General features: G+C 42.8%; 12 protein-coding genes, 1 long non-coding RNA gene and 1 pseudogene across 37 annotated transcripts; 8 read left to right on the top strand and 6 right to left on the bottom strand.

The window, feature by feature from the left end:
- Positions 1-579: 579 nt before the first annotated feature.
- Positions 580-7,995, bottom strand: LOC115133951 (formimidoyltransferase-cyclodeaminase-like). Of its 6 annotated transcripts, none has more exons than XM_065025662.1 (10): positions 7,904-7,995; positions 6,031-6,210; positions 5,678-5,815; positions 5,312-5,505; positions 5,094-5,223; positions 4,800-4,961; positions 3,809-3,852; positions 3,117-3,255; positions 2,249-2,410; positions 580-2,145 (listed from the first exon to the last, which is right to left on the bottom strand). In XM_065025662.1, exons 3-9 carry the CDS (start codon positions 5,804-5,806, stop codon positions 2,282-2,284), a joined length of 927 nt encoding a protein of 308 aa, XP_064881734.1. In that variant the 5' UTR covers positions 5,807-5,815; positions 6,031-6,210; positions 7,904-7,995; the 3' UTR covers positions 580-2,145; positions 2,249-2,281. The 6 variants fall into 6 exon arrangements, 4 of the variants coding, with proteins under 4 accessions (XP_064881734.1, XP_064881730.1, XP_064881728.1 ...); XM_065025658.1 differs by having other exon boundaries at positions 2,253-2,410; XM_065025656.1 differs by having other exon boundaries at positions 580-2,410.
- Positions 7,996-8,674: 679 nt separating this feature from the next.
- On the top strand, positions 8,675-10,793 carry LOC135574352 (uncharacterized). The gene is made up of 2 exons (XR_010465392.1): positions 8,675-8,919; positions 9,242-10,793. It is a non-coding gene; the product is annotated as an uncharacterized LOC135574352 (long non-coding RNA).
- Positions 10,794-11,599: 806 nt separating this feature from the next.
- LOC115133957 (CCR4-NOT transcription complex subunit 9) lies at positions 11,600-21,971 on the top strand. 2 transcript variants are annotated; one of them, XM_029667425.2, is made up of 8 exons: positions 11,600-11,757; positions 12,221-12,400; positions 12,516-12,631; positions 12,752-12,861; positions 13,042-13,151; positions 20,150-20,248; positions 20,365-20,456; positions 20,691-21,971. In XM_029667425.2, the coding sequence occupies exons 1-8, from the start codon at positions 11,740-11,742 to the stop codon at positions 20,869-20,871; spliced, it is 906 nt and encodes a 301-aa protein (XP_029523285.1). In that variant the 5' UTR covers positions 11,600-11,739; the 3' UTR covers positions 20,872-21,971. The 2 variants fall into 2 exon arrangements, with proteins under 2 accessions (XP_029523285.1, XP_029523293.1); XM_029667433.2 differs by having other exon boundaries at positions 11,606-11,757; positions 20,703-21,971.
- A 643-nt stretch (positions 21,972-22,614) lies between these two features.
- Positions 22,615-41,152, top strand: plcd4a (phospholipase C, delta 4a). Of its 2 annotated transcripts, none has more exons than XM_029667399.2 (16): positions 22,615-22,803; positions 28,409-28,462; positions 30,555-30,713; positions 31,561-31,789; positions 32,029-32,158; positions 32,261-32,495; positions 32,736-32,937; positions 33,159-33,303; positions 34,002-34,154; positions 35,976-36,149; positions 38,130-38,286; positions 38,579-38,695; positions 38,849-39,027; positions 39,171-39,303; positions 39,437-39,586; positions 39,720-41,152. In XM_029667399.2, exons 2-16 carry the CDS (start codon positions 28,438-28,440, stop codon positions 39,809-39,811), a joined length of 2,280 nt encoding a protein of 759 aa, XP_029523259.1. In that variant the 5' UTR covers positions 22,615-22,803; positions 28,409-28,437; the 3' UTR covers positions 39,812-41,152. The 2 variants fall into 2 exon arrangements, with proteins under 2 accessions (XP_029523259.1, XP_029523243.1); XM_029667383.2 differs by having other exon boundaries at positions 28,340-28,462.
- Positions 41,153-41,379: 227 nt separating this feature from the next.
- On the top strand, positions 41,380-68,255 carry LOC115133928 (ribosome biogenesis protein SLX9 homolog). The gene is made up of 6 exons (XM_029667370.2): positions 41,380-41,691; positions 41,976-42,096; positions 53,032-53,100; positions 57,921-58,089; positions 67,256-67,324; positions 67,567-68,255. Exons 1-6 carry the CDS (start codon positions 41,503-41,505, stop codon positions 67,694-67,696), a joined length of 747 nt encoding a protein of 248 aa, XP_029523230.1. The 5' UTR covers positions 41,380-41,502; the 3' UTR covers positions 67,697-68,255.
- A 45,365-nt stretch (positions 68,256-113,620) lies between these two features.
- On the top strand, positions 113,621-138,663 carry LOC115133924 (double-stranded RNA-specific editase 1-like). Of its 2 annotated transcripts, XM_029667361.2 has the most exons (11): positions 113,621-113,910; positions 121,081-121,107; positions 127,110-127,184; positions 129,196-130,160; positions 131,270-131,384; positions 131,726-131,894; positions 132,054-132,208; positions 132,307-132,475; positions 133,350-133,531; positions 134,925-135,103; positions 136,486-138,663. In XM_029667361.2, exons 1-11 carry the CDS (start codon positions 113,802-113,804, stop codon positions 136,660-136,662), a joined length of 2,322 nt encoding a protein of 773 aa, XP_029523221.1. In that variant the 5' UTR covers positions 113,621-113,801; the 3' UTR covers positions 136,663-138,663. The 2 variants fall into 2 exon arrangements, with proteins under 2 accessions (XP_029523221.1, XP_064881721.1); XM_065025649.1 differs by lacking the exon at positions 121,081-121,107.
- Positions 138,664-148,025: 9,362 nt separating this feature from the next.
- LOC115133834 (centrosomal protein of 70 kDa-like) lies at positions 148,026-156,033 on the top strand. 6 transcript variants are annotated; one of them, XM_029667326.2, is made up of 16 exons: positions 148,031-148,116; positions 148,322-148,341; positions 148,829-148,928; positions 149,410-149,533; positions 152,277-152,457; positions 152,718-152,893; positions 153,028-153,087; positions 153,212-153,314; positions 153,460-153,626; positions 153,771-153,861; positions 153,968-154,138; positions 154,374-154,523; positions 154,685-154,853; positions 155,487-155,601; positions 155,709-155,788; positions 155,879-156,033. In XM_029667326.2, the coding sequence occupies exons 2-16, from the start codon at positions 148,333-148,335 to the stop codon at positions 155,938-155,940; spliced, it is 1,758 nt and encodes a 585-aa protein (XP_029523186.1). In that variant the 5' UTR covers positions 148,031-148,116; positions 148,322-148,332; the 3' UTR covers positions 155,941-156,033. The 6 variants fall into 6 exon arrangements, with proteins under 6 accessions (XP_029523191.1, XP_029523198.1, XP_029523186.1 ...); XM_029667323.2 differs by having other exon boundaries at positions 148,032-148,116; positions 148,826-148,928; XM_029667331.2 differs by lacking the exon at positions 148,322-148,341 and having other exon boundaries at positions 148,026-148,116; positions 148,826-148,928.
- Positions 156,034-156,363: 330 nt separating this feature from the next.
- Positions 156,364-165,835, bottom strand: LOC115133898 (septin-11-like). Of its 3 annotated transcripts, none has more exons than XM_029667341.2 (10): positions 165,691-165,835; positions 163,310-163,424; positions 162,891-163,086; positions 162,422-162,608; positions 161,508-161,669; positions 159,047-159,143; positions 158,763-158,931; positions 158,470-158,602; positions 158,050-158,234; positions 156,364-156,970 (listed from the first exon to the last, which is right to left on the bottom strand). In XM_029667341.2, the coding sequence occupies exons 1-10, from the start codon at positions 165,715-165,717 to the stop codon at positions 156,829-156,831; spliced, it is 1,413 nt and encodes a 470-aa protein (XP_029523201.1). In that variant the 5' UTR covers positions 165,718-165,835; the 3' UTR covers positions 156,364-156,828. The 3 variants fall into 3 exon arrangements, with proteins under 3 accessions (XP_029523201.1, XP_029523200.1, XP_029523209.1); XM_029667340.2 differs by lacking the exon at positions 165,691-165,835 and adding an exon at positions 165,147-165,242; XM_029667349.2 differs by lacking the exon at positions 165,691-165,835 and adding an exon at positions 165,147-165,242 and having other exon boundaries at positions 156,878-157,515.
- Positions 165,836-166,405: 570 nt separating this feature from the next.
- Positions 166,406-172,313, top strand: LOC115133882 (ankyrin repeat domain-containing protein SOWAHC-like). Its single transcript, XM_029667339.2, has one exon. It carries the CDS (start codon positions 167,508-167,510, stop codon positions 169,239-169,241), a length of 1,734 nt encoding a protein of 577 aa, XP_029523199.2. The 5' UTR covers positions 166,406-167,507; the 3' UTR covers positions 169,242-172,313.
- Positions 172,314-189,440: 17,127 nt separating this feature from the next.
- Positions 189,441-212,578, bottom strand: LOC115133823 (dehydrogenase/reductase SDR family member on chromosome X-like). The gene is made up of 7 exons (XM_029667304.2): positions 212,433-212,578; positions 207,709-207,816; positions 207,177-207,245; positions 197,595-197,696; positions 195,978-196,185; positions 194,707-194,917; positions 189,441-191,998 (listed from the first exon to the last, which is right to left on the bottom strand). The coding sequence occupies exons 1-7, from the start codon at positions 212,530-212,532 to the stop codon at positions 191,816-191,818; spliced, it is 981 nt and encodes a 326-aa protein (XP_029523164.1). The 5' UTR covers positions 212,533-212,578; the 3' UTR covers positions 189,441-191,815.
- On the bottom strand, positions 208,596-211,019 carry LOC115133813 (E3 SUMO-protein ligase ZBED1-like; annotated as a pseudogene).
- A 7,756-nt stretch (positions 212,579-220,334) lies between the features above and the next one.
- LOC115133743 (glycogenin-2-like) lies at positions 220,335-243,284 on the top strand. 10 transcript variants are annotated; one of them, XM_029667238.2, is made up of 14 exons: positions 220,351-220,636; positions 226,228-226,257; positions 226,710-226,769; positions 227,707-227,751; positions 227,970-228,020; positions 229,056-229,094; positions 229,877-229,927; positions 230,086-230,169; positions 230,930-230,965; positions 231,121-231,153; positions 234,261-234,383; positions 234,593-234,646; positions 235,021-235,049; positions 235,151-236,624. In XM_029667238.2, the coding sequence occupies exons 1-13, from the start codon at positions 220,576-220,578 to the stop codon at positions 235,023-235,025; spliced, it is 672 nt and encodes a 223-aa protein (XP_029523098.2). In that variant the 5' UTR covers positions 220,351-220,575; the 3' UTR covers positions 235,026-235,049; positions 235,151-236,624. The 10 variants fall into 10 exon arrangements, with proteins under 10 accessions (XP_029523130.2, XP_029523098.2, XP_029523104.2 ...); XM_029667244.2 differs by having other exon boundaries at positions 235,021-235,058; XM_029667231.2 differs by lacking the exon at positions 235,021-235,049.
- Positions 243,285-244,941: 1,657 nt separating this feature from the next.
- lg2h10orf53 (linkage group 2 C10orf53 homolog) lies at positions 244,942-248,161 on the bottom strand. Its single transcript, XM_029667286.2, has 3 exons — positions 247,950-248,161; positions 247,683-247,802; positions 244,942-245,450 (listed from the first exon to the last, which is right to left on the bottom strand). Exons 1-3 carry the CDS (start codon positions 248,041-248,043, stop codon positions 245,386-245,388), a joined length of 279 nt encoding a protein of 92 aa, XP_029523146.1. The 5' UTR covers positions 248,044-248,161; the 3' UTR covers positions 244,942-245,385.
- A 9,560-nt stretch (positions 248,162-257,721) lies between these two features.
- On the bottom strand, positions 257,722-274,871 carry mxra5a (matrix-remodelling associated 5a). The gene is given in 12 exon segments (XM_029667222.2): positions 257,722-259,751; positions 259,754-260,034; positions 260,181-260,323; positions 260,529-260,715; positions 262,550-263,507; positions 263,760-267,607; positions 269,600-270,083; positions 270,298-270,449; positions 270,749-270,987; positions 273,359-273,488; positions 274,087-274,310; positions 274,508-274,871. Coding segments are annotated over 11 exon segments (7,926 nt in total). The 5' UTR covers positions 274,281-274,310; positions 274,508-274,871; the 3' UTR covers positions 257,722-258,441.
- Positions 274,872-288,358: the final 13,487 nt, after the last annotated feature.

The following is a 288,358-nucleotide window of genomic DNA, read 5'->3' as shown; positions in this document are numbered from 1 at the left end:
ACTACCATTCCAGTGTTTTACTTGCTATATTGTATTTACTTTGCCACCATGGCCTTTTTTGCCTTTACCTCCCTTCTCACCTCATTTGCTCACATTGTATATAGACTTGTTTTTTTTTTTTTTTTTTTTTTTTACTGTATTATTGACTGTATGTTTGTTTTACTCCATGTGTAACTCTGTGTCGTTGTATGTGTCGAACTGCTTTGCTTTATCTTGGCCAGGTCGCAATTGTAAATGAGAACTTGTTCTCAACTTGCTTACCTGGTTAAATAAAGGTGAAATAAAATAAAAAAATAAATAAATAACAGGATCACTTTGTCATTGTGGGTGTTTACTGTGCTATGAAACCTGGCCTTTGTTGCCATCAAAACAAGTGCCTCAGGGTATTGTTTGGACTGCGGGTTATGTTAATGTTAGCTCCATGGCTGCTGAGTAAATAAGGGTAGCGCACAATATTTTGACCATAAGATAAAGTTCCTTGTTTGTGTCACCATAATTCTTGTAGATCTTCAAAGGAAAACTTCATTTGCCCAACAGTTTGCTTCAATGGATTATTATCAGTTTCACAGATGATTAAAATACAATTGAAAGCAAGTTTATTCAATGGGTTTATACACATTACAATGTCAAATACATGAATGTTGTAGATTGTTATTGGGTCAAGGTAATTCAGAAAATCATGGCTGAATTTCACTTTGAGAGTGAAGTGTATTACTCTTACTCTTCAGTGCCTCTTGTGGCGATGCCCATGGCCTTCTCTAAGCCCATGGCCTTCTCCATGACCATGACCACTACCATGACCATGGTGGTCTCTACCACCAGGGCTGTGTACTGCCTCCATGGTCACCACTGCCTCTGTGGTCTGGGGGGGGTAGCAACCCTCTGGAGGACCATGGTCTCATCTCCCCCGGAGTGGTGGTCTTTATCCCCAGGAGGACAGGCCCCTGGTCCCTTGGTCCCCCTGGGGATGTTTCTGCTGATCTACTTCATACCCTGGGGGGTGACGACCACCTAGGAAAGAGAATCAGTCAAAAGGAGAATTATCATTCAAAACTGCTAAGCAAAATAGAGCAGACAGAACAATGAGGATATTTTACCTGAGCTGCTGCCAAACATTTTCAAGTCCCGGCGATGAAATATGTTACTTTGGTAAGAAAATTGCAACAAAGGATTCCGTTTTATAATCACTGTTCGAACATATTAATATAAGGCTTATAAAACAGATTAACCTGCCCAAAAGTTCCTTGTTCAAAATCTGAAGTTATTCCAATGCATTACATGTAATCAAAAGAATAAGGAATACTCATTTGAGATATACAAATACTGAATATATGCCAGAAAAAAAAAAAAAATAATGCATGTATTTTAGTTAACATAGAACGCAGATTAAATGAAGAGTGTACACGCCTGTAACTGGTTGGTAAGCAGCTCTCGATTCTGTCCTTTGTCTTGTGTGAAGGATGTTCTCTTATTTATAGGAACTGGATAAACTACACCCTTTAATTCCCGTCATGTCATCCTGCCTGTTGTACTACACAGGTGGAGCTGAGGTATGGACAGAGTTCATATCCCGAAACGCATCACTTTGTCATTCAGAAGCAAATAATACTACTCTATCATTTTAGCTTCATGTCGAAGTGGAAGAGAGAAGAAAAAAAACTTGTAGTACTATTCTATTTCGTGTGATTCAGGGCGGCAGGTAGCCTAGAGGTGAAGAGGTTGGGCCAGTAACTGAAAGGTTGCTGGTTTGAATCCCCAAACTAAGTAGGTGAACAATCTGCCGATGTGCCCTTGAGCAAGGCACTTAACCCTAATTGCGCCTGTAAGTCGCTGTGGATAAGAACACTGTGACATCCTGGCTTGGTGTAGGCTGCTGCTATACAGTACATTACGTAAGTATTTAGTGAATTCCTAACAAAGCAAAGGAGCACCATTGAGGAGTAGTTGATAAAGCATGTATTTATGTGAACCCAGTTTATTTGCAATAGATTGATGGTTGTGAAAGCCTGGTTTGAGGCCTAGGCAGGCAGCGGGGGATGCTTTGGTAATGTGGTAACTTCTTCACTTTTTTCTCTCTGCAGTATCCAGGACTGCATTAGCACTTTCCCTGGCCTCAGTAAGCAGAGCTGATGCTCTCTGTTGAGTCTGCAAAACACAAAACACGATTGTATGAGTATAACTATGTAATAAGCCACCGGCTCTCACCAAAATCTGTTTTTTGATTCATTTTCCAGTATTGATAGATTACCTACGTTGTAACCTAGGCAGAATCCTTTTGGAGTCAGAAAGACCTACAGGCTACATTGTAATTTACAGTCACTTTGAAGGACTCATCTGGGATATCCTTGAGGTTGATCACAACGTTGTAGTAGGCTCCAAACACTGCTGTTTCCAGGGCTTTAGCTGCTACCTGCAACGCCACGAAAAATAACCATACAAGGAAGATGTTTTTGTAGGCTGTCTACAGTATAATGCATGTCATAGCTCTGGGGCATCTGTCAGAAAACGTTTTGCAACCATACTTAATGGAGACACTTATGGGTGTCCTGGCATTTTGAAATGCTCTTTTACAGTATGCCAGTAGGGTGGTATGTGTGTATAAGCAGTTGGCACTTTCACGTCTGCTCCCGCCCTTCCCCTCCCTGGCGCTTGAGGGCGCCAGGCTGCCCTGCATCACACACTCCTTCCATCTATTACGCACACCTGCCTCCCCTCGTCACGCGCATCAGCGATATTGGACTCACCTGGACTCACTCATCACCTGTTATTACCTCCCCTATATTTGTCAGTTCCCCAGCTCTGTTCCCTGTTGCTGCATTGATTGTTTTTTGTCGGTGTCACCTGTTTGCTGACGCTGTTACTGTCTCGTTCCATGTCCGTTCTATATTAAATGTTTTACTCCCCTTTACCTGCTTCGTCTCTCCACCGTCATTCATATGACAGGCACAAAACAAAATGTTCCACAGTCATTTATGCATGTCCGGTGTCTGCCCTCAAGCAAATAAACAACTGCATAGAAGTCACTCAGGTATGCTTGCAAAGTTGCAATGCAAAATCCATAGACAGGGACTCTGTTCATGGTTTCAGTCACTGTAAAACCGTCCCTCATACAGTACCTGGAGGTCAGACTTGCAGACCACGTTTCCGTAGATCACCATTTCCTTTAGACAAGGCCACAGCAGGTTGACTCTTTCAGCCAGAGACAGTGGGACCGCCACGGCCTGCTTCAGACCCTCCTGCATGGCAGCTCCCCTCCTGCGGCAGGAACAGGGGTAGGGGTAATGGGAAGGCAGGAGTAGGTAGGAATAGGGGAAGAGGCAGGTCAGAAGCAAGACCAGGGTAGGGGCGGTGGCAGGATTAGGCGTGGGGATAAGTATATGGTGTAGGAAAGAGGAAGCGCAGAGAGGTGAGATAGATTTGGAGCATGACAAGACTACACCATGACTACAAGACTACACCTTACGTACTGTTAGACTAGATGAGCTGGCAGTAAAGGAACTACAGTAAGCCAGTCTTCTTTGGGAAAGCCTGCTTTATGTGGTTACAGGGATGGGCCAGGTTGCTTGCCAGGTAAAAGGAGGTGGCGTGTGAAGACAGGTGACAGCGGGATACTGGAGAATGTACAGTAATGAGTTTCCATAGATGTCAACCTGAAGTAAAGATGGGTTAAAATAGATCCAACGTGTTGCGCTGTTTGTGTGTGTGTGTGTGTGTGTGTGTGTGTTTAATTACACATCTACTTTACTGACATGCTTCTCTGACATCTTGGATTCGACAGAAGTGCCATATATTGTAGCATGGCAATCACCTTTTGACTTCATCTGATGTGTTCCTTGGCATCTTCAATGCAGCCTGAAAACGAGAAAGTTAAACCTTATAAAACAGGAGTAACTGCATACAGTGTCAGCAAAGCCTATGCAAGCCACATTTATTCTCACATCACAGTTAAACGCGTAGTGTAATACCATCAGCCTTCAACAAAATTCAACAATGGCATCACCACAACCTGTGGTGAAAATGCAACAAACTATGACTAGTATGTGAGGCTAGATGGAAGTGATTCATTGACAGGTTCATTGGCAGAGTCAAAAAGATCTAGAAAGTTGTACTAAACTCTTCTTTGTTCCCTGAAGGTTATATCGACACTCCTTTTCCACTAAAAGATTACATTCCACTACATTTTCATAGCAAAGCCACAAGACAGCAAACATCAAGATCATACCTTGGTTCGAACCTCCAAAGTAAGCATTTACAAGAAACAAAAACAGCTTTTATCACTCGTTCTTCACCTGAACTTTTATCATCAGAAGAAATATTAATCATATTTTGTATGACTCTCTGCTTAGCTAAAAGGCTGGGCAGGGTCACATCAGGTTGTGTCGCAACGAGCAGCAGGTAGCCCAGCAGTTACTGCGTTGGGGCAGTATTCGAAAGGTCGCTGGTTCGAATGCCCGGGCCGACAAGGTGAAAAATCTGTCGATGTGCCCTTGAGCAAGGGCACTTAAACCTAATTTGTTCCAGGGGCTCTGTATTACTATGGCTGACCCTGTAAAACAACACATTTCACTGCACCTATCCGGTGTATGTGACAATAAAACATGTATTTTGTCCCAAAAAAATTCTTAGCCTGGAATCTAATCTGAATATGCTCTGAAACGGAGTAAAGTGAAACAATAGTGAAAAATATTCCGTTAGGATTTCAGTCTAGTTTTTCCCGGTATAGTTCCTGCTTTCCCTAGCCCGGTTAACCCAGACTGAAGGCTTCAATCTGGTTTAACCATGATATGTTTCCCTCTCACCATATAGCGACTGAACGCCTTGGAGTCTGCGTCCACCATGACCAGCAGTTCATTCATGGCCTGATGGAAGGGAGGGATGAGTCTCCTCATGATGCTGTCCAGGCTATCAAACTGCCTCTTCCCATATGTCATCTGACCCACCATGGCTCCCAGAGCAGCCCCCTGAAATACACACACACACACACCTTTGACTCCTCCTTGTATTGTACATACTTTATATTGGTTTATTCCTATGTGCTGGGCAAGGTCATACGGGGAATATAGTCATCTACATGATATTAAAGATGTTTGTACCATTGCAGCGATGGCAGCAGAGACTGACCCTCCTCCAGGAGCAGCGGTTCTGGCTCCCACGCTGCGGACAAACTGCTGCAGAGACAGAGACACCAAACGCTTGTCCTCCTCAGTCCTCTCCACCATGTACCTAGAGTCACAACCATAGAAATAGTTTTGAATGACTAGAATGGAAAAGTCCCATAGGCCATGGAAATAGTGCACTCATTGGCACTCACTCTATGATTCTCTCTTTGGGGACGAAAGGCCCAAGTGAATCAAGCCCAAGTTTACTGATGACCAGGCGGACTTTGTGCTCCTCCTCCACAATGAAGAGCCTGTCTCTCTGGATGTAGAAGTCAGCACAGTCCAGCACGGCTCTCAGAGGTATGAGGCCTACAATCTCAGAGCCCACCACTGGCAGGTTCAGGTCCTGGGGAGAAGAGGAAGGAAGGAGAGGTGTCAAATTGGCTCAACTTGTTGACATTATTAGCTGCCCTTATGTCACTGGTTCAAACCACCAGATCAGTGAGAGGGTTTTGTACAATAATGCTGTGCTGTTTTCAGCTGAGGTTGTTGTTGTTGTGGTCGTGGTAGCTCCTTACCTTGGCCGCACTGCAGATCTCTTCGTAAACAGTGTGGACGGGCGTCAGCTCAAAGTCCAGGATGTTGGTGGACACCTGGGCTATGTTCGCCTCTTCCAGGTACCATCCCATTCCCTGCACCTTCTTCATCAGACCCGGCTATAATACAAATCAATCATGTTACTCTCTTTGGAAGCAGACAAGGCATATGACTCAAAAATAGACGTTTATTAGTTCAGCGTCAGTTATAAAGAAGAGGAAAACAATAATGTATTGTAAAAATGAGAGGAATCTCTTCCAAAGCCAAAGTAGCCGTGTGTCATTCATCTCTGACATTGGGCGATCAAGACCGACAGTAGCGAAGCCTACCCTACCTGGTCTTTGCTTCTGCCTTTTTCCCGGATATCTAGTGCGATCCGATGGGCTTGTTCCTTGGTGCTGAGGAGGTTAATGTTCTAGGCAACCAGGAATTTGCGAGCCCCTGCTACTGTAGCTCCCCAGGAGGCCACGAAGGTGGCGGGGCCATAGTCAGGAGCCCACTCTGTCCTCTTCAACTGAGAACAATAGACACATCGGCATCATTTAGTGCTTTCCAACCCCATTTAAACATTGTGTGTTTGAGCTACAGACTTTTTTTTTTTTTTACATTGGATTCGTCTATTTCTTCCGCATCAGCCAATACCAAACATTAGCCTGGGGGTTGAGCAGTGTTAATGAGACAAAGGCGGATCCAGAAAATGGTTATTCTCACAAAAACATCTGTAAAGTCTGAACGGTTTAAGCTACAAACTAATATGACCCCAGTATGAAAAGCTAAGACTCTCATGAGCTTTGCTCTATGACGCTCACAAGCCACACAAGAGTCATTAGAAAGGTAAGGGATCTTCAACATAGAAAATCATACACAATTATTGCACATTGTGTATAATACTGTAAAAAGCTCACATAGTTGCTGTCACAAACACCAAACTCCACATAGTTGTCACTGACTAATTATTAATTTCCCACTGAGCAAACAATCTGTACTTGCAGCATTCTTATAAAAAAAACGTTTTTATCACGTTTTTGCTTGGTGGACCTTATTTTTGATTGACATTTATTGACAATAAAACTCATGAATGCAACTGTTTATGTCAACCTGTTTTGTGTTCCATGTGTATCCCTGGTTGTCTTGAAAACAAAATTGTAAAACACTTCAATGTGAGGATATAGAGTTGAAGTCGGAAGTTTACATACAGTTAGGTTGGAGTCATTAAAACTTGTTCTTCAACCACTCCACACATTTCTTGCTAACAAACTATAGTTTTGGCAATTCGGTTAGAACATCTACTTAGTTCATGACACAAGTAATTTTTCCAACAGACAGATTATTTCACTTAAAATTCACTGTATCACAATTCCAGTGGGTCAAAAGCTTACATACACTAAGTTGACTGTGGCTTTAAACAGCTTTAAACAGCTTGGAAAATTCCAGACAATGATGTCATGGATTTAGAAGCTTCTGATAGGCTAATTGACATAATTTGAGTCAATTGGAGGTGTACCTGTGGATGAATTTCAAGGCCTACTTTCAAACTCTTTGCTTGACATCATGGGTAAATCTAAAGAAATCAGCCAAGACCTCGGAAAAATAATTGTAGACCTCCACAAGTCTGATTCATCCTTGGGAGCAATTTCCAAACGGCAGAAGGTACCACGTTCATCTGTACAAACAATAGTACGCAACTATAAACACCATGGGACCACGCAGCCGTCATATCGCTCAGGAAGGAGATGCGTTCTGTCTCCTAGAGATGAATGTACTTTGGTGGGAAAAATGCAAATCAATCCCAGAACAACAGCATGTGAAGACGTACAGAAAATGTTTGACCTCTGTCATTGCCAACAAAGGGTATATAACAAAGTATTGAGATAAACTTTTGTTATTGACCAAATACTTATTTTCCACCATAATTTGCAAATAAATTCATTAAAAATCCTACAATGTGATTTTCTGGATTTTTTCTCTAATTTTGTCAGTCATAGTTGAAGTGTACCTATGATGAAAATTACAGGCCTCTCATCTTTTTAAGTGGGAGAACTTGCACACTTGGTGGCTGAATAAATACTTTTTTGCCCCACTGTAACTGAAAGTAGTGAAAGTACTGCCTTTGATTTTTAGCTTATTCTTCGCTGCTCTATTCTCTTATACAATGAGGGAAATGTTGCCCATAGGGTATGAATACAATAAAGTTAGGTCAAACTCACTTTCTCTGACAAGGCCTCATACTCTCCTGCCCGGACAGAGGGAAGAGATCTCCTGTTCTCTTTCCTCGCTGCTTCTCCATAAAGATACACTATGGAGAAAAGACAACGTGTCTTATTCACCTGTATGTGGCTTTTTTTTTTTTCTAATGTTCTTGTCCTCTTGCTCAGTTGTGCACCGGGGCCTCCCACTCTTTCTATTCTGGTTAGAACCAGTTTGCACTGTTCTGTGAAGGGAGTAGTACACAGAGTTGTACCAGATCTTCAGTTTCTTGGCAATTTCTCATGGAATAGCCTTCATTTTTCAGAACAAGAATAGGCTGACGAGTTTCAGAAGAAAGTTCTTTGTTTCTGGCCATTTTGAGCTTGTAATTCAACCCATAAATGCTGATGCTCCAGATACTCAACTTGTCTAAAGAAGGCCAGTTGTATTGCTTCTTTAATCAGCACAACAGTTTTCAGCTGTGCTAACATAATTGCAAAAGGGTTTTCCAATGATCAATTAGTGATAAACTTGGATTAGCTATGATCAAATTGGATTAGCTAACACAACCTGCCATTGGAACACAGTAGTGATGGTTGCTGATAATGGGCCTCAGTACGCCTATGTAGATATTCCATAAAAAAATCTGCCGTTTCCAGCTACAATAGTAATTTACAACATTAACAATGTCTACACTGTATTTCTGTGTAGACATTTCTAAGTGACATCAAAGTACATTTCTAAAAGACCCCTAACTTTGAATGGTAGTGTAACTGTTTGACTAAGTCATGTGAGGGGTCAACAGTTTCTATCTCTCTTTTTTAGCTCTTACTCTCTATCTCCTACCTGTGTGTTTGGTCATATCAATGAGTGGGAAGGCAGTGTGTGCAGCGTTCAATGCACCCTCCACCACAGCCTATGGCGAGCCTACGAAGCTGTAGACTGTACGGTTGGTGGAGGATCCAGGGTCCACGTCGAGCAGACTGCATCCCTCCGTGCTGGAAATGGCCTCTGCTATTGCATCAATCACCTGGAGGCAAGTCACATTGACTCTTAAAACATTTTCAGAAAACATTTTGTTTGTATCTCGAGATCACATTCAGGATTGAGATTATTCTGTAAAATCTTTTGGAATTGGCTTGTTTGTTTGCTTATGTATTCACAGTCTCCATGAGCCACCCTTGATTGATAAATATAAATATGTAAATGTAGAAAAATGTAAAATATTGTTTTTATTGGTAATCAAGATCGATGTTTCAGACAGAAAGTCTTCTTACATGACCAATATAAAGCTACCATGTGTATTGTGTTAATCACACCAGACTACTACTAACGGTTTCCTTCTGCTGTGCCAACAGGTAATCCACTTTCTGTATCTCCCATGCCTACTCACCTTTTTGTTCCGACCCTCGGAGAAGTTGGGCACACACTCCACCAGCTTAGCCATGATGCGTAATAATCACAGAGTCGGGTAATCCGAGACAAGGAATCAGACCAATTTAAGGCATACGTTTATTCCCCCTTTCTCTCTGCTCCAAAAGCACACACCAACCCATCCAGTCAGTCTCTTCAACCCCAAACGGGACATTTAAGCAGTCTGTCCATCTGTAACGCTGGTTGAATCATTAACTTGCTCTATTGTCCTCTTATCTAGGGCAGCTGGCAGTGATTCACCAGGCTGCTCTAGTCTAATATTTACCAGGACCTGGTGCGGATTGTGCCAGCCTCCCATGCAACATTCACAGACACAAATCCCTGATTCACCATAGGTTAGACTTAAATACTGGAGCACCAGATGCGAAGGGTGAAGGAATAAATCCAGTATGATCAAAGGAAGTATCCAAGCTGACAGACGGATAGCTGGTGAACTCTCCACTCTAGCTGTTACCTCTGCGTTCTCACCACAGCCATAGTAAACACTTGGCTAAGTCCTATTAGATGATATCTCAGGATCAGAGATGGCAATTTCAATAATTATGATTGAAATGTGAAGTGGTGCACAGATCTAGCCCCACCGCTGCATTACGATATTGCATTCATTGTGTATTCATCTCTTGTATTTATGGTATGCAGAGTTTCTGAACATTTTGGTACCAGTAACACTGTTTCCTAAATAGTACACAAAATATGCACCATCACTAATATGATTTGTTAAATCTGAATCAAAGAGCTTCATGTTGGTTATTATTGGCTATGGCAGTAGTGACTCTTTTATAGCCTCTGTGACCTTTGATCCAAAGGATTAAACAGTCTATAATGGTCAAACATACTCAGCAGTCAGCATTGATCTAGGTGATCAAAGCATTACTCAGCTAAGTAGCAGTCAAGCAGGCCGATTCTTATTATCCACATTGACAGGTCAACTAGTTTGTTTTTATACAGATGTATCCTACTGCTTTGGTCTTGTTATGCTGAAGATGCAACCACTGAGGCTATAGGCTGTGCTATCCAGCCCAGTGTTTCTGAAACCTTTTTCTGTGCTGGGGACTGTGTTCTAGCCAACTGTTGAAGGATTAACTAACATCAATTGCTTTTACACCTGCATTGTTTGCTGTTTGGGGTTTTAGGCTGGGTTTCTGTACAGCACTTTGAGATATCAGCTGATGTACGAAGGGCTATATAAATACATTTGATTTGATTTGATCAATTAATGAACACCTGTCTATGGTTGCATCACATCATCCTCCCCCAAAACAAACAAATACAGTTGGCTGGACTGGTTAATGAGTAATGCTACAGAGGGGATCTGGATGGATTGAGCTGCTTTTTTAGAACTGGGCACTAAACAGACAAATATTTGAGCGTTTATTGGTGCAGTGGAACACTCCTACTACCTGGTCCTATTGGCATACATTAACTTCAATGCCTATGAATAAAACAGATCATTGTTGAAATAAAATGAAAGTCTAACTCCTTGTTTCACTCTGTGATCAACTCAAACTCAATATGTTGCTCAATATGTAGGATGCAGATCATCCGAAAAAGGGTGTTCATGTTATGTACACACTTCACAATTGTGAGTATAAATAAAATGAATAGTATCAAAAACTACCACTCTGTTATTATCAATGTAGCTAAGGTTTATATTTATGCATGTAGTAATGGGAGTGTGGCTCAGTTGAGAGAATGTGGATCAACACCCCTTTTTTTATGGGCCTCAAAGTCAAAACGCACAAAAATGACAACCATGAAATACACCAGTAGATGTAAAGTACTCCACAAATTCCTATATAATTAGATAAGAGGTAGCATTTCGAAAATATGAATTTCATTGTTTTGGCCGTGTTGGAGAGCTTCAAATCCATGAAGCATTGTAGGTCAATTGTGACTTTTTTCAAATGTAACCTTTATTTAACTAGGCAAGTCACTTAATTAAGAACACATTCTTATTTACAATGACGGCCTACACCAGCCAAACCCTAAACAGGACAACTCTGGGCCACCATATGAGACTCCCAAACACGGCCGGTTGTGATACAGCCTGGAATCGAAACAGGGTCTGTAGTGACGCCACTAGCACTGAGATGCAGTGCCTTAGACCGCTGCGCCACTCGGGATCCCGACTGATTGAATTATCTACAAATAATAATCATAATAATCATTATTTGTAGATCTGTCATTCGGGAGTCGCCCACTGTCGGCTGCAATGTCGAACAAGTGCATAATATTGAAGGTCCAAAACAGAAAAAGACGGAAATAGTCACGAAACTTTCCCAGCGGATCACTTGAGGCACGTCTGAGTTGAAAGGTTGAACGCAGTTGCGCTCTCGCGAGATTCGTTGCCTGTTTTCACAACAGAAACATATTTTTTATATTTTACGAAACGTTTTTCTAAAATATCCAAGCGCTGCATAGAATGCTGGCTACAGGAGCAGTAAGTACACAAACGATATTGCTAGCTTGCAAGCGTTATCTAGCTAGGTTAACAAGAGCTTACACAAGGCTTTTGATTTTTTTTTTGCTAGCACAAGGCCAGTTACTGTCCTGACTTTGGCCAGTAGAGTTGCTATTAGCTAGCTAATGCTAAACGTGTTACAAAGATGTTTCGAACACCTCTTGTGGTAAACTGTTTGGATAATACATGCATTTGAATGAGCTAGTTATGGTAGCTAACTATGGTGGCGAACTATTTGGGAGAAAGTTACTGTATCCATGACAGTAACGTTAATTGACATATTGTTGTTGACAGTTGTTAGCTACCGTACGGTAGCCAGCCAGCTAGCTCCCTAGCTAACTCATTCATTCATGCAGGTGGCTAGAAACCCATTGCTAGCCCTGTTGTTAATTCAAACACTTTGTCAATTTAGCTCAATGTGTCCACCTCTCCTGTAAAACAGGCTGTAACCACGGCTCTGGCCCAAGTGGATAGGGAAAAGATCTACCAATGGATCAACGAGCTGTCCAGCCCAGAGACCCGCGAGAATGCCCTGCTCGAGCTCAGTAAAAAACGGGAGTCCGTGCCAGATTTGGCTCCAATGCTATGGCACTCCTGTGGGACTATAGCTGCTCTCCTGCAGGTAAGATTGTGGACGACACTAACTGGCCAGTCTCCAGCAAGATGGAGCATGGTTTTCCTCTGTGAGTGTGGCTCTAAACTTGATGATGACCCACTTCATACTCTTTCATAAATAGGAAATAGTCAACATCTACCCCTCAATAAACCCCCCAACCCTCACCGCTCACCAGTCCAACAGAGTATGCAATGCATTAGCACTTCTGCAATGCGTGGCCTCTCATCCAGAGACAAGGTGGGTCCCTTGATTTCTCTCATCATGATTGAATTGAACAGTGCACTTATCCAAAACAGTCAGAGTATTTTCTTCTATATGATGTGAAATGTGTAACTTATGTACTGTTGTTTTTCACAGATCGGCATTTCTGGCAGCACACATTCCTCTATTCCTGTACCCCTTCTTACACACTGTCAGCAAAACACGACCATTTGAGTACCTCCGACTCACCAGCCTAGGAGTCATCGGTAAATATCCTTTATATCATTTTTGTGCTTATATTGCTATGATGCCTTGTCTGTCTTTTCTTCTCTCTATCTCACTCTCTGATGTTGTCATTGCCTAAGTAATGAAATTATCCAATTACTTTGACAATACAGTATGTGTCATGTATGTTTCTCTATAACTTGTTCCTGTTTGATTGGCAGGTGCCTTGGTCAAAACAGATGAGCAGGAAGTGATCAACTTCCTGTTGACGACAGAAATCATTCCCCTGTGCCTTCGCATAATGGAGTCTGGCAGTGAGCTTTCCAAAACGGTATCTCTCTCGCTGTAGCGCTCTGGTTCTGTAGCTCTCTCTCTCTCTGTAGCTCTCTCTCTCTCTCTGTAGCTCTCTCTGTTAGAGGTCGACCGATTATGATTTTTCAATGCCGATACCGATTATTGAAGGACCAAAAATCCGATGCCAATTAATCGGCCGATTTGTTTATTTAATAAATGTTTTTTTATTTGTAATAAGTTTTTTTATTTGTAATAATGACAATTACAACAATACTGAATGAACACTTATTTTAACTTAATATAATACATCAATAAAATCTATTTAGCCTCAAATAAATAATGAAACATGTTCAATTTGGTTTAAATAATGCAAAAACAGTGTTGGAGAATAAATTAAAAGTGTAATATGTGCCATGTAAAAAAGCTTACGTTTAAGTTCCTTGCTCAGAACATGAGAACATATGAAAGCTGGTGGTTGCTTTTAACATGAGTCTTCAATATTCCCAGGTAAGATGTTTTAGGTTGTAGTTATTATAGGAATTATAGGACTATTTCTCTCTATACCATTTGTATTTCATATACAGTGGGGCAAAAAAGTATTTAGTCAGCCACCAATTGTGCAAGTTCTCCGACTTAAAAAGATGAGAGGCCTGTAATTTTCATCATAGGTACACTTCAACTATGACAGACAAAATGAGAGAGAAAAAATCCAGAAAATCACATTGTAGTATTTTTAATGAATTTATTTGCAAATTACGGTGGAAAATAAACTTTTGTTATTACATTTGACCAAATACTTACCTCAATACTTTGTTATATACCCTTTGTTGGCAATGACAGAGGTCAAACGTTTTCTGTAAGTCTTCACAAGGTATTCACACACTGTTGCTGGTATTTTGGCCCATTCCTCCATGCAGATCTCCTCTAGAGTAGTGATGTTTTGGGGCTGTTGCTGGACAACACAGACTTTCAACTCCCTCCAAAGATTTTCTATGGGATTGAGATCTGGAGACTGGCTAGGCCACTCCAGGACCTTGAAATGCTTCTTACGAAGCCACTCCTTCGTTGCCCGGGCGGTGTGTTTGGGATCATTGTCATGCTGAAAGACCCAGCCACGTTTCATCTTCAATGCCCTTGCTGATGGTAGGCTTTGTTACTTTGGTCCCAGCTCTCTGCAGGTCATTCACTAGGTCCCCCCGTGTGGTTCTGTGATTTTTGCTCACTGTTCTTGTGATCATTTTGACCCCACGGGGTGAGATCTTGCGTGGAGCCCCAGATCGAGGGAGATTATCAGTGGTCTTGTATGTCTTCCATTTCCTAATAATTGCTCCCACAGTTGATTTCTTCAAACCAAGCTGCTTACCTATTGCAGATTCAGTCTTCCCAGCCTGGTGCAGGTCTACAATTGTGTTTCTGGTGTCCTTTGACAGCTCTTTGGTCTTGGCCATAGTGGAGTTTGGAGTGTAACTGTTTGAGGTTGTGGACAGGTGTCTTTTATACTGATAACAAGTTCAAACAGGTGCCATTAATAAAGGTAACGAGTGGAGGACAGAGGAGCCTCTTAAAGAAGAAGTTACAGGTCTGTGAGAGCCAGAAATCTTGTTTGTTTGTAGGTGACCAAATACTTATTTTCCACCATAATTTGCAAATAAATTCATTAAAAATTCTACAATGTGATTTTCTGGATTTTTTTTCTCATTTTGTCTGTCATAGTTGAAGTGTACCTATGATGAAAATTACAATCTTCTCTCATCTTTTTAAGTGGGAGAACTTGCACAGTTGGTGGATGACTAAATACTTTTTTGCCCCACTGTACCTTTGACTATTGGATGTTCTTATAGGCACTATAGTATTGCCAGTGTAACAGTATAGCTTCCGTCCCTCTCTTCGCCCCTACCTGGGCTCGAACCAGGAACACATCGACAACAGCCACCCTCGAAGCAGCGTTACCCATGCAGAGGAAGGGGAACAACTACTCCAAGTCTCAGAGCGAGTGACGTTTGAAACACTTTTAGCGCGCACCCCGCTAACTAGCTAGCAATTTCACATCGGTTACATCAGCCTAATCTCGGGAGTTGATAGGCTTGAAGTCATAAACAGCGCAATGTTTGAAGCATTGCGAATAGCTGCTTTCCTTAAACTCACTAAAGTGCTGTTTGAATGAATGCTTACGAGCCTGCTGGTGCCTCCATCACTCAGTCAGACTGCTCTATCAAATCATAGACTTAATTATAACATAATAACACACAGAAATACAAGCCTTAGTTTCCGGATTCGACCATATTAATTACCTATCATCTCGGAAACAAAACGTTTTTTCTTTCAGTGAAATACGGAACCGTAACGTATTTTATCTAACGGGTGGCAACCCTAAGTCTAAATATTGCTGTTACATTGCACAACCTTCAATGTAATGTCATAATTCCGTAAAATTCTGGCAAATTAGTTCGTAACGAGCCAGTTGGCCCAAACTGTTGCATATACCCTGACTGCGTGCAATGAACGCAAGAGAAGTGACACAATTTCACCTGGCTAATATTGCCTGCTAACCTGGATTTCTTTTAGCTAAATATGCAGGTTTAAAAAATATACTTCTGTGTATTGATTTTAAGAAAGGCGTTGATGTTTATGGTTAGGTACGATTGTGCTTTTTTTGCAAATGCGCTTTTGTTAAATCATCCCCCGTTTGTCAAAGTTGGCTGTCTTTGTTAGGAAGAAATAGTCTTCACACAGTTCGCAACGAGCAAGGCGGCCCAAACTGCTGCATATACCCTGACTCTGTTGCAAGAGAAGTGACACAATTTTCCTAGTTAAAATAAATTCATGTTAGCAGGCAAATATGAATATGCAGATTTAAAAATATATACTTGTGTATTGATTTTAAGAAAGGCATTGATGTTTATGGTTAGGTACATGTTGAAGCAACAACAGTCCTTTTTCGCGAATGCGCACCGCATCGATTATATGCAACGCAGGACACGCTAGATAAACTAGTAATATCATCAACCATGTGTAGTTAACTAGTGATTTTGATTGATTGTTTTTTATAAGAAGTTTAATGCTAGCTAGCAACTTACCTTGGCTTTTTACTGCATTCGCGTAACAGGCAGGCTCCTCGTGGATGCAATGTAAGGCAGGTGGTTAGAGCGTTGGACTAGTTACCCGTAAGTTTGCAAAATTAAATCCCCGAGCTGACAAGGTAAAAATCTGTCGTTCTGCCCCTGAACAAGGTAGTTAACCCACCGTTCCTAGGCCATCATTGAAAATAAGAATGTGTTCTTAACTGACTTGTCAAGTTAAATAAAGGTGTAAAAAAAATCGGTGTCCAAAAATACCGATTTCTGATTGTAATGAAAACTTGAAATCGGCCCTAATTAATCGGCCATTCCGATTAATCGGTCGACCTCTAGCTCATTGCCTGTCTTCTCATGAGAGCCAGGTCTGCCTACGGCAGCCTTTCTCAATAGCAAGGCTCTGCTCACTGAGTCTGTACATAGTCAAAGCTTTCCTTAAGTTTGGGTCAGTCAGTCTTTTTTAGGGCCAACTAGCATTCTAGTTTGCTCTGTTTTTTTGTTAAATACTTGACACATTGGAAATAATTATCTTTTTGTTTTCTCATGATTTGGTTGGGTCTAATTGTGTTGCTGGCCTGGGGCTCTGTGGGGTCTGTTTGTGAGCAGAGCCCCAGGTGATGGCTTTGTTATGGAAGGTTTGGGAACCTATTCCTTTTAGGTGGTTGTATAATTGAACAGCTCTTTTCTGGATTTTGATAATTTGCAGGTATTGGCCTAAATCTGCTCTGCATGCATTATTTGGTGTTTTATGTTGTACAAGGAGGATATTTTTTTGCAGAATTCTGCATGCAGTCTCAATTTGGTGTTTGTCCAATTTTGTAAATTCTTGGTTGGTGAGCGGACCCCAGACCTCACAGCCATAAAGGGCAATGGGTTCTATAACTGATTCAAGTATTTTTTTTGCCAGATCCTAATTGGTATGTCGAATTTTACTTTCCTTTTGATGGCATAGAATGCCCTTCTTGCCTTGTCTCTCAGATCGTCTCCAGCTTTGTGGAAGTTACCTGTGGTGCTGATGTTTAGGCCAAGGTATGTATAGTTTTTTTGTGTTCTAGGGCAACTGTGTCTAGATTGAATTTGTATTTGTGGTCCTGGTGACTACCTTTTTTGGAACACCATTATTTTGGTCTTACTGAGATTTACTGTCCGGGCCCAGGTCTGGCAGAATCTGTGCAGAAGATATATGTGCTGCTGTAGGCCTTCCTTGGTTGGTGACAGAAGCACCAGATCATCAGCAAACAGTAGACATTTGACTTCAGATTCTAGTAGGGTGAGGCCGGGTGAGGCAGACTGTTCTAGTGCCCTCGCCAATTCGTTGATATATATGTTGAAAAGGGTGGGGCTTAAGCTGCGTCCCTGTCTCACCCCACGGCCCTGTGGGAAGAAATGTGTTGTTTTTTTTGGCCTATTTTAACCGCACAATTTTTGTTTGTGTACATGGATTTTATAATGTCGTATGTTTTTCCCCCAACACCACCTCATGCCAAGTTGAGTCGAAGGCTTCGAAGGCAACAAAGCATGGGAAGACTTTGCCTTTGTTTTGGTTTGTTTGTCAATTAGGGTGTGCAGGGTGAATACGTGGTCTGTCGTACGATAATTTGGTAAAAAGACCATTTGACATTTTCTCAGTCCATTGTTTTCACTGAGGAAATGTATGAGTCTGCTGTTAATGATAAATATATAGGATTTTCCCAAGGTTGCTGTTGACGCATATCCCACTGTAGTTTTTGGGGTCAAATTTGTCTCCACTTTTGTGGATTGGGGTGATCAGTCCTTGGTTCCAAATATTGGGCAGATGCCAGCGCTAAGGTTGATGTTAAAGAGTTTTTGTATAGCCAATTGGAATTTGTCTGTATATTTGATCATTTCATTGAGGATACTATCAACACCACAGGCCTTTTTGGGTTGGAGGGTTTTTATTTTGTCCTGTAGTTCATTCAAGGTAATTTGAGAATCCAGTGGGTTCTGGTAGTCTTTTAATAGTTGATTATAAGATTTGATCATGTATATGTTTTTGCTGTTCTTTGTTACAGAGCCAAATAGATTGGAGAAGTGGTTTACCCATACATCTCCATTTTGGATAGATAATTCTTAGTGTTGTTGTTTGTTTAGCATTTTCCAATTTTCCCAGAAGTGGTTAGTCTTCAATTACGTTGAGCTGATCTCTGTCTCTCGCACGCTCTCTCTCTGTCGTTCTCTCGCTCTCTGTCTCTAAAGATAAATGTATTTCAACTAGGGATGCACGATTTATCGGTGAACATATCGAAATCGGACAATATTAGCTAAAATGCCAATATCGGCATCACCCCGATGTCTAGTTTAACGCGGACGTTAAAAACCGATGTCAAAGCTACCGTGCACACATATATAACGTAGGTACATGACGTAATAACGCCACATACAATTTTGCGCTACACGTGCAACACGGCATTCCTAACCTAGCCCGCAATGTCTACTGTGTGGATCGAGCAGTCAATTGAAAGCGTAAGACAATTTCAGCGAGACAACTCAAAGGCGAAATCCATTAAAGCCAAGATAATGGCATTCATTGCCCTTGACAATCAACCGTTCTCTGCCGTGGGTGATGTTGGCATTCGCCGACTGGTCCAGCACCGGTACACACTACCAAGTGCGCTATTTTTCAGATGTTGCCCTACCAGAGTTACACAGTAATAGCGTCACTGCTATTAGCTTCACGACATGCATACTATGGAATGCTGTTTGGGTCTTTGCGTGTGAAAAAAGATACAGTAGCACTGTCAAAGTTGTACAAAAAAAGTCTGCAAACACTGGCCACGAACGATGTGTTTACAATACCGCGTTTGTAATAAAGCATAATTTGTTCGACTGCAACTTCTGGGATAGCTAACTTTAGCTTGGTATCTAGCTAGCACCAATACAACCAGCCTGAAAACAATGACCAGTAGAAACTACTATTATTACTATTATTCTTAGCTATGATTTAGGAATCCTTGTGAGTAAGTATTAGCTAGGTTGCCACTTGTTGTTCGCCTATTGAAATTGAACTTCAGTTCATGAAAATAAATAGCTATCTAGCTACTTAGTGAGGCTCGCCGGACCAGGTTATGTGTCGTGAAGCTAGCCACCGCAAGGATTAGGCACAATAGTGGAATTTGCAGTTTTCCTTCAATATAAAAGTATAACACATTGTATTATGCCATACTTTTATTTTGAAGGCTAACTGCAAAGTCCACTATTGTGGCTAATCCTTATTGTGGTTGGCTTCACATAGATGGGTCTGTTCACCATTAATCAAATAAGAACGGTCTCATAAATTAGGGTTATTTTAGATGACACCTAGCTAAATAGTTAGCAAGCTAACTATAGCTACAGAAACAGATTACGTCATGTTATTTGAAACGTCAAATAGTGTTATTTGACGTGTATCTTTTTTGACACGCAAAGACCCAAACGGCGTTCCATAGAAATCCTTGTTGAGAATGAAACAAGTGAACAACGAAACTGCACAGCAAGTAAGTGAAAGAAAGTGGTTTTGATTATGTTTTACTGGTAATAGGGACCCACGTAAATGCCACCAAAATAACCTTTTGGTCTGTGTGTGTAACCTTTTATTTAACTAGGCAAGTCCGTTAAGAACATTATTATTTACAATGACGGCCTACCCCGGCCAAACCCGGATGACGCTGGGCCAATTGTGCCCCAACCTATGGGACTCCCAAACACGGTCGGATGTGATATAGCCTGGATTCGAACCAGGGATTGTAGTGACGCCTCTTGCACTGAGATGCAGTGGCTTAGACTGCTGCGTCCATTAACTATTTAACTGTACTAGAATGCTTAAAAGGCCGCAAAAAATTTGAATATCGGTTATCAGTATTGTTTTTGTTTTTTTTGCATGGAAAATATCAGATATCGGTATCGGCCAAAAATGTCATATCGATGCATCACTAATTTCAACCCTAATTTTTTTGTCCGACAGGTAGCAACTTTTATACTACAGAAAATCCTACTTGATGACACAGGGCTGGCATACATTTGCCAAACGTATGAACGCTTCTCCCATGTGGCCATGATACTTGTAAGTTCAAGGTTAACCAATATTCAAAATATTATACTTTTCTAGACACTGGTTGCTTCCTGAATAATTTTTTAAAAAGTTTAAAAATATATATATATATTTTTTCTCTCTTTCAGGGCAAAATGGTTCTTCAGCTCTCCAAAGAGCCCTCTGCTCGTCTTCTGAAACATGTTGTCCGCTGTTACCTACGCCTGTCAGACAACTCCAGGTATTGAAATCAACTCTTCGACCCGCTGTTGCTTGTCTCATTTAGCCTGCGTTCATTCCTTCAGTGTTTTTGAAGCAATTTTCAAGGAATTACTAAAAAAACATATTGGGGAAATGATGTTTGGCACTGAAAACAGTGGATGTGGTCATGGTCTTATCTGGATAAATAATAGATTCTGCTGATAGTGACTTACTCACTATCATAACTAACATGACTTTGTTTTTCTCACCTCTGCCCCCACACCAGAGCCCGAGAGGCCCTCCGTCAGTGTCTACCAGACCAGCTTAAAGATACCACGTTTGCCCAGGTCTTGAAAGACGATACCACCACCAAACGCTGGTTGGCACAGCTGGTGAAGAACTTACAGGAAGGCCAAGTCACAGACCCCAGGGGCATCCCTCTGCCCACACAGTAGCTCTCCTCACTTCTCCAGCAGGGTTGCACAATTATGGTAACCTTCCCATGATTCCCAGGTTTACGAAGACTTTCCTGGAATCCGTGTGGAATAATCAGAAAATCTGGTAATTTTCCAAATGGGATTTATGTAAAACCTGGGTATTTTGCCAAAGTTACTGGAATTTTGCATCCCTACTTACCATGCAGCTGCACTGAGTGATACCCACCAGCAAGGATCCAGCTTCCAGAAACAGGAAAAATCCACCAGTTTGAATGACAGACGGTCTCATAAAGGGCTGCATATTTTGTGAAGAAAGACTCTATTGAATGAAAGACCTCTACTCAGCCGTTTTCTCACAGTATCTTTCATTCAGATCAAACTGTCTGCCCTATCTCCAGAAGTATATGGATGCGTTTTCACTTGTCCTCAAACTATTAGTTCTATATTTTTTCTCAAGGAAATTTTGGAGTCTTCACTAAGTGTTCTGAGATTGAAGTGTACGACAGAATAAAATGTTACACCTTGACGTATGAGGTACTGTTTATGTGGCATACTTTCTCTTGTGTAATAACATATTACAAAGTAACTGCTTTGTAGTTACATGCATGTGTTATAGATATGCACATCTCAAATAGGCTAGTGAATGGAAATCAACTGAAATCAAGCTGCTTCTGTGTTGTGTATATTACAGAGGTTGCTGCAAGGTAAACGTGTTGGCGTGCTTCAGTGTTAACAGATAAGGGACCCCCCCATTTGAGCCTTGGCCCTGTCTATCTATGTGAAATCTGAGCTGCTGCAGTGTATTATTGATGTTCTGGAACCTGAGTGGAGACTCGGTCAGAAAAAATAAGTTAATGTTCTCAGTGCTAAACTATAGAGGTAACTCCGGCCTCAACACAGCCTTGTTTCTCTGTCAGTGGCAAAGCAGGTAGCCTAGTGGTTAGAGCTTTGGGCCAGTAACCGAAAGGTTGCTCGGTCGAATCCCTGAGCTGACAAGGTAGAAGTCTGTCATTCTGCCCGTGAACAAGGCAGTTAACCCACTGTTCCCTGGTAGGCTGTCATTGTAAATAAGAATTTTCTTAACTGACTTGCCTAGTTAAATAAAGGTTAAAAAACAACATTTGAGTAATGCCTCTTCTCTTTAAACTCTCCTCCTCTGACCTGGCTTATTCATCATTTATAAAAACACTGACCTGATGTGCCAAGTGTGAGTGTACTGCATCTTTGATGAGTACGGTGTCTCCCTTTAGGTAATTGTCCCCTGTTCACTTGGGTTCATTGCAGCAGGTTTAGTTGTCTTTATCTTGAACAAATTCCAAATCATTTCAATACGTTAACATGTTTAAGTTCTGTTTTATAAGTCATTAAACAGTGTATACAAAATAAACTCAATGATGTGTAGTATACTGTATATACAGTAGAGTAATGCTGGTAACATGGGGTTAGTCATTTATGGAAAAGTATGACCTCAGTTGTTCAGTTTGGGGCACCTACGTAACCTTTCACCTCATTTATGAATGAATAGTACCTTTTTATATTTATCAAAAGAAGACCTAAAATGTGTAGCTGAAGCTTAAAGTAATAACAGTTTTTGATCTGGGCTGTTGGCTCAGGTACTTGATCTTTGTACAGCTCATTACATTTCAAACTGACTGCCCATTTAACACTCCCTTTGAATGGAAAAAAACTCAACAAAGACGAGGTTGGATGAATGGAGGGGGGGAGAGAGTGGAGGATGGGAAGGGTGTGTCTGAGTGTTGTTGGCGACTGTGTTGACTCAGTAAGGATCAGCTATCCCTGCCCGCCTCTCTCTCAGCTCTCTACAGCGGCATGCAGAGCCAGAGCTGACCCAGCCAGACAGACAGGGCCAGCTCCCCTCCCTGTCTCAAGCTCCGGAACCACAACAGGCACAGGACGCACCTCGATCCAGCTGAGATGCCCCTTCATCGGGTGAGTCGGTAGCTATCCTCTCTCCAGCCCACTGTCCTTTCATTTTATGTCTGCCAATACATTAATTCCTTCCATGTTTGCTAGCCTACTGACTATTGTATGTAGAGAGAAACTTGACCAGCTTCAATTAGTAACATTTAAATGTGTTGTAGGGTTCCTGGTGAGGATGAATTAAATGATTTGGGAGACATGTTTTTATTTCTGAACCCAGTGAAATGATGTGGTCAGACGGTATGACAGATTTAGAAGAGGTAGAGGAAATGGACTCAGTAGAGAGGATAGTTTGGACTACAAAATGTGTGTGTGTGTGTGTGTGTATATATATATATATATATATATATATATATATATATATATATATATATATATATATATAAAGTTTGGACACACCTACTCATTCAAGAGTTTTTGTTTCTTTACTGTTTTCTACAGGGTAGGCCGTCATTGTAAATAATAATAATACCTTCTTTAAGTCTGCCTGTCCTCTTCTCATACTGACACCAGTTCTACACATGTATAACACACTGTGTGTATATACAGTACCAGTCAAGAGTTTGGAAACACATACTCATTCAAGGGTTTTTCTTAATTTGGACTATTTTCTACATTGTAGAATAATAGTGAAGACATCAAAACTATGAAATAACACATGGAATCATGTAGTAACCAAAAAAGTGTTAAACAAACCAAAATATATTTTATATTTTCAAAGTAGCCACCCTTTGCCTTCATGACAGCTTTGCTGTCAACCAGTTTCATGAGGTAGTCACCTGGAATGCTTTTCAATTAAAAGGTGTTCTTTGTTCAAAGTTAATTTGGGGAATTTCTTTCCTTCTTAATGTGTTTCAGCCAAACAGTTGTGTTGTGACAAGGCAGGGGTTGTATACAGAAGATAGCCCTATTTGGTAAAATACCAAGTCCATATTATGGCAAGAACAACTCAAATAAGCAAAGAGAAATGTCAGTCCATCATTGCTTTAAGACATGAAGGTCAGTCAATCCGGAAAATTTGAAGAACATTGAAAGTTTCTTCAAGTGCAGTCGCAAAAACCATCAAGCTCTATGATGAAACAGGCTCTCGTGAGGACCGTCACAGGAAAGGAAGACCCAGCGTTACCTCTGCTGTAGAGGATAAGTTCATTCGAGTTACCCACCTCAGAAATTGTGGCCCAAATAAATGCTTCACAGAGTTCAAGTACCAGACGCATCTCAACATCAACCATTCAGAGGAGACTGCATGATTCAGGGTTCATGGTCGAATTGATAAAAAGAAACCACCACTAAAGGACACCAATAATAAGAAGAGACTTGCTTGGACCAAGAAACACGAGCAATGGACATTAGACCGTCGGAAAATTCTCCTTTGATCTGATGAGTGCAAATTTGAGATTTTTGGTTCCAACCGCCATGTCTTTGTGAGACACAGAGCAGGTGAACGGATGATCTACGAATGTGTGGTTCCCACCGTGAAGCATGGAGGTGGTGGTGTGTGAGTGCTTTCCTGGTGACACTGTCTGTGATTTATTTAGAATTTAAGCCACACTTAACCAGCATGGCTACCACAGAATTCTGCAGCGATACACCATCTCATCTGGTTTGCGCTTAGTGGGACTATCATTTGTTTTTCAACAGGACAATGACCCAGCACACACTGTGTAAGGGCTATTTGACCAAGAAGGAGAGTGATGGAGTGCTGCATCAGATGATCTAGCCTCCACAATCACCCTACCTCAAACCAATTGAGGTGGTTTGAGGTCGTGTTCAGCATATGTGGGAACTCCTTCAAGACTGTTGGAAAAGCATTCCTCATGAAGCTGGTTGAGAGAATGCCAAGAGTGTGCAAAGCTGTCATCATAGTGGCTACTTTGAAGAATCTCAAATAAAAAAATATATTTTGATTTGTTTAACACTTTTTTTGGTTACTACATGATTCAATATGTGTTATTTCATAGTTTTGATGTCTTCACTATTATTCTGCAATGTATAAAAAAGTAAAAAATTCAGAAAAAAATCCTTGAATGAGTAGGTTTGTCAACTTTTGACTGGTATGTCATACATGTGTATAACTGGTGTCAGTATGAGAAGAGGACAGGCAGACTTAAAGAAGGTATTTTATTAGCAATAGCAGACATGAATAATGAAACTCAATTGCTAAACATACTGCAAATAGAACAGCATAAGTGATGCGTGAGTTTTGCGATGGCGGGGTGTGTCATCGATCACAATAACCATAGTTTTACAATGAATCATTCAAATTAGATTAAGTAAATGGAATTGCTTTGCATTAACTTTTTATTGCTTTTTGCTCTGGAAGTTCAAAGGCTTGATAGGTGTGTTTAATATGCAAACCAACCATACTCTGCACATTTGTTTAACGAACGTTTCTCAGTGAGGATGCTATTAGAAGTGTTTCCATTCGTTTTTTTTTTTTTTGGGTGCGATGTTAGCAGTCATGAACATGGCCAAGTGTGAGATCATTTCCTGGGACAGGGATTAACTTCTTGTCCCACCAGACATTATTTTAGATGGGTTTCAGTTCCACTGCGAAGGTTGATAAGCGGATTATTAACTATTTTTATACCTTGTTCATAAATCTACCTAGATAGGATTGCTATGATGAATGAATGGAATGTCATTCCAAACAATGGCAGATATTAAAAATAAATCAAAAACACGAGTGTCTGCTGCCCTCAGAAATTCCACCTCTCAAAACAAGAAGAGGACAAAGTCATAGACTGGACTACTCAGTGAAAACATGACACAGCAAAACAGAGCCGGTGCTTTCCACCCGGCTGGTACAGGCTGAATGGACGAAGATAGGAGGATGAGGGTTGGACAAAGAGGCTGCTGATCCTGGACTTAAAAAGTGCTGTGCTATGCAGCATTGGGGTGATTCTCATGAAACCAGTTTTAAGCATGTCTGTTTCAAATTGTTACAAAACCATGATGCATCTGCAAAAATAAATTATAATTCTGAGGACTAAGATGTCTAGTTGTTTGGCAGTTTCTTATTTTAAATCAATCTAAAAAAAATGTGTCTGAATTTTGTACATTTTCACCCCAAATTCTCATTACCGAGATGTGTCCGGATTAAATTCTCGGGTCATTTTATAAAATTGTACTTTTAGAAAAACCTTATTTTAATAAAACACTAAATATGATGCTGTAGTTTGTCCATCAGTCCTAACAATTGTATACTAGTTGAAGTTTACATGTGTGGGATGTAGACTTTGTCTCATGCTACCACTAGAGTGAATGCACCGCCAGCATTCAAAAGTGACCAAAACATCAGCCAGGAAGCATAGGAACTGAGAAGTGGTCTATGGTCACCACCTGCAGAACCACTCCTTTATTGGGGGTGTCTTGCTAATTGCCTATAATTTCCACCTGTTGTCTATTCCATTTGCACAACAGCATGTGAAATGTATTGTCAATCAGTGTTGCTTCCTAAGTGGACAGTTTGATTTCACAGAAGTGTGATTGACTTGGAGTTACATTGTGTTGTTTAAGTGTTCCTTTTATTTTTTTGAGTAGTGTATATCATTCTCTCTACTATTATTCTGACATTTCACATTCTTAAAATAAAGTGGGGATCCTAACTGACCTAAGACAGGTCATATTTACGAGGATTAAATGTCAGGAATTGTGAAAAACTGAGTTTAAATGTATTTGGCTAAGGTGTATGTAAACTTCCGACTTCAACTGTAGATACTTTATAGGCATATTGTGTTATACCCTCCCATTCAATCAAGAATTGTATCTATAGTACCTTTTAATCACAAATATCCACATCCTAATACACCAATATTACCTGTAAAGACCTTGGATACATTATTCTTCTTGTCTCTTTGTTACTTTTGACTTTTAAATATACATGCATGTAATTACAGTACTTACAGGGCAGTCAGCAAGTATTCACATCCCTTGACTTTTTCAATATGTTGTTTCAAAGTGGTTTAAATGGATTTAATTGTAATTTTTTTGTCAAAATACTTTTGTCAAGGTGGAAGTATTCAACCCCTTGAGTCAATACATGTTAGAATAACCTCTGGTTGTTGATCTTTGCTAGATAACCATTCAGGTCTAGCCATAGATCTTCAAGCAGATTTAAGTCAAAACTTTAACTTGGCCACTCAGGAACATTCACTGTCTTCTTGGTAAGAAACTCCAGTGTAGATGTGGCCTTTTGTTTTAGTTTATTGTCCTGCTGAAAGGTGAATTCATCTTTTCCTCTAGGATTTTGCCTGTGCTTAGCTCCATTCTGTTGATTTTTTTATCCTGAAAAACTCCCCAGTCCTTAACGATTACAAGCATACACATAACATGATGCAGCCACCACTATGCTTGAAAATATGAGGAGTGGTACTCCGTAATGTGCTGCATTGGATTTGCCCCAAATATAACACTTTTGTATTCAGGACAAAAAGTGAATTGCTTTGTCACATTTGTTTTGCAGTATTACTTTAGTGCGTTGTTACAAACAGGATGCATGTTTTGGAATATTTATATTCTGTACAAGCTTCCTTCTTTTCCTTCTGTCAATTAGGTTAGTATTGTGGAGTAACTACAATGTTGTTGATCCATCCTCAGTTTTCTCCTATCACAGCTATTCAATTCTCTGTTTTAAAGTCACCATTGGCCTCATGGTGAAAACCCCTGAGTAGTTTCCTTCCTCTCAGGAAACTGAGTCCAGAAGGATGCCTGTAGTGACTGGGTGTATTGATACACCATCCGAAGTTTCATTAATAAATTCACCATGCTCAAAGGAATATTCTTATTTATTTTTACCCATCTACCAATAGGTGCCCTTCTTTTTGAGTCAATGGAAAATCTCCCTGGTCTTTGTTGACGAATCTTTCTGAAATTCACTGTTCAACTGAGGGACCTTACAGATAATTTTATGTGTGGGGTACAGAGATGAGGTAGTCATTCAAAAATCGTGTTAAACACGATTAAGTGAGTCCATGCAAAACTGTTGCGGTAATGACAATTGTTACATTGGTAGTTGTGGAAATTGTTATAAAATGCATAATATCAGAAAAATATATAATTCTGATGAAATAGATAGGAGTAAAGATCCTAATCAAATCCAATTTTATTTGTTGCGTGTAGACCTTACCATGAAATACTTACAAGCCCTTAACCAACAATACAGTTTTAAGAAAATCTCATATCTCAGTGATCCAAGAGAAAATTGTTTGAAAAAGGACACTTGAGAATTTGTGGGTCAAATGCCAGTTTCGTGAGAATGACCATAAAATTGTGGTAAATTCCATTTAAATTCAGTCAATTAAAGAAATGCAATTGAACCCAACACATCACAGGTTGAGAGTCAAATCCAAAAACTACTCTGGCAAAGTCAGGGAGTGATACAAAATATGTATTATTTGTTTATATCAAGTCTGCTGTAGTTTGAATATGACATTCTAAGTATTGACTTTACAGCGTTGTGAACTATCATTTGGTTGTAAAATATTACAACTTTGCTTTCATCCTGTCTCATCCTAGCACCTATCCTCTCTTCCTCTCATCCTAGCACCTCTCCTCTCTTCACACATTCTGATGACTTACCATACATACAATTGTCAACCTTTTTGCTGGGCAGCAGGTGGAAAAAGCGTAAAACAACCACCGATGGCTTCTATGGGATGTGGCCTGCGTAAGTTTATTCTTGAGATATAAATATGCATATTGATCAGAACAATACCCACTGGGCACACACTGGTTGAATCGACGTTGTTTCAACGTCATTTGCCACGTGGAATTAACACGAAAATACATTGGATATGAAAAAAGTAATCTCATTTCAACCAGCTTTGTAAGCATAAAAATGAGGGTAAAATGTTAACTTAAATACATTGATTTAACCTGATTACGAGGTTGTTACATCAATCTAATTTCAACATAATCATCAGAACTATGTATATGTTGAAACTGCGTTGAAAATTCCACAGAAACGTTAAAAATGTTTTTGATTGTAATATTCAATTGGGTGGTTGAAATGATGCTGAAATTTAGATTTGATTAGACATTATTTTATTTGACCTTGTTTCAATGTTGTAGTAAAATGGTATGTTTGAATCAGTGTCGTTGTTTCAACGTCATGCTACTGTATCAACCTAAATAAAGTGGTATATTGAGATAACGTGTGATGACAAAGTCCAATGATTTCCTCCTGAACAGTGACTCCTACTGGTATATGAGGGGTAATGTATTTAAGTGAGAACAAGTCTACCATCCAGATGCCTACCTCTATGTACCCTGTTAGCTTTGGAAACAAGCTGTGTTCGCTTTAGCTGACCTATCATCTCAATACATTTTGACCTTGATCAACTTCCATACTCATTTGAGTTGACTACCTAAATAACGTTAAATCGTTTCTAAAGTAACTCTTCTAACTTTTCTAACACAAGCTGTATGTGAAAGGCAATTCGGAGTGAGGCTGAGTTTATGAAGGCTACATTGACATCTGATTTGCCCAACAAAGGACACTTTGGCTGCATTTACACAGGCAGACAAATTCTGATATTTTTTTTCACTAATTGGTCTTTTTACTCTGAAAAGGAGCTGATGTGATTTGGTAAAAATACCAATTAGTGGAAACAATATCAGAATTGGGCTGCTTGTGTAAATGCAGCCCATCATTTCAACATGTAGTTAGGTATACCATCATTCATCCATGGTTGATTGGATCTTTGGAAGTTTAGAAGTAGTTACCATTAGCCCTATAATTAGGATGCAAAATTCATTATATTAATAATAATGGATATTGTCTTTTATATGAAGGATGGTTGATGGATTTCTAATTTAATCTACAAATGATTAATATGTTGGATTCATGTCGCCATCTCAACCAAAAATATAAGTTGAAGAATAGGACTAAATCAAATCAAACTTTATTTCAAGTTAATTTAAAGTTTGATTTGATTTAATGCTATTCTTGAACTTGGATTTTTGGTTGAGATGGAGACGTGAATCCAACATATCAATTGCGTTCACCATTCAATATCCAGTTTGTCAACAAATTAATGATTGATAGGTTAGGGCTAGGGTTATTTAGGTAGTCTACGCAACTGAGTATGGAAGCTGATCAGTGTCAATCTGTGTTTACATAATAGCTCAGCTGAAACGAACACAGCTTGTTTTCAAAGCTAAGTATGGTACATAGATGTAGGCGTCTGGATGGTAGACTTGTTCTCACTGAAATGCATTTCCCCCTCATATACCAGTAGTAGTCACTGTTCAGGCAAGAATAGTTGGACTCTGCCTTCACATTTTATTTCAATACCTTGTTATTTAGGTTGATGGCATGATGAAACAATGATGTTGATTTAAAAATAAAATTTTACTATCAACATTGAAACGAGGTCAAATAAAATGTCTATCATATATGAAATTTGACATAATTTCAACCCCCCAATATATATTGAATATAGGATGAAAATGATTTTGAATGTTTCTACGTTTTCCACGTTGATTCCACGTCACAATACGTAGACAAATGATGTTCAAACAACGTTGATTCAACCAGTGTGTGCCCAGTGGGTAGTGCGCAATGACTCTATGGGTCTGTGCGAGACTGAGATGAATGTCCTTAGACTGATCCCAGATCTGTACGAGTTGACAAGACTGCACAAACAGATCTGAGACCAGGCTACTGTTGACTGATATTGAGCAGTAGCCATAATGTATGTCAGGACAGGACAGTTATCTGGGCCTTGACACCTTCTTTCCCTAATGTGTCTGATCAGGTATCCAGGGCGATGACAACCTCCAGTCCATGATTGTTGGCACAGTGATGAGGAAGATTAAGTCTCGCACCTGGAAGAAGCAGCGTTACTTCAAGCTGCAGGAGGACTGCATGACCATCTGGTACAAGTCCAAGAAGGCTGGGAACACCCACTCCACATGTGAGTAGTGACATTTACATGCTTAGACAATGTTTAGGCAACATCACCTACTGACACACATTTTGGCACATATGATACTTATTATATGATTGTCCGCAAGATTATGTTCGGCAGCAGGCTATACACTGAGTGGACAAAACATTCAGAATATTGAGTTGCACCCCCTTTCGCCCTCAGAACAGCCTCAATTCGCCGTGGCATGCACTCTACAAGGTGTCAAAATTGTTCCACAGGGATGCTGGCCCATGTTGACTCCAGTGCTTCCCAAGGTTGTGTCAAGTTGGCTGGATGTCCTTTGGGTGGTAGACCATTCTTGATAAGAACAGTTATAGCTGTTGAGCGTGAAAAACCCAGCAATGTTGCAGCTCTTGACACACTCAAACCAGTGCGCATGGCACCTACTACCATATTCCGTTCAAAGGCTCTTAAATCTTTTGTCTTGCTCATTTACCCCTCTGAATGGCACACATACACAATCCATGTCTCAATTGTCTCGAGGCTTAAAAATCCTGTCGTCCCCCTTCATCTACACTGATTGAAGTGGTTTTAACAAGTGATACCTGGTCAGTGACACCTGGATTCACCTGGTCAGTCTGTCATGGAAAAAGCAGTTGTTCCTAATGTTTTGTACTCTCATTTGAGTTGTTTTGTTGTAGCAGGGGTCTAGTTTTATCATCACTGAAGTGAGTGATAATATTGGGCTACAGGGTTCACCATGTACCTAAAGACTTGACTTATTCCCTTTAGCCACAAGTGGAGCAAAGGGCCTGAAGAACACCTAAGGAGATAAATACCTAAAGAGATACCTAAGTAGATAGTATTCCGCTTCTCTTTTCCCTTTCAACAGTCTCTGTGAATGACGTGGAGACGGTGCGTGAGGGCCACCAGTCAGAGGTTTTGCTCAGCATCGCAGACGAGTTTCCCCCGGACCGCTGCTTCACCCTGGTGTTCCGTGGTCGCCGTGGCAACCTGGACCTGGTGGCAGACTCGGCCGATGAGGCCCAGTCCTGGATCAAAGGCATGAAGAAGCTGATCGAGAACCTGGAGAACATGGGCGAGAGTGAGAAGCTTGACCAGTATCTTTTCTGACAAGCTAAACCAATCAATCAAATGTATTTACAAAGCCCTGTATATATCAACAATTGTCACAAAGTGCTTAACAGGAACCTGGCCAAATACGGTACATAGTCCTAGCTAGTTTGCTTAATGAAGTTAAGAAGTGCACTATACATGTGTATAGCAGACTATCGTTTGTGTTATAGCTCCAAAGGTTTCCCTGTAGCATGATGACGTTTCCCTTAAGCGACATTTCCAGGTGGATCTGTGAATGGTTTAAGAAGGCTGATAAGAACAATGACGGCAGAATGAACTTCCCGGAGATCAGGGTCCTGCTGAAGATGATGAACGTGGACATGAACGAACATCACGCTCACCGACTCTTCATGGTAAAAGCCCTGAGATCATCTTAATAAGACCGTATATCTTTGATTCTTGTACATTGCTGGTGTCTGTTGAGGCCTGAAGACCTTTCTCCATTTTATCTACAGACGGCAGACAAGTCTCAGACGGGGACTCTGGAGGATGATGAGTTTGTCCTGTTCTACAAGATGCTGACCCAGAGAGAGGACATTCTCAGGGTGTTCCAGGACTACTCTGGCGACGGACAGAAGCTGTCTCTGCGGGACCTGGAGGAGTTCCTGAGAGATGAACAACTGGAGGAGGTGGACGGGGTTCAGCAGCTGGCCATGGAGCTCATCGAGCGCTACGAACCCTCCGACACAGGTAGTACTGACCTCTGACCCTGGCATGATTTGTGGCTATAGCTGACCAATCACACCCTACGAATAATCAGGTCAATAACCATATCATCAGGTCAACATCCCTGGTCAAGCAGTTCTTGTTATTTCAACCAAGAGCCAATATATTTGAATGAACATCATGATGGTTGTAATGAAAAATATAAATATATAGTTTCAACTGATAGCAATGTTTTCTTTTTTGACTTTGTTTGTTGTTCCACAGCGAAGATGCTGAAGGCCATGTCTATCGACGGTTTCCTGATGTACCTGGCGTCGGCTGAGGGCTCCATCTTCCACCCCAGACAGCAAAGCCTGTACCAGGACATGACTCAGCCCCTCAACCACTACTTCATCTCCTCTTCACACAACACATACCTGATGGAGGACCAGCTTCGAGGACACAGCAGTGTCGAGGGATACATACGGTATGTACACTACACCACTGGTGGCTGATGGGAAGGCTTAGTAGGCCGTTCTTGAGAGTGGTTTATCCTTTTGTATTGGAAGATGATTTTGATCTCTGTCTTGAGGTGAATTACGACACAACTTTTAGAAGACAGAATCAGAGGGGTTGATCGATGTCCATTAAAAATGAATATACTCTGGGACAAAGTCCAAAAGGGCTAACTTGTTTCTTCTTCGTTAGGGCTTTGAAGCGAGGCTGTCGGTGTGTAGAAGTAGACTGTTGGGACGGTCCCAATGGAGAGCCTATCGTCTACCACGGACACACCTTCACCTCCAAGATCCTCTTCAAAGATGTTGTGATCGCACTGAGAAACTATGCCTTCAAGGTATTTATTTATCCAGAAGAAAATTGTAATGACAAGATTAAACCTCTTTGTATGGTATGCTTCTCTGCGGTATCGTGACATAATGTTTACATATCAGTGCAGAATACAGGGGTGTTTTCAACTATTCAGATCCAATCATTGTTTAGCATTTTCATGGTCCGTTACCAGTGCAGTACTTTGCACACAGGAATCCAGGAGCTTGCAGTACCTTGCAGTATCAACACACTCCTCACTCAGCACCTCATTATATGTGTATGAGTCAGGAGGGGGATCATTCCATCATGATATCCCAAAGCCACGGCCCTTTCAGAAAGCCGAGCCCTCACACAGTAAACCAGCATATGACCTGCCTGTCAAAGACAGTCCTCCGTGCCGCCAGGTTCATGTTGTGTGTCAGGGTTTCAGGACCCTGGTCAAAAGTAGTGCACTGCATAGGGAATATGGTGCCATTCTGGGATGCAACCACTCATACAGGACAGCCCAGAATGTAGTGGATGGACTACATAGGGGGGGGGGTCGTTTGGGACTCGCTCTCTGTCTGTCTGCAACTGGATGCTCCATGCGACCCCTGTCCTGTCTGCCACAGTGGAGAAGCCGCTGGTGTATATAAACTGGTAGCAGGTATAGCCTTTCTCCTCACACTGAGAATGCTGCAGTCCGGTGTTGAATTATTCACTCTCCCCTTCCTCCCCTCCCAGGTATCAGAATACCCGGTCATCCTGTCCACCGAGAACCACTGCGGTGTTGAACAGCAGCGAGTCATGGCCCAACACCTCAACACCATCCTTGGGGACAAGCTGCTGAAAAGCACCCTGGATGGAAAGATACCCGTCAGCTTTCCTTCTCCTGAGGTAAGGACGGCACCAGGAACAGTTGCCAGGTAATCTGCTCTGATCTGACTCTCACCACAGCATGTCAAGAGCAAACGTAGCGTGGTGGTGGTGGTGATAGGACAGAATTGTCCCCACAGAAATACAATTACTACAACGGACATTACTATTCCAATTCAAGCCAGCGTTCTGCAATGCGTGGACCGGCGGCCATATTGAGTTTGTCAAATTGCCATGGGCTGCAGTCCAAACACATTATTTTTACCCCCTCAGCCCTTGCACTATCCACTTTCCCTCGGGGGAATCCCAGTCGAAACCGGAAGCAGTTTGATTGCCATCTTAAGTGGAGGTCCAATTCACTAACGTTGTCCCCACGGTCCTCAATTTAGCTTGAGGGAGCGAGTGAACAATTTTGGACCAAGTTTGGGAAACCTTGCTCTAGGCTACCTGCCACCCTCTAGGCTAGGCTAGGCTCTAGGCTACCTGCCGCCCTGTAGGCTACCTGCCGCCCTCAACAAAACCCTTTCCAGTGGAGTCAGTGTACAGAATGTACATAATTTTATTTTTGTATTATTTTGACCCCCCTTTTTCTCCCCAATTTCGTAGAATCCAATTATTAGTAGTTACTATCTTGTCTCATCGCTACAACACCCGTAGGGGCTCGGGAGAGACGAAGGTCGAAAGTCATGCGTCCTCCGAAACACAACCCAACCAACCCAACTGCTTCTTAACACAGCGCTCATCCAACCCGGAAGCCAGCCGCCCGCCACAGGAGTCGCTGGTGCGCGATGAGACAAGGACATCCCTACCGGCCAAACCCTCCCTAACCCGGACGACGCTAGGCCAATTGTGTGTCGCCCCACGGACCTCCCAGTCACGACCGGCTGCGACAGAGCCGCTGGTGGCACAGCTAGCGCTGCGATGCAGTGCCTTAGACTACTGCACCACCTGGGAGGCCCTAGAATGTACATTATTAAACCAGTTTATCTTGTTGATAGACTTCCTCAAAGATAATTGAAGAGCACATTCATTAGAATTCACACAGAATTTCAGATGCACTTTTTATAATCACTGTTTTATTATATTAATATAAGGCTATAAAACAGATTAACCTGCCCAAAAGTTCCTTGTACAAAAATCTAAATGTATTCCAATAGATTACATGTAATCAAAAGAATCATGAATACTCATTTGAGATATGCAAATACTGAATATGTGGCAGAAAGCAAAAATGAAAAAAAAAATGCATATATTTGACAGTTTGAACATAGAACCCAGATTAAAGGAAGAGTGGGGGGGCCCCCAGGACCGAGTTTGGGAAACCCCACTGTAGAGTGACCTGTCAGTTCACCTTCACTTTCACTACCTGTCTTGCTACCTACCTTTCTATCAGTGCCTCCCGGGCCATGTGATCTGTGCTGTAAGATGCAACACTGGCACTGTGAATTATTAAAAAGACACAATATTGTTCCCTCAGGACTGAATAGAATATGACTGATTGTTCTCTCAGTCTTTCAACATTGTATTGGGCGTGACCTGCAGGTCCATGTAGGACAGTGAAGACAGACTTTATATGCCCTGCATCTCAATGCAAAGACTATTGTCTGTCTGTGCATGATGTATATTTGTTCTGCCCGAGTGTTTGTTGTATACTGTGCCCACAGTCATCAAGTACGTAGGTGACTCTAAATATCTATCTGTGTTACGTTACCAATATGCAATAGAGAGAGAGGTTGAGAGAGACGTGCTGTCAAGAGGCTTTCTGAAACATGCCCTGGTACAGAAGCATGATATATATTCCCTGGTGATGAAACGATCTAGATCCATTGTTCTGACTGACAGGAGCTGAAGGGGAAGATTCTTCTCAAGGGGAAGAAGATCGGAGGTCTGGAGGAGAGTCTGAACGGGCCGGTGGAGCCGGAGGACTCCCTGACAGGAGAGGTGAGCGACGAGGACGAGGCGGCTGACATCGATGAGGACAGCCTCCACAGCAACAGCCTCCGACGCATGGCCAAGGTAGGCTACTGGTGTGTGTGTGGGTGGGTGGGTGCCTGTGTGTGCAATTGTGCATGCGACATTGACGAGGATAACCTCTGCAGTGACAGCCAAGGTGGGCTACTGATCCTCGGCCGGAGCTGTCCGACCTCTCACCACTTCCTCTAGGGATCGACCTGCGAGACGTTTGTCTGTGTCTCTTGTCTAGGGTTTCAAAGGGAGGGTATATTACTGGACACTTTAGAAGTTTACCAGTAAACTACCAGAATGTTGGTATCTTTCACCCTTTTTGGGTACTTCAGATTATCACAGGTGTCTGTAATTATCTCTGTCCCTCTGTGTGGCCTATCACATGTAAAATATAGGAAATAATTCAATAAGATGATAGCTGTAAAACATTATCCTAAATATAAACCATCAACTTAGTGAATACCATTGGTATTTAACATGAGTGTTTCAGCATGAAATATCCTTTTTATATATATATTTTTTACACACTTTTAGTTATTTACTATGTCAACATTTGTTGTTAATGTTTTGCCACCAAACTGGTGGCAGGTGTAAAAAATGTCAATAGTTGGAGGAGTTTCAGAGTCCATTGAAAATAATGCCATTGCTGAGTAATGTTTTCTTTTCATTACTTAGGCTATTTTCTCTATATGGACACAGATATAAAAAATGAATACTATATTTGAATACATTTTTTAAAAGGATATTCAAGTATAAATGACCAAAGTTATGTTAGACTTTGGTAAACTACCGGTAGCTTTGCAACCCAAGTCCTGTCATTAAACTCTGGGACTGCCTGGATGTAGTCCTATATATTTCACTGTCACTCCTCCTCAACTCCATCTCCCACCTCAAATCCACTTAGCATAAGACTTCTGTCACTCACTCCCCCATTGTCCCTCAACTCCATCAGGGCAAAAGAGTATCCTCTTTGTCTGAATCTTCTGTGTTGACTTAGCCAAGTTATAACACTTTTATAGCACTGACATTGTCCAAGGGTTGCGTTCAACTCTGACATCGCTCATGAAAGATATAGGGCTAAAGCCAGGGACTCTACCAAGTGAGCCTCCTAACGGTGCCATACGAACACTAGAGGTAGCCATGGAGAGAGAGAGGACGAGAGAGCCGACGGTACCAACTCTCTTTCAAGACTGTACTACTGTTTTGAGAGAGAAGACTGACTGACTGACTGTTGGATAGAGGTAGAGAGCCCTCTAAAACGAGACACTTAATTGAAGTCGGGGAATCACCTTTATTCTTGGTTCTTTCATGATATCGCTCAATAACAAGCAGTGCTCATGAACAGATTAGATGGAGTCCATGGATCGAAGACATCTTTTAACATTGATACTCTATGTTTAACGAAAGCCATGGATGAGAATGCCATACTAGGGTTGACAGGGTTTGATCAATATGGTAATCAGGGGTAAAGCCAGCTGTCTACAGGAGCAGTGAGCTCTGGGATGCCCTTGGCCCTGGTGTAACTTACTCTGATGATGTCCTGTCCTACAGACGGGACTGTAGCTCAGTCTCTGTTTGTGTTCGGCTCCGGATCGGCTTTCATATAGAGGCAGCCCAGGTGTGCACTAAGACTGGGACACCTGGTTGCATTGCTAATTAGTCTGGCCTTGTGCCTGCCTGCATACCTCAAGCTTTCGGTCATCGAAGCCTGATTGGCACTGGCAGACCTACTGTGGTTGGCTTCATAGTGAAGTATCACTTACTCCATATTGGGGTTGCCTCGGTCCACTTGCTGTTTTCACCCAGGGCTAGCTGTACTCCACTCCTCCTCTCAAACTGTACGAGTGCCACGTTGCTCTCAAAACTAGGGTTTTACTGTGTATATCCAATCCTCTTAGTGCAGTATTGTCCAAGCCATTGCCCAATTTATATGTGGTTGAATTGAATGTAGCTTAGAAAAGGTTAACACTCCAATTTCCCAGCTGTGGATCAATAAAGTTTTTTCAATTCAACTCTCGTTCTTTTCCTCAGAAATCGAAGCAGCGTCTGTCAAAGGAGCTGTCGGACTGTGTGGTTTACTGCAAGAGTGTCCACTTCAGCAGCTTCAAGCACTCCCGCATTCACTCCAAGTTCTACGAGATATCCTCCTTCACAGAGTCCAAAGCCCGCAAACACTTGAGAGAGGCAGGTGGGGCCTGAATCTCTACTGTAGCTCACGACATCATCAGTCAGGATCAACCAGTCACTTACTCACTCAGGACAGTTTGTGTAGTTCTGTTTGGACCACAAAACAGAAGCCAAAAGTTGTTGATTTACTAAAAGGAAATGTTGCCTGATTAGTGAGATTTAGTCAGTTATTAAGTAAGGGCCGTAAACAGAGGCAGAATGACTAGAAGACACAGTGCTTTGTATGTGTACTGTTCAATTGCATGGTTCCTCAAGCTCATCTCATGTATGGTTTAACTGCCTTTCTCTTCCAGGGGCAGAGTTTGTGCATCACAATGCCAGGCAACTGACCAGGGTTTATCCCAGTGGCCTCAGAACAGACTCCTCCAACTTCAACCCACAGGAAATGTGGAACACAGGGACTCAAATAGGTGAGGGGCGTTTTAGGTCGTTCTAAGGCACGACACAATGATTAAACAAAATATCAATTTCCATTTTTCCAAACATGACTTTGTGAAGCTAGTTAAGCTTATACTTCTGTTCGGATCAGTTGGTTAATTTCTCTGTTTTCCTTGCTTCCTCAGTTGCGTTGAATTTCCAGACGGCAGGGGTTGAGATGGACCTCAACGATGGACTGTTTAGTCAAAATGGCCGCTGTGGCTACGTCCTCAAACCTGACTTCATGAGGATGCCAGAGAGGAGTTTCGATCCGGAGGTTCCAATTAACCGGGAAGGCTACCGACCCCTCAGTCTCTGCATTCAGGTACAAATAACAAACTGAGACCTACCTAAGACACAACCTGAGCCACAACAGAAAAACTACAGAAACCAAGTGGAACGCTAACCTTCCGATCTGACCTAAAGTGCTCTCATTGTGTGTGTATATATTTGTGTGTGTTTTTCAAGGTGATCAGTGGACAGCAGCTTCCCAAAGTGAATATCAAGGAGAGCTCCGTTGTGGACCCGTTTGTGAGAGTGGAGATCCATGGAGTTCCTCTAGACCAGGCCAAGCAGGAGACCAGATACATAGACAACAATGGTAATATACACACCCATTAAATCCCAATCACATAAATACTTACAAGGTGACTTTTTACAGAAATGCTGATACATTAAAGCAGTATAGTACAGTATTATATTATTTGATATATTTATGAATTGTGTTTGCTCAGGATTCAATCCAGTGTGGTATGACACTTTGCGGTTCACCATACATGCACCTGAACTGGCCCTGGTACGCTTTGTGGTGGAGGACTACGACAAGGCGTCAAGGAATGATTTTGTCGGACAGTATACCTTGCCTTTCTCATGTATTCAGCAAGGTGAGGCTCATCCATGTATTTAAGCGTTTCATACAAACTCATGATATAACCTCCTAATATGACAGTCACACGTAATAGCATTTAATACGATGGGATGAATGGTCTCCTACAGCTGTTTTACTCCCTTTTCAAGGATACCGTCACATCCACCTCCTGTCGAAGGACGGAACCAGTATTCCTCCCGCCTCCTTATTTGTACATGTTAGAATCACTAACCTGGTATGAGCTGAACTCTAGAGATTCCAGTCGCTGCTTACCTCCCTGGCATTTACAAGACTTGTAGATGGAACAGGTGGAAGGTGGAAGACGCTGAAGGTGGAAGACGCTGAAGGTGGAAGACGCTGAAGGTGGAAGACGCTGAAGGTGGAAGACGCTGAAGGTGGAAGACGCTGAAGAACAAACCATCATAGTTTCCCCAGGCAGTTTTGACATTCAAGAGCTAGTTTCACAAACTATGTAAGGAATAGTTCCTGTAACTACTTCCTCAAAATAGTATGTAATGTTGTGCATATACTAAGCCAAATTTTTTTGTAGGTATTAATGTACTTTTAGAAAGTATGATTGGTGTGGTTTTCACTTGTGATCTTACAATTCTATATTTACAGTGTGTATTCTCAATCTGATGTATTACTGAAGAACTGGCTCTGGGATGATTCTGTTTTTCCAACTCTATTTCATCACATGCTAGTCAACTACACAGCTGTACTTGAGATTATTTTTTTGTTTTGTTGCAATGATACTGTATGTAGCGGAGAAGTGTGCCTCCACTGGTCAAGAGTAATGACACATTTCAACATAATTTAAGTCGGTCATCTTATCCACACCACAGTATTTTCGATGAACCAAGCTCCTCAAGAACGTAACATTGATGAGACTGTTTAGTTAGAGTTGCCTAGGCTTACTGCAGGACACATTTCCTCCCTCTTTTGCCTATTGGCAAGTTTTGGTTTAAAATGGGTTATGACGCCAATGAAACCTAATATACTCCAGTCCTCTCTCTCTCTCTCTCTTTCTCTAATGCATATTATAATTTCCATGAACAATATTCTGAACAATTCGTTTAGTATAAACAGCAATAACAGCGGGATTAAAAAATGCCTCAACTTGTGTCATCTGTTTTGGATCATTTTATAGAAGATGTAAATATTTTCTGCTGGGTTAATAGTTGTATATTTTTGTACACGCACTGTGTGTGTTCGTGATGTATAGCAGGGGTCTCCAACCCTGTTCCTAGAGAGCTACCCCACTGTAGATATTTTGCTCCAATCCCAGTTGTAACTAACAACCAGCTTTATCAACCAACTAATTATTAGAATCAGCTGTGCTAGATTAGGGTTTGGAGTGAAAATCTACAGGACGCTCGCTTTCCAGGAACAGGGTTGGAGATCCCTGATGCATAGCCTATTGTATTGTGTTATAGCATACCTATTAACTCTTTTGTATTATTGGCCAGTTCAGACTTCATAGACCTATATTATTTGTATATGTATTTAACTATGTATGCATGTTTCTACAGTATTTAGTTATTTGCCATATCCATTTGCAAATAAAGATGATTTTCAATTATCTAAGGAGTTCAGAGACGGGTGAGATTCGATTATGGATGTATATATACAAAGATGACATACATATGATATTTTATCATCTTAATAATTTAGATACACGGTGGTGATTTACTTCACCCATTTTGTTTTCTTGTAGGCCTATTTTTTTTTTGCCCACTCCATCAGTCACTGCGGGACTTTGTGAGGAAGAGGCGGAAATATAGTTTGCACACAATTGTTCCCCCCGGTCACATATCACAGAGACGCACATTTTGTTGTCAAAAGATTTTCCACGTTGTTAGCTAGCTCGAGCATGAATGTGGCTTCGGAGACAGATCGTATCTTTATTGAACTCAGTAACTAAAAGGCAGTATGGTTGGAAAGATAAAGCGGGTCCGTGAAAAGCTTCATCAGGCTGCGGTTAAACTTGACAGTCCACCATCCGGTGGCGCAAGATCCACATATTTAGAAAAGGCACCGATTCCAAGTGGTTCATTCATCTTCGATGTAAACAAAACAAACAATGCACAGTTGCACATAAAGAAAGATGAAAACGCGAAGGTATTTGATCAACACATCATTTAACGTTCGCTTTCCAACTGCGTCTCTTCTAGATGGTTTAGCTAACGTTGGAGCTAAAACTATTGTTAGAACAGTTAACGTTAGCTAGCTAACAGTTATCTATTTCACTAGCTAGCTAGTTGTCAGCTAGCTAGGATCATAATGTATACATACATGTTCATGGGATCAACCTAGCTGACTATAGAGAAATGACTTTGAAGTGTGTTTTTTTCCTCTCCAATATATTTATGTTGGGTGTCAATGTGGATGTTCTCTTCCAACAGACCCCACTGAGTTCCTTTCCAAGTGGAATCTTTGCTGGCACACAAATCAGCCCTGAAGCCCTCGTGCAAACTCTGAAGTTTGAAGAACCATCCAATGACACTGTTACACCTGCACAGAAAGGTAAAGACACTTTGATTGTCAAACCAAATATTTAGCTACTTAATCAGTGGAAATCTGCACGAGAGTACTTCTCTGTGTGTCTCAACAACGAACCGTATTCTACCTTCAAGTACATGCATTTAATTTTCGTGACGTTTTAGCTCCCCCAAACGTCCAGGAGACATTGTTTATTTCCAGCAACATCAGCCAGGCACATAGTATTTTTCTGAACACAATATGTTATTCTCTTCTACCACAAGAGGGCAGAAAATACAAAGGAATCACTCGACGGCAAGTGACTTGTGATGTGACGATGGCAACAGCTCAGTCTATGCAGTATATTGCTTAGCGATGGCAACAGCTTAGTCTATGCAGTATATTGCTTAGCGATGGCAACAGCTCAGTCTATGCAGTATATTGCTTAGCGATGGCAACAGCTCAGTCTATGCAGTATATTGCTTAGCGATGGCAACAGCTCAGTCTATGCATTATATTGCTTAGCGATGGCAACAGCTCAGTCTATGCAGTATATTGCTTAGCGATGGCAACAGCTCAGTCTATGCAGTATATTGCTTAGCATTGGTATAACATTTGTAATGAAGAAAAGTAAGTAGGATGTTAACCTATAGATAAGAAACGATGCGCCCGCCAACCTCTTCCCTCTTGAGACCTAGGCTCTTTTTGAATAAGCTCAAGCCCAATGTAAGTCAGTCAGAGCAGCTACTCCAGCTGCAGTGGCAGAGCTGCAGCAAGAAGCCCGTCTTCCTTGTTAGACAACAGAGGACTGGTTCTATTTATAGCCGCTCTGCAGCATAAATAGTTAATGCACGAAATCAAGGTTCTGTTCAGTCGCCTGCATCAGTGTTCCTCCCTGACTAGATGAGTCGTGGCACCACTGACGGACACAGAGGAGGCTGGTGCTGCAGGGTGTAGTTCTCTTGGTCGGGTACCTCGCTGCGGCCCCATGGGAAAGCATCAGGTGTTCCTGTCCCTTGTGTATTACAGTGTAGCAGTGATTATGTCGATACACAGCGTGTAGTAGTCTGCCCTGACTCTTTGTCAGAAAGACTGTCAGAGAGCTGTGTTGAGTGTCACTTTTACTGTTTGTCTTTCTCATCAAGGTTGTTCCAATGTCTTGTTGTCTCTTGCTTGATTAGGCTTTTGTCTGTAGTGCATGGTGGGAGGGGTGTTCAGGGGTGCCCGGTCCCTGGCTGGCTGGCTCGATCTCTGGAGATGGTGTCTGGCTGTTCCCTGTAGCTAGTGAGCAAGGATTTAAATAGCTTCCGTTTCTGCATTCTGCTGTTTCTTTCCTCTTCTTGCTCTCTTACTCGCTTGCAGACGCACACACACTGCTAACGAGTACTCAGTCTTCAGCCTTTTCTTGCGTCAAAACTAACAGGGTGTGTTAATACGTTGGATGTGTGTGGTCTAATAACGACAGGTATATTTAGCTATGTCTATTGATTAGGCTAACTAATTAAAGCAAGTGATTTCCTGGCTGATGACAAGTGTATGAGATAATACATTTAAAAAAGGACAGGGCAATGAGATGCAGTATTCCATCTGTTGCCATGGTGAAATGTTTGTCAGCGTGCTCTTGTTTTCCCAAAACAGTGTCTGTATATTGGCCTCTTTGTGAAATGGTAACTAGGTTCTGGAAAGCAAAATCTAATTTGACACTACATTAGTGGGAAAAGAAAATTGAGGCGATATAAGTAAGGGTTTATTAAGAATGCTGCTTTTCATTCCTGTCCACGGAAATGGTATGAATTGGATTCTTTCCCATCTCATCTAAGCAGACAGACATTGAGAACGGAAGGCTCTTCTAGCTGTGAAAGCTGCTGTGATAAAGCACTGCCTCCTTCTACACATTAACAATGAGGGAACGGAAGGGGCGCCGGCGTTATAGAGAGCAATTATTTTAGCCTACAGCTTATCACGACAACGTGACAGCGTTTAGCTGAAGTGTTAATAGGGGTTTTTCACCTGAAGGATCCCAAATTCTCTTTCACTGACTCTACTACATTAATATTACATTTATTTTGGTTCTTCTTCGCGATCACCCTGTCCTCAGCAGTGTCTCTCTGCCCACAGGGATTAAAGCCCCTCTGGTTTCTGTTTGGGCATCTGTCCAGCTAGCCACTCTACTTTGCTATGCTGTTAATTATAAAATACTCTGTTCTCTCTGCCGGAGCAGAAAGAAGCAAGCAAATGCTGTGTGTGTCATGTCTTTTCATCCGTTGCCTGTTGTAGGTCCCCCTGGGGGCTTGTATCTGAACAGATATAAACTCTTATCTGCCACTTTTAATTCGATTGATTTAATTAGTATTATTATGCACACTTACTGTTGGTGCTTGGCATATTTGTTGGCACTTTGTGTGTGCATGTTTTGTGCATGCCTTTTTCCTAGTTAAATAAAGGTTAGATTTAAAAAAAACATTTCCCATCCTGACTTTGTCTCTGCAGTTGATTTTCTTTTAGGCCTATTCAATTGCCTTAGTTCATAGTCTTCACCAGGGCTCTACGCTGACATTAAAAAAAAATTTTTTTTACAAGGAGCATGTGTACACCTAAGTTAAACCATTTAGGAGCACAATTCAAAATATTTAAGGTAACAAGCTGTTTTCTTTGTAGTAATGGTGCAAGCATGAATCTGCCAGGACGCCAGGTCGCACAGCAAAATATTTAGGCTCATATGCGAGTAAAACGGTCGCACTGTAGAGCCCTGTTCACTTCTATGTATTCTGTGCTACGTGCGTCTTGAACATAACAAATCAAATCAAATTTTATTTGTCACATACACATGGTTAGCAGATGTTAATGCGAGTGTAGCGAAATGCTTGTGCTTCTAGTTCCGGCAATGCAGTGATAACCAACAAGTAATCTAACTAACAATTCCAAAACTACTGTCTTATACACAGTAGAATTGTTAGTTAGATTACTTGTTGGTTATCACTGCATTGCCGGAACTAGAAGCACAAGCATTTCGCTACACTCGCATTAACATCTAGATCATCGACTGCATCCTTATGTCACTAGCCACTTTAACTATGCCACTTTGTTTACTTTGTCTACATACTCATCTCATATGTATATACTGTACACGATACCATCTACTGTATGCTGCTCTGTACCATCACTCATTCATATATCCTTATGTACATATTCCTTATCCCCTTACACTGTGTATAAGACAGTAGTTTTGGAATTGTTAGTTAGATTACTTGTTGGTTATCACTGCATTGCCGGAACTAGAAGCACAAGCATTTCGCTACACTCGCATTAACATCTGCTAACCATGTGTATGTGACAAATAAAATTTGATTTGATTTTGAACAATCTCTGTTTCAAAGAGCAGAACTCCTTGCTGCCATACCACGGCGTGATGTTAAAAGCGATGACTGCGGCAGTTGATCATTCAGTGACCACCTCTGTTTTGACAAAGAGCCCTCTTTGCACTTTTAATAGGGGATATCAGTATCTGAGCCGGGACCCGGTGAAACCACCTCTTTATCTTGTTGTCAGCGCCCCAAAGGCACTACCCCTCCTCTCCTCCACCTACCAGAGAGCTGCCTGTCAATTAAGCCAGAGAAAAGGTGGAAAGCAGAGAGGCTAAGCGGGGGCAAACCCAAGCAGGAAAGGAAATATGGAATTCTCCCAATCACTCACAATAAAGCCTAATCAAGTTTCACATTTTTGTCACGTGCACTAGTACAGTGAAATGCCTTTCTTGCGATCTCATCGGTGCTATCTATTTCACTGTGTGCTGAGAACCCAATCCTCTCTGGGGGAACAGGGAGGACCAGGGAGGTGGTAAGTAAGGCTCTCTTACCCCACCACAAATGGCCCCAGGTCGGGTCGGGCTTCACCCATCAGCAGTTCAGGACCAGGGCTGTCAGGGACGGGGATGCAGCAGTAGTAGCGATGCCTATCTGGCCCCTGTACCTCTGCTGCTACAGCAGGACAACACATTTGTTGTCGACACTGCGGTGGCAGATTAAAGATTGGACCAGGCAGGAAGGAACCGGTGTGTGTGTTGCTGCTGGAAGAGTTGTATCTGAGCCTGGGCTGAAGATGCACGTAGAAATTAAAAGAGAGCGATGAAAATACTTTCGCTTGGTTTGATAGTTAATTTTTACGCCACCATGTTTTGGCTTGAGATAAACTCTGTGATATTGAAGCAGTTTCCGATATAAGGTTAGAGATTTTCGGCAAGGATTTATTAGTTGCAGTGATATACCCCGGGGGTTAAGAATGACCCTGATTTGTGATGTGGGGGTGGGGGCTGGGTCTTGTCCTGACTCATCAATCGCCATGGCAGCAACAGCAGTGTGGGTGGCTGGGAATTGGTGAGGTCATCCTGTCAGCGAGAAGGGAGTCAGTAACTTCAGTAGATCTAGGTTGTGGTTGGGTGTGGCCCAGTTGGTAGAGTATGGCGCTTGGACCACCAATTATCGTTGGTTCCATTCCCGCTGAGGCCTCCCATATGGAAAATATATGCAAACCTGACTGTAAGTCACTGGATAAAAACATCTGCTAAATGGCATATATACAGTATACGAGGTTAGTTGGAGTCAGTGTCACACTCTGTCTTTCGTAGTAGTGATGGGGGGGGGAAAAATCGATAGTTACATATCGCATGTGTATATTATTTTGGATGATATTGTATCGATACTTTGACTCGAAAGTATCAATTTATGAAAACTATTTTGCTAGGTAGAGTTACCCACATGAAAAAATACTATAGTATACTATGGTATAAATTAGAGGTCGACCGATTATGATTTTTCAATGCCGATACCGATTATTGGAGGACCAAAAAAGCCGATACCCATTAATCGGGCGATTTAAAAAAAAATGTGTATTTGTAATAATGACAATTACAACAATACTGAATGAACACTTATTTTAACTTAATATAATACATCAATAAAATCAATTTAGCCTCAAGTAGATAATGAAACATTTTTAATTTGGTTTAAATAATGCAAAAACAAGTGTTTGGAGAAGAAAGTAAAAATGCAATATGTGCTATGTAAGAAAGCTAACGTTTCAGTTCCTTGCTCAGAACATGAGAACATATGAAAGCTGGTGGTTCCTTTTAACATGAGTCTTCAATATTCCCAGGTAAGAAGTTTTAGGTTGTAGTTATTATAGGACTATTTCCCTCTATACCATTTGCATTTCATTAACCTTTGACTATTGGATGTTCTTATAGGCACTTTAGTATTGCCAGTGTAACAGTATAGCTTCCGTCCCTCTCCTCGCTCTTCCCTGGGCTCGAACCAGCAACACAACGACAACAGCCACCACATCGAAGCAGCGTTACCCATGCAGAGCAAGGGGAACAACCACTCCAAGGCTTAGAGTGAGTGAAGTTTGAAACGCTATTAGCGCGCACTAACTAGCCAGCCATTTGACTTCGGGTTACACCAGCCTCATCTCGGGAGTTAATAGGTTTGAAGTCATAAACAGCGCAATGCTTGACGCACAACGAAGAGCTGCTGGCAAAACGCACAAAAGTGCTGTTTGAATGAATGTTTACGCGCCTGCTTCTGCCTACCACCGCTCAGTCAGATACTTAGATACTTGTATGCTCAGTCAGATTATATGCAACACAGGACACGCTAGATAATATCTAGTAATATCATCAACCATGTGTAGTTAACTAGTGATTATGATTGATTGTTTTTTATAAGATAAGTTTAATGCTAGCTAGCAACTTACCTTGGCTTACTGCATTTGCGTAACAGGCAGTCTCCTTGTGGAGTGCAACGAGAGAGGGGCAGGTCGTTATTGAGTTGGACTAGTTAACTGTAAGGTTGCAAGATTGGGTCCCCGAGCTGACAAGGTGAAAATCTGTCTTTCTGCCCCTGAACAAGGCAGTTAACCCACCGTTCCTAGCCCGTCATTGAAAATAAGAATGTGTTCTTAACTGACTTGCCTAGTTAAAGGTATATTAAAAAAACATTTATTTTTATTTTTTTAAATCGGCAAATCGGCCGAATAAAAAATAAATGTTCCATTATTTATTTGAGGCTAAATTGATTTTATTGATGTATTATATTAAGTTAGAATAAGTGTTCATTCAGTATTGTTGTAATTGTCATTATTACAAATACATTTTTAAAAATCGGCCGATTAATCGGTAGCAGCTTTTTTGGTCCTCCAATAATCGGTATCGGTGTTGAAAAATCATAATCGGTCGACCTCTACTTTCAACCTTGTAGCTAGGGCAGCAGGAGGACAGCAGGACAGAGTGGAAAGCAGCAGCACACTCACCCAGCATGAGCACTTTTAACCATGTTAGCTGGAGCATAACTCCGATATGGAGGACATTACCTCAATGTAGATTATTTGTCAAAGTGAATCATTCACAATACTTTTGTGAAAGGTATTATTGGGACAGTCCATACCAGTGTTGGGGTTCATTTCAATACGCTGAAACCACAATTCAAATTTTTCCCAGTGCATTTCAATGAAAAAAAAATTGTGTTCTGAATTTGCTTTACTTTTTGGAAATTGACCCCAACCCTGGTCCCATACCATAATGGATGTTTGCATAAGGAGAGAAGCTGTAGGATGTTTTTAATAGCAGTGGATAGGCGAGGAGGAGGCAGGGGAATGACAAACAAACACTATGAATTCTCTCACTTGTGACTTACTCCCACTGTCCCACACTGACAGTTTCATTGCCGCAGAATGATATTAGCTACGACCACACAACCCGGACATCCCTGCCAGCTCCCCCTGCCAACCGCGCTGCCCACTCCTCTCCTTCAGTTCTTTTCCCTTCCTGCTATCGTTAGTGGAGAGTCCTTCCCCAACAAATGTAGGCTGAAGAATTGATATGCCTCTACAGCGTGGGCACTGTATATTGTATTATCATAACATGATTGGAAATAGCTCTTTCCTGCCTTTCCTCCTCACTTTTGTTGATAAGTCAAATCCATTTCTAACACATTACAGTACCTATTGAAATACATTCTACAAGGCAGCTAGATTCAGAGATGGACTGGCACAGTACATATGATTTAATAGTTTCACCCTCTGAGAGTGGGGTCATGGCCAGTAACATAGTAGCTACACTCAACCCAGTACAGTGATTAGGACCCCAATGGCCAATTGCAGCACACTCGCACATTCCCATGTGTTTTTAATGTCTTTCAGTTGTACCAAATATCTGTTTTTTGAAATGCAACGTGAGAACTGTGTTTTCAAAGCTTACGTTTCAACTGGAAGTACCTTAAAGCTAGAATCCTTAATTGCTACTTCCATTTTTGGACTTGATATAATTAATGACATACCCCGTTGAAGAATATAACTTATGCATGCCTCGTGAGCTTGGTTCAACGATCATACCCCAAAAATATAAGCTTGTTTACTCCGATGTTTGTAAAGAGTGCAAATGTAAACAAACACTGGATTGCCTGAAAACATGGTTAAAACAAACCAAGAAAAATGATCATGGATGGTCCGGGCCTTGCATCCCTAGCTCAGTCTATGAATTTGAGAGTGGTCACATTTCTCCAGGCCCATCCCTCAGCGTTTTACAAAAAACAGAGGCGGGGTGCAACCCATGTCACTGCCTCGTACCACCTGTCCGTAGGCTATATACAACATTTAACAGAAGCTCATCTGCGTCGTTAAATGAGATGCTATTGATCGGGGAGGTGAAGGGAGTGGTGCCCCATTAAACAACATCTCCAGGCTCTCAGTCTCTGCTCTGCACAATGCTGTAACCTCAAGCTGCCATTCAATGATTGGACGTTTCTAATTGAACACTGATGATCGATACGACATCTACAATGTCATGGTAATGATGACGACGTGATTCATCTGAAAAGGTCTGGATGAATAGACCTAGTTATTGATCCATCGTCGTGGTTATTGTCATTGGCAGACGAAAACAACATCTATCAAAACGAAACGGATCTCCTTTGTTCAGTTTGACAGGAATCACATGTTGTCGCTGAATAGGCAACCACAAAAGTGCTGTACGAACCTCTTAAAATTAGATCCCAGGGTACAATGTCGCCTTTTCGGAGATGATGCATTGTGGCACTGTGTGTTGACATAAGGAACACGAGAGTAAGAAAGGTCTCTACTAGAGATGTTGCGGCGTGTAGCATTTGGGTCCCATTGAGTTTCACTTTACCGATCTCTCAGACATGTCAGTCAAGGACTGCGGCGTTGCTAATTACAAAGCCAATTCCATCAGTAGGCTCTATTAGCTATATACAGTTGAAGTCGGAAGTTTACATACACCTTAGCCAAATACATTTAAACTCAGTTTTTCCACAATTCCTGATATTTAATCCTAGTACAAATTCCCTTATTTTAAGAATGTGAAATTTCAGAAAAGTAGTAGAGACAATTCTTTTTTACATCTTTTATTTATTTCATCACATCCCCAGTGGGTCAGAAGTTTACATACACTCAATTAGTATTTGGTAGCATTGCCTTTAAATTGTTTAACTTGGGTCAAATGTTTCGGGTAGCCTTCCACAAGCTTCCCACAATAAGTTGGGTGAATTTTGTCCCATTCCTCCTGACAGAGCTGGTGTAACTGAGTCAGGTTTCTAGGCCTCCTTGCTCACACACACTTTTTCAGTTCTGCCCACAGATTCTCTATAGGATTGAGGTCAACGCTTTGTGATGGCCACTCCTATACCTTGATTTTGTTTTCCTTAAGTCATTTTGCCGCAACTTTGGAAGTATGCTTGGGTTCATTGTCCATTTGGAATACCCATTTGTGACCAAGCTTTAACTGATGTCTTGAGATGTTGCTTCAATATATCCACTTAATTTTCCTTTCCTCATGATGCCATCTATTTTGTGTGCACCAGTCCCTCCTACAGCAAAGCACCCCCACAACATGATGCTGCCACCCCTGTGCTTCACGGTTGGGATAGTGTTCTTCGGCTTGCAAGCCTCCCCCTTTTTCCTCCAAACATAACGATGGTCATTATGGCCAAACATTTCTATTTTTGTTTCATCAGACCAGAGGACATTTCTTCAAAAAGTACAATCTTTGTCCCCATGTGCAGTTGCAAACCGTAGTCTGGCTTTTTTATGGTGGTTTTAGAGCAGTGGCTTCTTCCTTGCTGAGCGACCTTTCAGGTTATGTCGATATGACTCGTTTTACTGTGGATATAGATACTTTTGTACCTGTTTCCTCCAGCATCTTCACAAGGTCCTTTGCTGTTGTTCTGGGATTGATTTGCACATTTCGCACCAAATCACGTTCATCTCTAGGAGACAGAACGCATCTCCTTCCTGAGTGGTATGACGGCTGCGTGGTCCCATGGTGTTTATATTTGCGTACTCTTGTTTGTACAGATGAACGTGGTACCTTCAGGCGTTTGTAAATTGCTCCCAAGGATGAACCAGACTTGTGGAGCTCTACCATTTTTTTCTGAGGTCTTGGCTGATTTCTTTAGATTTTCCTACGATGTCAAGCAAAGAGGCACTGAGTTTGAAGGTAGTCCTTGAAATGCATCCACAGGTACACCTCCAATTGACTCAAATGATGTCAATTAGCCTATCAGAAGCTTCTAAAGCCATGACATCATTGTCTGGAATTTTCCAGGCTTTTTAAAGGCACAGTCAACTTAGTGTATGTAAAGTTATGACCCACTTGAATTGTGATTTAAGTGAAATAATCTGTCTGCAAACAATTGTTGGAAAAATGATTTGCGTCCTGCACAAAGTAGATGTTCTATTCAACTTGCCACATCTACCGTTTGTTAACACGATATTTGTAGAGTGGTTGAAAAACGAGTTTTAACGACTCCAACCTAAGTGTATGTGAACTTCCGACTTCAACTCTATAGGGCCAGGCTGCAACACGGACACTTCATTTTCCCAAAGTCATGGAGCAAGCGCATCGATCCTGTTTCTCTCTCTTTCGTCAACAGAGCGTGAAATCACAGGGATGGATTAAAAAAAGAAAAAAGAAAAAAAGCACACCACAAAATACTGTCACCTGCCCTGTCAGATATCAAGGTCATGTTTTGTGTTCAAAACAATTCAACCGCTGTACTGTAGTTTTAAATGAGTGATTTGCTTTTCTTTACCAACTCCATCTCATTTTCTCTCTTTCAAATGTGTACGTTTTCCACTAGACACTCCAGTGATATGGTAGACAGTGACCATATGCGTACTGCCCAGCATCTGTTCTTTGTCATTGCGCTACAGGAAGCAACTGTCTGTGTGATAACCTCTGCTCTTATCGCCCAGTGTCAGTGATAGTGCTTTCTTTGTCAGGAAGGGCAGAGATGGGAACAAATGCTCACACACACACACACACTACTGGGGCTACCCTAAGCACAGGGGGCCCTCAACTTGCTTGTCCCAATTACTGAAAACATTCCATCCCAGGATGTTTTTCTAAAGAGGTGGAAATAGATATAGTAGGTAGTGTTTTCTGTTCTCAACCCCCCTCCCGATCTCTCCCGTTCTCCATGCCTTTGAACCAGGAAAGTATCTCTCCCTGACATTCTCCATGCCTTTGAACCAGGAAAGACATGCTACTGGGGAAATGTCCTCTCAAATCTGTTATTATAATTCTATTCAACTGTGAATGATTTATTTTGCAATGGGAACATTTTTACTGGTTCCATTCATCTTGTGGAAAAAGACCTGGCACATTTCAATTTCCGAAGCATTTAAAAAGAGTCGCCACTCTTCCTTTATCGTTGATGAATTGCTTTGAATGTTGGTGAATTGATTTGAATGTTGGTGAATTGATTTGAATGTTGGTGAATTGATTTGAATGTTGGTGAATTGAATTGAATGTTGGTGAATTGAATTGGCTTTGAATGATATTTTCTATTGTTGATGATGACCTCTTCACATACATTGTGGGTACCCTCATGGGTATGTTTTCTCTTACTGAATGTGGGAAGTATCAGTGTAACATTGTGGATGCTCACTCACTCTATCTGTTCCCAGCTCCGGAGGAGAAGAAGCAGCAGACGAAGAAAGAGAAGATGAAGGAGAGGCGAGACAGGTGGCTTAACAGTGAGTATTATCATAACGTAACATAGATCTGACTCGTACTGTTTCTCCTATTTGACTGGTCTGTGACCCACTGACACCTTTTCCTTGTCAGCAGGAGTAAGGCACCCTCAAAGAGTTACACACAATCGGGAACTTTATTGGCAGGAACGTATGTGACTAATGTGGTTCTGTACAAAGAGAGATGATGAATGAATATACTGTCTATAATAGACATATCATGATAATGAATGGTTAAGCAGATACAAGAGTAATAATAATATGGGCCGAATAGTGGTACTCACTTCTGCCCACACACCATCACACATGTTCACGTGAAGAGAGACTGAATAGGCTCTGAGCAGGCAAGAGGACTGTGTCCGGTTCCCTAGCAACCACCAGACGCTAGCAACCAGTGGCCTGGTCATAAAGGTCAATAGGAGATTGGGGAGCCAGTTCATGACCCCTTGATCTCTGGCACTGTTTGGGGCCTGGGTGGAGTGAGCTTCATTAAGTGATAAGACTCACAGGCAGGGGACTCCGTAACAGATCAAATGTTATTTGTCACATGCTTCGTAAACAACGGGTGTAGACTAACAGTGAAATGCCTACTTATGGGCCCTTCCCAACAATGCAAAATAGAAATAGCGTAAGAAATTGAAATAAAATAGCACAAGGAAAAAAAATAAAAATAACAACTCAAAGAATAAATACACAATGAGTAACAATAACATGGCTATATACACAGGGTACCAGTACAGAGTCGATGTGTAGGGGTACGAGGTCATTGAGGTAGATATGTACATATAGGTAGGGATAAAGTGACTAGGTAACAGGATAGATAATAAACAGCAACAGCAGCTTATGTGCTGAGTCAAGAGGTTTGTGCAAAAAGGGTCAATGCAGATATTCCGGGTAGCAACTGGTAAACTATTTAACTAATGATTTAGCCGTCTTATAGCTTGGGGGGGTGTAGACTGTTCAGGGTACTTTTTGTTCCAGACATGGTGCATCGGTTCCGTTTGCTGTGGAGAACAGTCTGTGACTTGGGTGGCTGGAGTCTTTGACAGTTTCAACCTTCACGTTTTTGTCTTACGACACTCCTTAATCCTGACATTGGGGCTCTCTCCCAAAAGAGTTTACATTTATCAAATGTAGGATTATGCCTTTTTGTGTTCAACAATCAAATGTTTGAAAGGCAAGATATAGATGCCTTCAGGACATAACAGCATTAGGTCGGTGCGATGAGGAGCTCCATCCCCATTGATCTCTACTGAGAACCCGAGGTCTCTGCGCTGCGCCAGCCCGCGACAGAGCTAGCTGTGTCGATGTATTTACAACCCCTTTTTAAAGCTACAGTCTGGCATTTGTTAGCCAGCAAATCAGCAGCCCTCTGAAATGACCATTGAACAGATTCCCAGATCCCAGATTGCGCTTTTACCACCACCACCTACTTTTCTAGAATTGTGATCACTTAGTAACCCAATATGCTGATCCAATCAATTCTCTGTGTAACACAAGATGTCTCCTCTGTGCATATCATTAGGCTCTAATGATTCTTTTGACTCGGTCTGAAATTAGAGACAGGCTGCGAGCCTCAGACCTCTGCAGTTTTCGGAAATTAACCAGGAGAAAGAGAGAAAGAAAAAAATTGGATAATTGCTTTTCCGACGTAGACCAACTGTATTCCAGGAAGAGGCAGGGCTGTCTATATCTGCAGCATGGGGGTCCTCTGTATCTGTACTGATGAGGATGTGCAAAATATGTGTTGACGAATAAGGGTTATTATTCCGACTGTATATTCCACAGAGGTGATTTAATGCCCCATGTGTTCCTTCATTTAGCCTAAATAAGAGACGGAAGTGGCAATTCAATCAAGTATCTAGCTACAGGTCTACACAATCTGGAAATAGCCTAAGGATTAGCCTAAATGACATGAACGGCAAATAATTTTTCAGCAGACATTTTAATACCTTCAACACGTCCTGTCTATGATCTGGTCGTATCCACCAAAGTCAGAATTGATACTTAAAGCCATAAAGTTTAATGACCCTCAATTTTCACCTGTTCACGAACTGTACGTCTGTACCGATGACATCTGGTTTGAATATTCCTCCCTTGCTCTGATCACAGTATTTGTTCAAGTCTGTGGTGATGTCGGATTTAGTGTTTTGCCGCTGATATGGTCACAGTCAAATTACATGGGCAAGTCTGCACATAAGAAACCGTACGGCTCATAGTCATCATAACTCATGGATGGGATCAACACCACTCTATGATGAAAGCCAAAAGGCCCAAACCACAATGCTTTTAACCATATGTTTTCAATCTCAAGAGAAAGAGATTGTCCTCACACTTTTGTATACACAAATAGTGTATGTGGACACCCCTTCAAATTAGTGGATTTGGCTATTTCAGCCAAACCTGTTGCTGACCGGTGTATAAAATCGAGCACACAGCCATGCAATCTCCATAGACAAACATTGGCAGTAGAATGGCCTTACTGAAGAGCTCAGTGACTTTCAACTTGGCACCGTCATAGGATGCCACCTTTCCAACAAGTCAGTTCATCTAAATTTCTGCCTTGCTAGAACTGCCCCGGTCAACTGTAAATGCTGTTCTTGTGAAGTGGAAACATCTGGGAGCAACAAGTTCCAAACTGCCTCTAGAAGCGACATCCGCACAATAACTTTTCATCGGGAGGTTCATAAACTGGGTTTCCATCCGAGCAGCCGCATACAAGCCTGCGCAATGCCAAGCGTCGCCTGGAGTGGTGTAGTGCTCGCTACCATTGGACTCTGGAGCAGTAGAAACGCGTTCTCTTGAGTGATGAATCACGCTTCACAATCTGCCAGTCCGACGGACGAATCTAGGTTTGGCGGATACCAGGAGAATGCTAACTCTGACTGCGAGCCAGGCCTAATTGTCCAACCTCAGTGCCCGACCTCTCTAATGCTCTTGTGATAAATGGTCCCCACAGCAATGTTCCAACATCTAGCGGAAAGCCTTCCCAGAAGACTGGAGGCTGTTTATAGCAGCAATGAGGGACCAACCCCATATTAATGCCCATGATTTTGGAATGAGATGTTTGACGAATAGGTGTCCACATACTTTTGCTCATGTAGTGTATAAATGCCACTCTACAAAGGGTTATAGGTCATCTTGGTAAGGCTTGTTGTGGAGGCACATCTTTGACATACAGTAAGTCTCTGCTGCTTGTGCCATGATGGAAACATTGTAACCTTCCTGATCCATCAAAAAAGAAAAGCGTCAATACAGGAATAAGATTGAATCCTACTACACCGGCTCTGATGCTTGTCGGATGTGGCAGTGCTTGAAAACTATTATGGACTACAAAGGGAAACCCAGACGCAAGCTGCCCAGTGACGCGAGCCTACCAGACGAGCTAAATGCCTTTTTATGCTCACTTCGAGATAAGCAACACTGAAGCATGCATGAGAGCACCAGCTGTTCTGGATGACTGTGTGATATCGCTCTCAGTAGCTGATGTGAGCAAGACCTTTAAACAGGTCAGGATTCAGATGGATTACCAGGACGTGTACTCAAAGCATGCGGGGACTAACTGGCATGTGTCTTCACTGACATTTTCAACCTCTTCCTGACTATGTAATACCTATGTGTTTCAAGCAGACCACCATTGTCCTAGTGCCCAAAGAGGCGAAGGTAACCTGTCTAAATGATTACCGCCCCATACCACTCGCGTCGGGAGCCACGAAGTGCTTTGAAAGGCTGGTCATGGCTCCCATCAACAGCATTCTCCCAGACACCCTAGACCCACTCAAATTCAAAGACCGCCCCAACAGATGACGATGAAACAGGCTATAGGGAGGAGGTCAGAGAACTAGCAGTGTGGTGTCAGGACAACAACCTCTCCCTCAATGTGAGCAAGACAAAGGAGCTGATCGTGGACTACAGGAAAAAGGGTATCCAACTGGCCCCCATTAACATCAACGGGGCTGTAGTGGAGCGGGTCGAGAGTTTCAAGTTCCTTGGTGTCCTCATCGCCAACAAACTAGCATGGTCCAAACACACCAAGACAGTCGTGAAGAGGACGCGCCAATACCTTTTCCCCCTGCAGGAGACTGAAAGGATTTGGCATGGGTCCCCAAATCCTCAAAATGTTCTACAGCTGCACCATCGAGAGCATCCTGACCTGTTGCATCACCACCTGGAATGGCATCTGACCGACCATAAGGCGCTACAGAGGGTAGTGAGTACGGCCCAGTACATCACTGGGGCCAAGCTTCCTGTCATCCAGGACCTATATAATAGGCGGTGCCAGAGGAAAGACCATAAAATTGTCAGAGACTCCAGTCACCCAAGTCAAAGACTGTTTTCTCTGTTACCACACGGCAAGCGGCACCAGAGCGCCAAGTCTAGAACCAAAAGGCTCCTCAACAGCTCTACCCCCAAGCCATAAGACTGCTGAACAATGAATCAAATGGCCACCGGACTATTACATTGACCCCCCCCTATTTCTTTTACACACTGCTGCTACTCACGGTTTATTATCTATGCATAGTCACTTCACCCCTACCTACATGTAAAAGACCTTAACTAACCTGTACCCCCGCACACTGACTCGGTACAGATACCCACTGTTTATAGCCTCATTATTGTGTTACTTTTTATCATTTTAAAATATTTTTTAACTTTAGTATATTTTTACTTTAGTAAATATTTTGTTAACTATTCTTGAACTGCACTGTTGGTTAAGGGCTTGTAAGTAAGCATTTCACGGTAAGGTCTACACTTGTTGTATTTGGCGCATGTGGCAATTAAAGTTTGATTTGATTGAAATGCTTTTTTTGTGTGATATTTAGAGATCAGCTCCATCAAGCTGGCCAAGGAGCAACAAGTGGCCCAGGCTAAGAGGGCAGCCATGCCCGTTGTGGGTGACATGAGGCCGCTGGCAGACGCCCTGCCAGAACTCTGCCAGCTCATCCCCTCCACCACCAAGACCTCCAGAAAGGCCTCCAGAAAGAACCGTGTGTAAGTACATATCCCTGGGGAACAACCCCAACAATGCTATGATTTCACACCATCCTCTTTTTCCTCACACCCACTGACTGTTCTTACAGCTGTTGGTTTGTCTAGCAGAGCCTTGTTTCATCCATGAACAGGGTCATCTTTTTCTTTACCACCATGTCATGTCATAGGTTACATTTATGTCACTCTTGTCTCCTCACCCTGTCCAACCCTTTGTCTGCCTTTTGTCAAGTTGAGTTCATCCAAGTGAATTTCAATCCTCTGTTTTTAGGTCTTTCTTAGCATTTTTGTCACAGGAATACATGAGCTCATAATGTCCCAGTGTTTGGTTGGTCTCAGGGGCCCCTGGTAGCAGGGGCCAGCCCAGCAGCAGTGCTTCAGGACGCTGTCACTGGGTTTAATGAGCCATGTTACAGGACTGACCTGGATGGACATTCCCATCTATTTTCCACACAGTACATTATGACAGAACCAGAGTGCCACATCACACAATACTCCCCTACCTCTACAGTATGGCCTTCCGCACAGAGTTAGCCAGGCTTTAGTAAGTCATTTTGAGGCGTAGAGGACGGATGTGGCAGGGTTGCAATAATAAGGGAGCAATTGACTTCCGTTCAAAACAGAGGAAGAAGGAAGAGGACTGGGGTGTATTCATTAGCCGGATTCCATTGCAAAAATGTTGGTCTTTCACAAAACCTTTCTATTAGACAAATGCAGGTAGGTCCCTCCCCGTTTCATTCCCTGTGGTTCCTAGAGTAAACGGTAAACACACCAAACGTTTTGCAATGGAATTCGACTAATGAATACACCAGTGGTGAGATTATGCCGTAAAATGCACTAAATAAGAGGGGATGAAGTCTCCTCCAACGGCAATCCTGCAAGTGAATGAAGTCTGATCTCGTTCTGAGGACATTTCAATTGTGCATTATACCATTCCTCTTTGGTTTCTGGATGCTTCCAGGGTTATTTATTGCAGTCAAATTCAGCTCGGGAAAGCCTCAGTGGAGCTTGTTTATTGTAATGGGCAGTTTTTCAATCAGTCATAAATGTCTGTATGACTTAATGCCTTTGAGCCAATGCCTTGCTTTTTAATTTTTTTTAATGTGCTACAGCTCTCTCTCTCTTTCCCTTTCTCTCTCTCTCGCTCATTCCTGTCTGTTTCTATCTGTGTCCCTCTCCCTCTCTCTTCAGCTTAAAGATAAAGTAAGACAAGATGGGGGCTCAGCGGAGCACACACAGGCCTACCTCCTAATTGTAACTATCAGACTCAAAACAAAAAGCAATGCACCATATAGGTTGTATAAAAAGGCCCTTTATACTGTTCCAATACATGCAATTAGCCTCGTGGCTCTTGCAAAGCCTTCCATCAGAGTCCATGGAGACACGGTTGCTAGGCAGTGGCGAGGTTAGCTCCCTTCTCACAAGTGAATTTTCCCAGGAGTCCGAAGTAGCAGGCGCTATAGAGAAGATCGAGAACAAGTCTCGGAGAAAGGTTATTTTCTGGTGAAAGGCAGTCTTTTGATGAAGACCAGGAGATGGATGTGGCGAATTGCTTTTGAACCCGTTTTTGACATGCCCGTTGTATATTCATACAAGGAAGTCACGTAAGGCTTAATACTGTTCTGTCAGGCTGACATATGGACGTATTTGAAGTGTGAAACAGGGATCCTAACATAAGCCAAAGGCCAGAGATGTCAGCAGTGACTATAAGTGTGTGTGTGAAGTGTGAACAAGACCGGCTTATGACCGCCAGCTGTGTGACACTGGAATTCCTCCCTGACTGAAGTTATAATTTTGGAATTCTCCATAGAGTAGATCAAACGGGACCAGGCAGATCATGTTAAAGGAATGGAACGTTTGTTCTTTTTCCATTCCGATGATTTTTGACTTGATGTCAGATACATTTTCCTTCAATTCCACCTTTTATCAAAAACCATCAAATGTCTTTGTTATCTTTTTAAAATTATTTTTAATGGAATAAGGAATTATGGAATAAGGGTACCTGAACTTTCACCCCCAGAGGACGGTTGTTCTTCTTGACACTGACCGACACCTCTAGAAGAAGATGGGGGTTGTGTGGTTCCTTATACAACTCAACCATTGTAAGAGTGCAGACGGCGCCTATATTACATGCTGGCCTACCTATGACAACTTAGACCCTCTTGCCCTGTATGTGGTAGGTAGAATATTTGTTAGGAACAATGTGTGTGTGTAGTGGGGTCTGAAATTATTGACACCCTTGATAAAGATGAGTAAAAATGACTGTATAAAATACATAATTAGATGTATTCACATTTTTTATATATGAATACAATTGCTCAGAGAAAGGGATTTTTGTTTAACAAGTAAGGTGCCTCCTGAGTGGCACAGCGGTCTAAGGCACTGCATCGCATTGCTTGAGGTGTCATTACAGACTCTGGTTTGATCCCAGGCTGTGTCACAACCAGCCGTGACCGGGAGTCCCATGGCCTGGCTCGCCGCGCTCTAGCGACTCTTTGGCGGCCGGGCATCTGCAGGCTGACTTTGGTCGTCAGTTGGATGGTGTTTCCTCCAACACATTGGTGCAGTTGGTTTTCCGGGTTAAGCGGGCGGGTGTTGAGTGCGGTTTGGCGGGTCATGTTTCAGAGAACGCATGACTCGACCTTCGCCTCTCCCGAGTCCGTTGGGGAGTTGCAGTGATAAGAGAAGATCGTAATTGAAATTGGGGTAAAAAAAATATCCTCTTTTTTTCTCCAGAAGGTAGGGGTCAAAATGATTGACACTCCTTTTTTCAATAACCCACCTTCTGAAGATAACGGCACTGAGCCTTTTTCTAAAATATTTTAGGAGTTGGACACATTGGGAGGGATCTTTGACCATTCCTCCATACAGAATCCTTCCAGATCCTTGATATTATAACGTGTGCGCTGGGAGTCGGGAAGCAAGTTCAGGGAGTGAATATATTTAATGAATAAACGAAACACGAACAACGCACAGACATAAAACAGAAACAAGGACACATGGGGAAGGAACCCAAGGGAGTGACATGTATAAACTCCGCAAAAAATTTGAACGTCCCCTTTTCAGGACCCTGTCTTTCAAAGATAATTAGTAAAAATCCAGAAATCTTCGTTGTAAAGGATTTAAACACTGTTTCCCATGCTTGTTCAATGAATCATAAACAATTGATGAACATGCACCCGTGGAACAGTCGTTAAGACACTAACAGCTTACAGACGGTAGGCAAGTAAGGTCACAGACCATAGTTATGAAAACTAAAAAGGCCTTTCTACTAACTCTGAATAACACCAGAAGAAAGCTGCCCAGGGTTCCTGCTCATCTGCGTGAACGTGCCTTAGGCATGCTGCAAGGAGACATGAGGACTGCAGATGTGGCCAGGGTAATAAATTGCAATGTCCGTACTGTGAGACGACGAAGACAGTGCTACAGGACGGAAAGCCGATCGTCCTCGCAGTGGCAGACCACGTGGAACAACACCTGCACAGGATCGGTACATCTGAACATCACACCTGCAGGACAGGTACAGGATGGCAACAATAACTGCCCGAGTTACACCAGGAACGCACAATCCCTCAATCAGTGCTCAGACTGTCCGCAATAGACTGAGAGAGGTTGGACTGAGGGATTGTAAGCCTGTTGTAAGGCAGGTCCTCACCAGGGAGAGTCACGGTTTTGACGAGTCGCAGTTTTACATTTACATTTACATTTAAGTCATTTAGCAGACGCTCTTATCCAGAGCGACTTACAAATTGGTGCATTCACCTTATGACCTCCAGTGGAACAGTAGTGCATCTAAATCTTTTCAGGGGGAGGGGGGGTGAGAGGGATTACTTTATCCTATCCTAGGTATTCCTTAAAGAGGTGGGGTTTTGTCTTACCAGGTGCGATGGTCGGATTCGCGTTTATCGTCGAAGGAATGAGTGTTACACCGAGGCCTGTACTCTGGAGCGGGATCGATTTGGAGGTGAAGGGTCCGTCATGGTCTGGGGCGTTGTGTCATAGCATCATCGGTCGCATAATGTCATTGCAGGCAATCTCAACGCTGTGCATTACAGGGAAGACATCCTCCTCCCTCATGTGGTACCCTTACTGCTTTTCCTGACATGACCCTCCAGCATGACAATGCCACCAGCCATACTGTTCGTTCTGTGCTTAATTTCCTGCAAGATAGGAATGTCAGTGTTCTGCCATGGAAAGCGAAGTGACCGGATCTCAATCCCATTGAGCACGTCTGGGACCTGTTGGATCGGAGGGTGAGGGCTAGGGTCATTTTCCCCCCAGAAATGTCCGGGAACTTTGCAGGTGCCTTGGTGGAAGAGTGGGGCAACCTCTCACAGCAAGAACTGGACAATCTGGTGCAGTCCATGAGGAGGAGATGCACTGCAGTACTTATTGCAGCTGGTGGCCACACCAGATACTGACTGTTACTTTTGATTTAGACCCCCCTGGTCAGAGACACATTATTCCATTTCTGTTAGTCAAATGTCTGTGGGACCTGTTCAGTTTGTCTCAGTTGTTGAATCTTGTTATTTTCATACAAATATTTACATATGTTAAGTTTGCTGAAAATAAATGCAGTTGACAGTGAGAGGACGTTTAATTTTTTTGCTGAGTTTATAGGGCAGGTAATCAAGGAGGTGATGGAGTCCCGGTGAGTATTGACACACAGGTGCGTGTAACGATGGTGACAGGTGTGCGCCATAACGAGCGGCCTGGTGTCCTAGAGACCGGAGAGGGAGCACACGTGGCAGATATCCTTTGTTTGCGCTTATGGACTGCCCTCTTCAATTCAAACCACAAGATTTCAGTGGGTGTCAAGTCTGGAGACTGAGATGGCCTTTGCAAAATGTTGATTTTTGTGGTCAATTAATAATTTCTTTGTGGTTTTTGACATGCTTGGTTATTGTCTTGCTGGAAGATCCACTTGCAGCCAATTTTCAAGCTCCTGGCAGCGGCAACCAGGTTTTTGGTTAAAAATGTCCTGGTACTGGGTAAAGGGCATGACGCAGCTGGCCAGTGGAAGCAAAATAGCCCATAACATCAAAGATCCACCACCATATTTTACAGTAGGTATGGGGTTATTTTCTGCTCAAATCAAATTTTATTTGTCACATGCACATGGTTAGCAGATGTTAATGCGAGTGTAGCGAAATGCTTGTGCTTCTAGTTCCGACAATGTAGTAATAACCAACGAGTAATCTAACCTAACAATTCCAAAACTACTACCTTATACACACAAGTGTAAAGGGATAAAGAATATGTACATAAAGATATATGAATGAGTGATGGTACAGAACGGCATAGGCAAGATACAGTAGATGGTATCGAGTACAGTATATACATATGAGATGAGTAATGTAGGGTATGTAAACAAAGTGGCATAGTTTAAAGTGGCTAGTGATACATGTATTACATAAAGATGCAGTAGATGATATAGAGTACAGTATATACATATGAGATGAGTAATGTAGGCTATGTAAACATTATATTTTGTAGCATTGTTTAAAGTGGCTAGTGATATATTTTTCCGTCAATTTCCATTATTAAAGTGGCTTGAGTTGAGTCAGTGTGTTGGCAGCAGTCACTCAATGTTAGTGGTGGCTGTTTAACAGTCTGAAAAACAGCTTCTATCTCAAGGCCATCAGTCTCTCGGTCCCTGCTTTGATGCACCTGTACTGACCTCGCCTTCAGGATGATACCGGGGTGAACAGGCAGTGGCTCGGGTGGTTGTTGTCCTTGATGATCTTTATGGCCTTCCTGTGACATCGGGTGGTGTAGGTGTCCTGGAGGGCAGGTAGTTTGCCTCCGGTGATGCGTTGTGCAGACCTCACTACCCTCTGGAGAGCCTTGCGGTTGTGGGCGGAGCCATTGCCGTACCAGGCGGTGATACAGCCCGACAGGATGCTCTCGATTGTGCATCTGTAGAAGTTTGTGAGTGCTTTCTCATTGAGTGCATGTGCATGTGAATGCTTTCTCATGTGTTCTCATTTCGAAGCCAAACCTACCACGGGTGTGTGTGGCCCAAGAGCTATATTTTCATGTCATCCAGCAAATGAAACACCTAGAGTTTGCTAAACGGCATTGGCACTTGGATTTGAACCAATGATTTGGTCAGATGACATGACAATCAAGCTCTTTGGCCACGCACACGAGGGGTGGGTTTGAAATGAGAACGCATGAGCAGAAAAGAGCCCCATACCAACTGTATAATATACTGGTGGATCTTTGATATGATCTATTTTCTTCCACTGGTCTTGGGGTATTATTTGTTAGACAAAATCTATTTCTCTGTGCAATTGCATTAGTATAAATTAATATAATTCCCTTTTTTTTTTTAGCATACAATATAGATCAGCATTTGAATTATTTACCTCACCTTGCGAGCAAAACTTTTTAGCGGCCTCCCTCGTGACGCCGAAGAGAGAAAAAAATGTATGTTTTAAGTTTCCTGCAATTCTACACATTTTGTCATAGGTTGGATGCAAATGTTTGCGGTTTTTAATATCATAACTGATTATGAATGGATCCCAACCCGGTCGGTAATTCGACCATGCTTACTACAAGTTTAAATAGCTGGCCACTAGACTAATTGACCAATCACATTTTTTGGGGCTGACATGGGCTAGTTGAGTGACTGATGCACAACCAACTTTTGAAATTGCACCTTGTGTATTCTATTCTAACTCTCAACAATAAGTTGATATCGCCACTGAGTTTTTTTGTTTGTTGTTTTAATTGTTCCGCAGGCCTACAAAAAGGGGGTACGGCCCGTGGGCCGCCAGTTGCCAATGCCTTCAGGCATTATTGACTAACTAGCTCTTCAGCCAACACATTGTCTCTTCAGTTGCCAATGATATCAAGTTCTCAGTTGTGTTCCATCTGTGTTATTATGAGAAGAGTTGATATTTATGATGATAATATTTGATTAATTCCCGCGTTGAACTCTTGTAGCTGTCCTGTCCTGGATGGACCTTTTAGACTAGACTGTGTGTTTACTGTAGCTCCACAAGGCTGTTTTCACCTTTGACCTTTGGCTTCCCCACTGCCTCCAACCTAGCTGCAGTTCCCATGACCTCTTTTGCTGAAAAACACATTTATTTGGATTGAAATAGTTTTAATTCGCAAGCAAGTCCGTGTCTACCCCTTTTCACTCTTGTCTGTCAAACGTGTCACAACTCGCAAGAGCATATGTTTTGTCCCGTCGTGCCCTTATGTCTTTGCTGATGTGTTTGGTAAACTCAACATCCATTTTGCCATAGAAACAAGGTTTTTCTGTACATCACAACTTGGCATGGTCAACTGTTGGACAAGGCCAGAATGGATCATTGGTGAATCAGCTCAGTTGGCCTGCCTCCATCTCTGTCTGTTATTAGTAAATTAAGTACTCGTCTGTCTGGCCCCAGTCCTAAATAACTAAACACATACAGGAAAGTCCTAACTATGGCACTGCCTGGAACCATCGCACATGGATAGCACATTGTGGTCCTAACTACCATTTAAAAAATATATATATACACTGCTCAAAAAAATAAAGGGAACACTTAAACAACACAATGTAACTCCAAGTCAATCACACTTCTGTGAAATCAAACTGTCCACTTAGGAAGCAACACTGATTGACAATAAATGTCACATGCTGTTGTGCAAATGGAATAGACAACAGGTGGAAATTATAGGTAATTAGCAAGACCCCAATAAAGGAGTGGTTCTGCAGGTGGGGACTACAGACAACTAATCAGTTCCTATGCTTCCTGGCTGATGTTTTGGTCACTTTTGAATGCTGGCGGTGCTTTCACTCTAGTGGTAGCATGAGACGGAGTCTACAACCCATTCAAGTGGCTCAGGTAGTGCAGCTCATCCAGGATGGGACATCAATGTGAGCTGTGGCAAGAAGGTTTGCTGTGTCTGACAGTGTAGTGTCCAGCGCATGGAGGCGCTACCAGGAGACAGGCCAGTACATCAGGAGACGTGGAGGAGGCCGTAGGAGGGCAACAACCCAGCAACAGGACCGCTACTTCCGCCTTTGTGCAAGGAGGAGCCGGAGGAGCACTGCCAGAGCGTGGCAAAATGACCTCCAGCAGGCCTCAAATGTGCATGTCTGCTCAAACGGTCAGAAACAGACTCCATGAGGGTGGTATGAGGGCCCGAAGTCCACAGGTGGGGGTTGTGCTTACAGCCCAACACCGTGCAGGACGTTTGGCATTTGCCAGAGAACACCAAGATTGGCAAATTCGCCACTGGCGCCCTGTGCTCTTCACAGATGAAAGCAGGTTCACACTGAGCACATGTGACAGACGTGACAGCGTCTGGAGACGCCGTGGAAAATGTTCTGCTACCTGCAACATCAGTCTGGGTCAGTCGTGCTCGCCAGAGGTAGCCTGACTGCCATTAGGTACCGAGATGAGATCCTCAGACCCCTTGTGAGACCATATGCTGGTGCGGTTGGCCCTGGGTTCCTCCTAATGCAAGACAATGCTAGACCTCATGTGGCTGGAGGGTGTCAGCAGTTCATGCAAGAGGAAAGCATTGATGCTATGGACTGGCCCGCCCGTTCCCCAGACCTGAATCCAATTGAGCACATCTGGGACATCATGTCTCGCTCCATCCACCAAAACAAGTCAAAATGAGGCTCAGTAGTGTGTGTGGCCTCCACGTGCCTGTATGACCTCCCTACAATGCAACGCCACGTTGCACCACAGACTGTCCAGGAGTTGGCGGATGCTTTAGTCCAGGTCTGGGAGGAGATCCTCAGGAGACCAGCCGCCACCTCATCAGGAGCATGCCCAGGCATTGTAGGGAGGTCATACAGGCACGTGGAGGCCACACACACTACTGAGCCTCATTTTGACTTGTTTTAAGGACATTACATCAAAGTTGGATCAGCCTGTAGTGTGGTTTTCCACTTTAATTTTGAGTGTGACTCCAAATCCAGACCTCCATGGGTTGATAAATTTGATTTCCATTGATCATTTTTGTGTGATTTTTGTTGTCAGCACATTCAGCTATGTAAAGAAAAAAGTCATTAATAAGAATATTTCATTCATTCAGATCTAGGATGTGTTATTTTAGTGTTCCCTTTATTTTTTTGAGCAGTGTATATTTGTACTTTTTTTTTTACCATAATCAATCACTTTTTGACCATCTTTGTCATTTTGTCTTTCCCTCTCAGGCCAGTGAAGAAGAAGCCGGAACCAACAGACTTCAGCCTAATGAAGCCAGCACAAAAACGCAAACTCCTGTAAGACCTCACATTGACCTGTACACGACCATGGCCAAACCACCACTGATGATCACATGTCTAACTTGTTTTTCTCCATGAGAAAATGACATGAAGCTTAAATGTAAATGTTGTCCTGCTGATTATCAGCGCAACCAAGATAATAAACTGCCCATCTGCTGTTTATCTTTTACCATTATTAAGTCTCTTTATTTTATATTTGGTTATTACCATACGACCTACGTGTTTTGTTTTGATCTCAGGGAGAGTGAGACCAGTCGGTTTAGTGAAGCTGTGAAGAACCTGGCACACAGCAAGACTAACCCTCTGGCAGCTATTGGTGAGCATCTGAGGAAGAGACTGAAGCAGGAAGAGGAGCAGGGGCCTAGCTAACGTGTTCGACTGGAGGCGCCATTTGGATCTGCAGTAGAGCAGAGACAGGGGGTCGTGTTTGAGATCGACTACGCTGCAGTCGGGCAACTGCAGACTGACTGACTGATCTAGAAATAACCTTGCATCCTATATAACTACTTAATATTATTTGTCGATCAGTCATAAATTGATGCTTTCAAACACGGCTATGGCACAAGAAAGACCCTGCCTTTTATTTAAGGGTGATGCCTGCATCCCTGTGCTCAATCTACCAAATCTGCCAAAATCAATGGGCTCTTTTTGATTGAAGTGGTTTTGGTCATTGTGCACTATACCAGTAAAACATCAGAGGACTTACAGGTTGTCTGAGTAACGGCAAAGTTCACAACGCCTAATTAGATCATGCCCCCAGTTCTATAGAAGTTGAAAATGAATAGTTACGTTTGTGGATGAGGGAAAAACAAACTGATGTTGTCAATGTTAAGAATAGATCTGTCATCAAAACGTCTCCTTTCAATTTGCGTACAGTGTCTCTTCCACGTTTTCTTTTTAAGCAATATTAAAAATGCAATACAGTACATTCAAACTCTCCTTCCATTTTGTATAACACTGCGTATGCGTCACGTCTTTGTGATTATTGGTGAATATGAATTTAGATCAGATCGTGATGGATTTGGAACATGGAAGGTTCCAGTTTGGAAGCCGTGTTCCGAATCCATTCTATTCAAACTGCGATCTGCAATCCTGAGGCTCAGAACAGCAGCATATCCATGGAAACCAACCGGTCATATCAATGAGCATAAGTAGCAACGGCGGTGTGCCACGCAGGTCCAGAAATAGAAAGGAAACATCTTCAGCCTAGAACTGATGATAAACATGGATGTAGATGGACACTTAGACTGTTAGAGCCACAGAGGTTACGTCCCAAATGGCCCCCTATTCCCCATTGAGCTACTTTAGGCCCAGGTCAAGAATAGTGCATTATAGCAAACGGGATGCCATTTGGTACGCAGTCAGAGGGTTCAACCTCCTCCTCCGGAGGAAGATTAAGAGGTAACGGAGAAAGATATCAGAGATGGGAATTGTGCTTTCAGGCACCAATCTGATTACATTTGAGAGAAGAAGAAGAAATAGCCAATTTAATAGAAGGTATGTTTATTGCTGGCACAGGCCGTTAGCACTCGTTAGTAATGCTTGATATGATTGGAGGAATTTCTGTAGACCATAGTGCTGGGTGAGTCCTAATCCGAGTTGTGTAGCCGATACGTGCTTAGTACTCTGCATGTAACAGGGACATTCTGTCCTTCATATCAACACAGGTTGAAGACTGATAGCCAGTGGACCTACAGTAGATTTATCCTGTGGTCCTCTGTAGCTCAGTTGGTAGAGAATGGCACTTGCAATGCCAAGAAAGTGGGTTTGATTCCCGAGACCACCGGTAATCTAAAATGTATGCACGCATGACTCTTTGGATGAAATCGTCTGCTAAATAACATATTATTATATTTTGTTGAATCATGTCGGCCTCTATGGCGTTCAATGGCGCGTTATTGAATTACACGGGCTTATGGCAGTTTTATAGTGCAAATATCAGTCCGCCGTTACCCCCTGGTTACAGGCTAACGTTTTAATCATTACAGTACAGGCAATTGCACTGCCATTCAGCAACACCTATCCATCTTGTCTTCATTTCAAGTATTTGGGAATGGGCATGACTTTAACAAGAAGCAAAGCAGTTCAGTTCCCACTGCATATTTCAAAATGATTCAATTTCAGGATTTTTGTCCTGTATATATCAGTAGGATTACACTAGTCTCTTGTAACAGAGGTTCTGGGTGTGAGGTTAGGCTGACCTCGGACTGATTGCTCTCGTCTCCTGTCCAGTATAGGGGCTTTAAATGAGCAGTGCTTCCACTGGTATTCTGGGTAGCAGGGTGTCGTGTTGTGCCGTTGTTACTGTGAGGGCCAGTGGGACAGCACAGTGTGTGATATGTTTTTAAACTTATAATGATCCGTTGCTCTCCACTAAATGACCGACGTGTTGTGTTGTCTTGTCTCTTCATTTTCTTGAACACATGTCCTTGGATGGCTTGTAGATGTTTTTCTCCAACCGGGATCTTTTCATGTCTGTCTGTTGTGCATTCTGTCTGTTCTGTCTGTTTCTGTTCCTCAAGCCCAGCTGCCAGGTTCCTCATTCATGACTCCTACTGTAGTTTGATGTACCATCTTGGGTAGGCTTAGCTAAAAACAACACCCTCCATGACTTTCATTAGGGTAATGTACAACACAGTCATCTGCTCGTAACCTACTCATGAATGAGTGACTGGTGCCTTATAGAATACAGTACTATGCAGAATTACTCCATCGATGTTAAAGAAACTACAGATTCCCATATCCCCATGTCTTTTGTGGCTCTGACTAACTACAAGTGACTGTTAGCCACAATGCTCTGTTGTCGGCTACAGTCTTCAGGACATTGGGGAGTGACTCACCAGAGTGCAGCTATTATGTGATTCATCCATGAAGCCAGTGGTGGTGTGTGTGTGTGTGTGTGTGTGGTTTGAACACATTTTCCCTGCTCATCATTGTTTTGGCTGGCTGGCTCCTGTGGAACGTCTTCAGGACTGTTTGCAGACGTGACTAGTCCCCAAGTCGTTCTCCCTCCAGGCAGGTGCGGTGAATCTTTGAAAACACACACACACACACACTTTATTCTGTAGTTTGCAAATTTGGCCATGACTGTATTTACAGATATTTGAAATAATAGATGGATGTGCAAATGCATTGAACAATGAGCATACTGTAGTTATTAAGTATCATCGTATTCAGCTCCAAATTGATCATTCAAATATGCCTAAATTATACACTGAACCAGAATGTAAACGCAACATTTAAAGTGTTGGTCCCACGTTTCATGACCTGAAATATAAGATCGCAGAAATGGTCCATGCGCTCTAAAAACATAGTTCTCTCAAATTCTCTGGGGGGAAAAAAACATGTTAACATCCCTGTTAGTGAGCATTTCTCATTTGCCGAGATAATCCATCCACTTGACAGGTGTGGCATATCTAATAGTTCATTAAACTGCATGGTCATTTAACAGGTGCACCTTGTGCTGGGGACAATGAAAGGCCACTCTAAAATGTGTTGTGTGACAAAACTGCACAATGCCACAGTGGCTCAAGTTTTGAGGGACTGTGCAATTGGCATGCTGACTGCAGGAATGTCCACCAGAGTTGTTGCCAGATCATTTAATGTTAATTTCTCTACCATAAGCCTCCTCCAACGTCATTTCAGAGAATTTGTCAGTACGGTATGCCCAACTGGCCTCACAAACCGCAGACGTTGTGTGGGCGAGTGGTTTGCTGATGTCAACGTGGTGAACAGAGTGCTCCGCGGTGGGGTTATGTTATGGGCAGGCATAAGCTACGGACAACAAACACAATTTGAATGCACAGAGATACCGTGACGAGATCCTGAGGCCCATTGTTGTGCCATTCATCCACCGCCATCACCGCATGTTTCAGCATGATAATGCACGGCCTCATGTTGCAAGGATGTCATGGTTCCACCTGTCACCAGAGGGCGACAGACAGTCCTAGAGACATTAATGACATTCAGGTGTGTCCTATTAGTCATTAGGAATTCCCTGTTTAAAGAGGTGCGTTTCTGTTGTCCTTTGCAGAAGCTTGAAGTGTTTGCCATGTACGTTTGTCTCCTAAGTGAGTTTTCGAGACTTAGTGTTTGTTGTTTTTCCCGTGTTACCGTGATCCTTCGGTTACCGTTTCTCAGTAAAGTATTATGTTTGTCCTTAACCACTGATTCCTCGTCTGGTCTTTTCTCTGCACCTTGGTCAAACCTCACCACGTCACAAAGGATCTGTACACAATTCCTGGAAGCTGAAAATGTCCCAATACTCCCATGGCCTGCATACTCACCAGACATGTCACCCATTGAGCATGTTTGGGATGCTCTGGACCGACGTGTACGACAGCGCGTTCCAGTTCCCGCCAATATCCAGCAACTTCGCAAGCCAATGAAGAGAAGTGGATCGACATTCCACAGGCCACAATCAGCAGCCTGATCAACTCTATGCGAAGGAAATGTGTTGTGCTGCATGAGGAAAATAGTGGTCACACCAGATACTGACAAGTTTTCTGATCCATGTCCCCACCTTTTTTAAGGTATTTTTGACCAACAGATGCATATCTGTATTCCCAGTCATGTGAAATCTATAGATTAGATTACTTTTTTATTTACTGATTTCCTTATATGAACTGTAACTCAGTAAAATCTTTCAAATTGTTGCATGTTGCCTTTATATTTTTGTTCAGTATGCAATAATTTATGCCTGGTCTCTTCAAAGATAGTCATTTATTATAAAGAAATGTGGAGTTTCACTTCAATTAAACTTAAATACATTTTAAAAATAAAATAAAGATTATGTGGAGGGAAGGGAACTTTGCCATTTTGCGCATGTGCCTACATGATTGAGAGGATGCGCCACTTAAGATTGATGATGAACCACAATTAAGATAAACACAGCCATGGCAATGGAAGAACCATTTGTTCTCTAAGTTCTTTACATTGAAGGACTTCAAACAGAAGTTAAGGGTGCTGACTATTAACTATTTAAGTCTGTTACCACTTTTTTTTCACACCAGGAATAATGGCCCCGATTAATGAAGCATTCATAAACCCGTTATAACCATTTATGAGGCCCTGGGCAAATTGGCTCTGATAAGGCATATAATGCCTCAGAATATACATAGGTAATTGTCTATACTGTTATGAATGCTTTATATATGATGACTTTGCTGATAAATTATTTGTGAAGCATCTATGCATAGTGCATAACGCCTTTTATGAATGCTCTATAAAGACATTTAATTTCAGGATAATATAAGTTACACGTTTGGAAAGAGTAAAAGATTCGGATGGTTGCGTCCAAGCGTCGTGCGCAATTCACTTGTCAAAATTCACCAATCACGTCCAATTTATTCGTATCCACCTATTTTTTTCCCTCCTATCCAATCGGGAAGGGCATCGTCTGACTAGTGTCCAATAAGGAAGCAACAGCATCGCTCCAACATTTCCTTATCCAATGAAGTCAGTGCTTCTCTTCATTTTTCTTTCTGGCTGCGTAGATGTTTTTTTTTTTTTGCCTGCCAAGTTTCGCTGCGGTTCATCACTATTGTTGTGCTCGGTGGTATTCAGCGTAAGCGCGTCTGGACACACATCACCCGTCAAGTGTCTAGTGAGCGGGTTTTGACAGAGGACGAGGGACTGTAGATTGATCAAACTGTGAGAAGAACAATTCCTCTTTGGTTGCCACAGATACTGTAAGTACCGGCGTCTTATATGATCTATTATATACGAGATCAGTCATGTTTTATTCTATTATCCTACGTGGGCTATAGTTTGCCGTCTACATATCTGTTCAAATAGCCACTCTGGTCAATGTAGTAGCCTAGGCTACACGCTTTGTTTATATTAATGCCCTTTAATAAATTGCATAACCCCCCCCCCCCCCCCCCAAAAAAAAAAACCTTCCGAGTGTATTTTGGATTTCACATCGCATGCAGTGTTAAGGCAGCTATTCCCATCACGACAGAGATGGCATCCCCTAGCATCACCATGGTGATCATTTGGCCTTTATTCCAAATCAAATAACTGTTAGGCCTATCAGAAACTTTCAGTCAAATCTCTGTGATCATGGGATGGTTTAATTTTTATTTGAAAGGAACCTTGCGACACCTCTTCACCACATAACAGTTCTCTGATACCAGAAGAGGTCCTAAATGGCAATTGCATCTGTGGTTTGACTTTCCATAAGGGCATTCTATACATGGCACAGCAGGTGTGGACAAGGGCATACAAGTTTACATTTCCCTCAATAGGCTACAGCTCTGTATACATCCATGAACAGGATGCTTTGGCAAAGTTATTGGGGGGGAAAACATTCTATTGTCACATAAACCAGATAGGTGCAGTGAAATGTGTTGTTTTACAGGTCAGCCATAGTAGTATGGCGGCACTGGAGCAAATTACGATTAAGTGTCTTGCTCAAGGGCACACCGGCAGATTTTTCACCTTGTAGCACGGTGATTCAAACCGGCAACCAACACTCTACTGTTAGGCTACAATCCGCCCTATGGCCTAAAAGTGATTGCTGTCCCTTTAGAAAGAAACCTCACCCACATGTTTTTGTCATAACCACATGTTATATCACTAAACATAGGTCAAATGTGTTATTACTAATGTAGGCTATAGCGTGTATAACTCTGCTGAATGCCTCTTCCCTTTGGCCCAGGAGTTTGTTGTCTTTTATTTAAACACTTTTTGGTTTCATGTTTAGTACATTGAAATGAATCTATTACACTTTCTCCATTTCCCTATAACCAAAAAACATGATTTGCTTAGCTTGGGTCAGGTTTAAAGTAGGACATTAAGACATCACATATGGCAAATAGTTTCACACCCCAAGCAAAGCTCCAGTGGACAAAAATGTATGTCCTCAGTCAGTCAACCTATTGGCCTTTTGATGGTTAGTGGTTAGTGCCTCGGGCGCCAAACATCCTCAATTGACTCATTGGGTGTTTCAATGTGTTACCAAGGGCAGTGTTCTATGCAAACTGTGTGCGTTTTATAAACCTGGTTGAGTCTCTGGTTGGTGAGTAGAATAGTTCAATTGCTTTTATTAAATTGCGTCTTTTATTCTTTATCGTTTCAGTAGTTTTATCTTTGTAGTTTTACGTCAATAGAGCTTTGATGAGGTTTTCACTTTGAGCATAAATATGATATTTGGATGAATAATACTGGGATCACTGGAAACAATGCCATCAAAGATGTTTCTGATTTTAAAAAATAGTTAATTGATCAAATTCTTTAATTTATTCATCTTTGTTTATTGTAGATTGCTTATTGTAGATTGAAATTGTATTCCATTTTATTTAGAAAAAAAAATGTTTTTGTTAGGGAGTAATGCTGAGACCAAGGTCTCTTTTACAGATGAGCCATGTATACACAGCAATATACACCTCAATATACACTATACACATCAACATACACATCAATATACATATTAATATACACTATACACATCAACATACACATCAATATACATATTAATATACACTATACACATCAACATACACATCAATATACACTATACGCATCAATATAAGAGCGTCTGCTAAATGACTTAAATGTAAATATACACATCAATATACACTATACGCATCAATATACACATCAATATACACTATACGCATCAATATACACATCAATATACACTATACGCATCAATATACACATCAATATACACTATACGCATCAATATACACATCAATATACACTATACGCATCAATATACACATCAATATACACTATACGCATCAATATACACATCAATATACACTATACACATCAATATACACTATACGCATCAATATACACTACGCATCAATATACATATTAATATACACATCAACATACACATCAATATACACTATACACATCAATATTCACATCAATGTACGAAAAGCAAAACACATCCTAGAAAACAAACAATTCTTCACTAAAAAGGTCCACAATTAGCCTTTTGATTTGCACTAGAGGCACAAATTCCTAACATTTTTGAGAGCCTTGGAGATTTGAGCGTTTGATATAAAATATATATAAATTAGAGACTATAGACTACCTGTTTTATTTCAAAAACATGTTTTGAAAAGTGCCCAAGCTCTCCATCGATAGGCACAGAGATGGCCAGCGAAAAGTACCCTCCACCTACATCCGAGAGGCCTTTTCTGTGATTCTATAAGCCCCTTTAAAGCAGACTAGTGGCTTCAAATGAGTGATTTTAGAGCACAAGGATGCTATGGCTAGTCTGGCTTTGGACAAGTAGGGATTAGGGGAGAGGAGAGTGTAGTCAGAAATAGAGGTTATGGATTTGAGGGGAACTTGTGAAGCCTCTCCATCAGTTATTAATGTGTCTCTCTGACCTTTAACCTCCATAGTGAGCCATTTCTAGTCCTCATCATTATAATGAGAATATCTCTAATATGGGGACCTGCTACTGTGCTGTATAAAACGTTCTCATGGAACAGACTTGGAGGAGAAATTATTATTCACGTTGCTGGACATTTTTGCGATTTTTAAAGCGACAACAATACATTTGTCTTGGATGGTGTTATTAGTTGATGCCCCAATAATGCAGAACACATGTACTGTAGGTATTTACAGCTTAAAGACCTAGGCTTTTATACAGTCAATTAAGTCCCCATTAGTGCTGGGAATTTCCAGGGACCTCGCGATACGATATTATCACAATATTTACAGTGTGTGCCGATATGATATGTATTGCAATTCTCACAATTCTTACGATTCTACGTGTTGTAAATTTATTGCAATTTGATGTTCCAAACATATTGCTCACCATATATCTGCTACAGACGGACAACGGAGACCCATGAGAACATTTGTTTTGATCAGTCATGGAAATAGAAGTGCTGGAAACAAATGGGCTCCCTATTTAAAAAAAGAAGATGGGGAACAAGCTATACTGGAGATTTGGTGCAGGTACAGCAAACTAGCAAAACAATGATATCGCGATATTGTCACAACGATACCATACATCCTCAAAAAGAATATCCCGCTATGTAACGGGGTCGATTTCTTCTCCACACCACCCATAACAGTTGGGTTAACTGATTATAATGCACTACAGCGTTTGAATTTCTCTGGGCGTAATGTATATTTTCACTTTATGCCCTGGTATGATGTGCCCTCATGTCAAGTGGATGAAGGCTGTATTGTGTGCCTGAGGAAAACATTACGACTGGTCAAATGGCTGTAGCATTACGTGAGGACATTGACATGGAGCGATAACAGTCCCCCCCATGCTGTTCATAGATCCATTTTGCTGAAGTCACGGATGTATTTGTAGCTGTCGAGAGTGAGGCGACTTGGGGCTTTTTTTTTATTACAGGCAAGGCAGCTCCTTGTAACCTTTCAACAGTCTTGCTGATTTGAGGGTGAGGCCAGGCATGGCACACATGCACACACACACACACACACACACACACACACAGCAGCGAGCAGTAAAATGTGATGAAGAAGAGAAGACGTTGTTTTCCTCTCTGTCACACTCGTTGTGACATTTAAATGGCAGGAAATGATTTGTGAGAACAGAACAGTGAAACCGCTGTAATTACTGATAATAGGGGGGGGGTTGCGAAGGCAAATTCTCTGTCAAACTTGGATCGATTTTTTTTGGGGGGGGGGGGGGGGGGGATGTAGGCCTAGGGCTACGACTATGAATTTCAAAGTGGTCATATTTCTCAGCATCAGGCCACAGTGTTATAGGCTTCTTCCTATAATTTCTCATAGTGTTTTGTAGGGATATAAGGCAACCTCCGCTCTTTCATTGTTGCACGCGGTTAATAATATAATAATACTATAATCAATGTGACTTGTTTTCTCTCCAATTAATTGTAATTGGGGATTTGTGTGTGTAGGTAGGTGGGTGTGAGTTCGTGTTGGTGACAACAGAACTGTTGTAAAGGAATCCATTTAAGCCTCATAGAGATTAGTGTCGCTTGTTAGCATGTTAGCCTGTCTGCCTTGTTTTACAGCCGTAATAATGGACAAATAGAGTTGCTTATCTGCAGGGCTGTGCTGTGCAGTTCTACAGCATGGCTCACTACCTCTTTCTATAACGATTCAAATGGGCCTCCATTATACCGTCTCTCCAATTCAATTTAAGGGCTTTATTGCCATGGAAAACATATGCCTACATTGACAAAGCAAGTGAAATGGATCATAAACAATAGAAAATGTACTGTAAACATTTCACTTCCAAAAGTTCCAAAAGAATAAAGACATTTAAAATGTCATTATGTATATATACAGTGTTGTAACGATGTGCAATTAGTTAAAGTACAAAAGGGAAAATAAATCAACATAAATATAGGTTGTATTTACAATGGGGTTTGTTCTTCACTGGTTGCCCTTTTCTTGTGGCAACAGGTCACAAATATTGCTGCTGTGATGGCACACTGTGGTATTTCACCCAATAGATATGGGAGTTTATCAAAATCTGATTTATTTTTGAATTCTTTGTGGGTCTGTAATCTGAGGGAAATATGTGTCTCTAATATGGTCATACATTTGACAGGAGGTTAGGAAGTGCAGCTCAGTTTCCACCTCATTTTGTGGGCAGTGTACACACAGCCTGTCTTCTCTTGAGAGCCAGGTCTGCCTTTGGCGGCCTTTCTCAATAGCAAGGCTATGCTCACTGAGTCTGCACATAATTTTGGGTCAGTCACAGTGGTCAGGTTTTCTGCCACTGTGTACTTAGGGCCCAATAGCATTTCTAGTTTGCTCTATTTTTTTGTTAATTCTTTCCAATGTGTCAAGTCATTTTATTTTTGTTTTCTCATGATTTGGTTGGGTCTAATTGTGTTACTGTCCTGGGGCTCTGTGGGGTCTATTTGTGTTTGTGAACAGAGGACCAGCTTGCTCAGGGGACTCTTCTCCAGGTTAATTTCTCCATCTATCCTCCCCTCTCTCTATTTATCCTTTTAAAAAAAAAATCTATCCTCACCTCTATTTATCCTTCCCTCTTTCTCTCTACCTTTCTCCATCTTTCCTCCTCTCCCGCTCTCTTTCGATCTATCCTCTCTCTCGCTCTGGCTCTGTCTCCCTCTCCTCCTCTCTCTCTAGCTATCGACCCCTCCCCGTCTGTCTGTCTGTCTGTCTGTCTGTCTGTCTGTCTGTCTGTCTGTCTGTCTGTCTGTCTGTCTGTCTGTCTGTCTGTCTGTCTGTCTGTCTGTCTGTCTGTCTCCCTCTCCTCCTCTCTCTCTAGCTATCGACCCCTCCCCGTCTGTCTGTCTGTCTGTCTGTCTGTCTGTCTGTCTGTCTGTCTGTCTGTCTGTCTGTCTGTCTCCCTCTCCTCCTCTCTCTCTAGCTATCGACCCCTCCCCGTCTGTCTGTCTGTCTGTCTGTCTGTCTGTCTAGTCGACCCTGTCTGTCTGTCTGTCTGTCTGTCTGTCTGTCTGTCTGTCTGTCTGTCTGTCTGTCTGTCTGTCTGTCTCTGTCTGTCTGTCTGTCTCTGTCTGTCTGTCTGTCCCCCTCTTTCTCTCTCTAGCTAGCTATATATCCCCTCTCTCGCTCCCTCTCTATCCTCCACGCTCTCTTTCTCTTGCTCTCGATCATCCCTCCTCTCTCTTTACACTTGTCTCTATCTATCGTTCCCTCTCTCTCTCGCTATCTGTCCTCCTCTCCTTTTCCTCAGATGAACACCATCACTTGCCACTGCAAAGAGAGAATGCCATCACTTCACTCATTAAAAGTGATAGTGGCCACTTTGTTCTATTGCCGTCTGTGGAATATCTATGATCGTGTATATGGCTGCCATGTTAACAGGTTATGAGATGAAGATGCAGATGTCTGTAACCTTTTTTTAAAGGGTTTTTCCTAAAATGACGAACTGGCTAGTTTAACAAAGTATCATCAGTGCTGTGGACGGTGGTCTAGACAGAGCTTAAGACAGTGTGATTGCGTAACCCTCTCAGGACAGGAGCAGTGTAGACCTCCCAACCTCTTGCCCTTCAGAAAGTTTCTCTCCACTGCAGCGAAGAAAAGAGCGGTGCTTTTGTCCCTTCCCAGCCCCTTGGACTCTCAGCCTTGTCATCAATATAACACAGCTTCTCACTTTTATCCCTCCTGAGCTTCTTTCTGTCCAGTGTCCTCTCTCACCTTTCTAGTTTAACTCAAGTCCCTCTTCATATACATGTAGGCCTAGCTATGTGTACTAGCTATGTGTACTAGCTATGTGTACTAGCTATGTGTACTAGATATGGGTACTAGCTAAGGGTACTAGCTATGTGTACTAGCTATGTGTACTAGCTATGGGTACTAGCTATATGTACTAGCTGTGGGTAATAGCTGTGGGTCCCAGCTACGGGTACTAGCTATATGTACTAGCTACGGGTACTAGCTATATGTACTAGCTACGGGTACTAGCTATATGTACTAGCTATGGGTACTAGCTGTGGGTACTAGCTGTGGGTCCCAGCTACGGGTACTAGCTATATGTACTAGCTACGGGTACTAGCTATATGTACTAGCTATGGGTACTAGCTGTGGGTACTAGCTATGTGTACTAGCTGTGGGTACCAGCTACGGGTACTAGCTATGGGTGCTCGATGGGCAAAATGTTTCAAATCAAATGTTATTGGTCACATACACATATTTAGCAGATGTTATTGCTGGTGTAGTGAAATGCTTGTTTTTTTTCCATACCATCTAGATTACTGAAAGGCAAAATTATTCTGTTTATATTCTAAACAAACTGCTTCGCTATTCCGGTCCCCTTGACTTCATTAACTTGCTAAACGGGAGAGAGCGAAAGAGGGCTCTCCTCTATTTGAGGCAATCACATAGGCTAATATTAGTTCTCTGTAGTAACACACAGAGGAACGGCGCAGAGCTACTGACTGACTGACTGACTGACGGCTGAGTTCATCCAGTAACTCTCTGCCAGGCTACACAGCCCGTGGGTCTTTTAAAAAGACGTTGAATTTCAAGCAACCTTGAAAATATTACACCGGGAAATGACTGGGAAACACCTCGGTCCACAGGGGGGCGATTGTTGGTTGTGTGAGTGAATAATAGAAGTGACTGTGTAGGATGTTGGGCCCACTGTTCTCCTCTTGGTTGAGGACTGGAGTACTGCTGACAAGCTCATTTGGGTTTGAGAGGCCTCTCTCCCCGAAGGCTGGTTCTGGTCCCACTCTTCCCTCCCTGTCTGTCTCTCATCTCTCTCCAACACTCTAATCAACCCGGGGAACAAAGGTTCATGGTTCATTACTAGATTTCCTAAATGTTGTCTCTGCCTGCTGGAGATGCTTGGCCAGAGCCAAGAAACCACAGGATGCCTTTTATGCTGTTTCAATAGACAGGATCTCGCTGTATCTCTCATTTGACCAGCGCTGTTATTACCAAACCAGCACCCGCCACAGACAACAAATATCATGCCATCGGTACGTCATTACAGTCGTTCGGTAGGGTAAACATAGGCTAGACATTATTCCTTTCACGTCTTTGTCATTTTTGGCTCGGGCGAACTAATATGTTCCGTTTCGATATCATGCATGCATAATATGTTCCGTTTCGATATCATGCATGCATAATCTGATCTCCTTCACATAATGAGACGAGCAAAGGAGTGTCCTGCGTCACCTCTTCCCTCCCCCCCCCCCCCCCCCCCTGTAACACGGAGCCAGTGCTGTTCACTTCCCGTCTGTCCCCCCCCTGTGTTATTATTCTAACACAGGGGCCGTGCCCGCGTCTGTAATATGGTGCTGTGGTCCTTTTAATGATTCATAACCGGTCTCTTTAATAGAGATAGTGAACAGGCCGGAAGACTGTGCGTGCGTGTGTGTGTGTGTTTGTGTGTTTTACTGTGCCAGTGTGAGGTTGTGTGTGTGTGCGAGCGAGAGAACAGGCCAGGGGACACCGTGCTCATTAAACAGGTCCTCCACACACCTCTCAGATCAACACGGTGTTGATTCCCTAGCATCTCAGCAGGTGTTCCTCACACTGTCTGTGTATGTGCATGCATGCCATTGGGTTTGTTTGTGATGGGAGTGTGAATAAGAATAAACAATGCAAGACATGCATGTGAAAATTCCTGCTTTCTGTATACTGTTTATCACGTGTGGCATGAAGCTGTTAGCAAATGATCCTCAGTGGGGTCCCCCGACAATTCAGTCTCAGCAGTCTGGTCTGGCCTCTCTCTCTCTCTCTCTTTTTCTCTTTCTCGCTCCCTCTCCCTCTCTCGCTCCCTCCCTCTCTCCTGTCTCCATTCCTGTCTTTTTCTCCTTCCCTATCTCTCTCTCTCTCCTCTCTTTCTCTCTCTCTCCTCTTTCTCTCTCCCTCCCTCCCTCTCTCTCTCTCTCTCTCTCCCTTCCTCTTTCTCTTCTCTCATTCCTGTCTTTTTCCTGACTTTTTCTCCCTCCCTATCTCTCTCTCTCTTTCTCTCTCCCTCCCTCCCTCTGTCTTCCTTTCTCTCTCGCTCCCTCCCTCTCTCCTGTCTCCATACATCTTTTTCTCCCTCCCTATCTCTCTCTCTCTCCTCTTTCTCTCTCTCTACCTCCCTCTCTCAATCTGTATTTCTCTCTCTCCCTCCCTCTCTCTTTCTCTCTCTCTCTCCCTCCCCATCTCTCTCCCTCCCTGTTTGTCTTTCTCTTTCTCTCTCTCTCTCTCCTTCCCTTTCTTTCTCTGTCTCTCTCTCCCTCTCTATCGCTCTTTCTCTCTCGCTCTTTCTCTCTCGCTCTTTCCCTTTCTATCTGTCTTTCTCTCTCTTTCTCTCTCTCTCTCTCTCTCCCTCCCTATTTGTCTTTCTCTCTCTCTCTCTCCTTCCCTTTCTATCTCTCTCTCTGTTTCTCTCTCTCCTTCCCTTTCTATCTCTCTCTCCTCTCTTTCTCTCTCTCTCCTCTCTTTCTCTCTCTCTCCCTCCCTCCCTCCCTCTCTCTGTCCCTCTCTCCCTTCCTCTCTCTCTTCTCTCATTCCTGTCTTTTTCCTGACTTTTTCTCCCTCCCTATCTCTCTCTCTCTTTCTCTCTCCCTCCCTCCCTCCCTCTGTCTTCCTTTCTCTCTCGCTCCCTCCCTCTCTCCTGTCTCCATACATCTTTTTCTCCCTCCCTATCTCTCTCTCTCCTCTTTCTCTCTCTCTCTCTCTCCCTCCCTGTTTGTCTTTTCTTTCTCTCTCTCTCTCTCCTTCCCTTTCTTTCTCTCTCTCTCTCTCCCTCTCTATCGCTCTTTCTCCCTCGCTCTTTCTCTCTCGCTCTTTCTCTCTCGCTCTCTCTCTCTCTCTCTCGCTCTTTCTCTCTCTCTCTCCTTCCCTTTCTATCTGTCTTTCTCTCTCTCTTCCTCCCTATTTGTCTTTCTCTCTCTCTCTCTCTCCTTCCCTTTCTATCTCTCTCTCTCTCTCTCTGTTTCTCTCGCTCTCTTTCTTTCTCTCTTTCCCTCTCTTTCCCTCTCGGTTTCTCTCGCTCTCTTTCTTTCTCTCTTTCCCTCTCTTTCTCTCTCTGTATTTCTATCTTTCTCTCTCTCCCTCTTTCTTTCTCTCTCCCTCCCTATGTCTTTCTCTCTCTCTCTCTCTCCCTCTTTCTCTCTCTTTCTCTCCCTCCCTATTTGTCTTTCTCTCTCTCGCTCCCTCGCTCTCTATCTCTCTCTCTCTCTTTCTCTCTCTCTCTCCTTCCCTTTCTATCTGTCTTTCTCTCTCTCTCTCTCTCCCTCCCTATTTGTCTTTCTCTCTCTCTCTCTCTCCTTCCCTTTCTATCTCTCTCTCTCTCTCTGTTTCTCTCGCTCTCTTTCTTTCTCTCTTTCCCTCTCTCTCTCTCCCTCCCTCCCTCTCTCTCTCTCTCTGTATTTCTCGCTCTCTCGCTCTTTCTTTCTCTCTCTCGCTCTCTCTCTCTGTATTTCTCGCTCTCTCGCTCTTTCTTTCTCTCTCCCTCCCTATGTCTTTCTCTCTCTCTCTCCCTTTCTCTCTCTCTCCCTCTCTATTTGTCTTTCTCTCTCGCTCCCTCACTCTCTATATCTTTCTTTCTCTCTCTCTCCCTCTCTTTCTCTCGCTCTCTCTCTGTATCTCCCTCTCCCCTCTGTCTCTCTCCCTCTCCCCCTCTCTCTCTGTCTGTTTCTCTCTTTACCTCTCCGCAGCGCAGCGCAGCGCTGACTGAGAAGATGAAGTATTATAGGCCAGCCGGATCCTCTGTGACAGGGGGAGAGCGATGGCCCCCTGTTCTGTACAGATCCCTCCCAGCTGCCCCTGCACTTGTAGCCATTCAGCCTCAATGAATTATATATGATGTTGGGGTGATATTAATAAGGCCTTTGAGTCTGTGGCAGGCAGCTTGTCTGAAACAGGCCCTCCTGTTTCAAACAGACAGCGTATGGTATCAGAGGACATGTAGGTTGATGTATCCCCATTACAGGGAGATGAATGGCTGATAAGACACCACTATCTACACTCTTAGAAAAAAAGAGTTCTTCGGCTGTCCCCATAGGGTAACCCTTTTTGGTTCCAGGGAAAACCCTTTTGGGTTCCACGTAGAACCCTCTGTTCAAAGGGTCCAACCTGGAACCAAAAGGGTTATTCAAATGGTTCCAGATAGTACCTTTTTGTCCTAAGAGTGAACCTCTGGGACTGGTTCTGCTCGAGGTTTCTTCCTTCTAGGGAGTTCTTCCCTGCCACTGTGCTAGCTCAGGGCTACATCCATCATGCTCAGTTCGAGAGCGGTGGAGAGATGTAGGTCACCGTGACCGGGACTGTGCCGTGGGACTGGTTCTGCTCGAGGTTTCTTCCTTCTAGCGAGTTCTTCCCTGCCACTGTGCTAGCTCAGGGCTACATCCATCATGCTCAGTTCGAGAGCGGTGGAGAGATGTAGGTCACCGTGACCGGGACTGTGCCGTGGGACTGGTTCTGCTCGAGGTTTCTTCCTTCTAGGGAGTTCTTCCCTGCCACTGTGCTAGCTCAGGGCTACATCCATCATGCTCAGTTCGAGAGCGGTGGAGAGATGTAGGTCACCGTGACCGGGACTGTGCCGTGGGACTGGTTCTGCTCGAGGTTTCTTCCTTCTAGGGAGTTCTTCCCTGCCACTGTGCTAGCTCAGGGCTACATCCATCATGCTCAGTTCGAGAGCGGTGGAGAGATGTAGGTCACCGTGACCGGGACTGTGCCGTGGGACTGGTTCCTCGAGGTTTCTTCCTTCTAGGAGTTCTTCCCTGCCACTTTCTTCCTGCTCAGTTAGCGGTGGGGAGTTCTTCCCTGCCACTGTGCTAGCTCAGGGCTACATCCATCATGCTCAGTTCGAGAGCGGTGGAGAGATGTAGGTCACCGTGACCGGGACTGTGCCGTGGGACTGGTTCCGCTCGAGGTTTCTTCCTTCTAGGGAGTTCTTCCCTGCCACTGTGCTAGCTCAGGGCTACATCCATCATGCTCAGTTCGAGAGCGGTGGAGAGATGTAGGTCACCGTGACCGGGACTGTGCCGTGGGACTGGTTCTGCTCGAGGTTTCTTCCTTCTAGGGAGTTCTTCCCTGCCACTGTGCTAGCTCAGGGCTACATCCATCATGCTCAGTTCGAGAGCGGTGGAGAGATGTAGGTCACCGTGACCGGGACTGTGCCGTGGGACTGGTTCTGCTCGAGGTTTCTTCCTTCTAGGGAGTTCTTCCCTGCCACTGTGCTAGCTCAGGGCTACATCCATCATGCTCAGTTCGAGAGCGGTGGAGAGATGTAGGTCACCGTGACCGGGACTGTGCCGTGGGACTGGTTCTGCTCTCGGTGGAGGTTTCTTCCTTCTAGGGAGTTCTTCCCTGCCACTGTGCTAGCTCAGGGCTACATCCATCATGCTCAGTTCGAGAGCGGTGGAGAGATGTAGGTCACCGTGACCGGGACTGTGCCGTGGGACTGGTGCAGTGTCGTCACCGCTGCAGGTCAGGTGCAGTGCGGTGCAGAGCCAGGTCAGGTTGAGTGCTCAGCTGGCGGTTCCGTTTCCTGGGAGGGAATCAGCCAGGAACCCCCTACCTCCACCAAAGAGCCACGGAAGGTGGTTGACTGACACACACAATAGCACTACCAGAAAAGTTAGGCAACACCCTCTCATTGGCTCTCATGCAACACATGTAATAAATAACAATCGATGTTTGGACAGCGGCGCTGTCTTCATCGGGGTTTCTTCAGGGTCCCATCACCAGCCAGTCTCTGATTGGGCTTGCTGCTCAACAAGGTAGAACATTGGTATTTTGTTTGCCACTAGTCTGACCCGTCAGCGTTGTACTGGTGCCGTGCATCACATGGGCAAAGTAGACCCACTGGACTTGGAGATTGTGTGTCTGTCTTTCTGGTTGCTATGTGTCCATCAAATCCTAATCTGGACCTGGAGGTCAGTTCCACTGCTTTTTTTTTCATTCTTCCCCTCTGATCAGGGACTCGTTTAGACCTGGGACACCAGGGTGGGTGCAATTAATTATCAGACAGAACAGAAAGCCAGCCGTACCTCGGACCCTCCAGGGTACGACGTGAATACACCTGCTTGTAAGGGCTTATATGTGGTGATGAGCAATGCTCCCTCTAAAGTGTGCGCGTGCACGCAGTAGCCCCGAGACTTCCCTGCAGTGGAAATATCAGCAGCAGGAGATTGAGCTTTTACCCTGTAACATACTGAACACACGACGGCGAGCAAAAGTCCTGTACCGGTAGGTACATGTTATACGCTTGTTTTGAGACCAAAGCGAGAGCTGCATGTAGCCACGTGCACATTTTGTTTATCCTATGCTAGTTAGTGAGTAATTAGCCCAGTTATGGATCATTTGTAGTCAGCAATAGAGGAGTGATTGCTTTCCTACAAGAGCACAAAATGTGTACAGTGCTAGACATTTTTGCAAACGGCTTATATTTGTCTTAAAGGGGCAGTGTTGTATTTTGAGGCAGGCTAGAATAAGCTAAGAGGGTAGCATCATTTGTCTGATTCTCTGTGGTAATGGTCAAGTGGTTTCTTGCATCAAACGACACAACAACATTTTCCGTCACCTCCTTGTCTGAAGGACAAGTAGATAAACAGGTTCGTGTCAAGCCCTGCATGTTTTTTTTCCCTTAAAAGTCTCATGGAATCCAGGCCTACATTCAACACATGTTGGCTGCTACTGTAGTCTGAATGATAGAACAGTTATTTCCATGTTATGGGAAGCATTTTCTCCATTGTTTTTGATGGTAGGCCACTCTGGTGGGCCTACGTTATGATCAAGTAGCCACAGTAGCCTACTTGGCCGCTGTCAAAACTGTAACTTAAAGCGGGTACAGCCACGGTGTTAAACAGTAAACACACACTGGAATTTGCACAGAATTGTCACAACGCTCAAGTTTGCGCTCAGCAGACCTGAAATATGCTCAGTGCCGGGAAAAAATGAGAGGGAACGTTGGTCATGAGAGTGTCCATCCTGTCCGAAGTGGTTATTTTAGTCCCACTCTATAGACCTGCACTGTCCCTCGTCCCTCTGTCGAGGGGGACGTAAAGTGGCCAGCAGAGTTAGCAGAGTATTAGCCTGGCACTATTATCTCATTACCATGCCCCACTTTACCCATCTGTATTAAAACCCTCTTTGACAAACTGAGCTGAGTGAGCCTGGCCACCATGCTTCGGGGCATTACAGACGACCGAGGTTATACCCAGGATTCCCATTGTTCGTTGAGTTCTCGTGCAGATGTAGGATCTTAATTTGATCCCTCTTTTGTTGCGGAGTATTTTCCTGCAGCAGGAAATGCAAACTTGCCCGAACAAAAAATTGATCGATCCCTACAATAAATGTCAATTCATTATAATTCACATTTCCTGTTGCTGCAGGATTATTTTCCTGCTGTAGCAAACTGGCTCAAATTAAGATCCTACATTTGTGTAGGTCAGTGGCTCTAGTTTAGCTGGCTACTAATGCCGTTTACTTAACATTGCTGTGTTGCTCTTTTTTACAGGGATGAACTGGCAGAACAGTGCGTAAACTGATTGATGACCCTTGACCCTGATCTACTTCCTGCTTCTCTTCTCCAAGATACTGTGAGTAACTAAGATGTCATCTGTGGCTTTATGAAGGCTTTTCAGGCCATAAAAATAGAATTCGTAACAGTTATTTTCTCTGGTTCAGACTGTGAGAGTCTGAGAGTAAGATACTGTAGCAGTAAGATGGAACGGTGTTTGCTTAGAGATGCTTAGTTCTAGTTACATAATGTCTGTGGCAAGTGTGTACATTTCAGAATGGAGTTTTGTAACTCAACACTCGTTGAATAATTGCGGAGGATCTGTTGAAGAGATCGCTTTCCTGTGATGAACTGAAGAAATCCCTGCTTTTTTTTGGTTGATGAGAATGTGCCGTCACACAGGGGTTACTTTGACGATGGATTATTTAGACAAATCTGTTGTTGTCTTAGACTCTTCCATGTTGAAGGAGGCAAAATACCCTGTTTCTCAGTGTTTACACCTCTTAGTCAACCTTCAGGTGGCTCTGTACCCCCCTATAGGTGAGCCGTTGACCTGTTACCACTGTGGTTCAGTACCAGGCTGAAGACACCACGAGGGGCCCCACGTGACCAGGGCTCCTCTACTCACACACAGGGGCCTTGAGGGCTACCAGTGGTCAGAGCAGCCTCGCATCCCTGTCCCCTTAGTCAGACCAGTGGGACTCAGATGAGAGGGGGAATAGGACACGTGACAGGGTAGCATGCAGCGCTGCTCTGCCCTGTGGGAGAAGGCTAGATTTGCCGAGTCAAACCCTGTCCCCCTGTCCTCGACCTCCCTGCCCCGATTTGATGGTCATTGCGCCGCACCCCTAGCCCTCTGGTGGGAAGGAGAAAGGGACGGAGGACAGGAGTTTTCGTGTGTGTGTGTGTGCGCTGTGTGACGTTACTCAGTGGTGGTCTGAGTCATTATTCTCCACCAACACGCTAACCTGACCGGTCACTTCCTCTGGCCGGCTCTGACCTCCAGCTGAAAACGTTGCAGTACAACAAAGGGACAAAGGGACGTAACCGAAGTTGCGAAGACAAACTGTTTATAAAAGTAGCTTACCGCACATTTCAGTGTCCCGTACAATCATCCTCGAAGAGTGTTGATAGCTTTCTTTTACTGAATGAGGCTAGAAATCTGAGCAAGTCACCAACCATCCATACCAGGTTTCGCTTGACTGCATGTTTTTCCTCCCTTCCTGGTGAGAATTGTGATGAGTGTAGAGCTTAAGTGCTGTGCTTAACTGCCTATGAAACGTATTTCATCTTCCGAGGGGTGGGTTCTCATTTTCAGTTGGCTACTGCCAGATAACTCAAGGCCATTGGGTGTAAGAACAGGAAGTGCCTCAGGTATTCTTGTATCAAAGCCACTAATTGGCTGACTAATATCCCTCTCTGTGTAATATAGGCCCACACAGTCATTAGTAATAAAGCTCTACTGTCTACAATCATTAGTTTAACGTTCTATTCAGGTTGGTTATTGAAAAAACATCTAGCTTGGAGCTCATCTGAGCGGTTGGCTTCGGACGCCGCCACCCGCTAGTACTTAATGCTGATTGTTAAGGTTCCGACACACTACAGGTTGTCTGGCGAGAACAGTACGGATGCTTCTCAGTTTTATCTTCGTCCCCATCACACATAGTATTAACACACACACACACACTCTCTTTAGTTTATTTACGAATCAACTTGTGATACTCAGAATGTCTTGTGATTTTCTTGGATGCACGCACAATGTTCCTAGAGTAAATAGTCAACTTGGTCGTCAGCCAAAACGTGCGCCGCCTTCTTGGAACAACACTCTGAGCTAGAGTGGGCGAAGCCATTGTCCAAATGTCCATTCAAGCACTCTAATTGGCTGAAAGGAAGGGCCTTTTTCCCCCTTCTTTTTTTAACAGTTATACACAAATAAAGCCCTTTTCCAGGTAAACAAACACAGAACAGCGATCAATAAATCCAAGCCCTCTCACATCAGCACAGTCGTGAAGAAGGCACGGCAGTGCCTCTTCTCCCTTAGATCCTTAGGAACTTTTACAGCTGCACCATCGAGAGCATCCCGACTGGTTATATCACCATCTGGTATGGCAACTGCGCCGCCCTCGCCTGGAAGGCCCTACAGAGGGTGGTGCGGACAGCCCAGCGCATCACTGGGGGCGAGCTACCAGCCATCCAGGACTTACATGCCAGGCGGTGTCTGAGAAAGGCCTGAAAAATTGCAAAAGACTCCAGGCACCAGAGACATGGACAGTTCTCCATGCTCCTGTCCGGCTGGCGTTACAGGTGCATCAAGGCTCTAAACATCTTCCATCCCCCGGTCATCACAATGTTAATGGCTAACAACTACTGCTCCCCCTCACACCTAAGCTGCTGCTAAAATGATTATTGATTTACATTTATTACTACCGCTAAGCTACTGTTCATTAATTATTGATTGCCATTAGTATCTATGTATTTATCCTGCAACTGGTCACTATTACTCCTGTTTACATGTATATATTACCATTAATATATTACCATCAGTATTTATATATTCCTGCTACCAGTAACTTTTCAGCCCTGTTTACATGTATATATTACCATCAGTATTTACAGTGGGGCAAAAAAGTATTTAGTCAGCCACCAATTGTGCAAGTTCTCCCACTTAAAAAGATGAGAGGCCTGTAATTTTTATCACAGGTACACTTCAACTATGACAGACAAAATGAGAAATAAAATCCAGAAAATCACATTGTAGGATTTTTAATGAATTAATTTGCAAATTATGGTGGAAAATAAGTATTTGGTCAACAACAAAAGTTTATCTCAATACTTTGTTATATACCCTTTGTTGGCAATGACAGAAGTCAAACATTTTCTGTAAGTCTTCACAAGGTTTTCCCACACTGTTGCTGGTATTTTGGCCCATTCCTCCATGCAGATCTCCTCTAGAGCAGTGATGTTTCGGGGCTGTTGCTGGGCAACACAGACTTTCAACTCCCTCCAAAAATGTTCTATGGGGTTGAGATCTGGAGACTGGCTGGGCCACTCCAGGACCTTGAAATGCTTCTTACGAAGCCACTCCTTCGTTGCCCGGGTGGTGGGTTTGGGATCATCGTCATGCTGAAAGACCCAGCCACGTTTCATCTTCAATGCCCTTGCTGATGGAAGGAGGTTTTCACTCAAAATCTCACGATACATGGCCCCATTCAATCTTTCCTTTACACGGATCAGTCGTCCTGGTCCCTTTGCAGAAAAACAGCCCCAAAGCATGATGTTTCCACCCCCATGCTTCACAGTAGGTATGTTGTTCTTTGGATGCAACTCAGCATTCTTTGTCCTCCAAACACGACGAGTTGAGTTTTTACCAAAAAGTTATATTTTGGTTTCATCTGACCATATGACATTCTCCCAATCTTCTTCTGGATCATCCAAATGCTCTCTAGCAAACTTCAGATGGGCCTGGACATGTACTGGCTTAAGCAGGGGGACACGTCTGGCACTGCAGGATTTGAGTCCCTGGCGGTGTAGTGTGTTACTGATGGTTGGCTTTGTTACTTTGGTCCCAGCTCTCTGCAGGTCATTCACTAGGTCCCCCCGTGTGGTTCTGGGATTTTTGCTCACCGTTCTTGTGATCATTTTGACCCACGGGGTGAGATCTTGCGTGGAGCCCCAGATCGAGGGAGATTATCAGTGGTCTTGTTTGTCTTCCATTTCCTAATAATTGCTCCCACAGTTGATTTCTTCAAACCAAGCTGCTTACCTATTGCAGATTCAGTCTTCCCAGCCTGGTGCAGGTCTACAATTGTGTTTCTGGTGTCCTTTGACAGCTTTGCCCCACTGTATATATTCCTGCTACTAGTCACTGTTCAGCCCTGTTTACATGTATATATTACCATTAATATATTACCATCAGTATTTATATATTCCTGCTACCAGTCACTTTTCAGCCCTGTTTACATGTATATCCACCTATCATGCCTACACTCACATTCTTACACACACACACACACCACAGATAAAACAATGAGACAGATATTTCAACAGATGTACAGTACCAGTCAAATGTTTGGACACACCTACTCATTCCTGGGTTTTTCTTTATTGTTTGCTATTTTCTACATTGTAGAATAATAGTGAAGACATCAACACTATGAAATAACTTAGTAACCAAAAAAGTGTTAAACAAATCAAAATATATTTGAGATGAGGTTATTCAAAGTAGCCACCCTTTGCCTTGATGACAGCTTTGTACACTCTTGGCATTCTCTCAACCAGCTTCATGAGGTAGTCACCTAGAATGCATTTAAATTAACAGGTGTGCCCTGTTAAGTTCATTTGTGGAATTTCTGTCCTTAATGCCTTTGAGCCAATCAGTTGTGTTGTGACAATGTATGGGTGCTATACAGAAGATAACCTTATTTGGTAAAAGACCAAGTCCATATCATGGCAAGAACAGCTCAAATAAGCAAAGAGAAATGACAGTCCATCATTACTTTAAGACATAAATGTCAGTCAATCTGGAAAATTTCATGAACTTTGAAAGTTTCAAGGGCAGTTGCAAAAACCATCAAGCGCTATGATGAAACTGGCTCTCATGAGGACCGCCACAGAAAAGGAAGACCCAGAGTTACCTCTGCTGCAGAGGATAAGTTCACAGAGTTCAAGTAACAGACAAATCTCAACATGTTTAGAGGAGACTGCGTGAATCAGGCCTTTATGATCAATTGCTGCAAAGATACCACTACGAAAGGACACCAATAAGAAGAAGAGACTAGCTTGGGCCAAGAAACTTGAGCAATGGACATTAGACTGGTGGAAATCTGTCCTTTGGTCTGATGAGTCCAAATTTGAGATTTTGGTTTCAACCACTGTGTCTTTGTGAGACGCAGAGTAGGTGTACGGATGATCTCCGCATGTGTGGTTCCCACCGTGAAGCATGGAGGAGGAGGTGTGATGGAGTGGGGGTGCTTTGCTGGTGACACTGTCTGTGATTTATTTAGAATTCAAGGCACACTTAACCAGCATGGCTACCACAGCATTCTGCAGCAATACGACATCCCATCTGGTTTGTCCATCTGGTTTGCTCTTAGTCCCACTATCATTTGTTTTTCAACATGACAATGACCCAAAACACACCTCCAGGCTGTGTAAGGGCTATTTGACCAAGAAAGAGAATGATGGAGTGCTGCATCAGATTACCTGGCCTTCACAATCACCCAACCTCAACCCAATTGAGATGTTTTGGGTTAAGCAGCAGAGTGAAGGAAAAGCAGCCAACAAGTGCTCAGCATATGTAGGAAATCCTTCAAGACTGTTGGAAAAGCATTCCAGGTGAAGCTAGTTGAGAGAATGCCAAGAGAGTGCAAAGCTGTCATCAAGGCAAAGGGTGGCTACTTTGAATAATCTCAAATCTAAAATACATTTTTATTTGTTTAACACTTTTTATTGTTACTACATGTGTTATTTTATAGTTTTGATATATCTTCACTATTATTCTACAATGTAGAAGATAGTAAAATAAAGAAAAACCCTTGAATGAGTAGGTCTGTCCAAACGTTTGACTGGTGCAGTGTCAATGTGAAGCAACCGGTTGGCGTTTCCGCTCAGTACAGTAGTGCGAGGAAAACCAGTGACCAGCAGTGGGAGAAGATCGAAAAAGACGGATTTTATCCGACATTCTGTTAATTTACTCATCGTTGAAACATTTGATCTCAATACAGTTGTCTCTTCCCAGAACTACAATCTGTTACAGAGTGAACTAAGTTTTGACTTACCCTTTGCCAAAGTTTCAAAAAATTGCAAAGGCGAATTGAGTTGTTGCACACGTGCACTTCCCAGAGTAGGCGTTCCCCAGTGGAAATATGCAAATACATGCTAGAACGTGCCAATATGATACCCACCTCTTTGCTTGTTCTGCCTACTATGGCTCATTTGTTCCCATTTGAAGCGACAGGCTGTGGTCTATCTTGGTTTAGGTATAAAAAAAAATGTTTGCTAACACCCACCACATACACTTATATACATAGACACTCACCACCACGCACACGCCCACCCACCCCCGCCCACCCACCCACACGCCCACCACTTATGCTGCTGTCATACTGTTTACTAGTATTATTATTTATTCTTCCACCAGTCACTTTCTCCTAATCCCTACCTACAGTTGAGGTCGGAAGTTTACATGCACTTAGGTTGGAGTCATTAAAACTCGTTTTCAACCACTCCACACATTTCTTGTTAACAAACTATAGTTTTGTCAAGTCGGTTAGGACATCTACTTTGTGCATGACACAAGACATTTTTCCAACAATTGTTGACAGACAAATGATTTCACTTATAATTCACTGTATCACAGTTCCAGTGGGTCAGAAGTTTACATACACAAAATTGACTGTGCCTTTAATTAAACATTATGTAATGGTTTTAGAAGCTTCTGATAGGCTAATTGACATCATTTGAGTCAATTGGAGGTGTACCTATGGATGTATTTCAAGGCCTACCTTCAAACTCAGTGCCTCTTTGCTTGACATCATGGGAAAATATAAAAAAATCAGTGAAGACCTCAGAAAAACAATTGTAGACCTCCACAAGTCTGGTTCATCCTTGGGAGCAATTTCCAATTGCTTGAAGGTTTCACTTTCATCTGTACACACAAAAGTACGCAAGTATAAACACCTTGGGACCACGCAGCAGTCATACCGCTCTGGAAGGAGACACGTTCTGTCTCCTAGAGATGAACGTGATTTGGTGCGAAATGTGCAAATCAATCCCAGAACAACAGCAAAGGACCTTGTGAAGATGCTGGAGGAAACGGGTACAAAAGTATCTATATCCACAGTAAAACTAATCCTATATCGACATAACCTGAAAGGCCGCTCAGCAAGGAAGAAGCCACTGCTCCAAAACCGCCATAAAAAAGCCAGACTACGGTTTGCAATTGCACATGGGGACAAAGATCATACTTTTTGGAGAAATGTCCTCTGGTCTGATGAAACAAAAATAGAACTGTTTGGCCATAATGACCATCGTTATGTTTGGAGGAAAAAGGGGGAGGCTTGCAAACTAAAGAACACCATCCCATCCATGAAGCACAGGGGTGGCAGCATCACGTTGTGTGGGTGCTTTGCTGCAGGAGGGACTGGTGCACTTCACAAAATAGATGGCATCATGAGGGGGGACAATTATGTGGATATATTGAAGCAACATCTCAAGACATCAGTCAGGAAGTTAAAGCTTGGTCACAAATGGGTCTTCCAAATGGACAATGACCCCAAGCATACTTCCAAAGTTGTGGCAAAATGGCTTCAGGACAACAAAGTCAAGGTATTGGAGTGGCTATCACAAAGAACCTGACCTCAATCCTATAGAACAGTTGTGGGCAGAACTGAAAAAGCGTGTGCGAGCAAGGAGGCCTACAAACCTGACTCAGTTACACCAACTCTGTCAGGAGGAAGGGGCCAATATTCACCCAATTTATTGTGGGAAGCTCGTGGAAGGCTACCCGAAACGTTTGACCCAAGTTAAACAATTTAAAGGCAATGCTACCAAATACTAATTGAGTGTATGTAAACTTCTGACCCACTGGGAATGTGATGAAATAAAAGCTGAAATAAATCATTCTCTCTACTATTATTCGGACATTTCACATTCTTAAAATAACGTGGCGATCCTAACTGACCTAAGACAGGGAATTTTTACTAGGATTACATGTCAGGAATTGTGAAAAACTTTTAAAATGTTTTTGGCTCAGGTGTATGTCAACTTCCGACTTCAACTGTACGTTTCTACATCAAATACTTCCTCTCTTATTTCACTGGAGCCAGTACATCACTGGGGGTGAGCTCCCTGAAATCCAGGACATCTATATCAGGCGGTGTGGAAGGAAGGCCCGCTAAATCGTTGTAGACTCCAACCACCCAAGTCATAGACTATTCTGTCTCCTTCCGCACGGCAAGCGGTACCAGTGCATCAAGTCTATCCCCAAGTAATAAGAGTAATGCACACTTATAGGGCCCTACATGCTTGCACACTCACTCACTCCATCACCTGCTCACTCACACACCATTTGCACATACACTACCATTCAAAAGTTTGGGGTCACTTCGAAACTAAGGAAATATAGTGAAGACGTTGACAAGGTTATAAATAATGATTTTTAAAATTTGAAATAATTATTGCTTTCGTCAAAGAATCCTCCATTTGCAGCAATCACAGCCTTGCAGGCCTTTGGCATTCTAGTTGTCAATTTGTTGAGGTAATCTGAAGAGATTTATTTCATCCCATGCTTCCTGAAGCACCTCCCACAAATTGGTTTGGCTTGATGGGCACTTCTTATGTACCATACGGTCAAGCTGCTCAGCTGTGCTAACATAATTGCAAAAGGGTTTTCTAATGATCAATTAGCTGTTTAAAATTATAAACTTGGAATAGCTAACACAACGTGCCATTGGAACACAGGAGTGATGGTTGCTGATAATGGGCCTCTGTACACCTATGTAGATATTCCATTAACAATCAGCTGTTTCCAGCTACAATAGTCATTTACAACATTAACACATGTCTACACTATATTTCTGATCAATTTTATGCTATTTAAATGGACAAAAAATGTGCTTTTCTTTCAAAAACAAGGACATTTCTAAGTGACGCCAAACTTTTGAACGGTAGTGTATATTTATACTGACTCTACACACACACACCCACTCGCATACAAGCTATTGCTACTCTGTTTATCGTATATCCTGTTGCCTACTTACCTTACCCTAACTACCTCTATCGATCCAGTATCCCTGCACATTGTAAATATGGTATTGGAACTGATCCTGTATATATACTGAACAAACATATAAACGGAACTGCCAGATGGTGAAACGTGATTCATCACTCCGGAGAACGCGTTTCCACTGCTCCAGAGTCCAATGGAGGCGAGCTTTGCACCACTTCAGCTGACGCTTGGCATTGCGCATGGTGATTCTTAGGCTTTTGTGCGGCTGCTTGGCCACGAAAACCCATTTCATTAAGCTCCCGACTAACAGTTATTGTGCTGAAGATGCTTCCAAAAGCAGTTTGGAACTCGGTAGTGAGTGTTCCAACCGAGGACAGATGATTTTTACGCGCTTCAGCGGTCCCGTTCTGTGAGCTTGTGTGGGCTACCACTTCGCGGCTGAGTCGTTGTCGCTCCTAGACGTTTCCACTTCGCAATAACAGCACTTACAGTTAACCGTGGCAGCTCTAGCATTGCAGAAATTTGATGAACTGACTTTGATTTGTTGGAAAAGGTGTAATTCTGTGACTGTGCCACGATGAAAGTCACTGAGCTCTTCAGTGAGGCCATTCAATGTTTATCCTATGGAGATTGCATGGCTGTGTGCTTGATTTTATACACCCGTCAGCAACGGGCGTGGCTGAAATAGCCGAATCCACTCATTTGAAGGTGTGTCCACATACTTTCGTATATACTGTATAGTGTATTTATCGTGTTTTTTATTTATAAAAATGTTCTTATTAGTTATACCTTTTGGATATTGAATACTGCACTGTTGGGTCTGGTTTGCAAGTTAGGCTTTTTACTGTACTTGTGCATGTGACAAATAACACTTTTTTCCCAGCGTTTTCTTTCCTGCTCTCTGTCGGCTTTCATTGGTCCAGTAGCACGCTGGACTGGACATGGCTGGACTGCTTTGACAGAACAGATTGAATCCTCACAAACATAACCCGCCTGTCCCTCGGGGATTGACGGTGGATCTACTTCACTGCCCCACCTGATGGGAGAGCCATTCTCCGTCTCGCTCCCCTCCCTCTCCGTCAGTGTGTCAGAGGCCTGTTTTGTCTGCTGCCTCCGTTGGCACGACCAGCCCATCCAGTGTGTGTGCGTGTCTGTGTGTGTGTGTGAAATACAGTGCAGATGTGAGCCATGGCAGCAGACAGACAGATGACATAAATAGTAAATAGTGTCCAGAGCAGTACATTAGCAGATGTTAGCCCCTTTTTCCAGCCTGAGAGCTGATTCGTGTCGGGTGTGTATGCTGTCGATCTGTCTGTCCACCGGGGATTCTGCTGCTCACTTCAACCCCCTTTCTGATTTATAACACACCACACATGGTATCTGTCCGGCATGATTTCACACTCTGTTTCTGCATGGTGTGTATTTTTATTAAGTGCTATTTGCACAGCTGTAGGACATTTGGAACTCCGGTTGACCCTTGGAGATGTGGTGGTGTCACCCTGGGGTCTTTTCCTGACCTGCTTGGTAGCCTAACGTACTGCCTGCTTCTACACGCGTGTCCTTGAGAGAGTGTTTAGCAGCTGTGAAGTCTGTCCAGAAGAATATTGAATTGCGCCTGCTAGACAAGCGAAATCGAAAAGGGATAAGGTCTTTACGTTTTATGGTTCTTGGTCCAGGGCCGTGTTTGCATGATTGCTTAACACTCCCAGCAATGGGAGCACATCCTTTTCTAGGATCTTATTCTATTGTAAATCACTTTGGATTAAAAAAATAAATTTAAAAAAGGTTATCTGCTAAGTGGCAAATATTTTATATTTAAGTTAAAGGCTCTATTTGTTTGTGTCCATAATTTGATCTCTCTGTTGTTGCTGAGAACTTTCCCACTCAGCAGGAAATGCACATTTGTAGTGTGTTAGTTTTAGAAAGGCTTCTGAAGTTTGTCATTTCCACTTTGAAATTTCAGATTTGATTTGCCCTAAGGGCAAAATGTATCAACCCCTTACAAAGATGTCCGTTAATTATAATCCTCATAATAATTCACATTTCCTGTTGCTGCGGGATTATTTTCCCACTGTAGCAAACTGGCTCAAATTAAGACCCGACATCTGTAGCAAAGCAGATTTCATGACCTGGCTCTCTGACAGGGTGAAACCTCCCTTTTAATTTCTCTGAGCTTTTCTCTTTACGGCCACTACGGTGAATGAGTCCCCCGAGTACGGTAGAGTTACATGGAGACCGGGACCGCTCGATGCATTGTGTCTCTTACTGCATTAGAAACCATCTGTCTCAGTGGAAGCACTGTTGTTTGTATTGACAGAAGTGAGTCAAATGACTCCAAAGGGGCACTTTCCTTTTGGTTTTGGTTTTGAGAAGGAGCACAAGTTAGAAGGTATTTATAAAGTGTCTCAGATTAGGAGTGGTGACTTTCTTAGATCATAATGAATAAGATTATCTGAACAGGGAAAACCTGATCTACATCAGCAATACTCGTAGGCTGCGTTTACAAAGAGCCCAATTCTGATTTTTTTTTTTTTTACACTAACCGCACTTTTGACCAATCACATCAGATCTTTTCACATCAGATCTTTTTCAGAGCTGATCTGATTGGTCAAAAGACCAATTACTGAAAAAAAATAAGAATCAGAATTGGGCTGTCTGTGTAAATGCAGCCATAGACGGCGTGAATGCAGACCAAGAACTCAGACCTCCCATACTACGTAATGTTTGTCAGAAGACATTTGTCAAGAGGTCAGGTCAGTAGCAGTACCTTGTCTCACCAAGTAGCCCTTTCCTGCAGTCAAATGACCAAATATTTTTCATAATTAATAAACAAAAAAAAATGTAACGCAGAAAATCTGGTGTTTCTAAGTCAAACGGTTTTGTTATATTTCAGTCTTCCGTGATGTATATAAAGTGTAATATTAGGACGCAAACTCAAAATGTAATAGATTTCAACTCTATATATCTGACATGGTACAGGCTTTTAAACCCATAACCATGTGTGTGAGGTTTACACTTTTGTTTCAAAGTAGATTTGTTTAAGACTACCGAGAATCACTCCGTGTGGCCCTGATGCAGCCCGCTGCAGTAAACGGTTAAAGGTAAAACATCTCCACCAGCTGTGAGGTGAAGAAGAATGTGTACTGTACTTCCTGCCCCCTGCAGGACTCGTTTTTACCCTGGTGGTTGGTGAACTCTGAGAGGAAAGATCACAAGAATACAGAAAGGATATAAACACAGAAAGGTGACATTAACATCAATTCAGAGGCCTGTCAGTGAGGTTTTTCTGGCGTTGTGTAAAATAGCTCTGGGAAGTTGAATAACAAAGGTTTACCATGCTTTCAGTTCCCACTCTATTCATTATTCCGGGTATCACAGATTAGGAGTGATGGCTATTGGCCACACCGTTTTCCACACCGTTTACCACCTAATCATTTAAATATGAGCAACCAGGATGTTAAGGCATTCTGATGCAGTGGGGTGAGCATCCTCTCTCTTGGATCTCCTCTATTATATCTTCGGGGCAGATGATTGATTTCGGTGTGGATTATTTTCTTTTGCCATCCCCCACTGCAGGTGTTCATCCTTCATACAGGAGGCCCAGTAATATAATCCCCTGAATCTTAATCTCCTCTCTTGGAAATGATTTTGGAAAACAGATTAAATGCAGAGAAACCAGGAGAAGCACCATCTGACCTCGTGGGCCCCACCCTGATAGGAACATGCTGATCTGTGCACTATAGAGATATGGTGTGCAGGGCAGGCATCACCCTTACTGTGTTGCCTTGAATCGGTCATGGACGTTATCCTACACTAAAGGGGTTATCATGATTTTCACAGTAGTTTACAGGCAGCTTGGTGGCAAGTAAAATGTTGTATTTCATATTACAGTACACCTACTGTAATATAAATAGGGTATCAAAACAAGTACTGTGTAATTACACACTGTACAATACTGTAACATTGACTGTATGATACTGTAAAAAAAGTAAACGCTAACCTTAATCGGAATGGATGAATGGATGAATGGATGAATGAAATTCATTGAGGGAAGGGTTTGTATTTCACAGTATTTTACCGTAATTACAAGCGATTGGTGCAAGCAGGTTAGCTGCTAGGTGAAGTGTTTACACATTACACCATAGTCAAGAATATTTGATGGCACTTCTAGAGGCCTTAATGAAGGCTTCCAAACTTGCAGCAACTACAGGGCAAAATAGAACATGGGAAAATGCTCAGCCATTTAAGGTTTAAGACTTGCTGCTCCTCCATTATGTCAAGGTGTGAGCAGAGTATGATAAATAAAGTGCACTTTAAAAAAAATATATATATATTTTTTTTATTTTACTTTTTAATTTTACCAAGTCAGTTAAGAACATGTTCTTATTTTCAATGACGGCCTGGGAACAGTGGTTTAACTGCCTGTTCAGGGGCAGAGCGACAGATTTGTACCTTGTCAGCTCGGGGGTTTGAACTCGCAACCTTCCGGTTACTAGTCCAACGCTCTAACCACTAGGCTACGCTGCCGCCCCATTATTATTAAAGTTATTAAAGTTCCAAAACGGGAGCACAACAAAAACGCTCAAAAACACAGAACAATAAAGTAAAGCGCTAAAGAACATCGTATGACATGAAAACAATTACACACAAAACATGGGAAACAGAGGGTTAAATACAATTAGAGTGATTGGGGAAATGAAAAACCAGGTGTGTATGAAAACCAGACAAGACAAATGGATATATGAAAAATGGAGCGGCGATGACCAGAAAGGCGGTGACGTCGGTCGCTGACTGCCGCCCCCGAACAAGGAGAGGAGCCGACTTCGGTGGAAGTCGTGACACATTATGTCCCCTATACAAACTGATAGGAGTTTAATTGGTACAGCATTCTCACTCACAGGTGCAACAAATATAGCCTCTTACAAGGCACACCTCAAATTGTTAATAATGAGCCAGAAACAACAATACCATGCACCTGCTAGTGGTCAAAAGGTTTTTGGCGCTACAAAGATACTGTACAGCACTGTATTCTGTGGGGTTGATTACAGTACCATTGGAAATACAGCAATTCTTTCCCCGTCCACAACATTTTCCCACCATAATTTACAGTAAGCTGCAGTAAAACATTTGAGTGTTACTGTTGATAATACTCAAACTGACTGTATAAATTACAGATTTCCGTTAGTGTATGAACAATCGATTAGGCATGTATCGTCTGTACAGTCGGATATGTATGTGGGCCTGTCCTATGATGATTACACCAGACATAATGGTAGTGTATTATCAATGACAATATAATGCTGTTATAGAAGCTTTAGAGCGTTGGGCTAGTAACCGAAAAGTCGCTGGTTTAAATACCTGAGCCGACAAGGTGAAAAATCTGTCGTTGTGCCCTTTAGCAAGGAACTTAACCCTAATTTTCTCCAGAGGCGTTATACTACTATGGCTGACCCTATAAAACAACACATTTCACCTGACCTATCCAGTGTATGTGACAATAAAACATAGATATATTTCGTTTTTTACTGTTGAAGCAATGCAGTATTTCAGATGTAGCTTTGCAGAATATACAATTGAAGTCGGAAGTTTACATGCACTTAGGTTGGAGTCATTAAAACTCGTTTTTCAACCGCTCCACAAAGGTCTTGTTAACAAACTATAGTTTTGGCAAACCAATTAGGACATCTACTTTGTGCATGACAAGTAATTTTTCCAACAATTGTTTACAGACAGATGATTATTTCACTTATAATTCACTGTATCACTATTCCAGTGGGTCAGAAGTTTACATACACTAAATTGACTGCCTTTAAACAGCTTGGAAAATTCCAGAAAGAGATGTCATGGCTTTAGATGCTTTTAATAGGCTAATTGACATCATCTGAGTCAAATGGAGGTGTACCTGTGGATGTATTTCAAGGCCGACCTTCAAACTCAGTGCCTCTTTGCTTGGCATCATGGGAAAATCAAAAAGAAATCAGCCAAGACTTCAGAAAATAAGTAGACCTTCACAAGTCTGGTTCATCCTTATGCGTTTGGAAATTGCTCCTGAAGGTACCACGTTCATCTGTACAAACAATAGTATGCAAGTATGAACACCATGGGACCATGGTACCTGAGCCGTCATACCGCTCAGGAAGGAGACGCGTTCTGTCTCCTAGAGATGAACGTACTTTGGTGCGAATGTCACGTTCGTCATAATGATGAGACCAAGGCGCAGCGTGAGTAGAGTTCCACATAATTTTAAACTTAAACTCACCAAACAAAAAAACAAAACACAAATGAAACGTGAAGCTACTGATGTGCACATAGACAAGATCCCACAACACAAATGAGGTAAATGGCTACCTAAATATGATCCCCCAATCAGAGATAACAATAAACAGCTGTCTCTGATTGGGAACCATATCAGGCCAACATAGCCATACAAAACCTCCTAGACGTACAAAACCCCTAGACATACAAAAACTAGAGTACCCACCCTAGTCACACCCTGACCTAACCAAAATATATAGAAAAACAAAGATATCTAAGGTCAGGGCGTGACAGCGAAAAGTACAAATCAATCCCAGAACAACAGCAAAGGACCTTGTGAAGATACTGGAGGAAACAGGTACAAAAGTATCTATATCCACAGTAAAACAAGTCGCTCAGCAAGGAAGAAGCCACTGCTCCAAAACCGCCATAAAAAAATCCAGACTACGGTTTGCAACTGCACATGGGGACAAAGGTCATACTTTTTGGAGAAATGTCCTCTGGTCTGATGAAACAAAAATAGAAATGTTTGGCCATAATGACCATCGTTATGTTTGGAGGCAAAAGGGGGAGGCTTGCAAGCCAAAGAACACCATCCCAACCGTGAAGCACGGGGGTGACAGCATCATGTTGTGGGGGTACTTTGCTGCAGGAGGGACTGGTGCACTTCACAAAATAGATGGCATCATGAGGGAGGAAAATTATGTGTATATATTTAAGCAACATATCAAGACATCAGTCAGGAAGTTGAAGCTTGGTTGCAAATGGTTCTTCCAAATGGACAATGACCCCAAGCCTACTTCCAAAGTTGTGGCAAAATGGCTTAAGGACAACAAAGGCAAGGTATTGGAATGGCCATCGCAAAGCCCTGACCTCAATCCTATAGAAAATGTGTGGGCAGAACTTAAAAAGCGTGTGCGAGCAAGGAGTCCTACAAACCTGACTCAGTTGCACCAGCTCTGTCAGGAGGAAGGGGCCAAAATTCACCCAACTTATTGTGGGAAGCTTGTGGAAGTCTACCCGAAACGTTTGACCCAAGTTAAACAATTCAAAGGCAATGCTACCAAATACTAATTGAGTCTATGTAAACTTCTAACCCACTGGGAATGTGATGAAATAAATAACAGCTGAAATAAATCATTCTCTCTGCTATTATTCTGACATTTAAAATAAAGTGGTGATCCTAACTGACATAAGACAGGGAATTTTTACTAGGATTAAATGTCAGGAATTGTGAAAAACTGAGTTTAAATGTATTTGGCTAAGGTATATGTAAACGTCTGTATTCAACTGTATATAGCCATGTATCTCCATCAGTATGCAATCATCATTTAAAAGGGATGTTACCAGCGGTGAATAGATGAATAGTGATTTTACTCTTTTAATCAGTATCATAAACCAGATTGTTAAAGGTGCAATCTGTGATTGAGGCATACATTTTTTGACTTTTAAATTCGCTATATTTTTGAAGAATAGGTTTTTGAAGAATATAACTTATAAATTCCTCATGAGCCTAGTAAAATTGTCTTACCCAATCAGAACCCAAAATAAAAACTTGTTTTACTCCTTTGTTTGTAAACAAAGTAGTTGAAAAACAAACACTGTATTTTAAAAAACACATATTTTACCTTTACAAATTCTTATTTACAATGACGGCCTACACCAGCCAAACCCGGACAACACTGGGCCAATTGTGCACCGCCTTATGGGACTCCCAATCACGGCCGGTTGTGATGCAGCCTGGATTCGAACCAGGGTGTCTGTAGTGACACCTCTAGCTCTGAGATGCAGTGCAGACCACTGCGCCAGTGTATCGCCTTAAAACATGGTTTAAACTATCATTTTGATCACAGATGGGCAGTCCCTGCATCCAAAGCTCACATTGTTACCAGTCCCATCCCTGAGAGGTTTTGGGTGACCGCTTAACTGCAGATTGCCCCTTAAAGAGATTCTTGTATATTTTTTAGCCAATAGTTCTGAAAGTAGCACTCACGATCCAAAAATGGCCCCCGGAAGTTGCGTACTACATCATATATTTACAGATATGTTCACCACATCATTGCTCTCTCTCTCTTTGCTGTGTCCATTGAGCCCTGCAACCTCATTGGATAACGCTGGGCAGACCTCTTGCCAGCTGTCACTTAAATGTGATGGGCTGAATGAAGCTCATTGGCTAGAACTCAAATTGCTAGGGGGCTGGCCAACATGGGGGGAAATGTAGGGAAAATGGCACGGCACAGGTTCAAGAAAACAGTCGCTTTCAAACTAGGGATTTTGTGGCTAATTTAGGTACGACAGTAATTCTGCTCATAGATTATGCATGTATAAACTACACATTGAAATATTCATCCCAAAGCGAGAGGTTTAAAGGATGCTTTCTTAGTCGCTAAAGTACCGGAGCATTTCTTTAATGTTTCAACTCTCCTTGTAACTTAACCTAACATTACATAGGCTACAGTCTAAGTTTCACACACCAATATTTAACAGTGAAAAGATTGCTCATTACAACAATGTCAATGTAACGTTAATGTAACGTCAATGTAATGAAATAGAAATGGCCTTCGACACTAAATCCCACGTGTTTTAAAAGAGCCACCCCAGACCCCTCAACATCAGGACTGTTTTTCGAAAGCAAAGCACTCGGACAGTGAGTCAACATCACTGGTCGCTTGCTCAATGCTCCATGCTCCGTCTCACTATTGCACGGCAGGAATTTGTTTTGATTCCCATACATGAGTTGTGTTGATGTGATGATGGGCTTGCCCTGCTCATTCAAGAGGCATACAACTGGAAGAGTTTGGACAAGTGCCCTGGAGCGGGAGGGGGCCGTACGGGACAAGGGGTCGGAACAGACGAGGGAGGAAGTGAACTCCCCTCAGGAAGAAGGGGGAAGATCCATAGGTTCTTCGTCTCACAATACACACACAATACAATATGTAAGTGCGTTGTTCACAGCAACCTTCTACCTACAAAAATGTTATTCCTCCTCTCATTCACTCTCATTCTGTGGTCTGGTTGTGGACAATGATAGCTCTATCAGCCCTTAACGAGGTCCACGCTCAGAAAGAGACTGTGTGTCGCGTGTGCTCTCTCTCCGGCCTCTAGGTCATCAGACTGCTCGTTATGGCACACACCTGTCTCCATCGTCACGCGCACCTGCACGTCATCAGAATAACCTGGACTCCATCACTTCCCCGATTGCTTTCCCTATATATGTCACTCCCTCAGGTTCCTTCCCCAGGCGCCATTGTTTCTGTTCTTGTGTCATGTCTGTGCGTTGTTTCGTGTTTCTTATTATGTTGTGTTTATTTATTAAAACACGCACTCGCTGAACTTGCTTTCTGACTCTCACCACACTCGTTACACTGTGTGCTCCTCTCAAACATTAGACTGTGGGAATGTTTGTTTTCTCTGCATGATTCAGTGAGGAGATATCCAGTCTTTGTTTTTTTTAAATAGAGCTTGTGCAGGAATATTTGCATGTGGCTCCCACAAAATGTGCTTTTATTATTTTTGTCATATTTCCTTGGCAATTAGATGCACTATGGACTCTGTAAATTGTACCAATACTCTGTCTTAACACACTGAGTTTTCAAACCATTGTCACACAGTCTCTCTCTCTGCATAGGGAAATTACCCTAAACATCAGGCACCATAAAACATCAAATAGAATCACTGGTGTACCAAATTACCCTCAGCACATGTGGTTCTGCCTGAGTAACCTGCCCTCTGGGCTTCGTCCCAAATGGCACCCTATTCCCTTTGTAGTGCACTACTTTTGACCAGAGCCACTGGCGCAGCCCCTTTTTATCCTCAAAAAAAGTCCTTCATTAAACCTTTTTCATTTCCATATGCGCCAGGAGGTTAAGTATTTGTTTCTTGGGCGTCAAGAATGTGACTGATCAAAGTGCCTCAGGCCTTGAAATAGAAATCATCGATTGAAAGTAAGGGGATACGGGTGAACAAATGCTGTGGTAAAGGCTCCGACGGTGCCAGTGGATTGAGTGGAGTTTACTCAGGGGTTCAAAAGCACATATCAGACCGAGTTTTAGTTTAGAAAGCGATCTCTCCGCAGAAGTGACAGAATGGTAAAAAAAACAGCTAGATTGCCGTAAGCAACATCAGGGAAACTGGGAAGAAGGGAGTGGTGATTCAAATACAGCAGTTCTGTAACCTCTTTAATTGAGCCTCGCGCCTTCCCCTTATTTTCCGGCCTCAACACGTTACGGAAAGAGATGACTTGTCCCAGAGCTTCCTATATAGTTAATCAGGATACGGGACAGGAAATTAATTGGCAGATGCAGACAGATCGTCTTTAGTGGATAACAGTTCTTAAGGGCTCAAGCAAATCAAAACATATTGGTTGCTGATTAGTATGCTGTTGTATCTAACAAAAGATACAATCTGCAATGTTTGAATTTCTCACTTTAATTACTGAACAAGTCATTTAATTAAATCATGGCAGCTTTGCGACACCATGTATAGCTTCGCCAAATGTTAGGCTTAACATGAGAAAAAGAATCACCAAATTGGCCTGCCAATAAATATTGATCCAATAGTTAAAGTACGCACTCACTGCTGTATGCACTCACTACAGTATGCACTCACTGCTGTACGCACTCACTGCTGTACGCACTCACTACTGTACGCACTCACTGCTGTACGCACTCACTGCTGTACGCACTCACTACAGTATGCACTCACTACAGTATGCACTCACTGCTGTACGCACTCACTGCTGTACGCACTCACTGCTGTACGCACTCACTGCTGTACGCACTCACTGCAGTATGCACTCACTGCAGTATGCACTCACTGCTGTACGCACTCACTGCTGTACGCACTCACTGCTGTACGCACTCACTGCTGTATGCACTCACTGCTGTATGCACTCACTGCTGTAAGTCTCTCTGGATAAGAGCGTCTGCTAATTGACAAAAATGTAAATGTAAAATGCCTAAAGCAAGACTTTAGGCTACATGCCCTGGTACCACAGAAAGACCATCATCGATGCAAGTCTGGCTGACGCATTCCACATTTATTTTTTTATGGAGGTTGTGGGGGTCTAACCTTGCGCGGGGAGGAGGGGTCAAGAAAACTGTGTTACACCAAAACTAGTGCACTAGGTAGGGAGTAGGATGGGTGCCGTTTGGGACGTATCCCCAGAGCCTCGGAGCGGGTTGTATGTTGAATGGGCTGATTATTCCCCTCTCCCCTGTCCCTAGTCCCTAGCATTATGAGAGAAATGATGCAGCTGACACCAGTAACGGATGAAGCTGTCAAAGTATTGATGAGACCTGCATGCAGATAGGAGGGTGAAGCAGGGGAAAGAGCAGGGCAGTTTGCTATAGAGGGCTTTTTCTTCCTCACCACTTATCCTCAGATTGCTATCTGTGCAATGCATGTGAGAACGCTTCCCATGGCATTGTCATGAAGAAATATTTTGAGGAATGACCTGGAATGATCTACGATGAATCGAGGCAAACAGGAGATTCAGGGCTGTTTTAAGTAAAGCAGTTAGTACATTTTGATGTTGACAAAGGCCAGGAGAACACGAGAGTGCGTACTGCTTGAACATCTGAACCATGGCACAAACCGTTGTGCTGTAAATGAAGCTGCCGTTTTGGAATGGGGCGTGCAGTCGGTCTATGTAGGAACGGAGGGCCGCGCTAGCGTTATTCTGGAGCTGTGAATGCCTGCAGCTGTCTGTAGAGGAAGTTGTGGCATGTCGAAGGAAGTGTGTCTCTGTGATGTCCAGCATCTGTGCCCTTGAATTAAATTCAGCTGTTTTGAATAAGATGCACACACACTTAGAACACGCGTGAGGGTACCATGTCACCATAACAATACCCATGGAGTGTTCAATTGTTCTTATTGGCCGGCCCAGGCTCCCTGCACCTACAATTGTTACTTTGACTTTGAGTTCTGTGGGCTGCCAGAGTAGGCTGTAACTCTGTTAATATTGGATAAGGGGAGAGTGTAATCCTGTCCAGTACTTAGTTCATTTCTGGCCTGTAGTTTCAGGTTGGGTTTAGAGGCAGCTCCACTGTCAAGTCAGACCGACCCCGTGGCACGCTGACAAACCAAGCAGGGAGCGGAGTCCATACGCTCACCCTCCTAGTGTGTCCACTTCGGATCGTCATCACAGCCCTTCATGTGAACTCTGTCTGTTACAGTGCATTCTCAACAGGATAGAGCACTTACTGAATTATCCTACTGTGGTGTGGGGCTATTCAGTGCTGTGTTGTCAGAGGTTGGGCTCGAATAGAAAGCGCTCGCTTACTAAAAATGTGAGTAGTTCAAGAGTTCCATCTAGTGGTTGTTTGATGCTACTACATGATCTGTTGATGTGTCCACTGTTACCACAGCCGGAGGACTGCAAAGGCTTGGCAGTTTGAACTGTACAGGAGGTTTACATACTGTTTTAATTGCCTTTTTCAGATCACTGGATCCACCAAGTACACCCAGAGCGCTCAGCAGGTATAAACCAGGTGGGTGACCCGTTTTGTCATTTGATTCCATGTTCAGGCCCAGGGCCGGCCTGCTCTTGAGGCCCAGGGCCGGCCTGCTCTTGAGGCCCAGGGCCGGCCTGCTCTTGAGGCCCAGGGCCGGCCTGCTCTTGAACCCCAGGGCCGGCCTGCTCTTGAGGCCTGCTCTTGAGGCCCAGGGCCGGCCTGCTCTTTAGGCAGGATTAGGCGGATGCCTATGGCAGGATTTTCTGAGTTAAACTGACCAGGATGCACCTCCATCAACACATAATTCTGCCCCCAAAACAATGACAAATTCTCTCAACCAGTGTCACTTGGGCTTTTTAGGTGAGCGCTGATGCCGCCCTGTGATAAGCAGTGTCCGCTTTGTCAAAGTCAGGGACGCAACATATTTATCTTGTCCATTCCCAGCGTGCCTCTCCAGAGTGCTGTCGGGGAGATGCATCGCTGCTCGTAACAACGTTCCATCAACAACAACAAAAAATGGAACATAAATCATGTGAAAAATAAAGAAAAGAGTATGTGGCCTTTTCTGTAGCCAACAGGCTGGAGATGAAATGGACGACAATGTGATGAGACGGAAACGTCTACATCGTGTAGGTTTCTCAGATCAAATCGCCTAACCTAAATGGCGCCCAGTCAAATAAAACATGCGCGGACATGTTGACAAACAGTATATCCTAAAAACAGGACAGGTCAACGTGAAATGGACAATATGGAATGGACAAGCAGGCTACTCACAACCGCTGTCCAGGAGTTTGGACCCCATGGGCTTAATTGTCATGATCAGTGGTTTCACTGATCACAGTGAAAATGTGAAAATCCTGCTACATTTCCCGCTGTGTAAACACATTGCAAATAGGTTAATGTAGCTGATTTCCAGAGCTTTAATAGCCAAATTGATCAGGTCACAGGAATCAGGACTAATAAAGCCAAGGCAACGGCCTGTTTTACAAACGGTGGGCCTACCACATGGATGGGCATCCATAAAATGCCATTGTGGCCAACGTGGTAGACTACACGCCGTCTTTTAGATGTCTTGTTTTGGTGTTTTACAAGTCTTTTTTTGGTGTTTTACAAAAGGTTAGGCCTCCCACATAGATGGGCATTCCTAAAATTCCATTTCAGGCGACACTGTAGGCTATACCTCAGTAAGCACAGACTGACACTGATGTCTTTTTTTGTCCTGTCCGGATGTCTTTTTTTGGTGCAGTCCAGACCGGCCTTGATTTGCACGTCCAAGGACGTTGGTTTTTGGTCCAGTCCGGATCAAATCTGAACCCAATCATAGGCGTCTATTTTTGGTTCAGATTTTGTCCGGTCTGGACCAGCCTTGATTTGGATCAAACACATGTATATAAATGACGTCTTTTCAACTCAGAACTGAAAATTCACCTGATTTCATTGCCCGGAAAATACGTATTTTCACCTTTAATTCAGAACCTAAAGTGAACCTGACTTCCAACATCTAGAAAAATACATATTTTAGACGTCTTTTCAAAGTATTCATTTTGCTTCCTAGGACTATTCTAGTAGGGGCTGCAGTTTTTTTTTGCCATGCTAGGGTGGCAAAACGGCCAGGACCGGCCGTGCTCAGACCACATATCTGTTGTCATTTTCTCTATGGATTAACACAATAGCCATTTTAAAAAATATATATATATATATATAAATACAAAATGGATAATAAAAAAAGTGTTTGTGTCCCGACTTTGGCATTGTATAGCCAACCTATATAGAGAAATATTTTGTTTACAAGCAAATGTCATGTTAAGTCATACATACGTGCGCATGCTTGAGCAGCTAACCGATCACTGCAGCTGTACATAGTCCATCGGTAAATAGCCCACCCATTTGACCTACCTCATCCCCATACTGTTTTTATTTATGTACTTTTCTGCTCTTTTGTACACCAGTATCTCTACCTGCACATGGCCATACTCCAGTGTTAATCTGCTAAATTGTAATTATTCGCCTACCTCCTCATGCCTTTTGCACACAATGTATATAGACTCTTTTTTACTTTTTCCTACTGTGTTATTGACTTGTTTATTGTTTACTCCATGTGTAACTCTGTGTTGTTGTCTGTTCACAGTGCTATGCTTTATCTTGGCCAGGTCGCAGTTGTAAATGAGGACTTGTTCTCAACTAGCCTACCTGGTTAAATAAAGGTGAAATAAAAAATTTAAAAAATAAATTCTTGCATCATAAATCCCTGTAGCAGAGTAGCTATACACTGATGTCGGGACCTTGACAAAACTTAGCAGTGAGTGAATGATTGCCATGTAAAGACATAAGACTGATTAGCTATGCTCAACAAGTATATTCTTCTTCTGGCTTTTTCTAGCTCTATTTGAGATATTTTACCTGGCCTCGCTGGTTTGCTAGGTAACCAATTATCCGTAGACATCTGCAATGTGGGGCGGCAGGTAGCCTAGTGGTTAGAGCGTTGGGCCTGTAACCAAAAGGATACTAGATCGAATCCCCGAGCTGACAAGGTAAAAATCTGTCGTTCTGCCCCTGAACAAGGCAGTTAACCCACTGTTCCTAGGCCGTAATTGTAAATAAGAATTTGATATTTAACTGACTTGCCTAGTTAAGTAAAGAATGTTGCAGAGGATGGCCATCTTATTACGTGTTTGTTAACCCTTTAGACTTGTGGGAATTGGATGGGAATACATTGACATGTTTCTTACAGAAGAAATATGAAATGCATAAGCATAAGCATGCACGCAATAGAAAGGGAACCGTTTGGGAGATTACGGGAAATTATTAGAGCAAAGTTGAGGACCCACATGATTGCTGTACTTTTTGCCACATTTGTTGATAACAAAGTCCGAAAATACTCTGGATACATTCAGTAACATGATGAGAATATCCCTGGAAAATGTGGGGTAGGTGCAACATAAGACAAACAAACGACAAGGGTTTGAGTGAGAGGACTAAGGGTTTTAGTTAGCTTCTCCAAAGTGTGCCTGTGTAATTTCAATGCACTTTTATGACTCAAAGAATAGTCTTTAGGTGCTTTTTTGACATCTCCTAGCTGTGCCGTTGAGGAACTAGAGCAAGCACACTTGTACAGTAGGTGTTTTGTTAGGAACACAATCTGAGTATTTGTTAAAGTCAAAATAATCCATACATTATGCTTCTTTTTTTTTAAACTCAAAAACGAGTTGTATGAGCTCAGGTCAATGAGGCCTACATGCCATAAATAGCAAATAGAAGTTCAAAACTTGTAATGTTCACAAGAACCTAAGTTGATCAAAAGATCTAACACAACATTAGGTGATAATATATGTATTATTATGGATCAGCTATAATGGGCCGGTCATTTTGGACCGACCCCTTTAATTAACATGAAACGAACACAACAGTAGTGTTAATATACAGCATTTCCCTCAGTCAGACAACAAAACATTAGCAAAAGTTGTCCAATTAGCGGAAGGGATGGGGGGCAACTTCTCAGAACGCCTGTCGGTCAAAACCCATACAGCGCTGTGATGCGTAGAGCCTGAGCTCTGACGTCATTTATAGCATGTTACTCTACAGCCACTGTGTTCCAATTTAGGCGCTTATTAGTGCCCAAATCTGCCATTTTCAAGCCGTATACAGGTACAAGTGTATTAATTTACGTGAGTTGCATCTGACGTTGGATGTGTCATGGTCACTTCAATGTAAAACAAGGCCCTTTCTGATTCGAAACTTGCGTGCAACATTTCATGACGCGACCAGTAATTGGGTCTATTGTGATGTTGTTCAGATGGGCTTGGTTCATTTGAGGTGATACACCACTCCAAGACATGCCACAGGGGGGCAGTGTAGGCCAGAGAACCTGTATCTCATATGGCGTTGTTATTGCATACTATTAGTATGAAGATGCGAATAATTTATTTATTTATTTGCAGGCCGTCAAATAAAAGGCACTCCTTCGATATAAAGTTATTTTTGTCGAAAATTAAAACGTGTCAGTTTGCCACTTTCATGAGGTTAGAGTAATAACATGTTCAACTACTTAAGACATTGGCTATAATCTAGGTTGTGCCTTTAGATTTCGAGAAAAGGAACAGCTAAGGTAGAATCTTTTGACTTCTGAATGAGAGAACTTCCTGGTCTATTTGGTCTGTTTCGCAAGCGTTCCCAGGAAGTCTTGCGATGTTGTGCCTCTGAGTTTAGAAACTCTGTGATACTATCGTCACGTTTTGGTTCCAAAATATCTGGATTGCGTTCACTGTTCACTAGGGGGAGACAGAGGTCCAGTAGTAAGTTATACCGTCTGGTATGTGTTTTCACGAGACCCACGATGCACTACTTGTGTTTTCTTACTGTATGTATAATTAATATACAATTACAGCTAATCTCCCCCTCTTTATGAGGGTGAGGAGTTTCATAATAACCCTGGCCAGATTTAGCTGATGCCTGAATGATGGTAGACATGGACACTAAGTGGTGTGGCGCTTCTACAATACGGAGTGCTTAAGTCTCCCAGCCAGGAAGCCACTGGTGCATGTCAAGACAATAATTACCCCCAGGATTAGAGAGGTCTGGATGGGGGACTGGTGGAATGGAGTCTTGGGCTGCTGACACAGGGAAACGTACGCTGAGAGCCAGCTATGTGTCCATAGAGTGTGCCTGTGGAAATTAGTTTCCACCTGCCCTGAATACCTGAATGTGACACGGGGGTAACTGTGTCACCGTGACAGCAATGGGACAATATAGGTCCTTTGAATCAGTATGAATCGATGTTTCTATTTCTTAGATGGCATTTGTTGGCCATCTGAAGGTGAGCATCATTGGATGGGGCCAGGTGTGTGTGTGTATGTGATTGTGACATGTGTCTTCTCAGATCACGAGGGTCCGTAAGGAGAGGGCGAGATTGGCTTCCACTGGAGTGACGTTTGTTCGTTTTATGTCATTCATATAAAAGTACCGGCTGGCAAAGCTCATGACATCTGAGGGTGTGAACGACAGACAGGCGGAGGGAGGGTCTGCGCCTGGTGCCTGTACAGTACTTAGCAGAGTGAGAGAGGGAGGGGAAGTGCAGTGCCTCCTAGACTCTCCAGGCTAAAGAGAGCCTAGGGGGCAAAAGGACTGCCTCGGGGCAACAGGGCAGCCCTGTTAGGCATGGCTCTGTTTCTGGATGGCTCCCAGGCCATGGGGGCCGCGGGGGCCTATTACTGCTTGATCCGGAGGAGGTTCAAGAGGAGACGCAAGAAACGCTCCGAGCGCAAAGGTACTCCGCTCCAGGATGGCTCGGAGGGATATAGGCTTTGTGTGTGTGTGTGTGGAGGGGAGTGCTCGTGTGGGCTTGTGTGTGTATCTGTAGGTCTGTGTTTTTTTTTGTCACTGTACTTAACATTGATGGATTGGTTTATTGACTAATGCAAGGATTGCTCTGGTGTGCTTGTGTATTTGGTTACAGAGTTGTGACCAAAATACTGTGTATGTTGTCTCTGAGAATGATGCAGGCAGTTTTCAGATATTGGATACATGTCATTGAGTTTGGGATAACAATATGAGAATTCATGCATAGAAATGCACACTGCTGTGTGCTTCAAGAGCATGTTCGAAGTTTTTTTTGAGGCAAACCTGTATTTGTGGTAGAATCGTGTTACTTTATTTTCCACCGAAACATGAATTTGTGATGTCGTATTTGTGTTCGAAGGATCAAGAACTGTGTTAATATCACATGTAATCTTCCAAGAGTTTTCACCCTTTAAACAGAGCTATAGTTATCATACATTTAACTCTGAAGCGTACTGTCGGTGCCACTCAGACTTCACACACACTATATACCCGTACGCATGATGTGTTCTATCATTTTCTATGACAGGATACAGGCTCAGTTCCGCGCCCGTTGCTTTGGGTGATGGCAATAGGCAGATATATTCACTTTCAAATTAACTTTCTGCAACGATGGGGGAACCGGTAGTCTATTGCAAGGCGAGCAGATAGGAGTTTCAATTCTGAGAGGTGTCCATGCGAAAAGCATAAACCCTCCTTCCACTCCTGGGCTTTAATCTCTGGAGCGTGGATACAGCATGGTGATAGGCTGTTTGGTCTCTTTGCATACTGTAACGTCTCCCCGTCATACACAGTCTTTGAGATCCAAAGTTCTACTAGAGAAAGGGGAATCTGAAAGGAGATTAGGAATGTGATGGTTAAGTAAAAAAAAAAGATCTGATATGTTGATTTATAAAAAAATATATATTAAAAAATCTAATAATATTCCTGAAGTGGATGGAATATGTACACTTGTTTCTTCGGTTTTCCCCCCCTATATAGAGTCTGGAAGGTATAGAGAGAAATAGCAATAGCGTCTCTCCGCCATGCGTCATTGGTCAAAGCCTATGAGCAAATGAATGTGTTTTTTTTTTTGAGGATTTAAGGTCTATGGTAAACACAGGCTGAGATCGCATATGTTTTGTTCTATGAGATAATCTTCATTAGCGAACATCACTTTTTGTGAATTTTTAAGCATTTATGTCATTTTTTTTAAAGCATGCGAAGAACATAAAGGCTTCATCATTTATAGAGGCCACGTTAACTGACTGATATTATCTCATAGAACAAAACATATAAGATCTCCTAAGCCTGTGTTAACCCTCAGACCTTGTTTTTGGCGTTTATCCCAAAACCCCACTCTTTCTCCATTCATTTTCCCCATAGTAATGGCTGAACGAACCAGAGGTAACTCATTTCTGGGTTTTTTAGGAAAGGGAAAGGGGGATACCTAGTCAGTTGTACAACTGAATGCCTTCAACTGAAATGTGTCTTCCGCATCTCTGAATCAGAGAGGAGGAGGGAGGGGGCTGCCTTAATCGACATCCACGTCTTCGGCGCCCCGGGAACAGTGGGTCAACTGCCTTGCTCAGGGCTGCATGCTGGCGAGCGCTGTAGACAATGTCTAACTTTATAAGAAACAAGATGAATCTAGTTTTCCCCAGTCTTCCAATAATTTCTTGAAGTGCTTGGTCGGAATCCTCAGAGCGACGTAATCTGTTGATGCATTATGAGGAAGGACGCCAGTAGGGATTATTACATTGTTGCAATAATAGTCTGTCAAGAGGTAAACAATGAGCTGCCACCTTGGCATATTAATCATATGGATTAATTAAAGGGAAGTTCAGCAGAAGCTTTGAATTATTAGACACGTTTAATATTCTGGCATAAAGCCGCCTCCCGTGACTGAATGAGTAAATCAAATCTATTGTAGTGGAACATTTAGTAAGTATATTTGGGACTGGAGATATTGTAGTCTCTCCGAGCATTATCTGTAATGTGCTGTGCTGCCTGCTGAAGTCATTTTTGTAATATTCTCGCTCCGTTGGGTTTAGACATGATTGTCAATGGCTGCTAATATTTCAATGGCTAAGTAACTCTGAAGCTTACTCAGTCCCAACCCTCACATAATATTTGAATGCGGATTCCATGTCTTCGGGAAACACTCAGAAGGCAACACAGCAATTACTTGTCTCATTCTGTCCCGAGTAAAAAATACATGAATTTGGCTGTAATCCAAGGTAAATAGTTCAAAAGTATTCCGAAGATTTTCCCCACTGTTTACACCCTGCACACTGGGAAGTTATACGTAGCATAATTTCCGCTGTACCTTCATGCTAACTGGTGTGCTGCGAGGTGAGGTGAAGTGTGAGTTTAATCTACTGGGGGAAGAAAGTGAACTCCAGACAAGGTAAACGGATGGATGTGCACTGTGAGGCGTACACGGCTGCTCTGCAAGACGTACCCCGCGGCCCGATGACGCTGAGGGATGTGTCTGTCTAGCCTGCCTGAGCCGTATGCCATGAATCTCTGTCAGACCTAACAGTATCCTCTTCTCTGATAGGTGGGGGGTTGATAGTGATACTTGATAAGTGGCTCTGCTGTATCCAGATATTTCTGGTCTCCAGTGAGCCCTAAGGTAGCTGCGTTCCGTTCTAGGTTGTTCTAGGTATATGATTTAATGAACATATGTTGTATTTTGGCTTTGGTACCACCGCCACTATAATCAGTGGTGTAGCGGTGCCTGGAGGAAGTGGTTATAGCCCAATGTTGAACACAAAACAAAAAAATCTATCGGCCCACCCAGCGAAGGAAAGTGTGAAAAATTGTGTGAGAAACGGTGACATACACTAAATGACCTAAATGGATACATACCATATTGGTCTCTAACAGTCAGGCCAACCCAAGCTGTACCGTGTAAATAGGCTAATAGTAGGTCTACTATTGAAATAGATAAACGAGGCTGTTAAATCAGAAATTGCACAGGTTTCACACTTTTTTAATAGAAAAACAACACAATCGGATGTTCAAAGTCCACACCAATGCTTAAACCACATCAGGAGGACCTTTGAGGTCTATGAAATGTAGAATTTTTGTTTGTGCAGTTACCCTTTAATTGAAGTGTGCAGGCACCTAAGCACTGTTTGGTTAGCGAAAACACTGTTGCACATGAGATAAGAGTTTGCAAAACAATTGGCCACTGGATTAATGCAAATAATCATGATATCATTCTGCCAGGTAGGCATAGTCTACTTTGCAGTTGACATTTAATTGAGCAGGTTTTTACGAAACCATTTTCATCTACCAGAAGACGGTTAGCGTCGCTGTTTTTCCTGTTCCTTAATTGTTTGAAACCTGGACGTTTTACTTCATGTTATTTTATAAAGAAGTCTTACCTTACGTGAAAGTAGCCTTTAGCCAAAATTCCACCGTCGAAATGTGGAAGCAATTATTTTTTATAAAGACTTCCTAATTTGCATTCTCCTGTTTCTATTCGTTTTCTTTACACTTCCTTTCATTGTCTAGCAGGCATTAACCTAGACATATTAGCGACCCATGATCGTTGTTGCATCTTTAGATCTACATTCTCTCTACATTTCTAATTGATATTTCCATCTCTGTCCATGAAACCACTTGCGTGTGCATTTTAGAATGTGTTTTCTGCAAATTGCGTTTAGGAACATTTCTGCGTAAGCCTACTGCCGTGTGCACATTGCTGCGCTGAAAATGTGAAGAAATAATAGTTTATCAACATTTTAAGCTAAACCTTCTGATCTGCTCCATCAGCCTTGCTAATTGATATGGCGTATACCTCCGCTACACTACTATGACACGCATCATGGGGATTAAGAAGTGAGCATACACAATGCCCACTGAAAAATAAATGGGTATACCTGCGTTTACCCTCCACTACACCGCTAGCTATAATGTTACATCAAGCTGACCCTCTCAAACAGTGGCCACCTCTGCCTCCCCATCCCCCTCCTCACCCCTCTCCTGGCTAGTCGGCCTGTCTGTCAACGTTACCTCCAGACCTGGTTAAATCAGGAGCCGTGAGGTATGAAATTCAACATCTTCCCCTTCCCCTCTCTCTCCATTCCCTCCCTTCTCTCCCAGAGATAGAGGAGCACCTGGCCCGGCCTTGACGGCAGCGGCAGCGGGGGAAGACAGCGATAGTCATCTGTTGTGAGCTACGGGGTTAGTGGTGCGGAGAGAATGGCTGGGGATGGGAAGAGAGCGGCAGAGCTAGGAACCTGGAATCTCTCATCTGTCGTATACCTACCTGCTGAGCACCTTAAAAAAATGGTGTGCCTCCTCAATGTACGGTGTGGGAGAGAGTACAAAATCACCTGCCTGATTCTATGAAGGTAGCTGACTACATGTGACACAGTTGGACCGTTACATGAAGGGCATTTGCACAGTAGCAATTTTCAGCACTGGAGGCCAGGGACCAAAGGGCAACCTGTGATGGCGTTAAATTGATTTGATCCGACTGGCTGTCAGCCAGCTGGATAGGAAGGAAGAGGGGCTGCTTGGGTGGGTGGGTTCAGGGCTCAGGGCGGCTAGAAGAATTTAACAGGAATATTGGCTTCCAGTCTAACGTGGTACTCCCAGAAAGATCAAATAATATACACTTGTGATAATGATTGTGTGTTCTGCCTTTGTCCTCATCATACCTGCAGACCAGAGGCTGGGAGAGATAAGCCTTATACCTGGTTTACCCTTGAGCATGACAGTGACAGGCCCCACTGCACTGCCTAGCCCTGCAGAGGGAACTCTGAGAGGTGATAGAATAGTGTACGTTTGTGCCTGCGTGCGTGAGTTAGAGAGAGATGACCGAATACTGTGTATGAATGCCAGGCTGTCATCAGTGTAGATCTGGAGACTTCGCTTCCGTTGGAGAAGACCCACAGGGGGGCTGACCCCTGACCCTAGCCCGTTTAAGTGACACTGATTAGCGTGTGGAATATGTACAGCGTCCCTGTCGCCCACTGCACCATCATAAAGATTGCATTGGTTCCTTTGGGGAAAATGGTAAAAGGACTGCAGCCACATAATGTCCTTGAAGACCAGGGGAGATTTTATTAGCTGTGCAGCAATGGCAACACTGACCTATATTACCCAGGGCTAGCATTTACAATAAAATGGACTGGACCCTTACTAAGAACGTTGGGGGAAAAAAATATATAAAATGCATTCCAGGTGACTACCTCATGAAGCTGGTTGAGAGAATGCCAAGAGTGTGCAAAGCTGTTATGAAGGCAAAGGTTGGCTACTTTGAAGAATCTTGAAGAACATTTTTTTGGTTACTACATGATTCCATATGTGTTATTTCATAGTTTTGACATCTCACTATTATTCTACCATGTAGAAAATAGTCAAAATAAAGAAAAACCCTTGAATGAGTTGGTGTGTCCTAACTTTTGTCTGGTACTGTATATCAGACAGATTGATATATACTGTAATGCTTTTTGATTTATTGCAATTCAGTATCAGCCCATTTCAAGGTTTTGATAGGTATACTTTCTTCATTTGAGATTTTCATGTGATTTCGCCCTAAATGTCACATTTCCATCGACTACTGCAACAGTTCAGTGATTTTTTCCATTGGGACTTTCAGGCTAATAGCCACACCATTTGTAACTGACAAACTGAAAAAGGTCAACCAATAAGGTTTGGTTGAATTTGCTTGGTAAAATTTCTTCAAATGGCCTTGGTGTTCAAGGCAATATTATGTTCCAATATGATTTACCCGATTGCATTTTAAGGTCAATAATTGTGGGATTTTAATGTCATTGTTAAATCTTCATTTAGCTCCCTCAGTTTGTACACTATTGCTGATGAAGAAAATAAAAGGAAAAGCTATGAACTAGCCTACTGCTCAGTTCCCTCTCGATCTGGTAGTTTATTGTGATTCGTTTTATAACCAATGAGGTACTATGTACAGTAGGTACTCTGATGATTTGGGTGGAGGTTTGGTCTTCTAGTTTGATATATCTTATGTTTGGATTGTCTCTAACAACCAGTTATAGGAAGGCAAATAAAAAGTAGTGAGGTACAGACAGCTCCCGAGTGGCACAGCATTCTAAGGCACTGCATATCAGTGCTAGAGGCGTCACTACAGACCCTGGTTCAATTCCAGGCTGTAATACAACCGGCTGTGATTGGGAGACCTTAGGGCGGCGCACGATTGGCCCAGCGTCGTTAGGGTTTGGCCGGGGTAGGCCGTCATTGTAAATAAGAATTTGTTCATAACTGACTTGCCTAGTTAAGGTTAAATAAAAAATAAAAAAACCAGAGTGCTCCCTCTGTCTGTTCCTTTCAGTTCTCACTTGCCTCTGTCTCCCTTCCACCATCTCATCTCATCACCTCTCCACGGCACATTGATAAGTCACGCCTGTGGCTTGACGGGGCCTGGTCGAGGGTCCTGTCCAGCGTGCCTAAAAAATGATCTTTCGCGGCGAGAAAATGAAGGGTGTGAGAGAAACATACGCCGCGCCGCCTCTGCTGCTTCCAATGTTCAAGGAAGCTTTTTGTGCTGGAAGGTACCAACACCTTGTTTCTCCCAAGTCCGCCCAAACCCAGTGGATCGATCCATCTGCGTTAGGCCGCTGAGGGGTGGCTCTGATAGTTGGTTTCAGCATACCCCTCCAGCTATAGTACTATTCCACTTCTAGAACCAGAACATTCCCCAACTTCCGTTGATCAATGTCTCCTCATGGGTTGTCTGGTTAGCGCTGACACCTCTGGCTGGTGTCTCCCGTCATCATCATCATGAGTGCAGCATTGTTTTCCTCTCTGATGGGATTTGAGTCGGTGGTTTATTGAGGGTATTACCAGCTCTTGACAAGGGTTGGTGATGGTCGACTGCTGATTGAGAGCACGGTACCAGGTGGTGAAATACATATTGTGGTGAACTTCACCGTAAATGCACATCATAACATTACATTTCATATTTCCACATTTTCTCTCCCCAAAAATTAGAATGGTTCTTTTTGATCACCAGAAAGTGTGGAATGGGTTTATCCTATCATATCAGGGGACAACACCTCAGATTTGATGGGAAATCATTTTTATATTTCCATAATAATAATATTCTGATTTTCTCTTATTTTCATAGGTGTCATCAGCAAAGCAATGACAGAAGGTATGTAGGGTGCTCATGTTGTCTAGTTTTATGCTACTTTAATCAACTTTTAATACGGTCCTACCATTTCACAGCATGTGCGTGTGCTCACGTGCAAGCCTGCTCGTGTGTACTGTACAGTATACTATGAGTACATGACAAGATTTGCAAGATATGTTCCGCCTGTGTAACTGTGTGCGGTGGTGCGTGAATGTCTATGTATGTCTGAGACAGGAGTGTGCATTCTTTGAAGGCGAACGACATCGGGAGACATTGTTAACTAGTTGTTGGTCTCTGGGGTCCAGGCTGTGTGAGATACTGTCTGTTTCTCCATAGGATGTGAATGACAGGCTTCAGACAGATCTATGTATCAGACATACAGCTCCAGACTCTCCTGGATTCCCTATTAAACACATGTCTACACCACGCAGACAGCATACGCTGCTATAGATACGGTACTGCAGAACCACATATTTTTGATGGTGGACCAGCAATGTAAATATGGCTGTGGCAATCCTTTATGGCTTTCACACATTGGTCCTTAGGATGAAATAGGGTGCTCGCATTGATTTGCTAAGATCGCGGGTTGATATTCATAGTCCTAAGATTCCCAACATTGATAACTTGGGGAGAGTGACTGTGATTAACAACAAGCTCAAACGTGTTGATGCTGCATATCCTTGTAAACTCATGCTAGCTAAAGTTCTCACGAGAAAACCTCAATCATGTTTTTAAATGTGAAACCTTTTAACATGAATAGCTAACAGAGGCTACACAGGCTGTGGATACAATCCAGTGTTGATATCTGTGAGCTTTGACAGTGAACAGAATGCCACTCCAAATCCTTGACGTCTCTCTCCCTACTTCCCTTTTCTTCAAATGTGTGTACACAAACTCACTCACAGATAACTACTTTTGTTGACATTTTCTCATTCCGCCCCAGCTAATTTCTGTCGCCCATTATCTTGGTGAGCGAATGGCAACCTAAAGCCTCGGTCTCCGTCAATCCAGCACACAAAGCAAGCAGCCGGCATTTCCAGCAAAGGCGCCAGGGCTCGGCGGCCTGATAACATTGTCAGCGCTAATGTTCGGGAGGAAGGAGTTGAGTGGCGGCGGGGGTACAAGGCCACTTCTTGTCACGCAGAGAGACGAGATTACACTGTTCAGGCTGAGAGAGAGGCTGGTTTGGTTAACACAAAAGCCGGCTCTGATCTTCGTACAACCAAAGCAGCTTAACAACAAGGCTTTCTTGGTTCTACTTGGTTCACTTATGTGATTTACTTACTATGATGTGCACCATTCACTGTTGTGTGTGTATAAATCTTGTGTGTCCTCCTCCTAAGACTGTCTAAAACCAGGCTCGTAGAAAAAACCCTGGGAAAGCTGACTGCCATAAAGAATATTAGGAGGCATATGGTTAACAAAAGCACTCTGTATGTAGCACTGTGCAATACCATATGTGTCAAAGAAAGGAAGTTAAAGACCCTCTTCTCAGCCCTGTCCACCAGCTCCTAGCACTAAGAGCAGCATTCATATCCTGCTGATTTCCTTTCCTGGAATGTGCATTGACTACCCTGCTCATTCTGGTTGTTGTTGTTCCTCTACATGGAATATTATCTCAGCTATGGCGCCTAGTAGACTACAGCTATGTATGTGGCCTAGGGGAAATATGGCAACAGGCACATTACCACACCATGTGCTTACTGCTATGGTTCTGGCCAATTCAGTGGCCTGCTGTGCTGAGAGCTGTGCAGCACTAGCGCTGTCCATGGTGCTGACAAAGAGCTACTCAACAAAAAAAAGAAGCGTCCCTTTTTTAGGACCCTGTCTTTCAAAGATAATTTGTAAAAATCCAAATAACTTCACAGATCTTCATTGATTTTGACCCCCCTCCCTGTTCAGGGACACATTATTCAATTTCAGTTAATCACACATCTGTGGAACTTGTTCAGTTGTTGAATCTTGTTATGTTCATATAAATATTGACACATATTTGTATGACAGTGAGAGGACGTTTCTTTTTTTGCTGAGTTTATATTCCTCATGAAACCTGTACTGGAGGCTATGGCAGCTACGGCCGCTACCCTTTCTTTAATACCCATCTGGCTCCCTGCGCCTGGCCATTATGACTCTGACACATGTTGAGCCAACAGCCACGCAGTTGCCTCCAGCACCATATTAGTGGAATAGGATGTGGTGCAGCTGGGTGGCTGTAAGGGGTCTGGATAGATGATGCCATTATAGCAAGATTGGATATCACTAGCTACAGACACCTTGGTTCAGTGAGAGCTCATTTTGGCGCCGACACATGCTTCATCACTCAGCTAAACTGATCTGTTCATGCAGGGCCAAGGCAATATGAACCATCATAGACCTGGTACTTCATTTAGTATTTGTCCACTTGAAAGTGAGAGCAAACCAAACAAAGATGACATTTGGACAAAGTAATGAGTAAGACTGTAACTTAACCCAGACCTCCATTAATCTTCAGTGATGCAAATATGACACTTCCTGTCCCTTGACCTCTGACCCCTGTCATGGAAATGCCAGCGATTTATCCACAAGGCCACTCTCCAGGAAGTGACCGTTCAGTCACCCCCCACAGCCAGGAAAGCAAGGTCCCTAATCCGTAGCCAAGAGTGTTGCAGTAAAAACCAGCCCGTCAACGTTCGTTTCAGCCCAGAAAGAAGCGTTGATAATTATCTGGTAATTCATTAATTATTTAATTTCCTGCACGGTGGATGACATGTAGAGTGACAGTTTGAGGATTAACCTAACGTGAATAACAGCAGCGTTGCGTCCCTTATCGTCCTGGAATGCGAGCGCTGCTGTCTCACGGTGAGAGCTACAGTTTACGACTGGGGGGGTGCAAGGGAGGTGATGGCTCTCTGACAGGCAGTCAGGAAGGGGGAGGCAAAAGGGGTGTAGGAAGAAATGTGAGCAATGTCATTTAATAGCTTCGACTCAATAAGGTGTCAGTTGTAGAAGCGCTGTCTAAATGAATGGTTTCTATTATCTACTATTATCTCCTCTGCTTTCATGTTGACTACAACAACAAACTTGCCGTTTGCTCCCAAATAGTATTGTCTTTTCTCATTGTCATTGGACAAGAAAAGTTGTTAAAAAGCAAAAACTTTTCCGTTTGACATTTTATGTATTCTATATCTAGTGGTGTCAGCACCCTCTCCTTCTTGAAAGTGTCATTACGGAAGTGATATGGATTTTTGTATTCCTCAATCACTCTGCCTGTAGTGGCTGGCCTGATTGGATAGATTCAGCAGGCTGCTTTTCTGTGGGAATGCTTATCAAATGCATCCGCTTCAAAGCAAACGGCACCAAAGGAATGCTTCTGCGGCAATCACAGATCATCTCCATTCAACTCCCTCCATTTTCCCTCGTCTGCGGGAGGACTTTGCAATTGGTTGCTTTTGAGAGAGAGGACACCAATTATACTGTCCCGGTCTATGTGAAGTATTTATATCTAAATATTATTGTTTCTATTTGAAACCCTCAATCATTTATTCCCCCCCCCCCTATTTACCATAGTCCTTCAAGGGTCTCTCCCCTCTCTTCTGAAAAAGAACTGTGTGGAAAACACTGAGAGTTTCTGTAACACGCCAATGCAATTGGTTTATCCCCTCAGTGTTCCTATGAAGTTACTGCATCTCATTCTGTCGACTACTCTTCCCTCTACAGAGGTGCTATGTTGTTATCGCCACACCACAGACCATTGGGGGGGGCAGAATACAAATCTAACACCCTATTTAATCCCACAGGGAGGAATAGAGAGCACAGACTACTATCTTCCCACATTTCTTGGCTTTGGTCAAGATAGATTGTGGAGATGAGTATTGGGGAAACGACAGTATGCCCGATACAAATACAGCTCGTATTGACTGATGTATAAACTGTAGATTCAATCACTAGTTAATTATATGGTTTCCTCGGGCAAATGAATATATGCAACAGCTTCCTTAGTGCTCTGTGACTGTAGGGTTGATTGGCTGGAGAAATGTCCTGTGCAAAATGGAACAGTGGAGAAAGATTAGCTTGAGGCTGTTTTTCTGTTTTACAATTATTATATTGATTTACTCTCTGTCCTTTCTGCTCCCTCTCTCCCTGACTTTTCGCTCTGTCTGTTTGTGGGTTGATATAGTATCGGAGCTTAACACCATGAACCATAGTTTCCTCCCGGTGGCAAGGGTATATCGCTCAGCCCATTGCTTCCTACAGTTGCTGTCACCGTCATGCTCATTTGTTCTGGTTACACTTAACTTTACGCTCGGTAGGTTATTTTCAGACATCCGACACTCCATTTCCATCAGTGTGTTGCAATCTTATATGCTGCAGCATTGATACTGTATGTTTAACAGGTACGTTTTTTTTTTTTTTTCATGGCTGTCTGGGGAAATATAATTGAGGTATTATATTTCTGTAGACTTCCTGTGTATTCTCAAATGAACCACATAGGCTACTGTACTGTAGAGCGCGTGAACTGCAGCATTTTCCAGAAGTGCTAGTTCAGGGCGTCCCAAACTTTTTTGACCCACGACCCCATTTTCATATCAAAATGTTGTTGCGACCCCACCAAGTTATCTAGTCAACGACTAATGTTGACTTAAACATTTTTGGGGGGGCTATGGCAGTTTATTACAAATCAGCCTGACAGTACTTTTGACAGTATTTCAATCTGAAGGAAGTATAGTTTCAAGCGACTGAAATGCAACAGGAAGGTATTGAAAAGTTCAGAAGGTCGTCATGCCATGCTTTTGTATGATCTTCTGTGTAGGAAAGAATGCACCATTCTTCCCCCCCCCCCTGTCTGATTTGGTGTCTGGTCTTGTCCATTCTGAGTCCTTGTACAGCTTGTAGAGGGAAACAGAAGACACATACTTGTTCTAAGAGTCTTATCTTTCAGTGACGGGGGTCATACTATTTCCAAGCTTAAACGGTTTCAAAGATAGAACCACATTTGTAGGAAGAAAACAGAAAATGCTCTGTTTATTACAACCATGTCTACAACCACACCAAGCGTGATTTAATTGATTTGATTTCAGTATGGGAAACGCTGAGCTAGTTGAAACCGAGGGATAATGGGACAGATATTAAAGTCACAAAAGTCTGCCCAGACCTATATGGTCTGTCGGCATGGACAGGATTAGTCCAGATGCTGAATATGTACAGTACCAATCAAAAGTTTGGGCACACCAACTCATTCCAGGATTTTTCTTTATTTTTACTATTTTCTACATAGTATAATTGTATAGATATCAAAACTATGAAATAACACGTATGGAATTATGTAGTAACCAAAAAAGTGTTAAACACTTTGCTTTGCTTCATCTTGGCCAGGTCGCAGTTGTAAATGAGAACTTGTTCTCAACTGGCCTACCTGGTTAAATAAAGGTGAAATATATATATATTTTTTAAATAAAACATCCAAATATATTTGAGATTTGAGATTCTTCAAAGTAGCCACCACCCTTTGCCTTGATGACAGCTTTGCACACTCTTGGCATTCTCTCAACCAGCTTCATCGGGAATGCTTTTACAACAGTCTTGAAGGAGTATGCTGAGCACTTGTTGGCTGATTTTCCTTCACTCTGCGGTCCAACTCATCCCAAACCATCTCAATTGGGTTGAGCTGACATAGCTTGAGTGGATCTGAAGTGAAGAATGGGAGAAACTCCAATATACAGGTGTGCCAAGCTTGTAGCGTCATACCCAAGAAGACTCAAGGTTGTAATCGCTGCCAAAGCTGCTTCAACAAAGTACTGAGTAAAGGGTCTGAATACTTATGTTAATGTGATATTTAAGTTTTTATTTTTAATAAATTTGCACAAAAAAAAAAAATCGAAAACCTGTTTTTGCTATGTCATTATGGGATATTGTGTGTAGATTGATAAGGGAAAAAACAAATTCAATCCATTTCAGAATAAGTCCGGAACGTAACAAAATGTGGAACAAAAAGTCAATTGGTCTGAATACTTTCCGAATGCTCTGTCTGTCTGTCTGTCCTACAGGTCGAGCTGGTGTGAAGCAGACCCGTAACCAGCCAAGGTTCTTCACCATGGAGGGAGATGAAGAAGAGCGCATGAGTGAGTCGTCGTCGTCGTCGTCGTACCCCACCCCCCACACTAGCTGTTATGCTTGTGAAGTGCTTTTAGACACTTATAATGTAATATCCCTAGTAGTGCAAAACTATTTACTTGGTTATATGCTTTCAAATTGAATACTGTTAGCAATAACACAACATTATTGGGAACGGAATCCAGAATTGTAGGCCTATAATGTATTAAATCTCCTCTCCCTGATTTGTTTGTGTCGGATTGACCTTGAGAAAGTGTCATCAGACTGTGTTTCCTGGCTCAGGAGGGTAGGATCAGAGTTTAATCTCCCATTCAGGGGGAGATGAGGGGATATCTCCTGCGTTATTTCAGACCATTTTAAGAGACGGATTCTAAGCTTGACCCCCTGCTCCTCTTCTCAAAGCTTCTAAAACCCCACAGAGTACCCTCCTCTAGGTTCTGAGAGCAGTTATAGTTCAGCCTTAAACTGGCTGCAACAAACCTGGGAGGGTTATTGAGGAAAAGATTCTCTTTCTATAGTCAAAATACAGGGTTTGGCAACAACAACAACAAAACAATTCCAAGCTCAAGGTACAGAGAGAGAGAGAGGGGCTGTATGTATCTATGCCCACAGTATGGAGCAGATGTTGAATTCATTCAGCGCATTGCTTTGGCTGGCAGTGCTTTGCCCCAGGACCGTCACATAGATCCCATTACACACTTGACAGTTATGATGTTAGGACATGTTATGTGTTAGGACAGCCCTAATCCTCCCGCTTCCCTGTTACACCAAACCCAACCCAGACGGGAGCTCACTTGGATTACTGTGTCGGTCAGGGACTTCCTCGCTGCACAGCACACAGGGAGGGTTGTTGGCAGGCCGACGGGCATACATTGCCAAGGTTACTCAAGGGCTTTCTGGTGTGTGTGTGTGTGTGTGTGTGTGTGTGTGTGTGTCAGAACTGAGCATGGTTGGCGACGGACAGTGTTGTCATGGCATGGTCAATCACAACGCTCTGTTGTTCAATAATCTCTCTTTCCCAACAGGGTTGTAATCACAACTCCACTCCTGTTACGCTGGGCGCTAGCGGCATTGTGTTTTTTACACTGTTTATATTTTCTCCTGCATGCTTGTTATTTTCTTTACCGCTATATACTCTGTACACTTTTGTTTTAGAAAATGATGATATACAGCTTGGTCCAGAGCTAAATTATAATGAAAATAAAATGGTTATTTGAATACGTTTTTGACTGCGGTGGAGCATGAAAATCCCAGAAAACACTTGTTTGTTTGTCTCCATTTTGGGGTGGCGGCGATATCCTTATGTTGTCCCTCTTCTTTCCAAGCCTCTTGTCGCTACCTTCTTCTCTGCTCCTGCATTTTGTACAAGGATGTATTTTATCCCTGAGCGCCGAAAGGAGTAACCTATCGAGCTTTTGCTGGAGGATGTTATAAATGAAAATTTACACCCAGTTCCATCAGCTTTATAATCAGGACGTGGCGATATGTGTTCCCTCAACTCCAGCTACATCTAATTTATTGATGCCATGATAAATACAAGCCTTTACAGTTAAATTGGTCATGCAGTCCTTCACAGGACGTTTCTAGAAGTTTTGAGAGCCAGTTCTTTAATAACACAGATGAGTAGATAGTCAGGAGCCAGATGACAACACTGAAATGTTTAGACATTTTGGTGGGGTTACTTTTGTGTTTACACTGCCTAGGTCTTTGGTAGTGCTTATTCTGAAAAATACACGAATAAATCAAATCTACAGATTTTCTTCAGAAGTCAGTCCTTTCATTAAGTGTTATTCAGCTCCCCCTTTGATTGTATTGAAGGTTTTGTGGCGATACTAATATTACTGTGTATTTAACATAGTGTTTTCTATAAGGACTACGTATAACTCTTTGCCAATCTAACATACAAAGGAACACACATCACTTGTCCAGTTACAAAGAGAGATAAAGGAATCTATAAATTTTACATTTACAAGATCCTGCAACGAAGGCGTTGTAAGTTACTCTTTCTGGGCACCGCAGGTTCCAGCAGCACCGACGTTAAGGAAAACCGCAACCTGGACAACGTGGGCTCCTCCTCCAAGGAGGGGTTGGGGGGTGAGGGGGCAGCTCACCTCCCTAATGGGGGCAGTGCAGGGTGTGGAGGGGGCAGAAAGCGTCCCTTAGAAGAGGGTAATAACGGGCATCACAATAACAAGTACAGGCCCAAGAAGCGTAAGAAAATGCCCGGGCCCATTCTGCCCAAAAATGCCCTGATGCAGCTGAATGAAATCAAGCCTGGACTGCAGTACAAGCTGCTGTCTCAGACCGGTCCGGTCCACGCGCCCGTGTTCGTCATGACTGTCGAGGTCAATGGGCAGCTGTTCGAGGGCTCCGGCCCCACCAAGAAGAAGGCTAAGCTCAACTCGGCTGAGAAGGCTCTGCGGTCGTTCGTTCAGTTCCCCAACGCCTCCGAGGCGCACATGGCAATGGGTCGGACGCTAACGGTCAACACAGACTTTACCTCCGACCAGGCTGACTTCCCAGACATGTTGTTTAATGGGTTTGAGACCCCGGCCCCTCCGGAGGAGTCCTTCTACCTGGGTTCTAACGGTACCAATGGCTCCCTGGGACTAGTAGCATACCCCCTGCTAGGGAACTCAGGTGCTACCGCCCTGAGTCAGTCCTCGTTAGGCCTACCACCCACCTCCTCCGTCCCGGCCTTCGTCTCCCCCGCTATTGCCAAGAACCCTGTCATGATCCTCAACGAACTACGACCCGGGCTAAAGTACGACTTTGTGTCAGAGAGTGGAGAGAGCCACGCCAAGAACTTTGCCATGTCCGTGGTGGTGGACACGCAGACGTTCCAAGGCTCAGGCCGCAATAAGAAGCTGGCCAAGGCCCGTGCGGCGCAGGCTGCTCTCTCTGCCCTCTTTAACATGCAACTGGACCAGACACCGTCCAGACAGCCCATACCCAGAGAGGGCCTGCAACTGCACCTGCCACAGGTAAGGACTACTACTGCCCACAACACGTTCACTCAGTGACTGTTGGATGACATGCTTGTTTCATATGGTTATTTGAAAAGCTTTACTTTGAATATAAGGCACAGAATAGCACATAGTAAACTCATAACGCAGGACAAACCCCCTCTCCCCATCAAAAATCTTGTGGAGCAGTAGAACAATTGTAGTAGTATGCAGAGACTCGTCTTAACTCTATCTGGGTGGTTTAGCCCCATGATATAAGAGAGCAATGGTCAGATATGTCAGTTTGGTTCATCCTTCATTGCAGGCAGTATTCAGTGTTCACTTCCTATGAACTATTCTCAGTTTAATTGACTTAATGGTTTAACCAGCTCATTATAAGCCTCTGACAGGGCTTAATTGAAAAGGGAGACGAGGCTTTGAGACAGTGGTGCATTACAGCCTTGAACGTTCCACGTTGCATTGTGTACACTCAAATCTATTTACACGTCACTTAATCCCGTGCCCCTAATCCCTCCTGCCTGAGATAACGACTGACGAGGCAAGGTCAATTAAACTGCAATCTTAATTAACATCAGCTCCCGAATGCTATTCAAACATACCTATTGATCAGACAAGATGCCTGCTCCGTTGGCCTGTTTTTAGAACAGATCAGTCAATGAAGCGGACGGATGATTTGCGTTGCAGCGTTTGAGCTCCCGGGTGTCTTGTCTGTCACTCGTCCCCATCTAAACCCTTTTACCTGCAGTAGGTATGTCTGATCCCTGAAGAAGTAGGCACCTCGAATCTATTATACCGCACGAGCCTGTATACCAGTTCTGTTACCCGAGCTTCAGTTTGAGAAAGCAGTGTCTCTTAGGGGTACCCTGGATTGTCATTGCCTCTGTGATTTCTAATGTACACCTTCACGTGGAGGTTTCGGTTAGATTTTCAATTGATCATCGATCAGAGCTAATATGATGAAGCCGGAAAAAGTGATCATCATAACGTTTATACTTCCCCAGGAACTTTCCCCTCTCCTCCCTCCCCTTATCTGTGTATTGTCTTCTATTCTGTCTGGGTTTAGTCTCTGGTTTAAGGCCTGGGTTTTCTTCTGATGTATCTCATGCTCTGCTTGGTGGTTATTTCAGGTTCTAGCTGATGCTGTGTCCGGTCTGGTAGTTGACAAGTTCAGTGAGCTGACGGATAACTTCACATCCCCTCACGCACGACGGAAAGTCCTAGCAGGCGTTGTCATGACAACAGGTACTGTTAGAATAACTTTATTTTACCCCCCCCCCCCCCCCCAAAAGGAACTTTTAATTTAACTTGATTGTTAATCTCTGATTCTCCGTCGAATCGAGAGAGCCCCACTGATGCTGCATGGATCACAACTGGGGGTTTCATTGGAGACTAATCACAAAAGATGTTTGTGTATTTTACATTGTGGAATAGGTATCACTTCACGTTTCCTAGTTGATTTTATCACTTCATCATGAAACATTTATATATCATGTAAAAATATGATACACTGTATTCAGTAGACTATGTCGTTTATGTACCATTGTAAACCATTTTTTGTCTCACAATCCACACATCCCACCCAGGCACCGATGTCAAGGAGGCACAAGTGATCTGTGTTACCACGGGGACCAAGTGTATAAACGGCGAGTATATGAGTGACCGCGGGCTGGCTTTGAACGACTGCCATGCTGAGATCATTGCTCGTCGTTCCCTCCTTAGGTACCTGTACGCACAGCTGGAACACTTCCTCAGGTAAGTCACTGTAACCACGGAGACTGGGTTAGTAGAAACTGACTGATCAACAACACTCAAAAAGTGACATTTTACCAGAAGAAACAAATGCCAATGTAGAGAGACGGGTTAACCTTTTCTTACCACACACCTGTCTGTCTGTCCATCTGTCTGCCATAGTAACAACAGAGAGGAGCAGCAGAAGTCGATGTTCACGAGGTGCGAGAACAAGCGGGGCTTCCGTCTGAAGGACAACGTGCAGTTCCACCTGTACATCAGCACGTCGCCCTGCGGAGACGCACGCATCTTCTCACCCCACGAGGCTGCCTTCGAGGGTGAGACATCTCCCTAGGCGGCTCTTCTTCGTCTTCATTTTAAGAATGCTTCTTCTTCGCCATTTTCAAGGCTTATTTCCTTTCCATGTCATCCACAGATCAGGGAGACAGGCACCCTAACAGGAAAGCTCGTGGTCAGCTGAGGACCAAGATAGAGTCTGGGGAGGGGACCATCCCTGTGAAAGTCAGTAACACTATCCAGACCTGGGACGGGGTACTGCAGGGAGAGCGGCTGCTCACCATGTCCTGCAGTGACAAGATCGCCAGGTCTGTATCTGTCTTTGACACCACTCCTTGTTACTATGTTTACAGTTTAGCAACCAGTCAAACTATCACCATACAGAAGGAGTCCAGTCATTTTCATGGAATGACGATTTAAATGTGATATTCATAAAAACACCAACAATGTAAATCTACCATTTATGCCATTATTGTGAACTTCGTCCGACTTTTCACGAGTCAGCGATAGCCGCAGCTTGAGCATGTCTTGAGCATGTCACACGGATAGAATAAGCCCAGAGAACAAGCCTCGAAGAAACAATCTAAATCAACAATTTTGTTCATGATTACACACCTGCAGTTTGAGCAGCTGTTACAGTTCCTAGGGCACTCCCAGCAGGGATGCCATTTCCGTGGAGATTAATCAAAGGGCTAATCACCGCTCTACCATAATCACACCTGTAGCACTGCTCTGTTGGCAAAGTGATTGGGACTTGAGAGAGGGTAGCTAGCCTGAGGAATGCACCAATCAGAATCATTTGAATAGCATCTGACTCCAGGCAATAAAACACCCTTCATCACTAAAAGTGGAGCTTAGTGTTCGAAAAATAGGAAATGTCCAACTGAGAGGCTATTACATATTATTTTCTTCAACCCATGTTGCATTTAATAGGGAGAGAAAAACAGGGCACAAGAAGACATTTTCAAATTCAACCTCTGCGTTCAGATTGATTTGAAATGTTCAGGGTAAAAATCCAAAATGCCGAGATTTTTAATTTTTTTTTAACGTGGACTTGGGTCTTATCCGTATCGTGCACTCAGAAATGTCTGTGCTTTGAGGTGGTGAGACTCAAAAAGGTCATGTGACTCAAAAGCAGCGCCTCCCTTTGAACACCACCTCTCACTGCCGCCCTTCTCTCAGGTGGAACGTAGTAGGGATCCAGGGCTCTCTGATGTGTTACTTCACAGAGCCCATCTACTTCTCCAGCATTATCCTGGGAAGCTTGTACCACGCAGACCATCTCTCCAGAGCCATGTACCAGAGGATCGCTGACATTGAGGACCTGCCTCAGACGTTCAACCTCAACCGGCCACTTCTGAGCGGTAAGGGGTCTGTCTGGCTGTGATCCTACCCGTCCTACATCCTGCCCCTACTTAGTTTACCGTCAGACAACAGCCCCTGGATTGTCCTGACCACATACAGTACCAGTCAAACGTTTTGGACACACCTACTCAGTCAAGGGTTTTTCTTTATGTGTACTATTTTCTACATTGTAGAATAATAGTGAAGACATCAAAACTATGAAATAACACATATGGGATCATATAGCCCTCACACTGCCTGGAGGTGTGTTGGGTCATTGTCCTGTTGAAAAACAAATGATAGTCCCACTAAGCGCAAACCAGATGGGATGGCGTATCGCTGCAGAATGCTGTGGTAGCCCTGCTGGGTAAGTGTGCCTTGAATTCTAAATAAATAATTGACAGTGTCACCAGAAAAGCACCCCCACACCATCACATCTCCTCCATGGTTCATGGTGGGAACTATACATGTGGAGATCATCCGCTCAACTACTCTGTGTCTCACAAAGACATGGCTGTTGGAAACAAAAATCTCAAATTTGGACTCATCAGACTAAAGGACAGATTTCCACCTGTCTACTGTCCATTGCTTGTGTTTCTTGGCCCAAGCAAGTCTCTTCTCCTTTAGTAGTGGTTTCTTTGCAGCAATTTGATCATGAAGGCCTTGATTCACACAGTCTCCTCTGAACAGTTGATGTTGAGATGTGTCTGTTACTTGAACTCTGTGAAGCATTTATGTGGGCTGCAATTTCTGAGGCTGGTAACTCTAATGAACGTATCCTCTGCAGCAGAGGTAACTCTGGGTCTTCCTTTCCTGTGGCGGTCCTCATGAGAGCCAGTTTCATCATAGCGCTTGATGGTTTTTGCAACTGCACTTGAAGAAACTTTCAAAGTTCTTGAAATTTTCCGTTTTGACTGACCTTCGTGTCTTAAAGTATTGATGGACTGTTGTTTCTCTTTGCTTATTTGAGCTGTTCTTTCCATAATATGGACTTGGTCTTTTACCAAATAGGGCTATCTTCTGTATACAACCCCTACCTTGTCACAACACAACTGATTGGCTCAAACACATTAAGAAGGAAAGAAATTCTACAAAATAACTGTGAACAAGTCACACCTGTTCATTGAAATGCATTCCAGGTGACTACCTCATGAAGCTGGTTGAGAGACTGTCAAGAGTGTACAAAGCTGTCATCAAGGCAAAGGGTGGCTACTTTGAAGAAGCGCAAATATAAAATTACTACATAATTCCATGTGTGTTATTTCATAGTTTTGATGTCTTCACTATTATTCTACAATGTAGAAAATAGTACAATTTAAGAAAACCCTTGAATGGGTTGGTGTTTCAAAACGTGTGACTGGTACTGTATATCTCACAAAGGAATCTTTTTATGTCACTTTCTCTTCCCTGCAGGAATAAGCAACGCAGAAGCACGGCAACCGGGTAAAGCTCCTAACTTCAGTGTGAACTGGGCTGTGGGAGACCAGGGGTTAGAGGTTATCAACGCCATGACAGGCAAGGACGACTTGGGACGGCCCTCGAGGCTCTGCAAGCACGCCCTCTACAGCCGCTGGGTGCGCCTATACTGCAAGGTAGGGTACTTATTATTCCGCACAACACCTTTATATACAGTCGTGGACAGACATTTTGAGAATGACACAAATATTAATTTTCACAAAGTTTGCTGCTTCAGTGTCTTTAGATATTTTTGTCAGATGTTACTATGGAATACTGAAGTATAATTACAAGCATTTCATAAGTGTCAAAGGCTTTTATTAACAATTACATGAAGTTGATGCAAAGAATCAATATTTGCAGTGTTGACTCTTCTTTTTCAAGACCTCTGCAATCTGCCCTGGCATGCTGTCAATTAACTTCTGGGCCACATCCTGACTGATGACAGCCCATTCTTGCATAATCAATGCTTGGAGTTTGTCAGAATTTGACACAGGACTGATGGTAGCACTCACCTTGTCTTCTCCGGACAAGCTTTTTTCCCGGATGCCCCAAACAATCAGAAAGGGTTTTCATCCGAGAAAATGACTTTACCCCAGTCCCCAGCAGTCCAATCCCTGTACCTTTGCAGAATATCAGTCTGTCCCTGATGTTTTTCCTGGAGAGAAGTGGCTTCTTTGCTGCCCTTCTTGACACGAGGCCATCCTCCAAAAGTCTTCACCTCACTATGCGTGCAGATGCACTCACACCTGCCTGCTGCCATTCCTGAGCAAGCTCTGTACAGGTGATGCCCCAATCCCGCAGCTGAATCAACTTTAGGAGACAGTCCTGGCGCTTGCTGGACTTTCTTGGGCGCCCTGAAGCCTTCTTCACAACAATTAAACCGCTCTCCTTTAATTTCTTAATGATCCGATAAATGGTTGATTTAGGTGCAATCTTACTATCAGCAATATCCTTGCCTGTGAAGCCCTTTTTGTGCAAAGCAATGATGACGGCAATGATTCCAAGCACCACCCTCATTTTGAAGCTTCCACTCTGTTATTCAAACTCAATCAGCATGACAGAGTGATCTCCAGCCTTGTTCTCGTCAACCCTCACACCTGTGTTAACGAGAGAAACACTGACATGATGTCAGCTGGTCCTTTTGTGGCAGGGCTAGAGTGCAGTGGAAATGTTTTTGGGGGATTCAGTTCATTTGCATGGCAAAGAGGGACTTAGCAATTAATTGCAATTCATCTGATCCCTCTTCATAACATTCTGGAGTATATGCAAATTGCCATCCTACAAACTGAGGCAGCAGACTTTGTGAAAATTAATATATGTGTCATTCTCAAAACTTTTGGCCACGACTATACTCTCAGGTGGCTGTTGCTGTGCGTGGCTGGGTAGTTGAGACTTATTATGTTCCAAGAACTCAATTTAAAAGGTTTGACATCGTGTTTGTTCACTTGATTGTTGAATCACTTCTTACCGTGTTTTATTCTTGTCCAATTAAAACCTCTCTCTTCCTGCCTTTTAGCTTTCACAGACTCTGAGAATCAAAGGTGCCAAACCCAGCTTGTACCATGACGCCAAACAGGCAGCGATGGAGTACCATGCTGCCAAGCAGACTCTGACCAAGGAATTCCACAAGGCAGGACTGGGAGCCTGGGTCAAGAAGCCTATCGAACAGGACCAGTTCTCACTCCAGTCCTGAGTGGATTTAAAAAAAATAGAAATAGAATGACTATGTTGTTCTAAAATGTGTATGTTTGTTGTCACGGGGGGAAAAGGGAGGCTCAGATGAAGATACTTCTCCTACCAGCTGTTTAGACTTGATTTGTTCTGTGTTTTGGATGATGCTCACCCAACCCTTGCGCCCTCTCCTGATCACTCCACTTTTGACCGTGAGACATTGAATTTTGTCTGATTTGATTTTCTCAATGACTCACTGTAAAGGCTTGTTTTCCGCGTCAACCAAATGACTGTTGTTGATGTTTTGTTAGTTTAGTGATGTTTATTCCACAACACTAGTAACCTAACACGTGACATATGACAGCTGTACAACTGGAAGCCTGGGATTTTTTAAACAGATTTTGTTGATACATTTTATAAATCAGTACATGCAAAAATCAACTGAAATCAGTTGGCTATCTACAGACAAACCTCGTCTACACTCACTGTATGTTTATGCCAAATATATAGAAGGCTTTCAAGCTCACCTCCCAGTAGTGGTCATAACAATGACTATTTTGCTGTCTTCTTCCTAAGTATTAGTGTTGTGCCCATTTCCTCTTGTCTTGAAGGCGGATGTCCTCTCTTACACTTTTCATGTGCAGTCTTTTCTTTGTTTCTGCTGTGAGATATAAAGCATTGCACTGTCTGAGGACGATATGTTTGTTTGTTCTAGAATAGTGATAGATACGTGTGTTTTTTGATTTTCTGAAAATTTGTTTGAGAATGCTTTCTATACTGATAATGACGTGTTTTTATCTAAGTCTATCTGAGGTAGGCCTAATTAACTTCTGAAAAAATATTTGATTCATGTTTCCCTTTACAGTGAATGACATAAATTATACTAAGGTACAATTTGGCCTTTGAAATGTACATTTCTATGGAAAGATATTCTTGCAGGATGGCTCACACTCTTGTGGTTGCCAGACAGATACAGTGGACTTTATGTACTGCTTTTTATTTGAACACACAGACAACAGTTTTGCTATCATCATGTGCCATTTGTTGAGAGCTTGATAAAAAAAAACGAGCGAAATTATTTGAGCTTATATTTAGCCATGAGTGTTGAGGTGACTTGAGCTAATGTTCCTTGTCTGTCATCATAAGCCTTCTTACCTCACCAAAGATGATTTCTATTAGCTTTTTGTTTCTTTAATGTGTAATATTTGTTTGTACAAAGTTTCTGGTCACTTCATTTTGATTACTGTGTTTTATACTGCTCAATGTCATCTCTTTGGACTATTTATTTTGAAATGAATTGAAATGGATCCCTGTGTTTAATGTAGCAATTTAAAAGTATGAACCTGTAGATCATTTTTGACCTGTTCTGTGTCATTTTTAACAATTAACAGGTTACCAAAAAAAAATATATATATACCCAAAATGTATTTCTAACAGGCTCGGAAATGTTAATGTACAGTACTTTATCCTAGTGTACTCATTGGAATCGGACTACTCTCATGAAAAAGCCCATTTTGTCATTTTCCCCCTTCTGTATTGTCACATTTCTCATCCACATTTGGCATGTTTTCTTATTTGTTTATTTTAAAAAGAGTTGTAAGAATCCACAAGAATCAAGGCAATTTCAGTTTTTTGAAAGGGGACCAAGCACAGCATGTGATGTTTAAAAAAAAAAGTAGTGAATGGCTGGTTTAACCATTGTGAAGAACTTTTGATCACTCCGTCCCAACCTTTGGGTGTTATGAGGGGGTCTGCTCTACCTATGTTTGCTTTCTCTGACCAAGTTGTGAGCGTTGACTGTGAACTTTGACCGGGTCTTTTGCCGTCCTGTAATGGTTCATGCACTGTTTGATTGATGTGCCCAGTCCACTGTAGTCTCTAGAATAAGGGCCCTAATGCATGAGCTCTCGCTATAAAGCATGAGGAAAAATCAAATAAAACAAAACAGATAAACAAAAATCATACATGTAGAAAATGAGAAAAGACCTATAAATGAGAAATATAATAAATGGTAACATAGGTAGATGTTGTATATAGTTGTCTTTATTTCAAACACTATTTGCTGCCAAGTTCACTGCATTGAGTAATTTCTTATTTTATACACAAAGCAATTATATTGACAATACAATACTTTTCAAAAATGCGACAGAAATGTATGAAAAGAAAAAAGTGGCATTATGATGATTTTATAGAAAATAGCGTAATAGCAATGATGCTAACACAATGCTAGGGTGCTGCTCTGTTTGCATTAAAGTAACTGTCCAGAGAAAATCTACATTTTAAAAGCTTGTATTCTGTTTGCTCATATCCAAATAATGTTGTTGACTCGTCCTTTTCTTGTAGTTGTGGACAAATAATACACTCAGCTAAACCCCATCTCAAAAAATGCTTGAAATTTGCTTGGAGAATGACATCCTCCTCCTTGGCCAGGACAGGTCTTTCTGTGATTGGTCTAGCAGCCCCCCCCCCCCCCCCAAATTCTCTGGTGGGGAGAAGGAGTCTAAGGGAGACAGGCTCAGGAGAGTGCACAAGCAGCTGGTGTTAACAAACAGGACAAAGCCTTTATAACAACTATCTAGCCAGTCACTTCTATTTCAAATTTTGTAGTTTGTAAGAGCTGGCTGTTTAGAAGCCGTAAACTAGCATGCTAACTTTAGCTATCGAGATTAACTTAGCTAGCTGGCTAGCCAACAAGAAAGCAAGCTAAAGTAGATCCTCATCTCGCCGTTCCCTTCTATTTTAAATCCTGTGGTTTGTAACTAAAAGTTGGATGTCAAGAGGAAACCTAGTTTGCCGTGATTGACTGATACAGTGGGGCAAAAAAAAGTATTTAGTCAGCCACCAATTGTGCAAGTTCTCCCACTTAAAAAGATGAGAGAGGCCTGTAAATTTTCATCATAGGTACACTTCAACTATGTCAGACAAAATGAGAAAACAAATCCAGATTTCATTGTAGGATTTGTAATGAATTTATTTACAAATTATGGTGGTAAATAAGTATTTGGTCAATAACAAAAGTTTATCTCAATACTTTGTTATATACCCTTTGTTGGCAATGACAGAGGTCAAACATTTTCTGTAAGTCTTCACAAGGTTTTCACACACTGTTGCTGGTATTTTGGCACATTCCTCCATGCAGATCTCCTCTAGAGCGGTGATGTTTTGGGGCTGTTGCTGGGCAACACGGACTTTCAACTCCCTCCAAAGATTTTCTATGGGGTTGAGATCTGGAGACTGGCAAGGCCACTCCAGGACCTTGAAATGCTTCTTACGAAGCCACTCCTTCGTTGCCCGGGCAGTGTGTTTGGGATCATTGTCATGCTGAAAGACCCAGCCACGTTTAATCTTCAATGCCCTTGCTGATGGATGGAGGTTTTCACTCAAAATCTCACGATACATGGCCCCTTTCATTCTTTCCTTTACACGGATCAGTCGTCCTGGTCTCTTTGCAGAAGAACAGCCCCAGAGCATGATGTTTCCACCCCCATGCTTCACAGTAGGTATGGTGTTCTTTGAATGCAACTCAGCATTCTTTGTCCTCCAAACACGACGAGTTGAGTTTTTACCAAAAAGTTATATTTTGGTTTCATCTGACCATATGACATTCTCCCAATCTTCTTCTTTATCATCCAAATGCTCTCTAGCAAACTTCAGACGAGCCTGGACATGTACTGCCTTAAGCAGGGGGACACGTCTGGCACTGCAGGATTTGAGTCCCTGGCGGCGTAGTGTGTTACTGATGGTAGGCTTTGTTACTTTGGTCCCAGCTCTCTGCAGGTCATTCACTAGGTCCCCCCGTGTGGTTCTGGGATTTTTGCTCACCGTTCTTGTGATCATTTTGACCCCACGGGGTGAGATCTTGCGTGGAGCCCCAGATCGAGGGAGATTATCAGTGGTCTTGTATGTCTTCCATTTCCTAATAATTGCTCCCACAGTTGATTTCTTCAAACCAAGCTGCTTACCTATTGCAGATGCAGTCTTCCCAGCCTGATGCAGGTCTACAATTTTGTTTCTGGTGTCCTTTGACAGCTCTTTGGTCTTGGCCATAGTGGGGTTTGGAGTGTGACTGTTTGAAGTTGTGGACAGGTGTCTTTTATACTGATAACAAGTTCAAACAGGTGCCATTAATACAGGTAATGGGTGGAGGACAGAGGAGCCTCTTAAAGAAGAAGTTACAGGTCTGTGAGAGCCAGAAATCTTGCTTGTTTGTAGGTGACCAAATACTTATTTTCCACCATAATTTGCAAATAAATTCATTAACAATCCTACAATGTGATTTTCTGGATTTTGTTTTCTCATTTTGTCATAGTTGAAGTGTACTTATGATGAAAATTACAGGCCTCTCTCATCTTTTTAAGTGGGAGAACTTGCACAATTGGTGGCTGACTAAATACTTTTTTGCCCCACTGTATATGTAGCAGCAACTTGCAGTAGTGCCTAGAAACCACAAACAAAAATACAGGAATAGTGACAAAGCAATGGACAGAAACAACACACGCTTGTAAAATTATCAGTCTGCATCTATTGCTGTTATAGTAAAATTCCCTAGTAGCTCCATCATGTTTCCAAATCTTGAACATCCATACTAGCAATTTGCTAGGCTGCCCCATGTGGAGTTGGTAGCAAATTTTTATATCCAAGTGTATGCTCCCACCCCCCCCCCCCCCACCCCTGCAACAACTAAGAGCATTGAAGTGCGAGGCTCAATTTCTCCGCTCAATTTCTCCGCTGTTTTGGTCCCGTGGCTACCACGCTGTACAGTGTACAAGCACAGATGCTGTGTGAGAGTGAAGTGTTGCATCTCGCTCATCTCAATATCTCCAGTGCTGCTCGTAGCAACGTCACTTCACTGAGTCTACTTTTAATTTTGGGTAAATATTTCATAGAAATCTGGAACGCAGGACAGAGACTAAATGTTATCTGGACAATCCCTAACACTTTCTCCACGTGAGGTGGTGCAGGGATATTACTTTGTGTCATATCAGCCTCTTGCACCTGTGCTACATGAGAGTCAGATAATCTCTGCATGGATTACTTGTCCTTTCTGCCTCAACAGGGAGCAAAACAAACAGAAAATAGAGCGAGAGACATCCTCAACAATCAGGCTCTTTCCATGGCAATTCCCAAAAATGGTTTAATGGCAAATATGTTTTTTTTGTTGTCCATTACAGGTAATGAATGAATGAAAATTGAATTGAAATGAAAGAAAGATGCTGGGAAGTGGCTGTGTGTCAAGGGGAAGTGGGATTAGTGGAGAGTGCTCCTCATGCTTTCCCCACTTTCATGATTTATCTGCAAATTATGTTTCAGGAAGTTAAGTCTCTAAAAGGGGAAAATAAAACGGTTCTCCCTCCATGACCTTGACAGATGTGGCTGCTGGGAGATTTGTTGTAGACCTCTCCTGCCTATTTCAGTTCATAGTATTGTAGAGACAATTCTCCAAAGTCCAAAACGATACATCAAGTTATATTATTGTAAAAGACAATGCTCTTAAGTTGACAAATGTAAATGTACAGTATTATTTGGTAGTAGAATACAGTCCAAATAGAAACTACTTTCTTGGCTTTCCAATAATATTGTGTTTATTAAATTGCATGACATTTATAATACAACATGGACATAAACTTACGTTCATATAGCTTCAATTTATTTTTGTTATACCTTGAGCACACTTTTATAACCCCCCCCCCCCTTTTTTTTAACTTCCCACCCCCTTACTTGGATACAGTAGTGGTCCATCCTTTTGGACATATTTTCATTTGTCACAGCTCATTTGCCCTGACAATGACAATCAACCTCCATTACCCACCTAATGGAGCGGTGGACCCAACGTACATCCAGCACTAGTACTTAACAGATGGTAAGGATACCGACAGAACTCTACATCAGCAGTGTTTATCCTCCCCTCCAAGCCCCAGCCCCATGCACTGCAAAATAAGACTAAACTGGAGTTCCGAACAACATTCAGTTCCTATAGTAACATTCCTAACAGCAGAAGGACATCCTCACCAGCTGTATACCACCCAGCCCATAACCATGCTGCTGTGTTGGCCTAATGTTCATTTTGAGAGCATCTCATTCTCAACCCCAAATAGTGGTGATATAATGCTGACTTCCATACAGTACATTGGTCCAATTGGTCAGCAAAAGAGAAAGCTACAACAGAATGAACCAGTGTGCCATGCAAATAGCCTGAGAATCGATTATCAGACGGCACATTACACGTTGCTTAGTTGTTTATTTCATAGAATAAGTCTCCTGAGACTCGAAGAACCGCAGAACAGAAGCTAATGCCAGGCTTTCTGCTGAGGCTGCAGAAGGAAACACATTTCTGCCATCAGGCCACACGAAACAGATGCTACTAAACTGTTTCATTTAAAATACAAGGACAGCATTAAAAGCTCTTTACATTAATTCATTTACACAAACTGAAGATAGGCGACTTGCGTTAGAAAACAATCAACTAAAATAAAAAACCTGCAACATTTAAAAAAAAAGATTATACAATCCCCAAGAACATTTTTTTTTTTTTTTTACAAAGATGGATGCCAAATTCTACGTTGCAGAGCTGACCTTGGCATGAGGGGATGTGAATGTCAGCTCTTGGCATTTGCAATCAGGAGGCAATTGTTTGGCGACATTACGTGGCATTTAACTAAATTTCAGATAACAACATGAGGTTAATTAACTAGTTCTTTGCAAAATATCTTACACTTTTAGAAGTGTAAAAGTAAATATTTAATGAAACATTGTTTTCCTCGAAATTTAAAGACATTTATTTATATGGGCCAATGTCTTCTTATATGGCTGTTGGTAATGGTGGCTATCCAATATCCAGTATCCACTTCGCTCACAGGGATAATTCTATAGGAACCACCCATCTACCATGAATCATTCATCTAAGGCTGCATTTACACAGGCAGCCTAATTCGGATCTAATTCAGATTTGTTTTGACTAATTTGTCTTTTGATCAATCAGATCAGCTCGGTTCTATTCCAGCAATATCAGAATTGGGCTGCCTGTGTAAACACAGCCTTACATCAACAGGATTCACACAAGTTCAAGGCTTACATTTCCATTCAAATGTTCTGCTTGGTGGACTTGATGTACAGTATGGGGGGACAATGAGTAGCCATGGAGACTCTTCAGACAGTTCTATTCCAACATGGTATAGGGAAGGGATGACCTTTCCTTATTTTTTTTGTACCTTTATTTAACTAGGCAAGTCAGTTAAGAACAAATTCTTATTTTCAATGACAGCCTAGGAACAGTGGGTTAACTGCCTTGTTCAGGGGCAGAACTACAGATTTTTAATTTGAAATTGTACCTTGTCAGCTTGGGGATTTGATCTTGCAACCTTTCGGTTACAAGTCCAACGCTCTAACCACTAAGCTGAATAGGTATGAACTCCAGTCTACCTTCCACAGGGAGGCAGGTGATGCCTAGAATGAATAAGGCCTACAGAAATGTTCTAGCTGAATTTGAAAGCCTGACAGCTTTCACACATACTCTAGGGATAACATATGGGATTTCTTAGATGGTTCAGCTATATTCAATCGTCTCAAGTGGCTGTTTGCTGTATCTGACCACTGTTTTTTTCAACACCACATTGGCCAATAAGGGAGACATCAGGTAATGTACAATATTCAACATTTTCTGCCTGGTCAAAAGCCTGAAAAGAAGCAGACAGAGTCATTAAAAAAACAGACCCTCTATTTAGTTACGAGCATACTGTATGGGTGATAGTGTGGCGGCTAAGATTTGCATTTTGACCTTCTTGAGACAATTACAGGTTTGCCCTTTCACCAGTGTGGCTGTCCAGTGACTGGAGAAAGACATCAAATGCCACCAGCTTGCACCTGCTCGTGTGTAAGAGGTTGACAGATATCCTTTTAGTCTCTTTCTTACTGACAATATTATCTTAGGGCAGAGTGATTTTCAAATGTCCATAATGTGTTTTAATCTATGAAATGAAGGGTAAAATTCATACCTAGAAGTCTGTGGAGGCTGCTGAGGGGAGGACGGCTCATAATAATGGCTGGAAAAGAGCGAATGGAATGGCATCAAACCATGTGTTTGAGCAAAAATATAAATGCAACATGGAAGTGTTGGTCCCATGTTTCATGAGCTGAAATAAAAGATCCCAGAAATGTTCCATACAAAAAGCTTATTTCTCTCAAATTGTGTGCACAAATTCGTTAGCTCTAGGAAGAGTCTTGGTGGTTCCAAATCTTCCATTTAAGAATGATTGAGGCCACTGTGTTCTTGGGAACTTTCAATGCTGCTGAATTTTTTTGGTACCATTCCCCAGATCTGTGCCTTGACACAACCCTATTTCGGAGCTCTACGGACAATTCCTTCGACCTCATTGCTTGGTTTTTGCTCTGACATACACTGCCAAGTGTGGGACCATATATAGGCAGTTGTGTGCCTTACCAAATCATGTCCAATCAATTGAATTTACTACAGATAGACTCCAATGAAACATCTCAAGGACGATCAATGGAAACAGGATGCACCTGAGCTCAATTTCGAGTTTCATAGCAAAGGTTCTGAATACTTATGTAAATAAGGTATTTCAGTTTTTTTTTAAGTATAAATTTGCTAACATTTCTAAAAACCTGTTTTCGCTTTGTCGTTATGGGGTATTGTGTGTAGATTGATGAGGGAAGAAATGTTTTTAATCCATTTTAGAATAAGGCTGTAACGTAACAAAATGTGGAAAGGGGGAACGGGTCTGAATATTTTCCTAATGCACTGTAATTTAATGTTAAATTCTCTACCATAAGCCTCCTCCAAAGTCGTTTTAGAGAATTTGGCAGTATGTCCAACCGAGAGTGATACGGTATTGTTTCCTCAATGAGGACTTTTAGTGCAATGAGGAAAGACTGCGATTTCCCCGGGAACTTGGGTGGAGACCAGAGCAATCGATCTTAGGCTCATTGATTAAGAGCATTTAGTAGATCACAGATGAAAGTAATCAATATGACGTTTACACATTCCTCTCACAATTCGTACCCTTTGTACGCTTGACGGATTTGAACTTTTTAACACAATTATATGAATGTTATCAATCTCTATCAACTAATACTGAATGCATGATATTTTTAACTTTAGATGTTTTAAGATCCTCACATACTATGAACTTACTAATACTTTTTAATGTATAACAGGCTATGAGTATTTCCTTTAACCTGTCACATATGGCGTTGTGTGTAAGTGAGTGGTTTGCTGATGTCAATGTTGTGAACAGAGTGCCCCATGGCGGTGGTGGGGTTATGGTATGGGCAACGAACACAATTGCATTTTATCGATGGTAATTTGAAGGCAGAGATACCATGACAAGATTCTGAGGCCCATTGTCTTGCCATTCACCTGCCGCCATCACCTCATGTTTCAGCATGATAATTCACTGCCTCATTTCTCAAGGATCTGTACAGAATTCCTGAAAGCTGAAAATGTCACAGTTCTTTCACTGCCTGCATACTCATCAGACATGTCACCGATTGAGCAGGTTTGGGATGCTCTCGATCGAAGTGTACGACAGCGTGTTCCAGTTCCCGCCAATGTCCACCAATTCGCACAGCCATTGAGGAGGAGTGGGACAACATTCCATAGGCCACAATCAACAGCTTGATCAACTCAATTCCGAAGGAGATGCTGCATGAGGAAAATAGTGGTCACACCAGATACTGACTGGTTTTCTGATCCACGCCCCTACCTTTTTTTAAGGTATCTGTGACCAACAGATGCATATCTGTATTCCCATTCATGTGAAATACATAGATTAGGGCCTAATTAATTTATTTCAATTGACTGATTTCCTTATATGAACTGCAAATCAGTAAAATCTTTGAAATTGTTGCATGTTGTGTTTATATTGTCGTTCCGTATATTTGATACCATTCCAATAATACCGCTCCAGCCATTACCACAAACCCTTCCTGTCCAATTAAGGTGCCACCAACCTCCTGTACAGACATTTATGATACACTGGTGTCATTTTGAGATTAAGTTATTTTGAGATTTATAGCAGATAGCTATATTCAACTGAAGCAAGTTTGACATATTATGACATATGATTCCCAAACTAAACAAAAAAAAAAAAGAAACGTCCCCTTTTTAGGACCCTGTCTTTCAAAGATAATTTGTAAAAATCCAAATAATTTCACAGATCTTCATCGCTAAGGGTTTTTAACACTGTTTCCCAATGAACATGCACCTGTGGAAAGGTCGTCAAGACACTAACAGCTTACAGACGGTAGGCAATTAAGGTCACAGTTATGAAAACTTAGGACACTAAAGAGGCCTTTCTACTGACTCTGAATAACACCAAAAGAAAGATGCCCAGGGTCCCTGCTCATCTGCGTGAACGTGCATTAGGCATACTGCAAGGAGGCATGAGGACTGCAGATGTGGCCAGGGCAATAAATTGCCATGTCCGTACTGTGAGACGCCTAAGACAGAGCTACAGGGAGACAAGATGGACAGCTGATCGTGGTGGTGGGTCCATCATGGTCTGGGGCGGTGTCACAGCATCATCGGACTGAGCTTGTTGTCATTGCAGGCAATCTTAACACTGTGCGTTACAGGGAAGACATCCTCCTCCCTCATGTGGTACCCATCTTGCAGGCTCATCCTGACATGACCCTCCAGCGTGACAATGCCACCAGCCATACTGCTCGTTCTGTGCGTGATTTCCTGCAAGACAGGAATGTCAGTGTTCTGCCATGGCCAGCGAAGAGCCCAGATCTCAATTCCATTGAGCACGCCTGGGACCTGTTGAATCGGAGGGTGAGGGCTAGGGCCATTCCCCCCAGAAATGTCCAGGAACTTGCAGGTGCCTTGGTGGAAGAGTGGGGTAACATCTCACAGCAAGAACTAGCAAATCTGGTGCAGTCCATGAGGAGGAGATGCACTGAAGTACTTAATGCAGCTGGTGGCCACACCAGATATGGACTGCTACTTTTGATTTTGACCCCCCTTGTTCATGGATTCCAATTGAGCACGTCTGGGACCTGTTGGATCCTTATTCCATTTCTGTTAGTCACATGTCTGTGGAACTTGTTCCGTTTTTTTCTCAGTTGTTGAATCTTGTTATGTTCATATAAATATTTACACATGTTAAGTTTGCTGAAAATAAACGCAGTTTGAAGTGAGAGGACGTTTCTTTTTTTGCTGAGTTTATTATGTTATATTCGACATCAGTAATTACCTGCGCAGCGTGACTGCAATCAAACGACATGGAACATATGTTTAAGGTTGCTATGTTACGTTAGTGGAACGCAGAAACCAAAAATGCCCATGTCTGAGACAAACCTGGATTCACCAATCAAAATCCTACATTTACTGTCCCTTACATTTTGCTTTATCTTATTGGTTGAAACGAACCACAATAAATCCTACTTTACTTCCGCGCTGTTTGTTTGAAATTTGAAACGGACATTTTTGGAGAAACCAATCATCACATACATGGTAAATATGTTAAGTCCAAACGTTATTGTAGGAAAGGAGTATTCAGAATGTTTTATGAATTATATGTTTTGTGAAACATGCAATACTTGGCTAACTAGCTAGCAACGTAGATTGCTAGCTAGCTAACAGTAGATAGCTAGCCTATGTGTTCAACGTCACTGCTATCTCAGCTAGCTAGTAAACTAACCCATTTTCACCCCTGCAGGTGGAGAAGAGATGGAACAGGTATTACAACTATGTTTGTGTGTTGTCATGGTGGGCTCAAAGGGGGACTAAGTAATTTGATAACCCCATATAACGTTAGGTGTTGACTGGGGGAGGGTACAGTAGGAGGCTGACACACTGTCACACACCGAGAGCCTCCTGTCAAATAGAAGATGGAGCAAGAGGAACGCTTAGAATGTAATTATCTCATCGGGAACAGACTTGGTGGTGTGTATAGCCTAAAGTGTATAACATACTGAGGAGAGTCAGCGTTAGCCAGAGAGGAGATGGATAGGAAGAACACAAAAGCTGTGTTTCATTCAAGAGACAAGACATATGTGTTTCTGTGGACCTACAGCCAGTTTCAGGTAGAGCGGAGCTCATATTATGCGTTGTATGCATAAAAAAACAAAATTGGGTACAAACTTCATCATACTACATCCTTTGTGTGTTGTATTGTAATGGAACGTGTGATGTGGTGGTTTTGTTGTGTGTTTGGACCTAGCAGCAGGAGCAGACAGAGTGGGATGCTGTGAACAGACTCCTCCAGCACCATGGGTTCAAGCCGGTACACTTTGCTGATCCAGTCGAGAATAAGAACCTTGCAGGTAATGGTTTAGTATGTTTTTGTATCTTCTTGCTGTAACATTCTGAACTGTCATATCTTAGCTAAATGTCTTAACTCACTTCTTGGATCATGTTGAACAAGGAGGAGTGTTAATGCTTTAGACCGCTCAACATGCTACTGTCTGTCTTGTGTTTCTGTGTGTGCAAATGATTTCATAATTATTGGCTCTAGGTGTGCATTGTCTCATCTAAGTTAGTACTCAAACTCACCCCTCTGTGTGATGAGCCTTTCCCCAACTGGAAATCATTTGGTGCACACATTGCTCCTGTTCTGCTTATTGGCTGTTCTATTTCCAGTAGGCTGCCAGCCAGGGTCTGAATGTTTCTGGCTAGTTTTCTCAATGTTATTTGGTGAGGCACTGGTCATGGTACCCAAACAATATAGGTCTATAAGTAAAAAGAACTAGAAGGAAAATGGACAATAAGATATTCTACTTTAATGTTTTGTCATTTTGCTCATAGACTTGGTTCTTCTGGAGAAGAAGTCTGCCTGTGACATCAGGACAATGCTGCGGACGATGCTTACAGACTCGGACAGGAGACAGACCTTGATTCAGGAGCTCATCCAGTCCAACAACCAACTTAAGTAAATAGTTATATACAGTTGAAGTTGGAAGTTTACATACACCTTAGCCAAATACATTTAAACTCAGTTTTTTCACAATTCCTGACATTTAGTCATAGTAAAAATTCCCTGTCTTAGGTCAGTTAGGATCACCACTTTATTTTAAGAATGTGACATGTCAGAATAATAGTAGAGCGATTTTATTTCACCACATTCCCAGTGGGTCAGAAGTTTACAGACACTCAATTAGTATTTGGTAGCATTGCCTTTGAATTGTTTAACTTGGGTCAAACGTTTTGGGTAGCCTTCCACAAGCTTCCCACAATAAGTTGGGTGAATTTTTGCCCATTCCTCCTGACAGAGCTGGTGTAACTGAGTCGGGTTTGTAGGCCTCCTTGCTCGCACACGCTTTTTCAGTTCTGCCCACAACTTTTCTATAGGGTTGAGGTCAGGGCTTTGTGATGGCCACTCCAATACCTTGACTTTGTTGTCCTTAAGCCATTTTGCCACAACTTTGGAAATATGCTTGGGGTCGTTGTCCATTTGGAAGACCGATTTGCGACCTAGCTTTAACTTCCTGACTGATGTCTTGAGATGTTGCTTCAATATATCAACATAATTTTCCTACCTCATGATGCCATCTATTTTGTGACGTGCACCAGTCCCTCCTGCAGCAAAGCACCCCCACAACATGATGCTGCCACCCCGTGCTTCACGGTTGGGATGGTGTTCTTTGGCTTGCAAGCATCCACCTTTTTCCTCCAAACATATTGATAGTCATTATGGCCAAACAGTTCTATTTTTGTTTCATCAGACCAGAGGACATTTCTTCAAAAAGTACAATCTTTGTCTCCATGTGCAGTTGCAAACCGTAGTCTGGTTTATTATGGCGGTTTTGGAGCAGTGGCTTCTTCCTTGCTCAGCAGCCTTTCAGGTTATGTTGATATGACTGTGGATATAGATACTTTTGTACCGGTTTCCTCCAGCATCTTTACAAGGTCCTTTGCTGGTGTTCTGGGATTGATTTGCACTTTTCACACCAAAGTACATTCATTTCTAGGAGACAGAACGCGTCTCCTTCCTGAGCGGTTTGATGGCTGCGTGGTCCCATGGTGTTTATACATGAGTACTATTGTTTGTACAGATGAACGTGGTACCTTCAGGCATTTGGAAATTGCTCCCAAGGATGAATCCGGCTTGTGGAGGTCTACAATTTTTTTCTGAGGTCTTGGCTGATTTCTTTTGATTTTCCCATGATGTCAAGCAAAGAGGCACTGAGTTTGAAGGTAATCCTTGCAATACATCCACACCTCCAATTGACTCAAATGATGTCGATTAGCCTATCAGAAGCTTCTAAAGCGATGACATCATTTTCTGGAATTTTCCAAACTGTTTAAAGGCACAGTCAACTTAGTGTATGTAAACTTCTGACCCACTAGAACTGTGATACAGTGAATTAGTGAAATTATCTGTCTGTAAAGAATTGTTGGAAAAATTGTTTGTCATGCACAAAGTAGATGTCCTGACCCACTTGCCAAAACTATAGGTTGATTAACAAGACATTTGTGGAGTGGTTGAAAAACGCGTTTTAATGACACCATCCTAAGTGTATGTAAACTTCCGACTTCAACCGTAGTTATATAATTCATATTAAATAGTTATATTTTTTTAATCATTTGAGACACTCATGGACATGTAGAACATTGCTTTGCCAGTATGTAGGAAATCTTACTTCTTGAAGCCTAATATTTTTGAACCCCCAATTATTTGATCCTGTTTCTCACCTCTTTAAACATTCCTCCATCACCTTGTATGATTATTAGAATAATCTCCACGTCAGAATGAAATGTTTTTGGCAGGTCTGTGGTTCATCCATCTACCTAATAATGTAGATCCATGATCATTTTTCAGCCAGCTGTTGTCACACAATAGTCTTGGTGGACATGAGTAGTAAGCCTAATACAGAGAGGGGTAAGAGGTAGACATGGGTCCGGCGTCCACCAGCTGCTCAGCCAGCAAGTGTTAACCATTGGGGCGTGACGGAGGGAGATCACCTAGCCTGAACATCAATCTATCACCATGTTAAGCCTGTCTGTCAGAGACCCTCTCTTTCGCCTCTCTTTCGGATTCCAGGCTACCTCACTTTAGCTTCTCTACTTCTCTACTCTCTCCTGGAAAGATAATTGATGGTTTTTGACTGTTTTTCTAGGACAGGTTATTGATATATCTGACGAATCAATATATGATCGAAGGTTGGATTTTATATTTCATATTGCCCAGTTGATCACTTGAATAATTATGTATATCCTCTTAACCATAATTTCCTGCGAAAGATCTTCTGTTTGATATGTACTTACCCCAATTAGTTCAATATGGCCCTCTTCAATTTATATTATCCAATTAAACAGGAGGGCGGCAGGTAGCTTAGCGGTTAAGTGCGTTGGGCCAGTAACCGAAAAGTCGCTGGTTCAAATCCAGAGCTAACTAGGTGAAAAATCTGTCTGTGCCCTTGAGCAAGGCACTTCGCCCTAATTGGTCCTGTAAGTCGCTCTGGATAACAGTGTCTGCTAAATGACTAATATAATTGAATGATCTTATGGACTATTATCTAGCATTTAGTAAAGGTTAATTGTGTCCCAAAGGAATAGTAGCAATGCTTCAGTGTGACATTTCTGTCTTTGTGTTGCTTTACAATTATCTGTATTGTATCATAATTCATTAGACCTGCCAGCTTTAAGTAAAGTGTTACCGGTGTTTGTTCCAGAGAGGAGGCTCAGCAGCACGTTAGCCGCGCTGCCCGTCAGTCCCAGAGGGTGACCGAGCTGGAGGGAGTTCTGGACGGGGTGAAGAGCAAGCTGCAGGACCTGGAAGACGGTTACATTGGCAAGGCCGCGCAGCAGCACAGCAAAGTGCACCAACTTCAGCAGGACAAGAGAGATGCACAGGTAGGTGGTGCCCTGGAAATAGCAGGGGCTGGTTTACCGGCAGACACAGATTAAGTCTAGTCCCCGACTAAAACAAAACGCTTTCAATGAAGATTCTCTATTCACCATGCTTTTTAGTCCAGGTTGAGGCTTAATCTGTGTCTGGGGAACTGGCCACAAGGGCTTTGTTGTTGTTTTTTTCCCAACAGCACCCTGATTATACTGTAACTGTCTTGTTTGTCTTTTCTTGTTGTTTTGTTTGCCTGCTCTGCCGCTGGTAGAAACGCTGCCAGGGCCTGGAGCAGAAGCTGTCTGAGGAGAAAGATGTGGTTTCCCAGCTGCAGAGGAAGCTCTACTTCACTGTGACAGAGGAAGAAAAGCGGGTTGCTAGGCAGAACCAGGTGTTTCAGCAGATCCACAAGAGATCAGCTCGGCCCAACTCGCCAGTGGACCAGCAGTAAGATGAACCGCTGCTGTCGTTAAGACCATAGATTAGGATTCATAATACAGCATTTAACCCTTGCTTAACTAAATGATTATAGATTTATGGCTGGAAGTTATAGGATTTCAAATACCTTTCTTTTCTATCAGGGTGTTGGATGTAATTGACATCTATGAGGCCCGAATGGAACAGCTCCGCGATGATATCAAGTAAATATTGTATAGAATCTTATTTTCAATGTTTTGCTTCGTTTTTATGACAACACCCTTTCTCACTTTAAGACTAAAGAAAAGTAGACAGATGTCCCTAACCAACCTTTACTTCTTCCCTCAGGTCCCTCAAAGGAGAGTCTGGGGGATCACAAACATCTGACCAATCGCAGAGCAGCAGGAGAAGCAACACCGGGGTCTCCCCCAATCACAAAGCTCTCCTGCAGGTGACTTCCTGTACTTTTTTAACACGATGAACACCAGAACTCTTCATGGTTCTGGATGACTTGTCTTGAACAGTGTAACGACTGTTCCTCTTCCCCACAGTCCATGATCATGATCTTAGTTCCGAATCTTACTTCTCCCCAATAGTCCTATCAGGAACAGTTAAAGGACACCAAAGAGCAGAGGGTGGAGCTTAGGAAAGAAATTCAGCAGTTGAAGCAAGACTTGGAATCTAGGCCCACAGTGAAAGAGCTGAAGTCATACAAAGAACAACTGAGACGCATGGACAGACTTATTCAGCAGAATAACATGAGGTGGGAAAACATTACGCAACTGTCGTCATTCTTGGATGCAACGAGCACCACAGCTTAACCTCACAGTTAACCCCTTCCTTACCTTAACCTAGAGCGCTGCCTGTCCTATTGGTAGTCATATCATCTTCTTTACCTCCACCACAGGTCTGCTCGGGAGTTTAAAGAAGAGGAGAGTGCTGCTCTGAGTAACCAGGAGGTGGCGAAGGCAAGGGCCTTGGCTGCCAGACACGAGAAGGTACTCCGTTTATCTCCCCTTGTCTAAAGCGGGAGCGAGTATCAACCCGCTTTACTTTGTTTTTGATTCAGGCTTTGCTGGACTATTTGCCTTGCCTGACTTTCAGGTTCTGAATGACATCAGAGCGGTTTTGACTACTTCCGGGGCTCCACTGAGGCTCCATAGAGCGAGGCCATCAACCAGTCATCAGTTGTCCAACGGGGCCTCAGAGATGGTCGAGTTTGACGAACTCCTCTCATCTCTGGAGATGTGGGCTGACCAACTGGCTTCACTGAAGGTGAGAGCTGACTGACTGTCTATAAAGTGCAACTACCATGTATGCAGCCAGGTCCAATGGTCCAGTGTCAACTTGCCCTGTCACTGAAAGCCAGAGAGTTTAGGAGCTCTTCATATCTTCAACATCTCAGTTTTCTATATGTATGGCTAGAATAGGCTACTTTAACTGCGTACTGTTTACCATTCTCTAGTCTAGAGACCCATGTCTTTACTTGTCTCTCTCTCTGTGTGCTTAGGACCTGCACTGTGCCTTGAGTAAGTTGATGCTGAGACTGTTACCATGGCAGCCAGCAGGCGCTAATAGTCTTATGGAAAGTGTTCGAGTGGAGGACCTTATGCTATTGGTGGACACTCTGCTAGAGGAGACCAACTCTGGGGAGGATAAGGTTGGTAGTCCTGGCTTACAGCAGGGGATGGAGTAACCATGGAAATTACATCTCAACTTTAGATAAGGCAAAACCATTGTACCTCGGATCATTTCTCATGTACAATGTTTGTGATACAGCAATATTCTCAGAAGTCTTTATGTGAAACTAACTCTAACCAGGTGTTGAGGAGCCCCACTAAGAACACTCTCCAGTCCATGGTGTCCCACTTCCAGAAGCTGTTTGATATAACCTCCCTCAGCGGGGTGTATCCACGCATGAACGAGGTCTACACCAGGCTTGGGGAGATGACCAACGCTATGAGGAACCTGAGGGACATCCTGGCCCTGGGTAGGACTGCCTGTCTACAACTCATTTGAGCTATTCTACAGCACCCTTGGGGAAAGGGGGATACCTAGTCAGTTCTACAACTGAATGCCGCATTTGTCCATTTATTTCCCAACCCCTCTGAATCAGAGGTGCGGGGTGCTGCCTTAATTGACATCCACGTCTTCGGCGCCCAATAGCACATACTGTACTGGTCAATTCATGTTCTCCAGAACATAGACTGAACAACAATATAAATGTAATATGCAACACGGTTTTACTGAGTTACAGTTCATACAAGGACATCGTTCAATTGAAATAAATCCATTAGGCCTTAATCTATGAATATAGATCTGCATCTGTTGGTCACAGATACCTTAAATGCACATAGCCTTTATAGTCCCCAGCACAAGGTGCACCTGTGTAATGATCCGCTTCTTGGTATGCCACACCTGTCAGGTGGATGGATTATCTTGGCAAAGGAGAAATGCTCACAGAGATGTAAACAAATGTGAGAAGCTTTTTGAGCGTATGGAACATTTCTGGGATCTTATTTCAGCTCATGAAACCAACACTTGACATGTTGCGTTTATATTTTTGTTCAGTGTACTTGGTTGAGGGATGTTAATCCTTTCCCACTTCTAAATTTAATTTCAGATGACAGAGCGCCCCCTAGTGAGGTGGTAAACCAGGTAGCCAGTCTAGTCAGCTCCCCAGAGGCCACGGTTGGCCACGAGCTCCACGTCCTCCTGGGAACCAGTGATATTGACAGGTACCAGCAGCAAATCTCCAGAATTTATTTTGTTTTATTCTGTGTAACGTTGTTTTAATGTTATAAAATTAGCCTACTGCCTGGGGTTAAATATGTGCGCTTGTCAGTATTATTTTGAAGGTAAAGGAACATGAGGAGTTCTTCCCTGCATTCTACTTTTTGGTTCAGGAGCTGCTCCAGACTCTCGGTAAGGAGACGTTGCCATCCAATAATGCATTTTGTTTGAAATCGTTTACTGATCATGTGGTTAGTACATCTATTTTGGTTGATCTTTCAGATGTTGACTGTCTGGATGACATCATGCCCGTTCTGAGGTCACTAAAGTCAAGAGCAGAGTAACACCGGTGCTTTGTAATTATGTTTGTGTATTTGCTGGAGTGATTTTATGGAGTTGTACTTAAAAAAATAAAAATAAAAAGTTTTTAAATTGTCCTTTTCTCCCCAATTTCGTGGTATCCAATTGTTAGTAAAAACTATCTTGTCTCATCGCAACAACTCCCGTACGGGCTCGGGAGAGACGAAGGTCGAATGTGTCGGAGGAAACACCGTGCACCTGGCGACCTGGTTAGCGTGCACTGCGCCCAGCCCGTCACAGGAGTCACTAGTGCGCGATGAGACAAGGATATCCCTACTGGCCAAACCCTCCGTAACCTGGATGGCCTGGAGTTGTACTTTTGATATGTAAATAAACAAGATTAATTAATACCTCTTCCAACATCTCTTCAATTAATTTGTACAGTTAAATAACGACATGTTACGACAAACGTTATCATGTTTTATTTTTGGTGATATAAACCCTTCACACCTAAGAACAAACGTCAGTTCATATTTGAGAGTTAAGAAAAAAGCTGTGTACAAAAAAACGCTTAAATTACACAAGTTATTTTCGAAGCTATCCTTTCTGAGAGGGAAAATATGTCTGGCAATTATAACGTCAATCATTCCACACACACGACATACTATTTCTATGCAAAAAGGACCAAAGAAGTGTGGTATATGGCCAATATACCATGGCAAAGGAATGTTCATACGTACGACGCAACGTGGAGTGCCTGGACACAGCCCGTAGCCGTGGTATATTGGCAATATATCCCGAGGTGCCTTGTGTCAAAACCATTTGATGTAGTGTTCGATTCAGAAAGGTCATTGAGCATTTGAATAAAATACAAGGTATGTGGCAGTAAGGCATACAATAAGTGTTAAAAAAAAAGTAATTTCAATAATACCTCAGTGATTGGAATGTAACACATGCGTGGATATAACGTAGCTCTGGTTGATGGTGCGTGTTCCGCTAATGTAACATGTGAGGAACGTCCTGGACCAGAGATCGGTATTACTACGCATGGAATCCATCCAGGAACCCATGAGTCTACAATAATAATGCATAGAATAAATATCAAGCTATATAATACACACTAGTGGTGAACAGCATATTTTAAAAGACATGCAAATATATATATTCTACTATCTGCAGAATTAAAGTTGAACAAGTTCAAGTCAAGTTGACACATTATCTGATATCCCATTTAAAAGTGAACACTCAAGACAACCCGGTAACACAACTAATTCCGAGATTGGACAATTAAATACATTTGAATGTCAATGTACTGTTGACCATCAAACAAATTGTATTTCTGTTTGGTGTGAAGTACAGTATTTTCAATGATAACCCTAACCAGACCTTGATCATTTGGCGCCCTCTAGCTGTAGAAGTGAAAAGTAAAGTAATACAAAAGGGTTACCAGTATTAAAGAGAATTATCAATAGTCTGGCTGGAATTTAACTAACATTTGTGATTTGACTAATAAGCCAAAACAATGACTATCGGTGAATGTACTCCATTTTGTATTTATTTCTCCTCTGTCTGATGAGAGGGGGTCTTTGTCCATTTTATTTCTTCACATGAACCCAGAGCTAAAGACCCAATGAAAAAGAGGAAATATAGAGTCAATAATTTAGAGATATGTGTCACTACATCATAACACACATCTATACTCATTAACTAAGCTTTCCTATCAACTGTCAAATCAATAAGTTTCCTCTTATCAAAAAACAAACAAACTGATGTGTTCTTTATACCCTGCTTCCCTCCCTATCGTCTCACTGACTTCACAGGTTTCTGAAGCAACTGTTTTGGTTAGTAGCCTCGTCACAAGTTAACTTAACATCCTTAGCTTCCATCTCTAGGCTCCTGTCAATCAGAAATACAATCACACTGATGAACTAAAATGACTGTATAATGCCTGCAGTCCACACTGGTGAACATTCATTTTTGTTAGTCTCTGCACATGCATCATGAAATTGAGAGGGGAAATAGGTTATGATTGAATTAGGATAGATGAATGTGTAAGAGAGCTTTGAGCTGTCCAAAACATTTCAGCAATAAACATCTTGGAAGGGAATTAAGCAGCCGTCCTGAAACTTATTTTACAATAACATGCGTCTTACTTTTTACGGTCTTTGTCCTTCTTGAGGTTGGCGTTCGTGTTGAAGGACTGGCCTTGGAGCAGCTCGGCAGCTGTTTTCTTCTTGCTGAAGGTGTTGATCTCGTCCTCCAGAGACCTTCTCTTCTCATCCAGCTTGCTCTTCTCCTCAGAGTGCAGTCTCTTCAGCTGCTCAAACTTACCTTGCAACTGAGGGAAAACATCAAAACGTCAAGTGTTTTTAATACCTCGAATTTCTAGTGCTTTTCTAAAAACCCCAAAAGAAGCTTCTCACGTGGATCTCTTCAACCAAAAATACATTCATTTAATATGAAAGGTCATTGAAGATGGGTTTTCTGTGATGAACGTCTACATCTATATGTCGCTTGCTGACCTGTATAGCATGCTGTCACAGTAGGACACGGTGTGTGTGTGTGTCCAGTACCTCTCTCTCAGCTTCCTTCAGCTCAGTCTCCTTCTCCTTGACTCTCTGGACAAACATCTGCCTCATCTCCTCCTCTCTCCGCTGCAAATCTCCCAGGAACTCGTGACGCTTGGCTTCATAGGTCTCCTGCAGGCTGTAGACGCGCGCGGTTTAAAACTAAATGTACAGCCTCCTCTCGCTGTATAATGTTAACATGTTTTTCCACAGACCTTTTATAATCCGTGCACCTCATCTGGTTATCACAGGCCCAGAATTATGCTAACCGTGCGTGGCACACCCTGCTCTCTCCGTACCTGACTGGCTTGCTCTCCGGGTTTGTGTCCGTGAACCCCATCTCCTCCAGTTTACAGCGGCGGTAGAGCTCGTAGTGGCGCGTGTGGGTCTGCTCCCTCAGGTCCTCCATGTTCACACAGATCAGCATCTCCCTCAGCTTCACAAAGTCACAGTGGTTCTCGTTCTCCACTGAAACAAGACAGACAGGCCTTTACCTCCTGGCATTTGTACTGCAGAGCCATAGACACTTCAAAGAAAGCAAGCTGTAAGCCTGAAGCCTACACGGTCAAACAGGTTTGCCTACCTTGCACCACACCCCAGGGATACTGCCGAGCTTTGACCATTTTATTTCCAATCTTCACCTCCTCGGAGCTCCCCACAACAGCAAAAGGCAGGATACCCTGACATTAGCAAATAGATCATAGAAGACACGGAGTATATTTACATGCACACTAAGTCAATATTAAAGTGATTTTGGTAGTAGGTTAAGTATGGCATTAGTCATGTAAACACCTTACTCTGTTTATCTTAAAATCGAGAGTACGGTCAAAATAAAAACGCGAGGGTTGGACGGTATACCCATATTGCTACATGGACTGTTTCTTCTATAACGTTATTTCAATGTTTGGTTTGTTAAAATGTGATATGCGACACGTCTCCCTCCCTCACCAATTTGTCGATGCTGTTTTCCACTTGGCTTCTTAATATAAATCAAAATCAAATAAATGTGTATTTGTCACATTCACCAGCGTTCTATAATGACACTATTAGTTTGTGTATATTACTGTCTGCAAGTTTTCCTTTACTTAGCAAATGTTTTCATTTCACAGTGCTGTTGTAGGCCTAAATCAAGCATGTTTATTTATTTATTTAATTTAATATCTGAAACATGCCGTGAAGCCGCTCAACAACTACATCATACCGGTCATCCAACAGACTCCCATTCAGAGCGACACACAGAAGCATCCAAGGTCAATGCCCTGCTCAAGGACACGTTGACAGATGTCCCACCAGGCCAAAAACCGTGAACCCGAACCCTCCAAGATCCCCCCACAGTTCTCCAATAGCTGTCCCTCAACCATTCGAGACCCCTCCTACAGTCCCTCCCCAAGTAGAAAACTAAAAAATACAATCAATTCCATTCCCCACCCCCAAGAACCCCCCCAATGCACCAACAACCAAGAGAATGAACTAAAGAGAAAAAAAGACAGAAGACAGCAAACATTTTAAAACACAAAAACAACATCAAGGACAACTAAAATCCTAACAGCAATGCCAACTGTATATGTTTGTGTGCATGTCTGGCACTATTACATGTATGTGCGTGTTCTTGTATGTGTTTATTTGAATGAGAGTGTGTGTATATGCATGTGTACAAACACCTGCACGGCATCAGCCTCAGGCAAACCGGCATTAGCTGTAAAAACACTGCCCCTCGGTGTCATTCAAACGTACTTTTTATTGTGTTTTATTTAGACTTTTTACATTTATCTCCTGCGCAACAACTCCAGTCCCACTTGTCTCCAATTCCACATCCCAACCCTCAGCGTCCCTCAGCCCATCCCACCTATCTCTGATGGCCCCCCTCTCCGGATTTCTACGCAACGCATATCTTTCAACTATGCTGTGATGTTTAACGTACAATTTCAATCTCTCTAATCGAATAGAATCCTGATTACGAGTAGAAGACAAATATATTTACTAAGAGTATTAGTATATTAGTAATGGACTGACCCAGTCTCTCCAGATCTCCTAACAGTACTATTTCTAGGGTCAATTTTAGATCAATACTATGCATTTTCAGCCATTCCTGAACCTGAGACTACCTGAGAGCAATACCAAAACAAATGGTTTATTGATTCTGTATCCTCACAACAAAATCTGCAGAGCTTCGATGATTTTATGCCCCAAATATTCAACATTTTGTTGGTGGCGAGAATTCTATATAATAACTTTAGTTGAAAGCACCGAAGTCTTGAATCTTGCGTTGTTTTGTATATCAACTCATACACCCTGTACCATGGAATCGGGTCATCAAAAATCTCTTCCCAACTATTTTGCAATTTGTATGGCACAGTTGTCAACATGCTGGTCCTCAAATGAAACTGGTATACCTTCCTATTTATGCTATTTTTATTCCTCCGCCAGTTTTGATCCTTTATATTGGGCAGACAGACCAGTTCCCTCCCTCCTCCCGCTGCCACCTGCCTCCTCCATTTTTTGGGGTAATGCTGTAATCAATTGGTTGTACTCTTGGATTGAGCAGACCTTCCCGTACAATTCTGATAACTCCATGAAGGACATAAATCGGCATGTTGTTTGTGCAACAGTATCTTCTAAATCAGAGAGGAATAGGCGAGGTACGAATATGTTATCTGCGCAATGTACTAGCACCAGCCGAGCGAGCCTCCCTCTTTAGCGTGGATGAAGTGAGATCGGGAAAAATGGAAGTAGGAATATTTGAAGTAGTTCTCATACAAACTTTAGAAGTTTTCTAAAAAAGAACATGTCGCTGTTGTAGAACATTTATTTTTTTATTGCATATTTTCTATATTGACCAAAGTCCCATCAGGTAGCCTGATTTCTGATGTATCCATATAAACGGGATTATTAGGGAAATCGTTCTTCTTCCAAAGCATGTAAATGTTTTCATCACACTATCCATGCTCACTGAGGTGCACTGTCTAGCAGTCAAATTCACCACTGTGAGGTATGGAATTGGGCAGAGAGCCTGAAAGATGCCAAGGGAATGTTAGACAACTCACATTCATGGCAGTGTTGATCTTGGAGACTGTCTCGTCGTCGGTAGGGAACTGGTAGATCTGGACACCGTTACTGACCAACTCGCTCATGATCTTGATCTTAAACTTGTGGAGCTCGCTCTTGGAGATGGTGTCTGCTTTGGCGATGACAGGAATGATGTTGACCTACAAATAAAAAATACACAGGTTGTCTTGTAAATAATACATTTTCTTTCCGAATTGACATTGTTCCCTCAAGAATCAAACAGGACATATCGTTCATTTTAAAAGTAGAAACAAATTCCCTTTTGTGAAAGAACAGTACTGTAAAACATACAGCTATTGGGCTCCCGAGTGGCGCAGAGGTCTAAGGCACTGCATCTCAGTGCTAGAGCCGTCACCACAGACCCTGGTTTGATTCCAGGATGTATCACAACCGGCCGTGATTGCGAGTCCCATAGGGCGGCGCACAATTGGCCCAGCGTCGTTAGTGTTTGGCCGGGGTAGGCTGTCATTGTAAATAAGAATTTGTTCTTATCTGACTTGTATGTTTAAAAAAAAAAACTTTATTTAACTAGACAACTAAAGCACAATCAGGACAGACTTCTGTGATTGCCCAGTGGCTGAACTAAGTCAACATTCTGCTTTGTTAGGCTTGTTCAGTCCTGTCAGAGTAACACAGTAATAATTACTCATCATGCAACTCCCAGTTTTTAACCAACCGCCATGACACTTCCTAAACTGCCCAAATACTCCATAACACTAAATAAAATGAAAAACACCCTCTTAATTAATTCTACATTTAAACACAACAACAATTATGAAAAAAAATAGTTCATATTCATAGACTAATGCTGTAGAACTGTGCCAGGGAAAAAAAATCCCCCCCCCCCCCAAAAATGCAATAGTGACAGCTTCTTTTAGTTTTAGTCAGGCACCTTGCTGTCCAGTTTCTTCATGGTGACCAGGTCTAGGGACTTGAGAGAGTGTCCTGAAGGGGCGATGAAGTAGAGACAGGCATGGATACGGGAGTCGTGGTAGTTGTGAAGGGACCGCTTGATCTTCAACTCCTCCTGTAGATACGACTCGAACTGGGTGTCAATGTAGTCCACAACATGCTGGTAGCTGCCAATGGAAACATTCAGAGAGCAGATACTCCATCAGAAGTTGCGTAGAGTATGTGGTAAAACAAGTGATTCGTGGTGGATTGAAAGACAAAATAACTTGCTTTGTTTTGTCATTCAGCATCAGGGTCATATTCGGTAGGGCATAGGCTACGGTAGCAAAACGTTTACGAAACGGAACACTAAAACACAGGGTTTAAGTTATCGGACAAGTTCAGGTAGGCTGTTAGGTTTGGTGCCTAATGAATACGACCCAGGTTTATCATGACTGCACTTCTCTCACCTCTCCTGCTTGTTCATCTGGTCCCCAAAGCCCACTGTGTTGACGATGGTCAGCTTGAGTCGCACGTTGCTCTCCTGCAGGTCATAGGTCTGCGCTCGCAGCTTCACCTTGGGCTCGAAGTGAGACGACTCAAAGTTCTCAAAGTTTGTGTTGAACAGTGTGTCCATTAGGGTGGATTTTCCAATACCCGTTTCGCCTGGATAGTGGGGGAAAATACTGTTTGCTAATCTTAGTGACAACATTGCTTTGTGGGTCAAACTTGAGGTAAATTAAAAATACATTTTAGACAGTTGAGGATTCTGGGCACAAGTCCAGAATAAATTAATTGAAAGGAAATGGGCCAACATTTTTTTCCCATCTAAAAAGGGGCTACTGGTCTGGTGGCTGAACTTTTAATGTAACATCACAACGTTACTCACCAATACAGAGGATATTGAAGCAGAAACCTTGACATGTTGATTTGTTGACCAGCTGGTGAGGTAGGCTGTCGAAGCCAACATGGCCAGACAAGGACAGAGGCCGGGCATTTTTGTCCTGTTATAGGGAGACATAGCCTAACATTAGGCCAACTCAGTATATGACAATATCTGACAACAGCTTGGACTGGTTAACCTAGGTAAATAATCTTATATTCCTATGTTTTCATTGTGTGTACAGTCGTGGCCAAAAGGTTTGAAAATGACACAAATATACATTTTCAAAGTCTGCTGCCTCAGTTTGTATGTTGGCAATTTGCATATACTCCAGAATGTTATGAAGAGTGATCAGATGAATTGCAATTAATTGCAAAGTCCCTCTTGAATGAACTGAATCTCAAAAAAAAAACATTTCCACTGCATTTCAGCCCTGCCAAAAAAGGACCAGCTGACATCATGTCAGTGATTCTCTCATTAACACAGGTGTGAGTGTAGACGAGGACAAGGCTGGAGATCAAATAACAGACTGGAAGCTTCAAAAGGAGGGTGGTGCTTGGAATAATTGTTCTTCCTCTGTCTACAATGGTTACCTGCAAGGAAACACGTGCAGTCATCATTGCTTTGCACAAAAAGGGCTTCACGGGCAAGGATATTGTTGCCAGTAAGATTGCACCTAAATCAACCATTTATTGGATCATCAAGAACTTCAAGGAGAGCGGTTCAATTGTTGTGAAGAAGGCTTCAGGGCGCCCAAGAAAGTCCAGCAAGCGCCAGGACCGTCTCCTAAAGTTGATTCAGCTGTGGGATCGGGGCACCACCAGTACAGAGCTTGCTCAGGAATGGCAGCAGGCAGGTGTGAGTGCATCTGCACGCACAGTGAGGCAAAGACTTTTGGAGGATGACCTGGTGTCAAGAAGGGCAGCAAAAAAGCCACTTCTCTCCAGGAAAAACATCAGGGACAGACTGATATTCTGCAAAGGTACAGGGTTTGGACTGCTGAGGACTGGGGTCAAATCATTTTCTCTGATGAATCCCCTTTCCGATTGTTTGGGGCATCCGGAAAAAAGCTTGTCCGGAGAAGACAAGGTGAGCGCTACCATCAGTCCTGTGTCATGCCAACAGTAAAGCATCCTGAGACCATTCATGTGTGGGGTTGCTTCTCAGCCAAGGGAGTGGGCTCACTCACAATTTTGCCTAAGAGCACAGCCATAAATAAAGAATAGTACCAACACATTCTCCCAACCATCGAGGAACAGTTTGGTGACGAACAATGCCTTTTCCAGCATGATGGAGCACCTTGCCATAAGACAAAAGTGATAACTAAGTGGCTTGGGGAACAAAACATCGATATTTTGGGTCCATGGCCAGGAAACTCCCCAGACCTTAATCCCATTGAGAACTTGTGGTCAATCCTCAAGAGGCGGGTGGACAAACAAAACCCGACAAATTCTGACAAACTCCAAGCATTGATTATGCAAGAATGGGCTAACATCCATCAGGATGTGGCCCAGAAGTTAATTGACAGCATGCCAGGGCGGATTGCAAAGGTCTTGAAAAAGAAGGGTCAACACTGCAAATATTGACTCTTTGCATCAACTTCATGTAATTGTCAATAAAATCCTATGACACTTATGAACTGCTTGTAGTTATACTTCAGTATTCCATAGTAACATCGGACAAAAATATCTAAAGACACTGAGGCAGCAGACTTTCATTAATATTTGTGTCATTCTCAAAACTTTTGGCCAAGACTGTACACTACTTACCCATACAAGGCTACATGGTTCATTTGTCTACAGTACACACAAACATCTATCTATTTATATGAATGACACTCTACCTGACCTGTCCATTTCTTTACTGACACAGATTGTGGATAGACCTGGAAAGGCTGGAGATGGCAGAACAGTTTCAGTAGCATACATCTGGCTAGATTTTGTAGCTAACACACAAAGTTAACTTTCACTGGCTGCCACATCGGCAAACTGACCCATGCGTTGGCAAACTAGCTTGACAGATTATGGCAATTTTTCTGTTCTATGTGCATTTCATATATTAATTATTGCTCAAAGGGCGTAAACGAGCTCCAGCAGTAAAACCCTGCTTCTTAGAAACTCTGATTGGAGCTACGTTGTTAGCCACATAGCTACCTGGATAGTGAAAAAGTTACTGAATCAGTTCCAGGTCGTTGTATTGCAATCCTGCTGTGCAGACGGTCAGATCTCACAACGCCCAGATAAGTGTTTACCTTTCAGGATTACGCAGCGTGACAGCAATAAAGTCGACCTGGAACGTAACCATGCTGACTAGCAAGCTAAACGTGTTGTAAGTTTTACAACTGTAGATATACATTATTTAGCGATTAAATTAAACACAACAATTACCCCCTGAGCAACATCCGACGTAGTCATCTCGGAATAAAGCAGCTAATAGCTACAAATACTAACAGGCTGTAAAGAAAATAGTCGATTTTTCAACTTTTTTAGTTGAGCCTATCTACGTAGCCATGAAAGGAATGTAGGCTTGCACACTTTTTTCATGGTTGGGGAGACACGAGTGACCGTTATGTTTGTGTTTAACAAAATAAACTATATATATTAAGTACTAAATCTTCTGTTTTGTGGTATGTATTCAGCAAATTCTGAGTACAGAGTAGTTATTTTGAACTGCAGGATTGTTAGTTACTATATAGCGACCCCCATAGAATGAATGGTATAAACCACTTTTCCGGAAATTCGTTGGACATACATGGTGTGAAACTAAGTAGACATTTTGGTTCCTTGCGCGACTTTGACTGACCGACCACTAATATAGATTCCAAAATGGCGTTTCAAGGGTCACAGTTTCCCAATGTTGTGGTTGCTATGAGGCGTGGACAGAGATACTTTTGGGGAGATGGGAAACGCCATTGGAATCTTTATTAACGCTCATTGTGTACGTTGCCCATGCATCGTCTATGGGCCACGCCGGCCCACGCGGTACAATTCTGGGACGAAGGAGTGACTGGGCGTTAGCTCAAAAACACAACATTAGCATGAATTTAGTGAACAATTCATAAGTATTTTGATTTGGACGAAGGAGTGACTGATACCCTCATACCCTGATTTTGATAAGGGATTGTGAGAAGATTCGTTTTGCAACCACTCGAAACAGAATTACAAGTGAACGCGATCGTTTGACATTCTGCTGTTTGGGGCGTTATGCCACGTTCAATACAACTGGGAAAATCGATTTGAACAGCCATCCAACTAGGAATTCCAACTCTTCCTAGAGCTCTGACTTTCCGAACTTAAAATACAGACTTCATTATTTGACCTCGTATTTTTCCGTGTTTTGAACGCTTCCATTATACCACAGATAGACATTGAGCCAGATATTAAACCGGATGTATAAATGTGAAGCATCCGGTTGGCGTTTCCTCTCACTACCAAATATGTTAATGCGAGGAAGCCCAGTGACCGGCATGGTGAGATGATGGAGTGAGATGGATTTTGGCCAACATTCTGCTAATTTTCTAATCGATGAAACATTTGATCTCCATGCAGTTTTATGTTTCCAAAACTATAATCTATAACAAACAGAGTGGACTGCGTTTTGCAGACTTTACCCTTTGCCAAAGTAAAACAAAAATGCGTTGTTTAGGAGTGCGAATTGCCTTATTGCACACGCGCACTTCATAGTATGCGTTTCCTAACGAAAATATGCAAAAAAATACTAGAACGTGCCGTTGAGATCGCACTAGCTAGTGCATGGCTCTTCCCATCTCCTTGCTTGTTCTACCCACCATGATTAATTTCCTCCCATTGGAAACGACAGCCTCTGGTCTATCTTGGGTTAGTTATAAAAATCTTTGGTTCTACGTTCATTCATTACCCAAGGGTAACTATATCTCCTCCTTTCTCGAATGTCTCTGTAATGCATCGTTGTGACCATAGAAATAAAACGGATAGACAGGTCTGCTTGCAAAAGTGGGTCCTTCCTTACTCTGGGTGGGGTGACAGTTCTATTAATTTCTATTCTGTATCAAAGAAGCACAAGGTCTAAGGATGATGTGATGAGACAACACCAACCAGGGCAGGTGAAAATCGTATTTGTACTGGCTGATTAAACTCTAGCTAATGTATAATGAATATATTTTTATTTATTTGATCTGTAAGTGGTTTACCGTAGCCTTTTAATTAATTATTTGTTTTAATCAGTAATGGCGACCGAGTGCACCCAAGAAGCGGTTGTTCAATTTCTAACCGAGCGAGGAGGGAGAGTGAAAAACCAGATATTCATTGACTATTTCAAAGCTGTTTTTCCAGAAGACCCTGACCAGAAAGCAATTGTTCGGGAGAAATTCAAGGGATACGTGGACAATGTCGCATTTGTAAAGTTGGAGAATGGAGTGAAATGTGTATGTTTAAAAAAGAAGTATCGAGTTTCATTGAAGTGTACAGTGGAAAAAGACAGCGAGTGCAATGGTAACGGGACAGGCACCCTATTGGAACAAGAGGACAGCGGTGCTGCTATATCAAAATCATATAAGAACTTGATAGAAGATTGTGCACCACAACTGCATCTGTCAGTATCATCTGCTGGGCATGTGCACTCTTGGGAAATCACTGCAAACGAAGAGGCACAAGACATTTCACTTGGCTCAGGTTACGGAACTGACAATGCCACGAGAGCGAGACCGCCTGACATTTCTGGAATTCTTTTGGAAGGTAAAATTGTAGAAAGAGCTGCGTCAACAAGGTCTGTAGTTCAAAATACTAGTTTATCAGACAATATGGGAAATGCGTTAGGCATTGGTGGTAATGCAGAGAAGAAATTGACCAAGGGGGACATTCATTGCAACCGCACGACATTGCAACCGCATGACATACCGCAAATTGCAGTGATTGAGGCGTCACCTTTACCTACATCCGCGGATGGCTCTATGTTCCCCTTACCCATACGTCCATTTCCAGCTAATGCACAGGACAGCCTGCTGTCCCGTCACCCTTCAACAGAGGACGGGGCAGACGAAAGCCAGTATTATGATTTTCAACAGAGCATATCTGGGAGTGACAGCTACACACCTAAGAGTAGCCGTAATAACTTTATTGAGCTCATGATGAACAGCTCCCTCCAGGTGCGATGCAGCATGGTGTTGAGGAACTCGGACTCCGCCTCTGTGGTTTCCTCTACTACAGACGAAGACGGTGCTTCAGTCACTCTGGACCCGTTGGAACACGAATGGATGATGTGTGCATCCGACGGCCAATGGGAGAGTCTCCACCGTCTCCTTTCCTCTGAACCGAACCTTGTCATGAAGAAGGATTTTGTGACTGGGTTCACCTGCCTGCACTGGGCCGCAAAGCAGGGCAAACAAGAGCTGCTGGCGCTCCTCGTGAACTTTGCCAAACAACACACAGTGCCCATCAACATCAACGCCCAATCAAGTGCCGGCTACACGCCCCTACACCTAGCAGCAATGCACAACCAAGTTGAGGTGGTGAAGTTACTGGTAGGAGCCTATGACGCAGACGTAGAGGCCAGAGATTACAATGGGAAAAGGGCGTGTCAGTATCTTACAAACAGTGTGGCCGTTGATATCCGTGACATCATCGGGGCGGGTGTTGGCGGCGACTCGGACTCAGAGAACACAGACTATGGGGATGGGGGACGTTGGAGGTTGTCTAAAGTTCTCCAGTCTAATCTGACGCCCCTCAAACTGCACAATCACAGCGAGGAGGACACAGGTGATGGAGTAGACCAGGCCAGACAGAAACCCTTGCTGAGGAAATCGTCCTTTAGCAAGATGAGGCCCAAACTCCAGAAGATCCGCTTCAGATCTTCGCAGATAGTTCACAGCACTTCGTTCCCAGCACACTGTGAGACAGAGGAGCTTAACGGGTCCAGGAAAAGCTCATTTAAATCCAGACCCATGTCAAATCTGTTTGGCTGAAGAATAGCCTCTAAGTACACCCGACAAAGAGCAAATCAAACTACTACAGTGCAGAATGACTGACACAATGGGGTATAGTTTGATGTTACAAGTTTTTGTTTTTTTGTGGCATAGGCCAAGTCTGGTGTTACACATACTTAAGGGTTTTTACCCCAGGCATTATATGAATATACTGAACTAACAGAATATGGTATTACATGATCTATTGAGTAACTGGCCAGATGGTCACCCCTGGTTAGGCTAAAAATATCTGTGATAACTCTCTTATCATTCCGAAGTAGCCAAGTAGGTCTTATTGTTTGTCTGCTTGAACCCTTAACGTACGTGTAAAGCTGTCTGTAACCCACTGGGCAAAGATGTCATTTTAAACGTCTAGTTTTGATTTCCATTTGGTTGAGTTGAACTAATTTGAATTCGGTGTGAAATCAACAAAAAATGACACAATGTCATTGGATTTAGGTTAAAAGTTGGGTGATTTAAAAAGATACGATTAACTTACATTGATTACTTTTTTTCAAAGCCAATCAGTTTTCCACGTTGGTTTGATGCCTTCATATTGACTTTCTTGGGGGGTTGAAATGACTTGGGAACCAGGTTGACTCGATCTGTTTTTGCCTAGTGGGAAGTGTTTAAACGTCAAGTTATTTCACCACATGGTAGAAACAATGTCATTGATTTCACAACGCTTGGGAACAATTCTATGTTATTACTGTCAGACTGTTATTCGTTTATTCTCCCTTTTATATTTACGTTGCTTAAAGCACTTTGATTTTAAACTGTTATTGATCCAGCTTTCCTGCGGTTGATGCCATTCAGTCCACCTGAAAGACTTTGAGATGGGAATTTAGTTCCTCTTTGTGTTCAAGTGGACGATTGGAGGCCAACGAAAAGGCCTCTGGTCCTTTACGTCTGTAATCAGGGTCAGTAGAGGAGATTTCTGTGTCACAAGGTATGCAGTTGTAGAGTGCATGGTAGGCCGACTGTTTATAGTGATGAAAGATCAGGTCTCATAACTATTCACGTTTAAAAAGGTACATTTTTTTGACCTGATAGCTCCTTATTTTGAGTTGTCTAAGGTTACAGTCGGCTGGTTTCAAGTTGTAGGTTACCCTCTGTTCTGTTTTATATCAACAAGCTCAGGCTTGCTGACCCAGGAGAGCCTAGCTCAGCTGAGAGTGAGCAAGAGAGACTAGTGTACATTTAGTGCCTTCAGAAAGTGTTCATACTCCTTGACTTATTCCACATTTTGTTGCGTTACAGCCTGAATTCAGAATTGATTAAATATATGTGTTTCTCACCAATCTACACACAATACGCCATAATGACAATGTGAAAACATGTTTTTAGAAATGTTTGCAAATGTAATTAAAAAAAAAAAAATAATGCATAAATATCTCAATGACAAAAGTATTCACACACCTGAGTCAATACTTTGTAGAAGCACCTTTGGCTGCTATTACAGCTGTGAGTCTTTCTGGGTAAATCTCTAAGAGCTTTCCACACCTGGATTGTACAGCATTTGCCCATTTATTTATTTTTTATTCAAGCTCTGTTCAAATTGGTTGTTGATCCTTGCTAGACAACCATTTTCAGGTCTTGTCATAGTTGTTCAAGTAGATTTAAGTCCAAACTGTAACTCGGCCACTCCGGAAAATTCACTGTTATCTTGGTAAGCAACTCCAGTGTAGATTTGGCCTTGTGTTTGAGATTTTTGTCCTGCTGAACTGTGAATTCATCTCCCAGTGTCTGGTGGAAAACAGACTGAACCAGGCTTTCCTCTAGGATTGCGCCTGTACTTACCTCTACTCCATGTTGCAATTTTTTTTGCAGTATTACTTTAGTGCCTTGTTACAAACAGGATGCATGTTTTGTAATATTTTTATTTGGTACAGGTTTCCTTTTCACTCTGTCAATTAGGATAGTATTGTGGAGTAACTACAATGTTGTTGATCAATGCTAAGTTTTCTCCTATCACAGCCATTAAACTCTTTCACTGTTTAAAAGTCACCATTGGCCTCATGGTGAAATCCCTGAGCGGTTTCTTTCCTCTCCGGCAACTGAGTTAAGATGGACGCCTTTATCTTTGTAGCGACTGGGTGTATTGATACACCATCCAAAGTGTAATTAATAACTTCACCATGCTCAAAGGGATATTCAACATCTGCTTTTTTATTTTTACCCATCTACCAATAGGTGCCCTCATAGCCGTGGGGAGTAAGGGTGCTGAAGGTGCTGCAGCACCCCCTGAAAAATCATAATAATAAAAAAAATATGAATAAAAAATATAAATCATCTTTTGGAAAATAACATTTTTTTTCACAAAAGTGATGCACTGGGCCTTTAATAGTCCTGTATTAGTGAATTGATTTAGCCTTCTGTTATAGCCTTTAGTTTTTGTGCAATTTTGCACTGAATTCTAACACTTATTTTTACTCTGCACGTTTGTTATTTGTTAATATAACTGGAGTTTATTTAAGATTTTTTATATTTAGCAAATCATTGTCTCACATGTACTAGTCTAATTGTTTGTCTATATTAGATTTAAGGCCTACTACATATGGCATTAACTGTTTTGGGGGAATTTAATGGTTTCTCAGTCAATGGTTTTTATTGCTGAATAGCCTACAGTAATGCTACATAGTTTACTGATTTTGCTACTTGATTTTATTGTACAGTTTTGTATTCTTGCAAAATTAGCTCTTACCTTTTTATTATGCAATTATTATTTTTTGTTCTTTTATCAACCACTTGCTGCTAATTATGATATTCAAAGGGCTGGAACGGTATTTCTCTTGTCTGTCTGTACAATAAATTATATTATAGTCCTCTTTTTGATGATCAAACAAAAGAATGTTAACATAAAAAAAATCTGACACCACACTGTCTACAATCATTTAAGATCCCCATGTTCAATACTCTCTGTCTTCAATAATGTTTTCAAAGCTAAGTCTGTATTCTTATCATTTGGAAACGTATTCCTACATCTTTGTGTTGCTTAACAGAAATATCAAACTACTGTTAGCTCTGCCTTTACCCAACCTGATAAATAAACTGTCATACTGTCACTATTGAGATCTGTCTTGTTCTGTTTAATGCAGCAGTCTGTGACAGTAGTAACTAATGCACCGTGTCCATGGTTAGGAACATTTCTGCTCAACCAGTAGTGCACGCATGTATTTATTTACTTATACTGTGTGCAAGATGGCTTTTATGTTCTCTTAAGGGCTCTTAAACAAACATGTTTTTTATTGCCTGTGAATTTCTGTGCCCCAAAATAGGATGCCACGTTGGGTTCATTGTGGGAAATGAGTATGCCACGTTTTCAATGGTAATTGCTGTATGACTAATCTTAGGCAAATCTCAGCAGGTATTTTGTTTTATTCCTCCATTGAGTAATGGAGTGGAATAGCATTGACACAACATTTTTGTTGTAAATCATTCAGTGAAATGAAACGGTACATATGGACCATCTTAGCTCCACTCTACAGAGAGATGTGTTTGTCCTTGACCGGGGCAATACATTACAGTCATTACAACCTAGATGGATTGAAATTATATAACTATATAATATATATACTGTACAGTGCATTCAGAAAGTTTTCAGGGCCCTTGACTCTTTCCACATTTTGTTACGTTACAACCGTATTCTAAAATGGATTTTGAAAAAAAATCCCTCTTCAATCTACACACAGTACCCCATAATGACAAAGTGAAAACGTGTTTTAAGACTATTTTTGCACATTTATACAAAAAAACAAACAGAAATACCTTATTAACATAAGTATTCAGACCCTTTGCTATGAGACTCGAAATTAAGCATAGGTGTATCCTGTTTCCATTGATCTTTGCAGTGTTTCTACATCTTGATTGGAGTCCACCTGTGGTAAATTCAATTGATTGAACATCATTTGGAAAGGCACACATCTGTCTATATATGGTCCCACATAGAGCTCCGAAACGGGATTGTGTCGAGGCACAGATCTGGGGAAGGGTTTCAAAATATTTCTGCAGCATTGAAGGTCCCCAAGAACGCATTGGCCTCCATCATTCTTAAATGGAAGAAGTCTGGAACCACCAAGACTCTTCCTAGAGCTGGCCAAGAACCCAATGGTCACTCTGACAGAGCTCCAGAGTTCCTCTGTGGAGATGGGAGAACCTTCCAGACGGACAACCATCTCTGCAGCACTCAGTGGCCTTTATGGTAGAGTGGCCAGACGGAAGCCACTCCTCATTGAAAGGCACATGACAGCCCGCTTGGAGTTTGCCAAAAGGCACCTAAAGGACTCTCAGACCATGAGAAACAAGATTCTCTGGTCTGATGAAACCAAGATTAAACATTTTGGCTTGAATGCCAAGTGTCATGTCTGGAGGAAACCAGGCACCGCTCATCACCTGGCCAATTCCATCCCTACGGTGAAGCATGGTGGTGGTAGCATCATGCTGTGGGGATGTTTTTCAGCGGGATGGACTGGGAGACTAGTCAGAATCGAGGGAAAGATGAACGGAGCAAAGTACAGAGAGATCCTTGTTGAAAACCTGCTCGAGAGTGCTCAGGACCTTAGACTTGGGCGAAGGTTCACCTTCGAATAGGACAACGACCCTAAGTACACAGCAAAGACAACACAGGAGTGTCTTCGGGAAGTCTCTGAATGTCCTTGAGTGGCCCAGCCAGAGCCCGGACTTGAACCCCGTCGAACATCTCTGGAGAGATCTGAAAATAGCTGTGCAGCGACACTCCCCATCCAACCTGTCAGGGCTTAAGAGGATTTGCAGAGAAGAATGGGAGAAACTCCCCAAATATAGGTGTGCCAAGCTTGTAGTGTCATACCCAAGATGACTCGAGGCTGTAATCACTGCCCAAAGGTGCTTCAACAAAGTACTGAGTAAAGGGTCTGAATACTTCTATAAATGTGCTATTTCAGTTTTTTATTTGTAATACATTTGCAAACATTTCTAAAAAACAGTTTTTGCTTTGTCATTATGGGGTATTGTGTGTAGATTGATGAGGGGGAAAAAACTATTTAATCAATTTTAGAATAAGGCTGTAATGAACAAAATGTGGAAAAAGTCAAGGGGTCTGAACGCACTCTATATATAAAACCATTTCAGGTTGTCAGTGATGTGCACGTCGCGGAAGTTGAAGCTTTTGACGCTCTCCACTGTGGCCCCGTCGATGTGGGGACGTGCTCTCTCTGCTGTCTCCTGTAGTTCACCATCAGCTCCTTTGTTGACTTTGAAGGAGAGGTTATTTTCCTGGCACCAATCCGCCAGGGCTCTCAGCCTTGAACTTTGGGGCTTATGGTGTATAGGGCAGCCTGACAACCTAAACCTCCTAACCAATAGGTACTGTTCATCCCTTAAAAGACAGCAAGTAGAACTTAGTTCTGCATCCCAAATTGGACCCTATTCCTTACATAGTGCACTACTTCTAACCAGAGCACTATGGGCCCTGGTCAAAAGTAGTGCACTGTGTAGGGAGTAATGTGGCATTTGGGACGTATCCCAGGGGATAGAGCCCAGACAGTAGAGATAGAGTTGGAGGACATCAGAGAACACAGGGCTTTGTGGAATTGCGCACAGTTGGAGTTTGAAATTGAAACGGCTGACGTGGAATCAGAATGAGTCACCAGAGGCACTGCTCCCTTGCTATCTCTGTATTCCTCTCTCTCTCTCTTGCTATCTCTGTATCCCTCTCTCTGTCTCTTTCTCTCTCGCTATGTCTGTCTGTCAAAGGATGTTCACCTAGCTCAAGAATTATTATCTCACACAGGCCAACCAACAAGGTCAGTATGACAGTCTCTCTCCACGTATCTGTTTATGATTCAGGTTTTAAGCCATGTCTAAATTCTTCCACTGAATCCTGTCAGACTGATAAGAAGGTCTGACAGGATCCAGTAGATCCTTGATATGTTGAATGTCATTTTACTTCTGTTCAAGCCTCAGCCTGCTCATCTTCTTTGAATTACCAGTCCAATGTGTTAAATATATTGTTTGGGCGTTACCTTAATAGTCTACTCCACCTACATGACTCAAACCATGTGTTTTGGTTACCTCCAAATACAGTCTTCCATCCAGTTTTCCATACCCTTGAAACACTCTTTACCACATAAATTGGTTCATAAGACCTCAAGGCCTTTGTTTTGCACAATCCAAGGTTACTATACTCAAGAGGTTTTTGTGACCTATTTTACAAATGAAACTGGTATAGTTGACATTTACAGTGAGATATAAATCTGACCTTGAGTTGGTGCTTTCTGAGTAAGACACTGAACTGCTCTAGCAAGTCCACAAGGTGGCACTGAATGGCAAAGCCATTCTCTCTCTGCATCTCTTGCTCTCTCTTTCCCCTCTCACTCTCGGTCTCTTTCTCCCCACCCCTTCTTTCCTCTCTCTCTTCCCCCTATCACTCTCTCTCTCCCTCTTTCTGTCTGTCTGTCTCTCGCCACTATCTCTCGCTGGTTAGTATCATAGATGAGATGGGAGTGTATCATAAATTCAGTGGGAGGTGTAATAAATCCTATGTGGCTTAGCCTTCACATTGTCACGGACAGTCGCTAGCTGTGTTAATGAGGACACTTAATCTGACACCGCTGGGGACTGAAATGGGATGTGGGCTACATGAATCAACCGCTCTGACTACTGTGCATCCCAAATGGCACCCTATTCCGTATATACTGCACTACTTTTGAGGGCTCTGGTCAAAAGTAGTGCACTATATGGAATAGGGTGCTATCTGGGATGTTCACTATGACCCTGACTAGACTAACTGAGCTATACCGTATATGCCCTTATTCGATTTCATCAAGTCTCTCAGATCTAAAGTAAAAAATACAATTTCATTTGTTGCCTTCTACCAACGTGTACGGCTTACCATTAGGCAGACGAGTCAATTGCCTCAGGCTACACATCATTAAGGGGCCTCGTGAGCTGGGCATAAAATCAAATAATTTCTCCGCTTGAGGCTCGCCCATGCTCCACTCGAGACATAATAAAAAAATCCCCCTCAAAATATTTTTTGTTTAAAGATAGAGATATTTTTGCATGGGCTGCGTCTCAATCCGCCTACGTCGGCCTTCCGCATCCGCGGTGGAAGGTGGTAGAGCTACAGCGGGGATTGTCAGACACAGGAGGTTGGTGGCACTTTAATTGGGGAGAATGGGCTCGTGGTAATGACTAGAGCAGAATCCGTGGAATGGTATCAAATACATCAAACACATGGTTTCCAGGTGTTTGATGCCATTCCATTTGCTCCGTCCCAGCCATTATTATGATCCATTCACCCCTCAGCAGCCTCCACTGTTGTCAAACCAGGAGATATCGCGAAAATCCGTCTTCTCACGAAAAGCGGTGGTGTTCTCCATTTTTCTCTCCGACACCCACAAGTGTCAACCTGGAACCGGGCCGAAAAATGAATGGATGCGAAAGGGCATTACCACGTCAAAGGTGTACAGGTAATTCCAGGATAAAAACGATTTGCAATTTTTTTTCCCTGAGCGTTCTTATATCTCTCAGATATAGGATGACACTTCAAAACATACTTCCCTTTGACTACATGTTTGACTATCTGTTTTTCCATGTATGAATCTGTTACTGAATGCATTTCTATGGGCTAATAGAAGCAAGGCCAAATTCAATGTCTCATCCGATATTTGTTTTTTATATATACATTTTTATACCTATAGGGGTCCTAAAATTCTAAATCAAATAGCTAAGTTATCCTTGGTATGACCATCTTAAAGCAATTCCATATGTTACTTTAGTAGGAGTCTCACATTGCCATACCTCCAAAATCACGACGCTCTCACGACTCCCTTGGAGGTTTGAATGGTACACAGGCTCCCAGCAGCAAGATTATGATTGGATGTAACATTTTTTTTAAACTCCCCCCACACGCCCGTTGGTTCTTCGTGATATGCTCGTCATTGTTGTAAGACTAGAAAGGACACATTTTGCAGAGAGTTGGACCGTATGCTAGTTTGCAACACTGCAGAAAATGGAAGAAAACCTGAAGGAAAAACTGAATTGTGTTTCGTCAGACGTGTGCTCTATACACACATTAGACATACTACATTAACATATTTGGATGGGATTCGTAATCTAGTGCGCACTATTGGAGAGCCGGACAAGCAAGGCATTTGATTGGTTTGGTGTGTAGTAAGGAGTCGCTGATTTACACTGGGTCTACACCCTTGTTTAGCTATTTTTCTGCCATGAACGTATCCAGGCTTTCCTGTATTAGGGAAGCCTGGTTCTCGACGAGGCTAGCTTAATAGAAACCCAGCCTCAAGGCCATTAGACTCTTAGGGCAGAACCCTGCTGGTGGCCCATGGGCTGAATTTGGCCCGCGGGTGATTTTATTTGATATATTTTATTTTATTTCCGCAGTTATAAACCCAGGGTCGTTACAATATATACAGTGCATTCTGAGAGTATTCAGGCCTCTCGACTCTTTCCACATTTTGTTAAGTTACAGTCTTATTCTAAAACGTATGACGTTTTTTGCCTCATCAGTCTACACACAATACCCCATAATGCCAAAGTGAAAACAGAAGAAACAAAGTATTCAGACCATATGCTATGATACTCGTAATTGAGCTCAGGTGCATCCTGTTTCCATTGATCATCCTTGAGATGTTTCTACAACTTGATTGGAGTGCACCGGTGGTAAATTAAATTGATTGGACACAATTTGGAAAGGCACGCACCTGTCTAAGATCCCACAGTTGACAGTGCATGTCAAATCAAAAACCAAGACATGAGGTTGAAGGAAATGTCCATAGAGCTCAGAGACAGGATTGTGTCGAGGCACAGATCTGGGGAAGGGTACCAAAAAATGTCTGCAGTATTGATGTTCCCCAAGAACACAGTGGCCTCCATCATTCTTAAATGGAAGAAGTTTGGAACCACCAAGACTCTTCCTAGAGCTGGCCGCCTGGCCATACTGAGCAATTGGGGGGGAATGGTCAGTGAGGTGACCAAGAACCTGATGGTCACTCTGACAGAGCTCCAGAGTTCCTCTGTGAAGATGGGAGAACCTTCCAGAAGGACAACCATCTCTGTAGCACTCCACCAATAAGGACTTTATGGTAGAGTGGCCAGATGAAAGTCACTCCTCAGTAAAAGGCACATGACAGCACGCTTGGAGTTTGCCAAAAGGTACCTAAAGGACTCTCAGACCATGAGAAACAAGATTCTCTAGTCTGATGAAACCAACATTGAACTCTTTGGCCTAAATGCCAAGCTTCCCGTCCAGGCCAATACCATCCCACGGTGAAGCATGGTGGTGGCAGCATCATGCTGTAGGGATGTCTTTCAGCGGCAGGGACAGGGAGACTCGTCAGGATCGAGGGAAAGATGAATGGAGCAAAGTACAGAGAGATCCTTGATGAAAACCTGCTCCATAGTGCTCAGGACACTCCCCATCCCACCTGACAGAGCTTAAGAGAATCTGTAGAGAAGAATGGGAGAAACTCTGCAAATACAGGTGTGCCAAGCTTGTAGCATCATACCCAAGTAGACTTGAGGCTGTAATCGCTGCCAAAGGTGCTTCAACAAAGTACTGAGTAAAGGTTCTGAATACTTATGTAAATGTGATATTTCAGTTTTTTATTTGTTATACATTTGCAAACATTTCTAAAAACCTGTTTTTGCTTTGTCATTATGGGTTATTGTGTGTAGATTGATGAGGGAAAAAAAACAATTTAATTAATTTTAGAATAAGGCTGTAACATAACAGAATGTGGAAAAAGTCAAGGGGTCTGAGTACTTTCGGAATGCAGTGTATATACAGTACCAGTCAAACGATTGGAGACACCTACTCATTCAAGTGTTTTTCTTTATTTTTACTATTTTCTACATTGTAGAATAGTAGTGAAGATATCAAAATGATAAAATAACACATCTGGAATCATGTAGTAACCAAAAAAGTGTGAAACAAATCAAAATATATTTTAGATTTGAGATTCTCCCAAGTAGCCACCCATTGCCTTAATGACAGTTTGCACACTCTTGGCATTCTCTCAACCAGCTTCATGAGGTAGTCACCCGGAATGTATTTAAATTTACAGGTGTGCCTTAAAAGTTCATTTGTGGAATGGCTTTCCTTCTTAATGCATTTGAGCCAATCAGATGTGTTGTGACAAGGTATGGGGTATACAGAAGATAGCCCTATTTGGTAAAAGACCAAGTCCATATGATGACATGAACAGCTCAAATAAGTACAGAGAAATGACAGTCCATCATTACTTTAAGACATGAAGGTCAGTCAATCCAGACAATTTCAAGAACTTTGAACGTTTCTTCAAGTGCAGTCACAAAAATCATCAAGCACCACGATGAAACTGGCTCTCATGAGGACTGCCACAGGAAAGGAAGACCCAGAGTTACATCTGCTGCAGTGGATACTTTCATTAGAGTTACCATCCTGTAAATGTCTTTGTGAGACGCAGAGTAGGTGAACGGATTATCTCCGCATGTGTAGTTCCCACCGTGAAGCATGAAGGAGGAGGTGTGATGTTGAAGGGGAGCTTTGGTGGCGACACACTCTGTGATTTATTTAGAATTCAAGGCACACTTAACCAGCATGGCTACCACAGCAATACACCATCCCATCTGGTTTGCGCTTTGTGGGACTATCATTTGTTTTTAAAAAGGAAAATGACCCAACACACCTCCAGGCGGTGTAAGGGATATTTCACCAAGAAGGGGAGTGATGGAGTGCTGCATCAGATGACCTGGCCTCCAGAATCACCTGACCTCAACCCAATTGAGATGGTTTGGGATGAGTTTGACAGCAGAGTGAAGGAAAAGCAGCCAACAAGAGCTCAGCATATGTGGGAACTCCTTCAAGACTGTTGGAAAAACATTCCAGGTGAAGCTGGTTGAGAGAACGTCAGGAGTGTGCAAAGCTGTCATCAAGGCAAAGGTTGGCTACTTTGAAGAATCTAAAAAACAAATCTAAAATATATTTAGATTTGTTTAACACTTTTGTGGTTACTACATGATTCCATGTGTTATTTCATAGTTTTTGTCTTTTCACTATTATTGTACAATGTAGAAACTAGTAAAAATAAAGAAGAAAACAATTGAATGAGTAGCTGTGTCCAAACTTTTGACTGGTACGGTATATATTTTTTAAATGTTTTATTGTTGGACATAAAAGACTGTAAAAACACCAGCAAATCAGCTCCAAGTTATTTTAATTTTGGAAATCTGTTCCAAAGTATTCCCATGCATAATAAAGAGCTATACAGTATGTGATCGTATACAATATTATATCCGTTTAGGCTTCTTGCGGCCAATTTATAGTTGACAAATTATTAGTAATTATGGTCCGGCCCCCTGACCATCCGCTCAAGAGAAACTCGGCCCGCGGCTGAATCTAGTTGATAGTCCCTGCTCGAGGAGGATACAATACACATTTGTTTTGTAAAATAGTAGTTAAGTTAACCATTAAGGCAATGGGTGATAATACTGCCATCGTCGTCAAGGCAGAGGACATGTATGTATAACCCATGTATCTGATGCTGTCTGGCCAAAAAGAGTATGGCATGTCAGAGTATGGCGTGGGTTTACATATAGTAAGACTGGGGTGCTGTTTCGCTTGCTCGGATGCTTTCTCCGGTGAGATAGTTTCAGCCGCTTGCAAATTGACAGAAAGTTGGCGGGCGCACAGTTTGAATGCTGGAATTATTTGGGATGAACGTGCGAAGGTAACCTACTCTTTTGATGTGATTTGTTTGACAATCAGATGAAAACATCATGACTCGTTGTGTTTATGGTACATTTAAAAAGGTAATACATTTTTTCCCAAACAGATTTAGGTGGGGGGAGCTCAGATTGGCCTCCAAATCACATGGGCCTCCCTGCCCATTCATCATAGTATCAATGGGGCTCATAAATGTCTAACCTAGGCTCTGTGTATGTCCATTCTGCTCAAACCAGAAATGCACAATACCATATGAAATCCACAATGAGACCAATTCTGCGTCCATGTTCATGAATTATTCCGTATCATCAGAGGCATCATCTGTTGGCTGGCACAGACTTCAATACATCCTTGACTATCCGGTGCCCCCGCACATTGACTCTGTACCCAGTACCCCCTGTACTGTATATATCATCGCTATTGTTAGAATACTGCTGCTCTTAATTATTTGTTACTTTTATTTCTTATTTAGGTATTTTTCTTAACTGCATTGTTGGTTACGGTCTTGAAAAGTAAGCATTTCACTACACCTGTTGTATTCGGCGCATGTGACAAATAACATTTGATTTGATCTACCATTTACCTTACCATGACCTCCCCTTAACCTTAGTTGTGAACATAATGAACATATTGGATTATCTGTGAAATATTCTCTGACACTGATGTTTGGCAGAAACCAGAGCCACGAGAAGGACATACGCTCCTTTCCTCTAGACTTGAGAAGGTTCTGAGGCTGGTTCTGAAGCTGACTTAGGATATTAAGCCCTCAATGTGCCTGTACTGCATGTTCACTAACAGAGGGTGCTGTGGCTGTCACAGATGATGTGTACATCTATTCCCTGGATAACGACAAATCCTATTTTACAGTCTGGCCATGCCGTATTGAAATATCTGCCCGAGACACAATCCATTTCCTCTGAAAAGGCATCACAAGGGAGAGTGGTGTGTGTGTGTGTGTGTGGTGGAGGGGATTTCCAAGAACAGTCTTTCAGCCACAGAATAGGCTAGACCCATTTTCTACATGAGCAGATTCATTATACTGCTATTCCTTGTTGCATTACACATCTAATTAACTTTAAATAGGCCCTCTACTCAAGTATGCTAAATTGAATCCTGAGCTGACATGGTTAAGTAAATCTCCAGTGGTTCAAGAGAACATTGCATAAATTGGAAAGAGGATGCATGTGAATGGCTGTGTCAGGATTGTTTAAATTATGGCAGAGTTTGTGTAAGTAATTGTAATAGGAAACAATGTATTGTGGATGTAATTAGTGAGGCAAGAATGCTGTTTGTGCGAGTGTGCTTGTACAAAAATGACAGAGTTTTCTGTTTGAACTTAAACACATATATATATATAAAAAGCATAAATGTTCATGCAAAGGCATAACTTCTTACACCATCATTGATGCAGAGGCCTCTTCTATCATGCTCTTCTTTAAACACATTGGGGCCGAATCCAACCCGAGTTAAGTGCAGGTAAATGGAATGTTTTTTTTCTCTTTTTGTGCACTTGTTAATTCTGACCTTGAACTTAAGCGTGAGAACAGCATGCGTCCTATTCACCCGCTATTCGTTTTGGGTGGAAATTGAATAAATAAACGAAGGTGTGGCGGATTCCATAATAACCACCACCTTTGCGCACGAGGAAACCATGAATGAGGTCTAGTGAACCTACCAGTTTCAAGAGAAAAAAAGCATCCACCTAATTTTTTCCAATAGAAATAACATAATTCTCCATACCCTGTAATTTACAACTTGATAAGCGCTGTCGATAAGAGCTAGGTAAATTAGTCATCTGTTTGGAGAAGGGAATTGTGAATATAAATTACACTTGGTTTTAGATCTATTTGACCTTATAATCGCTGGAGACGTGAAACCAGTCACATGGCAACAAACTGTAGCATATCAACAACAACAAACATCTTTGTCCAATTTGAGGTGAGTAATCGCTGTTCTGACATCCAGAAGCTCTTTTCGGTCATAAGAGACAGTAGCAGGAACATTATGTACAAAATATGTTACAAACAATGCAAAAACAAAAACGAACAAAATAAGCACAGTTGGTTAGGAGCCTGTAAAACGGCCGCCATCTCCTCCAGCGCCATTATATGATATTATCTACTATCAGTATCAACCGTCAGTAGGCCTAATAACCAAACATTTTCAACTGCCAATTTACTGTTAGTTCCCTTCAGTTGGTATAGCCGACATTCATTTGCTTCCTCTGTAAACGCTGTCACTGCCAGTGTGATTGTTGATGAGGATCATTAGTAAAAGTTAACAGTATAAAAAACAACAACATGTAGGCTTATGAAAAAGAAGCAGAACGCAGACCAATCCGTGAGAGTTTGAGCCCAATGCATGGCGCAATACTTGGCTGTCACCACACAGTTCCATGGTTAGTGCAGGCAATAGACGAGGGTATATTCTTGCTATTATAATTCTATGTACACTCATCTTTCAACATTACCATGGGTTGAAGAACTGAATGTGCCAATTTTCTGAATGAATCAAACCAATGTTTTCTTAATTTTGTGTGTAAAGGCTCTCCGGACTTGTTTTTTTAATGATATTTAATTACTTTACTAAATCTAAATAATATACAAGAGTATCTTTTTTATCTACCAATTGGTGCTAAAACAGAGACGAATATGCGTATATTTAGATGGATTTCTTTCATTGATCCCTAATTTTCTGAAACCGTTCTCTCGATATATTCTAGTGAGTCTGTCAACACAATTCTAGCTAAAAGCCACACCATATTTAAAGGGAGGGCTTTGGATAAATGCACTGAAACCACTATTCAATGAAAACTCCCATGAGAAAATCTGTTGGCCAGCAAGTGGGAGGGTCTTCAGCAGTTGAATTCAAATTATTCAGAGCACAAGGTAGCCACACTGCGTGTTACTTGTCTGAATACCAAATACTGAGAAGGGCATAGGAAAGGCGTACATTTCCTATATCTGAATTTCCCCCCTAGTGACAGACTGTTGCCTATTGGAAACAGATCACTCATCATCACTGTCTATTAGCATTTGATCTGAGAGCTCCTCTCCCTCCTTTTTACAGAGAGGAGACAGCGAGAGAAGGAAAGAGAGAAAACGAGAGAGGGGACATGGGGGAGGAGCCCACCGTACAGACCACCCTATTGGTGGAATGACATGAGATTCGATGATGAGATTATTAATTGTTGCAATACTTTCTGATTGACCTTGAAAAGCCTTGTTGGATGTCATTGTTGGATGATAAACATTTTGAGGTCAGGGCTTAATTGTATGGCCTTGAAAATGTCATTAGACCTACCAACCTACCTACCTACCTAACTAACTAACAGCATTTGTCAACATCTAATAGACCACAGGGAGGAAGAGGGTTTTGGTACACTTCATCATTGTGGAATTTAGCATTCACAGCCTGTTCAAAAGGGATGGATTCTCTTCCCATGACTCTAGGCTGTCTCCAACACAAGGATGTACTCAGTTGCCCTTTTTAAAAGGGGATTAAACATAATATAGATAAATTAAAGGTTCAGTCCTCAATGGATTGTACCAGTGACTCACACTACGGGCCGGAATCAGTCTGTATTGCGGAAGATCTGCATTAAAATGTAAAGATAATTTCCGATGCAACGTTTACTGTGCAGCATTTACCGTGAATGCAGTCTCCGCAAACGCGGGAACATTGCCTTTAAATTCCAATGGAGCGATACTGATTGAATCCAGCCGTAAAACAAGTTACGGTACTGCCAGCGATGCAGCTAGCAGATTGTGCATTCTCTTTTTAAATGATGGTTATTTGATTGGGTGTTTTTCCATGACAGGAAATATAATCATTGAAGCTTTTAGCACGAGCTCGTTTGAATAATCAGAACGGTAAGGTAGCTTCAAAACCCACAGGGATCTTTGTCCCAACTCGGCTTTATTTTCTGCTTGATTTTAATCTCACTCTTGCACAAATATGAGGAATGAATCAATAAAATGCCTGAATGAATAACACAGGGTTTAATCAGCCCTTTGCTCTCACTAGGACTAACATCCACTCACACACAACAGCCATATTAATAATAATTCAACCAACAGCCACACAATACATCAGTGTCCCTTTCCTGCAGTCAAATGACATAGGGGCCTCATGGGTGGAATGTTTATATTTTTCATAATTTAATAATTAATCATTACTTTTTAAAAACGCCCAAAATCCAGTGTTTCTATGTCAAATGGTTTTGTAATATTTCAGTCTTCTGTGATGTACATAAAGTGTAATATTGGGATGCAAACTCAAAATGAAATACCCTTCAACTCTATATCTGACATGGTACAGCGGTTTTCTTTTTTTAAGCCCATAATCATGTGTGTGAGGTGTATACTTCTGTTTCAAAGTAGATTTGTTTAAGACTACCAAGAATCACTCTGTGACCCTGATTTAGCCCACTGCAGTGAAAGGTTAACAGGCTGAGCAACTCATGATAGAGTCACTACACTCTTTGCAGGTTAATTCAACTTAAACCTTAACTCAACCCTAAATTTATCCCTTACCCTAACCTAGCCATCTAGGATGAACAATGCATCTGGACTTTCCTTGAGGAAGAAACCTCACGGTAGAAGCACAGGGAAATGGAATCCCTCTCCTAACCTAACCCTAACCCTAGCTTCATGTCCACATCCTGGTTCAACCCTAACCCTAGCTTCATGTCCACATCCTGGTTCAACCCTAACCCTAGCTTCATGTCCACATCCTGGTTCAACCCTAACCCTAGCTTCATGTCCACATCCTGGTTCAACCCTAACCCTAGCTTCATGTCCACATCCTAGTTCAACCCTAACCCTAGCTTCATGTCCACATCCTGGTTCAACACGAACCCTAGCTTCATGTCCACATCCTGGTTCAACACTAACCCTAGCTTCATGTCCACATCCTGGTTCAACCCTAACCCTAGCTTCATGTCCACATCCTGGTTCAACCCTAACCCTAGCTTCATGTCCACATCCTGGTTCAACCCTAACCCTAGCTTCATGTCCACATGCTGGTTCAACCCTAACCCTAGCTTCATGTCCACATCCTGGTTCAACCCTAACCCTAGCTTCATGTCCACATCCTGGTTCAACCCTAACCCTAGCTTCATGTCCACATCCTGGTTCAACCCTAACCCTAGCTTCATGTCCACATCCCGGTTCAACCCTAACCCTAGCTTCATGTCCACATCCTGGTTCAACCCTAACCCTAGCTTCATGTCCACATCTTGGCTCAACACTAACCCTAGCTTCATGTCCACATCCTGGTTCAACCCTAACCCTAGCTTCATGTCCACATCCCGGTTCAACCCTAACCCTAGCTTCATGTCCACATCCCAGTTCAACCCTAACCCTATCTTCATGTCCACATCCCAGTTCAACCCTAACCCTAGCTTCATGTCCACATCTTGGCTCAACCCTAACCCTAGCTTCATGTCCACATCTTGGCTCAACCCTAACCCTAGCTTCATGTCCACATCCTGGTTCAACCCTAACCCTAGCTTCATGTCCACATCCTGGTTTAACCCTAACCCTAGCTTCATGTCCACATCCTGGTTCAACCCTAACCCTAGCTTCATGTCCACATCCTGGTTCAACCCTAACCCTAGCTTCATGTCCACATCCTGGTTCAACCCTAACCCTAGCTTCATGTCCACATCCTGGTTCAACCCTAACCCTAGCTTCATGTCCACATCCTGGTCTAACCCTAGCTTCATGTCCCAATCCCAGTTCAACCCTAACCCTAGCTTCATGTCCACATCTTGGCTCAACCCTAACCCTAGCTTCATGTCCACATCCTGGTTCAACCCTAACCCTAGCTTCATGTCCACATCTTGGCTCAACACTAACCCTAGCTTCATGTCCACATCCTGGTTCAACCCTAACCCTAGCTTCATGTCCACATCCTGGTTCAACCCTAACCCTAGCTTCATGTCCACATCTTGGCTCAACACTAACCCTAGCTTCATGTCCACATCCCGGTTCAACCCTAACCCTAGCTTCATGTCCACATCCCAGTTCAACCCTAACCCTATCTTCATGTCCACATCCCAGTTCAACCCTAACCCTAGCTTCATGTCCACATCTTGGCTCAACCCTAACCCTAGCTTCATGTCCACATCTTGGCTAAACCCTAACCCTAGCTTCATGTCCACATCCTGGTTCAACCCTAACCCTAGCTTCATGTCCACATCCTGGTTCAACCCTAACCCTAGCTTCATGTCCACATCCTGGTTTAACCCTAACCCTAGCTTCATGTCCACATCCTGGTTCAACACGAACCCTAGCTTCATGTCCACATCCTGGTTCAACCCTAACCCTAGCTTCATGTCCACATCCTGGTTCAACCCTAACCCTAGCTTCATGTCCACATCCTGGTCTAACCCTAGCTTCATGTCCCAATCCCAGTTCAACCCTAACCCTAGCTTCATGTCCACATCTTGGCTCAACCCTAACCCTAGCTTCATGTCCACATCCTGGTTCAACCCTAACCCTAGCTTCATGTCCACATCTTGGCTCAAACCTAACCCTAGCTTCATGTCCACATCCTGGTTCCACCCTAACCCTAGCTTCATGTCCACATCCTGGTTCAACCCTAACCCGAGCTTCATGTCCACATCCTGGTTCAACCCTAACCCTAGCTTCATGTCCACATCCTGGTTTAACCCTAACCCTAGCTTCATGTCCACATCCTGGTTCAACCCTAACCCTAGCTTCATGTCCACATCCTGGTTTAACCCTAACCCTAGCTTCATGTCCACATCCTGGTTTAACCCTAACCCTAGCTTCATGTCCACATCTCGGTTTAATCCTAACCCTCAACCTTAACTCTAGCCCTACACCAAAAGTGAAATAAGAAAATAACGGCCTTCTTAATAAACATCCGTCTTTCCGCCACATAATACTCTGGAGTTGGCAGCTATTTCAACCATGCTGTATGAGTGAAGCTGACAGAGCCAGATGTGCTTCACTGTGGCTCCGGCTACATTGCTAATGCTAACTAGCCCCCAGTGCCTAAACCCTGTCACTTACCCCCCCCTTTTTACTTTTTAAGGACTTCTACTATTCTACAGTACAGTTCACAGAGGCAAGTTAACTCTGTGACTGCTAAGTAGTTAACTAGCAGACACTCTTTAGGGCCAAACGACTGGTCTATGTGAATTAGTTTCATATTATCGTTATTCAGATATATGCCACATACTGTATGTGTATAATCCCTGCGGGAATTGAACCCACAACCTTTGCGTTGCTAACGCCACACTCTAACTGAGCCCCGCAGGACCACATGGAGCTATTACCTAGTTAAGGAGCCCCAGGACCCGGTCTTATCTACGCTGACTATCAGGTCTGCTGGAACGACCGCAGGGAACAAGGCGATAAGTGCTAGTCTACAGCTCCCCTGCACCACCCTGTGACAGAACAAGAGGATGTATTTTGCATATATAACTAGAGACGGCTGACTTCCCCCAAATCACTACAGTCAATGGAATACTATTCAGTACTCACTATATATCACATAGCACACATAAACATAGAAACACATCTGAACACGGGGTTAGTGATCTTGTGGCTCTAAATCTTTAGCTGTCTGCTTGAGACTGTAAGAAATTGTACTGATGCAAAATAAAAGCTCTAGGAAAGGAAGCAACCTGATGCAGAGCTACGGGTCGAAGCGCCCGTCTCCGTAACACATGCATGGGATCACAATGACTTCCTTTTTGCTCAGACCTGATGCAATTCTTTCTTCTTAAAAAATAAAGAGAGGAAGAAAAAGAAAAACACGAAGACCAAATAATTGACTCTTTATCCTCTGGCCATTGAGACATTGCTGTGCTGCTGAGGCCGGCCCAGTATAGTTTATAGATTCACACTGATATGACTCTCCTCTCTCCGCATGGATTTATAGAAGAGCCTTACCCAATCTCATGAATAATATGGAGACAGAGACGTGGTAAAAATCCTTGTGTAACTCGTGAATAAAACATTGGATTCCCCAACGTGTGTGTGTGGCCTACTCTACTCATGGTGCCTGAAGAGCACAGTGTTTGTTCTAAGCCGTCCTCTTTGACACACATTAGGTATGACGTGCGAGTCTGAAGAATGACAGATTGGTTTGTCAGATGCTTCGAAAAGACTGATGCCCTGCTTGCAAGCTGCAGGGGTATTACTTCCACACAGTAACATAATAAATGTCATGGCCTGTCACACACACACACACACACACACACACAGAGACAGAGAGTCCCCGTGGTTATGAGAGTAATTGGATCCTTCTTTACTTACCTTTACACAGAATGAATGTCCTTGAATGAATCATCTCCCATCATTCTGACTGTGCCTGTGTTTGACTTGAACAAGACACCCCCCCCCACACACACACACACACTATTGTCAATATGTTGAAAATGATAATACAATTTCGTCAATCATTATGCATTACTGCACATAGTAGATTTAAGATACAAGGTAAAAACAAAGCAATTAATTTACAATGGATTTTTATTTAGATTTGTGTCCAATGTGGACATCCTTCTCTATGACATGAGTGAGGACAACACAGTCACATCTTAGAACCACTCAATGACTTGAAACTCAAATGAATAACTACTTAATTAGTTAGTACAGTACAACTAAAGAAAACTTGGAAAACAAGGCATCGTTCACAGTGATTGTGGTAATACAATGGACAACCGAATTACTTCAGATGAAAATGTCCTTCTGAAATGTTTACACCTTGGATGTATTATATCTAATGTTTACGGTGTTTATTATTTGTTATTCTTCTCTTACATTTTTGTTGTTGTTGGTATTTTCTTAAAACTGCATGGTTGGTTAAGGGCTTGTAAGTAAGCATTTCGCTTACTTAATCCTGTCGTATTCGGCGCATGTGACAAATACAATTTGATTTTCATTTGGTGTCTCTTATGTCTGCCTTTTATCCAGCATTAGACTCATAACACGTGTTGTATCATAACAAAAGCAGATGGAAGCTTGGAGGAGAGTCCTCTTCTCTTCAAACCTTCCACATTAGTATTCTAAAGAGCATGTAAGTATTGGCACTGTTGTTATTGAATAACTGTTGTCTTTGGGGCATGTACAGAACTGAACCGTACACTGCTTAGGCATGCATACACACATACAGTACTTGAACACAAAACACCTAAGACAAAACGTCGACGATATCCTGTATGAGAATTTAGACACGCACACCTACAATGGATTGTAGACACCTAGAAGAAGTTAGATAACGAAGATGTGCAGTCCCTATTAGCCATCGCAATTAAAAAGATGTCATAGCAAGTGTTTGTAATTCCAGCAGCCATCGAACACGAGCACAAATTACAGGCAGCGCCCAAGTTAGAACTCTCCACACTAGAGACCTCTTATCATGAGAATCACTTACAGTAATTTAAAGATTCAGAATCTAAGACTGAAAATGGCGTGTCTGAAAATACGATCCACCAACCATTAACATGTTATTACTGTTTCAGAACACTTAAAGATGAGCATCATTTTGTCATCACAGTATGCCACAGAGACATCAAAAATCACGACAACATTTCACATCAGTCACAGTGAAGTGGAGATAGCAGGGCAGAACATCCCCTCTGGGCACAGTAAGTCAAACAAGGCAAAGGCATCTACTGTACTATGAGGAAGCTCGTTGTCAGTTTTTTTCCTGGATGACGACAACAACAAGGATTGAACACACGCATTAAATGAGGCAAGTGCAAATTAAGCGGGAATAAGGCTAACCAAGTTTGAGTCTCATGGTGGTCATTGTTAGCCCTTCACCAAAGCATATTTGATATGATATTTTTGATCACAGCTATGAGGCGGTACATCTACAGATATTTGGTCCAGTCCTTGATGGGAGTCAGGGGTGGACTAGGACCAGAAATGGCCTCTGGCATTATACTAACACAACATCATTTTTTTCCCTTTTGGCCCCCATTATTAGCCAGATAATGAGCATTTTGTTTTAAAAAAAAGATTTACACAGGCCCACTAGGATAAAAATGGACCAGCCCATCTGGCATTTACCCGAAATGCCAGATGGCCAGTCCGCCCCTGATGGGAGTCCAAGTACGAGAAAAAGAATGGACAGAGGGTCCAATTTTAGACAGAAAAAAAGATGGGTCTGTTTCGATGAGATATTAGTAGCTCCGATGCTGTTCTTTGTGTTCTTCAATGTTTTGTTATCTGCGATTCCAGAAGAGGGAGCTACAGTACCAAAGCTTAATACATTTGGCAGCAGAACTTGTATTGCATTATAAAAAACATCAATTCCATCACTCAATGTGCAGTTCAGCATGTGTTTAATAGAGCTTGCCGCATGGTAGAACGGGTGTCTTCAGAACTGTCGTTGCGGAGGAGGAGCTATGTTAGAAGATATGAAATGCTGAAGAGTCGATTCCATTGCTGGTGTGTTACGCAGTACTATGAGGACAGAGGTCAAGAGAGGACAGTTACTGTAGAGGCAACAACCAAGGTTTGTGCTGTAGCTAGATGTTGCTAAGTAATCAGGAAGCCTAAGTCCACAGGCTGTCGCTGTATGTAGTGCTGGCTGGGGCTGACTTGGGCTGTATCCCGACACTACTAAAATATGCACTTGTGCTCTCCTCCCCATGAATTTAAAAGCATTGGATTGGTGTCAGCCTAGGCTAGAGGGAGTTGCTACCATATTTCCTATACCAGTGCTTTTAAATCCATGAAGGGAAGGGAACAAGTGCACACTTGGGGTCGAAGGGAAGGCTTGAGAATTGGGACGCAGCTTGGTTGTTGTTGACGCTGGAGGGAGGTGTCATGCCACTGATCTTGGCATACTTCTAAGATCATGGTTCCTGGTTCCTCCTCTAGGACTCCCGAAGACCAACCAGCGCACAGCTCTGTTTCCACAGCTCAGCCCTCACGTTGTGATCGTAAGTAATGTCAGCCGATTCAGTTCTCTCCCCGTTATAGAAGTAGCAGCCTCCGACCCCCTCCAGCTGCGAGGCAGTGGCAGCCAGGATAGATGTAGACGCTCCCTCGGCTGGGGTCTGGAGATGACACAGAAATAACACTTTAAAAAAGAATGGACAGGCAGGGACAGGCTTGTTCTTCAGAAACATAGTGGTCCTCTGTTCCATTTTCAAAATTGTAAACTGAAGCCCAGTTCTATCAATCATTTGAACCGGCAACAACGCTTTCATAAACAGGATGGTGTCCCCTGTTCCATTTTCAAAATGTAAAATACATTTCACAGCTGAATTGCTAAGCAGCTTCAGTTAGTTACACCTTGTCCCCAATTGCTGGAGAGGCGGCTGGGCGGACGAGATTAGAATTAGGCTATTTAGATATATGACAAACAGTTGTTACAGCAATCTAAGGCGTCTGTGAGCTCTCAGGTGAACTAACACGTCTGTCTGGCAGCAGCAGCCTGTGGTGAGTGATGTGCAGCAGGCCGGGCAGCAGCAGGCAGGTTAAGTGGAAGAGGTTAGAGAGGAGGAAGCAGAGCCAGACTGATCTATCGCAGGCCATGCCTACTGCTCTGGAAAGCCTGGAGCTTATATAAGGCGCATATGGCGGCTCCTAAATGGGCCCACTGCACTGGAGGAGAAACAAACGCCAACACAGAGCAATTTAAACACTACACTCGCTGCCCGTGGGAATCTGAATTCACGTCCCTCGTTTAAACACACAAACACAATCAACAACACATAGAGTGTGAGTGTCTTTGCTGATGGGGACTTTGAAGAGTCAAGAAGAATTTGCTCCCCACAATATATTTGGTCGAGAGGTGAGGTTTTAGTAATCCCAATTGTTGTATGGCCAAAAACAGAGTCAATGTGATTAACACTGAGGATGTCCCTTGAATGGAAAATGTGAATGAAGACACTGGCAGACAGGCCGGCTTGATTTCCAAACAGCAGATGTGAAATAGCCCCTAATGAAATCCGTCGACAGTCCAGAAATGTGTATATAAAACGAATATTCGCCTTAGACAGCACACATACGTCTCACTTATAAAATAAATACTTGTAGAGAAAGGAAAAGGGACGAACATTGAACGAAACTATATGTCATGCAGGTCCATATTTCTTAGGGTGATCATCACTTGTAATATGGACAAAGGATTGAGCAACCATCTGTGGCCAGTGGGCATCACATAGCTGCCCTCCATACTGCAGTTAGTTGACCAAACAAGTGCTGCAATACTAAATGCCGCAATTACTTGGCAATCCAAACCTCAGTGGATATGAGACATCTTTCCAAACACACACAACCTGAACAATCAGACAGATAATGAAATACGATTCGGCGCTAGACCCCAGGTCCAAGATAAAAGCCTCCAAAAAGGAAATTATGACGGAGATAAATATCAATGTCTGACAATATCAACTCTCATTATCTTTGTGGAATATGAGTATTGAGGAAATGAAATCCAGATGTTTTGCACGCTATCTTTATATTGTCACCCTTGAAATACTGTATATTTATTTAAACTCTTAAAGCCCAACTAGCTCAATTTCCCATTACATTTCTCTGTGTTAAAAAGGACAGTCATCTAAATCTATTCAGCAAAAAAGCAAATAGTCTACATTGTCCCTATTAGAATGCCATAATACAGAATGAATCTGTGAACATGCAATGTGACGTTTTAGAAGCAGATTCAAGGGTGATTTAAATAACTAGGAAATAAACAAAATGACCATTACTGCCACATGCATTTTGCTTGCAGCTAATTTGTTGTTTGCCGCTAAATTATATAAGCAGGTTGACGTTTATTGGGACGAGTCTTGTCTTAAAGGCAGAACTGAGCGATTTCCGTAATATGGGCAAGTTGCAAAGCCAAAATTGGATTTATTGTAAAAATTCATGAAAACAAAAAGTACATTTTTGTTCTTAATTTAAGGTTAGGGTTAGGCATTAGGTTTTAAATGATTTGATGATTTTGTGCCAGCTAGTGACCACTCTGTAGAGCTGCCTTCAGAACAAGATTCATGACGAAAAATGCTAAACTGCTAATGATAATGAGGATTATGGCATCAAACACATGGCATTATGGCATCAAACACATGGCATTAAAAGCACCTGTAAACCACGTTTGATGCATTTGATCCCATTCCACCTATTACGCTACAGTCATTACCACGAGCCCGTCCTCCACAATTACGGTGCCACCAACCTCCTGTGCCTCTCACTCACCTGTGGTTCGGAATAAATTGACCACCCCATTTAACACACCATTTGATGCGACTATAATTCACATGCTTTTACTATCTCAGAACCCCAAGAATGCAATTATAATCCTTTTTAAAACACCGGGATTCCACGGCAATATGATCAACAGAAAAAGTCATTATGAAGCCTGAGCAGTAAAAGCCTGGACCATTCCACATGTGTTGCACCTTATTAGTATTCACATCAATCACCGCTGTTAAGCATTGGTCAAGCGTAGAAGCTTCTTCTATTACCATATCTATCTTCGGTGCATTTTTTCCTCAAGTATGCCAAATTCCAAAGTAATTGTAAAGGTCGTTTACCGTACCCTTAACAGTCTTACAGAACTGTCAAGCATCGTTTATGTTATCCTATAGGGAAGTATAAGACAGTTTGGTGAAATACTATGACACTGTTGTTAGTTTTGAGATGGAATGTGGCCCATATCTACAGTGTATTTGATGCATTTTTCCCCCTCAGGTTCCTAACCCTTGGGTGGCCTTTAAATATTCGAATGGTCATCTAGATTAAGATTCTACTTTACCCTACTAAACAGCATTTTGGCAACAGGTTTCTTGGCTGCCTGGGCTGGAATGCAGAGGTTGTTGTACAGGTCAGTATCCACCATGCCTGGGTCTACTGCGTTGGATGTTACTGGGAACCCTCCTGCTGTTATCTTCTCCTGCAGATGGTACGTGAAGAGAACCAGAGCCAGTTTACTCTGAGAGTAGGCACCATGCGCACTGTAGCAGGACCTGGAGGGAGGGAGAGAGAGGGATGGGGAGAGAAATGGAGAAAGAGGGAGAGGACGAGAGACCGTTTATCTCGGGTTAAGCCATGCTTTATAATACGATAATTTGGCAGTTTAGTTCGTCCAAAAAACCTAAGCGAATTAACATACTTATTCAGCATGTTGTCTACAACCTTGTTGTTCTCAATCCAATGCCCCCTACTAAGCTATCTGCATGACTAAACCCAATGTCTATTATACAGTGTCTGTACTGTACTGAATAGATGGACTTATTGTTAACACCATAAACACTGTTCAAAAGCAAAGCAACCTCTCTGTACAAACGCACTGTGAAGGTCATAAGAGCATCGGATTGTGAAATACCCAATCTATAACGTGTGTCCCCCCCCCCCCCCCCCGTTTCTTTTTCTTACAGCGTGAGATTGTTTCTAGATGGCACCGTTGCAGCTAGCCCTTGTAGCCAGCAGCATCATCCACTCATTTCTCCCAGATGTGACGAAGCCATCTGTCACATCTAAATTCGCAGGCGAGAAAGAGAGAGACACCGCTGTTCTGCCCTTGAGGCAAGGAGCCTCTCAAAACAGACTGTATAATAATGGTTTATCACACAACACTATCTCTCATCAAAACTAATAATGTTGTCCTGGTAAGAACATTTTAGAAAATGTTAGCGTTTTTATTGAGGTCAAACATTTTACGAGTATCAAAAAAAGGTTATGGGAAAAAAAGGTCAAGGGAATCAAGAGGCTTTGTCGGCCAATGAGATTCATTGGATATAGCTTGTATCTTGAATTGAGAATGACATTCACCCGTAGCCACCAGATAAACACTACTACCACAGTGGTAATGGTTTTAAATGTGACTCAACCATGACTAATACCAAAGAGATGACAATGCCACGTCGGGATTTTGATTTCGAGAGATTGATTCAATTTCAGCAATCAATTGACACCTGAGAACAATGTTGGAAGCCATATCCCAAATAATCTGGGTCTGTGTTCATGAAGCGTCTCAGGGTAGGAGTCCTGGGATCATGAATACAGACGCAGGTCCTGGTCCCATACCTGCCCTGTAGGTCTTCCATATTGAGTCTTCCAACGTAGTGTGTGGCGGAGGACATGGTGACGACGCGGGAGCAGGCGTCGTGTCTCCCAGACCTCTTCAGTTTGTCCAGGAGGAGGTTTGTCAACAGGAAGTGTCCTAGATAGTTCAGACCAAAGTGCAGCTCGAAACCGTCCTCCGTCGTTCCCTCGGGAACCAGCATGACACCGGCTATGAAGGACAAGCAATATGACATTTCAATCAAAGTGCTTTACAGATACCCAGGCTAAAACCCCAAAGAGCAATGCAATGCAGAGGCATAGCGGCTAGAAAAAACACCCTAGAAATATTCAATCGATATGGCGACAAGATATAACAGCCGTCTATGCTGATATACTGTAACTGACACTTCTGTTGAGTGATTGTGAAAGGAGAAATACATGGTACTGCTAAGGTCGTGGGTTTGATTCTTGAAGAGATCACACATGGTACACATGCTAAAAAAAAGTATGTACTCACTGTAAGACATACAGTACAGTGAGCGAATACATTTTGTATTTGTGTAGGCCTAAATTCCTCTGGATACGTGGCATATATTCTTCATAAGTTATTATTAAAAACACTCCCTCTATAGACGCCACACCTCTAGGTGTGCTATGACACTTGCAGACGATGGTCAACAAGACCTGTCTGCAGATCAGTCTATCAGTCTATGGTCTCTCAAGCAGACACCTTCCCCTAATGCAGACTGAAACGGCTCATTACTCGAACCCCAACACCATTGACTACATGGTAATGGAGATTACAACGATTTGTTTGTCAATAACACTATTCGACACGCAATTAGACGTCGAAAGTGAAAGAGATGCAAGGTGGCATTAGGCCTTGCTTAGCTTACTAAAGCATAGGGCATAGACAGAGAGAACTCACGGCGTGACGACAACTCTACTGACGGGGGGGAATTCAGGGAAATCAGAATGCTATAGGAGCCTACGTGCCAAACGGCACCCTATTCCGTATCTAGTGAAGAACTTTGACCAAAGCCCTATGGGTCCTGGTCGAAAGTAGCACACTATATAGAGAATAAGGTGCTGTTTGGGACACATCCGGGGTCTGTGTAGCGATGACCTTTCCCTATCATTACTCTCTCAATGGGGTGGCACTAACGTCTGCACTACGTCCTTCCTTCGGCCTCTACCATCCGTTATCCGTCAGCCCGGTGTGATAAGTGATGTTAGCTGCTGAGAGAATCTTGCAGACTGGTGAATTATTAATTCAGCCCGTTTGCGAGCAGAGAGTGGCTGACTGCTACCACAGCATGGAGCCCCCCAAGCCAGTCAGTACCGGAGTCTCCAAAGACCTTCTCTCAATAAAAGCTATTTTGTTCAAACAAACTGCCACGGAGGACTACACAGTAGGGCTTCGCCTGAAATGGCACCATATTCCTATAGCAGAGCACTACCTCATAGTGCTATGGTTAAAAGTAGTGCACTAAAAGGAATAGGGTGCCATTTCAGAGGCCTCCGAGGGCCCGGAGACAGGAGGCTTGATTTTTCAGATGAAATAACTACGCTGTGATTCCCTTTAAAAGGTGAATGTTGTGGTATATTGAATAACGAGGTTGCTTGGTGTATAAGTACCATTGTTGACAAGGACGTGAAGTGGTAGAGCCCTGGCTTTAAACCTGTGGACAAACTGCCGTACCGACGTCAGGGAACACAGGTCCGGGATCAGAAACTCCACTGTGTACAGAACACAAAACATACAAACAACATTAACATTCTATGCCTAAATACAGTTGAAGTCGGAAGTTTACATACACTTAGGTTGGAGTCATTAAAACTTGTTTTTCAACCACTCCACAAATTTCTTGTTAACAAACTATAGTTTTGGCAAGTCGGTTAGGACCTACATTGTGCAAGTCATTTTTCCAACAATTGTTTACAGACAGATTATTTGATTTATTGTATCACAATTCCAGTGGGTCAGAAGTCTACATACTAAGTTGACTGTGCCTTTAAACAGCTTGGAGAATTCCAGACAATGATGTCATGGCTTTAGAAGCTTCTGATAGGCTAATTGACATCATTTGAGTCAATTGAACGTGTATTTCAAGGCCCACCTTCAAACTTAGTGCCCCTTTGCTTGACATCATGGGAAAATCAAAAGAAATCAGCCAATCTCCACAAGTCTGGTACATCTTTTGTTGCAATTTCCAAACGCCTGAAGTTACCACGATCATCTGTACAAACAATAATATGCAAGTATAAACACCATGGGACCACGCAGCCATCATACCGCTCAAGAAGGAGATGAACGTACTTTGGTGTGAAAAGTGCAAATGAATCCCAGAACAACAGCAAAGGACCTTGTGAAGATGCTGGAGGAAACAGGTACAAAAGTATCTATCCACAGTAAAACGAGTCCTATATCGACATAACCTGAAAAACCGCTCTGCTCCAAAACCGCCATAAAAAAAGCCAGACTACAGTTTTCAACTGCACATGGGGAGAAAGATCGTACTTTTTGGATAAATGTCCTCTGGTCTGATGAAACAAAAATAGAACTGTTTGGCCATAATGACCATTGTTATGTTTGGAGGAAAAAGGGGGAATCTTGAAAGCAAAAGAACACCATCCCAACCGTGAAGCACAGGGGTGGCAGCATCATGTTGTGGGGGTGCTTTGCTGCAAGAGGGACTGGTGCACTTCACAAAATAGATGGCATCATGAAGGAAATGTATATGGATATATTGAAGCAACATCTGAAGACATCAAGCATACGTTGAAAGTTGTGGCAAAATGGCTTAAGGACAACAAAGTCAAGGTATTGGAGTGGCCATCACAAAGCCCTGACCTCAATCCCATAGAAAATGTGTGGGCATAACTGAAAAAGTATGTGCGAGCAAGGAGGATTACAGACCTGACTCAGTTACACCAGCTCTGACAGCAGGAATGGGCAAAAATTCACCCAATTTATTGTGGGAAGCTTGTGGAAAGCTACCCAAAACGTTTGACCCAAGTTAAACAATTTAAAGACAATGCTACCAAATACCTATTGAGTGTATGTACACTTCTGACCCACTGGGAATGTGATGAAAGAAATAAAAGCTGAAATAAATCACTCTCTCTACTATTATTCTGACATTTCACATTCTTAAATAAAGTGGTGATCCTAACTGCCCTAAGACAGGGCATTTTTACAAGGATTAAATGTCAGGAATTGTGAAAAACTGAGTTTAAATGTATTTGGCTAAGGTGTATGTAAACTTCCGACTTCAACTGTATACAGGCATCAACAAATTACAAACAAACATTACAATTTTCCTATGCTATAATACATTTTTTGATTTAATTTTTGATTTCACCTTTATTTAACCAGGTAGGCCAGTTGAGAACAAGTTTTCATTTGCAACTGCGACCTGGCCAAGAAAAAGCAAAGCAGTGCGACAAAAAACAACAACACAGAGTTACACATGGAATAATCAAGAGAACAGTCAATAACAATAGAAAAAGCTATATACAGTGTGTGCAAATGGAGTAAGGAGGTAAGGCAATAAATAGGCCATAGTAGTGAAGTAATTACAATTTAGCAAATTAACACTGGAGTGATAGATGTGCAGATGATGATGTGCAAGTAGAAATACTGGTCTGCAAAAGAGCAAAAAAAGCAAATAAAAACAATATGAGGATGAGGTAGGTAGTTGGATGGGCTATTTACAGATGGGCTGTGTACAGCTGCAGCGATCGGTGAGCTGCTCAGATAGCTGATGCTTAAAGTTAGTGAGGGAGATTCAACCCTAACCCTTTTTTCTCCATAATTTAAAAAAAACCTTTATTTAACTAGGTTAAGTTTCCCAATGACGGCCGAGGAACAGTGGGTTAACTGCCTTGTTCAGGGGCAGAATGACAGATTTTTACCTTGTCAGCACGGGGATTCGATCTTGGAACCTTTCGGTTACTAGTCCAACGCTCTAACCACTATAGGCTACCTTCCGCCCCAACCCTAACCCTAACATAGACGTCTGCTTAGCTACAGTAGTACTAACACTGGTCAGGACAAGACGTCCTCCTTTAATTTAGCTTTACATCAACCATTGACACACCAGTCCATAAATGGCAAGACAGATTATTGCAAAGGCTTTCAATGAGTAGAAACTTCTAAGTAAATGTTATATGCATAAAGTCCTCTCTCCTCATACACATAAAGCACCCTCCTTGCATGTAACATCTCAGGAATCCTAATTATGCAAATCCTAATCTTATACTTCCTTTCCCCCTGAAGGATAAACAGCTGTATGATAAGCCATGGTCTCATTCAGTAGTACACAATAAACCGTGAGACTAAAACTGAACAACGAGGTAGATTACATTATGGCAATACACTCAGTGACCTGGCATGAATTAAACATGATCTCATCATCAGTGTAATAAAAGAGCACAAAGCACATGTAGATGTATATCCAATATGCCCTGGTATGGACACTGTCACCGACGAAACGTTACAAGAAAAGGTGGAGAGTTAATTGTGTACGCAGGAATCATTCTGATGGGCCAAATGACAGCACGTTTATTTCCATCACCCACAGGAAGAGACAGAGTGGACAGAGTGCTTCACTGAACTTTACTCATCTGCATAACAGTGCAAGGCAAATAGATACCGTTTGTATCTTGATAACTGCTCCAACGTTAAAAAGAAAAAGAAAAAAAAGGGCCACATTAAATCCTAATTAAATGAAGTCAAAGCATTTTAAAAGTCAACGCTATAATGAGACAGGAACAAGAATGTCATGACTGAAGCTCGCTCCATGGCTAGGAATTCAGGGTTTAACACAATATTATTGAGTAATGACATTAGCCCCCCACACACACACACGCACACGCACACAAATCAGAATGTCATATCTCTGAACCACTTGGTACAGCTTGTGGCGTCCCCGAACCAAGTGTTCAAGCACGTAATTAAACAAATTACTGTCCAATAATTACTCTGCATTACACTAATCACGGGACTCTTCCCCACTGAGTGTAAAGAGTGAACAGTGTTTCAAGCATTGTTGAGCTGACGTATAAATGGCTCCATAAAATAAGAGTAGAGAAAGCTAGAGAAATCCACGATAAAAGTAGATGTTCTGTTGGGAATGAGTACTACCGATTAAAAGATATTCAGCAACTCTTGGTAGGAAAATGGAAGTTTGCTTCAAAAATCAACCTTTTATTGTTAAAGTCTTTCTGTAAATGGCTTCATAAGGGTACTAGGAAGGACCCATAGGAGATGTGTGTGTATATACTAACGACCCATAACTGTACTGAACAAATTTGTGCAAAGCGAGGGGTCAGAGAGGTCAATTGACAGCCATGTAGCTGTAGAGAGGAAAGGACAAAGGACATCTCTCTGTAATAATCAGTGTGTCACAGTGAGTCAACAAAGGCCTTGCTAGCTAACGATGTCGTATCTTAAGTGGGAGATAACAAAGCATTCGCCCGGCTAATGGCTTGTATAAGGTCATCCCAAGAGACTGTGATTTACAAAGAGTAGAAATTGTCCCTTGTATGACTAACTATATGGTGGTTATATGCTTTAGAAATCATTGCAGTGGAACTCATCTAAGACCGTACAGATATCCAAAACGAACGCATAATTATTCCCTTTCTCCTCCTTCCTTTCTTCTTCTCCAACACTTAAACTCTTGTAAATATCAAGCTCTTAGGATTTTACTGTGCATTTATCCTCCAAAAAATGAACATAGCCATAAAAAATGTAATAACCCAACTGAGAATGTGTGATCCCCAATAAATTATCTCTATTCTAAATCACAGTCCAATATTGACCAATATTTGCATAGATTACAATAATTAATTGGAAAAAATACCCATGCTGTAGTAAATATTGTTCCAGTTCATCTCTAGTGCCAGAGCTTTGCCATGGTGCCAGATCTGTCATGAAGGAATGAAGGGTATCCTCCAGACTAGTCACAGTGCCAAATAGCCAGCTGGAGGGCACAGACTAGAAGGCGTCGTGCCATCTGGAAAATCAACAAAGATGTCTCATCCAAAGACGTGTTGAAATACTGAATTACATTCTCTCTCTGACCAGTTCTGACTGCTGAAAATCAGCTGCTGTCCAATAACAGGACAGAAGCAACATGTCTAGTTTGACCATCCAAAGATAAGAGATTGATCATCCACAATTTCTAGGAGCTTATAGGATAGATTGATGCTGCTCAGAAAAAGGAGAAGGAAGATTGGATGGCAAATCAGCAGGATGTCCCATTGGCATGAGATTCATCTCTCACTCTCCGTTGCAGAAAGGTGGTATGGAAGTCAGGAAGTCGTTAAAGGAGATGGATGCAGCCACTGGTGTCGCAAACTAAAACGCTGACACTTGAAAAAAATAATGTCACCAACTTTCATTGCCGAGACCCTGCAGATGCTGTACGTTTCCAAATGACCGTAAATAACAGGTTGACTGTACAGTAGTACAGCGGTTGCGGTCCCACAGTGTCACGGCAAAACGTGTTGAATGGACAAAGGCTCAGACACGGCGACGGCAAACAGCTAAAAGCCGCGGTGTCTGTCCAATCGTTTGGCCACGTCGCGGTGTGTTATAGCATTCACCTGCTGGGGTTTCAACGAGATCTGGCTGTTTTTGCTGGTTTGTAGAATCATCGGGGGAATTGACTGTTGATATTCTGGTCAATGGCACGCAGCCGCCCATAGTTCTGGGCCCGGCTTCCCAAAAACCATTTTGAGGTTAAATTCATCGTTAGAACTTTGTCGGATCACCTTTAAATCTCGGCACTGTTTTACAAAACCGTGGGCACTACAGTTACCCTTGAGAAACGCTGTTATGTAATGGCTGTCTCAGACCATTCGTAGAACAGACGAGTGCATCGTTTATTTTGCCCGTCCACGTCACTTCATACACAGAAGATCTCAGCGAACACAAAATCTACTTGTTTATCTGTCTTTCTGTGACCACAGATAACTTCAGGACGAATACAAATACAAAGTCGCCAATGTCTTTGCAATTGTTACAAACAAGCAAAGGATATTATGATGCTTCAAATGAAAACCGAGATAACTGTATTACAATATCCATACAGTAGGCTATATGTAGGCATGTATTTAAATGATATTGAACTAAATGTAATATTCATTCAATTTAGAATTATTTAGCTACGCTACTGCTATGCTACTGTCTGTAATGTTTGCCTCAATATATTTACCAATGTGTAGCCTAACATGTGCGCAATGATGTGCCAAATCTTGATTTAGTGTTTTGTTTAACTAGGCAAGTCAGTTAAGAACAAATTCTTATTTACAATGACGGCCTACCAAAAGGTAAAAGGCCTCCTCCTGGGTTTAAAAGTACAAATAAATTAGATAAAAACAAAACACACATCACGACAAGAGAGACAACACAACACTACATAAAGAGAGACCTAACACAACAACATAGCATGGCAGCAACACATGACAACACAGCATGGTAGCAAGACAACAACATGGTAGCAACACAGCTTAGCAGCAGCACAACATGGTAGCAACACAAAACAGGGTACAAACATTATTGGGCACAGACAACAGCACAGAGGGCAAGAAGGTAGAGACAACCATACATCACGTAAAGCAGTCACAACTGTCAGTAAGAGTGTCCGTGATTGAGTCTTTGAATGAAAAGATTGAGATAAAACTGTCCAGTTGAAGTGTTTGTTGCAACTCGTTCCAGTCGCTAGCTGCAGCGAACTGAAAATACGAGCGACCCAGGGATGTGTGTGCTCTGGGACCTTTAACAGAATGTGACGGGCATGACGGGTGTTGTATGTGGAGGATTAGGGCTGCAGTAGATAACTCAGATAGGGGGGAGTGGGTCCTAAGAGTGTTTTATAAATAAGCATCAACCAGTGGGTCTTGCAACGGGTACAGAGATTACCAGTTTACAGAGGAGTATAGAATGCAGTGATGTGTCATATAAGGAGCATTGGTGGTAAATCTGATGGCTGAATGGTAAAGAACATCTTACCGCTCAAGAGCACCCTTACCTGCCGATCTATAAATTACGTCTCCGTAATCGAGCATGGGTAGGTAGGTCATCTGAATCAGGGTTTGGCAGCTGGGGTGAAAGAGGAGCGATTACGATAGAGGAAACCAAGTCTAGATTTAACCTTAGCCTGCAGCTGAGAAAAGGACAGTGTACCGTCTAGCCATACTCCCAAGTACTTGTATGAGGTGACTACCTCAAGCTCTAAACCCTCAGAGGTAGTAATCACACCTGTGGGGAGAGCGGCATTCTTCTTACCAAACCACATGACCTTTGTTTTGGAGGTGTTCAGAACAAGGTTAAGGGCAGAGAAAGCTTGTTGAACACTAGGAAAGCTTTGTTGTTGAACATTTAACACAAAATCCAGGGAGGGGCCAGCTGAGTATAAGACTATCATCTGCATATAAATGGCTGAGAGAGCTTCCTACTTCCTGAGCTATGTTGTTGATGTAAATTGAGAAGAGCATGGGGCCTAGGATCGTGCCTTGGGGTACACCCTTGGTGACAGGCAGTGGCTGAGACAGCAGATGTTTTGACTTTATACACTGCACTCTTTGAGAGAGGTAGTTAGCAAACCATGCCAAAGACCCCTTAGAGACAAATACTCCTTAGCACACAATAATGGAATAGTCAACCATATCAAAAGCATTGGCCAAGTCAATGAAAATAGCAGCACAACATTGCTTAGAATCAAGGGCAATGGTGACATCATTGAGGACCCTTAAGGCTGCAGTGAAAGCAGATTACGAAGACATCAAGAAAGTCAGTGAGATGATTATTGACAAGTTTTTCCAGCACTTTTGATAAACAGATAAATAGAAATAGCCCTATAACAGTTAGGATCCGCTTGATCTCCCCCTTTAAATAAAGGACAGACCGTGGCTGCCTTCCAAGCAATGGGAACCTCCCCAGAGAGGAGAGACAGGTTAAAAAGGTTGGAGGTAGGCTTGGTGATGATAGGGTCAGCAACCTTAAAGAAGAAAGGGTCTAAACCATCTGACCCAGATGTTTTTTTTTGTTTAAGTTTAAGGAGCTCTTTTAGCACCTCAGACTCAGTGACCGTCTGCAGGGGAAAACTTTGTAGCGGGGCAGGGGAAAAAGAGGGAGGAGCATCGGGGCAAGTCGCATTAGAAGGGGTGGAAGTTGAGGAAATGTTGGACGGTCAAGGATGCATGGTTGAGTCAAAAATAAATCCTGACTTAATGAAGTGGTGATTTAAAGAGCTCGGCTATGTGCTTCTTGTCAGTAACCACATCATCAACTTTAAGGGACACGGGCAGCTGTGAGGAGTGTTTATTCTCCAGGTCTTTTCCAGAACCGTTTTCCAGAACTTCTTGGGGTTAGACCCACAGAGAGAGAACTGCTTTTTAAAGTAACTAACTTTGGCCTTCCGGATAGCCTGAGTGCACTTATTTCTCATTTGCCTGAACGAGAGTCAGTCAGCCTGAGTATGCGTGTGCCGAGCCTTTCGCCAAATGCAATTCTTGAGGTGGAGTAACTCTGCATAGATTACATAGGGTAAGCATTAGAATTAGCCGGCTAAATATTTGTTGCTATAGGTCAGGGTTCAACTAGATTTTTTCTTGAGTGGATGGCCGTAGGCCAGAACATAATTACAAATAATTTGAAGGCTACAAATTGACCGCAAGAAGCCCAAACATATATATTTGACTAAACATAATCATTTCAAACCTTGCCTACATTTGTATACCATCATGTGTCTCTCTATTATGAGTGGGAATACTTGGGAACAGATTTTCTTAATTAAAATCCCCTGGAGCCGATACATTCCATCTCTATGGGAAACCGGGCCCTGGTTGGTTTCACCTCTTATGTAGACGTCTCTGAAGCGGTCAGTCTTGAATAGGGAACAAGGTTAAACTGTGGAGGGGGCTGAATAAATGAGGCTTAATAGGACCTGAAGCTAATGTCTCTAAACATTGTCTTGCCTGGCTGGTGATTTAGCAAACACATTCTGACAACACACAAATCTGTTCTATTGTCTCCGTATGCTGCTGATGAAGCAAGGTTAGACATTCTGGCCCTACAAAGGTCAGAGGAGAATTCCTGGTGACATGCCACACCAACATTTCCTCAACCATCCAATCTTAGACAGCAAACAAACACAGTGATATGGAGTGATTATGTGTTGGGTGACAAGTACAAACTCTGACATATAGAGCTAATACCAAACGTGCTCAGATATAGGAGAGGGCATGAAATACACATACAAAAATGAGCTCAGAAATGCATCTATATGGCAGACATTGTTATTGGGTCTCAGGCCGACTAGAACACACTATATAAGACAACCAGATATCCCTGTTCATGTAGGAACTCTTACCGTTTTGCCTCCCACATAACTTGTTAAGAGGTTTGCTAAACACTGCTTGCCTGACAGTACATGCCAGGGCTGAGCGGAGAGGGGGAGAAGAGGGGGATTCCAGGCACCAGGGGGACATTTCTTGTTTTTAATACAAACAAGCCCATTTCTCATTTCCACGTCTGTCATCATTATTCAATTGTGTTACCCTGGCTGACTGGAGCTGTCCTACGATCATTGTCATCTTAGCACCAGCGAGGAAGGGAAGAGAGAAGCTGCCTGCTTGGGATCAAAAGATGCTGTCTACCCTGCTCCTTTCCAAACAGCCTCTTTTTAAATCACATCTGCATGACAATGAAACTGAGACTGGTTGGCAGCAGTTCGCTTTCCTCCTCGTACTCATCAAACACAAGCACAGACAAACAAACATCTCCCTCGCCTTTCCCCTGCTCCCATTCGTGTGACACGGCTTTGCTTTTATCAAAATAAATGGAAAAGGTCCATTTAAGGGAATATTTAGAGAAAACCTGCAGCCTTTAGGTAATTGCCTTTGGAATGGACTTTGGCGTCCAAACCTCCTCTGACAAGGTGCAGGTGGACAGACATCCTCCCTCGGTTACAAAGCAGGAGAAGTAGTTTACTCTTACCAACGTGCACCCACATTTTTGCCCAGGGAAACACAGCTAAAAGCCAGGGTACTCATGTACATAGGCCTATGTCTGAATAGCTTTACTGCCTGTGTATAGGAGCGGACCTATTTGAGAGGTAGCCTATTTATTCTGTAATGGCTGTGTGGAAACGATAGCGACAGAGCGGGAGAGAGAGGCTGTAAGGGAAATTGTTATGAGGAAATTACCTTTCCCCTCGCTGCCCTCTTCGTGGATCTTCTTCACAGCTTGCAGGCCTTCCTCTTCAGAGTTCCCAGCTGGAGGAGAGAGGAATGATGAGGGGGGAAAAAGAGGATGGAGGGAGGGATGAATGAATTGGGGTACTCTGGAGCAGCAGGTATCCTCCCCTCATCATAGAGACCAGGGAGAGCCAAGTGAAAGACTAAACCTACACTTCTGATTTGGGTTTCATTGATTAATTGAAGCAGTGACACTTACATTAATAATGATTTCCTTGCAATACCCCATTACATTTGATTGAAGAGTCAGATTTGATTAGGTTAGGAAATAACTGCCTTAGGCAGGGATGTGTTAGCAATGTTTCGAAGATTCCCTTATGGACTGTAGTGAAAATCAGTGCAACAGCATTACTTAAGCTACAATTGAACAAAACATGAACCTAAGGATGTTAAGCACACAGGCTTAAACTATGTTGAATTTAGCATTTTAGAATGATTTGGGCGATTACTGAGTCATGACCAAAGGGTGTGTGTACAATACCTATAACCACATGCATGCCAAGCCTGGCCAGGTGTCTTGCAGTCTCATAACCCATTCCTCGGGCACCCCCCGTCACTATGGCAACCCTTCCATTTTGTGTGGGCAAAACTGTGTGAGGAAGAGAAAGAAAACTAAGGTCCATACGTTGCCATTGCCTTGCAATACAATGGAACATCTATGGGTTGATACAAACAGGCGTATTTATTCCATCCAGTCCAACATATCACTGAGAACAACTCAATTACGAGCAATCAAAGCATAATTCCGCTAAGTGACTTCATTTTGTTTTGCCCATTATAAAACACACAGTACTTCCATTTTGGGACAATTTGTGTTGGAACAGAGAATACATTGGGTTATAATCTGCAGTTATTGAAGTGTACAGTGTGGGGTCGGACTGAAGTTGAGTGAGTCACAGGTAAATATGTCCGTAACGACCTCTAGTCCTGAAACACGCAGGGAGGTAGAACCCTTCACTGCCAAATAGATCCATTTTGCTTGACAACAGTTTCTGCCCCTGAAGATAAAACGACCTTGCGCAACAAGCACACAAAGAACAGCCTGCAGTGGCCAGACAGTTTAGCATGACTAAAATTAGAACCGCAGTGCGTATCTATGCACTGAGGGTAATCAGGATGGTTGAGATTTCAACTCTATTACATTTCTCCCCATCAGATTTGCATCACATTTTCGAGTGGCGGCTGGTGGGTGGTTAAATGGGCAGTTCGTTGCTGATTTCCTTTCCCGAAACAACTGTAACACCGAGGAGAAGCCTATAAATGCAATTTGATACCTTAGTAGTCCCATCGAGACTCATCTGAGGAAATTGTATTGGACACATTGAACACAAAATGAACACGAGCAAGCAGAGATTCAAATGACATAGGTTATACTTTATGTTCTTCTGAGAGTTCAGTACAGATAACAAAGCTTGGCACGTCAAAAGCTTATCTCAAACGTACTGTAAAGACATCTTAAACAGTCTAAGGACTTCAAAGAGCAAAGCAAACAAGGACTCAGAAATGACTTGAACATTTGGGACATTAAAAGACATTTAGCCCTACATCAAATAGTTAATCAAATAAAATTGCAGCATGATCAGAAATAGAAAATTCACCAGATGTTACACTCACATAAATCCTTTTTACTAGTAGACAACATAAGAATATATGCTGAGGACATTTAGTTAAGTATTTCCTTTAGGATTAGGGTATTGTAACTGTTTGGTAGTGGGCAGCGGCCTGCCCAGTTTTTCCATGGTCTGACCCAGAGTCCTGCTTCAGTCCCAAGCCCCATTCCCCTGAGTCATCCTCAATAGGTTCAGACTCATGGCAGCGCCGTGAGTTTTCATAGAGAAACACCTGTTGGTCTACATGTGCCAGGGTGAGGTAGTTCCTCTTACCACAGAAGAAAGTCCCAGAGGAGCTGAATAGTCTGTGGGAGGGGACACTAGTGGCGGGGACACACCAGTACTTCTGGAGCACCTTAGGGAGAGTAGGGAATAAGCCCATACGGTCCGACCACCAATGGAGAGGGTCTTCGTTGAGACCCAGGAGCTTCTGGGATTTGAAGTTGCTCAGCTCTTCCACGACCTGAGCGTGTAGCTCCTCTTGGTTCTCGTCATTGCCTGACTGGCAAAATATCACAGCCAAAGGGTTGCCTGCATTGCTACATGAAGGAGAGGGTTTGTCAAGAGTCTGTTTTTTGTTGGGTGGCTCACCAGAAAGAAGAGGCAATTCATCTGTGACCACATTCTCATTCCTCTGTTTCTCAAGAATGGCTTTGGCCTCCTCAATGACTTTACTCTCTACTTGGGAGCGGTCATGGGGGGACAGGAAAGGAAGACTCTTGTAACGGAGATCCAGGAAAGTGCCGACGTTGAGAAATGTTGCAATCTCAGATGTCTGCGGGTAGGTGCTGGACAACACCTTGGAGATTACCTCTTTGGCCATGCCAACCTCTTTTGTGTCCCCTTCTTTGGCCTTGAGGGTTGTGTTCAGCAGCATGTGAAGAACTGTCCTCACCATACTAAATGGTAGGATATCTACAGTCTGTTATCATGTCAGCTACCAGTTTGAAAGGTTGCAAAACTCCAATCAATCCCTCAACCATATTCCATTCACTGTCCTTGAAACTCAGCTGATGGTTGTCACTGTCCTCCATGAGTACCACACTGATAATGGCCTGCCGCTCTTTCAGGCACTGGAGCATAGTCAGCGTGGACACCCAGGATCGGACCCTGTCTCTGATGAGGACACTGGGCTAGGCCTTGCTGCCTCTGCTTCTCACACAGCAGATACATAGCCATCATGGACTGCTGGAAATAATCAAAACGGCAACGTCCCAGAAATCTGTTAACAGCTGAAAGGCCTCGTCCATCCCTCAATTTATAGTGTGGCAAAGGCAAGGCATCTGCACGGATAGATCCAGAAGAGAGCAAGCTTTCACAATGTCCAATGAACCGTTAATGGTGGCACCGTTGACTTTGTGAGTTATCCCCCATTCAACAAAGGTAATATTCTCAGCTCTGGAACTTCAAAGGTTTTCAGGCACCTGGAACTCATGGAGAAACCGGAACCTAGTCCGTTTTGGTCAGAGAGTGCATGGACAGGAAGATAGTAATAGGTCCTGTTCTGGGTTTGGCTTTGCCCAAGGTCAGTTGAGACACCGCAGTTCACCACCCCTGCCACCTCACCCAGCACTGCACCTCGGATCTGATTGTACCTCTGTGGTAGGGCCTTCATTGCCACGTCGATTCTGCTAGGGGGCAAGTACCTTGGATCTGCAGTCCTTAAAAGGGCCTGAAACTGGATTCTTCCACCACAGACACAGGGTACATCCCTTCACAGACAAAGCTGAAGATCGCAGATGTCAGATCATTATGCCGTCGGTTGATATTTTCAAATGCTGGGCTCTGCTTCAGGATGGCTCCCTGCTGCATAGGTTCAGTCTTTATCTTGGAGTAGGCCGTTGCGACTGCCTCACACATCTGCTCTGTGTTGCTCCTCACAAATTCACAGAACTCAAATGGGTGGTTCTTCTCCAGGTGGTATGAGAGATTGGAGGTGTTGCTGGAATATGCTCTTTTTTTTACATTTTATATTTCAAGGAAATCCCTACAGGCCAAGCCTTCCCTAACCCGGACGACGCTATGCCAATTGTGCGTCGCCCTTCGGACCTCCTGGTCGCGGCCGGTTACGACAGAGCCTGGGCGCGAACCCAGAGTCTCTGGTGGCACAGCTGGCGCTGCAGTACAGCGCCCTTAACCACTGCGCCACCTGGGAGGCCCGGAATATGCTCTTTTGAGTCATACATATGCGACAGAAGATCCTTCCAGTGTAGTATACACCCGTCTGCATCGGTGTAAAAGCCGAAATAACTCCATACTTTACTTTTTGCCTTTGGATGTGCGACAAAGTGAGGAAACACCTTTGGCCTCCATTTTGTTCCTTTGACAAATATCCTTTTAGGTGCCTTCACTAATTACTGACTACCTAACAAAGGCAGTGAGATAAAGGTAGCGTGAGATAACAAAAGAAAACGTCAGACTGGGGCTTTTAACGCATTAATTAATAGGCTATAACTACATTTTTTCTTATTTGTAATTCAACCTATTCTCTGAATAAATTATTCTAAGAGCCAGTACAGAATTGAGCTTGCCTCTCCCATGCTGTGGAGGACATTGTGTATAAATCTAAGGGACACAATGCAATCTGCTTCGAGTATTGACAATTTTGTTTATCCAATCATCTCTCTAATTACTAGCCGGTCATATCTTGATTGGGATACAAAAAATTGCCTGACTCTGTCTCTCACCATAAAGCATAGGGCCCAATTACACAAGCAAGGCTAAAACTAACTTCAGTACAGCTTAGGCTCTAAATGACATCACTGAATTCTTAGCATGCTTTGGTATGATGGGGGGGTCAAGGCTAATTGGTATTTTCTATAACGAGACAGAATACAACATTGCTATTGTGTCAGTGCATAGGTTAGACTACAGGTTCACATGAGGATTTCAACATTCAGACATGAGGTGAATAAGGGGAAAAATGGGATAATTGATTACCCCTATCCACCCAAATGCACTATAGTTCACACAAGGCAATGAAGATATGTAGTGAGATTATCATGACATGTGATTCACCTTACAAGGAATGGTATTATGGCATACTATGAATTCTGAAAATGTGCATAGGTATATATATATTTTTAAACATTCCCATTACAGACCTAGGCTGCTCTTTTTGTAGAATCAGTGAGCATACAAACACTATACTCAAATTGAGGGTTAAAGTACCCTAGGTCTGGGTATGGGGTTGTGTGCATTTGTGAAAATAGAATGTTGATATTAATTCATATTTTGTGCTTGAAAATACTGGTTATGGAAAGCAGATCATATGTCCTAACAACAAAGGCTATAGGTACAGTAGTGGTGGACTACCACATAACACTTGCAGCATGATTTAAGACCGATCGTCATATTAATTCCTCGACAATTTGTTTAACAGTGGTTGCATTTGACATGAATTCGTTAGCTAGTCAATTTCTCAGTCAATTTGGCCATTGTTGTTGAAAGCCTTCATTAGCTAGCTATGTAGTTACCGTTAATTAACAGGCAGCTCTAGCCAGCAGCTAACGTTAAAGGCTAGGAGAAGTGATCACCACTCAATCACCATCTGTAATGAATCTGTAATGAATACGGGGATGAACAGAAGTCTAACCTGGTAACGTAAAAGGCTTGTTGAACAGTTGATACAGAATAACTTTTACTCCCACTAAATACAACCTCAAAATTTGTAAAATGAAAGACAGTAGCCACATCTCTGTGCCAGGTCTCTCCGTGTGTTTCAGTCCTTGGATTCCGTGCTACTCTGCACACTTGTGCCTCGCTAAATTCCTCCTGCCCTGTGAGTGCGCCGAAGCGCGCTCCGCCCCTTGACATTAGTTTTGGCGCCTCAAATCTGCATCACGAGTAGGGCACGCAACTGGCAGGAGGCGTAGAGATGTGAGGGGAGAGAAGAAGAAAAAAAAGGCCTAATTTTATCCTCATGAATCTCATCTCACCTCACCGTCTGTACAGTGCGTCAAATATAATATTATCCGTTGTTTTTTTTAGACTTCTTACTTCACAAATCCAGTTATAACATTTTAGCCAGATACATTTTTTATATATAATTTCAAATTATGCATTGGCTTTGATTGTAAAGCTTTTTGACTAGTCGAAAATAGTTGAGGTTCACTTCTGTTATAGGGGAGAGTGGGGTAAATTGAGCCAAAAGGGGTAAGTTGAGCCACTTGTTTCTAGAAAACCATACACAACGTTTATAATTTGACCAAATATTAAGGAAGAGGTCATCATTTCATAGAGTTTGCGAAGGAAGAAACCTCAAGAAACCTCAAAATATTTTCTCCAAGTCAAATGAATGTATTGTGTTAGAGGTTTCATGATGCTTGTACTGTATCTAAACCCAATTAGATCATTTTAAAAGATTGTTCTATACATCAGTTGAGTTCTCTATAAGCTTCAATATGAGGTCCTAAACCTAGCATGAAAGTGCATCCTTTAAGCTGTGTGGGCTAATATGTTCAAATTGAGCCAATGGTTGAGCCAATGGCAAGCTGAGCAAATTGAAGTGTTTTCTTCCCAAGCGTAATGCAAGGCATTATCGCTGGGATGTAAGGTAATAACAGGGCCTAGCCTAGGTTAAAAGTGTTTTAAAAAGTACAAAGTATTTGTTAGGTATTAAGCCTGTGTTAAAAAAGGATTTAAATGCTTAAAAGTTTAAAAAGTGATTGTGTTGAATTGTTTTGGAGAAATAAAGATAGACATGGTTTTAAAAATGTAGTGGTAATATTTAATTCAGTAAAGAAATTTGTAGGCGGATTAATTTATCCTGTCCCTTCAATTTACCCCCGGGGTAAGTTGTGCCAAGAGACCACTTTCTTTGTACAAGCTATGTTTTCAAAATTGTTGTGTTTACATGAATTCGGATTATTTCCAGTGATACAAACATTCTGAAATATATGTAGATATCTTTGTTAGAAAGAATACTATATTTCCCTTGGCGGTGTGATGCTGAGAAAAAAAAGTGCTCAACTTACTATCATCTAAGGAAGGATGAATGTACATAATATTGCCTAAGGCCCAAGGGGTTGTGGCAACTCCAAGATTTAGTCTTTTGCTCAGTGCAACAAAGTCTTGAGTGAAGCAAATGACCCGGACTGATAGACCCTGTCGGTGCTTGCATTGGTGCCGAGATCACACAGGAGTCTATCAGTTTATCCCAGCTTTCCCAAACTAAGGATCGCGACCTCATGTGGGGTTGCCTTATTTGAAAATGGGGACGCGAGAGAAACTCTGAAATAAATGTTTTAAACATTGTGCATGGTTCATAGAACCGGGGTTACGTCAGTAACCTCTGGTAGCCGCTAGATGCAGTTGTAATAAACAGAGCGGTTCCTGTTTTCTTGATACAAATGTGTCTCTATCTTATGTGTCTTCTGTTTCCCTCTACAATGCCCACAAGCCGAGCAGGACTCATTAGAACAGAGTGGACAAGACCAGGCACTAAATCAGACTGGGGGGAAAATACATTATCAATTAAAGCAGGAAGCACCTGTGACTCGGTCTACAAAAAAAGTGGTCAGATGAAGCAGATGCTAAACTACAGGACTGTTTTGCTAGCAGAGACTGGAATATGATCCGGGATTATTCCGATGGCACTGAGGACGTCATCCCCACAGTGACTGTACGTACATACCCCAACCAGAAGCCATGGATTACAGGCAACATTCGCACTGAGCTAAAGGGTAGAGCTGCCGCTTTCAAGGAGCGGGACTCTAACCCGGAAACTTATAAGAAATCCCACTATGCCCTCTGACGAACCATCAAACAGGCAAAGCGTCAATACAGGACTAAGATCGAATCGTACTACACCGGCTCCGATGCTCGTTGGATGTGGCAGGGCTTGCAAACTATTACAGACTACAAAGGGAAGCACAGCTGACAGCTGTCCAGTGACACAAGCATACCAGACGAGCTAAATAACTTCTATGCTTGCTTTGAGGCAAGTAACACTGAAACATGCAAGAGAGCATCAGCTGTTCCGGACGACTGTGTGATCACGCTCTCCGCAGCCAATGTGAGTAAGAACTTTTAACAGGTTAACGTTCACAAGGCCGTTTGGGCCAGACGGATTACCAGGACGTGTACTCCGAGCATGCGCTGACCAACTGGCAAGTGTCTTCATTGACATTTTCAACCTCTCCCTGTCTGAGTCTGTAATACCAACATGTTTCAAGCAGACCACCATAGTCCCTGTGCCCAAGAACACTAAGGTAACCTGCCTAAATGACTACCGACCCGTAGCACTCACGTCTGTAGCCAGGAAATGCTTTGAAAGGCTGGTCATGGCTCACATCAACACCATTATCCCAGAAACCCTAGACCCACACCAATTTGCATACTGTACCAACAGATCCACAGATGATGCTATCTCTATTGCACTCCACACTGCCCTTTCCCACCTGGACAAAAGGAACACCTATGTGAGAATGCAATTCATTGACTACAGCTCAGCGTTCAACACCAAAGTGCCCTCAAAGTTCATCACTAAGCTAAGGACCCTGGGACTAAACACCTCCCTCTGCAATTGGATTCTGGACTTCCTGACGGGCCGCCCCCAGGTGGTAAGGGTAGGTAAGAACACATCCGCCACGCTGATCCTCAACACGGGGCCCCTAAGGGGTGTGTGCTCAGTCTCCTCCTGTATTCCCTGTTCACTCATGACTGCACGGCCAGGCATGACTCCAAACACCATCCTTAAGCTTGCTGATGACACAACAGTGTTAGGCCTGATCACCGACAACGATGAGACAGCCTATAGGGAGGAGGTCAGAAACCTGACCATGTGGTGCAAGGACAACAACCTCTCCCTCAACCTGATCAAGACTATGGACATGATTGTGGACAACAGGAAAAGGAGGACCGAGCACGCCCCCATTCTCATCGACGGGGCTGTAGTGGAGCAGCTTCAAGTTCCTTGGCGTCCACATCACCAACAAACTAACATGGTCCAAGCACACCAAGACATTCGTGAAGAGGGCACGACAAAACCTATTCCCCCTCAGGAGACTGAAAACATTTGGCATCGGTCATCATATCCTCAAAAAGTTTTACAGCTGCACCATCGAGAGCATCCTGACAGGTTGCATCACTGCCTGGTATGGCATCTGCTCGGCCTCCGACCGCAAAGCACTACAGAGGGTAGTGCTTACGGCCCAGTACATCACCGGGGGCCAAGCTTCCTGCCATCCAGGACCTCTATACCAGGTGGTGTCAGAGATTGTGAAATGACTCCAGCCACCCTAGGCAGATAACCCACTGTTCCCCGGGCGCCATGGATGTTGATTATGGCAGCCCCCTGCACCTCTCTGATTCAGAGGAATTGGGTTAAATGCAGAAGACACATTTCATTTGAATGCATTCAGTTGTACAGCTGACTAGGTATCCCCTTTTCCCAAATTGCATCCTATTCCCTACATAAAACCTCTGGTCAAAAGTAGTGCACTACATAGGGAATAGGGTGCCATTTTGGATGCAGTTAGTTCAGACAGCACTCTTAAAAATAAAGGTTCAACTTGGAACCAAATAAGGTTCTTGAGAGCGATGCCATAAGGAAACCATTTTAGGGTCTCTGAAGAACCATAAATGAGATGGTTCTTTGAAAAGAAAATAGAAATGGCTCGTCCCTCCAGGACCGGAATTGAATAGCCCTACTGTATGGTTTTATGCCTGACCTGCATATTTCCCAGGGTGCATTTCAAGTTATTTTTTTAGCAAGTGACAGAGACATAGGGATTGCATTCTTTCACATTAAGTCCTGTGGCCTTCATAAAGTGAAATCCTAAGTGAATATCTTGTCATTACAATTAAATACTTTAAAGATGCGCTATGCAGAAATGGCCATTTCCTGATTGCTAAAATTCGAATAGGTTGCCTAATTTCAGTTTATGTCACAAAACAAGCAAGTATATCGTAGAGAATCATTGTACCATCTAAATCGTTGTGAAATATATTTTCCACAACCAAAAATATTGTATTTTCAGCTGTTTAAAGCTGGAATACAAAACCAAAAGTGAAATACGCAAAAACGAAACATAAGTATGGGAAGCATAGAAATAGTGCACATAGAACAGATCAAACTGGAAGAACCATTTCAGTAACAGGTGTAATAAGTCCAAGTAACATATTAGAATAGTTTAGTGTATGTTATTTATATTTGAGTAGCATAAGAATAACTAGTTAATCAATGTACATGCAAGAACATAGATGTTGAAACAAAGAATTCTAAAACTCAACCAGCAATAGAGCATGCCCGGAAATACACTATATATACAAAAGTATGTGGACACCCCTTCAAATTAGTGAATTCGGCTATTTCAGCAACACCCGTTGCTGTCACAAAGTATAAAATTGAGCACAAAGCCATGCGATCTCCATAGACAAACATTAGCAGTAGAACATCGTTACTGAAGAGCTCAGTGACTTTCAATTTGGCACCATCATAGGATGCCACCTTTCCAACAAGTCTGTTTGTCCAATTTCTGCACCACTAGAGCTACCCCAGTCAATTGTAAGTGCTGTTATTGTGACTTGGAAACATCTTGGAGCAACAACGACTCAGCCACGAAGTGGTAGTCCACAGAAGCAACGTCAGCACAATAACTGTTTGTCGCAAGCTTTATGAAATGGGTTTCCATGGCCAAGCAGCCGTGCACAAGCCTAAGATCACCATGCGCAATGTAAGTGATGTAAAGCTTGCCACCATTGGACTCTGTGGCAGTGGAAAAGCATTCTCTGGAGTGATGAATTACTTTTCACCATCTGGCAGTCCGACGGACAAATCTGGGTTTGGTGGATGCCAGTAGAACGCTACCTGCCCCAATGCATAGGGACAACTGTAAAGTTTGGTGGATGTGGAATAATGGTCTAGGCCCCTTAGTTGCAGTGAAATCTTAATGCTACAACATACAATGACATTTTCGGCGATTCTGTGCTTCCAACTTTGTGGCAACAGTTTGGGGAATGTTTCAGCATAACAATGCCTCCATGGGTGGATGTCCATACAGAAATGGTTTGTCGAGATCGATGTGGAAGAACTTGATTAGCCTGCACAGAGTCCTGACCTCCACCCAGTCGAACACCTTTGGGATGACTTGGAATGCCAAGTGCAAGCCAGGCCTAATCGCCTAATGCTCTTGTGGCTGATTGGAGGCAAGCAGCAATGTTACAACATTTAGTGGAGGGGGGGCAACTCCATATTAATGCCCATGATTTTGAAATGAGATGTTCAAGGAGAAGGTGTCCATATACTTTTGGTCCTGTAATGCATAGTTTTGGTAAAACTCGGGTTATTAACACCAACACTGGGGTCATTTTACACAACTGAGTGTTAATTTAACTCTAATTTAAATGTATGCAGGCTTCCATTTATTTCAAGAAGCTTTTAGAATTCTGAAGAACAGTAGATCCACATCAAGAACCCCACACTTAAGTCAATGTTTCTTTATCCAGGCAAGATTTATCCAAGGAACCTTAAAAGCTGAGGAAAAACCATTTAAGAACCTTGTTCTTAAACGGTTCGGACTGAGTTGGATTGTTAAATAATCATTGTTATTTATTGTAGAATAGACTACTGGGGAAGTAGGCCTAAATTATTATCCAACAATATGAATAGGTTATATGCTGAGTGTCTGTATCAAAAAGCTTTCTCTTTGAGTTCAATTCAGATATTTATAGAGATGGTTGGGATTTTGTTATAGAAATGTTATTACATCTAATGTTGAATACACAGGACACCGTATAAGGTCAAATGAACTAAGATATCAAATCAAAGCTGTTTTAAAGGTTAGAATGTACAGGAAATTCCGCAGAATTTAAATATATTCATTGAATAAAATCAGTCCCAAAATCAGAATCAGAACCAGAATGATCCAATAGATTTTCAAGTGTTATTGATGCCTCATCATGTCTCTGAATTGTCAAATGTGTTTTTGTTGGATGACCAGTAACCGGACATTTGCGAGGGGTATAAGGGTGACACGGATGTTTCAAAAACGTGTAGCCTGAACCTCCTTCCCGCCTTCTTTGTCACACTATAGCAGCTTTCCCACAAATATACGTTTTACTGAATTATAAAATATTATTATGACATTTGCCTAGAATGAATGCCAATAGAAATCAAGGGAAACATTTATCCTGATTTGCAATAGCCTACCTCATGCTAACACGAATGTGGCGCAACACGTTGGAGATATAATTGAATAGGCTATTCAGCCTACACGACACACATAAAAAGGAACTGCACATATTTTACTCAACATGAGCAACATATACAAACGAATTCCATGATACCGTTGGTTAAATGATGCACCTTGAGCTCATGATCAGAGCGGTCAAGACGCGCCGGTGGACTTACCAAAGGGTCACCCTGGCGCGTCTCCGTATAAGCCAAAGTCAGGGTATCGTCTGCTTTTCTCACGACAAGCGTCAGATACCGTGGTCGCAATCCACGTCTCGGCATATATACCATAGTATTACATAAAGAATGAGTAAAATGGCAAAAATAAACAAAGCCACTAAGATCGCCTTGTTAAATGGAGACAAGAAAGAATGCATGTCAGCAGCGAAGCAAAAGAGGAGGAATAAGCGGGCTCTGTTGCTCCAGCTCTTATGAATGAAATGATGGACACGTTCTCTGCACTCTAAAGCACCCGAACTAGTCCTCCTTGGCATCTGCATTGATGCGTGCCAACTTGAAGAGTCAGACTGGCCGGCATCCGCTGGCCTGTACATTTGTCCTTAGAGACCTCAACATTCACTGAAGCAACACAAATAGGATTATAAATCATTATAGATAGACTGCACTGGCCATGATTCCATAATCCTCAAATGTTGATAAACAGAGACGATTTCAAATCACAGTTCATCTTTTTTTATACTAAGGCAAACATTATTTCAAAATCGTGCTCTGTTATTCGATGTTGGATATTTCCCTAATATAGACTATGCATTACATCGATTAGGCCATAGCCTACTACACACTCTTTTACAAGACGAGAGGTTGTAGTATAGCTTCCAACTGCATTATTTCTCATTACCATTTTCACCATGGCCAGTTGACACATTTTCTTCGCTTTTACGCGCACCGCACAAAATTGATAGGCACGTTACAAATTAAAGTGAAAACCATGACAACTCGCTAGATGGCACAATCGCCCAATTCAAATAGCCAAGGTGTTATGGGAGTACCACACATTTGGATCTGCTGAGTAGTGTTTGGGAAATGATTAAACGTACGTGTGTGCAGTTTTCTTTTATATTACACCATAAACATGCAATTGGTGCAAAATATCCTTTGTGTAGCCTATTACGCATATGCTGATAAAATAACGATTTCCCTTGAATAGAGACAGTTCAGATAGCGATAATTACATTCATTCTCAATCAATTGATGGGCGATAAGGCAACACGAGTAATGTAAATGTAGGTTTATGCCCCTCACTTCTCTCAGCTTGTGACCTGATGCGCGGCAAGGGTTACGCCTTTATTTTACGAAGTTACCACAGCACACCCACCCTGACTGCTCTTTCATTCTGTTGGAAAGTTGACTGCCAATCTGTAACTGGAGAACACTCGAGTGCTGCTAGACAACGAGGGGACAGCACCGCACATAGACACACCCTAAAGTTACCGACCTATTTTGACAAAGAACTCCGAGCAAAGAATTAGTTCAAATAACCATATCGATCCAGCATCGGATAATTCAGGGAAACTGTGGTTTTCTTTCCTATTCAGCAGACATGAAATCTTGCTTATGGATTGCCTTGCTTGTAACTCTTGTTATAGGGACGAAAACACAAGGTAAGGTTTTTTTCCCCCCACCCAAGATACATAACTAAGCCATTATTATTATTATGATAATGATAATAATATTATGATAATGATGATCATTACTATTATTGTTGCTATTTACTTTTTAAAAACATTTTTATTTTTATTGACGGTAACGTAGGCCTATTTAAAGTTATACGTTTTGCTTAGGCCTATCCTTTGGACAAGGTACACACAGGATTGGCCTACAAGTTGTAGTAATACGATTATAGATTTAGGCAAGAAAATAGACGGGGAAACTCCATGTCTGCGTCCCCCTCCCCCATGTTATGAGTTATGTCTATTTGTGTTAGGGCACGTGCCTGTTGCATGCATTTGTTTCCCAGCTTGTTTCCCAGCTCAGTCATCTGTGCAGTTTTTAGAGAATGACATGCAGTTACCTTAACAGCAAGACAGTATAACACTGTTACAAAATTGTTGGCGAATACAACACTTGTGTACTTCTTGTACAGTGTTATAATCACTGCTCTCAGAAGAGGTCTGACTCATCTTAGTGTGGTAGTATATGACTCAAGGGTGTGTCTAGTCTGCTCTTCAGAATCAGGGTAGTGTCTTTGGCTCATAGGGAAGCACATGTGCTAACTGGTACAACTGGGGACAACTTTGAAAAGCAAGTGTGAAAGGCAAAGAGAGAGTGTTTTGTTTTCTCTCGCAGGTTTTAATTGCTGAAAGGTAAGGGGGTTTGCAGAACACAGCTCCCTGTACTGCATACTAACAACTCTCTCACTGAAGTGTTTCTTCTTTCAAGACACTTTCAAGCCAAGGCCCCCTCTGCCATCCTTATTTTCTTTGTAGGCTCTCTGTACTTGTGTGTCAGTTGATAAAGAATACAAATCAAAAGTATCTCCAACAAATTTAGTTGGCAATACATGTTTCAGATCTTCTTTCCCACAATGCAATTTTGAAAATAATAATAAATGTTAAAAGTGTAGCGTATTTGAGGTTTTAAAAGGCTTCTGAAGCTTGTAATTTCCACTTGAGATTTCAGACTTGATTTTCCTTTACGACAAATATATCAACCCCTACAAAAATGCCCATTAATTATAATCCACATAATAATTCACATTTCCAGTTGCTGCAGGATTATTTTCCTGCTGTAGAAAACTTTCTCAAATTAAGATCCTACATCTGTAGGCCCATAAGATATTGGACTTTGAAATACTTTTCAGCCTTATAGCTCCTCTGTGAGTTATACTCAGCACCCATTGAACATAACATTCTAAATATATATCCCATCCTGTGAATGGCTGTGTCTCTTGGCTTCATATGTGAGGCTGCTCCAGGATTGGCTAGAGTTGACCACAGGCATGCAGCCCAAAACCCCTACCCAGATGGGCATGCTGTCTTCATGATGACACATGTGATGCCTAGATTTAAAAGCCAGACTGAACTGATGAAAGACTGTTTTATATTACCCCATCATTGCCTCAAGTCCAGTACACAGTGAAAATAATTAGTACGAGTGGGTTATATTTAGTTAGTTGATCCTTCTTCTGAATGTACACTGTAAAACCATGAAACATGTGACACAATTATAACCTAAATGTCAGTGTTAAAAACTTAAACATTAGACATTTAGATTAGCCAATACGGGTTCTCATTTTAAACAAAGGCATTTAGAATGCAAGATTAAACACAATAGTCAGCTTTTTCCAGTCAGGAGAACGCATAGAGTTGAAGTCGGAGGTTTACGTACACCTTAGCCATATACATTTAAACTCAGTTTTTCACAATTCCTGACATTTAATTATAGTAGAAATTCCTTGCCTTAGGTCACCACTTCATTTCATTTTATGAATGTGAAATGTCAGAATAATAGTAGAGAGAATGATTTATTTCAGCTTTAATTTCTTTCATCACATTCCCAGTGGGTCAGAAGTTTACATACACTCAATTAGTATTTGGTAGCATTGCCTTTAAGTTGTTTAACTTGGGTCAAACGTTTCTGGTAGCCTTCCATAAGCTTTCCACAATAAGTTGGGTGAATTTTGTTCCATTCCTCTTGACAGAGCTGGTGTAACTGAGTCAGGTTTGTAGGCCTCCTTGCTCACACACGCTTTTTCAGTTCTGCCCACAAATTTTCTATGGGATTGAGGTCAGGGCTTTGTGATGGCTACTCCAATACCTTGACTTTGTTGTCCTTAAGCCATTTTGCCACAACTTTGGAAGTATGCTTGGGGTCATTGTCCATTTTAAAGACCCATTTGTGACCAAGCTTTAACTGCCTGACTGATGTCTTGAGATGTTGCTTCAATATATCCACATATCTTTCCTCCCTCATGATGCCATCTGTTTTGTGAAGTGCACCAGTCCCTCCTGCAGCAATGCACCCCCACAACATGATGCTGCCACCCCCATGCTTCACGGTTGGGATGGTGTTCTTCGGCTTGCAATCCGCCCCCTTTTTCCAGTGGTTTCTTCCTTGCTGAGCAGCCTTTCAGGTCATGTCGATGTCGGACTCATTTTACTGTGGATATAGATACTTTTGTACCTGTTTCCTCCAGCGTCTTCACAAGGTCCTTTGCTGTTGTTCTGGGATTAATTTGCACTTTTCACACCAAAGTACGTTCATCTCTAGGAGACAGAACGTGTCTCCTTCCTGAGCGGTATGACGGCTGCGTGGTCCCATGGTGTTTATACTTGCGTACTATTGTTTGTACAGATGAATGTGGTACCCTCATGCGTTTAGAAATTGCTCTCAATGATGAACCAGACTTGTGGAGGTCTACAATATTTTTTTCTGAGGTCTTGGCTGATTTCTTTAGATTTTTCCATGATGTCAAGCAAAGAGGCACTGAGTTTGAAGGTAGGCCTTGAAATACATCCACAGGTACACCTCCAATTGACTCAAATTATGTCAATTAGCCTATCAGAAGCTTCTAAAGCCTTGACATAATTTTCTGGAATTTTCCAAGCTGTTTAAAGGCACAGTCATTTTAGTGTATGTAAACTTCTGACCCACTGGAATTGTGATACAGTGAATTATAAGTCAAATAATCTCTGTAAACAATTGTTGGGAAAATTACTTGCACAATGTAGATGTCCTAACCGACTTGCCAGAACTATAGTTTGTCAACAAGAAATTTGTGGAGTGGTTGAAAAAAACAGTTTTAATGACTCCAACCTAACTGCATGTAAACCTCCGACTTCAACTGTATATTTGTTAAGTATTCATATTTTGAACACTGCTGTTTACTTTTCCATGCATTTCATCATTAGAAGTTGATGTGACTTTCCATGCCTTATTCAGATCATTGTTAGTAATGTCTGTCACCTTACTGGACAGGACATTTGTTTCAAGAAATCTTTTCAATTGCATGGTGTTGTTGTTACTTGACTGTGTTGAGTTAATTTCTGTTAACTCTCTCAGAGTGAAAAAGACATAGGGGGGGGCACCATTATCATATTTCCCAGCATGCTTTGTTGCAGTTAGATTTTTTTAGAATAGTTTGTTTTAAAATCTATACACATTGATTGATTAATTGATGTTATACTATTCAAAGATAAATAACATAATTTAAAAAATAACTAATCCAATCTGTTTGGGGTTGGATTTATTGCACCCGTTACTGAGATGGTTGTTTTAGTTTAGATGGTTTAGGTCAGTGGTTCCCAACATTTTGCAGTTACTGTACCACTGACAGAATTTTCTCTGCTGGATTATTCTTGATTTACCCACTCATGTGTATTTTACCAGTATGGTCCCATGAGTCTTCTCAAGTCCCTTTGGATAGTCCAAGTATCCACAGGGGTCCTCCTAGTACCCCTGGTTGGGAACCACTGGTTTGGTTTAGGTTGTCTTGTTTATTAAGTCCTTCACCAAGGCAGTCATTCGGAATGTGCAGGTTGTGGGTGATACAATTTTCAGATTGTTAGATATCCTCCTGCTGTCTGGATTCTGATAGGAATTACTAATCACAACACAAACCAGCGTACTGTGACTTGCAGGTCTTATGTGGCACATAAGCCAAGATTTTCAGACTACAATGTAGAAGTTAACTAAGCTATAACTAACAGCCTTGTGAAACGTACACTGAGTGTACAAAACATTAGGAGCACCTTCCTACTATTGCGTTGCACCCCCTTTTGCCCTCAGAACAGCCTAAATGTGTTGGGGCATGGACTCTACAAGGTCTCGAAAGCATTATACAGAGATGCTGGCCCATGTTGACTCCAATGCTTCCCACAGTTGTGTCAAGTTGGCTGGATTGTCCTGGACCATTCTTGATACACACAGGAAACTGTTAAGCGTCAAAAACCCAACAGCGTTGCAGTTCACCTACTACCATACCCTGTTCAAAGGCACTTTAATATTTTATCTTGCCCATTCAACCTCTGAATGGCACACCATCCATGTCTCAATTGTTTCAAGGCTTAAAATCCCTTCTTTAACCGGTCTCCTCCCCTTCATCGACACTGACTGAAGTGGATTTAACAAGCGACATCAGTAAGGGATCATAGCTTTCACCTGGTCGGTCTATGTCATGGAAAGAACATGTGTTCCTAATGTTTTATACACTCAATGTATAGTATGTGATCATAAAGGGTTGAACTTGAATTGAAATACATTAACTTAGGCAGTCACTAGGTGAACGTTTCAGAAAATGAATGTATTGCAACAACCATGTCTCTGTCACTAACAAACACTGTCATGGGTTGGCATTTCTCACGTCCACTCGAGAGGTATGCTTGGAAATATGCAAATACGGCTTTACTCCCTACAGTGTTAAAACAACACCCCCAGTGTTTAGAGTTTAAAACCTAAACGCCTTGTGCTGAATAAACGTGTTCATGTGGTTAACAAGTGTTACAATGAATAAACATGTCTTGGTGTTTACAATCTAAACACTGTGATGTGTTTTCATCGAAATTCTAAATGCCTTGACTTGTGTTAAAAGGTGTCTCGGAAAAGTGTTCGTTTTGTTATGTGTTCAGATCCTAAACACTTGGTTTTACAGTGTCAGAAGCAACTATCTGACTTTTCTGCTCAGTTTCACTTGAGACCTTATTCTTATACAGTCAAAGGTTCAGACGCAGTAAGCAAATGTATTCAAACTGGGAGGCCTCTCTTTTAAGTGGGTTCGCTAATTAGGTAACTAGTTAATTAGTTAGTGTGCTAGTTCAGTCTTAGCCTGGTTAATTCCTCAAGGTTTAACTACAGCCAAGGCAGAGTAGAGAAAGTAGAGTGTTCAAGGAGACAGCTCTCCGGTTTCAGCAACCTATGAGTCATTCAAACCTTCAAAACCGCAACTGACAGTAGTGGCAACAGACTGTATGCCTGGCAAGGCCTAGTTCCCTCATAACAAAACCACAACAGGCAACCAACGCAGGATGTACTACCTGCTGTTAAGTAGCACAAACACCGTCGCAATATCAAAGTCACGCACATAGCAACTGGTGGTTCCATGGAACTTTTTTTAGCACACAGTTAAAAAAGCTAGTTTGGTTAGTTGAGTAGAAAGTGGTGCTATCTAAGATGCGTAGACAGCCGGTGTTGTGGGTGTGTTGGCGTTGTCTTGGACATTGTGGCTGACCAATATTATGTCATCTTTGTCCCACAGACTTGGATCTTTCTGATGCCTTTGATTTCGGTGAGTTTCTTGATCTTTGTTGCTGTTGTTGATAGGTAAGCCTACTGTCGATGTAGTTCATAATGATGAAACAGGCGTAATGGCTGTTCCTCACCGTGTTCAGGTGGTACATCTTCTCTGCCTATCTGTATCACTGCTCACAGCGCTGTCTGGCTCTGATCCAGTTGAATGTATATTGCGTAATGCAAATGGCTTAATTAGTTATTACTGAACAGGAGTTCATGTCCAAATATAATGTAGGCCTTCTGAAAATATTTTATATATGATTAGAAATGACCATTTTAATTCGTAATACTCATAACACATGATGATCCTGTTGTTACAATACAGATTTTTTTATATATATTTTTTATATATATATATATATATATATGTGACATCTCCAGCCTTATAGATTCAAATGTGATGAATGATTTTCTGAAAGACAAAAAAAAAACTCTCTCCTTGTTTAGATGACCCTACAACTACTGTTCCAAAACAGCCAAAGGAACCTGCAAAGGATCCCAGTCCAGGTAGGGGAAACCTGTCACATAATATTACACTGACTGTGGGATGAAACCAACTCTGGAAGTCAACATGAAGCCACTAGCAAGGGAACATAGACAACTCATTAGTCACAACTCACATGACTCAACATGAACCACATCAATAACCACTTTAAAGAAACAGAATACGAGCCCGGCATGTGACTGCAGGGTGGCCCAGCCCCCGAAGGGGACTCTTATCAACTCTATGCAAGGATTTCCTTTTGTGTTGTCTTCCTCTGTGATCTCTCCGTCTGCATTCTGTCACACTTCTTCAAATAACCCTCTGCCTGACCAGATTCTTCTGTGTTGACAGTGTTATAATCACGCTCTAAGCATAAATAAACATCATTATATTTCTTCATCTCCAGGAGGTGGATTTGATCTATTCGATGCTCTTGGTCCAGAAGGTAAAAGGGACACAATAATAGGTTTAGATGGCTCCCTCTTTATCTAAGCTGGTGTTGGTTTCCCTCTTGGAGCTTTTCTATATATCAGACTTACATTTGGTTGCCCTTCTCATTCAACAGGTAGCTGTGTTTAAGTCTCTCATCAGCTCGTTGGTGCTGGGATAATAAGATTGGATCATTCCTTGTCTCGGATTTCTTTTTTCACTGATTTGCTTTAAGGGTTTCATCCAGTTTGCGATTTGGGTGATAGATTTATAACTGCATCCAATTGTATAGTTAGACTGTTGTGTTATTCAGTTATAGTCAACCAGTAATAACTGGCTAAATTAAATGCCCATCCCTTTCAGCAAATCGCAACCTGGATCACCTTATTCTATTATGCTATATTTCTAATCAAAGTTTTCCTTTCCTGGCATTAAAATGGTAAGACTCAAAGGTTAAAATCCTGGGAATTATGGTTTAAAGTTGAGGCTTTTTTAATCCATCCTTCCTTGATTCACCTTTCCTCCTCGTAGAGCCTGAGAAACCAGCTGGGATCCCTCCTAAAGAAGGTGGAACTGGTAAGGCATCTATGGCCGACAAAATGTCAAATGAATGGATAGCTCACATGTATTTCAACTAAGATTTGATTTCTGTTCTCAGATGATTTAGATCTTCTGGAAACGCCAATGTCTTTATTTACATCATTGTGTTCTAATAACTAAATATGTTGTCCAATCATTTTGCCCAACGTGGAATACAATGCTCTTATAGTTGATATACTTCATGCCCTTTCCAGATCCCAAACCTGTAGATCCCAAACCTGTAGATCCCAAAAAACCAGCTGAGGGTAAGTAAATTAACTCAACCAGCCGAAGTAACACTAATCACTTGTAATTACAGTATCCATCCTATTTGATCAGGATTCGAGCTATCAGATTAAAGAACACAGGAAGACATTCTGATCAGTGCATAAAATGAACATCCGCCACCCGCCAGATGCGGGTAGATTTAGGTATTGGCGGGTAAGAATGTCTATTTCATCAGCCACGGTGTTCAACTTGCAGGTCTCTACAGTGCGAGCGTTACATTTGTGAATAAAATAGTCAAAAGTGTGAGTTGAAATTTATTGCAGAAAAGTGCGGCAGTAGTTGTTTTCAAAGTATTTCTGCTGTTTTGTTTCATAGTTCCTAATTGCACAATGAAATATGAATCCTCTATCCCACCTCGCGCAGCAACACTGCCTGGCAGGAGAGCTGTTGCGCTCTGTGTGAAGTGCTGATAGATTCATTTTTGGAGGTGCAGCGCACAGGCATAAAAGTTGGTCTAATTTACTCAAAAGTCTACAAAGTGAGACGGTGTCCTTGTGTTTCTTGGCTATTTACATTGTTTAGTTCAGAAGCTCAGTTGTTTTTAAACGTTAGTTTGAGGCTGCTGCTTCAAACGGTAGCCCTAGTCGGATCGCAAATCTCACACACACAAAACACATGACACAACTCCGGTGTCGCATTTACCAAGGTAACCTCCCGCCCTTAAAGGGGCAGCTGAAAAATATATCTCATCTGATATTTTGGTTAAAAGTCACAAAAATTGTGTGAAATTGAGCAATATATCACCTTACTTCTTACTAATACATTTCTTGTTTTGGAAACATTACAAAGCGTGGTCATCCGTTTTTTTTATGTTAAATGCTTTGGCTGGTAAAAATTCTGAGTGGCAGGTACCTGCCACAGTTGCTGCAGGCCAAATAGTCACTTTTAAGCCCTGGTTCTGATACCTAAAGCAAAGCAAATCGAATATTGACCTCAAGATGGGAGATGTCATCCATTGCAAAATGATACAATCATAGAATCCATATGTTTTCTGTTCTATTTTCTCTTCATAGATGGGATGGGTTTTGACCTGTCTGATGCCTTGGGTCCAGGTAAAGCCAGAGTTATTGTTAGGTTCTCAGTCTAGGGAAGAAGTCGTTCTATTTCGTGCTGGTCTATATTGAGGATTCCCTCTTTGTCCCTCCTTCCCTGTTTACATAACCAATCAATCAATCAATCAAACAAACAATCAATAAATCATTCAAATCAAGCAATCAACCGGGTGCGGCAGGTAGCCTAGTGGTTAGAGCGTTGGACTAGTAACCGAAAGGTTGCAAGATTGAATCCCTGAGCTGACAAGGTAAAAATCTGTTGCTCTGCCCCAGAACAAGGCAGTTAACCCACTGTTCCTAGGTCGTCATTGAAAAAAAGAATTGGTTCTTTAACTGTTATGCCTAGTTAAATAAAGGTCAAATCAAAAAATGGGCTTGTGATGAATCATACCTACCCACTGCTACCTATGATTAAGCTTTTACCTCAGCAGCCTTTACATACCCAGCAAGCACCTTTTGTCTTGAGACGTCTTGAGACATGGTGATGGCTGGGTATGTAAAGGAGGTTCCCTTTGCTTTGCGTCCAGTGACTCTCACCTCTCTTAATAAGAAGCTGGGCCTCTTGAGCTTTCAAAACCTGCTAAACCAGACGGTCACTTTCCCTTAAGAGCTTAAGTGATTGAAGGTGCTGATATTTTCACATCTAATGTCGGAAGAAATGGTATGAGGGACTAGTGGCATGCTTCCCAGTGCGAAAACATGTTATTAATGTTATAATGTAATATAAATAATGGTCCTCTTCCCACTCCTCTCCCTTGTGCTCTAATGTCTATCATCCATAGATCCCGTACCGGGTAAACCAGCTGTTGTTCCACCGAAAGATGGAGGCACCGGTACTAAGCATTGGATATATCCCTTCATTTCCTCTGTTTGATGATCATATACTGTGTGTGTGCTACTGTGTATTGTTATTATGGACTTCCAGGACTCTCTGGAAAATGGTGGTAATTGTTACCGACTCACCCGTTGCTATACTGTTTTCATCTGGAAGGTGGCGGGTCCTTCGGAGACAATGACCTGTTTGATGTGAGCGACAACGATAACTACAAGCCTGATCCCGGCAAGGGAGGTGGAGGTCGGACATTTCAGTTTTTTTTTTATTGAATACGTTTAGATTGCAGTGTCCCAGGCGAGACAACGGGTGCTGTTCATACAAATGAGTTAATGGGTTTGACTTCCAACAGTAGGCCTGCAATCTTACCGTCGAGGGAGAGTCATTTCTACTCAGACTAGCCTACGTCAAAATACACACAATAGAGTATGCCGGGGAGGCTGGGGACCTGACAGGAATTGTCCATTGTTGCCATATTGAAGTTAATTGCAGTGCTAGATTCACTGTGGACTAAAACAGAACCGTTCTGTCTTAAAACTGTATACGCATTTCCTCTTTCTTTTTCCTGTTAGTCACTTAGAATGGAAGTAATTACTTGTTCTTTACAAAAGAGAGAAGAAAATGCAAAAATAGGGAAAACCCCTCATGGTTACCAATGTAATTCGTGCCATATGCCTGTTAGTCTGATGCTATCCTGCATGATACTGTGGAGAGTCCAGAGGAGCTGGAAACAAACTGAAATAACCTGTCATTAAACTCCGTGTAAGGGGAAGGTTTCAACCCTCACAGTTAAAGACAACATGTTTAAAAGGAATCTGGAAATATTTGACCAACTCTATGAAGTCTTTATACAATAAATCTCCGAAGTCTTTGCACGTACATGTAAATAGAACACACAGGCCTCTAGCTACTTCTATGTACAGTATGTCTAGAAGTATATACTACAGAGCGAGTAGAAGTGTCTCACTTTGCTCTGTTTTTATTTTTATTTTTTAATATATAGCACGTGCAGCTGACCCAGCGCCCTCAGATCCCAATGGTACGTCACTTATAGCACTACTGTTTGCCTGAAGTTTCTCTGAAGTTCTTGAGTGCTGCTAGTAAAACTGATCCAAAACAGTAATACTGCAAAATCAAAGTACACAAACGTATGGACTTATTGCTTTCTTTCTCACTTTATTTTTCCCTTTTCAGGAGGAGGTGGTGCTCCTGCAGACCAACCTCAAGGTAAAACAATCAATCCATTTACTTATCAAGCGTCTCAGAGGAGGAATTATATGGGGTGCCGTTTTGTCAAGTTGAGCGGCTATTCCGCACCAGATTTAGGTGGAATCTTTAGTCTGTATTCGCCCACTGTACCCACACCAAGTCTTCTCATTTAACTCTCACCACTCATCTTCACCATGATGTCAAAGGCCTGCAGTGTGAAGAATCTCAGTGACAGTGAATTCTTACCACACCGTTTGAGGGACTAAGCTCCGTGCTTTTATAGTCATATCCGTTTCCTGTCTTTGAGGAAGTTGGCTGATCGCCCTGGTTTTAATGTGTGCTCCTCACGGTTGGATTATTTTGCTTTATACTTGCTGTTTCAATCCAAACACAGCACAGACTCTGAAAATGAATAATACAACTAATGAAAGGGCTGCCCTGAGAGGAGGAGGTCTATCAAACTAAATGTGTTGAAACATGCTTTGAGGATTCCCTGATCAAATAGTCCAAGTGGAGGCTTAAGGATGGCCATTTTTTGTAGCAAGAAATATAGTTTAATTTCTGGGTAAATAAGTACAGTAGGCTTTATGGGAACATTGGGAACTATTGGTTTGGAATACAAAGGGGAATTAACTCTGATTGGCTTGAATGGGTGCACTCTATTGGCCATAGCCTAAAACCCAGGTACGATTCTGTGTCGTTGCAGATCTAGATCTACTGTGGGGCCAATTCCTGAAGATGCTAGATGCTAACATGCCAGAGGGCGCCCATGTTTGGCTTTCCAACATAAAGCAGGCAGTGGTGCCTCTGTTAGAGAAGGCCATGGATCTTTTGAATGTGGGCCAATGAAGGAGCCCCCAGTGACTTTCAGGAATCAGGGAGACATCTATCCACCTATGTTCTGATTGGTGCTCAGATCTGAGGGAGTGTTCTATTTAGTTGTTTACATGGTGTTAAAAGGTTTGAGGTGCTTTAAAACACGTCTCAGGGCTGATCTTACAAAGCAATGATTTGTACGCTCTTCGGAAAAAAATGGTTCCAAAAGGTTCATTCAGCTGTCCCTATAGGATAACCCTTTTGGGTTCCATGTGGAACTCTCTTTGGTTCTACCTGGAACCAAACAGGATTCTCCTATAGGACAGCCGAATAACTCTTTTAGGTTCTGGAGAGATCCTGTTTTTCTGAGTGTAGGCTCCAGTTTTCACTGGGTTAAAGCTAGGGTTAGTACAAAGTTCAGAGGTTTTATCCCTTAAGGAGTGGGCGTGCTCTCATCCCCTCTGACACCCCACCCTTCTCTTTACTTCCTGAAGTCAGATTCTGAATCATTCCTGTGTGTTGAGCTTATGGGATTCTGTTTGGTAAAATGTTACAGCTATAAGCCTAAAGATAGTGGTTACTGATATTATCAAGGTTATTTTTATTGTCCCCCCACCCGTTTTTGGGCTGCATATTTGGCCACTTGCCAGTGGAAACCACATATTCCACTGTTAGTATGGTGTTTGAGGCATTCTTATGCATTGCATGTAGTTGTTTCGTATGTGTGTTCCTTCTTGTGTGGTAGTCTTTCCAAATGACATGGCAATTAATGCAAAAATAATGAAGGTATATAAAGGCTAGAGAAGCCCTCTATGTTTACAATTTTTTTGACAATTATTGGTCATAGTCCAGATGTAAAACAGATGTCTGACACTCATGGGAGGTCTTTGTATGAATTTCTTCCCTGTGTCGCATCTTGTCATAGCATGCCCGTCGTTACTGTACCCTAAGCCTGTTACTCACGAAGGCTTTTGCAGCCTAGCCTTAACAGCCCCTCACAGAGGCCTAGTCAGCACACATTCCTAGCATAGCCGAACTTCACAGCACTCGGTTGTGCCAATGTGTTCTCGAACAACCGGACATGCAGTTCTCTCATATTCCAATATTGACTTACGTTAATGACTTATTCTGAAACACTGAAGGATACATGTGCTAAGCCTGTAGGGGTTATACACGTTTAAAAAAAAAAATTGTGCGTTTACAAATGATTTATGTATCGTGGTGAATGTTCCTGTAAGGTTGGAAGTTGGCTTTCATTGGGGTACGTTTCTTTGGCCACTTGCATTCAAATACAAAATCTTGTTTCCATTACAACGTATCTTACCATGTTAGAAGCCTGCGGCTCCTTCTTTTTCTTACGATGTGTGTGTTACAACAGTGAGGTTAGCGATCAACACATTGCCATTGTTGTCTCTTTGTCTGTTGTTGTATCCCTTCAGATGTTAATAAAGCCTGCTGAAAGGTGTTCTGATTTATGGTGTTCTGCAGAGGATCTATAACACATAGCGTGGTTTCTGTTGATGGAATCCATGCAACCGGCTCTTGAAGAATGTAGCTTGCATGTGTGACTGTGAGCGAAGGTTATTGGACTGAACTGTACGATTGTAGCCACAGGCGGTAGGTTGCATTCTTCAGCAGTAAGTCACCGTTTGTTGGGGATTCATCCTGTTTTTACACTGGGCACCGCCCTGTTTCCATGCATGATACACTGTTACTCACAGTGGTTCTCTATGGGAAAATCCAGTTTCTACTTGTAAGGTTTATTCATCAAAATTCAAGTGTTTGCTCACTGTAATCCCGTTGTGTATTTCTTTCTGTGTTACTTTCTGTATCCTTGGAGTTGGGTTCGTGTTATGTCCTTCACTGTATCACTGGGTTGTGGCTTTCTCTGAGGTTTCATGGTTTCATGTCTTTTGTCGAGATAGTTTTAAGTTTTGTTTTTAAAGAGAAACTTTGGAAAATTTGTGTTTCAGTCCCCATGGTATCCTGTTGCACTATTTTCCTATTCTGTTGCACTATTTTCCACCCAGTAACACGTTGCCAGCACATTTACAACCAGAGGCCGTCATAAAAAGGCTCTCGACCACCACCTTGTGGAATTATGGTATAGTTCCAAAATGTTTTCCGTTGGTGTGCAACTAGACTAGAGCTGTATGTTTTTGGGGAAAAAAGGCATGTTATGCAACATGAATAATAGCCTCACTCACAAACACTTTCTTTAATATATTTTTCAAAGAATTACTCAGAGAGAAAATATCTAGCGTAACCTTATCAACTAAACATTAACAATGGATCTTTTTGTTGTGTAGGTGAAGAAGCTGGATCTGGTCAGATCGCTGGCATAGTGAGTGGAATAGGAGTGGCCCTCCTTGGTGCTGCCTCCAGCTACTTTGCCTACCAAAAGAAGAAACTGTGTTTCAAGGTTCAGGGAGGTGAGTGAATGGGACTGGGATACGTACAGTACAGTATGTGTAGTAGTGGATACAAGGTTGCCCTGGCTGTAGACGCCTGTATGGCACCTAATAGAAGTCTACAGACATGTCTCAGGGCAAGATACAAGGGTCTAGAGGTCCCACTATAAAGTCGTCTGTGGCACTTAACATTTTCTTAAATGCAAATGCTTATGTATTTCTCCATTCAGGTGAAGACCCAGAAAGTGGAAAGAACGCACATGGAGCTCAGTCTGATCCCCAAGGTAAGCACTAGTTATTACACAATCTCATTAGTCTCTCTCTCTCTACTACTCCAATATACTACCTACTACTCCAATATACTACCTACTACTCCAATATACTACTTACTACTCCAATATACTACATACTACTCCAATATACTACATACTACTCCAATATACTACCTACTACTTACTACTCCAATATACTACATACTACTCCAATATACTACCTACTACTCCAATATACTACCAACACTATCTACTACCTTACTATATACTGCCTACCTACTATCTCATTCTACTATTCCTGTTCTGTTTTCCTGCCTTTTCTCTGGGTGGGTCCTGCTACTCCTCTGTTTCTTTACTTCTCTCTGTCCTCCTTTTCTTTCCTGCAGATTAGGGCAAGGGAACCCTCTGGAGGAAGGTCTGCTGAGTAGGCTTTTAAGTTATTTTAAATTCCAATGCATTGTTTAAAAAAAAATATTGTTAACATAACCATTATTTCTGTGCTTCCTCTGATTCCAGTGATGAGCAACTTGCTCAGGTCATCCTAACTTCGATCAGGTCATCCTAACTTCGATCAGGTCATCATAGAGGAACCTCACCTATAGCAAAGAAACACCTTCCATCAGCAGGTGTCAAACTGTCTGCTGGGGACATCAGTGGGCAAAAAAATACAATAAAAAAAAAAGAGATTTTTTTTCTCATTTGTCTTTCATTTGGAATTTAACTTTTGGAGAATGTTAGTTGTATGTTGTTGTTTTTTGTTGTTGTTGCCTTATCGAGCTGTGTAAAGACACGTAGATAGATGTACAACTTGAATACTTGTGTTTTTTTGAAGTGAATATGTATTGACCATTTTCATTGTATATTGTTCAGTACCAAACACTTGTCTTTCAACATGCTGGGTGTGATTTTTCATCACTGGCCATTTTAATTCCATACTTTAGTAGGCCTAGCTAGTATCTATTGACTGCATTGTACATTTGACTGTGTTTACAACTAAACAAGTGCTTACGTTGCACATGGCTTTTTGTTGTATTTGTTTTGACTTTACCTGCCTCCACACATATGAACTTCTTTCATCAAATGTCAGCGCTTGTTTTAAAATATAACCCAGGCGAGTCTGTAGTTACACCAATTAAAACAAACCATGCACACAAGAGGATACTTTTATAACATGGCGCACTCATGTAATTATTCATCGGATTCAAATTTAATAGAAGGATTTAGAACTTTTTGGAATAGATGAAGGTATAATGAGAGAGAGAAAAAAAAAGTGCCTTAAAGAGAAAAGGGATTATTTGGGTGGATATAAAAAAAGAGTGTGTAGGGGACTATTTGGAACGAGGAATGGTTTCACGCTCAACCTTCAGCTGCATCACGTCTTCTGTAAGTTGGTTGTTCGGGGTGCAAGCCACTCGCTAGTGTTTATGTGAGGAAAAGGAAAACTACCATAAACGCACATGGTAAATCGACATAGATGTTGTTTTTTTAATTTTTTTAAATGCATTGTGCATGTTTATTTGCAAAACAACATTTATACTGAGAAGTGGTTATTGTATGTTGTAAGTTATACTTGTTTAAGATTTGTATGTGTGATTGCTTGATTTCTAATGCAATACAGATAAGAATAGAAATTGATACCTGGGTTTGATACCAAACTAGTAAATCAGCATATTCTACCATGTCACTTGTGCTGTAAATACTAATGAAGAATGTGTATAAAAGCCCCGCTGCTTTTTTGCTGTGTGGTATATTCCCTTTTTTTTTGGTTCTCCTTTAACTTTCAGTACATGTCATTAAAACCTTTTGAGTAACTGCAACTGAAGAAGTGTTACTGCTTGTTCTTTACCAATGCAGGAAATCATTTGTTGGCTGAGTTGATCGTAGTTAGTTTTTTTGTGTGTTTTGAAGGAGTTTGATTCCGTCTCTGAAAGACAATGGAGTGCCGTTGGTAATGTACCTTATTGTTATCAATAAAGTTAACTCTTTTTAATTTTTTTTACAATTGATTGGTATTTTTATTGAATGTATGTTTTCCATCAAGTTTTAAACATCGGCGTTGTTGTCCATAGTAGAATTCATTTGTATATCTTGAAGATTGACTAACGGTTCTTGAATGCATCTGCATGTAGTACTATGCCCTTAGTTCCAGGGGTTGGACTACTGCAGACTCTATAGAGTAGTTGTTGAAGGTCCTGCTTAAACTCTGCAAGTTTTCATTTTAGTTGAATGACCAGTGACACATGACCGAGAACTCAAACAGAGAGACTGATTTTTGCTCTTGGTCTAAAAAACGGCAGATTTATTTGTGTATCTACCAGCTTGAGGTTACACCCCCTGGCTTTAGATATAACCTCTCATAGTACATTTACAACTAATACTACTAAACTTTGAAATAGCTGTAAAATGTGTTTTACTTTGTATTGATCATTCTGTATCTATTGTTTGCGGGACAGTTACTACTGCTGGACTCGCTGGACTGTCGGACTGCAGTATCAACATATTGGAGTTTCATTTTAGGGGAAACTAGTGCATTTTCTGCCAAGTCCTCTCTGCCAGTGGTGCGGGACCTGATCGATCACTTTGACACTTCTATTACCATCTATCACTTTTACCTCTGCCTTCAGTTGTTGTTCGTTTAGAGGAGTCGCTGTCACACACCATGCCAGGTAAGTTCTCATCATTATATCATAACCAGTTTAATATAACCTGCCAAGTGTCAAGTTGATTGACGTCACTCTCTTGCAATCTCTAGCAAGGGAAAAGAGGAAGCGCTTGAATCTCGACGAAAAACTTGAGAAATTTACTACTTTTAACTCTTAAAAGAACATAACGCGGATGGCCCAGTAAAACTGCTCAAATCCCCTGCTGGGTGTTGGTCATCTATTTCTATGAATAACACCACCCACTCTTCCTTCCTGTGCCACCAGCGAACCAGGCCTTTGTCACCCTGGCCACCACAGACAGCTACTGCATGGGGGCTCTGGTGGTAGGACAGTGTTTACGACGACACAGGACCACACGCCAGACTGTTGTGATGGTCTCCACTAATGTCTCTAGCCAGGCACGGTGAGAGAAGTCCATGCATCTCAGACAGAAATGTAATATCACCGAGTCATGGAGAGTGATGCATGACCTATTAGAATGTGAATGAAAGTTATACTCTGTGACAGAGGTCCCGGAAGAATCAGACAAATTAAGTGTTTTGTCTCTCATCAGTTAAGGGGGCATTAGATTCACTGGATGGAGTCGTTTGCGGTCCTGGGTTCGCTGCTGACCTAGTGTATTTCTTGTGTATTGAAGTCATGTAAATTCGGACTGTTAGTTGTAGTAAATCCTGTGTTCTCTCCCCATAGGGCTGCCCTGGGCCATGTGTTTGACCAGGTCCTGGTAGTGGATGTGCTGGACAGTGGAGACCAAGCACATCTATCCTGGCTGGGACGACCAGAACTGGGGATCACTTTCACCAAGCTCCACTGTTGGACCCTCACCCAATACAGCAAATGTGTGTTCCTGGATGCAGACACACTCGTGAGTGTACGGAAATCTCCCGAGACACCACTTGTCCAACCAAGGAAGCAAACCTTACAATGTCAAAGCTTGGTCTTTACAAGCAAATCAATTTTAATGTTTGAGTTGTGCAATTATGTATCTGTAACTAACATGGACCCAAACATAGTTATTGAAAGGTAAATCAGTACCTAACATGAATGTGACAATCGCCATGGGACAAACAGTCATATTTTTGCTCTGTAAAGACAAGTACAGAGCGCTTTTTACGTGCTGCAGAGATGGGCGTATTGGGTTTGAGTGTCAAGATCAAGCAAATAGACCTGGTCAGAGGGCTATGTAGGAAGTTCAACTGAAATTGATACAGAATGAGCACATCCAGTGTCATACAATAAATCTGAGCTCTCATTATAGAAAACATCCACAAGTATGTGCAGTACCTACAAACGGCATCATCACCCTTGATCTGGATCTTGACTTTAATCAAATCGGTGTTCATGTCGCAGAAAATGTCCAATAAATGAACTCTGTACAAACGGCATTAGAAACTAACTTCCTCTGTTTCCTGTTGACTCCCTGGCCTGTAGGTGCTGTGTAACGTGGACGAGCTGTTTGAGCGTGAGGAGCTGTCTGCGGCCCCTGACCCTGGCTGGCCGGACTGTTTTAACTCAGGCGTGTTTGTGTTCCGGCCCTCTCTGATCACCCACGGCAGGTTGTTGGAGCATGCACGACAACACGGCAGCTTCGACGGTCAGTCAGAACCCTAACTCTTGCTTCAAGTTCACAGCCCAGTTCAACCCTAACCCTAGCCTCAAACCTGACCCTAGCCTCAACCCTGACCCTAGCTTCAAGTCCACATCCCAGTTCATCCCTAACCCTAGCCTCAACCCTGACACTAGCTTCAAGTCCACAGCCCAGTTCAACCCTAACCCTAGCCTCAAACCTGACCCTAGCCTCAACCCTGACCCTAGCTTCAAGTCCACATCCCAGTTCATCCCTAACCCTAGCCTCAACCCTGACCCTAGCTTCAAGTCCACAGCCCAGTTCAACCCTAACCCCAGCATCAACCCTGACCCTAGCTTCAAGTCTACATCCCAGTTCATCCCTAACCCTAGCCTCAACCCTGACCCTAGCCTCAACCCTGACCCTAGCCCTTTAACTGTCTCTTCTTGAAAGACATTTGGAAAACACACCTTGATGTTCATTTAGGAAATTACAGAGCTCTACCACGCGGTTGAGTATACCAGCAATGCCATATTAGAATTGTCCATTTGCATAGCAACTTTACCTATCTCAACAATATTACATAAATGACTTTACTTCTTCATTGGCTCTTCCTTATGATCTGAGCTGACAGTAACTCTACGGTATGCCCTCTCTGTTTTCAGGTGGGGACCAGGGCCTCTTGAACACATTTTTCAGTGACTGGGCTGTTAGAGATATCAGTAAACACCTGCCTTTTGTGTACAACCTCAGTGCCATCGCAGTCTACACCTATTTGCCTGCTTATCAAGAGTGAGTCATATTTAACTTCAAGTGGATCATTTCAGTAAATATTACATTTCCGTGATTGAAAAGCATATTTTGACCACAAGCCTGACCCCAACCCTGCTACGTTTTTTAAAAATGTTGACCATATTGTACTGTTATCCTGGTCCCACACAGATATGGTCACAATGCTAAGATTGTCCACTTCCTGGGTTCGGTCAAGCCATGGAATCTACGTTCTAACTCACAGACCAATCAGCACACCAACAGCCACCTGGAAGAGTTTGTTTACCAGTGGTGGATGGAGTACTCCTACTTACATCACCTTATAAAGACAATGTCCCATCGAGAACCTGCTGTGCCAAGCCAACATGCTGGGCCAAAGCAACATGTAAGACGTTGTAGAATTGACTCTCGTATTTTTCTCATTACTGTATATGCACTTTTTAACATAACCACATGCAAAACAAAGTGAAAATGTCATTGCATTGCTGTTTTATGTACTATATACTGCACCACAGCAGAGCGTATACAACATTTGAACATGTAGGTAAATGTTTGCATTTGACAGACTACGTAGTTGGACTACAAGGTACATCCTATAGAGAACATGTGTGTTTTTCCTATGTCTGTTGTTCTTACGCAAAAGTACCACAGAGAGAGATCAGAGTCCAGTACTCTTGCCCCCTACTCTTCTTCTCTCTACACACCTATACCAATATACCTTAGGTGGTTCTCAACAGTACACACCATCACACTTCTTTCACAGAGCCAGGAAAGAGAAGAAGAGAAGACAAAGGCGAGAGAAGAAGAGAAGCCAAAGGGGAGAGAAGAAGAGAAGCAAAAGGGGAGAGAAGAAGCGAAGCCAAAGGGGAGAGAAGAAGAGAAGCCAAAGGGGAGAGAAGAAGAGAAGCCAAAGGGGAGAGAAGAAGCGAAGCCAAAGGGGAGAGAAGAAGCGAAGCCAAAGGGGAGAGAAGAAGAGAAGCCAAAAGGGAGAGAAGAAGAGAAGCCAAAGGGGAGAGAAGAAGAGAAGCCAAAGGGGAGAGAAGAAGAGAAGCCAAAGGCGAGAGAAGAAGAGAAGCCAAAGGCGAGAGAAGAAGATAAGCCAAAGGGGAGAGAAGAAGAGAAACCAAAGGCGGGAGAAGAAGCAAAGCCAAAGGGGAGAGAAGAAGAGAAGCCAAAGGGGAGAGAAGAAGAAAAGCCAAAGGGGAGAGAAGAAGAGAAGCCAAAGGGGAGAGAAGAAGAGAAGCCAAAGGGGAGAGAAGAAGAGAAGCCAAAGGGGAGAGAAGAAGCGAAGCCAAAGGGGAGAGAAGAAGAGAAGCCAAAGGCGGGAGAAGAAGCGAAGCCAAAGGGGAGAGAAGAAGAGAAGCCAAAGGGGAGAGAAGAAGAGAAGCCAAAGGGGAGAGAAGAAGAGAAGCCAAAGGGGAGAGAAGAAGAGAAGCCAAAGGCGAGAGGAGAGAAGCCAAAGGCGAGAGAAGAGAAGCCAAAGGCGAGAGAAGAAGAGAAGACAAAGGCGAGAGAAGAAGAGAAGCCAACGGCGAGAGAAGAAGATAAGCCAAAGGGGAGAGAAGCAACAGTGTCGTTGATAGAGGACCTCACAGAATCATTACTCCGAAAAGTCAATCTGCTCACAGAGGAGAGGAAGAAGAGGCTTGATTCACCCACGCAGCCAGGAGAAATGGTTAGTCTTTAACAAAAGATGATATCGAGCTTTTGCCTCTGCATTATGATTATTAATTAGGTATGACTTAAGTGTCTGAGGGATTTTGGAAGTAGTAAGTATTAGTTGTTAATTCTGATAGCTCTTTAACCCGGTTACGAATTCTGATCAGCTTGAGGGATTTTGCTCAACGAGTAAATATTTAGAGAATTTAAGGTTATTGCAGTGGTTGTGATTCTAGAGGCTGTGCACACCCTGCCAGTGTCAATGTGTCATAGGAAGGAACAGTGTGAGAAAATGAATTAAATGATTTCTCAACACCTATTGAAATCTGACTCACGGACCTATATGATTGAAGCCATTGCTGTCAATACTTGCAACCTGGTGTAAACAATTCAGTGGGTACTAATTTACCACACTAATAGTAAATATATATAATTTATATATAACAAATATTAAAGTGGATGCTTGTCAAATACTTACAATTTTAGTTGGGTGTCTCTAGCTGTCTGTTGTTGTGGAGCGACCTATAACTAACTCCATGTGTGATTGGTCCCTGTCCTACAGCGTACCCAACGTCAGGGTGTATCCACGGGGAAGGAGGGAGGAGCTGGAGACAGAACAGCCAACCAGGACCCACCTGGACCCAGTGAGGAAGGGTCAGAGGTCACTGAAACAGCCTTCAACCCCATGGAGGATCCTGCCACTGAACCTGTACGCCACCTGTCTACACTAATATACACGGAGTGTACAAAACATTAGGAACACCTGCTCTTGACGTAGATTGACCAGGTCAAACCACGTGACAGCTATGATCCCTTATTGATGTCACTTGCTAAATCCACTTCAAATCAGTGATGAAGGGGAGGAGACAGGTTAAAGACAATTGAGACATGGATTGTGTATGGGTGCCACTCAGAGGGTGAATGGGCAAGACAAAAGATTTAAGTGCCTTTGAACAGGGTATGGTAGTAGGTGTCAGGCTCACCGGTTTGAGTGTGTCAAGAACTGCAACGCTTCTGGATTTTTCACGCTCAACAGTTTCCCATGTGTATAAAGAATGGTCCACCACCCAGAGGACATTCAGCCAACCTGACACAACTGTGGGAAGCATTGGAGTCAGCACCCCTGCGGAACGCTTCAACACCTTGTAGAGTCCAGGCCCCGACGAATTGAGGCAGTCCTTGCAACTCTATATTAGGAAGGTGTTCCGAAAGTTTTGTACACTCAGTGTATATTTAAAGCCTACTATTAGGAACTGATTTAAGAAATGATTGATATGTCATTCCATGTTTAAATGATCAACATTACAGAAACTGTTGGCAAAATGCAAATTCCTACTGTAGTAACACCCTCTGCTGGTGCACAACAGTATTAACATATTTGACCGTAACAACAAAATATCACACTTCGTATTGCTTCAAGGACTCCCGGTAACCATTCCTTAGTGATTTATTTGAATGTTCCTCATGTCTCCATCTTTCATTTTTCATTACTCTTCTGACTGATGGTGAATGGATTGGCTGCCTAATCAATTGTTTTTTTATCATCTTGGTTATTTACGAATATAATTTATCATCTTGGTTCCTAATCTATTATATAATCTTGGTCATTTTGAATCTCTTTTATCATCTTGGTTATTTCCAATGTATTTTCTTTGAACATCTCGGTCATTTCCTTGTAGACTGCTGCCAAGACAGAGGAGGATGATCTGGAGCAGCGGAGGCTGTGGGAGGAGGGCCAGGCGGACTACCTGGGCAAAGACGCCTTCCACAACATCCAGAAAAAACTGGACCGATTCTTATATTTGTAGCTTGTTTCGTGTGGCAAGATACTGTAGCAATAGTACTGTATTACTCATGTTCATGTTGAAGTGTGTTATGTCTCTAGCGTAGACCACCACTCTAATAGGGGTTTCTGTGTCCCTTTGCTGTAAAAAAAAATATATATATATAAACTTGATTCCAATTTCATTAAAAAAATGTGCTCATAGAATTCATGTTGAGATGCATTCCTTATTTTGATGTTATGCCGGATATATCTGGAAGATTTTAAATTGTCTCTATATTGCCACTAGAGGGCACTGTGGCTTTTTAAATAAAGCACTTTTCCTGGTCAAAGATAAAGTCACACTCAACTCCAACAGCCCTATAGGGGTCATGATAGTCTTGCGTAGACTACGGCAACTAGGGAAAGAAGAAGTAATATTGGCCTCAGGGATCCTATTCATACATGTTGTTGGAGCAATATTCATCTATAGGCTTGTACACCACTATTGTCCTAGGAGAGAATGGTAGCCCTCACTGTGAGGGTCTGGGAAGGGCTGTGTAGACCTACCAAGGCTAAGGAGATATGAGGTCAGCACAGAACTGTTAACGCTATCCTGAAAGACTAAACACAACCTCAAACTGAGAAGAATAATAACATATTCCAAAACGTATATAGGCTACTTACAGTAACAAGCCCACCTTCCCGCTCACTATCTCTAGTCCAGTCTGTTCCAGTCCTTCATCTTCCCATTTGGAGAACAGCAGCAGCCTTATGTAACTTAAGGCTGCACTTAAATGGACTAATCAGCCACACCTTTAAAATCAGGCAAGTGGAGTCATCTGGCTGTATTCTCTACAAGTTATTCAATAGCGTTGACATCACAATAACCCTCCTAAAGGAGTTCACTACTGCCTGAGTCTATTTGCTTTGACAATCGCTTTCATTTGACACCCAGATGTTTTCTCTGAATTCCATAGCTTCGCTGTCAGGTACATTAACTGTGCTTATCCACCTAGCCAGGTTGAAGATCTAGCAAACTGCATTGCGCTGTTAAAAACAGGAGCTTCAGGCAATAGTTTAGGAGGGTGGAGGCGTGAGGAGAGAAAAATACAGTATATTTCAGTTAGTTTCCTTTTGTTTACTCCCCCTTAAATGTGTTTCAGTGCTAGACACTGCGTCCCGAATGGGACCCTATTCCCTATATAGTGCACTACTTCTACTGGTTCTGGTCAAAAGTAGTGCACTATATATGGAATAGAGTGACATTTGGGATGTATACACTGATGCCTCACAGGAAGAAACGTAGGTAATCATCTCGGCTCTTTCAGACGATGGGGTTTTCTTTTTGTTGTCTGATATTCACCCAAAAGAAAGTCCTCCAAGCTGGCTGCTTTTAGTAATAAAGCATTAATAACATTTTGAGGACAATCACAGGCCAAGAGGAGGCGTACTGTATTTATATGTGTGTGTGTGTGTGTGGGGGGGGCTTGATTACATTGAAATGAAATGTGATAAGTGCCATGAACCCCTATAAGCACCTCCATATGTTTTTGGTTAACGTTGAAGCTGACATTGAGCCTAACCTCAGAGGTGGCGTCCGAAATGGCACCCTATTCCCTTAAGAGTGCACTACTTTTGACCAGGGCTCTGGTCAAAAGTAGTGCACGACATAGAGAATAGGGTGCCATTTGGGGGACACACCAGACTGTGACTGTGTGGCAGTGTTTGCATGACTGTTTGGATTTTTGCTTGCAAAGCAAATTTGGTCCGTGGTTTGACCGATGGGGTATGATTCTATTAGTGCACAATCCCTCCCATAAGGCTAATTGAGAATGGATTGCAGAAGTAATCATATTCAGATGAGGAGAAAGACCACAGGAAGCAGATCTAAGAATGGTTGTATGCCAAAGGTTAAGGGAATTATATGGATTTTGTCATGTATGTTTTCAGACAGGGACCAGACACAAAATTGTCTGAGGCAATATCGACAATGATATAGTAACTATAGTACAGTCAATCACCACAAAGCAAAAATCATAAGAAACTATAATGACTACATGTTGCAATTAGCATGTTGCAGTCTCTCAATACAGACTGTTGAGATGACCAGCATACATGGCACGTTTGATTCTGGGTCCCCGAGATTTTGTAGCAATAAATACAACAAAACTTGACTTAATGCTGGAGAACACTATTGTATGGTACTGTAATGCTTGTCATCAAAAAAAAAAAAAAGTGTCTGTTGCTGTGCTTCTCTTCAGGTTTACTATTAGATTTGCCTAGATTCATCCCCTTGACCAATCTCCTGGTAGAGTGTGGGCGTATCTCAGTATGCATTCTGCACAGCAGTGACGGCCTCCTTGCATAGGGGGTCCAGTTTCCCATCTCCTCCTGTGGAAGGCAGAATAAAGGACTGTTACTCTATAAACACAATGTACTCAATGCTACTATGACATCATAATCAGTGACTTGGACAATCTGATTAATCCGAAGACCCTATGACGATGGCTTCATATAGATGGCTCTAGAAGAGGGGTTTTCAACCTTTTCTTGCCCAGAAACCCCCTCCCAGGCAAATTGGCGACCCAGGGATCCCCATCCTACGTTATCAAAAATGTTTTGTCACCTCTTGTTAGGTGAATGATAATGTAAAGGACAAGTAATCAACATTTTAAAATTAATAGATTTGGTAGATAGTTTTTCATTATTTTGAAGTATGAGGACACCCCTTCAAATTAGTGGCTTCGGCTATTTCAGCCACACTCGTTGCTGACAGGTGTAGAACATTGAGCACACGGCCAAGCAATCTCCATAGACAAACATTGGCAGTAGAATGGCCTTACTGAAAAGCTCTGACTTTCAACGTGCCACCTTTTCAACAAGTCAGTTTGTCAAATTTCTGCCCTGCTAGACCTGCCCCGGTCAACTGTAAGTGCTGTTATTGTGAAGTGGAAATGTCTCGGAATAACAATGGCTCAGCTGTGAAGTGGTAGGCCACACAAGCTTACAGAACAGGACAGCTGAGTGCTGAAGCGCATAGCATGTAAAAATTGCCTGTCCTCGGTTGCAACACTCACTGAGTTCTAAACTGCATCTGGAAGCAACGTCAGCACAAGAACTGCTCGTCAGGCGCTTCATGGAATGGGTTTCCATAGCCGAGCAGCCACACACAGGCCTAAGATCACCATGCGCAATGCCAAGCATCGGCTGGAGTGGTGTAAAGCTTGCCGCCATTGGACTCTTGAGCAGTGGAAACGCGTTCTCTGGAGTGATGAATCACGCTTCACCATCTGGAAGTCTGGCGGGAAAAAATCTGGGTTTGACGGATGCCAGGAGAATGCTACCTGCCCCAATGCATAGTGCCAACTGTAAAGTTTGGTGGAGGAAAAATAGTCTGGGGCTGTTTGTCATGGTTTGGGTTAGGCCTCTTAGTTCCAGTGAACAGAAATCATAACGCTACAGCATACAATGACATTTCAAAGAACTTTTAAGCACAGGTCATTGTCTCCTCCAGCTCATATTGCTTTTATAATGTCAGCAAAATATCAACAAGTGACTGAATGTTTGAAAATGATATATATAACATCGTTAGAATTATGCCTTAATCAATTGGCTTGATGGATCAGCCTCTCACATAAGCTTTTATCAACAGGTTAGTGGTTAAAAAATATATATCTTTATGATTCTGGGGGTCAATAACCTTGTATCAAGCCATGAAAATGTGATAAGCATGATGAGTTTGCCTTTTTAGAAGAGAATAAAGACATTGATTCTATCAAGGAACGAGGAGCGCGCCTGACATGGACAACTGGAGCATAGCATGACTAGTAATTGAAATTCATCTACTATATTCTCATTAAAGTGAGACTAGAAAATGATGCTTACTATAGATATTATGTGATCCATTTTAGTCCGATTAATATTGTAAGGCTAACTATTGTGGTTTCGCAACATTGCGATGTTGACGCATGGTTCATTTTCCTAAATGTTGAACCTTTGGCATTACTTATTCAAATCGGCACAAACATGAATTTACGGCTGGTAGTACATTGGTTGAAATTAACGAGCGTTTACAACCCAGAAACATGGAGATGAGACAAATATTGTGCACTTCTCGCCAGCTGTTACTTCTGTCCCAAGGCTGTGTTTACTCCCGCCCCGCCGGCAAGTACAAAAGTAATATTGCGGTAGTTTTGTTCTCAGTCTATTTCATTTCAACTCATTTACCATATACATGAAATTACAGTTGCTAATGGTAGAGGACACAGAAGTTGTTTGTCATACAATATGGTGTCTCTAGCTCTATCGATCTCTGAGTAAATAGAAACAAGAAGCAATATTCATTAACAAAAATGTATCCACTTTTTTGCTGCTCTATTGATATATTTTCGCGGACCCCTAGAGGGGTGGCAGACTCTAGGTTGAATACCCCTGCTTTAGAATTATTATTATTTATTTTTTTACAGATGAGGTCACAATCAGAGAGTGGACAAGGGTTAAATCCATGTGCATGCAGTTACAGTATGCATACCTCACTCTGTGAAAACGATACGTCATAATTGACCACAGGTAAGAGTCTGTACACTTTGACCGAGTAATCTACAGTATCTACATTGAATTTACCAAACTCCAGTTGTTTTATGCTGCATGTGTAGACACATTCTCCATTGACCACAAGTTCCACCTTGTTCCAATCAGACATTTTCTCCAATACACTTTGATGTCCATTCTCTTTCAATGCGGCTAGGAAAGTTAGAAGACATATATAAGTGACATTATCGGGGAAACTAAAAGGTAGGCTACTAACTGCTCACTTATATAAAACTAATACGCACTTTATGACGCTGCAATAGGCACACTTATTTGAATGTAGCCAAGGATTATATCTACCTTGGAGGCCAATCAGACGAAACGTTCTGTGGTCCACGATGCCACACGATTTATAAGGTCCGTAGCGCACGATTACTACTGCATTTTGAGGCATTGTAACTATTGCTGATAACGCCTATTACCAACTAAACCTCTTCTATGTCCTGGATTAATTTCTGGCCTGTGTTACGCACAGCAGTGCCCCTAACGACGGGGCGCGATCGTCATCTCCAAGGAAGTAATTTGCTGGTTTGGTGTGACGTCACCGTGAAGCCGTTTTGTGGAGAAGTCACCGCTCAATGTAATGCCGCGTTTATTGACTAGTCAAAACGAGGAAACTCTGAAATTTCAGACTTGCTAACTGGTTGTAGTTATACACATGCCGCATTCATTCAGTTAGCAAGTCGGAAATGTACGAGTTTCCCAGATAAGACTAGCACATGAACGCGGCATAACACATGCTCCATGTAAGATACAGTGTGAGTTATTATAAAATCATAGTTTAGTTTACGCGCAGACCGCAGAGTTTAACGCATTTATGACAGCATAGTGGCTGCACGTCATAATCAACATTATCAGCATATGGATGTTGCGGTCCTCTTTTGAAATACCCTTTTACTGAGTCTTTGGTTAAACATTTCAATTTGGTTAAATTACCTTATGTCATGTTATGTATGGTAAAGTGATTACATTTTACACTGAAGAGGTTTGTGCGTTTACAGGTGCTACATTTCCCTGTGGTACTAAAGTAATCTATGGGCCATATGTTATCCTGCAAGCTGAGACACTTAAGTTATTAAGGTGCTCTGGTCACACTCCCAAACACCTCCTGCTCTAGCCATAGGAGCGAATGACATCACCGCCCAGGCAGTCTTTTGAGTTGACTTTGGGTTTGTCTGTGGGTGAGGCAGGCAACTGCATCATGGGAAAACGTTTGAGGGATGCTGCTTGTCCTGAGATTGAGTTGATTGAATACCATGTTATTGGAGACCTTTGGCTCAATTTCATGAATAAGCAAAGTCACTCTGACTAAACACACTGAGGCATAACTCTTACACACATAGGCCTATATGAATCACACACAACCCCCATGTGCATGATCATCACACACACACACACACATAAGCATTTGTCAACTTTCTAAGAGACCAAGGGAAGGAAGAGGGTTTTGGTACACTCCAGCTTTCATCATTGTGGACTTTAGCATTCACAGCCTGTTCCAAAGGGCCTGTATTCTGTTCACATGACTCTAGAACACACGACAGTGAGGGTGATTGTCTCCTGTGATTAGACTTGTTCTGAACACAGACGATCACTTGGATTCTCTTTAAAATGAAGTCACATTTATGATTCTACAATCACAACACAGCAAAACGATCACATTTTGTAAATATGTTGCTGATTTTGTTTTTCAGATTGAGGAACCTCTAACGCTAGTCTTCCCTTTTCATTCTCTAAAATCATTTGTATCTAATAAAATATTTCACTGATAAGCATAGGGAAGTGCAGGTAAATAAACCTATTAAAAGTGACACGTAATTTCCTCACTCAACCCAGTTAATCTCTAAAATCTTTTCACAATGTGCTCCACATCTTTAGTGTTTAATCAGATCATGGAAAGACCTTCCTAAATCACCATCCACTTGATTCTGGAGCATCAACATAATCTGGGTAAAAGCTGCCTCTGGAATACAAATGATCTGTCTAGATTCTCTTCCTCCTCTCTCGGTCTCGGTCTTCTCTCTGCCCTCTCTCTCTCTCCGCCCTCTCGCTCTGCCCTCTCTCTCTCTCTCTGCCCTCTCTCTCTGCCCTCTCGCTCTGCCTCTCTCTCTGCCCTCTCTCTCTGCCCTCTCTCTCTGCACTCTCTCTCTGCACTCTCTCTCTCTCTCTGCACTCTCTCTCTCTTAGGGCTTTATTGGCATGGGAAACATGCTTACTTTGCCAAAGCAAGATAAATAGATAATAAACTAAAGTTAAATAAACAATTAAAAATGAACTGTAAACATTACAACATTACACTAACAAAAGTTCCAAAGAATAAAGACATTTGAAATGTCTTTATTCTTTGCAACTTTTGTTAGTGTAATGTTGTAATATATATATACATAAATACACAGTGTTGTAATGATGTGAAAATAGTTAAAGTACAAAATGGAAAATGAATAAACAGAAATATAGGTTGTATTTACAATGGTGTTTTGTTCTTCACTGGTTGCCCTTTTCTTGTGGCAACAGGTCCCAAATCTTGCTGCTGTGATTCACACTGTGGTATTTCACCCAATAGATATGTTTATCAAAAATGGATTTGTTTTTGAATTCTTTCATACATTTGGCAGGAGGTTAGGAAGTGCAGCTCAGTTTCCACCTAATTTTGTTGGCAGTGTGCGCATAGCCTGTCTTTTCTTGAGAGCCAGGCCTGTCTTCGGCTGCCCTTCTCAATAGCAAGGCGATGCTCACTGAGTCTGTACATAGTCAAATATTTCCTTAATTTTGGGTCAATCACAGTGGTCAGGTCAATTCTTTCCAATGTGTCAAGTAATTATCTTTTTGTTTTCTCATGATTTGGTCGGGTCTAATTGTGTTAGGGGGCTCTTCTCCAGGTTAATTTCTCTGTAGGTAATGGCTTTGTTATGGAAGGTTTGGGAATCCCTTCCTTTAAGGTGGTTGTAGAATTTAACTGTTCTTTTCGGATTTTGAAAATTATCGGGCTATCGGCCTAATTCGGCCCTGTATGCATTATTTGGTGTTTTACGATGTACGCAGAGGATAGTTTGGCAGAATTCTGCATGCAGTCTCAATTAGGTGTTTGTCCAATTTTGTGAATTTCTTGGTTGGTGAATGGACCCCAGACCTCACGTCCATAAAGGGCAATGAGTTCTATAACTGATTCAAGTATTTTTTTAGCCAGATCCTGATTGGTATGCCAAATTACAAGTTCATTTTGATGGCATAAAAGGCCCTTCTTGGGTTGTCTCAGACCATTCACAGCTTTTGTGTAAGTTACCTGTGGCGCTGATGTTTAGGCCAAGGTATGTATAGTTTTTTGTGTGCTCTAGGGCAACTGTGTCTAGATTGAATTTATATTTATGGTCCTGGCAACTGGACCTTTTCTGGATCACCATTATTTTGGTCTTGCTGAGATTTACTGTCAGGGCCCAGGTCTGACAGAATCTGTGCATAAGATCTAGGTGCTGCTGTAGGCCCTCCATAGTTGGGGACAGAAGCACCAGATGTTGTTTGTTTAGGAGTTCTCCATTTTTCCTAGAAGTGGTTAGATTTGATGGATTCTTCAATTACATTGAGCTGATTTCTGACGTGCTGTTCTTTCTTTTTCCGTATTGTATTTCTGTATTGTTTTAGTGATTCACCATAGTGAAGGCGTAGACTCAGGTTTTCTGGGTCTTTATGTTTTGGGTTGGATAGGTTTCTCAATTTCTTTCTTAGGTTTTGGCATTCTTCATCAAACCATTAGTCATTGGTATTCATTTTCTTAGGTTGTCTGCTTGAAACTTTTAGATTTAATAGGGAAGCTGAGAGGTCAAATATACTGTTTAGGTTTTCTACTGCCAAGTTTACACCTTCGCTATTATACTGAAACATTTTGTCCAGGAAATTGTCTAGAAGGGCTTGGATTTGTTGTTGCCTAATTGTTTTTTGGTAGATGTCCACACTACTTTCCTTCCGTCTATAGCATTTCTTAATATTATTCAGTTTCTTTGGCTTTGATAACTCATGACTGAGCATTGCTCTGTTCAAGTAGTGTGTGATTTTGCTGAGGTGTCAGTGGACTGACTGTGAACGCTCTAAGAGACTCTGGGTTGAGGTCAGTGATAAAGTAGTTTACAGTACTACTGCCAAGAGATGAACTATATGTGTACCTACCATAGGAGTCCCCTCGAAGCCGACCATTGACTATGTACATACCCAGAGTCCAACAGAGCCACAGGAGTTGTGACCCGTTTTGTTGGTTATGTTGTCGTAGTTGGGTCTAGGGGGGCATATGGGGGAGTGAATGCTGTCACTTCCAGGTAGGTGTTTGTCCCCCTGTGTGCTGAGGGTGTCAGGTTCTTGTCCAGTTCTGGCATTTAGGTCGCCAGACTAGTACATATCCCTGGGCCTGGAAATGGTTGATCTCCCCCTCTAGGATGGAGACGCTGTCATCGTTAAAGTATGGGGATACCATTGGGGGGATATATAAGTAGCACACGAGGGCATTTTTCTCTGTAGAGATAATTTCCTTATTCATTTCTAGCCAGATGTAAAATGTTCCTGTTTTTATTAATTTAATAGAGTGGGTTAGGTCTGCACTATACCAAATTAGCATACCCCATGAGTCTCTTCCCTGTTTCACATCTGGTAGTTCGGTGGATGGGACTTCCAGCTCTCTGAAGTCTAGAGGGCAACCAGTGGGTCCGTTTCCTTTATGCCATGTTTCTTGTATGATGACAATGTCTGTATTTTCAATTTCTTTGATGAAGTCTAGGTTGCTGATCTTTAGGCCAAAGGCAGATGACCTTGTATATTCCAGGATGAGATCGTAAAAGCTTTGTGTTCCATTGTGTCTAGTGTTGTTTTTGTGTGGTTTAGGCTCGGACCGTCACAGTAGGTGTGAGCAGAGCATGTTGAGCATCTGATTACATACCTCTTAGGTCGCAGGATGGAGCTTGGGTGGGTGTAATAGTGGGGGTTGGGCCTGTTGCTCTGCTTACGGCCTGGGCATATGTCCTGCTGTCATGTTGAGGTTCTTGCCGCAGGGGCGGGGGGCATGGGATGGGCAGAAGGAGCTTAGGTCAGTTGAATTCGGAAGTTTACATCAATCAATCAAATTTATTTATAAAGCACTTTTTACATCAGCTGATGTCACAAAGTGCTGTACAGAAACCCAGCCTAAAACACCAAACAGCAAGCAATGCAGGTGTAGAAGCACGGTGGCTAGGAAAAACTCCCTAGAAAGGCCAGAATCTAGGAAGAAACCTAGAGAGGAACTAGGCTATGAGGGGTGGCCAGTCCTCTTCTGGCTGTGCCGGGTGGAGATTATAACAGAACATGGCCAAGATGTTCAAATGTTCCTAGATGACCAGCAGGGTCGAATAATAATAATCACAGTGGTTGTCGAGGGTGCAACAGGTCAGCACCTCAGGAGTAAATGTCAGTTGGCTTTTCATAGCCGATCATTCAGAGTATCACGACTTCTCCTGCTGTCTCTAGAGAGTTGAAAACAGCAGGTCTGGGACAGGTAGCATGTCCGGTGAACAGGTCAGGGTTCCATAGCCGCAGGCAGAACAGTTGAAACTGGAGCAGCAACACGGCCAGGTGGACTGGGGACAGCAAGGAGTCATCAGACCAGGTAGTCCTGAGGCATGGTCCAGGGCTCAGGTCCTCCGAGAGAGAGAGAATGAAAGAAAAAGAGAGAGAGAATTAAAGAGAGCATACTTAAATTCACACAGGACACCGGATAAGACAGGAGAAATACTCCAGAAATAACAGACTGACCCTAGCCCCCCGACACATAAACTACTGCAGCATAAATAGTGGAGGCTGAGACAAGAGGGGTCGGGAGACACTGTGGCCCCATCTGACGATACCCCCGGACAGGGCCAAACAGGCAGGATATAACATACATACACTTAGGTTGGAGTCATTAAATCTGTTTTTTTCAACCACTCCACAAATTTCTTGCTAACAAACTATAGTTCTGGCAAGTCGGTTAGGACTGTGCACTTGTGCATGACACAGGTAATTTTTCCAACAATTGTTTACAGACAGATTATTTCACTTATAATTCACTGTATCACCATTCCAGTGGGTAAGAAGTGTACATACACTAAAATGATTGTGCCTTTAAACAGTTTGGAAAATTCCAGAAAATTATGTTAAGGCTTTAGAAGCTTCTGATAGTCAAATTAACATAATTTGAGTCAATTTGAGGTGTACCTGTGGATGTATTTCAAGGCCTACCTTCAAACTCAGTGCCTCTTTGCTTGACATCATGGGAAAATCAAAAGAAATCAGCCAAAAAATTGTAGACAAGAAATTGTAGACCTCCAGAAGTCTGGTTCATCCTTGGGAGCAATTTCCAAACGCCTGAAGGTACCACGTTCATCTGTACAAGCAATAGTACGCAAGTATAAACACCATTGGACCACACAGCCATCATACCACTCAGGAAGGAGACGTGTTCTGTCTCCTAGAGATTAATGTACTGTGGTGCGAAAAGTGCAAATCAATCCCAGAACAACAGCAAAGGACCTTGTGAAGATGCTGGAGGAAACAGGTACAGAAGTATCTATATCCACAGTAAAACGAGTCTTATATCGACATAACCTGAAAGGCCACTCAGCAAAGAAGAAGCCACTGCTCCAAAACTGCCATAAAAAAGCCAGACTACAGTTTGCAACTGCACATGGGGACAAAGATTGTACTTTTTGAGAAATGTCCTCTGGTCTGATGAAACACAAATAGAACTGTTTGGCCATAATTACCATCGTTATGTTTGGAGGAAAAAGGGGGATGCTTGCAAGCCGAAGAACACCATCCCAACCGTGAAGCATGGGGGTGGCAGCATCATGTTTTGGGGGTGCTTTGCTGCAGGAGGGACTGTTGCACTTCACAAAATAGATGGCATCATGAATAAGGAAAATTATGTGGCTATATTGAAGCAACATCTCAAGACATCAGTCAGGAAGTTAAAGCTTGGTCGCAAATGGGTCTCCCAAATGGACAATGACCCCAAGCATACTTCCAAAGTGGCAAAATGGCTTAAGGACAACAAAGTCAAGGTATTGGAGTGGCCATCACAAAGCCCTGACCTCAATCCCATAGAACATTTGTGGGCAGAACTGAAAAAGCGTGTGGGAGCAAGGAAGCCTACAAACCTGACTCAGTTACACCAGCATTGTCAGGAGGAATGGGCCAAACATCAACAAACCTATTGTGGGAAGCTGATGAAAGGTTACCCAACATGTTTGACACAAGTTAAACAATTTAAAGGCAATGCTACCAAATACCTATTGAGTGTATGTAAACTTCTGACCCACTGGGAATGTGATGAAAGAAATAAAAGCTGAAATAAATCATTCTCTCTCTACTATTATTCTGACATTTCACATTCTTAAAATAAAGTGGTGATCCTAACTGACCTAAGACAGGGAATTTTTACTAGGATTAAATGTCAGGAATTGTGAAAAACTGAGTTGAAATGTATTTGGTTAAGGTGTATGTAAACTTCTGACTTCAACTGTATATAGGGTGTGGCCAGGGTTTGCTTGGGGTGGTCAAAATTTGATTTGATTTGGTCTTGGGTGTGGCTGGCGATGCTGTGGCCTCGGTGCAGGTCCTTCAGGAGGGGGTCTCGCTGGTCTGGGAGGTTTGTCCGTTGCTCTGTTTGCTGCTGTCTGAGGTGCTGTGGCTACGGTTGAGGGTGACATCCTTCACGGTCCTGGCAAAAGCTGGGATTGCTGCCTTGTAGAGGTGGACCTGGTCATAAAGGCTGTTAAAATCCAGGGTGGAGTGGTGGGCCAGGTAGACATTAGGTTTTGAGGCACAGTCTCGCAAAATGCTTGCATTCACCCGCTGTATGGTGGCAGGGTGAAAGTATTTTCATGGTAGCAGGGTGGAGATAACCACTTGTTCAATCACTCCATTGAGTGCTGTGGCCACCCTTTCATGCTGTGCCCTCAGGTCATTTGTGCCTGTGTGAATTTTGATGTGCCTGGGGGACCGTAGTCTGTCTTCTGACAACAGCTCCAGGGCCTAGTGTTTGGACACCAGAGTTTAGCCACTTTGTGTTTGGGGAAAAAGTTTATCCTATTGAATGTATTTTCCATTTGAGTCAATGAGGAACACAATCTCTGGCTTTTGTGTGTCCTTAGTGGATATGTGGGGGTTGTCAAGAGAGATATCAGGGGAACTGACAGGGGGCCTGTAAGGGGTGTGTGGGGTCTGTTGGGTTGGTGGGTCCTGTGTTGTCTGTCCCATTGTGGTGTTGAGATTGTGGTCCGGGTCTGAGGTGGGCTGTTCTGCTGGCTGTGAAACTCTCCTGCCATTGTTGGGCTCAAGAGTTTTCACACCTCTCACTTCACACTTCAGTGCTAATTGAAGTTGCAGCCAGGTCAGTTCTGTCCTAGCAGTTTGGTAGCTTATGTAACTGATGTGAAATGGCTAGCTAGTTAGCGGGGTGCGCGCTAATAGCGTTTCAATTGGTGACATCACACGCTGTGAGACCTTGAAGTAGTTGTTCCGTTTTTGCTCTGCAAGGGCCGTGCCCAGGTAGGGGCGAGCAGAGGGACGGAAGCTATAATGTTACACTTAGTAGCCTTATTTATTAAGATGTATATAACAAAATTACCTAGAGATTAGTCTTTGAATTTCTTGGCTTCAGAAGTAGGTTCAGACTGAACATTACTCACTCAGTTTTGTGTAGGATGGTATTTCCAGGTTCCGCTGTGTTTCTTCTGCAGGTTTTGGTTTGTTCAAAATTGATTTGCCAGATGCGCCGAATACAACAGGTGTAGTAGACCTTACCGTGAAATGCTTACTTACAATCCCTTAACCAACAATGCAGTTAAAGAAATAGAGTTAAGAAAATATTCACTAAATAAACTAAAGTGAATTTAAAAAAAATAATCATTAAAAAGTAACAAGAAAAGTACATAACAATAACGCAGATATATACAGGGGGTACCGGTACTGAGTCCAAGTCCTTTGTAGTAATAGTTCATTCAGGTAATTTTGTCCAAAATCAAGGTTTTATGTATGGAATTTGGATTTGGATTGAAGGTTTTGATGTTGAGGTTAGTATCCTGTATAAGTCCTTGCAAAAAAATTCAAGTTTATCTACATTGATCCAACTCTATTTCTATGTTTTTGCAGAAGAACTCAGGAGCCCATGAGCTCACTACCTCTCTCTCTTTCTCTCATCCCCTCTCTCTGTCTTTCTCTCTCTCTCCTATGATGTCATCAGTCTCACTATCTGCATAATAGGGTATTACGTTAACTATGTTAGAGACAGAGCAGAGTGGAGGTGGAAAGATATAGTTCATATAAACGCAGCAAGACCGCACTACTTAGTGCTGATGACAATATGGTACTGTAATGGCAAATGGACGACTTCATCTCTATAGTCCTGGGACAGACAGGACCACAGGTGTGTCTAAGATGTGAGCAGTGTCCCTGGGTGGTGTCTGCTTTGTGTTTGACCTGGGCCTGGGGGTCAGTGAGAGACAGCTAAAGCCTTTATTTCTTCGATTATCTGAAACAAAAGAGGGAACATTTATTTCGGGCTCAACAGCCAAATGTATGGACCATTTACTGAAGAGCAGGTCCATCAATAGTCAAAGAAACACAGGCTCTATGTCATCCCTCTGGCAGCGGTACTGCACCACTTCAAGTGGATTTCATAAATCATGAAAGCTGATTACAATTAAGTCTGTAGAGTTAAAGTGGGAATTCTTTCAGAGGGAAACCAGTGAACTAACAGGGGATTTCCCACACACAACCAGATGGTTCTCCTTTTAGCAAGAGTGGGACCATGACTGTATAATAATCCCCAGAGCTACGTTTGAAAATGTTTACTCTTGGAAGACAGATCCCTAATCTGTCCTGACCTAGTTCTAAATTCTTATCCCCTTCCCAAATTGCACCCTATTCCCTTTGTAGTGCACTACTTTTGCCCAGGGCCCATACACTACGGCTGCATCTTAAATCACACCCTATTTCCAATAACGTGCCTTATTTGGGATGCATCCATAGTCTTTTCTCAAACGTATACAAGTAATATTCTACAAGATTCCGATGGATTTTGAGCTTCTCTTTATTTAAAAATGTGTAAAATTCCTATACATCAAGAGTCTTTTAAAGACAAATAATTTAATAATGAGGGCATGTAAAACCATATTAGTATTATTCTATGTGCTGATGTTGACACCTATGAGGGTTGCAATCAGATCTAAACCATATTGCATGTACAATCATCACAGTAAACGGTAATGTGTGAGTCTCTCCTGTAAAATAGCAGGGTTACGAGTCTTTAAAAATACTTTTGGTTAAGATAGTAAGATGATATGGATGATTGGGAAACAGTTATTTAAACACCAGCCATTGTTGCTTAGGTCCCCTGAAATCGTCCTCATTTCAGCAATATTGGTTATTTTCTGTATCATTTTGAATCTTTTCATTAAATCGAACATAAGATATTTAGCTATGCTTATCAAAACTGTTTGACATACATTGTCATTGTCAGCGCAGAAGATTTAAAGTCCTTCATAGCAAAGTCTTTTTTTGATGAGTGAAAAATGGCTGTGTCACAAAATGGTGGTTGAAATGCAGCTGAATCATGGCCTTGAATGATGTCACAGGACAGATAGCTACCAGTTGGAAAATGTATCTTTACTTTGCATTGACAGTGATTCAAAGGCTCTCCAACATCATGTGGATGGATGAAAAGTATTGGCTGTGCTCAGCTCCTTTGGCAGTTTCTTGGGCATATGATGAAAACCTATTTGTCTAAGGCTAATCAGAACACATGTAGATAGGTGGCTTTAGTGTCGACCCCTATCACGTTCCTGGCGGTGCATTTGTAGAAGCCCTGGTCTCTCTGCGTGGGGTTCTGGATGATGAGAGAACCTTGTGGGTGGAGGTACTTGTTGCCAAAGAGGCGTGGCTGGGCACTGACCGCTAGCCGCGTCCTATCCGGCGTCTCCCAGGCAATCTCAGCTCGGGGGATCCCCGTGGCAATACAGTTCAGCTGGACCGCCACGCCGTGGCGAGCGTATATCACGGGAGGCGAGCCATTGGTGATGCGAGGCAGGTACGCAATGACGATGACGGGCACGGAGAGCAGGGCGCTGCCGTACTCGTTGGCCGCTCGGCAGACGTAGGAGCCGCGGTCGTAGACGGACGCCTGCTGGATTGCGAGCGTCCCATTGGCTAGGACGGCGTAGCGACCGGCTCTCTGTGTCCGCCCCAGGACCACTCCACTGGGCAGGGTCCACGTTAACCGGAGGGGGTCCCCCGTGGAGAGACAGTGGAGTTGGAGGCTCTCCCCATTCATAATACTGATGGGGGAGTTGTAGCGGTTATTGATCTCTGGTTTCCTCTCCGGGGCTAAAGTAATAGTACGTTCCACTAGCCCGGCGACATTCCTCACCAGGCAGCGGTACATACCACTCTCAGAGACAGAGGGGTTAGTGATGACCAAGGAGCCGTCAGGTCGGTGGAAGAACTTGGAGAACTGGGCACCCCTCATGATTGGGGAACCATTAGGGAGGATCCAGGTTACCGTTGGGGGTGCTGGGCCTCCTTCAAAGGAGCAGTTCAGGGTCATGGTACTGCCTACCGTTAGAGAGAGGCTCTCTGTTTTGGGCCCTCTGAGCTGCGGCCTCTCTACCATCTCTCTAACCTCCAGGTGGACCATCAGCCTGGCCTCCCCGCCCTCGTTGCGTGCGATGCAGGCCAGCTGAGCCGAGTCGGTCCCCTTCGGCGAACGTATATCCAACGTACCGTTACGATGCACTGTCATTCTGCTGCCGTAGTATGGTGCCGGGAGAACGATGTTCTCCGGTAACACCCACATGACCTGGGGGATGGGTGTCCCCACGGCCTCGCAGGCCAGCATGGTGCGCTGGTCCCTTATAGCCGTCACTCTGATAGTGTTGACCATACCTCTCAGTCCGTTGATGGTCGGCGGCGTCACAAGGACTTCCACCCTGGTGACTTTGCGGTCCTGGCCGGCACTGTTCCTAGCTGTGCAGGTGTAGTTACCAGCATCAAAGTGTTGTGCCTTCTGGACCATTAATGTACCATCATTATGGACCTGGTACTTAGCGGGGAGGAGGCAATGGCCCGGTTAGTGGGGGAGAGCCACGTGATGACTGGGTTCGGCTCTCCCTTGGCGCTGCACTTCAGAGACACGGTCTCCCCATAAAGAACCCTGACGACTTCAGGGCTTTGAGTTTTGTCTCTGATGATCGGAGGGTCCGCCACAACCTTGACGTGAACCTTCATCTCATCCTTCCCTATCTGGTTCTCAGCGTAGCAGGTGTAGTCTCCTTCCTCTCTCATCCCCACGTCGTTGGCGTACAACGTCCCGTTGTCGAACACCACGTATCTGAAGGGGGAGGGGGGGGTGATTGTTTGAAAATTGTACTGGGATCCTTATCGACTATGCAGTTAATGTGCTTCAATAACAGATTGGGTGTACATACTGTATTATGTGATTCAATAACGGTATGTGTGAAGTTGAATACCAAGTACCTGCGGGTGCGCCCACCTCTAGCCCTACTATCCGTCTGTTTCAGTGTGTTGATCATGGTGCCGTCCGGCAGAGCCCAGCGGATCTCAGGGTTCGGGAGGCCAGACGCTACACAGTCCACCTTCAGGTCTCCTCCATACATCACCTTCAGATTCAAAAATATTTATTGTCTATCCAATCGTACATTATACAGAAAATCAACCGAAATATTTGCATGACAACCATATAGTGCACTCTTTTTCACTAAGGCCCATAGGGCTCTGGTCAAAAGTAGTGCACTGTACAGGGAATAGGGTGCCATTTGGGATGTGGCCCATTATTTGCATAGAAACCTAAGACAAAAGACAGACCTTCTGACTGGCCAGCAGCTGCTTCTGCTCAATCTTGGCCGGCTTGGTCAGCACGTTAACCCTCAGAAGCATGTAGTCGTCCCCCATCTTGTTTCGGGCCACACACAGGTAGTCCCCATCATCTTTCTCTGTCATGGCCTGGATGGCCAGAGAACCGTTGGTGAACACCTTTATTCTGGGGTCGAAGCTGAAACCCCCCCCCAACAAAAACAAGCTGTTATCGTTTGTGAAGCCACCATTTTAGGTATTTTTTTAAATGGTTTTTCAGCTAAACTTTAGGGAATAGAAAATGTGCCTGTATGATTTCACAGTAAACCTTGTCATTCATGATAACATCTGATGATCTGACAGTTGACATACATTGCCATCAGAAAGTGTTCATACCCCTTGACTTATTCCACATTTTGTTGTGTTACAGCCTGAATTCAAAATGGATTAAATATATATTTTTTCACTCATCTACACACAATACCCCATATGATGACAAAGTGTAAACATGTTTTTAGAAATCTTTGCGAATATATTGAAAATAGAATACACACGTATTTCATTTACATAAGTATTCACACCCTTGAGTCAATACATGTTAGAATCACCTTTGGCAGCGATTACAGCTGAGTCTTTCTGGGTAAGTCTCCAAGAGCTTTGCACACCTGGATTGTGCAATATTTGCACATTATTATTTAAATAATTCTTCAAGCTTTGTTAAATTGGTTGTTGATCATTTCTAGACAGCCATCTTCAAGTCTTGCCATACATTTTCAAGCCGATTTAAGTCTAAACTGTAACTAGGCCACTAAGGAACATACTTGGTAAGCAACTCTAGTGTATATTTGGGCTTGTGTTTCAGGTTATTGTCCTACTGTAAGGTGAATTTGTCTCCCAGTGTCTGTTGGATAGCAGACTGAACCAGGCTTTCCTCTAGGATTTTGCCTGTGGTTAGCTCTATTTCCATCGCTTTCTATCATAACTTGAAAATATGAAGAGTGGTACTCAGTGATGTGTTGTGTTGGATTTTCCCCAAACGTAACGCTTTGTATTCAGGACATAAAGTGAATTTGTTTGCCACATTTTTTGCAAACAGGATGCATATTTTGGAACATTTTAATTCTGAACAGGCTTCCTTCTTTTCACTCTGTAATTTAGGTTAGTATTGTGGAGTAACTACAATGTTGTTGATCCGTCTTCAGTTTTCTCCTATCACCATTGGCCTCATGGTGAAATTCCTGAGCGGTTTCCTTCCTCTCTGGCAGGAAGGACGCCTGTATCTTCTGCAGTGACTGGGTGTATTGATACACCATCCAAAGTGTAATTAATACGGGACGGCAGGGTAGCCTAGTGGTTAGAGCGTTGGACTAGTAACCGAAAGGTTGCAAGTTCGAATCCCCGAGCTGACAAGGTACAAATCTGTCGTTCTGCCCCTGAACAGGCAGTTAACCCACTGTTCCTAGGCCGTCATTGAAAATAAGAATTTGTTCTTAACTGACTTGCCTAGTTAAATAAAGGTCAAAAATAATAATAATAATAATAACTTCGCCATGCCATGTTACTCATCTACTAATAGGTGCCCTTCGCTGCAAAGCATTGGAAAACCTCCCTGGTCTTTGTGATCGAATCGGTGTTTGAATTTATTGCTTGACTGAGGGACTTTGTAGATAAGTGTATGTGTGGGATATAGAGATGTGGTAGTCATTTACAAATCACGTTAAACACCATTATTGCACACAGACCATGCAACTTATTATGTGACTTTTTCCTGCCCTAACAAATGGGTTGAATACTTATTAACTCAAGACATATCAGCTCTTCATTTTGAATTCATTTGTAAAAATGTCTGAAAACATAATTCCACGCTGACATAATGGCATATTGTGTGTAGGCCAGTGACATAAAATCTCAATTTAATCCATTTTAAATTCAGGCTGTAACAAAACAAAATGTGGAAAAAGTACTATACATACAGAGAATGGCCTGAAGGGCATATTAGACAGTGAGTGAAAAAGATGCCAGAAGATGCATACCTGTACTGGGAATCCACTAGTTTCTTAGAGGGGGTCCTCCAGACGATCCTGGGCTCTGGTTTTCCTGTGGCAATGCAGTCGAGCCTCAGCAGCCCCCCATAGACCACGTCAGTCCTCTGGGGAGACGAGGAGGTAATCCTGGCCTCGGTGGAGGATGGGAGTCTCAGTACTGTCAGAATGCTGGTTCTCCTGGAGGCTCCTACCGCATTACTGGCCACACACTCATATCTCCCCGCGTCGCCTTTGCCTAGCCCACGGATGTACAGTGTCCCGTTGGGGAAGACAAAGAAATGGCGGCCGTTGACGAACTGCGAGGTGAGGAGCTGGACTCCGTCGGGCGTGGTCCAGCGGATGATGGGTGTAGGGGCTCCTTTGGCGGTGCAGTGGATGTAGGCCGTGCGGCCCTCGGGGAGGGACACGTTCTCATAGCGAGGTTGCTGGATGACTGGAGCCAAGGCTGCCACATGGAGTCGGACAGAGACGGTGTCGGCTCCCGCCACGCTGCTGCCGATACATTTATAGATCCCTCTGTCTGTGTAGCTGGCCTGGGTTATCCGGAGAGTACCGTTACCGAGGAGGTCCACGCGCTTGGGGCCAGACTGAGGGCCGGGCTGGGGGCCACTGGCTGGGTTGGCAGGGCCCAGGGCTGGGGAGGCAGTGAGGTGGACCCTGTCAGGCAGCACCCAGGTGACCCGGGGCATGGGATGTCCCTGTACCTGGCACTCCAGATCGATGCCGTCCCCGTGGTACACGGTAGCATCGCGGTAGCGCGGCTGGAGCACTCTGGGATGCTGGGCCAGCACCATCAGGGAGACCACCATCTTGTCCACGCCATACTGGTTCTGGACCATACAGAGGTACTGGCCTCGGTCCTGGGGCTGGCTGTTACGGATGATAAACGTGCCGTTGGGATGGACCTCGAACCTCTGGACCCGAGTGTTCTGGGCTACTGTCGCTCCTGCATGAATGAAAATAACACTTGTTTAAAGACATCGAGTAGATTAAAACAATGCAGATAAAGGATTATTTCTACAACATGTTGTCTGTTGAAACACAAGAATGGAGCATATCTTATATCATGACAAATAGGATTCTCCTTTTTTTGTTACATTAACAGGCTTACATACAGCGGTGTAATTCTGTAACAGAGAGTGAAGGAGGATGTTCTATGAAGAGGGGAGAACACAAAAGGAAGTGCTGTTATACATACCAGTGGAGACTCTCGTCCAGGAGAGGAAAGGCCTGGGCTCCCCTACAGCCACACAGGGCAGCTGTGCATCCATCTCTGCATTCACTGTCACTGTCTGCACATCCACGTTGGTGATCCGGGGCTTCCCTCTTACAACAGGATCTTCTACGGAGGGTCTCTGATCACCTCCAGACACCCCACCTGATAACCCCTGTGTCTGGGTAGGGGTCTCTGTCCTCTGGCCCCCACTAGATGGACTCTGAGGCTTCGACAAAGACACAAATGAAGTCTGAGAAACGCTCATTGTGGTGGTGGGAGTGAGAGTGGTTGTGGTGGTCGTCTGTTTGACCATCTGAGTGTTTGCGTTTGTGACTGTCCTGTGCCTGTGGGGTGTTCTGGGTTCTGTGGTGGTTGGTTTAACACCGGTGACTGGATCAGGCTTGATGTCAGTTGACTCTAGTTTAGTCGTGGTGTGGGAGTCGGCTGGTGGTGGTTGTCTGTCGGGGTCAGATCTGGTGATTAGGATGGAGTCTCTGTTGAGGATCGGGTTGTTCCTCTGGTCGGGTTGAGAGATGAGGACTCTCTCTCTGTGACTGTCTGGGATGTGGTTGGAGTTGGAGGGAACCTCCACTGTTCTGGATGAAGGTTGGGTCCTGACCCTAGTGGATGGAGTGTTTAGTACAGGGATTTGAGGCTTCACCCTAGAGGGGAAAACTACAGATGCCCTCACTGATGTGGAGGTGACAGGTGACATAGTTGAAGTAACACCCTTTGTTGTCGTAGCAGCAACAAAAACCACAACATTTTCCAATGGTGTTCGGTCTTTGCCTGTGGCGGAAGTGCTTTCTCTGACGTTATAGTGCCCATCAAAGGTTGTTCCGGGCTTAACAGTGACTGTTTTAGAAGGATCAGATCCGCGATAAGAGCTTTCAGATGTCACCGGCATTTCAGTGGTACTAACCCGAGCCTTCTCATGTCCTGCCTCTTCATGAAAGGGCTCTTTTGTTGAGGCACCCGGGGCGTGTGTTGTGCCGTGTGCACTGGTTATTTCATGCCAGATAGATGGGGACACGCTGTCAATCTCTTTGACCGGCACTTTTTTAACCTCAGTCGTACCTTCTGTATATCGATTGTCTGGTGTGTTGGGCTGTCCATCTGGTAGCACTCCCGGTCGAGTGTTGCGATTCTCCGGGGACTTGTCAGGACTTGGGACAGGGTGAAGGTCTACAGTAGCGCTGCCTCCCCTTTGTGTTGTCTCGGTTGGTTTAACTGCAGGAAGGGGGACGCTTGTAAATGTCCCCTGACTGGCTGTCGTGTGCACATCCGATTGCTCTGGGACTGGGCTCGGAGTGTTCGGAGTCTGAGAGGCTCTTTCTGGGGCTGCTCTGTGATGGCTGCTCTGGGATGTTTGTTTATATGTTTCTGTTAAAGAGGCTGTGGGAGACGCCAGTGGGGCTGTTGTGCTCCTGAACAGTGGTTTGGCGTGTGGTGAAAGGGTGCCCTTTCGTGTTGTAGGCTTCACTGAAGGGTCACTCCTGTCTTGGTATAAAGAGACTCCTGTGTTCTCTTCGTGACTCACTCGGCCTGATGACGTTGCTTGGCTGCCCGTCGATGGAACTGCGGTATTAAACCTGTCCGTCATGCTTTTGGCCTTGTCGAACGCTTCTATTTTAGTCCACGTGGCAGTGGTTGCCTTGGTAGTTGTTGGGAGCGCGTCCTTAGGTGTGGCTGCGGTTGTAAAATCACTTCTCAACGGATTATTAGGCTTTGGCTTCTTTCTGCCCGTATTGGGCCGTCTTCTCCTGCCCCCTCCCCCATTCCTCCTCCTGGGGTTCTGGGTTCTGAGTCGAGTAGCCACCTCCCCTGGAGTTTCCTTCGTCATATACACAGCTGAAGTGAGCTCGGCTGTGGGAGAGGGTGCGGGGAGTGGAAGATGGGTTATATTCGACGTTGCATGCTGCTTTAGCCGTGTACGTGTTTCTAGCTTAGCAGTTGTGCTCCGAGTCTCGGTGAGAGAGCGATCAAATTCATCGCTCTCCGTCTCCGATTCAGAGTACCCTCTAACTGCGGTGGTGGTGAGTGACGGGTCAAGTTCAGCGTCACCTCCTTCATTATAGCTGTTAAAAACACTGGGTTCGTTAGCGTCTTCCGCCCCCTGATTATCCTCAGACGTGGGTGAGATATCAGACTCTGTAATCGCCTCACCATCTGTAGCCGAAGCGGTGGGGGTGGTGCTTTGATTTTCTCCTTGTAAAGAATCGTGGTATGAAGAACTGGTCCAGACGTTCACACGCAGCTGACCCAGGATCTGGGAGTGTGTGGGTGTGACTGTGTGCCTGCCTGGCGTCTTTGTGTGTGTGACAGTGTTACTGGGCTGCTGGGGAACAGATGTGACAGGCTCTGTAACCGGCTGCGTGAAACGAGCATGATTTGTGCCTGTATCCGCATCGGAGTCTGTGGTGTAAGTAGTGTGTAGAGTGGGTGTATGCGGTATAATAGTGGGTGTGTATAGCTCTTTCTCCTCTTCCTCGTGGAGGTCGTCTATTGACCCCTCTATGTTGCCCGGAGACTCTGTCTGCTTAGCACTGGCCGTTGTCGTTGACTCCTGATTCTTCTTTGTGGTGAGGTGAGTTGAGCTGGGTGTTATGATAATGTTACCCTGTCCGTTCTTGTCACGGATTTTGGCCAAAATGTCCGCCCACTTCTCCGGGTCTATATTTTTGTTTGCCACGTTAATCCTCCTCCTCGTCTCCACTGTGTTTTTCTTGTCTTCGTCATTAGTCCCTGTCGTGGTTGGTTTTCTAGGTGCAGCAGGTCGCCTCCATGTGTTTCTAAATGGATGTCCTCCACCCCTGTTTGAACCTTGACCTCTCCGCCGATTCATTAGCTCCACACGGCTCGGGGGTGAGGATGAGGAGGAAGAGGAGGAGGGGACTTCCTCCTGTGCGTCCTCATTGTCCCCTGATGCCTCCTCAGTGTCCTCCATGGGGGCTTTGACCCTGGTGTTGACCCCTGAAGCGGACTGTGGCCTCATTCTCCTCAGTGGTCGCATCTCTGCTCCTAACTGTCTGGTGAGAGTCACCTTAGTAGCCAGGGAATACACACCATTCTGGTTCATGGCCACACACTTATAATATCCACTGTCTGTCAGTCGACTCTCTGGGACTCTCAGAGTTCCGTTGGAATACACCAGCGCTCTAGAAGAGTTGGCTCTGTGACTCACTATGTTGCTGTCAGGAAGGATCCAGTTGATCTCAGGGTCAGGAGAGCCAGACACGACACAGTTCAGAGTGAGAGGGACACCGGTGAACCCCTCTACGAGGGTAGGCGCCGTCTCATCCCCTCCAAGAGGGGGAGGACTGGAGGACTCCGCGACCGTCAGGCGGAAAGGGAGGACACTGAGGTCGTCAGAGACCTGGGCAATACAGTAATATATCCCTGAGTCTGAGTGTCCTACAGCTTTAATATCCAACCTGCCGGTGCTCGACACTGATACCCTGTTGTCTGGGTTGCTGTACGGTGCCTCCAACTGGGTCCCGTCTGGCAGCATCCAGCGAACCGCTGTGTCTCCTGAGCTCAACACGTTACAGTCTACTGCAGCAGAGCTGCCCACTACAACACTCAGCGCCGTCCTGGTAGTGTTTGTGTTCTCTATCATGACCCATGTCCTGCGTTGTCTGCGCTCCAGCTCAGGCTCCACGATCTGTGTGAGGTGGGTGCTGAGGATCAGCTTGACGCTCTTCCCAGTGGACTGGGGCCTGTTCAGCTGCAGGTCCACAGAGCTCTGCATCAGCCAGGATGGTTGAGCTACCATGTTAGCCTTAACCCCTGTGTAGTACAACGCATCTCTCTCCAGGTCCTGCCTGTACCTGGAGATCAAGAAGTTTGAGTTTATTAGAAAAAAAACACATAACATAGCAGTATGAAATTAGATGCTCTATATCACATATTGAACTCAAGGCCCATTCAATCCGGCCTGCGGGTGGTTTGATTATTATTAATATATAGAGTAGCAGTCAAAAGTTTGGAAACACCTACTAATCTTTCTTTCTTTTTACTATTTTCTACCCTGTAGAATAATAGTGAAGATATCAAAATGATTAAATAACACATGGAAGTATAGTAGTAATGTAGTAACCAAAAAAGTAGCCACCATTTGCCTCGATGACAGCTTTGCACACTCTTGGCATTCTCTCAACCAGCTTCGCCTGGAATGCTTTTCCAACAGTCTTGAAGGAGTTCCCACATATTTTGAGCACTTGTTGGCTGCTTTTCCTTCACTCTGCGGTCCAACTCATCCCAAACTATCTCAATTTGGTTGAGGTCGGGTGATTGTGGAGGCCAGGTCATCTGATGCAGTACTCCATCACCCTCCTTCTTGGTCAAATAGCCCTTACACAGCCTAGAGGTGTTTTGGGTCATTGTCCTGTTGAAAAACAAATGATAGTCCCACTAAGTCCCACTAAGTGTAAACCAGATGGGATGGCGTATTGGTGCAGAATGCTGTGGTAGACATGCCTTGAATTCTAAATCAGTTACCAGCAAATCACCCCCACACCATCCTACTTCCTCCTCCATGCTTCATGGTGGAAACCACACATGCAAAATCATCCGTTCAACTACTCTGCATCTCACAAAGACACAATGGTTGGAACCAAAAATCTCAAATTTGGACTCATCAGACCAAAGACAGATTTCCACTGATCTAATGTCCATTGATCATGTTTCTTGGCCCAAGCAAGTCTCTTCTTATTATTGGTGTCCTTTAGTAGTGGTTTCTTTGCAGAAATTTGACCATGAAGGCCGATTCACGCAGTCTCTTCTGAACAGTTGATGTTGAGATGTGTCTGTTACTTGAACTCTGTGAAGCATTTTTTGGGGCAGTAATTTCTGAGGCTGGTAACTCTAATGAACTTATCCTCTGCAACAGAGGTAACTCTGGGTCTTCTTTTCCTGTGGCGGACATCATGAGAGCCAGTTTCATCATAGCGCTTGATGGTTTTTGCGACTGCACTTGAAGAAACTTTCAAAGTTCTTGAAATTTTCCAAACTGATTGGCTCAAACGCATTAAGAAGGAAAGAAATTCCACAAATTAACAAGGCACACCTGTTAATTGAAATGCATTCCAGGTGACTAACTCATGAAGCTGGTTGAGAAAATGCCAAGCGTGTGCAAAGCTGTCATCAAGGCAAAGGGTTAAAGAAGAATCAAATAAAGAATATATTTGGATTTGTTTAACATGTTTTTGGTTACTACATGATTCCCTATGTGTTATTTAATAGTTTTGAGGTCTTCACTATTATTCTACAATGTATAAAATAGAGGGGGAAAAAAGAAAAACCCTGGAATGAGTAGGTGTGTCCAAACATTTGACTGGTACTATATATTTATATATTTTTGTGGGGAAAAAACAATCTCAATCATTATTTAAATGACTAAAACCAAATCAAGACTGTGTAGAAATAATAATGGACCTACATTTACAGTCTCTTCACTCTGTCTAGCGAGCTAACAGTCATCGAAACGAAAGCTAGACAGTCAGGGAGCATCGAAAAATAGAGTGAGGACAATGTTTTGCACATTTTGATGGCAAGGAAATACAATACATTTTATGTGTGGCCCTCCGGACCTCAGTGAAGACTGAATGTGGCCCTTGGGGAAAATGAGTTTGACAACTGTGCTCTGTATTGAGGACCACTCTGAAATGAACATATAAAATCACATACGGGCAAATCCTAACTTCCACAAACGTTCACGTGCATTGATCTCAATGCACAACTAAGTGAAAATGTTACTCAAGTAGAAGCTGGAATTTGGCCCATAATGATCAGTTAAAAAGCAGTTTCTTAATCCAGCCTACCTGTAGCTGGGCACCGGCTCCTTAGTCAGCATGATCTCTCTCTGCAGGTGAGCGGGCGTGTCGCTATAGTAGGCGATCAGCTTCCAGAGTCTCTCATAATTGTCCCTGTTGATGGGACACTCCAGATCCACAGAGATACTCACATTAGAGGTCAGCTGCAGTGGGTTGACCTGCTCCCAGCTGACCTTAGACAACTCTCTGCGGGGCTCTCCGACGCTGCACTCCAGATCCACTTTGTTCCCATGTTCGTCCGTCAGGCCTAAGGTAATGTTGCCAAATGGCCCCTTGAACTCCTCCAGGGTCATGAGCTCTGTCTCTGTGTCCTCTGGGGTCGTAGGTTGATCAGGAGAGGTGATAACAGGGCTGGAGCAGCCCAGTGTATCCAGGCTCAGGACTTCTTTCATTCGTAAGTTCTTTGGGGAGTAACACAGAAGGCAGAGCTGACCTCCTGGGTAGGCCCTGTCCTTTTTACACTTCAGCACACCTATGAAGAAAGGAAGACGAGAGGGAACATTAACATCATTATTCGATGTTTGTAATTCCGAGTGTGAAGTTTGGTTAGGTTTTGGACATACATTTTCAAGGCACAAATGTGTAAAATGACAGCTGCATTATGCTTTGAGCATTGATCCAATTGTATCTGCCATTACTGACAAATACGTACATTCACTGAGTAGCTGGTAAATAAAATACCTAACCTGGTGAGTTTTTGTCCCAGTCGGGGAACCACTTCATCCTGCAGTCACATGTCCAAGGATTCCCATGCAGGAAGAGGTTCTCCAGCTGGGGCATTCCTCCCAGCAGCTTCTGGGGCAGCGAGGTCAGGCTGTTCTCCGACAGGTACAGGTGCCTGATGAATCGATAAGGAGACAGGAGGGACATTATAACGTTAGCTTCAAACATGTTGGCTCCATCTCAATAACTCCTTCCGTGATTCCTCACATCCTATGTCCTTGCCTCATTTTCAACTGCATTAGAGAAGGTCCTGCTCCTCTGACCTTCTACAATGGGTTTTGAGAAGACGGTGAGGAGAGAGGACGCAAAGAATCGAGGAAAGAGGAATTGAGAAAGTGCCCGATACTAAGATAAAACGGATAAAATATTGTCCAGAGCATTATGGGTACTGTAGTTCATCATGCTCGGCTTCACCGGAGGGTGGAGACGTGGAAGTGTCCCAACATGGAAAAGGTGGAAAAAGTAGAGGGGTGGAGCTGCTGCAGTCTGTTCCCCTCCAGCTGTAGGAGACGTAGGGAGGTGAGGCCCTGGAAGGTGTCTGGGTGAATGAACTCCAGACGGTTGTGGTCCAGGTGGAGTCTGGTCAGAGACCACAGACCCTGGAGAGTGTGTCTGTTGATCTCCTTCAGTTTGTTATAGCTCATCTTCAGCATCTGAGGGGGAGAAAGGCAGAGGTAAGGGAGTTATCATCCTAATACAATAGAGCAGGGTTTCCCAAACTTCAAATAACCAACTCATCATCAAGCTTTGATTATTTGAATTCAGCTGTGTAGTTCTAGGCCCAAAAAACAAAACGTGCACTCAGGGGGGCCCCAGGGTGCAGGACCGAGTTTGGGTAACTCTGGAATAGATTATAGTAAAATAGAGTAGAATATAATAATAGAATGCAACAATTGCCTGGTACTATACTGTATAACCTACTTTACAGTGCTGAGGTGATATTTAATGTTAATCAACATTTCCTGTTTATTACTGGAAGCACAGACACGAGCCTACCAGACAAGCTAAATTACTTCTATGCTCGCTTTGAGGCAAGCAACACTGAAGCATGCATGAGAGCATCAGCTGTTACGGATGACTGTGTGATCACGCTCGCCATAGCCAACTTGAGTAAGACCTTTAAACAGGTCAACATTCACAGACGCAGTACTAGGATGTGTACTCCAAGCATGCGCTGACCAACTGGCAAGTGTCTTCAATTACATTTTGACTACCGACCCGTAGCACTCACGTCTGTAGCCTAGAAGTGCTTAATAAGGCTGGTAATGGCTCACATCTACACAATTATCCCAGAAACCCTAGACCCACCATCATTTGCATACCGCCCCAACAGATCAACAGATGATGCCATCTCTATTGCACTCCACACTGCCCTTTCCCACCTTGACAAAAGGAACACCTACGTGAGAATGTTATTCATTAACTACAGCACAGCGTTCAACAACATAGTAACCTCAATGCTCATCACTAAGGACCCTGGGACTAAACACCTCCCTCTGCAACTGGATCCTGGACTTCCTGGCGGGCCGCCCCCAGGTGATAAGGGTAGGTAACAATATATCTACCACGCAGATCCTCAACACGGGGGCACCTCAGGGATCCGTGCTCAGTCCCCTCCTGTACTCCCTGTTCACTCATGACTGCATAGCCAGGGACGACTCCAACACCATCATTAAGTTTGCCGACAACGATGAGACAGCCTATACAGAGGAGGTCAGAGACCTGGCCGTGTGATGCCAGGATAACAACCTCTCGCTCAACGTGATCAAGACAAATGAGATAATTTGGACTACAGGAAAAGGAGAACCAAGCACACCCCCATTCTCATCGACGGGGCTGTAGTGGAGCAGGCTGAGAGCTTCAAGTTCCTTGGTGTCCACATCACCAACAAACTATCATGGTTCAAACACACCAAGACAGTTGTGAAGAGGGCATGACAAAGCCTATTCCCCCTCAGGAGACTGAAAAGACTTGGCAGAGCCTCAAAAAGTTATACATCTGCACCATTGGTTGCATCACTGCCTGGTATGGAAACTGCTCAGCCTCCGACCGCAAGGCACTACAGATGGCAGTGCGTACGGCCCAGTACATCACTGGGGCCAAACTTCCTGCCATTCAGGACCTCTATACCAGGCGGTGTCAGAGGAAGGCCCAAAAAATTGTCAAAGACCCCAGCCATAGACTGTTCTCTCTACTACCAGAGTGCCAAGTCTACGACAAAAAGGCTTTTCAACAGTTTTTACCCCCAAGCCAAAAGACTCCTGAACAGGTAATCAAATGGCTACCCGGACTATACGCAGTGTGCCACCCCCCAACCCCTCTTTTACGCTGCTGCTACTCTCTGTTTATTATCTATGCATAGTCACTTTAATTCTACCTACATGTACATATTACTTCAATTACCTGGACTAACTGGTACCCCCTGTATATAGCCTCCACATTGACTCTGTTCCGGTACCCCCTGTATATAGCCTCCACATTGACTCTGTACCAGTACCCCCTGTATATAGCCTGTACCGGTACTCCCTGTATATAGCCTCCACATTGACTCTGTACCGGTACCCCCTGTATATAGCCTCCACATTGACTCTGTACCGGGACCCCCTGTATATAGCCTCCACATTGACTCTGTACCGGTACCCCCTGTATATAGCCTCCACATTTACTCTGTACCGGTACCCCCTGTATATAGCCTCCACATTGACTCTGTACCGGTACCCCCTGTATATAGCCTCCACATTGACTCTGTACCGCTACCATCTGTATATAGCCTCCACATTGACTCTGTACCGGTACCATCTGTATATAGCCTCCACATTGACTCTGTACCGGTACCCCTGTATATAGCCTCGCTACTGTTATTTTACTGCTGCTCTTGAATTATTTTTTATTTTATTTTTTACTTAACACTTATTTTTCTTAAAACGGCATCGTTGGTCCAGGGCTTGTAGTAACTAAGCATTTCACTGTAAGGTCTACACCTGTTGTATTCGGCGCATGTGACAAATAACATTTGATTTGTACCTGTAAGGACATGAGATCCTTAAAGGCCCCGTTGGGAATGTTGTGGAGATCATTCCCATGCATCATCAGAAGCTCCAGCTTCCTCAAACCAGCCAGAGCGGTCTGAGTCACATGGTTTATGGTGTTAAACCTACAGGAAACAACAATGACACAAAAGCAATTCATGACTGACTATTAAGGTACTTGACTTGTTCTTTGTGGAGCAAAGTGCCTTCATTTCTGACTGTATAAGAAGAAATGGCTAAAGACCTGACTGAACTTAAGACCTCTGGATCAAAACATTGTCAATGAAGGTGGCAGTTGGGAACTAATACAGTGGGCGGGCCTTTCTGTTATTTTTAAGAAATGGCTCAAGCTCATATGTAAAATGACTCAGTAAAAAGCATGGGGTATATAATAAGCATATAATAAGATTAGATAAGACCTCACTGTAGGCATATTGCATTATGCACATTTACTTGTGAGTTGCAGAGTGATTAATTTCAGGCACATGCTCAGCACATGTACTTAACTGTAAACAATTCCAAAGGCCTCTAATGAAAAGTGGATATTTGATAGCTTTAAAAAATATATATATATTGGCCTACAATGCACATGCATAAATACAAATCGTATACTTTATGCACATACTGCACGTCCATAGGTATAAGTTATTGTGCATGACGCTTGTTTTTTAGGCCTATGGTCTCATTGCGGGTCATTGAATAAAGTCAATCCAACAGGCTTACCCCAGGTTCATGCGCTCCACTTGTCTGGGTATGCCGGCGGGCACCGCGAGCAGGGAACGGAACGTGCAGTGCACCTCTGTGGCCTGAGGGCACGTGCACTGGCGCGGGCAGGGGAGACTTGTAACTGGCACCATCAGCATGGACAGTATCAATATGAATGCGGCGGAACGGTCCATCTTCAGCTGCGCATCCATCCACCACAAAAAGGTTTCTACCTCCTATCACTGGAGGGTTACAGATTCATTTTGGTTCATTTCAGTAGTACGCAAACACAAGTGAAAAGGTGAGCTCTGACAAAACACTTCACTGTAGAGAAAATCGTTTGACTATGCGCGAAATTAGTGATCTCTGTATGAACGCATCTTTACGCACATCAAACATGGCATGACCTGAACCGAAAGGAAAATGTTAAACATCTCACCTTAGATTTTTTTATAAACTTTTATTTAGATCCAGACTCACTGTATCCCATTTTACCATGGCTTTGGTGTCTCAACGCCACTCCTCACGAAGCGCATAACTCCATAGTTATACAGTACTATAATGACAAAACTCCCCAAAGAATAAAATAGTTACAACAAATTCCGATGTCAAATCCGTAGACAGAAATGCGCACAGAGCTTCGATAGACTGTTTGAAGTATCCGTTTTGTTTCGTGTGTAGCCCCTTGAGAAACTTTGCAAATAAAATTTTACTTCTGCCCAAAACTGTACAGTGCAGGATGCGCCTTCCACCGACAGCGAGGGGTGAGTGAATGGCTAATCGTTTCCAACATACAGTCAGTCTTGAGAAGCAGAAGGACCCAAGGAGGGGTAATAAAATGAGAGAGACGTAAGAGACGGCAACTGCTGAAATCGGCTACAGTAGGTCGTTACAATAAGGATATCGTTTTTCCATTCAACTACGGGCATAATCATTGTGTCATCACATTGACAGTTGGCCACTTCCAGGAATCGCTGCTTGAAGACTATCTTCATTAAATTCATGAATTCATTTATAAAAATGAAGGGAGATACCACAGGCTACTTCTTTTCTCTGTTGTACTTCTCTACTGTAGACCATCATGTGAGGTAACCTACTAAGTGAAGGGAGCAGACAGACCAAGGTAAAGTTTATGTCGGTTTTACAGCCCTGTCATTTAACATCTCAACCTCCATCACACACAGTACTGTGTCAGCAAGCACATTTGCAAGCATTCCAGGAACCACAAACAGTATGTCACACTGGCCAATCTATCCCCATATCCCCTTAGTTGATTTGGTGTTAATAGGACAGCCTTTTAGAACATGTAAATCAGATCAAGTGTGTGTGTGTGCTTGTAGGGTGAGATCTATATAAAAGTTCAGAAAACCTGATCCCTGGGCACTGACCTCACAATAATCCTTTAACCCACCAGTGGGAAGCCTTGTGGCTGAGGGAGGCAGTGGACCCTAATTGACCTGCTGTGTGTGATCATGCCAACCTTGAGGAGCGAAGAGTTCAAAGTTTCCCAGGGAGTCAGAGAGCTGAGAAGCCTGTGTGTTTATTGAAATTATACCTTTCCCCCATAGAATAATTACTGGTCCAATCCCTTTGCCAAGAGTGGATATATATCATTGTGAATTATGGCTATACACTTGCATTGCTTTATGCAAGTTAATACAAAGTGTTATCTCTTAACATGCCATTAATATTATTTTTGGCTTTCTAGTGTAGAAGCAGATACAGCATAATTAAAACTCATAACTTGTATTTGGAATTTTCATTTTAAAATCCTGTGCTATGCAGAAGGCGGGGAAAACACACTGTATTTATGATACACAAAGAAATATCCTGCAGAAAGGTATTTAGCTTGTTTAATTGTGTTTATTTAAGAAACCCCAAGTGGGTTAATTGTGTTTACAGTGTTTAATCTTTGAAACAGGACTTGTTCCTTAGTCTCTCGCACGCGCGCTCTTGTGCGGTCTCGCTCTCTCGCTAAAGCATCGACCACAACAGGCATTCAGTTAGCTGAGTAAACAACATCAACATCTACCCTGAGAGAGAATCCATGAACCCCTTAGGAAAGCTTTAATGCTGGTTAATTATAGAATAACTAAGATGTTATTGAGGGGAAATCTATAGCTTTGTCGAAGAAGAAAACCCAGTAGCAAATGTAAAGGCCTTTATATACTATCATTAAGCACAGTGGGAGGATTAGCATTATAGCATTATAATGAATAAATCAAGCTTACAAAACCTGATCCCTGGGGACTGACCTCACAATGATCCTTTAACCCACCAGTGGGAAGCCTTGTGGCTGAGGGAGGCTGCGGACCCTATTGACCTGCTGTGTGTGATCACGTCAACCTTGAGGAGCGAAGAGTTCAAAGTCTCCCAGGGGGTCAGAGAGCTGAGAAGCCTGTGTGTTCGACCAACCGCCTGAGATTATATGTCAGACCGTGATCCTGTCCTGACATCCATCATCATGTCACTTCAACAGCCAATAGCACACGGCTGCACCAAAGCCACATGTAGGTGCGGCCAATGTCAAAGTGCCAAGAAGGGGGGCCTCAAGTTCAGAGTCAACTCGGTCAAGTACCACACACATTGCGTCCTCTTGACAAGCTGGCCCAACAGTCAGATAGCTTGTGCAAGATATCCTCTAAAGAGCGTACATATAGCAAATTCCATTTGATGAGGGTTAATGTTCTGGGAGTTCCGCTCTGGAGATCTGTAAAAGAAGATAAGAAATGTATCATGAAATTAGTATAGGAAATACTTCATTGATGGCGATTGGGCCTGCCACCAAAATTATACCTTCCCCTCATAGAATAATTACTGGTCCAATCCCTTTGCCAAGAGTGGATATATATCATTGTGAATTATGGCTGTACACTTGCATTGCTTTGCCTTATGCAAGTTAATACAAAGTGTTATCTCTTAACATGCCATTAATATTATTTTTGGCTTTCTAGTGTAGAAGCAGATACAGCATAATTAAAACTCATAACTTGCATTTGGCATTTTCATTTTAAAATCCTGTGCTATGCAGAAGGCGGGAAAACACACTGTATTTATGATACACAAAGAAATATCCTGCAGAAAGGTATTTAGCTTGTTTAATTGTGTTTATTTAAGAAACCCCAAGTGGGTTAATTGTGTTTACAGTGTTTAATCTTTGAAACAGGACTTGTTCCTTAGTCTCTCGCGCGCGCGCTCTTGTGCGGTCTCGCTCTCTCGCTAAAGCATCGACCACAACAGGCATTCAGTTAGCTGAGTAAACAACATCAACATCTACCCTGAGAGAGAATCCATGAACCCCTTAGGAAAGCTTTAATGCTGGTTAATTATAGAATAACTAAGATGTTATTAAGGAGAGGGGAAATCTATAGCTTTGTCGAAGAAGAAAACCCAGTAGCAAATGTAAAGGCCTTTATATACTATCATTAAGCACAGTGGGAGGATTAACATTATAGCATTATAATGAATACATCAAGCTTACAAATCGAGGCAGATTGGCAACAGATAAGTTACTGTCCATGCCATATTTGACATGACAATACAGTAGTGTGTCAGGCACGTGAAGGGGTTCTCATGTATGTTCTTTTGTGTTGGTTTGGAATTGTTCACTTCCTGATTTGACTGAATTCAAATCAGTCTACCCTAGTATTTAGTCTTCATCTTTGTCCACGTATCACTGAGCAAGCAATAGGTAAAAACATTTTTTTTTTTAAATCCATCCATACGATGGCCATAAAAAAAAACCTGGTAGATACCCATAGGGGCGTAGAGGTCGACTGAGCTAGACCAGTCATACACCATGACTGTGTTTGTGTGTTGAATAGACTCACAGAGAGAGTTAGGATCCGATGGATGCCAGACTATTCTAGTTCCACGACCATGGCAGCAGTGTGGATGGATACACAGAGGTACAGTGAATGAGCGGGGCGTACTGTACCCAACAAGGCACCATGACGAACGATCCAGAACATAAACCAAGGAGGGGTGTCTTTTATCACCGGGATATATGGCTCTCTTATGTGTCCTAGTTACAGTATTCAGAATTACTCAGAAATAAAGCTTTGTGTCTCACTGGCTGCGTGTCTGAAATGGCACCCTATTCCCTATATTGTGCACTTATTTTGGCCAGAGCAGTGCAGATCTTTAGGCCAGAGCCTAGGCCTTAGGAATAGGGGGATGTTTTGACAATGTCAACGCTTGGGAAAAGCCTGTTAGAACTAGAAGTCTTTCGTAGGCGCTGTCCAAATGTAGCGCACTATACTGTAGGTAATAGGGTGAGATTGTGTCTTGTTAGAGCATAATAATTCTCTTGGAGGCTACTGAATGTTTGGATTGAGCTCGGACATCACACGAACACCAGGGGAGAGGGCTGGGAGGCGAATGCTTGGAAAGAGACCTGAAATCCTGCAGTATGCAGTCTCATACCTTTTCGTTGTTCCAAATGGCATGATGTTGACAGGGCCAGAAAAGGATCTATGACCTGCGCTATCCTTCAAGTCTTGAAGTAGATCTTCAGGGAAAGACCATGTGTATGGTTGAAATAGGGTCCAGACAAGACCTTGGTTCAACACTGTAGAGGTGTGCTTGATTGAGCTTTGCCTGTTGCAACGAAAACAATAAGAGAGGTTGCTAACGCAAACGCCGAAAGTGTTTGAAAGACTTCAAATACTATTTGAACCCAGGTCTGACCGGGGCAGGTCCTTCCATGAGTTAAGTTGACTTTAACAAAAGGGCACCGTTCTTCAGACACTCGAACCTTTATATAAGCGAGAGCCCGTCTGCAAGTCTGAGTACGCAAGAGCGATGTGATTTTTTGTGAAGAAGCATAAGTCGCTACAGAGGCCAAGGTAAACTCTCCATAAACCTGCCATGTCGTAGAAACAGCCTTTGACTCATGGAGATAACAGAACCACAAGAGATCAGTGGAAAACTCTTGCTGACCTCCTCACGTTTCAGGAAGACTTTCACCCCCACGTCCACCTGCTCAACATGTGTTCTGCCTCATCCAGAAACATCCCAGAACTGATTCAATTTCTCACTTCTTTCCTGTTTGGGGGTTGTGACCTCATGTGGAAAGTGTAAACCATTACCGACCACCCAACGACGTCCAGGTGTAATGGGGGTTTTGACAGGTGTCATTCAGAACAGGGAGCTGCTTTGTGTTACCTAGCTGCACTAAATTGACTGAGAGGATTTCCATTTGAAATGCTACTTAGTCTCCGACCTGGCATTCACCTCAGTATGTTCAACAACAACCATTCCACATGACTATAGTTAAAACTACTTCTAACCAGGTTGGCGAGTAAATATAATTAACTAAATAAAGAAGAAATCTACAATAGTAAAATGCTCTTGCTTTTATTTTAATATTTTAACACAATGTAGACCTAAGTTTGAGTATATTTGTTTAATAAAACTTACTGGGTGGGAAACTATTTGTATCACATTTTAATTAGCACAACTCCTTATTTAATCTAATGCATTCATGGTATTCAGTGACTAATTAGATTTCCTGCACACACTGTGTCTCTAAAAACCCTTCAACACGTTTCTCGTTCCCCCCCTTCTTTTGTCAGACAATGGCAAAGTTTCCACACAACAGGCAGGGCTCTACGGCTGCTCTATGAGCTTGAAGACCTGGGTTCAAATAGTATGCGTTTTCTTTCAATGTTTAAGCTACACTTGATTGAGCTGGCGTGGCGCAATTGAACCAACGGGGTAGTTCCAAACGTGTAAACCTCGTCTGACACCCCAGACAGGCTCGATCAAATGCTCAAAGCATTTGATAAAAAAACAAATACTACTTGAACCCAGGTCTGAGCCAGACCCAGACCCAGACTTTCAACCACTAAACACATGCTATGCTCTCCCCCAGGGGAGACATCTGCTGCCATGATCTGACCCACCAACCACACAGCTCAGCAATAATAAACACCATCCATTCTCCAATACTATACAACCAAAGATTATTGCAGCTATTCATTCAAGCCGTTACAGTATGCTTTTCTTGCACCCATGACCTAATGCACCTAATGTTGTGTCTCGATTCATATGCAGATTATAATTACCAGTGCTATAATAACTAATAAACAGATGAAAATGATTTGTGGTGGGTATTTCTTTGTGGAGAGAAGACAGACAGGTTTGTAGGTCAGTCATTCCATAGCTCTGAGTCAGTATACATCCCAAATGGCACCCTATTCCCTATATAGTGCACCACTTTCGACCAGAGCCTGTAGAGGGGATATGGGCCATTTAGTCTGTACTACTGCCTCTTTCCTTTTTGTCTTCTCCTACTGGCCCAGAGCCCTGCTTACTTCACATGGCTGTCGGCCGGGACCACTCAGCGGTAACAACAGCCTGTTGGGCTGCAGCTGTGCTCTCCTCGGCTCAAGACGGGATGGGCGGATACGCCACCTGAGGCTGGGGATGAGGTATAGGGTCGAGGATGTGGCTGGGAGGATAGGGTAGGGCTGAGGCTGGAGCTAGGGCTGGGGGTTGAGGCAGAGGCTGGGCCTGAGGGGGTTGAGGCAGAGGCTGAAGCCCGGGCTGAGGCTGGGGGTCATTCTCAGCCCCAGCTGAGGTTAAGGCAGCGTCCACCCCACTAGCGTGTGGGTGTGGGAGCCAGTTACATGTCAGTAGTCTCCCTTCACCAGCGGATCTATGAATCATCTGTGAGGGGAGCCATCTCACCCACAGCTGTCAGTCGTTCTAATACCCAGCCACACACAGGGGACAATAGTGATAATGCCTATTTATCATTATCATGGCGATAAATCATTATTTATAGTTATGTTGGGAAATTATATCATACATCAAGTATGAAGTGAGCTCAACGTCTAAATTAATTGTTGCTCCGTGTTACACTAAAAACAGGGAACCATCTGTGTGTGTGTGTGTGTGTGTGTGTGTGTGTGTGTGTTAGTACAGTATGTCCTACAGTTGAACAGGCCTACATCCAAACTACGGAGTTACAATTTCATTTCATTTCTGGTCTGCAGTCAAATCTCACATTTCCCTTTCTACCCACAGTCATTTTGCATCTCAATACCACAGATGGAGAAGTTCATAGTGACACAGATTCCCCCTAGACTTTACTCTGGTTAATAATTCCTAGTTCCCTCAGAGCAGTCTATAGCTTTGAGTTTCTATCTATCTATCTATCGTCCCCAGTGTACCAGCGCCTCTAGAGGTTTCCCTTCCACAGTGAGGGGAATAAAGGCTGATGTCTGCATCACAGACTGATTCTCCTCTGGAGACTAAAACCCTCAACGTTCTATCACAGCTCAGGGGCGACAGTCTCCACTTCACCTTGTACCGCTCTAGGCTTACAGTAGTGGGTGCCTGTTTTCAAAGCTTATGATTTAACTGTTGGTTTTCAGGCTCGCACAAGAATGTAATCGTTCCCTATGGCGTGCAATGCAGAACACAGTATGCCGGCACGGCGGTCTTGTTTTCCGTCGTGTGATTACGTTGGACCTCGCAAGCTTGAACCGGTCATAGCCCGAGGTAATCGGCTCTGTTGTTTTCGAGAACAGAGGGTCGTCAAACGACCCTTGTTGGTTCAAAGAGGCAGGGGATATCAAGCCGCATCCTCCAGCCCCTACTCATATGAAGTCCCCCTTTGTGGTGTGTGTGTGTGTGTGTGTGCGCATGTATGCTTAAATCTGTGTGTGTCTGTGCGTACGTGCATGTGTGTGTCTCTGTGTGTGTGACCGACCATGTGGGTCTGCCTGCAATCATTTTTTTTTACTGCTAATGAACTGGCCTGGGGAGGTGGGAGCCACACCTGAGAATGAAAAACACAAAATGATGAGGACCATCTGTGAAATGGCGGTTTGATGCATCACTTCCATTCCATCTCTGCCTAGTAAAATGAGGTTAGCAGCAAGAGCCTCCTCAATGAAAGCTTCTAAGAAGAAAGAAAAGAAGAATATCAGCTTTCTTAAAGCAAACAGGTTGAGTCAAGTTGGTTGGCCAGGGAAAATGTTTAATATTGAAGGAACTGAAGCTGCTGAATTGACACTGTTCTGCAGTGTCAGGTGACCTGAGGTCAGGGAGAGAGGACCAGAGTGAGGGGTCGAGAGATGAAATTGAAGCTATTTGATAATAAATGTTGCAATAAGCTGCATACACCATACAGTATAAAGCATCCTATGTACCGTTAGCTGTTCTGCATGGTATAACTATAACGCATCCTATTTACCTGTTATCTGTGCCACACTGTACAGTACAACCATAAAGCATCCCATTTCCCTGTTAGCGGTATAGTATGTACAGTACCAGTCAAACATTTGGATACACCTACTCATTCAAGGATTTTTTTAATTTTAATTTTTACTATTTTCTACATTGTAGAATAATGCTGAAGACATCAAAACTATGAAATAACACATATGGAATCATGTAGTAACCAAAACAAAGTGTTAAACAAATCAAAATATATTTTATATTTGAGATTCTTCAAAGTAGCCACCCTTTGCCTTGATGACAGCTTTTCACACTCTTGGCAATCTCTCAACCAGCTTCATGAGGTAATCACCATTTCAATTAACAGGTGTGCCTTGTTTAAAGTTAATTTGTGGAATTTCTTTCCTTCTTAATGCGTTTGAGCCAAGCAGTTGTATTGTGACAAGGTAGGGGTGGTATACAGAAGATAGCCCAATTTGGTAAAAGACCAAGTCAATATTATGGCAAGAACAGCTCAAATAAGCAAAGAGAAATGACAGTCCATCATTACTAAGACATGAATGTCAGTCAATACAGAACATTTCATGAACTTTGAGCGTTTCTTCAAGTGCAGTCGCAAAAACCATCAAGCGCTATGAGGAAACAGGCTCTCATGAGGACCGCCACAGGAATGGAAGACCCAGAGTTACCTCTGCTGTGGAGGATAAGTTCATTAGAGTTACCAGCCTCAGAAATGTCAGCCCAAATAAATGCTTCAGAAAGTTCAAGTAACAGACACATCTCAAAATCAACTCTTCAGAGGAGACTGCGTGAATCAGGCCCTCATGGTCAAATTGCTGCAAAGAAACCACTACTAAAGGACACCAATAAGAAGAAGAGACTTGCTTGTCCAAGAAACACAATCAATGGACATTAGACCAGTCGAAATCTGTCTTTGGTCTGATGACTCCAAATTTGAGATTTTTGGTTCCAACCATTGTCTCTTTGTGAGACACAGAGTAGGTGAATGGTTGATTTCCGCATGTGTGGTTCCCACCGTGAAGCATGGAGGATGTAATGGTGCTTTTCTGGTGTCACTGTCTGTGATGTATTTAGAATTCAAGGCACACTTATGCATGGCTCCCACAGCATTCTGCACCGATACACCATCTCATCTGGTTTGCGCTTAGTGGGACTATCATTTGTTTTTCAACAGGAAAATGACCCAAAACACAGGCTGTGTAAGGGCTATTTGACCAAGGAGGGTGATGGAGTACTGCATCAGATGACCTGGCCTCCACAATCACCGGATTTCAACCAAATTGAGATTTGGGAGGAGTTGGACTGCAGAATGAAGGAAAAGCAGCCAACAAGTACTCAGCATATGTGGGAACTTCCTTAACCTGTTGCTCCTACCCTCTACTTTTTTGAACATTTTGTTAAAAATCGCGCAACATTTCAGCGCCCTGCTACTCATGCCAGGAATATAGTACGTTCATATGGTTAGAATGTGTGGATAGGAAACCCTCGGACGTTTTTAAAACTGGTTAAATCACGACTGTGGCTATTACATAACGTGCGTTACATCGGAAAGCGCAGGAAAACCTGATCACAGAAAATGGAAATAAATATCCTTGCGCCACTTCAAGCAATTGTTAACAGTGAGCCGAATTAGATAAGACCGAGCATTCAACTCCCACAGCATCCCCATGTTGTCTAGAGTCTTGTGAATTGAATCCTCTTTGATTCTTGGTTGAACCGAAAGAGGGGCACGACTTACCTCCGGTCTCCGCCCAGATCATTCCGGAAGAGCTCTCTCCTGAAATTTTTTCCAAGACGACAGCTAATGATATTTACATCGCCAACGGATGATTTTTATCGCTTATTAACGTTTACTAATACCTAAAGTAGCATTACAAACGTATTTGAAGTGTTTTGTGAAAGTTTATCGTCTACTTTTTGAATTTTAAAAATGACGTTACGTTGTGAAATCGCTGTTTTTTCGTTTATCACACAGTCTACATATAACGATATCTTGGCTTTATATGGCCCGATTTAATCGAAATAAAGACCCAATAGTGTTTATGGGACATCTAGGAGTGCCAACAAAGAAGATGGTGAAAGGTAATGACTGTTTTCTATTTTATTGTGCGGTTTGTGTAACGCCGAAATGCTAATTATTTTGTTTACGTCCCCTGCTGTGCTTTTCTGTTGTAGTGTATTGGTGCATGCTATCAGATAATAGCTTCTCATGCTGTCGCCGAAAAGCATTTTAAAAATCTGACTTGTTGCCTGGATTCACAACGAGTGTAGCTTTAATTTGATACCCTGCATGTGTATTTTAATGAACTTTTGAGTTTTAACTAATACTATTAGCATTTAGCGTAGCACATTTGCATTTCCAGAGCTCTAGTTGGGACGCAAGCGTCCCAACTAGAGGCAAGAGGTTAAGACTGTTGGAAAAGCATTCCAGGTAAATCTGATTGAGACAATGCCAAGAGTGTGCAAAGCTGTCAAGAATCTCAAATATAAAAAATAATTACTTTTTTAAACACTTTTTTGGTTACTACATGATTCCATATATGCAATTTCATAGTTTGTTGTCTTCACTTTTTTGTACAATGTAGAACATAGTCAAAATAAATGTTTGGCAACTGAACTTTCTCTAAGTAAATCTAAAGTATGGTCATTCTTCCTCTAAACTGGGTTCTTCAGAGTATCTAAACTTCATTAGAAGCTAGTTCTGCAATGCTATAGAGGGAGGGTCTGGCTTAAAGCCCCACTCCTGAAAAAGAAAGATCTAGAGACCAAGCCAGAACGGTTGTCTGGACACAGCATCGCTTGCATAACCATAACAGTAACACATTAATACAGCGCTTCATGACAAAATATGTGATTCCAAAAAGACTGATCGAATAGGAGCCCGGTGCATGTGGACCACAATGGATGCACCTTTCAAAATATAGCCACAAGGGAGGATACCTCTCGAGGAGCACTGATGGGTGAGCATATGGAAAGAGGATTGTGGGATCACAGAGAGAGACAGAGAGAGAGAGAGAGAGAGAAAATGGCCTTACGAATAGCCCTCAGCTGGAGAGTAACACTTCATTTACAGCTGACAGGTTAATGCTTTATTACTTGTTATAAGCCTGTATGAACCTTTATAACATCTTGTAAAGGTTTATAATACGTTACATTTTCTCCAATTTGATATCCCACTGGGCACAGACGTCAGTTCAACGTCCATTTACAACGTCTACTTACATTTGGTTGAGTTGTCAAATGTTATTTGTCACACGCACCAAATACGATAGGTGTTAATCTTACAGTGAAATGCTTACTTTTACAACCCATAACCAACAATGCAGTTAAGAAAAATAAGTGAAGTAAAAAAATAAAAATAATAATAATTAAAAGAGAAGCAGTAAACTGTAGTGAGGCTATATACAGGGGCTACCGGAGTCAATGTGCAGGGGCACAGGTTAGTCGAGGTAATTTAGGTAATATGTACATGTAGGTAGAGTTAAAGTGACTAATAAACAGAGAGTAGCAGCAGCGTAAAAGAGGGGGTGGGGGGACGACAACGACGACAATGCAAATAGTCTGGGTAGCCATTTGATTAGCTGTTCAGGAGTCTTATGTCTTGGGGGTAGAAGCTGTTAAGAAGCCTTTTGGACCTAGCCTTTTGGACTTGGCGCTCCGGCACCGCTTGCTGGGCGGTAGCAGAGATAACAGTCTATGACTAGGGTGGCTGGCTGGAGTCTTTGGCAATTTGTAGGGCCTTCCTCTGACACCGCCTGGTATAGAGGTCCTGGATGGCAGGAAGCTTGGCCCCAGTGATGTACTGGGCCATACGCACTACCCTCTGTAGTGCCTGGTGGCCGGAGGCCGAGCAGTTCCCATACCAGGCAGTGATGCAAACAGTCAGGATGCTCTCGATGATGCAGCTGTAGAACCTTTTGAGGATCTGAGGACCCATGCCAAATGTTTTCAGGCTCCTGAAGGGGAATAGGCTTTGTCGTGCCCACTTCACGACTAACGTGAAGTCAATGTGAAATCAACCAAAACAATTCACCATGACATTGGATTTAGGTTAAAATATACAATTCCTTTACGTTGATGAGTTTTTGCAAATCCAATCAGTTTTGTTGATCCATGTTGATCCCAAACAAAGAAAAACGTTCACCAAATACAGAATTAGAGCTCATAGCGTGGCAATTGAAACAGGACGCCATCAAAAAAAAACGTTGTTAGCCAGACAGGACAGACTGTCATCCCTTTGTGTCAGGAGAGATTAAAAAGTGAAGACAATTTTCTAATCTCCTGCCTCAAATATCTATTAATTAAGACACTCCCCAAATTCAAAAGACTCCCCAAATTTAAAATGAGAAGTTCTACATTCACAGAACAATCAAACAAAGAAACACTTTGTATATTTTTGGGGAAAGGTCCGATGTTACCGAGTTGGCAGCACGGTATGTCATAGCTTGCTACAAGCTAAGGGAGGAAACATAAAAATGTACTATTTTCTCCATGTATTATAAGTAATAGACAAATGATACTGAGTTTTCCATGACTGACCAGGTGAATCAAGGTGACAGCTATGATCCATTATTGGTGTCACTTCAAATCAGTGTAGATGAAGGGGAGGAAACTGGTTAAAGAAGGATTAAGCATTTAGATAATTCAGACACGGCTTGTGTAGGAGTGCCATTCAGAGGATGAATGGGCAAGACACAATATTTAAGTGCCTTTGAACAGGGTAGGTGCCAGGCGCACTAATTTGAGTGTGTCAAGAACTGCAACACTGCTGGGTTTTTCACGCTCAACAGTATCCCTTGTGTATCTAGAATGGTCCACCACCCAAAGAACACCCAGCTAACTTGACACACCTGTGGGAAGCATTGGAGTCAACATGGGCCAGCATCCCTGTTGAACACTTTCAACACCTTGTAGAGTCCATGCCCAGATGAATTGAGGCTGTTCTGTTTTTGTTGAATTAGTCTGAACGTTGACCCATTATTACATTTCTGTATTGTATATTTAATTGTTATATGTATTATTCCAGTATTATTATTATTATTATTATTATTATATCTACTATTCTTTTTGTCACTGTTGTCTTCAAGTTTTGTGTATCACTTTGCTTTGGCAACATTGACCTTGTCCTTCATGGCAATAAAGCATATTGAATATAAATATAGTAGAGACAGAGACAGAGTAAATCACTCAGCCAATAATAACAGGGTGATGACAGGGAGAAGAAGTGTCTGGCTGCTTTGGGGAGACAAGATCAACCTGCCCAATATGATACAACTATACAGGGAGAACGTTCACATACTGGTGTATACTACTAGTCAATACAAGCACAAAGTTATAAACCTGCCACAACTCTACAAGAGCATTCTCAATGGCCCTAGCCCTCACCCTCCGATCCAACAGGTAGCAGACATGCTCAATGTGATTCATATCCGGGCTCTTCGTTGGCCATCTTAGAACACCTACATTCCTGTCTTGCAGGAAATCACGCACAGAACGAGCAGTATGGCTGGTGGCATTGTCATGCTGGAGGGTCATGTCAGGATGAGCCTGCAGGAAGGGTACCACATGAGGGAGGAGGATGTCTTCCCTGTAACACACAGCGTTGAGATAGCCTGCAATGACAACAAGCTCAGTCCGATGATGCTGTGACACACCGCCTCAGACCATCCCGGACCCTCCACCTCCAAATCGATCCTGCTCCAGAGTACAGGCATCGGTGTAACGCTCATTCCTTCGACGATAAACGCGAATCCGACCATCACCCCTGGTGAGACAAAACCGCAACTTGTCAGTGTAGAGCACCATTTGCCAGTCCTGGCCGGCCCAGCGACGGTGGGTTTGTGCCCATAGCCGACGTTGTTGCCGGTGATGTTTGGTGAGGGCCTGCCTTACAACAGGCCTACAAACCCTCAGTCCAGCCTCTCTCAGCCTATTGCGGACAGTCTGAGCACTGAAGGAGGGATTGTGCGTTCCAGGTGTAACTCGGACAGTTGTTGTTGTCATCCTGTACCTGTCCCGCAGGTGTGATGTTCGGGTGTACCGATCCTGTGCAGGTGTTGTTACACGTGGTCTGCCACTG

This window comes from Oncorhynchus nerka, linkage group LG2 (genome assembly GCF_034236695.1).
Source record: "Oncorhynchus nerka isolate Pitt River linkage group LG2, Oner_Uvic_2.0, whole genome shotgun sequence".
NCBI classification, from domain to species: domain Eukaryota; kingdom Metazoa; phylum Chordata; class Actinopteri; order Salmoniformes; family Salmonidae; genus Oncorhynchus; species Oncorhynchus nerka.
This window is presented reverse-complemented; position numbering and strand designations above follow the sequence as displayed.

Coding starts and splice junctions, on each gene's coding strand:
- lg2h10orf53 (XM_029667286.2), bottom strand. CDS start 248,043: ATGCCTCAAAATGCAGTAGTAATCGTGCGCTACGGACCTTATAAATCG. Junction 247,803..247,949: donor TCGTCTGATTGGCCTCCAAG/GTAGATATAATC, acceptor TAACTTTCCTAG/CCGCATTGAAAGAGAATGGA. Junction 245,451..247,682: donor CATAAAACAACTGGAGTTTG/GTAAATTCAATG, acceptor TGCCTTCCACAG/GAGGAGATGGGAAACTGGAC.
- LOC115133823 (XM_029667304.2), bottom strand. CDS start 212,532: ATGTGGCTACTGTCTTTCATTTTACAAATTTTGAGGTTGTATTTAGTG. Junction 207,246..207,708: donor TGGCATGCATGTGGTTATAG/GTATTGTACACA, acceptor TCTCTCCTCCAG/CTGGGAACTCTGAAGAGGAA. Junction 197,697..207,176: donor AGAGGGCAGCGAGGGGAAAG/GTAATTTCCTCA, acceptor TTCTGTACACAG/TGGAGTTTCTGATCCCGGAC.
- LOC115133957 (XM_029667425.2), top strand. Junction 12,632..12,751: donor GCCTCTCATCCAGAGACAAG/GTGGGTCCCTTG, acceptor TGTTTTTCACAG/ATCGGCATTTCTGGCAGCAC. Junction 20,457..20,690: donor CGCCTGTCAGACAACTCCAG/GTATTGAAATCA, acceptor TTCTCACCTCTG/CCCCCACACCAGAGCCCGAG.
- plcd4a (XM_029667383.2), top strand. CDS start 28,366: ATGACTTACCATACATACAATTGTCAACCTTTTTGCTGGGCAGCAGGT. Junction 33,304..34,001: donor TGAGAAACTATGCCTTCAAG/GTATTTATTTAT, acceptor CTCCCCTCCCAG/GTATCAGAATACCCGGTCAT. Junction 38,287..38,578: donor CAAACACTTGAGAGAGGCAG/GTGGGGCCTGAA, acceptor TTTCTCTTCCAG/GGGCAGAGTTTGTGCATCAC.
- LOC115133834 (XM_029667313.1), top strand. CDS start 148,608: ATGGATAGGAAGAACACAAAAGCTGTGTTTCATTCAAGAGACAAGACA. Junction 149,534..152,276: donor CAGTCCAACAACCAACTTAA/GTAAATAGTTAT, acceptor TGTTTGTTCCAG/AGAGGAGGCTCAGCAGCACG. Junction 153,315..153,459: donor ATCACAAAGCTCTCCTGCAG/GTGACTTCCTGT, acceptor TCTCCCCAATAG/TCCTATCAGGAACAGTTAAA.
- LOC115133928 (XM_029667370.2), top strand. CDS start 41,503: ATGGTTGGAAAGATAAAGCGGGTCCGTGAAAAGCTTCATCAGGCTGCG. Junction 53,101..57,920: donor GCGAGACAGGTGGCTTAACA/GTGAGTATTATC, acceptor TGTGATATTTAG/AGATCAGCTCCATCAAGCTG. Junction 67,325..67,566: donor GCACAAAAACGCAAACTCCT/GTAAGACCTCAC, acceptor TTTTGATCTCAG/GGAGAGTGAGACCAGTCGGT.
- LOC115133924 (XM_029667361.2), top strand. CDS start 113,802: ATGGCTCTGTTTCTGGATGGCTCCCAGGCCATGGGGGCCGCGGGGGCC. Junction 131,895..132,053: donor CAGCTGGAACACTTCCTCAG/GTAAGTCACTGT, acceptor TGTCTGCCATAG/TAACAACAGAGAGGAGCAGC. Junction 135,104..136,485: donor GGGTGCGCCTATACTGCAAG/GTAGGGTACTTA, acceptor CCTGCCTTTTAG/CTTTCACAGACTCTGAGAAT.
- LOC115133898 (XM_029667340.2), bottom strand. CDS start 165,227: ATGCTACTGAAACTGTTCTGCCATCTCCAGCCTTTCCAGGTCTATCCA. Junction 162,609..162,890: donor CAGATGAACAAGCAGGAGAG/GTGAGAGAAGTG, acceptor TTCCATTGGCAG/CTACCAGCATGTTGTGGACT. Junction 158,932..159,046: donor TCCCTGGGGTGTGGTGCAAG/GTAGGCAAACCT, acceptor GTCTTGTTTCAG/TGGAGAACGAGAACCACTGT.
- LOC115133743 (XM_065025616.1), top strand. Junction 237,701..237,987: donor AATGTCTCTAGCCAGGCACG/GTGAGAGAAGTC, acceptor CTCTCCCCATAG/GGCTGCCCTGGGCCATGTGT. Junction 239,657..239,806: donor TATTTGCCTGCTTATCAAGA/GTGAGTCATATT, acceptor GGTCCCACACAG/ATATGGTCACAATGCTAAGA.
- LOC115133882 (XM_029667339.2), top strand. CDS start 167,508: ATGGCGACCGAGTGCACCCAAGAAGCGGTTGTTCAATTTCTAACCGAG.
- LOC115133951 (XM_065025656.1), bottom strand. CDS start 5,806: ATGAAGAAGGTGCAGGGAATGGGATGGTACCTGGAAGAGGCGAACATA. Junction 5,506..5,677: donor AGATCTGCAGTGCGGCCAAG/GTAAGGAGCTAC, acceptor TCTTCTCCCCAG/GACCTGAACCTGCCAGTGGT. Junction 5,224..5,311: donor CCCAAAGAGAGAATCATAGA/GTGAGTGCCAAT, acceptor TTGTGACTCTAG/GTACATGGTGGAGAGGACTG.